Below are 278,862 nucleotides of genomic sequence, written 5' to 3'. Positions count from 1 at the left end.
CCGGCGGCCTCAGGGTGCCCGAGCCAAGTCCGAGGGTGCCAACGCGGGGGACGGTCTTGGCTGCTCCTTGCCAGCAGGCGACACCACCACAGCCCCTCCGTCTGGCGGCTGCCAAACCTGCCGCCAGCCCCTGCAGCCCACCTCTCCTTCACCCCCTTGCCGCGCCTCATTTCCTATGTTTTGCAATATTTATAAGTATGGATGGGTTTAGTCCCTTGATAAGTCTCGGGGTAAAAGTTATCTAAGCCCACTTGGAATGCCGAAGCCGTTTTCCTGGGCTGTGAGCGTCTCAAGGACAAGACCACGTTTCGTTTCCCTTTGTATCCCAGTGCTTAAAACTTAAAACCGTGGGCAACACTTTTAGGCTCCGATAAACATTTGCTGAAATTAAATTCCTGAACCGACCCAGGGAAAGCAGGTCGAGCCTTTCTACTTCCTGCCACCCACTCTCCACCGGAGCCCTGAACAACACCAGTTGTTTGGTTATTATTGGGATTCAGTGAAGCCCTCTTAATACCAAATTTCCTTTCTAACCAGAGAAGACTTCATCCATCCGGGTCTCCATCCTATCCAAAAAGCCCATCCCTCTAACACCTGCCTCGTTTTGGCCGAGCATGGGACTTGAGTTAAGCCTACTCATTTGCCTTTCCACGGTGGACTCTGTCCACCGGCAACTCTATAGCTATTGGCTTGACCTCAGCAAAGCCTTTTCAGCAGCTCCCCCGACTTGGCACCGCCCCACCTCTCCGGGCAGGAAAAAAAAAAAAGTTGCTTTAGAATCTTTTTAAAAATCCCCGAAGCTGGATGTTTTAGGGATTTCCCCTTTCAGTTGTTCCTGACTATGCCACTGAAGTTAAGCAAGAAACAAGGGAGGCCAATAAGGAAGGTAATGTTTTGCATCCTGGCATAATCGTATTCAAGAGTAGGGGAGATCAGCTGTCACACAGCATCCTGTTGTTTAGTGGCTCAGTCGTGTCTGACTCTTTTATGACCCGGTGACTCTTTTGTAGCCCACCAGCCTCCTCTGTCCATGGGTTTTCTCAGGCTAGAACCCTGGAGTGGGTTGCCGTTCTCTTCCGGGGGATCTTCCTGACTCAGGGATCCAACCGGAGTCTCCTGCATCACAGGGAGTTTCTTTAGTGCAAGCCACCGGGAATCCCACAGTACACTGTACTCCGAAGAAAACTTGAACGTGACTTAAATGTTTATTGTTAAAACCTAGTTTCAGTTCGAAACTGAATTAATTTCCTACACCCAACTCGAATAATCCTCGAATAATCTTCGTTTAACCATTCTGAATCATCTTACTGTTTTCTTAATTTTTCACTCCTGTTAATGAAATATCTGATTGTTACTTAGAGAAGTGGACAAATGAACAATATTAGGCATCCAGGAATGTGTTTATCAAATCTCTGTTCAAGATGTTTTTACTCAAGATGCTTTTGCCCACTGTTTCATTTTTTTAAAACTTACACTTTTCTGATTCCAAAAGCATGGTTAAAACTGTACTTGGCGAAGAAGAGTAAAGTTAAATACATATTTGGGGGAAGTTGATTTACTTGTTTTAGTAGGGGTCAGCAAAATTCATGAATTGCAGATTCTTTTTTTTTTTTAATTTGACCATTGATTTGTACACTTTATTTTTTTAATTACTTCTTTTTTTTTTTTTTTTTTTTTTTTATTTGTCTGTGGTGGGTCTTAGTTGTAGCACATGGGATCTAGTTCCCTGACCAGGGATTGAGCCCAGGCCCCTACATTGGGAGCAGAGAGTCTGAACCACTGGACCATCAGGGAAGAATCACAGATTCTGACAAATCATAGATTCTTTGCCTAGAATAGGTGACAGTTCTCAAAGGAATCACCCTTTTTCTTCAAAACTGAGTCTCCACCTTCTGCCACTCACATGATGGTCCAAGGGGATTCTGAGTGGCCCGCTTAGGCCTGCTGCCCTCCTTTCTCTTCAAGGTTCCCACACCCAAGCTTTTACACTTCCTGGAGTCTGGAGGCAGACCCAGTCCCAGCGCACCTATGCACCTTGGAGAGAGGAAAATAACAAGACAGAAGTGAGTAGAAGAGAAGATGGTTGGAACTGAGCTCAAAAGAGGAGGGACCCTGGTGTGGCCTCTTCTCCAGCTTGTTTCACACCTGAGAGGAGCTGAAGGTTTTCCAAGGTCTACTTAACGTTTAACAGGTTATGAAGCTGACACATATGAAGTGGAGTTACACACAGAAAATCCACATCTGGATGTAATCACTTCCATTTTAAAGCGTACCCTTTCCGAGATGATAAAACAGCATGTCGGTAATTGGACTGCGAAGTCAAGGGCCTCGATTTGGGTTTTGTCCTGTATTTTACGGGAAAGTATGACTTAAACAGACGTGCTCTTTACATATTACTCCCCTCCTCTGCTAATCTCTTCCTTCCCTCTCTTCTTTCATTCCTCCTGGCTGCTACCAACATGCAGATGTTTAGGATTTCCAATTCCCCATCCACTGGAGTGGATTCCCCATTCCCTGACACGCGTTTCTTGCCCCTGCCTCTGACACAGTACAGTACCTGTGCTGGGGGCTGGGGAGAAGTCTCCCCCGACCCCGGAGAGGCCCCACCTGGCCACCGCTCTCCCATCAGATACTGCTCACTCGGTCACACACAGCAAAGTCGAAGGAAAGGAGGTAGCAACTCCACCGTGTTACAGCTGCAAGAAGCCCACTATGGGTTCTTTCTCTGCCTTCCAATCCTTTCAGCAGCAATAAAGGAGCAAGGAGAAGGAACAGAAGGAAACAGATGACGCTCGGCAGGCATTTCCCAGCACAAGCCTTCGAAAGCCCCATCAGGTCCCTAGTCTCTCTTGTCACCTCTGTAACCTCCAGTTCCATCAAGCAACCTGGGTGACAAAGGCTCAAGAACTCAACTGTCCCCAGCCTCCCAGCCAAAAGCCTAACAAGGGAAGTGAAGAGGGCTGTCTCCCTCCCACCTCACAGCAGGGAGGGGGGTGCAGCCTTGGGGTAGAGCTGGGCCTGAGTACTGAGTACACGTGCATACCTGCACTTTACTCTGGCCACTGTTATACGGGGACATTTGGTTTTCCGGTCGTTTAGGGGGTCATTATGCTTTACCCACATAATGCACTGAATACACTGAGTTCTAAAACCAATGCACCAAATAACTTTTGGATAAGTTTCCACGTACAACTTGGGTACCGCCTGTATTTGGAAAAGCTAAAAGCAGTATTTGCTTGAACAATTCCAAGTGCAAAAATATTGTTAAAAAAGAAACACTGGGCACTGTTCTTTCACATAAAAGCAAAAGTCTATTAAATAATATCAATAACATAAGTCCCTGTTTAGGGACTGTGGAAGATTTAAAGTTATAAGACATTATCAGGCCGTTGGTCAAGGGGGGTGGATACAATAAAATAACATATAGTATTTAGTTAAAAGTTCTAGAAAATAAAAGAAAGATCCAGAAAACAAGTAATGAACTGCTAAATGAATGGCACAGTGGTTTGGGCAAAGGGCCTCTGTTGGCAGAAGTCTCTGGCAGTAGAGGTCAGGTTTATATCTCTTCCTCGTACTGATCACCCTCTGCTTTGCCAGCCCTCTGCCATGAAGACGTCTGAGGACCGACAATTGCAACAGCCATTCTGTATATAACCATATATAACCATGTGTAAGGGCTGCTGTAAGGACCTTACTTATGGTGGCCGAGAGCCAAAGAAAAGTTCTGCTTGGCTCATTGTATTCATAATGCTTTTAAGAGGCATTTGATCTCTATTTTCCTTATTGTTTTAAAAAGAATTTTATAAAACAGAATACTTTTTTGTTTCCATTTATTTTAAAAAGTTCATCTAACCTTGGTGTAACCCCTACATGGAAATTAATTCTGTAGATTCACTTTCAAGCCTACTCAAATTATACATAGGGTATATGAGGAATATAGATGTAAATATATAGATTTTCATTGTTGTTTTGTTGCTAAGTCATGTCCGACTCTTTTGTGACCCCATGGACTGTGGCCCACCAGGCTTCTCTGTCCATGGGATTTCCCAGGCAAGGACACTGGAGTGGGTTGCCATTTCTGTCTCCAGGAGATCTTCCTGAACCAGGGGTCAAATCAGCATCTCCTGCATTGGCAGGAGGTTTCTTTACCCCTGAGCCTCCCAAAAGAAAAAAGGTTAATTTGCCTTGAAATATCTTAAGCGAGTTCCCTTAGTTTCCTAAGTCAAAGGTTCAGCATCTTCAAAAAAGGGATAGTAATCATGTTTCCAAGATAGATCTGATGGGGGAAGGTAACTGAGAAAATGCCTATAAACTGATGAGCAGAGTACTCAGAAAGTGCCAACTATAATGTGGTAGGTTAGCCTCAGTAACTGCCTTTGAGTTCTTAACTCCTCAGAGTAAGTCACTCTGAAAACCTGTCTCCACAAAGCAGAAAATCCCCTCGCTCCCATGCCCCTGCCCCTTGCTGCCCCCCAGCATCTCCCCTCTAAGACAGACAAGCATGCAGCCACCCTCGCTCCACTCCCCTGATCACTAGTCCTGTCCCATGGGTTTTCTCGCTCCTCCCTCACAACAGGTTTGGTCCCTGAAAGCCAAAGTGTTACAGACAAACCCGAGTTCTGGTCAACCCAATACTAGATATTTTGAGTTAAAACTCTTCCTGAGCAGTCTGCCTAAGGATAATGCGTAGTTTTCACATCTCTCAGTTGCAAGTGAGCTGGGGTCACTGGTAAAAGGAGTAAACAGATAGAAAGAAAAACCTGGCTAGAACTGTTTGCCTGTGATCTGGGAAGCACAGAATCTCCATGTTGAAAAGGACATAGAGCCCCAACTCTCTGTTAAATGCAGGAAACCCTTCCAGAATTTCCTAAAAAGTGGACTTCCAGGTTATTTTTTAAAAACTGTAGGTGGGGGAAATTTCTATTTGGAAACCAGCTCACTCCGTCTCTAGAAAATCCAAATTGTTAGGAAAATCTTACCATCTACTAAGCCACAAGTTGCCTCCAAGTGGAAACCTACTTTATCCAGCTATGATGCTGGTTATACTCTCCTACTGATTTAGAGTCCAGCAGACCTGGGTTCAAATCCCTATTAAATTATTTATTAGTTTCCTGGCCTCCGGGGGGAGTGGTATTAAAGACTCCTTTCTCCCCAACTTCTTTCACGTTCAAGAAAGAGATGTCCTGATTTGGAGTGTGCAGATCCAAGAACAGCAATTGATTCTCATTACTGGACTCTCTTAGTGGTATTATCATGGGAGGTATAGGTCTGTGTAAGCATAAATGGCCAATGTCCTATTTTCCCTCCTCCTGCTTACTGTTTTTCCTGCTTCATCACTGGAATCTTAGGGACCATGAAGTTGAGATTTGGACCTGGGTTGAGGTTGGAAGAGAGGGAGAGAAGCTGTTTAGCCGTTTGGTTGTTTGCCTCCGTGGAGGCTCATTGGTAAAGAATCTGCCTGCAATGCAGGGTGCCCAGGTTCCATCTCTGGGTCTGGAAGATCTCCTGGAGAAGAGAATGTCAACCCACTCCAGTATTCCTGCCTGGAGAATTCCATGGATGGAGGAGCCTGGAGGGTTACAGTCTGTGAAGTCACAAAGAGCTGGATACGACTGAGTAACTAACATGTCCACCACTACTAGGAAACTACTTTGGGGTTTGGGATCAAAGCCTCAGCTGATTGTAAAAGTCTGTATTTGCCCGGCTTGTATCCTATGCATAAACATCCTCTGGGGAACTCATTGCCTGAGAATGGGAGAGGGTGGAAGTGGAGATAGGATTCAGGGGTCGTGACTGCCCACTCATCCATCAATCACTGCTAACCTCTTTGAAAATAGAGTTTCCCTGTCTGTAATATGGAGATAACTCTATTTTACGAAGCTGTAAGAGTTAGAAACAGTATATGAAGGGCTGGACAGTGAGCACATGACTATCATTTAAGTATGTGAAGACAATTATCAGGACAAATGTGGCAGTAAATGGCAACTCACAGAATTAAAAACAGTACATCAGATATTATTTACCCATTGCAGATTTCAATGGAAAAAAGTCACTCTTCTTCCACGTACCACACTATGATTACATTAAGTTTTCCATGGCTGCATAATATGTGGTTGTTATACAATAAACACAGTCACTGTTGTATTTGAGTTTACTCTTTAACTTTTGTCCATCTGACAAAATTCCCCATAGCCTGTTCAAACTATGAAATCTTCCCTAGTCAAATTCTGCTCTTGAAATATAGGTTAGCCTGGCATGCTGTACACACAGAATTTCTACAGCCACACATTGTTCCAGACTTGTTTTCTTTGTAAAACCCCCAATGGAAAGAATCATGCATTCTATAGTGATTGATTGGTCCTTAAATGAAGCCAATAGGTGATGGAGTATTATTCAGCACTGAAAAGAATTATTCAGCATGAAAAGATGTGGAAGGATCTTAAAAGCATATCTCTAAGTGAAAGAAGCCAATCTGAGTAGACTATATACCATATGAGTTCAACTATTTGACATTCTGGAAAAGACAAAACTGTTGAGACAGTAAAAAGATCGGTGGCTGCTGGAGGTTGAGGTGTTGGGGCAGGAATGAATAGGCAGAGCTTGGAGAATTTTTAGGACAGTAAAAATACTTCATATGATACTATCATAATGCATACATGTCCTTAGGCATTTGTCCAAGCACATGGAATGTATACCACCAAGAGTAAACCATAATATAAACTATGGACTTGGGGCAATTATCACATATCAGTGTAGGTTCATCAATTGTAGCAAATACGTCACTTTGGTGGGGGATGTTGATAATGGAGGAAGCTATGCATGAATGGTGAAGAGGATATGTGGAAGTCTGTGTACCTTCCCCCTCAGTTTTGCTGTAAACCTAAAACTGCTCTAAAAATTTTAAGTCGTTTTTAAAAAAGTCAGCCAATGAGCAGTGAACAAATGAAATCCTCAAATAAAATGCAAATGAGCTTTTAATGCTTTTTTATAATATGATAGTGTAGTGTCTACAAGAGAGATCACAAACTAGCCACCACCAAGATGGACGTGCCATCCAGATATATTTGTTTAGTGAAGCATTACTTTAATAATTGAACTGTATGTATTAATTAAAATCAGTAGCTCATCCATGAAATTATGGGTCACCAGCCTTCCTTGTGTGAGTGCATGTTAGAAAGCTTTTGGCTGCAAGTAAAAGACGCTTCGACTCAAACTGGCTTAAAGTCAGGTATTTTCGAGGATTATATGATCTCATTCGGTAGGCAGTACCAAGCAATCCAGGTTGATTGCTTCGGTGCCTGACCTCACCTTTGAGGTGGCAGGCTCTGTATCTCTCTGTTTGGCTATCTGAGTGTTGGCTTCATCTTCAGACTTCCAACAAAGAACAAGACGTTACATCTAGATAGAGTTCTTGTCCAGAAGAAGAATATGTTCTTTCTGTGCCCCTTTTTCAAGAGCAAAATAATCTTTCCCAGAGGCATCCAGGGATATTTCCCTGCACATCTTGTAGGCCATTCCTGGGTTCCATGCCTGTCCCTGTGGTTTCCCTGGTGGCTTAGTGGTAAATAATCCACCTGCCAAAGAGATGCAGGAGACATGAGTTTGATCCCTGAGTCAAGAAGATCCCCTGGGGAAGGAAGTGGCAACCCACTCCAGTATTCTTGCCTGGAGAATCCCATGGACAGAGGAGGCAGGAAGGCTGCAGTCCACGGGTTCACAAAGAGTCGGACACAACTGAGCGTGCATGCACACCTGTTCCTGCAACGATCACTGACTGAAGACTAGACTTAGCTGTGGTTAGCTTGGACTAACTATGTGGGCCCTTGGGAAGAGATCAACCGATGTACAATACAAATTGAAAAAATCAGAAGCTCTGGTACTGTGACATCCCTAGTTCCCACACAGCAACAAATGTCTATGGCTGTTTCCGTCCTTAGACTTAGGGAACAGTCCTCAATTCACCATGGGTCCTACCTGCCTGGACTTTGTAAGCATTTGAGTTTACTACACCCAGTTTATACTTTTTTATCTGGCAGCAGTTTCATGCTTGATGTTTCACAGATATTTTAGCCTATGGATTCTGGAGATACATGATAAATGTCTACCGTGACATGACGATGTTTTGTCCCACAATTTAGTGGTCTAAAACAATAAGCATTTATTATCTCACAGAGTTTCTGGGAGTCAGGAATTTGTGAGTGGCCAAACTGGGTGTTTCCAGCTTAAGATGTCTTATGAAGCTGCCGTCCAACCGGTGACGGGACTGCAGTTATCTGAAGGCCTGGCTGCGCTGGAGGAATTGCTTCCCAGAACACTCATAGGCTGTTGGCTGGAGGCCTTAGTTCCTCAGCACATGGAATTCTCATAAGGCCATTCACAATAAGGCATTGGCTTCCACCGGGGCCAGTGATCCAAAAGAGCAAGAGCGTGACCAAGACAGAAATCGTGAAGATTCTTATGATCTAATCTTACAATAGACATACTGTCACTTCTGCCTATCCTATTGCTCACAGAGTAAACTAACTCTGCTATGGTGCAGGAGGGGTGTGAGTCCCAGGGTTGCATTCTGCAAAACTGTTCTGTGCAGGGAATTTATACACACATATATATTGGAATTTATAAAGTCCTTCCTTATTGGCTGCATCGGATCCCAGCTGCGGTCTTTGTTGCATCGTGCCAGATTGCGGCAGAACCTGGACCGTCTAGCTGTGCCCACAGGCCGGGCTGTACCACTGCATGGAGGATCTCCGTTACCCAACCAGGGTTCGAACCCACGTACCCTGCATTGCAAAGCAGATTCCTAACCACTGGACCACCAGAGAAGTCCCAGACAGGGAATTTAAACAGATGCTTATTTGCAGTGTGACTACATGAATTTTCCCAGTGCTAAATAACTTGGAGGTGATTGTCAATTAAACAATCACGTCAGTGAAACATAGGATCAGCTATAAATAAAGGTGTCTTAATATCCCTAGAATTACATCCCCCCTCTACATTATAAGCTAACTCAGTCTTGTTTTTTATCTGTGTGCAAAGGAAAAAAAACCAAAAGATTTTATCAATGAATTCAGGTCTCCAAACTCCTAGTAAAAGACTCCCAAAGTGTACCAGCTGCCTGATAAGACTTAATGTATCAACCAGTGTGGAGATATTAACATTGTAACAGGGACAAAAGAATGCATGGAATGGACAAAGGAATTAGGGGCTTTCAGGCATCCCCTGAACTGAGTCCCAGGAGAGCAGGAATTTGGATAAGGAGGAAGCCTCCTGCAACTGTGCCTCATGTAAGGCTGTCCCTAGTAGGATACTGATAAAGAAAAAGAAACATGAAACAGAAATAGCCCTGGTTTAATTTGATGGGAGTACTTCACAGTTGCCTCAGCGGTGAAGAATATGCCTGCCGAGCAGGAGACCACAACAGGTTTGATCCCAGGGTTGGGAAGATACTCTGGAGAAGAAAATGGCAATCCACTCTAGTATTCTTGCCTGGGAAATCCATGAACAGAGGGGCCTGGCTGGCTACAGTCCATGGAGTTGCAAAGAGGCAGACACAACTTAGTGATGGATCAACAACAGCAATAACAATTTAATGAGATCACAAAACTTCTCAGTTAAATTGTATTCACCACAACTCCCAGAATTTTGTGATGCAGTGAAGTTTCTTGTCCAAGAAATTTAAGCTTCACCCATTGCTGTTGCTGTCCTACACACCCTCAAACCAAAACCCCCAAAGCATTAAAAAGGCTCACATTCCTGCATAACACTGCTATAACAACTAGAAACAAAATATGCTGGTGGAGTTGAGATCAGAAAGAATTTCTTTTCTCCCCCTTCCATAAAAGAGTTACATTGTGAAGTACAGTTTGCCCTCATTTGGAGACTGAAAGATAGATACAGTTTTGAAACAGAGATTCATTGGCAGTAGTTATAACTGAGTTGTGTAATAAACTCGGGGCATTAAAAATATTACACTACTCTTGACTAGTCTTTATTTTTAGAAGGCTTAGAAAACCTCTCTCCAGTGTTAAAAGTCTCTACATATGACTAAATGTTCTTTGCTATCCCCTGGTCATTAGAAAAATGAAACACAGTCAGTCAGTCAACAAGAAAAGCAATACTAGGCCCACAGTATCAGTTCTGTTGGAGCTCACTCCTGAGTCTGAGCAAAGGCAACTTCATGGATGTTTCTGGGTTCCATCTAGGAACCTGAAATAAGAAAAGTTAACTAACAAGATTTTGTTCTGTGAAAGAACCGCTATTAATGTAATGCTTATGTCTTGTGGAATGTTTGTCTTCAGGAATGTTTTAGGAATTATTTCAAAGACTCAACAATAACTTTGAATAATATTAACCTTTAGAACTTAACTAGCTCAACAGGGCATATAATGATAAAGGCAGAAAGAAGAAATCTGTTAAGAGATAGACCTCTTGAAGAGTTTTAAAATGCTTGAACACTGGAAATCAACACAAAAATCTAAGCAATAACATTAGTTTTAAGACTATAGATAATGCCATAATCTTGGTTCTTGATTGTGATACATAAGTGTTTGAAAGTTATGATTTTATACTTCATAATTTTCTATGTTCTTTTATTTTCAAAATATGTTTGAAAAAGATTTACACAGAAAGCACAAAGGGTACATTTAGTGGAATCCAAGTGAGCACTTAAAAATATGTTGTCTTCTTCATAATGAATTTTTCTCAAGTGGTTGGATGGAATTGTGCTGGGCTTCTATAAGCTCTTGAGTGAGGTGCTGGATCTTATTCATTTCTGGATCCTCATTACGAAGCTTCTCAGTGAATATTTTCAGTGACTCTATTCTCTTGTCTAGTTCTCTTGATGGTTAGTTGTTTACCTTTGTGAGATGGTTGCCTGGAGTTAAATGCACATAAGGCAGTGAAATGTGGAGTTTTTCCTGCAAGTTAAATGCGTTTTTATGGAAAATATTAATAAAAACAAAGAAACTGACTTTATTTACAACATCTTATTTTGCTACAGATATGTATCTTCCCATTATATTTTCTTTTTTATGCCCTTAGATACAGATTGGATTAGCAATTCTAGAGGGACTGTGACCAAACAATTTTTAAGCATCTGGAGATGAATTTGGAGCAATGGCAATTTTTTAGAGTGCTTTTGGTGGTCAGGGTCAGTCATGTGCTTAGTCGCTCAGTGATGTCCGACTCTTTGCAGCTCCATGGACTAGCCCGCCAGGCTCCTCTGTCCATGGGGATTCTCCAGGCAAGAATACTGGAGTCAGTTGCCATGCCCTCCTCCAGAGGATCTTCCCAACCCAGGGATCGAACCTAGGTCTGCCGCATTGTAGGCAGGTTCTTTACCGTCTGAGCCACCAGGAAAACCCATCATACAAGTGCAAAATCAATCGTGGAACTCACACAACCACACTGTATCCCTCCTCCTGTTTTGCAAATACTGGAGAATGCTGTGATTTCAGTTTTTATAAACTTCACTCTAGCCCACCTGTCTCATGAAGTTGCAGGGTATTAAACAATCTTAAGAATGATACTGAATGAAAAAGAAATTTTTCTATATGAATCAGCAAAAATGAACATATGCTATGTTCAGGAAAAACAAGTAAATGGGTCCAATATTTCAGGAAGTTACAAAGTTAAAAAAGAAATGTTATTAACAGCATTGCTGTATTTAAAGACGAAAGATATGGTATTAACAATGCTGCTGTAGATAGTCCCTGACTTACAGTAGTTCAATTTAATGATTTTTTAACTTAATGGCTTGCGATATGCATTCAGTAGAAATCATACTTCAGATTTTGAAGCTTGATCTTTTTTTCAGGCTAGCATTATATGGTATAATCTCATGATACTCAGTGGGAGCAGCTGCCTTCACGATCACGACAGTAAATAACCAACATATGTTAATAACCATCTGTCTCCACACAGTCATTCTGTTTTTGACTTTCAGTGCAATATTCATATACATGAGCTAGTCAACATTTTATTATAAATTAAACTTTGTGTAGATGGTTTTGCCCAGCTGTGGGCCAATGTAACTGTTCTGAGCATGTTTAAGGTGAATGAGGCGAAGCTCCGATGTTTGGTAGGTTAGATGTATTCAATGCACTTTCAACATACAATATATTCAGCTTAACGTTTATAGGATATAACCCCATGGTCAGTCGAGGAATATCTGTATTTCAAAGAGAGACTCTTATTCTATAAACTTAACTCTTCCTAAATCTAAGTGACTCTTTAGGAGTTGAGAATTTTTATGGTTGCTTACTTTAAAAAAAAGGGCTTCCCCAGTGGCTCAGCGGTAAAGAATCCACCTACCTATGCAGGAGACTCAGGTTTGACTCCTGGGTTGGGAAGATCTCCTGGAGAAGGAAATGCCAACCCACTCCAGTATTTTTGCCTGGGAAATTCCGTGGGCAGAGGAGCCTGCTGAGCTACAGTCTATGGGGGTTGCAAAACAGTTGGACCTGACTTAGTGACTAAACAACAATAACTTTAAAAAAAATTTATTTACTTGGCTATGTTAGGCCTTAGTTGCAGCACACAGGATCTTTGTTGCATCATGTGGCTTCTTTTTTTTTGAAGGATAATTGCTTTACAAAATTTTGTGGTTTTCTGTCAGACATCAATAAGAATCACCATAGGTACACCCATGTCCCCTCCCTCCCAGACCTCCCTCCCAGACTTCCCTCCCGTCTCCCTCCCCAATCCGCCCTTCACCCAGTCACAGAGCCCTGTTTGAGTTCCCATTGGCTGTCTATTTTACACATGGTATTGGAAATTTCTGCGTTACTGTCTCCTTACATCTCCCCTTCTCCCTTCTCTCCTCCCCCCATGTCCACATGTCTGTTCTCTATGTCTATTTCTCCACTGCTGCCCTGAAATAAATTCATCAGTGCCATCTCTTTAGATTCTACATATATGTGTCAGTATACTATATTTATCTTTCTCTTTCTGACTCACTTCACTCTGTATAATAGGCTTTAGGTTCATCCACCTCATTAGAATGGATTCAAATGCATTCCTTTTATGGCTGAGTAGTATTCCATTATATATATGTACCATAGCTTCTTTATCCATTCTTCTGTTGATGGACATCTAGGTTGCTTCCATGTTCTACCTATTGTAAATAGTGCTGCAATGAACATTGGGGTAATGTGTCTTTTTCAATTTTGGTTTCCTTAGGGTATATGCATAGGAGTGGGACTGCTGGGTCATATGTTGGTTTTATTCCTAGTTTTTTAAGGCATCTCTATACCGTTTTCCATAGTGGCTGTATCAATTTATATTCCCACCAGCAATACAAGAGCATTCCCTTTTCTCCACACCTTCTCCAGCATTTATTGTTTGTAGACTTCTTGATGGTGGCCATTCTGACGGTATGAAGTGGTATCTCATTGTAGTTTTGATTTGCATTCCTCTAAGAATGAGTGGTGTTGAGCATCTTTTCCTGTGCTTTTTAGACATCTGTATGTCTTCTTTGGAGAAATGACTCTTCAGGTCCCTTTCCCACTTTTTGATTGGGTTGTTTGCTTCTCTGGTATTGAGTTGTATGAGCTGCTTGTGTATTTTGGAAAGTAATTCTTTGTCAATTGTTTCCTTTGCTATTATTTTCTCCCATTCTGAGGGCTGTCTTTTCACCTTGCTTATAGTTTCCTTTGCTGTGCAAAAGCTTTTAAGTTTAGTCAAGTCCCATTTGTTTACTTTCCTTTTTATTTCCATAACTCTAAGACGTGGATCATAGAGCATCTTGCTTTGATTTATGTCATTGAGTGTTCTGCCTGTTTTCCTCTAAGAGTTTTGTTGTTTCTGGTCTTACATTTAGGTCTTTAATCCATTTTGAGTTTATCTTTATGTACGTTAAGAAGTGCTCTAATTTTATTCTTTTGCATGTTGCTGCCCAGTTTTCCCAGCACCACTTATTGAAGAGGTTATCTTTGACCTGTTGTATATTCTTGCCTCGTTTGTCAAAAATAAGGTACCCATATGTGCATAGGTTTATCTCTGGGTTCTCTATCACGCAGGTTCTTTTGTTGCAACACACAGACTCTCTCTAAATTTGGAGTGCGGCCTAGTTGCTCCAAGGCATGTGTAGGATCTTAGTTCCTGGACCAGAGATCAAACCCACATTCTCTGCATTGCAAGGGAGATTCTTAACCACTGGACCACCATGGGAGTCCCAGTTACTTACTTTTTATTTGCAAATAATAGAGGCAAGAGTTTCTTTTTTGTGTGTCACTGAGTATCTGCCACAATTTGTTCCAAACTGAACTTGTTATGAATGCCAACTCAAACTTTATGTGAACTAATATGGAGCAAAGTATGAAGAATCATGAATAATAAACCTAATAAGTACTAGATCAAAAATGCATGCTTAATTCTTCAGATTTGTCTGCCTACTAAACCCTCACATTCAAAGCTTATGTTAGCAGTATACAATTTATAGGCAAGAGAAGAGTCAAAATAACTGTCTTGACAATTTAGATTAAATAATGTGTTGACATTAATTGAACACTTATGTTCACTAAGTGAACCACACTATTAACTGTAACATTAACCACATTATCAACCATACATTTACTACATATTTATTAATATTTCCTAAATTCCATAATAGAGGCATTATTATCCCACTGACAAGCGAAGAGAAAACCGACTTAGAGAGTTTGTTGTTTCCATCCCTAAGTCGTGTCCGACTCTTCACAACCCCATGGATTGCAGCCCGCCATTCTCCTCTGTCCATGGAGTTCTCCAGGCAAGAATATTGGAGTGGGTTGCCATTTCCTTCTCTAGGGGATCTTCCTGACCCAGAGATCAAACCTGCCTCTCCTGCATTGCAGGTGGGTTCTTTACCACTGAGCCACCAGGGAAGCCCATAGATTTCAGTACAAATATACAGTTCACCAGTTCTCAAAGCAAAGATTCAGTAGATTTGATTAACTTCCAGTATTAAACTGAAGGCCAGAATCAGGCTTTAGTTAATTTCTGCTTTGCAGCCATAGAAAAGTAGATTTCAGGGGCTTATTTGGGTTCTGTGACTGAATTTATCAGATAGATCTTCACACTTTAGTGCCAGCTGAATACATAGATCTAACCTGTTGAAAAGCTAAAAAGTCAAATGAGAAGATGATAGCTCACGAGAGACCACCTGAGCTGTTGTCTGATCAGTTTATGATTTTGTCACACAGGTGAATTTTAATGGCATGGTTTGACTGTTATCAGTGCGAGCTCTGGATTCAGACAGCTTGAGTTCAAATCCATCCCAGTAGCTTACTATCAATTTGATCATTTGGTCAAGTTACATAACTAACATAAGCTTTATAAAATTGTTACAAGAATTAAGTGGGATGATGCTTATAAGGCATTTATTTAGGTCTGGCTCTTTGAGAAAGAAAAAGAGAGGGAAAGGGATCAAAAGAATATTAATTAAAAGTGAGAAGCACTTAGTTCATTAAAATAGGTATTTGAAAACTGCTGTTCATAAACAAAAACATTTTTTGAAGAAATTATGTACTTATTATCATATAAGCAAGTTGCTTACTTCTTTTAGCTCAGTTTACAATTATAAAATGAGTTCAACTCTAATATTTACCTTGGGCTTCCCTAGTGACTCAGATGGTAAAGAGCCTGCCTGCAGTGTGGGAGATCTGGGTTTGATCCATGGGTCAGGAAGATCCCCTGGAGAAGAAAATGGCAACGCGCTCCAGTACTCTTACCTGGAAAATTCCATGGACGGAGGAGCTTGGTGGGTTATGGTCCATGGGCTCGCAAAGAGTCAGACACGACTGAGCGACTGACAACAGTAATACCTCAAGGACACTCATTGGTGATGACTAAATAAAATAGTGCAGTACAGCATAATACCTGGCATACAGTAACTTCTGGGTAAATGATAGCTATTAATATTATTGCCAGCCTAGGACACCTTAGGATTGGGGAGGTGCAATGAAATGCAGCAGGGCTTTGTTGATTTTGGCCCCAGATCAGGCCATTAGACTGTCTTCTGAGAACGAGGTTCAGAAGGAAGTTTGGACATGGTTTAGGGAAGTCACAGATTCACTAACAGTTAGACTCAGCCTGCCCAGGAGCTGGGATAACATTAGGCGCTTGGGTTTCCAGTGGTCCATGCTTAAGAGCAAGCACAGCAGTCTTCTTCCAAGCAAAAATACTGATCCATAAACCTAAATGTTACCTGAAAGAACTCCTACACGTCTGTATTTAGTTTGTTGTAAAGAAAGACAAAACAGATTGCTGGTTTCTGGAAATTTTAAGGAGCTTACCCTAGGCTTCTGTGTGATTTCTTGAATAGTATAATAACAGGCCAAAGGAGTTGGTTTCTAAAAGATGACGGAGTAGAAGGACGTGCTCTCATCTTCTGTGACAGCTCGCTGCTGAGCAACCATCACCTGGAGAATGCTGGATCCCACCAAGAAAAGATATCCCACATCCAAGGGCAAAGGAGGAGCCCAAACAAGACAGTTGGAGGGGTGAAACTGAGTTTAGAATCAAACCCCATACCCACCAGAGATGCTAGGAGGGCTCACACAACACCTTGTGTGCACCAGGAGACCCCACAGAGACTGAGTCAGACCTGCCTGGGAGTGTCTGAGTGTCCCTGCAGAGGTCCGGGTCAGCAGCGGCCTGCCGCAGGGGCAGGGGCTCTGGGTGCAGCCGACCTGGGTGTGGTGTGAGCCCTGTTGAAGGAGATTGCCAGTAATCCCACCATAGAGCTGCCAGAACTTACACAGGACAGGGAAACAGACTCTTGGAGGGCACAAACAGAACACTGTGCACACCAGGACCCAGGAGAAAGAAGCAGTGGCCCCATGAGACCGACCCAGACCTGTCCGTGAGTGTCCAGGAGTCTCTGGAGGAGATATGGGTCAGTGGTGGCCTGCTGCAGGGTCGGGGGCTCTGAGTGAAGCAGTGCCTGCATGGGACCTTTTGAAGGAGTTCCCCATTATCTTCATTACCTCCACCATAGTTTGGCCTCAGGTCAAACAACAGGGAGGGAACACAGCCCCGCCCATCAACAGAAAATTGGATTAAAGGTTTACTGGCATGGCCCCACCCATCAGAACAAGACCCAGTTTCCCCCTCAGTCTCTCCCACCAGGAAGCTTCCATAAGCCTCTTATCCTTCTCTATCAGAGGGCAAACAGAATGAAATCCACAATCACAGAAAACTAATCAAGCTGATCTCATGGACTTGTCTAATTCAATGAAACTATGAGCCATGACCTATGTATGGCCATTCAAGACTGGACAGGTCATGGTGGAGAGTTCTGACAAAAGCTGGTCCATTGCAGAAGAGAATGGCAAACCATTTCAGTATTCTTGCCTTGAGAACCCCATGAACAGTATGAAAAGGCAAAAAGATAGGACACTGAAGATGAACTCCCCAGGTTGTTAGGTGCCCAAGATGCTACTGGAGAACAGTGGTGAAATAACTCCACAAAGAATGAAGAGACAGAGCCAAAGCAAAAACAACACCCAGTTGTGGATGTGACTCGTGATGGAAGTAAAGTCTAATGCTGTAAAGAACAATATTGCATAGGAGCCTGGAGCGTTAAGTCTGTGAATCAAGATAAATTGGAAGTAGTCAAGCAGGAGATGGCAAGAGTGAATGTCGACATTTTAGGAATCAGCGAACTAAAATGGACTGGAATGGGTGAATTTAACTCAGAGGACCATTATATCTACTATTGTGGACAAGAATTCCTTAGAAGAAATGGAGTAGCCCTCATACTCAACAAAAGAATCCAAAATGCAGTACTTGGATGTGATCTCAAAAATGACAGAATGATCTTTGTTCGTTTCCAAGGCAAACCATTCAATATCACAGTAATCCAAGTCTATGCCCTGACCAGTAATGCTGAAGAAGCTGAAGTTGAATGGTTCTATGAAGACTTACAAGACTTTCTAGAGCTAACACTCAAAAAAGATGTCCTTATCATTATAGGGGACTGGAATACAAAAGTAGGAAGTCAAGAAACACCTGGAGTAACAGGAAAATTTGGCCTTGGAGTACAGAATGAAAAAGGGCAAAGGCTAATAGACTTTTGCCAAGAGAACACACTGGTCATAGCAAACACCCTCTTCCAACAACACAAGAGAAGACTCTACACATGGACATCACCAGATGGTCAACACCGAAATCAGATTGATTATATTCTTTGCAGCCAAAGATGGAGAAGCTCTATACAGTCAGCAAAAACAAGACCAGGAGCTGACTGTGGCTCAGATCATGAACCCCTTATTGCCAAATTCAGACTTAAAGAAAGTAGGGAAAACCACTAGACCATTCAGGTATGACCTAAATCAAATGCCTTATGATTATACAGTGGAAGTGACAAATAGATTCAAGGGATTATATCTGATTAGACAGAGTGTCTGAAGAACTATGAGCAGAGGTTCATGACATTGTACAGGAGGCAGGGATCAAGACCATTCCCAAGGAAAAAAATTGCAAAACGGCAAAATGGTTGTCCGAGAAGGCCTTACAAATAGCTGTGAAAAGAAGAGAAGCTAAACACAAAGGAGAAAAGGAAAAAATATACTCATTTGAATGCAGAGTTCCAAAGAACAGTAAGGAGAGATAAGAAAGCCTTCCTCAGCGATCAATGCAAAGAAATAGAGGAAAACAATAGAATGGGAGACTAGAGATCTCTTCAAGAAAACTAGAGATATGAAGGGAACATTTCATGCAAAGATGGGCTCAATAAAGGTCAGAAATGGTATGGACCTAATACAGAAGCAGAAGATATTAAGAAGAGGTGGCAACAATACATAAAAGAATTATACACAAAAGATCTTCATGACCCAGATAACCAAGATGGTGTGATCACTCACCTAGAGCCAGACATCCTGGAATGCAAAGTCAAGTGGGCCATAGGAAGCATCACTATGAACAAAGCTAGTGGAGGTGATGGAATTCCAGTTGAACTATTTCAAATCTTGAAAGATGATGCTGTGAAAGTGCTGCACTCAATATGCCAACAAATTTGGAAAACTCAGCAGTGGCCACAGGACTGGGAAAGTTCAGTATTCATTCCAATCCCAAAGAAAGGCAATGCCAAAGAATGTTCAGAATACTTTCATAATTGCACTCATCTCACAAGCTAGCAAAGTAATGCTTAAAATTCCTGAAGCCAGGCTTCAACAGTACATGAACCATGAACATCCAGATGTTCAAACTGGATTTAGAAAAGGCAGAGGAACCAGAAATCAAGTTGCCAACATCCATTGGATCATTGAAAAAGCAAGAGAGTTCCAGAAAAACATCTACTTCCACTTTATTGACTACATCAAAGCCTTTGGTTGTGTGGAACACAACAAGCTGTGGAAAATTCTACAAGTGATGGGAATACCAGACAACCTTACCTGCCTCCTGAGATATCTGTATGCAGGTCAGGAAGCAACAGTTAGAATTGGACGTGGGACAACAGACTGGTTTCAAATTGGGAAAGGAGTATGTCAAGGCTGTATATTGTCACCCTGCTTATTTAACTTCTATGCAGAGTACATCATGAGAAACGCTGGGCTGGATGAAGCACAAGCTGGAATCAAGATTGCCAGGAGAAATATCAATAACCTCAGATATGCAGATGACACCACCCTTATGGCAGAAAGTGAAGAACTAAAGAACTTCTTCATGAAAGTGAAAAAGAAAGTGAAAATTTTGGCTTAAAATTCAAGATTTGAAAACTAAGATCATGGCATTCAGTCCCATCACTTCAAGGCAAATAGGTGGGGAAACAATGGAAACAGCAAGAGACTTTATTTTGGGGGGTCCAACATCACTGCAGATGGTGACTGCAGCCATGAAATTAAAAGACGCTTGCTTCTTGGAAGAAAAGTTATGACCAACCTAGAGAACGTATTATAAAGCAGAGACATTACTTTGCCAACAAAGGTCCAACTCATCAAAGCTATGATTTTTCCAGTAGTCATGTATGGATGTGAGAGTTGGACTATAAAGAAAGCTGAGAGCCAAAGAATTGATGCTTTTGAACTATGGTGTTGGAGAAGACTCTTGGAAGAATTTTCCAAGAGAAGACTCTTGGAGAAGAGTCCCTTGGACTGCAAGGAGATCCAACCAGTCCTTCCTAAAGGAAATCAATCCTTAGTATTCATTGGAAGGACGGATGCTGAAGCTGAAACTCCAATACTTTGGCCACCTGATGTGAAGAGCGGACTCATTGGAAAAGACTCTGATGCTGGGAAAGATTGAGGGCAGGAGGAGACAGGGATGACAGAGGATGAGATGGTTGGATGGCATCACTGACTCAGTGAACATGAGTTTGAGCAAGTTCCGGGAGTTGGTGATGGACAGGGAGTCCTGGCATTTTGCATGCCATGCCGTCCAATGGGTGCATCCATGGGGTCGCAAAGAGTCAGACACCTCTGAGTGACTGAACTGACTAACTGAAAGGAATTGGAAAAATTCCCTTTCCTCAGACTCTGGTAGATAATCTTCCTAGGCTCCCATGCAGGCTGTTCTTACCTTCTCCCTCCTTTCTCCAGGCCTTCTGCATCATAGACACTGTGAGAGGTACCTGTTGCTGTTTAGTCTCTAAGTTGTGTCTGACTCTTTTGTGAGCCCCATGGACTCCTCCGTCATGGAATTTTCTAGGCAAGAATACTGGAGTGGGTTGCCATTTTCTCCTTTCCGGGTCTTTCCTACCTAGGGATCGAACCTCCATCTCCTACATTGGCAGGCACATTCTTTTCCACTTAGCCATCAGGGAATCCCAATGGTATCTGTGTTGTTGTTCAATTGCTAAGTCGTGTCCGACTTTTTGACCTCCATGGACTGCAGCATACCAGGCTCCTCTGTCCTCCTCTGTTCCCCAGTGTTTGTTCAAGTTCCTGTTCATTGAGTCAGTGATGCTATTTAACCATCTCGTGCTCTGTGGCCCTGTTTTCCTTTTGCCAAGCTACCTGTATCCTTCGCCAATTTTTAATGGGTAACTTTTCCATCAGAAAAGGGGGTTGTTACAATCAAAGTGACCTTTCATCAGTTGCATTTATTAATTTTTCTTAATGTCAGCAAACAAATTTATATCATCTCTATTACAGACATCTAAATAAGGGGATGCTGTGTAGCCTGGTGGACAGCACACAGACTGTCAACCAAAGGCTGTTATATCAAATTCTCCCCAGCCTTTTAACAACTCAGGTCTTTGCTAGTTTCTCTCCGAGTTGCATCTAGGGGTGTCAGCACCACCTCAGAGTGATGTTGTGCAGGAACAAGAAAAATGCTGTGCTGACTGCTTCATGACCACTGAACAGATGGTATCTTTTCTGTTTCGTTTTTCCCCCCCTTTGTCTAACCTCATCCTTTGTTCAATATTATTGAAGGACTAACAGTTTTTTCCTACCAAAGCATGTTGAGTCAACATGCAGTTTTACAATCCAGACTGAAGCAGAACAGCAGGGAAAGTTGCTACACATCCTTGAGAACATGCTAACCTTTAAAAAACAAAACAAAACCCTTACCCCGTGTGCATTTGTGGCTCTGAAATCTGGTAAATAATGTGTAGTTAGTTAAAATCTCAGCTTCTTTGGGAAAGAACTGAACTTCCTTTGCCTTTTAAATTGGAAGACAAAGGCATTCAGACCAAATTAAAGTGTTGTTAAGCCTTTGAAACATAAAACAAGTAAGATATTACCTCTAAAGACTAAATTATGCACTGATACTCTTTTGGGTTCTCACACGGGGATTTTAACTTTTTCTACTTTATTAAAAATCTAAGATATTGAAGCCATTAAATTTTATCTGTGTGAGTCTGTTTTTCTAGTTTAATGAAGGTGTCAGTGGTAGTCATTCCCTCTTGCTCTTGATTTAGAATACCAGCTGTGGGAACTGTAACACTGTAGTCTGGGTTGATCCCTGGGCTTTCTTACCCATGCTGCAGCCACAGCAAGGAGGTTTTTTTTTTTTTTACCTTTTTTTCTGGAGCACACATTTGTAAACCAAAGCTTACTGAAGTTGGGTATCACCCAGGTTTTAGCTCTTGTCTTTACGATTATAGGGGCGCTACACCCAGGGTTGCCCTCTTTTCTCTACGTCCTCAAAAATGCTGTTTTAATGGATTCTGTCTGACTTTTCCTGAATCTTGTCTGGATCAGAACTGGCCTCTACTTTAATCTTCCCTTTTAATTCTCTTTACAGTTACAGAAACTCTTTCCATGTGGCCTAGCCTGCTAACTCTGTCTTGGACTTTTTGTCCTTTGTTTACTCTCTATGGCCACATTCCTTTTCACTGTTGTTGTTGCTGACTTCTTCCCCCACTCTGTCAAGCTCACTGATACTTCAGGACTCTCGTACTTGCTACTCCCTCTTCAAAGAATGCCCTTCTCTAGGCCTTCACAGGGCCATACTTCAACCCTCAGGTCTCAATCAGATACCACCTCTCCAGGTGGTCTGCGAATCTGCACCCTCTAGCTAAAACCTCACCGTCAGCCTCCCCCAGGTCACTCTCCATCCTATTAAACTGTTCTCCTCCCTTCACAGCACCCACTGCTGCCTGAAGTGACCTTTGTCTTTTACTGTGTTTGTCGTCTGACTCCACACGCAGGAAGGTAAGTGCCATTAGGGCAGGAACCTGTCCCTTCTGCTCTCCACAAAATCCCTGATGGCACAGTTCCCATAGAGGCCTCACAAATAATTTCTTGAAGAAATAAATGAATGATTTAATGACTGTCTTCATCCTCTTCTCCAACTATTTAATTTTACCAATTAACCAATTAATCCAATTTTTCCTCCTATAAATATCCTTCAAGACGATTCTAGTCCACAATGTTGTTTAAAACAACAGTCCTCATTTAAAAGTACTGGGCTACCTGTTGTTAATAGAATTCCTCACAACTCTGCCCTAAGTTTCAGTGGTTAGTCCACTCATCTGAATGATTAACCTTGATTTAGGTTGGAATCAATCGTTTTGACCTCATTCAGTTCTGAGAGACTTTTTGGTGAGTGTGTGTGTGAGTGTGTGTGAGAGTGTGTGTGTGTGAGTGTTAGTGTGTGTGTGTGAATGTGTGTGAGTGTGTGTGTGAATGTGTGTGTTAGTGTGTGCATGTGTGTGTGCGTGTGTGTGAGTGTGTATGTGAATCTGTGTGTGAGTGTGTGCATGTGTGTGTTAGTGTGTGCGTTAGTGTGTGCATGTGTGTGTGTGTTTGTGAGTGTGTATGTAAATGTGTGTGAGTGTTAGTGTGTGTGTGTTTGTGTGTGAATGTGTGTGTGGATGTGTGTGTGTGTGAGTGTGTATGTGTGTGTGTGTGAAATGTGTGTGAGTGTGTGTGAATGTGTGCATGTGAGAGTGTGTGTGAGTGTGTGCGTGTGTGTGTGTGTGAGTGTGTGTGTGTGAGTGTTTGTGTGTGTGCATGTGTATGTGTCAGTGTGTGCATGTGTATGTGTGTGTGAGTGTGTGTGTGTTCATGAGCGTGCTTAGTCCTTTAGCCATGTTCGACTCTTTGCGACGCCATGGACTGTAGCCACCCAGGCTCCTCTGTCCATGGGATTTTCCAGGGAAGAATACTGGAGTGGATTGCCATTTCCACTCCAGGGCATCTCCCCAACCCAGGGATTGAACCTGTATATCTTGCGTCTCCTGCGTTGGCAGATGATTCTTTATCCCTAGGCCACCTGGAGCTCAGGCATTAGCCCCAAAATATAGCTCAGGATTCTCAAGATGCCACCAGCCTCTTTGAGACAATACATGCTAATGTAATCCCCCCTTTTCATACCAGCCTGCTCCAGACAGTGAGGATTCCAACCCAGACCCACTCCAGAATGCTTATTAACTGATATCAAACCAAGTTAAGCCCTATATGCAATAAAAAAGAAATACATAAATTTGGTACTTCTTGCTTTTCCCTATTCTTCCCTTTGAGCAACCCTCTGTAGCAGTGTACCTCCTGAGTGGAATTCCAGGACCTGCTCTCCTAGATCCGGCACTTTCCAGCTCTTCATCCTTTCATACGCAGAAGGTAGCTTCAGGAATACAGCCTCAAGGCTGCAGGCTGTCCTCTCTCTGCACGTCTCCTATCACAAACACTGCCTTATGGACAATGCGCACCCCTAAATCGCTTCAGTCGTGTCCGACTCTTTGTGACCCCATGGACTGTAGCCCACCAGGCTCCTCTGTCCGTGGGATTCTCCCCACAAGGATGCCGAGTAGGTTGCCATGCCCTTCTCCAGGGTTATGGACAGCATCAGACCCTGAGTGTTTGCCAGCAGTTGATGTGATTCATTCCTTTGTGCTGGACTAGAACCCTCAGGGCCTCTTCTCCACCTCCAGGAGTCTTGTAATGGCTTTCTAAGATAACCATCCACTGCGGTGCGTCACCCACAGGAATGAGAGGAGAGGTTAAAATTCTAGACCAGGTAAGAGGTGAAGGAGCGTCAGCAGGTTGAGACTGGTGCTTCTGATGAGGAGCTTGTTGAGCAGCTCATATTCTGCTGGGTCCGTGGCCAAGGACTTTTTCTCCCAGCTCTCCAGACCTGGATAAAGAAGCGACTTGAGCTCAGTTTGGGGGGCAAAATAATCAAAAGATCCAATTGAGGCTTTATATTTCCTATGGTGATTTCTAAATGTCTACATTCCCCCGATTGTTCTCTCAGCTCTTCAGCCATTTCCCCCAAAGGCTCTCTTTGCCTCTCCCCACACCCATTCCAGTGGTGGTTCTTCTCCATGGCTTACTTACGCAGTCTGCAGTTGCTCTCTGCCTGCCCCAATTGTGTTTTCCTCGTTCCCTTACATGCTCTATCATTAAAAAAAAAAAATCCCTCTTTTGGAATCTGTTACGTGTATAATGGACATACCACCTCTGAAATATTCCCTTTAGGAAAGGAATGCAGGGAAGAACAGGAGGAAACATGTTAAAAGAAGCTTGGATCTGTTTCTCATCCTCCCTTGTGTGGAAAGGGAAGGACAGAGTCCAGGCTCTCCCTCTCTACAAAAAACCTGCTCACCTTGGAGGTCTCCTCATCGTCCTTGATGGATTGGAGCCTAACTGTCTGTCTCAAGTCACTAGGCTATTAAATTGTTAGTTTACCTTTTATTTATGCTCGTCTCTATTAATGCTATCATTATTAATATCAATCATAAGAAAAACAATGAAATTACCTATATTCTTTGTTATTATAACCTCCTCTAATCTTGAATTAGGTCATTAACTTTTTGCTGTCATGAAAATTAGGGTAGTGTAAAATATCAATATATTAAAAGATGAAGAAAGCTATTGCATCTTTTAATTAGGCATTCAGTGGGTATTTTGACAGAAGAGGAATGTAAGATTTTGTATAAAATTAATTGATTCCAGTATAACTTTTCACACAAGCAAAATGAAATGTATAATTTCAGCTTTTTGAATGAAAAAATTGAAAATTGAAAAATGAAAAATTGAAAATTGAGAATGAAAAATTCAAACCTCTTTAAGGTTTGAATAATAAACTTTGTGTGGTGTGATTGTAACATTGTATCTCAACTTTTCTAGAAAGCTTGAAAAAATGCAGCTTTTTACCACAGTAACATTACAATCACTTGGTCTGTTGAAATTACAAGTCGAAAAGAAGCCTTTTGTCTCTGCATATAGATGAACTCTGTGGAACAGCACTGTATTTTTTCAAGCTGTTGAAGATGGGCTTGTTGCTAAACACATACAGGTTACTATTTAGTGAGGTTTAGTTAGTGTGATAATGAGGGCCCAACGGGGAAGTTGGGTTTTAAATACACAGCGTGAACTTAGCTGGGAAGAAACATAGACATAAAAAGATAGGAGCTAGTAACAGTGTTCTAACAGCGCAGTGGTGAAAGGTACCAAGAAATGAATAGTGAATGCAAATGTGAACCAATTCAACCCAGACTGCCAAAGCAGCACTCACATTTCTCTGATTAAGGTTCAAATAAAAAGGTAGGGGATCACTGATTTTTTAGGAACATAATGACTATGAAAACGTAAATAATTTCTGGTGGAGAAAAGCCCATGAGCTCTATTCTGACTTGCAGCTTAAAAGTCTGCTTTTTGTTTTATGCCATTCGGGTAATAACAGCTCCCATTACTTCATCCCTAGCAATGATAAGTGAATTTAGTATGTTATCTTGTTTGATCTTGTTGAAGGATAGACATTTTACATGAGGATACAGAAGTTTGGTGAGGTTAAGTAAGCTGCGCTGCAGCTTAGGAGGTGAAGCCAGGCCTCGAAGCCAGGTCTTCCCAGAAGCTAGAGTGCTTGCCCTTCCCCACTGCCCTGTGTTGGCAGTTTGCAGGCAGTGAGAAGGCCACAAGGCTTCTTTCAATCTGCAAACAGATGTGGACAGTACTGTGTGAGCTCACTCGTGAAAAACTAAACCAAAGCAAAAATATGAGAGCATTAAGGTTTAAGAAAACCTAAACAAAGCCAGTGGAATTCACAATCTGAGTTTTTGTCTCATTTCTTTGATAGGTAATGAAATATGGCTGAACTTGGGAGCCTCTTAGAAAAGTGGAGACATTCGTGGGAAGAAATCTGCAAAGCACGAGAATCCTTTGGACTGTTGTTCTTATAAAATATAGCTATCTCCTTCAGACAGCAACAACAATTAGTCATGACTTACACATTCTTTTTAAGATATATCAGAGTCCATTTAAAGTTCCAAAATGTAATACTCAGCACAGAAATAGAGTAACAGATGTTATAACCAAATTAAGGGTTCTTTCCAGACATCTTTTATTGACATTAGAGTGGTACAGAGGCACATTAAAGCCTTTGAATAAAGTGCTACACTCTCAATCTGAGGATTTGGTAGAAAATAACTTCTGAAGTTGATGTATCAATTTCAATGGCTTGTGTACGTGCTGAATTGCTTCAGTTGTGTCTGACTCTTTGCAACCCCATGGGCTGAGGCCATCGGGCTCCCCTATACATGAGATCCTCCAGGCAAGAATATTGGAGTGGGTTGCCATGACCTTCTCCAGGGGATCTTCCCAACCAGGGATGGAACCCAGGTCTCTTAAATCTCCTGCATTGGCAGGCAGGTTCTTTACCACTAGCGCCACCTGGGAAGCCCTCAATTTCAACTATTCGATCCAGATGGGATGTTTCTAACTAGTGACTTTCTAGTTAATGAATATGTTTACAGATACTTTAATTCTTCTTAATGCCTTCTTTCTACTCTGTTCTAAAATTTATCACATTTCTGCAATTATTTGCCTATTGTCTCCCTCCCTCACTAGACTGTGAGCCATTGACGTGCAGGCACTGTGTGTGGACCTTCTCTGTATATCCAGGTCTTAGTGATGCCTGGTAACAAATAGACACTGAAATTTTTACTTTTTAAAACACATAACGTAGATGAGTTTTTCAGCCTCAGCGCTGTTGATATTTTGGATCATATAATTCTTGTTGGGGGGTGGGTGCTGTAGCATACATTGTAGGATCTATAACAGCATGCCTCACAGCTACTCAGGGATGCCAGCGGTCCCCACCCACCTACCCAAAATACCTCCAAAAGTTTCCAAATGTCTCCTGAAGGGGATGGAGAATCACCCGCAATTGAAAACCACTGACAGACAAGAATGCACACACATGCACAGATAAAAACATGATGCTTTTAATATATTAACTTATTTTTTCAAATTTCTTTGATTAGGCAACAAGTCCACAGCATACAGGAATCTAAAGTATGAAAGGATATGTAATAAAAGGTAAATTCCTCTGCCTCTTCCATCTCCCAATCAGTTTTTTGTATATTATTCTAGTTATTCTAGACCTGAAATATCCAACAGATGCCACTAACTACACGTGATTGTTGTGAACTTAAGCTGTTGCTTGTTCTAACTGAGATGTGCTAAGTATAAAATTTGCGATGGATTTTGAAGACTAAAAAGGTGTAAAATATATCATTAATAGTTGTTTTACATTTATATGTTAGAATGACAATATCTTGGATATACTATGTAAAATTAAAAATACAATTAAAATTAATTTCACCTTTAATAAAGCCATTTTACTACAGCTACTAGGTAAATTTAGATTACATATGTGACTTAATTATATTTTTGTTGTATGGCACTTTAAAATAAATTTTCTATGGAGTTATAAACATAGATATGCATATCTAATGATAAACTTTAACATGTATACATTGTTTTATTTTATACTTAGCATAAAAATTGCATATGGTACTTAGTAAATACTTAATAGATACTCACTGACTGAATCAATAAATAATTGAGTGATTATTGTATACATATACAATTGACCCATGAACAACTTGGAGGTTAAATCCAAAATCTGTGTATATTTTATACTTGACCCTCCAAATATGCTTGTTATTCCTCTGAATCCGAGGTCCCACATCTCCTCATTCAACCAGCCTTAGATAGTGTAGTACTGTAGTATTGACTGTTGAAAAAAATTTGCATATAAGTGGACCCAAACAATTCGAATCCATACCACTTCCACATACTTTATTTTATTTGAATGATATAAATATTTTATTATGATCTTCATTTACTTCATCTGTAAAATGGGTATAATAGCAATTAAAAATTAAGTATTTATATAAGAACTTAGAATAGCACCCATCAGATTACTATAGTCACATATCATTACCCTTCCCTTCTTTGTTATCATTATTGTTTTTGTTGTTACTATTTTTTTTTAGGTAACTTTTTTAAAGATGAGGAAGCCAAGTGTCAGGGAGGATAACGCCCCTAGGTTACACAGCTGGCAACTTGGCTGGTCAAAACTGGAGCCTTGCGCTTTGACTTACAAATTCATGCGCTCATCTCCATCTCATGATGCCTCGTTATGGTCATTTAAAAACACAGAAGAAGAAAGCACACCGTGCCCAGATCCTGTTTTTAAATTCCATTAGCTTGTATCCAGTATCCTTGCCTGGAGAATCCCATGGACAGAGTAGCCTGGCGGGCTGGAGTCCGCTTGGCTGAAGTGACAGGTCACCCAAACACGCACCTTAACAAAGGTACCAGCACTTCCCAGGTGGCCTGATGATAAACAATCTGCCTGCCAGTGCAGGAGACGTAGGGGACATGGGTTCAATCCCTGGGTTGGTGAGATCCCCTGCAGAAGAAAATGACAACCCACTCCAGTATTCTTGGCTGGAAAATCCCATGGACAAAGGAGCCCCATGGGCTACAGTCCACTGGGCCACAAAGAGTTGGACACAACTAAGTGACTGAACACACATACAAAAAAGGGACCAAGATCCTTAGAATATTGTCTATCTCCACGTCAGGATTAGGAAAGTACAAACCTGAAGTATTTTGATATGCCAGTAAGGAAGTGCTCAAAAACTGGATATGCAGGAGCTTTGTGTACATTTCTGAAACTTTCAGGTGAATTTCCAGTAACTTCAATTATTTCAAAATATGAAGTCTGAAAAATAGTAAAAACAATGAGGAAATTTTGTTTGGAATGTCAAAACACATATCTATGTAATTTATGGGTTAAAGAAGTTATAGTGGAAGTTGATATTTAGAATTGAATGAAATGAATTTACTTATCCAAATTTGTGGGATACAGCCATGATGGCAGTTGGAAGGAATTACAAAACTTTTAAAACTTATGTTAAAAATAGCATAAATATTATGGGACAAGTGGATATTATGTACCTCCAAATATGATGCATTTAAGAAAGACATTATATCATCTTTTTAGTATTTTTGTCAAAAATATTTCAACTGCTTCTAATTGTGAGGAAGCAGTCAGACAAACTGAAATTGTGGACAATCTACAAAACACCTGGCGTAGATGCTTAAAAATGGTGGTCATGAAAGTCAAAGAAAAAAACCCAGAACCCTGTTTTAGGTAAAAAAAAAAAAAAAAAAAAACCACCTTTTTTTACCTAGCGTAAAAGAGGCTAGTTAAATGCAATGCATGAGCCTTGTTTGGGTCCTGAATTAAACAAACGAAAAGCTATAAACATTATTCAGACAATTGGGGAAATTTGAATATAACATTACTACATAGTATTAAATTTCTTGATGGTGATGTTTGTGTAGAAGAGTATTTTTATTCTGTAAGGGTGACACATGACATCAGCAGTGATATACATAGAAGGATGATAGATGGATAGAACAATGTGACAGATGCTAGCACTTAAACTAGGGGATGAGTACTCTCATTTTTTTGTTTCTTTAGTGGCTCAGTCATGTCTGACTCTTGCGACCCCATAGACTGTAGCCCACAAGGCTCCTCTGTCCATGGGATTTTCCAGGCAAGAATACTAAAGTTGGTTGCCATGTCCTTCTCCAGGGCATCATCCAGGCACAGTAGTTGAACCTTCATCTCCTGCACCACAGGTGGATTCGTTACTACTGAGCCACCTTGGAGGCCTGATGTGCTGCGCTGGACTTAGTCACTCGGTCGTGTCCGACTCTTTGTGACCCCGTGGACTGCAGCCCACCAGGCTCCTCTGTCCGTGGGATTCTCCAGGCAAGAGTACTGGGAGTGGGTTGTCATGCCCTCCTCCAGGGATCTTCCCAACCCAGGGATCAAACCCAGGTCTCCTTCACTGCAGGCAAATTCTTTACCATCTGAGCCGCAAGGGAAGGTCCAAAGCCCTGAGAGTTGGGTGTTAGTTATATTGTGAGGTGGTTTTTTTTCCCCTCATTATCTCAAGCTTTGAAATTTAACAAACATTTGTTAAGCTCTATATGCTGAGAGTCTAAAGATAAATAAACAAGGCTGTCTTCCCCAGGAAATCCTAGTTTTGTGAAAGAGTTAACATGATCATTGCTGCAGTACATGCTGATAGTATAGATGTTAAAAAAAAAAAAAAACACAGAAAATAAGGAGGAAATTTTGTTAACAAAAGTTATTATCACTATAAAAACTCAAAAATAAACAAAAACTTAGAAAATTAAATTCTTATATGCCATCGCCCAGAGGTAATTTTGTTAGCATTTTGCTGACTTGATTTCCTTTCAGTGCTCTTACTGTGCATTTTCCGTACTTCCTTTCTCACTCACACTCTCTCTTTCCAGTGGAAGATGGAAATACTAAATTGAAGTCACACTGTATTTTCAGTTTTGTTCTCTGACTCCGCCACTCATTATATCATTGTAGAATGTTTTCCATGACGTTAAAAATTTCTTTGAAATGTCTATTTTAATGGCTTTGTAGTATTCAATTACATTGTTGAAGATTTTGACCATTTCCAAATATTGTCTATTGTGAATAATTATAATTAGGAAATGATTCAGAGAAAAAGAGTCTGAATGTCAAAGGCAAATGCTACTGTTAGTTTGAAAATGGGTGAATTTTTATATACTCCTTTCATTTATAATGTAGCATGTAACCCTTATCTAATTTTCCAGTTTATAATACTTATCTAATTTTCTAGTTTATAATACTGCTATATTCAGTTCAGTTCAGTTGCTCAGTTGTGTCTGACTCTGCGACCCCATGGACTACAGCACTCCAGTCCTCCCTGTCCATCACCAACTCCCGGAGCTTGCTCAAACTCATGTCCATTGAGTCAGTGATGCCATCCAACCATCTCATCCTCTGTCATCCCTTCTCCTGCCTTCAATCTTTCCCAGCATCATGGTATTTTCCAATGACTCAGTTCTTCGCATCAGGTGGCCAAAGTATTGGACCTTCAGCTTCAGCATCAGTCCTTCCAGTGAATATTCAGGACTGATTTCCTTTCGGTGGACTGGTTGGATCTCCTTGTAGTCCAAGGGACTCTCAAGAATCTTCTCCAACACCACAGTTCAAAAGCATCAATTCTTTGGTGCTCAGCTTTCTTTATGGTCCAATTCTCACATCCATACATGACCACTGGAAAAACCATAGCCTTGACTAGATGGACCTTTGTTGGCAAAGTAATGTCTCTCTGCTTTTTAGTACGCTGTCTAGGTTGGTCATAACTTTTCTTCCAAGGAGCAAGCATCTTTTAATTTCATGGCTGCAGTCACCATCTGCAGTGATTTTGAAGCCCAAAAAATTAAAGTCCCTCACTGTTCCATTGTTTCCCCATCTATTATCTACTAGTGGCATTTTATACTGAAATAACAATATAACAATATAAGCTTATATATTAATATTATAACTTAATGTAAGCTTATATATTAATATTGGGGCTTCCCTGGTGGCTTAGACAGTGAGAAATCTGCCTGTAATGTGGGAGACTCTCTGGATCAGGAAGATCCCCTGAAGAAGGAAATGGCAATCCACTGCAGTACTCTTGCCTGAAGAATTCCATGAATGGAGGAGCCTGGCAGGCCACAGTCCATGGGGTCACAAAGAGGGAACACAACTGAGCGACTAACATTTTTATCTTTTCACATATTAACATGAAATATTTATTTAAAAATATAGTTCTCCACTTGAGTTTTCAACTCCCAAAAGGAAATTTTAATCTAGCAATGCATTTCAAGGGAAACATTTTGTATTATTAAAAATAATTTGCTGTATTTAAATATTTTCTCCCTCTAACGTTTACCCCTCAAACTTCTCTACTTTGGGTTTTATCCCTTTAAATGAAAATGTCTTGTGCATTTATGTAAGTTTATTTGAAAGATAAATTACCTGAAAGATTTAACAGTTAAATTCAGCCATCCTTTTGGGAAAAAGATTTAGTGTTGTTTGGAGAAGTTTAGAGAGGGAAGCCACGCTTATGCACCATTCACGGGGAGTAACAACTGGTGAAACTTTCTTATAGGATGATATAGCAATACCTGTTAAAAATGTAAATGTGTATAATCATGTTGCTGGGCTTCCCTGGTGGCTCATGGATAAAGAATCCACCTGTCAGTGCAGATGTGGCAAGAGTCACAGGTTTGGTCCCTGGGTCAGGAAGATCCCCTGGAGAAGGGAATGGCAGCCCACTCCAGTATTCTTGCCTGGAAAATCCCATTGACAGAGGAGCCTGGCAGTCTACAGTCTGTGGGGTCACAGAGATTCAGACTGGACTTGGCAGCTGAACAACAACAATAGCCTTGTTGCTGTGGGCTGAAAGTTTATGTTCAATCATTTATATACTGAAACCCTAACCCTCAAAGGTGATGTTATTAGTAGCGGGGTCTTTCGGGGCTGTTGAGGTTATGAGAATGGAGCCCTCCTAGACGGAATAAGTGTGTTTATATCGAGTTGGCCAAGAAATTCTTTTGAGTTTTTTCCATAAAAAAGAAATCTCACTTAGCTCCCCAGCCCCTCGTGCTACAGCGGGATACAGTGAGTTCTGCAGTCAGAGAGAGTTGTCACGCTGACCTTGGACTTCTAGCCTCCAGAACTGTCATAAATTTCTGCTGTTTATAAGCCACCCAGTCTGTGGTATTTTATTATAGCATCCTGAACAAAGTAAGATGCATGTTCTTATTCTTAAGATTTTCAAAATGAATACATCAAACTTTTAATTGTCCTCAGGAGACAAAGAATAAGATGGATAATGAAAACATTAAATTCCACTGATTTACACACAGGCTTCAGTCCCCCACGTCGTTAAAGATTTTACTAAATCTTCTAAGAAATGGCAAAACGATGGATCACAGTGTGATCCTCTGCTTTACTCTGTCCCCAAACTGCTCTTAATAGACATGCTGATTAGTGAAATGGCTAAACAGTTAGCAGCAGTGAGACAGAGTAGAAACAAAATGCTTGCATAATCCCCTAAAAGGACAATCAGTCACTAAATAATTAAGGTTGACTATGCAGTAGATGTAAATTATGCTTAACAAATCCCTTCTGCTCAGCCCTTTCATTATATCATGCAAAATGGATTGTATGGAGGAAGTCTTTCCATAAATGGTTCATGGTGGAGGAGGTGCTAGAGTTTCAATGGGGATTCTAAATGAATTAAATGGTCTAAATACAGAGAAGAGAAAAAAGATAATTAAAAAGGTACCAAGTGGTTGGCCAGTACTGAAGTCTCTAATCCTCTTGAGAGACTCCCTTTATGTTATCTTTATTCCTATAGAGAAATGGTAACAAATCAAATTGACTAGCTACATTCACAGAACACATTTATAATCATAGAAGTGTCCTTAGGTGAAGTAAATCAAAGCTTTTTACCTCATAGAGTCACAACTCACTATTTTCTTAATGAGCAGGACTTTATATTGGATATTTACAGCCAGTCCTCCCATTTTGAATCTCTGAAGACATAAAATATGTATTTTAGACTATTAACAATTTCCTGGCAGTGCAGGAGACACAGGTTCGATCCCTGGGTCGGGAAGATCCCTGGAGAAGGGAATGGCAACCCACTCCAGTACTCTTGCCTGGGAAATCCCATGGACAGAAGAATCAGGCTGCTGTAGTCCATGGAATCACAAAGAGTCAGACACAACCAGCGATTAAACAACAGTTACCTGCTATGTTTCCTAAAATTTTTACTTTAAATATATCCAAAATATTACATATGTATGTGTATGTGTGTATGTGTGTGAGAGAGAGAGAGAGAGAGAAAGAGGAAAATTGTGACAGTCCAGGAGTGGGTCAGGAAATTGGAAAAGTAAACTTACCTCAACTTCTAAGATCTATTTCCTCTAACATATGATGGTTGTTTATATTCAAGATCCTAAAGTTTATGAGAGGAAATCAACATTGTCCTTTTGATGTTACTTTTTATATCAGGATTCATGTTTCTTATGTTTAAATCCAATTGCTAAGTTAAATAAAATTTATTTCATAGATACCATAGAGTCTGAAAACATTTCATCTTCTCATTAAATTATTATGCATTTTAATTTATAATTTTAGTTATTTTTAAATGGAATTCCTTGATGTAAAGTGTTATATACTTTTGGAATATGATATTTTTCTTAGCAATCAATCATTGCTATATTATCTTTCCCTTTCTTTTAACAGACTCAACTTAAAAATTCAAGAAAATTTATTGAGCGCCAGCTACTCATCTCAGTCATGGGACAACTAAGCCCAAGAGCTGCAGCTAGAGAAAGTCCTAGTGCTTTTTCTGCAACAAAGTCCCAGCACAGCCAAAAATTTTAAATTAATCAAAATAAAAAAATATATATTGTAGAAACAAAAAAAGATATGTCTTCTCCTAAGAAAAATAAAGTAGAAATCTGTAAAGGAATCTCCATGCTCAAACTGGGGGTTGTGATTTTATAACGTAAGTAACATTAAAGAGCTTAACATTTTAAAAAGTAAAGAAAAATGTGTTATGAACATCCAACAATTATAAACATTTTAAACTAGTAAAACTGAACTCTAAATTATGGAATTATAGATTTGATTGTTGGAAGGGACTTTATCAGTTTATCTAATTTAACCCCCTTATTTTGCAAATGAAAAAACTGAGGTACAAACAAGTTAAACAATTCTTTCCAAAGTGAAAGTCGCTGAGGTGTGTCCGACTCTTTGCAACCCCATGGACTATACAGTCCATGCAATTCTCCAGGCCAGAATACTGGAGTGGGTAGCCCTTCCCTTCTCCAGGGGATCTTTCCAACCCAGGGATCGAACCCAGGTCTCCCACATTGCAGGGGGATTCTTTACCACCAGCTGAGCCAGCAGGGAAGCCCTTCTTCCCAAAGCTATACAAATTAAATAGTAGCAAAGATGAAGCTAGAAACAAAGACTTCCAGTTTAGTGCCACCTACTGACTGCCTGATACGAGTAGTGTATAATTTATATCCCCCAAAAACTTTAACCTCAAAGAACAAATAGAATAATAAATAACACACAAGTAAGTAGATGCTGATATAAAGATAGCATGTAAAGCATGGTTATTTACCTAATAACTATGCTAAACCAACTGTGTCAATAAAGTATATTAGACAGCAATGATTTCGGTTATGGCCATCTTAAAATTTAAAACTACTTTATAAATTTCTTGTCTTTCAGTAATGTTCTAGGAGCAACAGGTAACAAGTTTTTTAACCAATCACTCATTTCAAAATAATAGCCTTTGCAACGCGTTAGAGCAGTCAATACTATTTATTGAACATTTTTTACTGTTGGGCCAGAGACTATTCTAGGTCATGGGGATGCAGTGGTTAAACAAGGCAAAGAAAATGTTTCTTCTTACAGAGTTTATACTCTAAGGAATGTGCATGCACATGTATGCACATATGCATTCATGCATGTGAAAGCATGTCGGGGGGCAGACAAAATTCAAAAAAGAAAATATAGAGTGATAAGGGCTGTGAAGAATACATGATGCTGTGATAGAAAATAGCTATAAGCTCCTTTAGACTGGATGGTCAGTAAAGGGATCCAGAGGAACCGAGTCCTAAAGGAAATAAAGGGCGAGTCAGGAAATACCTGGTGAAGAGTATCCCAAGCCACAAAACCAGACACTATGGTAAAGGATTTAAATTGGAGATAAGGTTGGCACACTAAAGAAACCTTAAAAGAGGGAAAAGAATAAATACAACAGCAGAGAAAAAATAGAGGCCAGAAAAACAATAGAGAAAATAAAGCCACAAGCTGGATCTTCGAAAAGAACAAAATTGACAAATTTTAAGCTAGGTTGACAAAGGAAAAAAAGACACAGAGAATGCATAACCAATGTAAATAAAAATGGGATCATTATTACAAATTACATAGAAATAAAGAGCTTTATGAGAGTGCTATGAACAATTATATACCAACAAAATAGATGACTTAGCTGAAATGGATAAACTCCATTTATTTAGAAACACAAAACCTACCAAGATTGAAACCTGAGAACTAACTAGTGATGCGATTGAATCAGTAATCAAAAGTCTGACAAAGCAAGCCCTGGACCATGGCTTCACTACCAAACATTTAAAGATGAACTAACACCATTGCTTCTCAAACTCTTCCAAGAAACTGAAGAGGATGAAACACTTTCTGACTCAATCTGTGAGGTCAGAATTACCAAAGCCAAAGACCAGCAAGAAAGGAAACTACAGATCAATATCCTTTATGAGTGTTGATGCAAAAATCCTCAACAAGATATGCGCAAATAGAATTCAGCAGCATACGATAAAGATTAAACACGATGACCAAGTGGGATTTATTCCTAGAATGTAAGGATAGTTCAACATACAGAAATCAATTAATAATTAATTAATGTAATACACCACATTGGGCTTCCCAGGTGGCGCTAGTGGTAAAGAACCCGCCTGCCAATACAGGAGACATAAGACGTGGGTTTCATTCTTGGATCAGGAAGATTCCCTGGAGGAGGACATAGTAACCCACTCCAGTATTCTTGCCTGGAGAATCCGATGGACAGAAGAGCCTGGCGGGCTACGGTCTATAGGGCTGTAAAGAGTCAGACATGACTGAAGTAACGTATCACAGACACGTGCCCAGACACCTAACAGAGTGAAGGAAAATACACACACACGATTAATTTCCTTCAAGAACTTTTCCTTTGCATTCACAGCTTGGCTAAGTGGTCAGTGCAAGAGGCCCCACTTTTGGCCTGTCTTGGCTTTCTACGTGCCTTCCATACTACACTTAATCATTTCTAGCTTTTATTTTATTTTTAACATTTATTTATTTATCTGCATCAGGTCTTAGTTGCGGCGTGCAGGACCTTTCTTTGGGGTGCAGGCTTCTCTCTAGTTCCAGCAGTCAGACTTAGTTGCCTCGAAGTATGTGGGCTCTTAATTCTCGGACCAGGGATCAAACCTGTGTCTCTTGCATTGGAAGGCAGAGTCTTAATCACTGGATCATTAGGGAAATCCATAGATTTATTTTTTAGTGTTTTATTTGTGTTTAAAGATGATATATATTTTGTTATACACACATATATACACATATTATTCATTCATTCCTTCTACATTTAGTACAATTTTTTTGCTGTTACAGAAAATAATCTTGTATACATCCTGAACATGTATCCTTTTACATATCGGTGATAATTTCTTCAGAGTATATATCTAGAAGTTAAATTGCTGGGAAGTAGTGTATGTGCATCTTTAATTATACTAAACATTGCCAGATGCTCTCCAAAATGATTATACAAAGTTATACTCCCACCAGCTGTACTTGAGAGTTTGTTTTCCTATGTGCTTGACATTCTTGGTATTGCCAGACTTTTCTTCTCTGTTAATCTTACAGGTTCACAATGGAACCACCTTATTTTTTTTTTTTTCCCTTTTTTATTGACACATACTTGATTTGCAACATTGTGCAAAACTCAGAAGAGTGACTCAGTTTTACACATATATACATTCTCTCTTTTTTTTTTGTAACCAAAACTTTAATCCCAAGGATTTGCACAAAACATATTACAAATGACAGCATGAAAAAAGAATCTTGCACAGTAACTCAGTTCAGTTCTACAATGTACCCTTAAACTGGCAGGATATTTGGTATCTTGAGTAGTCTCAGATTTCCAAATAAAGAATGTTACAAAGAGCTATGTATTCTTCACAGAAGGAACTTACAACCTAAAGCAAAGGTAAACTAACTTCCTTGAAACTTCTTAGATTCTACAGCAACTGGACAACCTTTTGTCCAGTGTGAAGACTAGTGGAATTTTTAAACCTCTAACCTAGTTTAAGGGTGCAGCTTTAATTTTTCCAGCTGGCTTTTGAGTTCACAGCAGCTTTTAAAAACTGCATGCCTACAGCTGCATACCATATCCCAGCTATGTGGGAAAAATCTTCCAATTTTTGCCAGTTTTTGTTTCCATAATGTTAAACATCGACTATACCTGGGCAAGAGTTAGAGGTTTATTATCAGCCTATGCAAGACTAAAATTCAAAGCAAATTAAACTTTGTTTAAGGGAACATTGTAAAGTAACAATTCTTGATACTACCTGCCTCAAATGATCCATTTCAAACCACAGAGAATTACACCTTTGTCTGTCACTGATCCAACAGACAAATGTGAACAGCGAGAACATTTTAAAAATGCACCAAGCTTATGAAGTCTCAAACAAAACTTGAATTTTCTGCACATACTCCTGTCAAATGAAGTTATCTCCTGTACACCACTCCTCTTGCAGACTGATCTTTCATTTCCTTTCATTTGACCTAGATCTGCTATGAGACCTAGAGAAAGATCAGGACTTGTGATTTCTCTCCTGAGACAGTGATCTCTCTCTTCTCTTATCTCTAGAAAGGGCCCTGTTCTGGCTGCGGGAGAAGCTTCTCCGTCTTGGAGATCTGCGTGGAGGTGGAGGACTCCTCCTCCGATAATCATCTCAAGGGCGACGACCCCAAGAAGGAGGTGCGCCACGATTTCGACTTCCCTTTTCACCCTTCACACAGTGTTCTCTCCCATCTAGCTCTGGCACAGCATCAGCTGCATCTGGGGGATCTTCAGATTCAACAAAAGCAAAGCCAGGACGCTTTCTAGCAACCCACATACTTCGGAGTGGTCCATAATAGCCAAAAGTGCCTTCCAATTCAGTCCTGTTACCATTGTTTCCAAGATTATCTACAGTCCGATGGACAGGAATCACGATGCGTTTCGAGATCTTAGGTTAGAGATGCGGAGGTTCATATCCACAGAACCTAATCTAGATCTTCCCGGTCCCCTCCCGCCCGCGTTCCCGGATGCGCTCGCACACTCGACGTCCAGGAAATGGCCTACATTCTCTTTTTAAAACATTCTTTTCCGTTATGGACTATCCCAGGAGATTGGCTATAGCTCCCTGTGGTGTACCGTAGGACTTTGTTGTTTATCCATTCTAAATGTAATAGTTTGCATCTATCGACCGCGAATTCCCAGATCATCCCTCTCCTTTTTCGCCTCTCCCTTGCCAACCACAAGTCTGATCTGTCTGCCTATGAGTCTGTTTCTGTTTTGTAGACAGGTACATTTGTACCATATTTTAGGTTCCACCTATAAGTGATATCATATGGTATTTGTCTTTCTCTTTCTGGTTTACATCACTTAGTATGATAATCTCTAGTTGAATCCATGTTGTTGCAAATGGCATTATTTTCTTCGTTTTTATGGCTAAGTAGTTGTAAATATGTACCACATCTTTATCAATTCATCCATCATTGGACATTTTGGTCGTTTTCGTGTTTTGGCTACTGTGAATAATGCTGCTGTCTTTTTGAGTTATAGCTTTGTCTGGATATATGCCACAGTATCTTTGAAAAACAATAAAGCAAAGTGCAATGAGACAAGCTATGTCTGTACCATGAATAACCTCATTAACACTTTTGAGAACAGAGTGAGATTTTACTAATTCAGACAAGAGTAACATCATAATTCATACACTGAAATTAAATTTACATTGATATTACATATTTTGGGGCATTCTCTGGCATTGCCTTCTTTTGGGTAATGAGTTTGAGTAAACTCCGGGAGTTGGTGATGGACAGGGAGGCCTGGCGTGCTGCAATCCATTTCAAGTCACGACTGAGTGACTGAACTGAACTGAACATGTTTTTTACAAAAGAACATACTTTAGAAACTAAACATATAAACTTGGCTCCAAAGAGCATTATAGAATATTTAACTTTACCACCTCTATGTTGTTCAGCGCTTAGTTGTGTCCGGCTCTTTGCAGCCCCATGGACAGAAGCACGCCAGATTTCCCTGTCCCTCACCATCTCCTGGAAGCTGCTCAAACTTGTGTCCGTCGAGTCAGTGATGCCATCCAACCATTTCATCCCCTGTCATCCTCTTCTCCTCCTGCCTTCAGTCTTTCCCAGCATCAGGGTCTTTTCTAGTAAGTCAGTATTGGACCTTCAGCTTCAGCATCAGTCCTTCCAATGAATATTCAGGATTGATTTCCTTTAGGATTGACTGGTTTGATCTGCTGTCCAAGGGACTCTCAAGAGTCTTCTCCAGCACCACAATTCAAAAGCATCAATTCTTTGGCACTCAGCCTTCTTTATGGTCCAACTCACATCCATACATGACTACTGGAAAAACCATAGCTTTGACTAGACAGACCTTTGTCAATAAAGTAATGTCTCTGCTTTTTAATATGCTGTCTAGTTTTGACTTAGCTTTTCTTCCGAGGAGCAAGTGTCTTTTAATTTCATGCCTGCAGTCACCATCTGCAGTGATTTTGGAGCCCAAGAAAATGAAGTCTGTCACTGTTTCCATTGTTTTCTATCTATTTGCCATGAAGTGATGAAACCAGATACCATGATTTTTGTTTTTTGAATATTGAGTTTTAAGCCACCTTTTCACTCTCCTTCATCAAGAGGCTCTTTAGTTCCTCTTCTCTTTCTGCCATAAGGGTGGTGTCATCTGCATATCAGAGGTTATTGATATTTCTTCCAGTAATCTTGATTCTAACTTGTGCTTCATTCAGCTGGCATCTTGCATGATGTACTCTGCATATAAGTATAATAAGCAGGGTGACAATATATGGCCTTGATGTACTACTTTTCCAATTTGGAACCAGTCCGTTTTTCCATATCTAGTTCTAACTGTTGCTTCTTGACCTGCATACAGGTTTCTGAGGAGACAGGTCAGGTGGTCTGGTATTCCCATCTCTCTAAGAATTTTCCACTGTTTGTTGTGATCCATACAGTCAAAGGCTTTAGCGTAGTCAATGAAGCAGAAGTAGATGTTTTTTTCTGGAATTCTCTTGCTTTTTCTGTGATCCAACGTATATTGGCAATTTGATCGCTGGTTCCTCTGCCTTTTCTAAATCCAGCTTGAACATCTGGAAATTCTCAGTTCATGTACTGAGCTTGGAGAATTTTGAGGATTATTTTGCTAGCATGTGAAATGAGTGCAATTGTGCAGTAACCACCTTTGTACAGACAGTTACGTGTTGGCAGTTACCTCTGAAGCTGACCACAGTAAATATTCAATAATCGTTTGCTGAAAGAATAAACATCTTAAATTGTAGTCACAGAGCAGCTTAATCCATTAATGAAGCAGTGGATCTTCTATAATCCTCTACTCAATCTTGTAGTTTGGTTATAAAAGTATGTTGTGGAGAATTAGACTATAAATCAGATGTTTTCACTACATCTAAATGCCTCGGGTAGGTTTGAATTAATGTTGCTTCTGTTGATAGAAATAAGGAAATTTTAAGAATAGAATAATAAGAATCTATTGGCTATTTCACAACTAATTCTTTTTTATTTTTTTACCTTTTTACCTCTAATACCTATTCTTCCTACAACCACACCCACTTCTGATAATCACCAATTTGTTCTCTATATCTATGAACGGTTATGTTTATTTTTTAGGTTTCACATATAAAAGGGATCGTAGAATATTTGTCTCTGACTTATTTCACTTAGCATAATGCCCTAAAGGTCCATGCATGTTGTTGCTGCAAATGGCAAGTTTTTTTTTTTTCATTTCTAAATTTGTTAAGCAATCTCAACATACTTGACACGCATGTTTGTTTGTATATATTCACCACATCTTCTTTACCCATTCACCCATCCGTGTCCAGTTAGGTTGTTCCCATATCTTGATGTTGTAAATAATGTTACAGTGAACTTGAAGTCATGCATCTTTCTGAATTAGTATTTTCATTTTCTTTTGATAATACCTAGAGGTGGAACTGCTGAACGGTATGTTAGTTATATTTTTAGTTTTTGAGAAAACTCCATACTGTGTTCAAAGTGACTGCACCAATTTGCATTCCCACCGACAGTTCAGAATGGTTCCCTTTGCTTCACACCCTTGCTGACACTTGTTATTTCTTGTCTTTTGATAACAGTCATTCTAGGAGATGTGAGGAGATATCCTACTGTGGTTTTGATTTGCACTTCCCTGATGATTAAGGATGTTGAATATCTTTTCCTGTACCTGTTAGCCATCTATATGTCTTCTTTGGCAAAATCTATTTTTAGATATTCTGTCCATTATTTAATCACATTTTTGTTTTTGTTCTTTGGCTGTTGAATTGTGTGAGCTCTTTACATTTCCTGGATATTAACTCCTTATCAGTTGATTTGCAAATTTTTTCTGTCAGTCCATAGGTTGCTATTCATTTTGTTTATGGTTTCATTTACTGTGTAGAAGCTTTTTAGTATGATGTATTTCTACTTATTTATTTTGGCTTTTGTTGCTTTTGCTTTGGGTGTCATTTAAAAAATTGTAGCCAAGACCTATGTCAAGGAGCTTATCACTTATATTTTCTTCTAGAAATTTTATGGCTTCAGGTCTTCTATTCAAATCCTCAATCTATTTTGAGTTAATTTTTGTGTGTAGTACAAGATAGTAATCCAGTTTCATTCTTTAGTATTTGGCTGTCCAACTTTCCCAACAACATTTGTTGTAGAGACTGCCCTTTCTTCGTTATATATTCTTGGTCCTTTATCATAAATCAATGGCCCCTGTGTGGTGGTCTGTTTCTGCAACCTCTGTCTTGTCCCATTGATCTATGTATGTGTTTTTTCCCCACTACCATGTTTTGATTTATAATGCTTTGTATTGCAGTTTGAAATCAGGGAGCATGATGCCTTCAGCTTTCTTAAAAATTTTATTTATTTTTTAATTAAAGGATAATTGCTTTACAGAATTTTGTTGTTTTCTGTCAAGCCTCAACCTGACTCAGTCATAGGTATACATACATCCCCTCCCTCTTGAACCTCCCTCCCATCTCCCTCCCCATCCCACCCCTCTAGGTTGGTGCAGAGCCCCTGTTTGAGTTTCCTGAGACATACAGCAAATTCCCATTGGCTATGTATTTCACATATGGTGATGTAAGTTTCCATGTTACTCTCTCCATACATCTCACCCTCTCCTCCCTTCTCCCCATGTCCATAAGTCTATTCTCTATGTCTGTTTCTCCATTGCTGCCCTGTAAATAAATTCTTCAGTACCATTTTTTTAGATTCCATATATATGTGCTAGTATACAATATTTATCTCACTCTGTATAATAATCTATAGGTTCATCCACCTCATTAAAACCGACTCAAATGTGTTCCTTTTTATGACTGAGTAGTATTCCATTGTGTATATATACCACAATTTCTTTGTCCATTCATCTGTTGATGGATATCTAAATTGCTTCCATGTTCCAGCTATTGTAAATAGTGCTGTAAAGAACAAGGGGATACCTGTGCCTTTTTCAATTTTGGTTTCCCTAGGGTATATGCCTAGGAGTGGGATTACTGGGTCCTATGTTGCTTTTATTCCTAGATTTTAAGGAATCTCCATACTTTCTTCCATACTGGCTATATCAATTTATATTCCAACCAACAGTGTAAGTATTCCCTTTTCTCCACACCTTCTCCAGCATTTATTGTTTGTAGACTTTTTGATGATGGCCATTCTGACCAGTGTGAGGTGATATCTCATTATAGTTTTGATTTGCATTTTTCTAATAATGAGCGATGTTGAGCATCTTTTCATGTGTTTGTTAGCCATCTGTCTTCTTTGAAGAAATGTTTGTTAAGGTCTTTTTCCACTTTTTGATTGGGTTGGTTGTTCTTCTTGTATTGAGTTGTGTGAGCTGTCTATATATTTTGGAAATTAATCCTTTTCCAGTTGTTTCATTTGCTATTATTTTCTCCCATTCTGAGGGTTGTCTTTTCACCTTGCTTATAGTTTCCTTTGCTGTGCAAAAGCTTTTAAGTTTAATCAGGTCCCACTTGTTTACTTTTGTTTTTATTTCCATTACTGTAGGAGGTGGGTCATAGAGGATCTTGCTTTGATTTATGTCCTTGAGTGTTCTGCCTGTTTTCCTCTAGAAGTTCTATAGTTTCTGGTCTTACATTTAGGTCTTAAATCCATTTTGAGTTTAGCTTTGTGTGTGGTGTTAGGAAGTGTTCTAATTTCATTCTTTTACATGTAACTGTCCAGTTTTCCCATTTATTGAAGAGGCTGTCTTTTCCCCATTGTATATTCTTGTCTCCTTTGTCAAAAATAAGGTACCCATAGGTGCATGGGTTTATTTCTTGACTTTCTGTCTTGTTCCATTAGTCTATATTTCTGTTTTTGTGCCAGTACCATACTGTCTTGATGAATGTATCTTTGTAGCATCATTTGAAGTCAGGAAGGTTGATTCCTCCAGCTCCATTCTTTCTGAAGACTGCTTTGGTTATTCGGGGTCTTTTGTATTTCCATATGAATTGTGAAATTTTTTGTTCTAGTTCTGTGAAAAAGCCATTGGTAATTTGATAGGGATCGCACTGAATCTATAGATTGCATTTGGTAGTATGGTCATTTTCACAATATTGATTCTTCCTACCCAGAAACATGGAATATCTCTCCATCTGTTTATGTCATCTTTGATTTCCTTCATTAGTGTCTTATAATTTTCTGTGCACAGTTCTTTTGTCTCCTTAGGTAAGTTTATTCCTAGATATTTAATTCTTTTCGTTGCAATGCTGAATAGGACTGATTCCTTAATTACTCTTTTCAGTTTTTCATTGTTAGCATATAGAAATACACTTTCTGTGGATTGATTCTGTATCCTGCAATTTTACTCAATTCACTGATTAGCTCTACTAATTTTTTAATACTATCTTTAGGGTTTTCTATGTACAGTATCATGTCATCTACAAACAGTGAGAGCTTTACTTCTTCTTTTCTGATCTGAATTCTTTTTTTCTTTTTCTTCTCTGATTGCTATAGCTAGGACTTCCACCACTATGTTGACTAATAGTGGCAAAAGTGGACACCCTTGTCTTGTTCCTGATCTTAGGGGGAATGTTTTCAGTTTTTCACCATTGAGAATAATGTTTGCTGTAGGCTTATCATATATGCCCTTTTTCTATGCCCATTTTTTGAAGAGTTTTAATCATAAATGGATGCTGAATTTTTGTCAAAGGCTTTTTCTGCATCTATTGAGCTTATATGGTTTTTATTTTTCAGTTTGTTAATATTGTAGATCACATTAATTGGTTTGCATATATTGAAGAATCCTTGCATTCCTGGAATAAACCCAACTTGATCATGTTGTATGACCTTTTTAATGTGTTGTTGAATTCTGTTTGCTAAAACTTTGCTGAGGATTTTTGATTCTATGTTCACCAGTGATATTGGCCTGTAGTTTTCTTTTTTGTGTGTTGTCTTTGTCTGGTTTTGGTATCAGGGTGATGGTGGCCTCGTAAAATGAGTTTCAAAGTGCTCCTTCCTCTCCAATTTTTTGAAGGAGTTTTAGAAAGATGGCGTTAGCTCTTCTCTGAATGTTTGATAGAATACTCCTGTGAAGCCATCCTGTCCTAGGCTTTTGTTTTGGGAGGAGATTTTTGATCACAGCTTCAAATTCAGTGCTTGTAACTGGGTTGTTCATAATTTCTATTTCTTCCTGTTCAGTCTTGGAAGATTGAACTCTTCTAAGAATCTGTCCATTTCTTCCAGGTTATCCATTTCATTGTCATATAGTTGTTCATAATAGTCTCATAATCCTTTGTATTTCTGCATTGTCTGTTGTAACCTCTCCTTTTTCATTTCTAATTTTGTTCATTTGATTCTTCTCTGTTTTTTTCTTGATGAGTCTGGCCAAAGGTTTGTCAATTTTGTTTATCTTCTTAAAAAAACAGCTTTTAGTTTTATTAATCTTTACTATTGTTTCTTTCATTTCTTTTTCATTTATTTCTGCTCAGGTCTTTATGATTTCTTTCCTTCTGCTAACTTTGGGGTTTTATGTTCTTCTTTTTCCATTTGTTTTAGGTGTAAAGTGAGGTTGTCTATTTGATGTTTTTCTGTTTCTTGAAGTAGGATTGTATTCTCTCTTAGAACTGTTTTTGCTGCATCCCATAGGTTTTGAGTTTTCATGTTTTCATTGTCATTTGTTTCTAGAAATTTTTTGATTTCCCTTTTGATTTCTTCAGTAACCTGTTGGTTATTTAGAAATGCATTGTTTAATCTCCATGTGTTTGTGTTTTTTAGTTTTTTTCTTGTAATTGATATCTAGTCTCATAGCATTGTGGTCAGAAAAGATGCTTGATATGATTTCAATTTTCTTAAATTTACTGAGGTTTGATTTGTGACCTAAGGTGTGGTCTATCCTGGAGAATGTTCCATGTGCATTTGAAAAGAAGGTGTATTCTCCTGCATTTGGATGGACTGTCCTAAAAATATCGGTGAAATCCATCTCATCTAATGTATCATTTAAGACTTGTGTTTCCTTATTAATTTTCTGTTTTGATGATCTGTCCATTGGTGTGAGTGGGGTGTGAAAGTCTCCTACTATTATTATGTTACTGTCAATTTCTCCTTTTATATCTGTTAGTGCTTGTCTTATGTATTGAGGTGCTCCTATGTTAAGTGCATAGATATTTACAATTGTTATATTTTCCTCTTGGATTGATACCTTGATCATTATGCAGTATCCTTCCTTATCTCTTGTAATATTCTTTATTTTAAGCTCTATTTTGTCTGATATGAAGCGTGTGAGATGAGTGCAATTGTGTGGTAGTTTGAACATTCCTTAGCATTGCCTTTCTTTAGGATTGGAATGAAAACTGACCTTTTCCAGTCCTGTGGCCACTGCTGAGTTTTCCAAATTTGTTGGCATATTGAGTGTAGCACTTTCACAGCATCATCTTTTAGGATTTGAAATAGTTCAACTGAAATTCCATCACCTCCACTAGCTTTGTTCATAGTGATGCTTCCCAAGGCCCACCTGACTTTGCATTCCAGGATGTCTGGCTCTAGGTGAGTGATCACACCATTGTGGTTATCTGGGTCATGAAGATCTTTTTTGTATAGTTCTTCTGTGTATTCTTGCCACCTCTTCTCAATATATTCTGCTTCTGTTAGGTCCCTACCATTTTTGTCCTTTATTGAGCCTATCTTTTCATGAAAAGTTCCCTTGGTATCTCTAATTTTCTTGAAGAGATCTCGAGTCTTTCCCATTCTGTTGTTTTTGTCTATTTCGACAGGCCCCCACATTGAAAGTGCTGAATCTTAACCACTGGACTGCCAGGGAATTCCCTAGTTTTCAATATGTAAGCTTTTCACCTTCTTGGTTAAGTTTATTCCTGAGAACTTTATTCTTTTGATATAATTATAAATGAGATTGTTTTCTTTATTTCTCTTGATGTTAGTTTATTTGTGTATAGGAACACACCAAATTTTTGCATATTGATTTTATATCCTGCAACTTTACTGATTTTGTTTACTGTCTCTAACAGTTTTTGATGGCATCTTTAGGGTTTTTTGCAGATAATATCTGCAAGTAACAGGTTTACTTCTTCCTTTCCAATTTGGATGCCTTTTCTTTCTTTTTCTCACTTAATTACTCTGTGTAGGATTTCCTATACTGTGTTGAAAATAACTGGTGACAGTGAACATCTTGTCTTGTTTCTCATCTTAGAGGAAAGACTTGCAGCTTTTCGCCATTGAGTGTGATGTTAAACTGTGGCTTTGTCATGTACAGTCTTTATTATGTTGAGGTACATTCCCTCTATTCTCATTTTGTTTAGAGATTTTTTTGTACATGGATGTTGACTTTTGTCAAATGCTTTTTTTGTTTGTTTCAGTTGAGATAATCATAATTTTTATCCTTCATTTTGTTAATGTGGTGTATCACATTGATTTCATAGCAGATATTGAATGATACTTACATCCCTGGAAAAATTCCTACTTGATCATGGTGTATGATCCTTAAAATGTATTGTTGAAATCAGTTTGCTAGTATTTTGTCGAGGATTTTTGCATCTACACCCATCAATAATGCTGCTGCTGCTAAGTCACTTCAGTCTTGTCTGACTCTGTGCAACGCCATAGACAGCAGCTCACCAGGCTCCCACATCCCTGGGATTCTCCAGGCAAGAACCCTGGAGTGGGTTGCCATTTCCTTCTCCAATGCATGAAAGTGAAAAGTGAAAGTGAAGTCACTCAGTTGTGTCCGACTCCTAGCGACCCCATGGACTGAAGCCTACCAGGCTCCTCCGTCCATGGGATTTTCCAGGCGAGAGTACTGGAGTAGGGTGCCATTGCCTTCTCCGATCCATCAATAATATTGGCCTATAATTTCTTTCTTTGGTATCCTGTCTGGTGTTGGTATCAGGGTAATGCTGACCTCTTTAAATGAGTTTAAAAGAGTTCTCTTCTATTTTTGAAGAGTTTGAGAGGGATTGGTTTAATTCTCTTTTGAATGTTTGGTAGAATTCATCAGTGAAGTTTTAAACTTTTGTTTGCTGGGAGGTTTTTAATTACTGATTCAGTTTCATTACCAGTTAATTGGTCTGTTTAGATTTTATCTTCCATCATGATTCAGTCTTAATAGGTTGTATGGTTTTAGAAATTCTTCCATCTCTTCTAGGTTGTCCAGTTTGTTGGCATGTAATTGTTTATAGTAGTCTCTTATGATCCTTTGTATTTCTGTGGTGTCAGTTGTAATATCTCCCTTTCATTTCTGATTTTATTTAGTCCTCTTTTTTCTTTACTTTTTGAATCTTCAGCATGTAAAAGTCAAGAAAGAATGTAGTTAGAGCTGACTAATTCCAGTGGTAGCACAATGATAAGAGAGTCTAGGAATTCCTGTAGCTCTGACCCACTCTAGGGTTATTTTTTAGCTCCTATCTGTTCCTTAAGCTGTTTTACAAATGTGCCATTAAATTTATGACTTATCTTTTCAACAAATTCTCCTACTTGCTTAATTTACCTTGAATTCATTTTGTTGCTTGCAGCAACACTTGTATTCATAATTTTCACTATTTTAGAATATTTCCTTAGGATAGATTTGATAGCATTGGGATTACTGGGTAAAATTTCTTGATGGTTTTCTGGCCTTTTATATAAATACCTTTTGTTGTGATTGCAGAGACCAAACTAAATAGAAAAACTTTTCTTACTTCTGCAGTGATATGAACATTCTGATAACACAGGAAATGGCAAAAAATAATTGCTTTCATTACAGTCTCTGCAATTTAGGAGAAGAAAAGGGAATTACTTTTTTAATCATTTGCACACATTTCTGTGATTAATAGGCAGCTATTGTTTTAACTTTTCTAATGAGATCATTGTAACTGGGTCCATAGTAAGATGAGTTACCAGTAAACCTAAATGTTAGCTTCATACCAAAGGCAGACTTGTGCGTGTGCGTGAATGTGTGGGGTGACGGTGTTGGGAGAGGCGAAGGGGGCCTGAAAAATGAAGGGTAGAGTGGGAAAGAGAGAGGAAAGAGATAGAGTGGAAATGTGCAGGCCATAGATACATTAACCAGTTTACCTCTCACGCATGCATGAAATAAAGGCTTCAATTCTAAGACTGATTGATGGTAATGATTCTTTCCAACCTAACTTGTTCCTTCTATAAATTTTAAAAAATATGTTTCTGTGACTATGTATTTAAATTCATTACTCTGCTTTGAAGTTTCAGTTACCAATAGTGAATACAGTTGTGGATCTTAATAAACATTTGTTTAAAATCTATTCTAATTCCATTCCCTCATTTAACTTTGGGAACTTCTGTTAAACCCTATGACAAATGCCTAAGAGTTGCTGGGGGGAAAAAGCCAGACTAAATTTGACCCTGGTCATATTATTTCTTTGTAGCCTTGCTCCTCCATAAAGACTAACGTTTATCTTTGAATCGTTGAGAATTCTTAACTTCAGAATTCTTACTTTTAGAAGACAAAGTACCCTTTGTCTAAGGGTAATTTTTATGGTGTGGGACATTTAACTTACTTACTAAGAATCAAGCAAATGAAGTCTGTATTAAATGAGAAACATATTTGTGACTTTCCATGAAGGTCAGGGCAACCACATTCTAAAATCATCAGCAGTGCTGCTTGGTTTAAAGAGTTAGGTCTACTTCACATTTTTTTAAGACAAAATTTTTTAATTTACTTTGAAAGGAAAAGATACATGTTTTGTAATGTAGGCTTTGAGATTCATACTTCTTTTCTGTACAGACACAGCTCAAGATTTGACACACTCAGTATTTCAAGATATTATTTATATGTATAATCTAAAAAATGACACAAATGAACATATCTATAAAACAAAACAGCTCACAAATACTTGGATGATAATAAAAATATGACACTTGCAATTTTTTAAGTTGGGCTTATTTACAAAATTTTCAATATTTTATGTGTTATTTCTATTGTATCATATCTGAAACAATCTTCACATTTTATTCACACAATAGTCATTCATTCAAATAAGGCATTAATTGAGCACCTACTAAGTACAAGACAGTGAATAAAGCAGAGAATGAAAGAAATGACCTGCTCTTATGGTGATAATACTCTAATGAAGGATGGAATTTAAAATAAAAACATATAAATATATTATAAACTGATTGATAAATGTTATGAAAAAAAAATAAAGCAAGACAATAACAACAGTGATGACTACGCTATTGTGCAAAATTTGCTCAGGATCTTCACTGACACAGTTTATAGTCTCCTTCTGGAAATCAACATAACTTAAGGGTCAGCTAGTAATTCCAAGTGCCTAGATCCTTCAAAGAATCTACCATATCTAATATTTAATGCACACACACATTTCTTAGAAAAGAGATTTTCATATGTGACCTGATGAACTACATATCAAAGCACAATGGTATTTGGTAATATGTGAATAATGAAACCCAGTTAACCAAATAGGTTTACTTTTTGAAATCCTGAACGTCCTTTACCTGTAAGCAAATTGTGTTGTTAAAGTTTATTTTTAAATATGTATTTGAATCTCTGAATACATTTTCCCATAGAAACAATATTAAGTATAAAGATATATATCCGAGCCTGTTATTCAGCTGAAGTATAGTTTATTGAAATAGTAGCAAACAATATTGCCTCCAACTACAGAAACTGAATAAAGTAGAAAATCTATATAAGAGAATCTGATTCTTTTTCTTGAAGGATGACACTGTAGAAAATTATGTTCATTAAGAGGAAAACAGAACATGAAGAGAACATTGAGGGGACTAAAGGGCATGAAAACTTTAGAGGTTTCTGGAATTGGTTATTTTTTATATATCATTGTATTTTAAAGTTATAATTTTCTTTAATTTCTAAGAAACCATATCATTTAGCACTACTCATATTTAAGTCATAATTAGACCTGACTTTTTTCCCCCTCTCACAAATTAAGAAGGGACAAAAAGAGGGTAGGACTTCTCTTAGTTTTGGAAATAATCAAAGAGGCAAAAAAAAAAGAAAAAAAAGCTTATTTATAAGAATATTATATTTTAACTTTATTTAAAATTACATGGTTGGAAATAAACTCAATTTCCAACAGCAGGAAAATGGTAGAGAAATTTAGGCTTGGAATATAGTGAATCCACCAAAAGGAAAGTTTCTGAAGAATATGTAAAGAAATAGGAAAAAAAACATGTTCATTGGAGGATAAAAGCTAGTAACAAAACTGTATAATACTGTAAGATTTTTCTATAAACTTTTCAACCAAAAGTTTGAAATTATTATCCCTGGGTGTAGAGTGATTGGTATTTTAAAGATTTTTTTTTTGCATTTTTTAATTCTATGATCTGCATTGTTGATTTTTGTATTTTTGAAGGTATTTTTCAGAGTCTGATTTGCATATGAGGAAAAGTAAATAAGAGAAGGGTTTTAGAATAACTGTTAAACATATTTTAAAGAATGAGTGGGGAAAATAATGTACCTAAGAAAGAAACAACTGGAAAATATCTGTTTTTAGTTAATTCTTCCCTAAGTGAAAGAAACAGCCTGATGGTAAAGACTCTCTGGGCAGAAAGTCATGGTGGCCCCATTTCATGACCTTAGTAAGAGGCTCCTATATTAAATTCCTCCTATTGAACCACATGGTGTGGACCCTGGTTTCCTGATTGGACCCTGACTAACAGTGGTACTTTTATTCTAAGAAGAAGTTCTAAGAAGCGGTACTCCCTCAATAACACAAATCTGAGTATGAACAAACACGCCTTGTTGAGCACTGATCACTTATCTGCCTCTGTCTCTCTCTGTACCCAAATCCAGCCTGCATGTGCCTTTGCTCAACGTCTCTTCCTTGCATCTGCTGCAGGCCATCCCCAGCCAGCAACCAGTGGCCCCAGGGTGAAATTTGAGCTTAGATCAAAGGAGTTTGAATCTCTTTCACAAAGAAGATTGCGAAGGAAGAATTCTCACTTAAACGTTGTCCTAGACTCACAGACTTAGAGAACAAATTTATGGTTGCCAGGGGTCAGGATGCAGGGAAGGGATGGGTAGGGAGCTTGGGAAAAACATATCCACACTACTATAGTTAAAATGCTAACCAACAAGGTCCTGCTGTGTGGCACATGGAACTCTGCTCAATGTTACGTGGCAGCTTGGATGGAAGGGGAGTTTGGGGGAGAATGTGCTCAGTCATGTCCGACTTCACGCCACCCTTTGGACTGTAGCCCACCAGGCTCCTCTGTCCATGGGATTTTTTTCAGGCAAGAATACTGGCATGGGTTTCCATTTCTTCCTCCAGGGGATCTTCCCCATCCAGGGATTGAACCCATGTCTCCTTTGTCTCCTGCATTGCAGGTAGATTCTTTACAACTGAGCCATTGGGAAAGCCCATGGATACATGTATATGGCTGAGTCCCCTCACTGTTTACCTGAAAGTGTTAATCGGCTACACCCCAGTACAACATAGAAAGGTTTTTTTAAAAAGTTGTCCAAAACTTCACAATAAGAGCAGTATGCTCCAAAATACAGTGCCTGTTCTTACATCTATTGTCAGTGTTATAGGTAATCAGGACCATCTGATCTGGATTCTGTGTTTCTGCTGGGCAGCAAAAATTTTTACTGGCATTCTAACATTAAATGAGTCCCACTGAATTGCAGGAATCAGAAGATAATTGTCATGAATTTCCTTGTATTTGAAGTTTCTTTAAATGAGCCTCAAGAAGAAGCAAACTTTTTTTTTTAAATCATGTGGGTGGTTTCTAAAAAATGTCAAAGATTCAATAGATTGCTTTGTTCAAAACACTGAGGTAGAAACATAGTTTCCCCTGTAATTCTTTCTCTTATTATCTTTCTAAATTGAAAAGAAAGAAAATACAATAGTAAAAATTAGTTAAAGATAAAAGTTTCAAAGCAGTGTGCTTCATCCTGTCCCACCAGTACACAGAGCATGAAGTTTTTCTCTCGATGGACCAGGGTGAGAAAATGGGATTCACAGCCTTCCTTGATCTAAAATACATTGCTGCCTCTAGGCTGTATCTTTCATTTTATACTTCTCGTGGTGGAAAATCAACAATTACATTGATGTCAAAATGGTGTAGAACCAGATAGGATAATTTCCAGAATCAAAATGCCAGAAGTATATTTGCATCTTTGAACTAGAGTAAAGCAATAGTAAGTAGGCTTTGTCTCACACAAGCTTGAACACAAGCAATAGAACCTCAACCTTGATAGAATGTTGATCTATGTAAAATGCAGATAAACATCAACAAGAGGCAGGCTGGATATCCATTGTCTCATCAGAGCTGCTGCCGATTATTTTAGAATTTTAACTCTTTATGATTTCCCTCAAGGTTTCTCAAACTTTAATTCACTGAAGACTGAACTGATTGTGTCAATAGCAAAACACTGTTAAATTGTGTTATCATAAACTTGGAGATTTTTTCCAAAGAACTTTCATTTTTATGTAGGCAGTTACACCTTCAGTTTAGTCATCCAGAAAACAGTGTTTTCCTATTTTAATTTCCTGTGAGGTAGGTGCATTACTGTTCCAGTTTTACAGAAGAGGTTTGGAACAGGTCAGTGACTTAGTGAAGGTCCCATGGAAAGTGAAGGACCTACTGACCCTAGGGCCTGTGGAGGTTTATCTCCTGCTTCACTTCAGATGCTTAGAGTGTTGCACCACTCTATTGTCCAGGTGGCAATTAAATCTTTTAAAAAACATATTTATTTGTCCTTATAATAAATTCCTAAAATGCAGAAGTAGAATTCAGAGGGCCCTTGCAGTTGAATTGCATAAAGCCCCATCACTCCAAAACAATTGTGCTTATATTTTGCACATTTCCTTCCAGTGTCTTAGGACCTTATGTTTTACATATCATATAGCAAAATATAAGTCTGATTTTTCACTGTGAAAGCAATATAGAAAGTTAGAAACGCTATAGTGTATAAAGAACAAATTAGCAAAAAATGCAAAATAATTGGGTTAGTGACAAGTAAAATTTTCTTGTGCGTGTGCTAAGTCCCTCCAGTTGTGTCCTTCTCTTTGAGAACCTATGGACTGTAGCCTATGAGGCTCCTCTGTCCTTGAGATTCTCCAGGCAAGAATACTCGAGTGGGTTCCCATGCCCTCCTCAAGGGGATCTTCCCAACTCAGGGATCAAACCCACATTTCTTATGTCTCCTGTATTGGTAGGCAGGTTCTTTACCACTAGCCCCACCTAGGAAGCCCAAATAAAATTTACTATCAATTGAAATTAACTTAATCAGTTTTATTAATTTCTAATTTGCTACATTTTGTTAACCACATTTAAAAATTAATATTATACATAAAATTAATCCTAACAGGCTATAAAAGCCATATATAACTTTCCACAAACTTTTTTTCCTGAATAGCAAAAAATTGCAACCACTTGAAAGATTGATAAATTGTTTAAAATGTGTGAAATCATCTCATATAAATTGAGAAACATGTCACAGATCAATTTGTATTACAACTTTGTATATTAAAAGATATTGACTAGAGATAGGAAACAAATTAAAGGTAAAAAGGGAAAAACACTTTTATTGATCCAACCTCAGGACAGGTTACTGCCACCAGTTTATAGTCTTGAAAGTTATTATATATTGTTCCAAACAACACACTTAAAGGCAGTAGGATAGGTCTACTCTTATCTTAGGAAAAAACCCTAGTGTTCTGAGGGGGTTAATAATATATTTTGAGAAAAAATAAGTAAGTAAGTGCACATGGCCAAACACATTTGAGAAAGGGTGTATATTATAGTTTGCTCATCTGAGAAAGGATATGTGTTACTATTTCCTCCTGGAAACAGATGAATAATAGCAGCATATTAAAGACTCTTAGAAATCAAGCATCAAGTGTAACTTTATTTCAGAATTTCTCACATCTATTTGAAAAAGAGATTCGTCTTTCCCCCGCCCCTCCAAATACTTACGAGCATCTCACAAGATGTCCTGAAGAAAGTGCTTTGGAAAAGGCAGACAGACCAGTCATTACCTACTCAGGGTTCCATCCTTAGACACTGAAAGACTGAGCAGCTTGAGGATCATTGCTCTCAAATGACCTTGTCTCACCTGCAGTGTAGACCCCTCCTGTCCACCCCGTTATTATTTTCAAGTGCCCTGTCCTGCTTGCCTATCACCTTCTGTGTCTGCCGCATCACTAGCATCCCTTAAAAACTATTAAATCTAGACAGATATTGGCATCATGATTCTAAATATAAATCATTCTACTACTACTACTACTACTAGTAAAGTCTCCAGAGATTTTCCCTGAGTCTTCCCTACTCTTTGAAGGGCCATACAACTTACCATCTTTTATTCCTTCTTTCTGTATCAAAGAGGAGGTCTCACTATGTTCTAGATTTAATCTTACCTCTAGAGGCTGGGAAAGAAATGATTTCTTTTAAAAAAGTTTAAAGCGTTAGTTCAGAGCTTTCCAATCTGGTTGCTGGAACAGAGTTGTTAAATGTGTGGGAAATAGCTCCCCCTTCAGCTGCAGGATGGTGGGGCAGGACTTACAGGGCGGGGAGTTGCCTGTGGCTTCAAGTGGCTTCACATAACTTTCACTGGGTGCCTTATAAATGTGATCATATTTTAATTTACCGAGGACTTCCCTGGTGGCTCAGGTGGTAAAGAAATCTGTATGCAATGTGGAAAATTCAGGTTCAATCCCTGGGTTGGGAAGATCCCCTGGAGAAGGGCATGGCAACCCACTCCATTCCTGGAGAATTCCATGGACAGAGGAGCCTGGTGGGCTGCAATCCACAGGGTCTCTGTCAGACACGACTGAGTGACTGACACACACAAGGCATGAAAACATCTGAAAGAACATTAATATGCTCAGAGCTTTTGTACACTGACCTACTTTCCAGTTAGAAAAGAACATGAAGTATTAAATAAGAATCACAAAATTGTGGAACAATAAGACATTCATAAGTATATATGTAAATATATACATCTATAACATTATTAGAAAACTTGTATAAAACAGTGATTTTAGTTACCTGATATAGAAAATGTGATGATTTAGAGAATATTGTGCCTAAGTTCTGGCAAAGCCTGTTATTATTAATCCCCCATTCTATTAACTCCTAAGATTTCCCCTACATTGTAACGGAAAAACGAGGAACAATTTTTGACAAGCTCCAAGACATTTTAATAGAGATATTTGCTATGATTAAAGAATATTATTTAAAATATTAATAGTGAAAATCATATTACTTCTAAAATGTGAGTGATAGGAAAAGATGGTTATATTTTCTGTTTAACCAAGAAAAGCATGCATGAGGTTGGACCATCAAAAAGTAGTGCCTTTGAATATTTAGCACATAGAATTTAACCTTCATTTAATTATATAGTTCATGTTGCTATGATTTATTAAGGACAATATGGACAAAAGTGACATAATGTCCAGAAGACTTCAAAGAGTTTTAAGATTAATACCGAGAATACCAAAGCAATTGAAAAATGCAATATGCTAAGCATGACAGAGCAGCATCTACAAGCTATAATTTGTAGTGTATTGTTCACACAAGAATTAATGATAGGGAAAATTTTATTGATGAATAAAAGGTTTAGTCAGTGAATATGTGCAATGAGATAAAACCATCGAACAAAACAAACTGATGCTTTTTAAACTACTGCGTGACAGATTACATGAAACACAACAAAAGGCAAACTTTTCACAGAGTATTTTGCATTTTCCAGTTTTACAGAGCAATTCTTTCTGAGTATTAAATAGTCACATTTTCAAATTTTCACTCCTTTCCTAGACTGATTGATTGCTGGAGGCTAATTGCAAACTAATTTCTAACACTTTCAGTGGAGAAATATATTTAAAGCAAAGATTTATACTAGTCAGATACCCATCTGTCTTCTACATAAGGCCATTCAAATCCTCCCAGAATCTGTTTTAAAATATGTGCATCCTTTTGCTGGGAACATTACTTACTCCTCTCCCAAGTTAGGACAAATGCTAATTATTCATGAGTCAGATGGCTCTCAAAAACACAGATTTCATTTTCTACTCTTATTGTAAAGTCCATGAAATGCTCCTCTCGTTTTATTTCATTATTCTTTCCCCTTTGTCCTACACATTCTCATTTACATTGTCCTTCCCATCAGAGATGTTTACATTAGTATATTCAATATATATCCTTAGGCATCTGAAGCTATAACCCTGAGAAATAATATTACCTTCTATGTGTGTGTTTTGAGTGTACATAAGTTGTTTTGCTATATATAATTCATTCTATATTTCTAAGATCTGTCCGTATTGCTATAACTTAAAATGATTAACTGCTTACTGCTGTACTGTATTTCATTGCATGTATTTATCACATATTCTGATAATCCATTTCCCTAGGGACAGATATCAAGGCTTCTTATAACTTTCTGCTAACACAAATAAGGCAATTATTTGTGTCATAAATGTCCCCTTTTAAGGGGACACTTGTACACTTGTACACAGTGTAAACTCAGATGAAGTAATGATATGTATACAGAATATATGGATAGTTAATTTCACTCAATATTATCAGTTTACTCTCCCAAGAGTGACTCCTCATTCTAACCAACATTTGGCATTAGCTGACTTTTAAATTTTTCCCAATACTGCTGCTGCTACTGCTAAGTCGCTTCAGTCATGTCCTACTCTGTGCGACCCCTTAGACGGCAGCCCACCAGACTCCCCCGTCCATGAGATTTTCCAGGCAAGAGTACTGGAGTGGGTTGCCATTTCCTCCTCCATTTCTCAGTACTAGGTTGGCTTAATTTGAATTTCTCTGACTTCATATGAAGTTAAACATCTCTTCATGTCCATATTGGCTATTTAGACTACTTCTTCCATGAATAGTCTATTTTTACTCCTGGTCGAGTTTTTGTTTCCTTGAAGATATTAGTAGTTCTTTATATATTCTATTTGTTAATAATCATTTTTCAGTTTTAAGTTTTGAAAACATCTTTTAATCTTCCACAAGCTTGTTAAGTTTTTCTATTATATCCTCTTTGTGTAGAAATCTTTCATTTTAATATGAATTAAAATGAAAGATTTCTGTATTAAGTTATATATGAATTAAAATTCATATACCACCTACTCTTTTTGGCTGTGCTGGGTCTTCTTTGCCGTGCTCAGACTTCTCACTGTGGTGTTGCAGCCCAAGGGTTTAGTTGTCTTGTGCATGTGGGATCCAAGCTCCTCGACCAGGGATCACACCCAAGTCCCCTGCATTGGAAGGCAGATTCTTAACCTCTGGACCACTAGGGAAGCTCCTCACTTATTCTTTTTTTTCTTTCAATTATTTTTATTAGTTGGAGGCTAATTACTTTACAATATTGTAGTGGTTTTTGCCATACATTGACATGAATCAGCCGTGGATTTACATGTGTTCCCCATCCTGAATCCCCCCTCCCATGTCCCTCCCCATCCCATCCCTCTGGGTCATCCCAGTGCACCAGCCCCGAGCACTTGTCTCATGCATCTAACCTGGGCTGGCGATCTGTTTCACACTTGATAATATACATGGTTTGACTTATTCTTAAAGTTTATAAATTTTTAGTCTTGTCTAAACATCCTTTCCTATCCCAAGTTCACAAAGACAGCCTCATATATTTTATTACTTTATATATTGCCTTTTATAGTTAGGTTTTAAATATATTTGGAATTAATTCTGTAAGAATCTAAATATACTTTTACCTATATGTTGAGTCATTTACTAAATAATCCCTCTTTTTTGATTTGTGATGCTGATTTCTGCTACCTTCTCATATATAACAGGCACTTATTCATTGCTTTACTATTTGTTGCATCTATTTTTTTGATCTGTTTCTGTACTAGTACCATGCTGTTTTTATTGCTTTGGTTTTATAAAATATCTTGATATATCCAATAAAACAAATTTCCTTTCTTTAGTCCATTATTCTTCCATTCACAGAAACTATTTTTCTGTTTTCTCACAAAACCCTGCTAAAATTTTCATCAAAACTGCATTGAATTTACAAGTTCATTTATGGAGAATGATACTTTTTTACAGTGTAGTTTTTCCCATCCTTGAACATGTTACTTTTCTCTTTGTACCTAAATCTTATTTTATGTAATTTAATAAAATTTGAAAAGTACTTTGTAAAGGATTAGTACTTCTTCATTAGGTTATCTTATGTAATTTGTAGTTTTTGTTGCTAATGTAAGTGAAGTCATATTCTCCATGCTTATTTCTGGTTGGTTGCTGCTGATGCAGAAAAGTGTCTTGATATTTACATTAAATATAAATAGATTAGTATAAGTAAAATATTTATATAGTTTCTTATATAGTACTTAGTATATGCTTACGTATTACTTAGTATGTTGCCTATTATTGATCTTGCACCTATGCAATCTTTCTGAACTCTATTAGTTCTAATAGTTTGTCTATTGATTCAGTTAGGTCTTCTATTAGAAGATCTAATGATCTACAGTGACAGAGTAATTTATTCTACCCAAGCCTTATACCTCCTGTTTTTTTCTTGTCTTATTATATTGGCCAAAATCTCCTCACTGTGGGAGCTGTAATAACAAGTCTCTCTTCCCTGTTCCTAATCATAACATGTCATAATTTTTTCATAGGTTTTTGTTAAAAGCTTTTATTAAGTTATTCTCTAATTCCTAATTTTTTAACACTTAAAAATATCATAAATAGGTTTTAAACTTTACCAAATATTAATTATGCTTATGTTGAAGTAATTTTTTTCCCTATAGGTCATTAATGAGCTAAATTGTATTGATAACTTTTCTGGTGATGAACCCCCTTACATTTCTGAAATGAAATTGACATCACCATGTTTTGTTTATAAAAACACATTGAACTCAACTAATATTTATTTAGGATTTCATATTTTGTTCATAGCAAAATGGGCTAATAGATTCTTTTCTTGTCATTTCCCAATCCATTACTGATCTGAAGATTATAATTAAATTAACTTGAATTGAGACCTAAAATGAGGTGCACTGCTTTCCCTCATTTTCTTTTTTCTGGACCACTTTATATCAACTGGAATTATCTTTACTTTGAAAGTTCTGAAACTCAAAATACTATCTGATCCTGTGGATTTATTTTTCAATCTCATTCTAACTCTTGTAAAATGCAGAAACTGAAAGTAAAATCTACTTGTTTCAAATTCTCTGACAGTTTTCTGAATGTGATTTAAGGTCTGGTAAGAAGATTCACTTGTGGGAGATTTTGATTCAGTCTCAAAATCTGAATTGAGATTGAATCAAAGAGTCACGTGGAAAGAGGGTACAGTGCATTCATTTTTTTTCTTCCAGTTTTACTGGGATATAATTGACATGGTGGTGGTTCAGTCACTAAGTCATGTCCGACTCTAGCAACCCCACGGACTGTAGCCTGCCAGGTTCCTCTGTCCATGGGGTTCTCCAGGCAAGAATGCTGGAGTGGGTTGCTATTTCCTTCTCCAGGGAATCTTCCCTACCCAGGAATCGAACCCAGGTCTCCTGCATTGCAGGCAGATTCTTTACCAACTGAGCTATAAGAGAAGCCCATAATTAACATACAACACTGTATAAGTTTAAGGTTTACAGCATAATGATTCAACATAAATATGTTCATGAAATGATTATCACAGTAAGTATAGTGAACACCCATCATCTTATATAGATATAAAAGTAAAGAAAGAGAAAAAAATGTTTTCCTTGTGAGGAGAAGCCTTAGCATTTATTCTTTTAACAATTTCTGTATGTAACATATATACATATGTTTCATATATAACATATAGCAATGTTAATTATCTTTATCATGTTGTGCTTTACATCTCTAGTACTGATTTTATCTTATAACTATAACTTTGTGCATTTGTTTTTATCATATAGATTTTGGCAGTGGTGATGGTAAAGTCAGAATTGCGGGCAGCAAATTCCTGATCATAACAGTGGCCACAGTTCTTTTGTTTATTCCTGGTGGGTTTTGGAAATCATTCTTGAGAGCTCAGTTGTAGTCTGTTTCATCAGTCTTTTTAACAATTCTGTGATTTATATATTCTTTAAAAAATCCTTTGGAGAGTATCCTAACTACTTAACTATTTACTTAACTAAAATTAAGATATTTGACCATAAATTTTAGACTGGAGTCCTGATGAATAATTAGAAATCTCTTTCAAGATTAATGCGTTATCCAAGTTTTCTATTTCTTCTCAGGCAAATTTCTTCCTGAAAATTTATTTTTCATTTAAATGTTAAAAAGAAAATTCTCTTTATTCTTATTTTCGGCTGTGCTGGTCCTTCATAGGCTTTTCTCCAGTTGCGGAGCTCAGGCTTCTCATGGTGGTGCCCTCTCTTGTAGCAGCGCATGGACTCGGGCCAAGGGCTCCAGGAGCTGCCGCGCGTGGGCTGGGCGTCTGTGGACCCCTGGCTCTAAAGCTCAGGCTCAGCGCTTGCGGCGCGTGGGCTTCGTGGCCCCAAGGCACGTGGGATCTTCCCGGATCGCGGAGCAAGCCCGCGTCTCCTGTGCTGGCAGCGAGTTTTACCACTGAGCCACCAGGGACGCACGCCCCCTTTTAGATTGCTTGATACTACTGTTACATAGTTCATCGTTTTTGTTATTTTTAAATCTCAATTATTTCAATAGTTAATTTTCTTTTGGGGGTTAAATTTTAGTTAATAGTCTTTTATTTGGTTGATCAGCTTTGTCAGATATTTGTGTTCAATACTTTATCTCTTCAGAAATAAGGTTTTGATTGTCATCTCTATTGATTTCTTTCTTATTGATTTTTCCTTATTTGTATTATCTCCTCCCTTCCTGTTTCTATGTTTATTCTGTTGTTTCCTTTTCTAGTTCTTTGACTTTAATGCTTGTTTTATTTTTCTCAGTTATTTTAAAACTGTTTTTTGAAACTGTTATATATATTATATATAACATTAATTATAATATTAATTATATAACATCATAATATTAATATATAACATTATATTAATAACATATAACATAATATTAATATATAACATTAATTATAACATTAATTATAACAAGTACTTGTTAATATCTATAATATAATATAAATTATATATTGCATAATATATATTAAATAATATATACATTATGTATTATTATATATAATATTACTATATACATTATTATAATATCAATATCATATATATGATATATTAATCTATACACAATATAATATTAATACATTATATTCTATATTAATATATAATAGATAATAATATAGTTTATATTATAAAATATATAGTATATTATATATTATATATATTAATATGTATATTATATATAACAAGTATATATATATTATATGTATAACACAAGTATTGTTTAATATATAATTATATATTATATAATATAAATTATATATATTGTATAATATATATTGTATATTATATATTATATCTATATTATGATATAGATATATTATATTAGATATTATATTATACTATATATAATATTATATCTAATATAATATATACATATATTGCACATATATACTTATATTACATTACATATATATGACATTATATATACATTATATAATGTCACATATATTATCTATTATATATTAATATATATTATAAACATTAATATATTATATATCATTTAATGTATACTATACATATTAGATATTATAATATGATACTATATAATATTATAATAATATAATATATACATATATTACAGTACATATATATATGACATTATATATACATTATATATATAACATATATACAACATTATATAATGTATAAATAATGTCATATATATGTACATATATGTAATATATGTATATATAACTTAATATATATACATATGTAATATGTAACATATATGTAACCCAATATATATATTATGGATAATGTATATACATATAATACATTATCTATACTTTATAATTATATAATATATAATATATACTAATAAGTATGCAATATATAATTAATATTTAATATATTTATATAATAATTATATATGCTGTAATATATTGTCTATATAATATATATTATATTCATATAATATATTATCTATTATATTATATACATTATACAGTATGTATAATGTATATTATATAATTATATAAAATTATGTTATATAATATAGATTATATTGTGTAATATAGAGAATATATTAACAATACATAATATTAAGATATGTATTAATATATTAAAATATATTTATATTATATAATTTATATATATAATATATATATACTCTGCTGAGTGTAAGATTCTATTATGTTCATTTCAGTTTATAAGTCATGTTATAATTTTGTATAGTGTTGATTTTTTTGAAGACTTAATCAGTTTTTTTAAAGGGATGACTTAAAATCTCCAGCTTAAATTAATTTATTAATTTCTCTCAATAGTTCTTTCTGCTTCCTTATATAATTGAAAGTTATGTTGTCTGTTGCTGAAATGTTTGTATTATATTGTTATAGTTTATTGGCTTACTGTTATTCTAAAAGTTACTTTTAACTTCAAATTCTATTTTGCTATCATGGCTTTTTTTAAAGGAGATTGTTTCATATTTACCTGATATCTCTTTTTCTTAATATATACCCTTTTATACACACATTTGAGGTAAGTTACTGAATTGTTTCCCTTCCCCAACATAAAGCCACAGGTCTTGGTTACAAACACTTTAAGATCTACATTATAAGTATATAGCTTCATAGAGACAAATGAGATTACATAATAATTCTGAGTCAGACACAAATTCTACATTCTTCCCCCAACATGTTCCAGGTACAAGCTTAGTTTCCAGGTTAGCAGTTCTAATGAATCTCATGGAGCCTATCAAAAGGTAAATGGGCAGAAGAAGAGGTAATTATGCTATCTTGGGCTACCTGCTTTTAGAAGAGGAGCAGAGGTCTTACTCAGTAATACTTGCCTATGGAACTTTTAGCTTCTTTGTTGCCTGGTTTCACTTGGCCAAGCACTTAGATTGGAACAGGGATGGCCTTGTGCTGTCCATGCTGACAACAGTAATATCTCAGTATCTTTAGAATTATGGGAAACCATGAGAATTCACCTTTTGGACTGAACCAAATAGCACACCTGAAAACACTCAGTTTCAGAGCTGATCTGATTCACTGTGAGCAGAAGGCAATGGCATGACTTCTCAGCATAGCCTTGGAAATTTGCCTGGGGCTGGTCACTATGAGATCTACTCCCACCACCTGGAAAATAGTATGCTGGAGAACTTCTTTCAAGTTTCCTAGCCATCCTTATGAAAATGATATTAAATAGACACAACATCATGCCACCAAATCATCCTTGATGAAAAAACTGCACATGCTTGATAACTAGTCAGATAAGATATACCAGCTAGAGTTAACAAAAGACTTGAAATCCAGGTCATATCTCCAACACAGGAAGAACCAGAGCTACTTTCATCTATGTCAACACCTTTATCCTTGATATGCAGCCTTTGCAATGATGATCTTTAACAGGACCAGGGCTTCATTATTCTCAAGGGTGTTTAGAGGAAAACCTCTCATGCCCCTTATTGGTGCATCTTTCTTTATTCCTCCTTGATGAAGTTCTTTTGTTTTGTTAGACCTCAACTCTACTGCATTATCTGAAGTTTGCATCACTGATAGAGAAGTGTTATGAAACACTGCATTGTGAGCTTGTTTCTATTCTTGATCACACTGAAAACTGGAACTGACTAGCTGACATCTGAGTGGCCATATTAGTTATACTGAGATGGGGGAGAGATCCCCCCCTCTTTGACAGTTTCAGCCTTGACAGCAAAAGGAATGCTTAGTGTGACAATATTTCTACTTAAATTCCTCCCCAGTGCCAATTTGTCATCAGTTTTTCAACCTCCTTTACATAACACTCAGTCCCTTGTTTACTGGGCCGTTCCAGTATTTTAGCTGATGTGTTTGACAGCTTTGATGGCACTTTTTTCACTGTTTCCCAGAGCTTGAGGGCCTTATATATATGTATACTGATTGACATGCTATTAGAGGAGCTCTGAAGAGAAGTTTTCAGATGGAAAGCTTAACCTCAACACCAAGTTTCTAGGAAGCTTTGGCAATGATCTTGACAATGGATATGGTGAAGATCTGGCTGTAGGTTCTTGATGCCCAGAGGGAGAACGGATACAGACCCCAATGGGGATGCACAGCTCACCCATGTATCTCTCTGAGAAAAGAAACAGTCTCTTTTAAGAAATGTATTTTTAAGAAACTGTTATATTTTTAATACAATCTGAAAATTTCTGTCTTGTAATCTGTAAATTTAACCTACTGACATTGATTGAAATTATTGTGATATTTGGAATGTTTTCTGATCCCTTATTTAGTGTTTTGCAATTGCCGTATTCTTTTCTTCCTTTTCTACTTCCCATAGGATAATGTATATTATGTTTTGCTGATTTAAAAGTTATATATTTTGTTAAAGTGTTGCACTCAATATGCCAGCAAATCTGGAAAACTCAGCAGTGGCTACAAGACTGGAAAAGGTCAATTTTCATTCCAATCCCAAAGAAAGGTAATGCCAAAGATTGTTCAAATTACTGTACAATTGCACACTCATTTCACATGCTTGCAAGATTCTGCTCAAAATCCTTCAAGCTAGGCTTCAGCAGTACATGAACTGACAACTTCCAGATGTACAATCTGGATTTAGAAAACGCAGAGGAGCCAGATATCAAATTGCTAACATCCACTGGATCATAGAAAAAGCAAGGGAATTCCCAAAAAAATCTACTTCTGCTTCATTGACTATGCTAAACTCTTTGACTGTGTGGACCACAACAAACTGTGGAAAATTCTTAAAGAGATGGGAATACCAGACCATCTTACCTGCCTCCTGAGAAACCTGTATGCAGGTCAAGAAGCAACAGTTAGAATTGGATGAGCAACAGTGGACTAGTTCAAAATTGAGAAAGGAGTACGTGAAGGCTGTATATTGTCACCCTGCTTATTTAACTTTTATGCAGGGTACATCATGCGAAATGCTGGGCTGGATGAATCACAAGCTGGAATCAAGATTGCCAGGAGAAGTATCAACAATCTCAGATAGGCTGATGATAGATACCACTTTAATGGCAGAAAGTGAAGAGGAACTAAAGAGCCTCTTGATGAAGGTGAAAGAGGAGAATGAAAAATCTGGCTTAAAACTCAACATTCAAAAAATTAAGATCATGGCATTTGGTCCCATCACTTCATGGGAAATAGATGGGGAAAAAGTGGAAACAGTGATAGATTTTATTTTCTTGGGTTCCAAAATCACTGTGGATGGTGATTGCAGCCATGAAATTAAAAGACATTTGCTCCTTCAAAGAAAAGCTATGACAAACCTGCATGGTGCTTGCTAAGTCACTTCAGTGGTATCCGACTCTTTTCGACCCCACAGACTGTTGCCTACCAGCCTTCCCTGCCCATGGGATTCTCCAGGCAAGAATACTGGAGCGGGTTGCCATGCCCTCCTCTAGGGGATCATCCTGACTCAGGGATCGCACCCATATCTCTTACATCACCTGAACTGGCAGGGGGATTATTTACCACTAGCGCCACCTGGGAAGCCTATAACAAACCTAGACAACACATTAAAAGACAGAGACATTGCTTTGCTAACAAAGGTCCATATAGTCAAAGCTATGGGGTTTTTCCAGTAGTCATGTATGGACGTGAGAGTTGAACCATAAAGAAGACTGAGCGCCTAAGAATTGAGGCTTTCAAGTTGTGCTGGAGAAGGCTCTTCAGAGTCCCCTTGGACAGTAAGGAGCTCAAACCAGTGAATTCTATCCTCCCAAACGGAGATAGTGAAGGATAGGGAAGCCTGGTGTACTCCAGTTCTTGGGGTTGCAGAGAGTCAAACATGACTTGGCGACTGCACAACAAGAATAATTGTGTTATTTGGTTCTTTATTGTCTCTTCCTAAAACCCAAAGGACTAGACTCAATTGTCTCTACAAATTAGTTGTACTTATCAATAGGTATGTCTTGCCTCAAACAAGATAAAGACCTTAGCATCAGCCCATTTCTTTCTGTTCTGCCTCAGCCCTTCACCAGCCCATATTGGTATCATCTAGCATTTTTGCTCAGAATTGATATAAATATATTTTAAATGCTTCTTTCACATTCTTTTTCTCAACTCAATGCTTAACGAACTTATTGTTTATCTTTATATTATTTTGTTCATCTTTAAATATAAATATAAAGTTGTTTTCTCCAGAATTTATTTCTCTCTTGAGGGAGTATTTCCTCCAAGAGTCATTGCAAAGAAGATTTTTCAGGAAAAAACTTTTGCCTCCTTGTATTATCAAGCCCTTACACACAAATGCAGTTTTCCTAGAAGTAAAAAATCAAGGTTAAAAGTTGTTTTGCTAAAATCCTTTGAAAATATTAACTCTCTTACTTTCTTGCACCTAGAGTGGGTCATGAAAGGTTTAATCAAGCTGATTTTTGTTTCTTTATAGGTGATATGCATTTTCTCTCAGAAATCTTCTAAGATGTTTTCTTTGTCTTTGATGTTGCAATGTGAATTGACCACTCCCCATCTCCACCCTTCCCATGATCTACCAGGCAATCCTATCCCTTAGGAAACCCTCTATCACTTTTACCAACCTGGCACTGTTCTTTCCAGCAACTGTTTCCTTCAGCTGTAATTATCTGGCCAGAGCTGGAGTGAAGTGGGTGAAGGAGTAGGATGCATGCTCAGGGCATAGTCAGCTTGCCTGCCTTAGCTGTTATATGCTACCATATCATTACCCTGGGCTGGCACTGAGCCCGTACTAGTGTTTTTCTGCCCTACCGAGGCAGTGGGATGGGAAATAATTAGCCAGAACAATGTAGGAGAGAGAAAAGGACAACTCTTCTTCCAACCAAACCTCCATCCCTGATGCCTAGATCTCTTCACCTGGAGGTCACTATTCCCTGTCTTCATTGCCTTCCTCTTCCAGGCGCACACGCGTGCACGTGCGCGCGCGCGCGCGCGCACACACACACACACACACACACACACACACACACACACACACACACACACAGCTTCTGTTTCTTGAAAGAGGTAGATACAGCCTTAGAAGAAAACTTTTGTAAATCTCCCCAGGTGATTCTGAGACACAGAGAAGTATTTAAGCCTTTGGAGCATAGATCAAACTTTTTTGCTCATGATTAAGAAAGTAATAATTGGGCTAAAGAGAGTAAGAGAATGCAGGCACAGGAGTATCTTAGACTGAGAGAAAATGAAATCAAGAGAGCAAGGTAAATCAAAATTCTGGGTAGGAAGTTTACCGGAATGAAGTCCAAAGCATGAACCTCTTGAATAGTCACCAGCTACCTTTATAGTGAAAGCAAGTGGGCTAGCTGGGTCTATTCCCTTGAGAAACTGTACAGTTCATTAGAAGGGCAATGACTAGCTGAGCTACTTTTGATAGCTGTTCCCTAGTGCAATTGTAAGGTCCTTAAATCATCAGAGAACAAGGTCTAGTCCTTTACCTCCCAGCTAGAGTGTCAGGTCGAGAAGAAACTCTCAAAATGAAGAATAGAATAAAGCCATTTTGAGGAGAGTTATTTTATGTGTGTCCTAATGGCATAGAACAGATGGGGAACAGGATGCTCCCTCTCTGGATTTCATTTTCTCTTGGTCCTAGAAATGTAAGGAGTGTTAGTCGTTCAGTCATATCTGACTCCTTGCAACCCAACAGACTCCAACTCCCCAGGTTCCTCCATCCATGGGATTCTCCAGGCAAGAATACTGGAGTGGGTTGCCATTTCCTTCTCCAGAGGATCTTTCTGACCCAGGGATCGAACCTGGGCCTCCTCCATTGCAGGCAGACTCTTTGCCATCTGAGCACCAGGACTCTTCAACTCGGGAAGAACAGAGGATCAGAGATCTAGTGATACAGGACACAAAAGGCCATCATCACCAGCAGTAGAAAGGGAGGCTTCTAAGAGAGCACCGAGAAGACTCAGATCATAAATTGATCTAAGAGACATTTTGAGCCCATCTCAATCCTGAATGAAAGGTTTAGAAGCTAGGTTCCCAGGATGCTGCTGGTACAACTGAACTGAGCATTATTCTGTTATTACTACTACTGTGACTGTGCTGAACCACTAACTCTGTTCTGTCCACTCCCCTCCCCCACTGATCTTCTATCTTTCAGTTGAGACAAACTCACAGAATTTCTGATTAAATTGATGATATTCAGTATTCTTCATTTTACTGTGATATCTATTAAACTACCTCTCTATTTAGATTGCTTAGCTATTATCTGGTCTTAAGAAAATTCACCAAAAATAAATTTTTTCAAGACAATGAAAGAATATTCACAAATGAAAAGGGGTCAAGTAAAGATAAATGAATAAAAAACTCTCATCACATCACTCTTAGTGGTAGGCTAAAAGGTGGCATAACCTCTATTCATTTTCAAGCCACTCTCCAGAAAGTTGTTACTCTTTGATATGAAAAATTCATTGCTATGATTACAAATTTCACATAGCTGCTGCTGCTGCTGCTAAGTCACTTCAGTCGTGTCCGACTCTATGCGACCCCATAGACGGCAGCCCACCAGGCTCCTCTGTCCCTGGGATTCTCCAGGCAAGAACACTGGAGTGTGTTGCCATTTCCTTCTCCAATGCATGAAAGTGAAAAGTGAAAGGGAAGTCACTCAGTTGTGTCCAACTCTTATCTACCCCATGGACGGCAGCCTACCAGGCTCCTCCATCCATGGGAGTTTCCAAGCAAGAGTACTGGAGTGGGTTGCCATTGCCTTCTCCGACAGATTTCACATAGCAGCTGGGCTTTAATAAAATGATCATGTATCAAGCTTCCATGTGGTATGAAGAAAAATATCCATAATTATCTTGAAAGAATATTAAAATTTTAAAGGTTTAAACTCCTTTCCAAGTATCTATATGAGACCAAATTTTATTCATATACTTTAATCAAGACAACATATCACAGGAAAATCAATGCAGGAAAACATCTAAGAATCCAGCCTTTCTTTATTAAACCAGACATTAAACAGATTTTTTTTATCATGCAAAACAGTGCTACTCTTCTGAGAAAAATATTTTGTTTTGGAAAACATAGTTATTTCTCATAAAATGTATTGTTTATGCTAACATACAGTGAGATAGTTATTTTTGAATGAATACAATATTTCTCAAGTTTTTCTCAATCTTAATTTCTAATATTATAATAATGATTGATATAATCCTCACAAACATAAATTGAGCTCATTGAGATCACCTGTTTTAAGAGAGTAAAGAAGTCCTTGAGACTTCTTTGAGAAATCTCAAAGAACCACTGAATTATTTGAGAACCACTAAATTATTTCATTCCTTTTGAATTACAGTTTAGGAACACAGGATACAAATGGTTAGATGACTTGATCCATGCCATAAAGCTACTTCTTTTTCATAGCTCAAGAAGTTTTAAAGCCTAGTTTACATTTATGAATAAAAATTGTAATTTTATAAATTAAATTACATTTTTTATTTTACTGAATTCTATTACAATATTAGTCCTAGTTATATTAAGGTAACCATAAGGCTCTTTTGATATTTTTAAATTCTTTTAAAAACTCTACACAATGCATTTTATGAAAGTGTATCATATATTTTAAGTTTCAGTTTCTTTTAAAATCCTTTCAGAATCAGAATGGATAAATGGACAATTTTTTTTTCTATTTGTGTGTTCTATTATTGTGTCGAGTTCCACAGGGTTTCAAGTAAGTGAATGCTAATAATATCAGAAAGCTCTTTCATTTCAAAATAAGGAATGTGCCTTCAGTATTCTAATTATGTAATAGATACATAAACTATAGAATTTTAAGTTTATAAGTTGTATTTCACTGATTTTCTACTAAAGTTTTGAGGCTATCCTGAGATATCTAAGAGTCTTATTCTAAAGACACAATTTAAAAAGGTCTGAGACAATTTTTCAACCTAGCTAAATTCCAAGTTTATCTTTAGACTTAATTGCAACCCAACCCCCAAAATTAATTTAACAGATATAATAGAATCCCACTAGTATCTCTAAGAATGTAGCATCCTTTGTGCCTTGAACTCTTTTGACGCCATCATGTAATAAATGTGCTGTTCCATACAAATATAGACACAAAATCACACAGCACTTAGAACAAATAGAAACTGTTTTACATAGCATCTTGATGAGGTAAGCTGGTGCTATATCCTTTTAACACAACAAAACACAAAGCTGTGAAAGCCTGTTCAGACTTGCCTAGGTTAGGTCACCAAATTACTAATGAAGTCAAAGGATAAAAATTCCCATGGTTTCTGGAACTTGTGAAACACAACAACAATATCCTCTCTTTCATTTAGAATCAAGCTATGTCTGAGATATATTAATATGTGGTTCCACGTGTTCTATTTACTTCAGGCAGCATGAACAGAGGACTGGACTTAGTGGGATGCAGCATGAGTAGGATTTATCTGAAATCAGGGCTCACTATCCTTTGTTTCTGTAATTAATTAACAACACTATAAACAGTCCCTTTTGAGGATATAATGAATCTACCAGTAGTTGAATACTCAAAAAGAATTTGCATTTTGAAAAGGAAATAGAAATGTGAAACATGTAATAAATATTGAGTGACCCCTATGTGCTGAGTGTTTGAGATGTGATGACTATGATAGAGAAGGTCACACTTTGAGTGGGGGCAGATGAAGTAGACAAATAATTTCAGCTAGTCTAGTGCAAAAGAATAACACACAACAGAGTAGTAACAAATTAAAACCTTTAATTTTTAAAATTTAACTATTGTATCAGTTCAGTTCAGTTCAGTCACTCAGTCGTGTCCAACTGTTTGTGACCCCGTGAATCGCAGCATGCCAGGCCTCCCTGTCCATCACCAACTCCCGGAGTTTACTCAAACTCATGCTCATCCAGTAGGTGATGCCATCCAGCCATCTCATCCTCTGTCGTCCCCTTCTCCTCCTGCCCCCAATCCCTCCCAGCATCAGGGTCTTTTCCAATGAGTCAGCTCTTCGTATGAGGTGGCCAAAGTATTAGAGTTTCAGCTTCAGCATCAGTCCTTCCAATGAACACCCAGGACTGATCTCCTTTAGGATGGACTGGTTGAATCTCCTTGCAGTCCAAGGGACTCTCAAGAGTCTTCTCCAACATCACAGTTCAAAAGCATCAATTTTTGGCACTCAGCTTTCTTCACAGTTCAACTCTCACATCCATACATGACTACTGGAAAAACCATAGCCTTGACCAGACGGACCTTTGTTAGCAAAGTAATGTCTCTGCCTTTTAATATGCTGTCTAGGTTTGTCATAACTTTTCTTCCAAGGAGTAAGCGTCTTTTAATTTCATGGCTGCAGTCACCATCTGCAGTGATTTTGGAGCCCAAAAAAATGAAGTCTGACACTGTTTCTACTGTCTCCCTATCTATTTTGCATGAGGTGATGGGACCAGATACCATGATCTTAGTTTTCTGAGATGTTAAGCTCTAAGCCAACTTTTTCACTCTCCTCTTTCACTTTCATCAAGAGGCTTTTCAGTTCCTCTTCACTCTCTGTCATAAGGGTGGTGTCATCTGCATATCTGAGGTTATTAATATAACCTCCTGGCAATCTTGATTCCAGCTTGTGCTTCTTCCAGCCCAGCATTTCTCATGATGTAGTCTGCATATAAGTTAAATAAGCAGGGTGACAATATACAGCCTTGATGTACTCCTTTCCCTATTTGGAACCAATCTGTTGTTCCATGTCCAGTTCTAACTGTTGCTTCCTGACCTGCATACAGGTTTCTCAAGAGGCAGGTCAGGTGGTCTGGTATTCCCATCTCTTTCAGAATTTTCCACAGTTTATTGTGATCCACACAGTCGAAGGCTTTGGCGTAGTCAATAAAGTAGCAATAGATGTTTTTCTGGAACTCTCTTGCTTTTTCGATGATCCAAAGGATGTTGGCAATTTGATCTCTGGTACCTCTGCCTGTTCTAAAACCAGCTTGAACATCTGGAGGTTCTTGGTTTACGTATTGCTGAGGCCTGGCTTGGAGAATTTTGAGCATTACTTTAATAGCATGTGAGATGAGTGCAATTGTGTGGTAGTTTGAGCATTCTTTGGGATGGACTTTCTTGGGATTGGACTGAAAACTGACCCTTTCCAGTCCTGTGGCCACTGCTGAGTTTTCCAAATTTGCTGGCATATTGAGTGCAGCACTTTCACAGCATCATCTGTTAGGATTTGAAATAGCTCAACTGGAATTCCATCACCTCCACTAGCTTTGTTCGTAGTGATGCTTTCTAAGGCCCACTTGACTTCACATTCCAGGATGTCTTGCTCTAGGTGAGTGATCACACTATTGTGATTATCTGGCTCATGAAGATCTTTTTTGTACAGTTCTTCTCTGTATTCTTGCCACCTCTTCTTAATATCTTCTGCCATTTCTGTCCTTTTTCAAACCCATCTTTGCCTGAAATGTTCCCTTGATATCTCTAATTTTCTTGAAGAGATCTCTAGTCTTTCCCATTCTGTTGTTTTCCTCTATTTCTTTGCATTGATCGCTGAGGAAGACTTTCTTCTCTCTCCTGGCTATTCTTTGGAACTCTGCATTCAAATGGGAATATCTTTCCTTTTCTCCTTTGCTTTTTGCTTCTCTTCTTTTCACAGCTATTTGTAAGGCCTCCTCAGACAACCATTTTGCCTTTTTGCATTTCTTTTCCATGGGGATGGTCTTGATCCCTGTCTCCTGTACAATGTCACGAACCTCTGTGCATAGTTCATCAGGCTCTCTATCAGATCTAGTCCCTTAAATCTATTTCTCACTTCCACTGTATAGTCATAAGGGATTTGATTTAGGTCATACCTGAATGGTCTAGTGGTTTTCCCTATTTTCTTCAGTTTAAGTCTGAATTTGGCAATAAGGAGTTCATGATCTGAGCCACAGTCAGCTCCTGGTCTTGTTTTTTTCTGACTGTATAGAGCTTCTCCATCTTTGGCTGCAAAAAATATAATCAATCTGATTTCAGTATTGACCATCTGGTGATGTCCATGTGTAGAGTCTTCTCTTGTGTTGTTGGAAGAGGATTTGCTATGATTTTTAGGATTAAAAGATGCTTACTCCTTGGAAGAAAAGCTAAAGTGTATTAAGAAGCAGAGACATCACTTTGCCGGTAAAGGTCGGTCTCTTCAAAGTTATGGTTTTTCCAGTAGTCGTGTACAGATGCGAGAGTTAGACCATAAAGAAGACTGAGCACTGAAGAATTGATGCTTCAGAGGTGCGGTGTTGGAGAAGACTCTTCAGAGTCCCTTGGAGAGCAAGAAGATCAAACGAGTCAGTCCTAAAGAAATCAACCCTGTATATTTGTTGGAAGGACTGAAGCTGGAGCTGAAGCTCCAATACTTTGGCCACCGGATGTAAAGAGCCCATTAAGTGGAAAAACCTCTGATGCTGGGAAAGACTGAGGGCAGGAGGAGAAGAGAGCCAGTAAGGATAAGGTGGTTGGATGGCATCACTGACTCAGTGGACATGGGTTTGAGCTAACTCCAGGAGATAGTGAAGGACAGGGAGGCCTGGTGAGCTTCAGCCCATGGGGCCACAAAGAGTCAGACATGACTTAGTGACTGAACAACATCGTAGGATATATCTTTCCCTTAAGTGTACAATAGTACTTGTGGCAGTTTTGGCTAGGACTTCCAAAGTTTCCAAAGTTGTGGATCACAACCACCCTGTCGGACATGTAAAAGTAGTAGAAGATAGTTGGCTGTAAGGCTCTAAACTAGTCTGTCTGCTTCTGAGTCCTCAAATGATCAAGAAGTGATGATTGGAGGAGAGAATTTTCAGAGTTCACTGTATTATGTTGTGATACCACCCTTCCTTTCAAGGAAGGGAGGGAGAGCTTAGTCCTGCTTAACCTAAATCAACAAAGGAGGCCTTAAGGCGACTATGGGGGAACCTGAGGTCTGGGGGATATGGGACTGTTTACTTTCCATTTGGAATGGTTGGTTAGTTGCTCAAAGGGTCAAGTGGCCACTTTGTAATAGGATTTCTGGGTTTCCTGAATTCTGGCAGTGAAATACTGCTCCCAGAGTCTATTGGGATAAACAGTGGTTTTTCCGTGAACCAAATCTTGTAAAGCCACTCACTTAGAAAGCCAGCATGGGGTCTTCTTAGATTATGCCCTGAAGAATAGCCAAGAGGGCTGCCTAGTCCTCTGTAGAAAGAAGCCAAGGAAACAAAGAAAGCTAAAGAGAAGTAGGAACAGAGATGCATTAGCTCTTGTCATGGGAACCCACAGGGAGAGTAGAGTGGGTCTTGAATGAATCCATGAAAATGCAAAATGAGAAAATGTCAATTTTAAGAGACTTCCATTGTGGTCCAATGGCTAAGACTTCACTCTCTCTCAGCAAGGGAATGAGATTCCACATGCTGCAACTCGAGTTCACATGCTTCAACTAAGAGTTTGCATGCTGCAACTAAAGATTCCCCATGCTGCAACGAAGAGCAAAGACCCCACGTGCCACAACTAAGAAGTGGCACAGCCAAATACATAAAAGAAATATTTTAAAGATAGAAAAAGAATCAATTTTGAACATCTGCCAAGTCCAGAAAGTTTCTATGCTAGATCATGAAGACAGTACCAATTTAGTAAGAACTTTTCCAGAAAACTGTTCATTAAGTCCCCTCGGTCCCCACACTCCTACCTTGGGGTGGGGGTCTGCAGATCTAACTGTGGAGCCGGAGCACCCCCAGGAGGATGGAGAGAAGCAGCAGATGGCCCCCTCCTTTCTCTGCCTCTGCAGTGGTTAGCTTCATGCCTGCAACTGGCCTGAAGATGGGGGTAAGGAGACAAGCCTTTACCAGAAAGCCAGAATTAAATTGTGACTTCTTATTTTGATTGTTATGTGTGTGTTAGTCACTCAGTCGTGTCTGACTCTTTGATACCCCATGGACTGTAGCCCACCAGGCTCCTCTGTCCATGGGATTCTCCAGGCAAGAATACTGGAGTGGGTTGCTATGCCCTTCTTCAGGGGATCTTCCTGACCCAGGGATCAAACCCAGGTCTTCATTGCAGGCAGATTCTTGCCAACTGAGCCACCAGGAGAGGCACCCCCCCCCCACCTCGCCCCCATCTCGTTGATTGTTATAATGAGATGAAAACTTGAATAACCAAATAACTGTTTCCAATAAAAAAGAATGACCAGAAAAACTATGAAGACTGCTTAAGTTTTCATCCAAAGACAAGGGAAGAACCAGTTTCACAGAAAGAGTAGTAGAAGACAAGAATTAATTTGCTTTATGAATATATGCTACAAGCCCTGCTGGATCAGTATTCTAAATACAAAGGTAATCTTCCTATGCATGCAGACTCAGTGTCCGACTCTTTATGACCCCATGGACTGTAGCCCACCAGGTTCCTCTGCTCATGGGATTCTCTGGGCAAGAATACTGAAGTGGGTTGCCATTTCCTTCTTCAGAAGATAGTCCTGACCCAGGGATCGAACCTTCGTATAGTGTACCTCCTGCATTGGCAGGCAGATTCTTCACCACCTGGGAAGCCCTAATCTTCCTATACATCTTAACAAAAATTTTCCAAATTATACTATTGCCATATGTACATATGTGTGTAGACGTACATACAGAATCATGTGCTTTTACCCCTGCTATGAAAATAATACCTGTTTTCAGAAACTACCAATTCAGTCTTGGGTACAGATGTGAAAGAGTTGCTTACTTATAATGTCATTTCCAGTTTTTCTGAATTAGCTAACTTACAGAGCAGTAATGCTGTGCTACAAATACGGAAATTGTTTATTTTGGCCTAAGATGAGTCTTACTATAAGTAAGGTCCAGCCTTTAGAGACATAACAAAACAATTACAGTTGGAAATTGAAGTTAGAACCCTATCCAGCTCCTCTCCATGAGAAAATGTCCAATTTTTTTCCCTTCAGTAAAGCTCTTCAAGTTTCTGTGGCCAAAGCTGTTTTTCTCTGCTAAATTTCACTAGGATCAACATGCTTTGAGTTATTGTACATATGACCCATAAACAGATGAGAGAGAAAAAAAAATAAACCAGTTGAGATCATTCAAATCGGAGGGAATTCTGCATTACCAGCGAGTAGCCAGTGAGTGCTAATTCTGCACATTCCTAAGTCATCTGACATAAATGCCCAGAGGAGAAGGCTGGGAAGGAGAAAGTAGGGCGACTCCAGTGATTTCTCTTGGATGCACTGATTTATAATCTAAAACAGATTTAGCCATAATTTGGTCTTAATATCTGTATTTTTGTGCACATATACAAGAATTGTCTTTTCATATTCATTTGAAACTTAATTCTTTGGAATTTAGAAATTTTAAATACTGTAAAAATTACAGCGTTTGCATTGGCTACAATAATCTGTTATACTGTTTTTTGAATTGGCATATAATTGCTTTGCAATGTCGTGTTAGTTTCTGATGTACAGCAAAGTAAATCAGCTGTGTGTATACTTGTATCCCCTGCAGCTTGAGCCTCCCTCCCACTCCCACCTCCCCCATTACACCTGTCTAGGTCACCACAGAGCACCGAGCTGAGTTCCCTGTGCTATACACAGCTGCTTCCCACTAGCTATCTGTTCTACACACAGTAGTGTATAGTATATGTCAATCCATTCCCCGCCTCCCGTGTCCACCTACCCCTGCGTCTGCATCTCTATTCCTGCCCTGCAAACAGGCTCATCTGTACCATCTTTCTAGATTCCATACATGTGTGTTAATAAATGATGTTTGTTTTTCTCTTTTGATTACTTCACTCTGTATGAATATGTCGCCTGTTTTAAAGAATGTATCCAGTGAAATCTATAATCATGGTGCTTGCATGCTAAGTTGCTTCAGTCATATTCGGCTCTGTGCGATCCTATGGGCTGTAGCCCATCAGGCTCTTCTGTCCATGGAATTCTCCAGGCAAGAATACTGGAGTGGGTTACCATGCTGTCCTCCAGGGGATCTTCCCGACCCAGGGATTGAACTTGCGTGTCTTAATTGAACTTGCGTGTCTTAATTGAACTTGCGTGTCTTAACGTCTGTTGCATTGGCAGGCAGGTTCTTTACCACGAGCGCCACCTGGGAAGTTTGGGTACAAAGTTATAAAAATAGTTTGTAGTATTTTTCTGATCCAAATTTCTGGAATAGTGTATTCCTTTATAATAGTACTTTGTAATTAGACCAAATCTTGTACAGTTTGTGTGTGTGTTTTAAAAAATACCGTAAATATTTTAAAATCCCCCAAATCCCAAACAGATCAGTAAAAAGTGAGCAGCACTTACTATTATATCATCAATTCCTCTTTGACTATGAGTTTTATGTATTTATTATTTTTGGCCGCACTGGGTCTTCGCTGTGCCGGCTTTCTCTAGTTGTGGCATGCAAGCCTAGCATCATGTGGGATTTAGTTCTTCAGTCAGGGATAGACCCTGTGTCCCCTGCATCGAGTTGTGGATTTTTAACCTCTGGAACACCAAGGAAGTCCCTATAGGTTTTATTTTGATTCATTCCAGAACATACTTTCTTTTTCTAATTGTTTTTAACATTTCAAATTCTGGAGAGAGAGAAAACTCAAAGAATTAAGCTGTAAAAACAAGCACATTTGAAAAATAGTGTAAAGCATTAAGGCTGTTAGTTGGAGTGAGCTACAGAACAAAACCTCCTGTTATTAAAAACCACTGAATAAGCTCCCAAAAGTATTTGCTTCATAAACAATTTCATTTCTTACGTAAGTATGGTAATCTTCTTAGAGAAAGCCCTACATGCTGTTACAGGTATTTCAAACTTTACAGATTTCTAACTGAACATTTTCTGTGTTACAGAGAGATGCCTGTGTGCGTGCTCAGGGGCTCGGTCATGATGGACTCTTGGCGACCCCATGGACTGTAGTCCACCAGCCTCCTCTGTCCATGGGAGTTTTCAGGCACAAATACTGGAGTGAGTTGCCCTTTCCTTATCCAGGAAATTGAGATACACTGACCTGTTAAAATAAATTATAGAAGAGATAAATTAGGGGGAAATTGCTTTCATTCCATAGGGATATTTCATTTTATTAAATTTTTTATCTCAACTGTATTATTAGTGTTTTTGAAATAGGAATAAAGTTACAGCGAATGTTGAAGAAATTGTATAGAAATAATAGAAGAATTCATAAAAGGTAGAACTATACATCCACTTCCTCCTAATTATAAGTGTTTTTAAAGCCTCTTACTCTTCTCTCTTCTTGATAATTTAAATGTTCTAAAATATCAGTTCAGTTCAGTTCAGTTGCTCAGTCGTGTCTGACTCTTTGCACCTCCATGGACTGCAGCACGCCAGTCTTCCCTGTTCATCACCAACTTGTGGAGCTTACTCAAACTCACATCCATCACAATGGTAGTGCCATCCAACCATCTCATCCTCTGTCATCTCTTTCTTCTCCTGCCTTCAATCTTTCTATCCCAGCATCAGAGTCTTTTCCAATGAGTCCATTCTTCACATCAGGTGGCCAAAGTATTGGAGTTTCAGCTTCAGCATCAGCCTTTTCAATGAATATTCAGGACTGATTTCCTTTAAGATGGACTGGTTGGATCTCCTTGCAGTCCAAGGGATTCTCAAGAGTCTTCTCCAACACCACAGTTCAAAAGCATCAATTCTTTGGTGCTCAGCTTTCTTCACAGTCCAACTCTCACATCCATACGTGACTACTGGAAAAACCATAGCTTTGACTAGACAAAGTTTTGTTGGCAAAGTAATGTCTCTGCTTTTTAATATGCTGTCTAGGATGGTCATAACTTTTCTTCCAAGGAGTAAGCGTCTTTTAATTTCATGGCTGCAGTCAACATCTGCAGTGATTTTGGAGCCCCAAAAGTAAAGTCTCTCATTGTTTTCATTATTTCCACATCTATTTGCCATGAAGTGATGGACCAGATACCATGATCTTAGTTTTGTGAATGTTGAGTTTTAAGCCAACTTTTTTATTTTGCCTACTTTCTTCAATTTAAGTCTGAACTTGACAATAAGGAGTTCATGATCTGAGCCACAGTCAGCTCCTGGTCTTGTTTTTGCTGACTGTATAGAGCTTCTCCATCTTTGGTTGCAAAGAATATAATCAATCTGATTTCAGTACTGACCATCTGGTGATGTTCAGATGTCTCTGCTTACTACTTGAAAGAAAAGTTATGACCAACCTAGACATCTGGTGATGTCCATGTGTAGAGTCTTCTCTTGTGTTTTTGGAAGAGGGTGTCTGCTGTGACCAGTGTGTCCCCTTGGTAAAACTCTGTTAGCCTTTGCCCTGCTTCAGTCTGTACTCCAAGGCCTTACTCATTATCTGTTCTTAACACATCCTATAGGATTCATCCACTCTATTTTGTGCGCTCCAGCAGAACTGATTTTTGCAAATAATGCAGTCATTTAACTAACTAACCAATATTTAAATAGTTTTCTTCATCTATTTAGTTAAGTATGTTGACATTACTTAAAGTGTCTTTGCATTATTTTATGCTTTTCACTTTGCCTTGTCTCACTTGCTTCTTTCTTTTCTCTCATTTTGAAAAGACTAGGGATTTTTTGTGCTAATTCTCCAGGTAAATCAAACATACTCCATTCTCCACATTTTTCCAGTTAACACTGACATATAATCTCTGAAATATTCTTCTTATATTCCAGGAAACCAATCTTTAATGAAATTTTTTTAAGTATTTTTAAAAACTTACTTGGCTCCACCTGGTCTTAGTTGTGACACATGGGATCTTTGATGGTCATTTCAGCATGCGGGATCTTTCACTGCAGGCATTCAAACTCTTTAATTGTGGCATGTGCAATCCATTTCCCTGGCCAGAAGTAGAAACTGGGCCTCCTCCTTTGGAAGCGTGGAATTTTAGCCACTGGACCATCAGGAAAGTCTCCAGAATAATTTAATCACAGTGCCCTTAATAAAATCTATTGACAGATGATAAGAAAAACCATCTTAATCCCTGTTTCTTATGTAGTCCATTCATTTACACGTGAGGCTTGCTAAGTATTCTCTCGTGCTACAGCTGCACTAGGTCTTAACTGTTTTCCTGTTGGGCACAATCACGGACAGAGAAACCTGCACCCATGGCTGTAAATGAATTTCCACGGACGATGTAGAAAATGTCAGATGCTAACTGGCTGTCTCCCATCCCTCCCAAAACAGCTACTTACAACCAACCTTCCCAACGAAGCTCAGAAAAATTAGAGTTAGCCTCAACCAGTTCATCAATAAGCATTTGTTGAGTGTTTGTTCTTTCCAAGGCACTGGGAGAAAGCATTCGTTTCTAGTTCTTTAGCTCTTTCCTAAAAAGTTTCTTACCAAATGTATTTTTTAAAAGTCATTTAAGAATATCTCTTTTTATTTTAGGAGATTTTTCTCTCACCCAGTTATAAGTTCATAAAAAGTACAAGAAAAAAGGTATGTTTTAGGAAAACAGATAAAAATTTTAATATACCTGGAAGATTGGATACATAAAGGAGAATAGAATGAAAATGGGAGGGGTAACAGAGGACTGTTTTGCATATAATGCTAGGTAGTTTAGATTTTAATCCTCTTGAACCTAGAGCTGTGTTATGTAATATAGTAGCTGATAAACCAAATATGGTTAATTACATTAATTAAAACCAAATAAAAATTCTATTCCTTGGGTACACTAGGCACTAAGTCCTCAGTGCATACATATTGCTAGTGGTTTAGTGCAAATAGCACATTTCTATAATTATAAAATTATTTCTTGGACAGCACTGCCCCCAGACAGTGGGGAAGCATGCAAAAATTTTTAGTAGAGTTGGAAGTGATAAATGTTTATTTTTCCACAAATCTCTAGGAAAAATTTGATAGACTGAAAACTGATAGGAAAATTAGGATATGAATCAGGATATGTATCATCCAAGGTTGTGTTTATAGAAATGAAGATAAGGAGGCCGAAGGACAGGTAGAGTGCTTCTTATTTAGGAAAATGGCTGGCTACTGATCCCACGCACTGAAAGAGGAACCATTTTCGGAGTAGAATTAAAAAGACAGGCCCAGGGAGCTCTACTTAACGCACTGCGGTGACCTGGATGGAAGGAAGTCCGAAAGCGCGGGGTATGTATGTGTGTTCATTCTTCTGTACAGCAGGAACTGACAGAACACTATAAAGCAACTACACTTCAATAAAAGGTAATGAAAAAATAAATGAATGCGGGTAACTGATGGATTCACCTTATAGCCATCTCCGCTTTGAGACTGTGAGGGACATTTTAGTAAGATAGGCAATAGGCAGTTGGATGCGTAAGTTTGGAAGAGTCATCCTCAAGGAACTTAGGGGGGTGCATGGTCAGGTCACTGAAGACGTTTGCTCTCTTGCTCTCTGCACACGCCCTGCACCCCTACTGCCTGCATCCTAATCAGATGGCTGACCTTCTTCTGAACTTGCCTCAGGCTCCAGCTAGTGATTTAGTGATTGTTCTCATCAAAGGGGTGGGGAGGGGCATGCCCCTTTACTGGTTTCCCTAGTAACTAATGAGCCCACCGGACATCAGTTCCCTTATAACTAGTAATACACTCCCGTCGCCCCAGTGAAGATGGCCACCATGTCTTGCCTGCCGTCTGCCATACCCCATGAGGTGTTGCTCCAGGACTTTGCTTCACACATGTGAGTTCCCCATCCATTAAACCATTGGTGTCTCTGTTGCTAACTCTGGGCTTGAAGCTGGGTGAACACAGGACTTGTAGGTCTATGGGATGGAGCCCAAGAGGGGAGCTGCATTCATTGTTACTGAGATCTTTTATTTGTTGTTGTTTGGTTGCTAAGTCATGTCAGTCTCTTTTGTGACCCCGTGGACTATAACCCGCTAGGCTCCTCTGTCCACGGGATTTTTCTGGCAAGAAAACTAGAGTGGGTTGCCATTCCCTCATCCAGGGGAGCTTCCCAATCTAGGAACTGAACCCACATCTCCTGCATTGGCAGGTGGATTCTTTACCACTGAGACACCTGGGAAAGCCTCATCTCTCATTACTTCCTTCAAATAAGTGCCTACAAGTAAAACTGCTTTTTCAAAGAATATGAATTATATTTGGGGAATTTTCAAATTTCTTCTTCCCCCGCCCCTGCCACACACATTCCCTAGTGGCCCTTATTTTGTCGTGATGAAGAAATATTACTGATGCACATGTACAGTACTCTACAGGTGTGCTGGTGTGGTCTGGTGTTTTAAAATTCATTGGGAGATAGACTCGAGTTACATCCCTTTGTTTGTGAAAACTGCAACAACTCTCTGCTACATGCCAATGGCTTTGTAAATACTATAAGGTAGTACACATTTGCTTCTTTATCAGTACACATTTCAGGCAGGAAAACAAATCATACAAGGAATTCTAAAGAGACAGCATTTGCTATGGAGAAACGTTGAAGGCTAGAAGAGCAAAAGGTGGAAGGTGAGATTAAATCATAAATTCCTAATTTCAGGAAGTGGCTGCCAGCCCTAGAACTGGTAGGATAGAGTGGGGAGGTGGTATTTTCAGAGCCTAAGAGCAAAGTCACTTCTGGGGACACCCACCTGAGTGTAGGGAAAGGGAAGGTTGGACCACTAAGGAGGGGCTTCCTCAACTGGCTCTACGACTTTGTAAAGGTCACAGACATTCCCCCAGACATAGAAGCAGAGAGGCAGAGAAATAAAGGACAATAGCTTTTCCATGTTCCACCTTCTAATCTGCCTGTGCAGAATTCTTGGCAGAATCTTACAGGAATCCATCAGACAAGGAAAGTTGGGAAATTCAGTTTGTGAACTCCCAGCTCAACCATCATCACAGAGCAGTGTGGGTGAGTATGGGGTTCAAATACCACTCACTGCACTACACTTTACCAGGAAAAATTTTTTTCCCTCCTTTCAATAGTAAGCTCCCTAAAGAAAACTGTCTGATTTTGTTTTTGTTTTTTTATATACCCGAGGGTCCATAATAGTGTCTGTCCCATAAAATGCTCAATAGATATCAATGCATATTTGAGTGAACAAAGTGTCTATTTACATCACTGATCAATAAAAGTTCAAATCAGTACTCATGTGACTGGCAAGTGATGCAGCTAATTTTAAGTATAAGTTAGTATTGCCTTTTACAGTATAGGGCCCTTGGAAGTCAGCATATTTTTTCAAGTAGTGCTGCCATTACTCAAAGGATTTTTAGGACTCCTTGAAATTGCCTTTCAGAGCTACTTATTGAGAAATACATGACAACTGGTAGAGTCTAGAACTGGTTATTTCCAGCTAAGACAAATGAACAAACACAAAAAGGGGACCCCTAGCATCTGACCTCTAGACCATGAACCAAAACATGTTTTACTATGACCCACCCGTTACTGAGTTTAGCCCTTTTGACCTAGCCTGGACCACTTGCTTTTGATCTGGAGGATTTAATACTATTTTCAAAACGTAAATCCCCTCTTGAAGAATATAGACTTGTTACTATTAGTAAGTACTTGCCACAATTTCCAATTAAACATGGAGCCACATGACTTTCTTAGTCTACTTCTGCTAGTACTTTGAATTTGGAATAAGATGATAATATGGTGTATAGTGGTAATAACTTAAGACTTCAGTCTTTGCTGCCTTCATATAAAGAGAGGAGAAGCATCACGGAGTCCCCTGCTACAAGCAGGTTATTTCAGTAGGCTATTTGTTTTTATATCTCAGGGTTATTTCCAGCTAAGACAAATGCACAAGCACAAAAAAGGGGCCCCGTAGCATCTGACCTTTAGAATACAACCAAGACTTGTTTTCCTTTGACCCATCTGTTACCAAGTCTAAGCTTATACTGCTTGCTGCACAAAAGGCCAGTAATCAAGAGGCAAGCAAGTAGTGGGGACAAGGAATAATGACTTCCTTTGGAAAGTCAGTTAAGCAAGAACAGAGTGGACTCATGCCCCAAAGAACCATCTTGCCTGAGTTAGAATTTAGGCTTTTTTTATAGTAAAAGTGGAGGGAGTAAAGTCAAACGCCTTCTGTTTCCTATCAGCCTCTGGAGGGGGGTGTGTTAATTTCTTTCTCCTGGCAGTGATTCACAGGAGGGTCTGGTCAGGATGTTTCCTATGAGAAGGATTTTAGCTTAATGTGCATTCCCTGGAAAGCAGGATTCCCAGAGATGGGCCATTTATGTATAACTTAAGCTTATAGACAGCATCCTTTTAGTGATTAACTTGTAATAGAGGACAAAACAAGTCAAAGTGAAAGTGTTAGTCGCTCAGTCCTGTCCAACTCTTTGCAACCCCATGGACTGTAGCCTGCCAGGCTCCTCTGTCCATGGGATTCTCCAGGCAAGAAGACTGGAGTGGGTTGCCATTCCTTTCACCAGGGGACCTTCCTGACCCAGAGATCGAGCCTGGGTCTCCTGCATTGCAAGCAGTTTCTTCACTGTCTCAGCCACTTATTACACATTCACTTCCCTAAACAAAAGAATCCATAAAGATGCATTCTGGTAAAATAGAAAACTTCTCAAGGGTGAGTTGTGAGGAGCATGAGCCGATACAGTGACTGTTCCCTGGGATGTGCAGTGCTAAGGCGCTTCAGTCGTGTCCAACTCTTTGCTACCCCATGGACTGCAGCCCGCCAGGCTCCTCTGTCCATGGGATTCTCCAGGCAAGAATGCTGGGCTGGGTTGCCATGCCCTCCTCCAGGGGATCTTCCTGACCCAGGGATCGAACCCGTGTCTCTCATGTCTCCTGCATTGTTGTTCCCTGCCTACAGAGAAATGCAAGTAATAATAAAAATCTCAATAAACAGCTCCGTGGCGGTATGCTTTTAGCTCCGCTTATTCTTTCAATCTTCAACTCTGTGAAGTAGGCCCTCTTATCACTTCCACTGTACAAATGAGAAAACTAGAGGCACACAGACGGTGATTAACTAGCCAAGGCCATTCAGCTAGTAAGTCCCAGGTTTAAACCCGGCAATCGGACTCGAGTTGTAGTTTTAGCAAAAAACCTGGTATCCAGCAATTTTTAAAACGTCAGCACTAGCAACTGGGGAATTACTGGAAAAAGGAATCGACAATACGGCCCACAACTCGGAAACAGTGCTAACAGACCTTCGAAGCCTGCAGTCCCAGGAGAGCACAGTGAGAGGCCATGCCACTTGCCCGCGCCACTCTGAGGTCCCGCGCTCTCGGAAGGGCGGACACCTTCCGTTACGCCCCCGGCGCCGCAGGACACTCATTTGGCCTCTGCTAAACGGCGTCAAATCGCGGCGTCCGGGAGGAGGCGGGACTTCCGGCCCCGTGGCGCAAAATTCCGGCCGCGCCGGAAATACCTACTGAGGAGAGGGTATTGGGTACCGGCCTCCTGAAGCGGCTGGAAAATTTTGTGTTCCACAGATTCCGAAGAGAAGTTGGGGCAAGGATTCACCCGCTAATTGCCAAGTTTCCGAGGTAGTGAAAAACAAGTCGGGACATGGACAGCCGCTTGCAGGAGATCCGGGAGCGGCAGAAGTTACGTCGACAGCTTCTCGCGCAGCAGGTCCGCGGCCCAGGGAGGGGTCGCGAATGCGCGTGCGCGGCGTTCCTCGTCCCTTTTCCCCGGCTTCTCCGTCTCCTCAGCTGCCACCCGGCAGCCCTTTCTGGTCTCGAGACTAAAATCCCAGGACCTACCTACCCTGTGTTCCCCGGATCGTTCTCCTTTCATATTTTGGTCCTTGTGGTGGTGCTAAACCGACCGCCACGCCTGGTCTTCAGCATCGTGTATGGATTGCCCGTCAGGTGTCTGGCATCCTCAGTGATGAGGATACAAAACTTTGGTGTTTTGTGTATAAACTTTCGCAGTTCACGCGAGGAAAGGGGACTCGTTAGCCCCTAAATTTCTGTTCACTTTTTAAATAGTCGTTTGTGTCTTGCTTTTCTCGTATCGGCACCTGATTCATGAGATTGTGGCTTCATTGTGAAATAGATTTACAGTGTTCTTTTTTTTTTTTTTTTTTTTCTGGGATAATATCTAAAGACCGCATTGGAAGTAGCTTGAGTGTAAATTTTAGGTTCTGCATCATGGGTGTTGCAGTCGACTGTGCTGTGTACGGTATCCTCGTCATTACCCACAGCTAAATGTTTGAATTTATCAGTCACAACAAATCTCTGAAAGAGGTAGCATTATCTTCACATAATGAAACACAAGCGCCAGTGGTTAACTGATTCCCTCCCCCGCCCCCGAGTCGTTAACTGCTAGGCCAATAAGTTGAACCCAGATTTGTCTCTCCAAAGCTTGTCTTCACTGCTGCTTGTGTGTAAGTTGACAGGTGCTGATTAGTAGAGTACACATGCAGAGCATGCAGATGCACACCTTTGCTTAAAGTCAGAGGTTGTGTTTTCCTTTCTATCCCTCGGGTCAGTAAAAGTGATGGGGGAAATGCTCATAAGCTTTAATGAGGAATCTTAATAGTTATTCGAAAATAGTTACTTTTTCTGTGATAAGTCTTGGTTTTAGTAAATGAAAATCAAAGATATAGCTTCTTTTATGCCATGATGAAAAGATTTATGGTATAGAGTTTAAAATGTCGATGTTTAGGGACTTCTTTGTTGGTCCAGTGGTTAGGACTCTGCGATTTCATGGCTGTGGCCTGGGTGCAATCCCTGACCTGGGAACTAAGATCCCTTAAGCCCCGTGGTGTAAGCCAAAAAAAAAAAAAGTGGGTATTTGGAATCAGATCTGTTTTTGTGCCTCTGACATTACGATTTTTTTGACAAACAGATATCTTTCTCAAGACTTCTTTATCCCAGTTGCTTTTATCATGTTATGTTTGAAAATGTCCAGTGGCTCTTTTTTACAACCAAGTAAGATTTTTACACTTTAAGTTTTGAAATCAGACCTATATTTGCCTCAAAATACGTATATAAACAGATATTTCTTGAATGTCTTACTATGTACCGGGAACTCTTGTAGATGTTGGTAATTCAGCTCTGAATAATAGGTTATCCTACCTTTAGAGAATTTACATAGTGTACAGCATTTAATAATGGCTGCCATTTATTACGGAGAAGGCAATGGCACCCCACTGCAGTACTCTTGCCTGGAAAATCCCATGGACGGAGGAGCCTGGTGGGCTGCAGTCCAAGGGGTCTCTAAAAATCGGACAGAACTGAGCGATTCCCTTTCACTTTTCACTTTCATGCATTGGAGAAAGAAATGGCAACCCACTCCAGTGTTCTTGCCTGGAGAATCCCAGGGATGGGGGAGCCTGGTGGGCTGCCGTCTGTGGAGTCGCACAGAGTCGGACATGACTGAAGCGACAGCAGCAGCAGCCATTTATTAAGTCCCTTGAAGATGTCAAAGGACTTGGCGAACTTTTACGTATGTTATGTTTTATCATACAAGTCAGATGCTATCTGGATCTTATAGATGAAAAAAATAAAGCTCAAAGAATTTACCGTACAGGCTGAAGGTGACAAAACTAAGTTTGCCAGCTTCAGTCTTCGGCCTTTCTGTAGTGTGCTCTTTCCAATACACCTGGCTCCCTGGTTGGTATAACTGGTTAGAAACCATTCCACCTGGGTGAGGATGGCCAATATCATCAATGGTAGATTTCCACTTTATCAGCAGCCTTTTTTTCACTTACTACATGAACAAGACAGACTGGTTGCTCTCCAGAAGGTTATTTGTGTAATATAATAGACTTTATAATTTTCAAGAAGTGTCCTTTCTTTCTGATTTCTGTCTGTCCTTTATGGCACAGCCCAGGTCAGAGCTTTGTAATGGAACTCGGTCTGGGACGCCCTGGTTTAGGCTTTCCTCGCTCTGTGCGTCCCTTGTCCTGAGTGTTGAGTCCACGACTGTACATCACTAACCCCTACGGACAGTTCCAGTTGGGTTAATCTTCTGCCCTAACTCTGTTTCTTACCCAAAGCTAGTTTTTAATAAGCTTTTGTTGATTCATGAACTTCAAACTAGAGCACAACTCAGTGTATGTAATTTGCTTGATTTGCCTTTGGCTGCTGGGTATATCAGATGCAGTGTATAGGCACACGCTATGATTGTGGCCATTGATGCTGCCACCAGTAGTTTACACCTGCTCTTTAACTTGTAGCTTTGTTTTTAAAAATTAATATACTTCCAAAGGATACCAAATTGTCATAATTACTCAAATAATATATTTAGTGCTACCACAGTGGAAATGGCAACCCACTCCAGTATTCTTGCTTGGAGAATTCCATGGGCAGAGTAGCCTTGTGGGCTACTTTCAAGGGGGAATGGCAAAGAATTGGACAAATGCACACACCCACACACACACCCACACTCACCCACCCACAATGGAACGTCTATTTACACACACACACACACACACACATACCCCACCCACCCACACACAATAGAAAGTCTATTTAATTACTCCAGTCATTCCACAATTAAAAAAACAATGTTGGAACACAAGACGATTATGTATGTAAGCACAATTTGATTTAAAGCGTTTGTCGTATAAAACATCATATTCTAATTTAGGCCTTGGCAAGAAATCTAATTGGTTTATTCACATATTTATTGAGCATCTATTATAAGTCAGATTTTATAATAGCTCCTGAACATATAGAACATATAGAACATCCTGAACATATAGAACAGGGCAGAGTTTTTCCTCAGTGAGCTAACAATTTAGCGGGGGGAGAAGTAGACAAAAGTAAACATAAAATTATTGAGGTGTACAAATATATAAAATAATATAAATTGTGAATAAACAACAAAATTAGTTTGCATTTTGATCTGAATGAGAAAATGAGGAGATAAGAGAAAAATGGAAGGAGACTACCTATTCTGTCTCTAGTGTTCATGGAAGAACACTCTGAGAAAGTGACTTGTGTTTATCTGAGAACTGAAGGGAGTGGAGTCAGTCGCTTTCATGGGAAGAAGGTTAAAAAGCATTTCCCCTACAGGAAGTAGATGTGTTTTCTGACGAAACAGAGTAGGGGTCAGGAAAATTTTATGGAAGAGTTAAAATATCAGAACAGTTAATAATATTGGAAGAGATATATCATTGGAGAAACCTTAGGGGAGTCATGGAATAGTCTAAAGAGGCAGTGGGAATTAATATAATTGTTTAATAAAGGCTGGGCTCTTGTATGCTTTCTCACCTGTTTTGAGCTTAAGGACTATTTAATGCAGACTTCCTCATGCTCTTCTTGTGCTTAAAAATACTAAGTGATTCCTCATGGCCTATAAATTGCTTTCTATACCTTTGGTTTGGTTTTTAACTTTTTCATGAATTGATGCCAGACTTATCTCAACTAGGGATTTGTTTACATTTGTATTTTGCAAAATTTCCCCAACTGCCAGCCATGATTTGCATAACTATTTTTCAGGTATTTGGAAAGTTTAGTATTGTGCCTGTAATCATTATATAAAGACTTGGCTTGAATAAAACCAAATAGGTATTTATTACAGTATGGGATAAATAAGGTGTAGCACATGAAGTATATGTACTATATAAAAGAAATAAGGTATGGTATATAGATGGATGAAAAGTGTTTAACATAATGCCTATAAACTATGAACACTGTTAACTGCTTTTTTTTTTGTTACTATTACTACTGCTAAATCATGCTTTATTATTTACTTTAAAAGAAGATTGGCTCAAGTTAATTGTTTTGATTTCAATATAACTTAAAGCATAAAATACTTTACAGCTGTCGAAATCATTCTTAAATAATGTGGTTTTGTTTCAAGTTACTTTCTCTTTTTCCTGCAAGGTAAATAGTCCATTTGCTTGCTACTGTAGTTAGGGATATTTCTTTTCTTTTTTTTTTTTTTTTTTAATATTCGATGTATTAAATGCTGCTATAAATGGCTAGAAAGGATGTTCAGCCCATTGTGTTCTAATTTTTGCCTTTTCAGTTGGGAGCTGAAAGTGCCGACAGCATTGGTGCTGTGTTAAATAGCAAAGATGAGCAGAGAGAAATTGCTGAAACAAGAGAAACTTGCAGGTCAGTAGAATAATTGCTTTTTATAAGTGATATCTTAATATTTGCAAAAGGATCATTGCTTTAATAAACAATAATCTTAGGCATCAAGTATGTTGTTATGATAAGCATCACCATACCAATTTGGAAAACATTGATTTTTATTGTCTATGAATTACAAAATGCTTATTTTTGAATATAAGTAAGTTCTCATTTATGAGCTAGTTAGAAAATGGAATATTAGACTGAGAATTAGCTTATGTACCATATATAATTTTATTTTAAAAATCCTTATTTTAAAAAAAGTACTTTACCGTAAAAGTGGTACTCATTTGATAGTTCATAAAGCATTTAGAATTTTTCAGTATTGTAGTTACCAGTTAGAACATCAGTTTCACTCAAGACAGATTAGAATGATATGTAATGTAGAAATTTCTCTTTGCCATACATACCTTATAAAAACTTATTTTCTCATTTGGTTGCTTTCTCAAAAATAAAGTACAAAGTTATTAATCAGGTTGTGATACTTTTAAAATTTATAAACTGAGTGAATGGATACTGTTTAGTTAGGAAAATTTTGCTTTGTTCTGTCTCTGTAAAACTGTTCTTTAATATTAATGGATACATGTATACATCTTATATATTTGTGAGTGATATTTCAGTTTTAATTTTCAGGGCTTCCTACGATACCGCTGCTCCAAACGCAAAACGTAAGTATCAGGATGAAGGAGAGACAGATGAAGACAAGATGGAAGAATATAAGGCAAGTAGAGAATGGGACAGTGTTTTGGTCAAGAAAAAAAATAAGTCCTTACAATCTGTAGAGTCTTATCTAGGAAAACAAATTTGACAAAAGTTGAATTTTGACAAAACACTGAATAATGTCAGTAGCATATATGTCACCATTTATATCAGTTTACTCATTTTAATAGAAGAGGTATGTGGATTAAATCAGGTGATGTATATAAAACACTAAGCGCCATGCCTAGTAAGCTCTAGACAACAACATTCTTAAATAAGAGCAAGGAGGTAGATATACCAGAAATGTTGGATAATTGCATCAATTTTCAGGAGGCTACACTACTATCTTTTATGAGTTATGTTATTCCATCTTAACAATATAGGGTAGTGCAGTTAAAATATTTTGAGAATTCATGGGCTAGATAGCAGTGTAGAAGCATTTCTAACAGAGGCCCAAGGTAAAAAACCCAACTTACGAACTTATAGTTGCATTATTTAGGTGAAAAAAAAGTAAAGGGCAAAAAACCTATCTCCACCTTTACAAATTAATTGTCATGCAGCTATATTTAACAGAAGAGAATAAATAGTTCCAGTAAATCTCTAAGTATAATTACCTAATTTCATAAAAACTATGTTGTGTGTTGGGCTTCCCTGGTGGCTTAGTGTAAAGAATGTGCCTGCCAGTGCAGGAGACATAAGAGATGTGGGTTCAATCCCTGGGTTTGAAAGATCCCCTGGAGGGGGAAGTGGCAACCCACTCCAGTATTCTTGCCTAGGAAATCCCGTGGACCAAGGGGCCTGGCAGGCTGCAGTCCGTGCGGTCGCAAAGAGTTGGACACAACTTAGTGAATCACCAATATTGCGTGTTGGTTGCATTTGATATATCCTGATGTATAACTTAAATATTTGTGACTATGTTAGATTAAAGCATATACAATTCCTAATATTTTAACATTTTTGACCTATAAAATAGCGATTTCTTTCGGTTTGCTCTAGTAGAAGTAAAATTGCCCCATTGGTGGGCCTATCTTTCATTATTTAAGCATCTAATAATTTCAAGTATTATATCTAAGGTAAATCTAGATAACTTAGTCAACAAAATTAGTAGTTATAGACAGTTATTGAGAGTGAAAAGGAAATTTTTATTATAAACATAGCTAGTTACAGGTAATGATGAGAAAGCAAAGACTTCAATGTATGAGTTTAATGGTAATTTGAAAAATTTATGTCTTAGGGAAATAAAATATTTATGAGTCTTACTACTTACAATATAATACATAAGATTCCTCTTAAACATAAAATATACTTAATCTTCCTTTTTTAAGGATGAATTAGAAATGCAACAGGAGGAAGAAAATTTGCCATATGAAGAAGAGATTTATAAAGATTCTAGTACTTTTCTTAAGGTAAATAATTTTCAAAGCTTTAACTTTTCATGTTTCAGCTCTGTGCCTGAAAAGATTTTAAATACTTATTTATGTTCAAGATTTTTTTTCAGTTATTGAGGGATCATTATTATCATAAAATATCATTTAAAATTATTCATGAAATGTTTTTCTGATGCTTGGCTATTAATGTTTGTAGATAACTGAATTGTAAACTATCATTTTAGTACTGATGTTTTTTATTTTTTAAATCAATCAGTTAGCTTATATTTTGCTTGGCCTCATAATAATAAAAAAAAAAACTCCGAGTTAATAGATCTATTAATTTAATTTTGACTTTTTCTTTAGGGAACACAGAGTTTAAATCCCCATAATGATTACTGCCAACATTTTGTAGACACTGGACATAGACCCCAGAATTTCATCAGGGATGTAGGTATGTCTGATTTGTTGGGAATATGCGATTGCTGGCTGTCGATGACATGCATGTAATTTATCCATTTTGTGGTTTATTTCTAACAAAATTACTTTTTCCTGGCTTGGCTTCCCCTTTCCATTCATAGTACTTTTTGTACACTCTCTTTTTCCATCAAGCAGTGTTGCTTTTTTCCTTCTTCCTTCCTTTCCTTCATTTTGTTTCTGTGATTATCCCTCATTTTTATTTTGCCTTTATTTATTCCTTCTTTGATGCTCTTCCTTTCTTTAGGTAAATCTGATTATTTGACCTATGTCATTTTCCTTTCCTCTAAGAATTTTTTTTTTAACATTTCTTGCAAGATAGGCCGGCTAGCAACAGATACCCTCAGTTTTTGTTTCTCTGAGAAAGTCTTTATTTCTCCTTTACTTTTGAAAGATTAATTTTGTAAAGTACAGAATTCTGGATTGGTGCTTTCTTTCTTTCAGTACTTTAAATATTTTACTTCACTGTCTTTTTGCTTGCTTTTTTCTGAGAAGTTGGATATAATTCTTAACTTTGTTCCACAGTAGTGTTTTTTTTTTTCCTGGTTTCTTTCAGGAATTTTATTTTCTATAACTTGAAAATGATATGTGTTGGTATAGTTGAGTTTTTCTTTTTTTTCATATATTTCCTGTTTGGTATTCTCTGAGCTTCCTATATCTGGGGTTTGATGCCTGACATTAATTTGTGAAATGTTTAGTCATTATTTTATTTGTTTATTTTTACTTCTTCAGATCTTGGTTGTGGCATGTGAGCTCACTGTTGGGGCTCAGTAGTTGTGGCACATGGACTTAGTTGCCCTGCCGCAGGTGGGGTCTTAGTTCCCCAGTCGGGGATTGAACTGTCATCCCCTGCATTGCAGGTGGATTCTTAATGGCTGGACCACCAGGGAAGTCCCCCCAGTTATTACTGATTCAGATATTTCTTCTCTTCCTATGGTTTTTTCTTCTGGTATTTCCATTACACCTTTTGTAGTTAATCTTATGTTCCTTGGATAGTCTTTTTTCACCCCCTCAATTTTTGTTCTCTTTACTTTTCAGTTTTTGAGGTTTCTGTTGAGATATCCTCAAGCTTAGATTCTTTCCTCAGCTTGTTCGGTCTATCAGTATGCTCGTCAGAGGCAGTATCCCTGCATTTTTAAAAGCAGCTTGATCATATGGCAGTTCTATTTCCAGTTTTTTAAGGAATCTCCACACTGTTCTCCATAGTGGCTGTACTAGTTTGCATTCCCACCAACAGTGTAAGAGGGTTCCTTTTCTCCACACCCTCTCAAGCATTTATTGCTTGTAGACTTTTGCATAGCAGCCATCCTGACTGGCATGTAATGGTACCTCATTGTGGTTTTGATTTGCATTTCTCTGATAATGAGTGATGTTGAGCATCTTTTCATGTGTTTGTTAGCCATTTGTATGTCTTCTTTGGAGAAATGTCTGTTTAGATCTTTGGCCCATTTTTTGATTGGGTCATTTATTTTTCTGGAGTTGAGCTTCAGGAGTTGCTTGTATATTTTTGAGATTAATCCTTTGTTGTTGCTTCGTTTGCTATTATTTTCTCCCAATCTGGGGGCTGTATTTTCACTTTGCTTACAGTTTCCTTTGTTGTGCAAAAGCTTTTAATTTTAATTAGGTCCCATTTGTTTATTTTTGCTTTTATTTCCAGTATTCGGGAGGTGGGTCATAGAGGATCCTGCAGTTATTTATGTCAGAGAGTGTTTTGCCTGTGTTCTTCTCTAGGAGTTTTATAGTTTCTGGTCTTACATTTAGATCTTTAATCCATTTTGAGTTTATTTTTGTGTATGGTGTTAGAAGGTATTCTAGTTTTATTCTTTTACAAGTGGTTGACCAGTTTTCCCAGCACCACTTGTTAAAGAGGTTGTTTTTTTTCCATTGTATATCCTTGCCTCCTTTGTCGAAGATAAGGTGTCTATAGGTGTGTGGATTTATCTCTGGGCTTTCTATTCTGTTCCATTGATCTATATTTCTGTCTTTGTGCCAGTACCATACTGTCTTGATGACTGTGGCTTTGTAGTAGAGCCTGAAGTCAGGCAGGTTGATTCCTCCAGTCCATTCTTCTTTCTCAAGATTGCTTTGGCTATTCGAGGTGCCATATGACCCAGCAATACCACTCCTGGGCATACACACCAAGGAAACTAGATCTGAAAGAGACACGTGCACCCCAATGTTCATCGCAGCACTGTTTATAATTGCCAGGACATGGAAGCAACCTAGATGTCCATCAGCAGACGAATGAATAAGGAAGCTGTGGTACATATACACCATGGAATATTACTCAGCCATTAAAAAGAATTCATTTGAATCAGTTCTGATGAGATGGATGAAACTGGAGCCCATTATACAGAGTGAAGTAAGCCAGAAAAATAAAGACCAGTACAGTATACTAATGCATATATATGGAATTTAAAAAGATGATAATGATAACCCAATATGCACAACAGAAAAGGAGACACAGATGTACAGAACAGACTTTGGGACTCTGTGGGAGAAGGTGAGGGTGGGATGTTCTGAGAGAACAGCATTGAAGCAAGTATAGTATCAAGGGTGAAACAGACCGCCAGCCCAGGTTGGATGCATGAGACGAGTGCTCGGGGCTGGTGCACTGGGAAGACCCAGAGGGATGGGATGGGGAGGGAGGCAGGAGGAGGGATCGGGATGGGGAACACATGTAAATCCATGGCTGATTCATGTCAATGTATGGCAGAAACCACTGCAATGTTGTGGAGTAATTAGCCTCCAACTAATAAAAATAAATGAAAAAAATATATATAATGAATCTAGTCCAAAAAAAATAAAAGCAGCTTGATTAATAAGATAATTCATGTACTATACATTTCACCCATTTAAAGAATATAATTTAATTTTTTAAAGTACAGGTTTGTGCAACCATCGCCACCATCTAATTTTAGACCTTTTTTTAAAATTGAGGTATATTTGACTTAAAATATTATATAAGTTTTAGGTGTACAAATAGTGGTTCACAATTTTTAAAGTTTACACTTCATTTATAGTTTATATAAAATACTGGCTATATTCTCTCTGCTGAACATTATGCTTGTAACTTATTTATTATATGTAAAGAAATTTGTATTTCTTAATCCCCTCCCCCATTTTGCTGTCCCTCTTCTATCCCCACTGATAACCACTAATTTGTTTTCTGCATCTTTTTGTTATATTCACTAGGTTGCTGTTTATTTTTTAGATTTCACATAAGTGATAATATATGATATTTGTCTTTCTGACTTATTTCACTAAGCATAATATCCTCCATGTTGTTGCAAATGGTGAAAAAAAAATCACTTTTTTATGGCTGAGTAGTACTCCATTGTATGTGTATAAGTACTACATCTTCTTTATCCTTTCATGTGTTGATGGGCACTTAGGTCACTTCCATATCTTGGCTATTGTAAACAGTGCTGCTATGAACATTGGGCGCATGTGTGTTTTTGAATTAGTGTTTTTGTTTTCTTCAGATATATACCTGGAGAAGGCAGTGGCACCCCACTCCAGCACTCTTGCCTGGAAAATCCCATGGACGGAGGAGCCTGGTGGGCTGCAGTCCATAGGGTCGCTAAGAGTTGGACACGACTGAGCAACTTCACTTCCACTTTTCACTTTCATGAGCTGGAGAAGGAAATGGCAACCCACTCTAGTGTCCTTGCCTGGAGAATCCCAGGGATGGGGGAGCCTGGTGGACTGCCGTCTATGGGGTCGCACAGGGTCGGACACGACTGAAGTGACTTAGCAGCAACAGATATATACCCTGGAGTGGAATTTCTGTATTCATATAGTTACTTCTGTTTTTAGTTTTTTGAGAAAACACTATGGTAGTTCCATACTGTTTTCCACAGTTGCTGCACCAGTTTACATTCCTACCAACAATATCACGCATCCTTAGAACATTTTTATCTCCCCTAAAGAAACTCAGAAGTTAATCATTAGCAGTCAGTTCCCATTCCTTCACACACAGCTGCCCCACCCCCACCAGCCTTAAGTGACCATTCATTGACTCCTTATCAGTTTGCCTCTTCTAGACTTTTCATACGATTGGACTCATACAATATGTGATTTTGTGACTGGGCTTTTCTCACTTAACATAATGTTTTCAGGGACCATTGATGTTAGCAGTGTGTAGTACTTTGTTTCTTTTTATTGCCAAATAATATTCCATTGTAGGTACATCCCACATTTTGTTTATCTATTAATTTGGATTGTTTCCACTTTCTGACTTGAAAACTCTCCTGCTGTGAATGTTCATTTAGAGTTTTTGTTTGGATGTATGCTCTCATTTCTCTTGGGTGTATGCCTGGGAGAGAATCACTGGGTCATGTGATAGTTCTACATTTAACTTTTTGAGGAACTGCAAACCTGTTTTTCAGAACAGCTGTACTGTATACATTTCTACTAACAATATGTGAGGGTTCCAACAATATTTCACGTATCATTGACACTTTCTAAATCTGTCTTTATAATTATAGCTATACTAGTGATTATGAAGTAGTATTTCATTGTGGTTTTGATCTGCATTTCCCTAGTGACTCACTATATTAAAAATCTTTTCCTATGCTTATTTTTCCATTTAAATACCTATTTTGGAGAAATGTCTGAAAGTTTTTTTTTGTATTTGACTTTTTATTATTTTATTGTAAGAGTTCTTTGTATATTCTCAGTGTAAGTCCTTTATCAGATGTGTGATTTGCAAATATTTTCTCCCATTCTGTGGGTTGTCTTTTCACTTTTTTGATGGCACCATTTGCCACACAAAAATTTTATTTTAATGTAATCCAATATACTTTGTCTTTTTTTGCTTGTAAGCAACATGTAGAAACTGGTTTTAATGTTTTTATGGTCACAATTTAGATGTAGTACAAAAAGTTACAATAATGGTGAGATAGGCCAGTTACAGAATGACAAAAATGCACACACTTAAAGAGGTACTTAAAATATCAGTAGTACATATATAAATACATAACACTTTTATGAGCTACCTAAAATAGTGATTCTCATAGAAGAAGAGAATACAGCAGTGGTTGTCAGAGGCTGGAGAGAGAAGAAAATGAGAAGTTGTTGTGCAGTTGGCATAAAGTTTCAGTTATGCAAGATAAATTAATTCTGTAGATCTTGTTGTTCAGTCGCTCAGTCATGTCTGACTCTGACTCCATGGACTGCAGCTTGCAAGGCTTCCCTGTCCTTCACTGTCTCCTGGAATTTGCTCAAATTTATGCCCATCGACTTGGTGATGCCATCCAACTATCTCAATCTCTGCTGCCCCTTTCTCCTCCTGCAGTCAGTCTTTCCCACCATCACTTTTCCAGTGAGTTGGCTCTTTGCATCAGGTGGCCAGAGTATTAAGAGCTTCAGCTTTAGCATCAGTCCTTCCAATGAATATTCAGGGTTAATTTCCTTTAGGATTGACTGGTTTGATCTCCTTGCTGTCCAAGGGATCGCAAGAGTCTTTTTCATCACCACATTTCAGAAGCATCAATTCTTCAGCGCTCAGGCTTTAATAGGGCAACTCTCATAGCCCTACATGCCTACTGGAAAAACCGTAACTTTGACTATATGGACCTTTGTCAGCAAAGTGATATCTCTGCCTTTTAATACATTGTCTAGGTTTGTAATAGTTTACAGCCTGGAAAATAAAGCCTATCACTGTTTCCATTTTTTCCCCCATCTATTTGCCATAAAGTGATGGGACCAGATGCCATTATCATAGTTTTTTGAATGTTGAGTTTTAAGTCAGCTTTTTCACTCTCCTCTTTCACCTTCTTCAAGAGACTCTTTAGTTCCTCTTTGCTTTCTGCCATTGGAGTGGTGTCATCTGCATATCTGAGGTTATTGATATTTTTCCTGGCAATCTTGATTTCAGCTTGTGATTCAACCAGCTCCTCATTTCCCATGATATACTCTGTATATAAGTTAAATAAGCAGGGTGACAATATACAGCCATGACATACTCTTTTTGCAATTTGGAACCAGTCTGTTGTGCCATGTCCTGTTCTAAATGTTGCTTCTTGACCTGCATACAGGTTTCTCAGGAGGCAGGTAAGGTGGTCTGGTAGTCCCATCTCTTGAAGAATTTTCCAGTTTCTTGTGATCCACACAGTCAAAAGCTTTAGTGTAGTCAGTGAAGCAGAAGTAGATGTTTTTCAGAAATTCCCTTGCTTTTTCTGTGATCCAGAGGATGTTGGCAATGTGATCTCTGGTTCCTCTGCCTTTTGTAAATAAATACAGCTTGTACATTATGAAATCTGGAAGTTCTCAATTCGTGTACTGCTGAAGCCTAGCTTGAAGGATTTTGAGCATTACCTTGCTAGTATGTGAAGTGAGTGTAATTGTGCGGTAGTTTGAGATTCTTTGGCATTACCCTTTGAGATTGGAATGAAAACTGACCTTTTCCAGTCCTGTGGCCACTCCTGAGTTTTCCAAATTTGCTGGCATATCATCTTTTAGAATGTGAAATAGCTCAGCTGGAATTCCATCACCTCTGCTAGCTTTGTTCATATTAATGCTTTGTAACACCCACTTGACTTCATAGTCCAGGAGGTCTGGCTCTAGGTGAGAGATCACACCGTCACGGTTACCCAGGTCATTAAGACCTTTTTTATAAAGTTCTTCAGTGTATTTTTACCACTTCTTTTTATATCTCTTCTGCTTCTGTTTCATACCGTTTCTGTTCTTTATTGTGCCCATCTTTGCATGAAATGTTCCCTTGGTAGCTCTTTGAAGAGATCTCTAGTCTTTCCCATTCTGTTGTTTTCCTCTATTTCTCCTCATGGATCACTGAGGAAGGCTTTCTTATCTCTGCTTGTTATTCTTTGGGACTCTGCATTCAGATGGGTATATCTTTCCTTTTCTCCTTTGCCTTTCACTTCTCTTCTTTTCTCAGCTATTTGTAAAGCCTCCTCAGACATCCATTTTGCCTTGTTTTATTTCCTAGGGATGATTTTGGTCACTACCTCCTATACAATGTTTTGAACTGCTTCCGTAGTTCTTCAAGCACACTCTTATCAGATCTAATCCCTTGAATCTATTTGTCACTTCTGCTGTATAATCATAATGGATTTGATTTGGGTCATGACTAAAAGGCCTAGTGGTTTTCCCTACTTTCTTCAGTTTAAGTCTGAATTTTGCAATAAGGAGTTCATGATCTGAGCCACAGTCAGCTCCTGGTCTTGTTTTTGCTCACTCTATAGAGCTTCTCCATCTTTGGCTGTAAAGAGCTGCTCCATCTTCTCCATCTGATGATGTCCATGTGTAGAGCTGTCTCTTGTGTTGTTGGAAGAGGGTGTTTGTTATGATCAGTATGTTCTCTTGGCAAAAGTCTGTTAGCCTTTGCCCTGCTTCATTCTGCACTCCAAGGCCAGACTTGTCTGTTAACTCTTGACTTCCTACTTTGCATTCCAGGCCCCTGTGATGAAAAGATTCAATAGGTCTGCTGTATAGCAAATTGTCTATATTCAGCCATACTGCTGACCATAGTCAGTGATACTTCAAAAAATTTAAGAGGGCATATTTTATCTTACTTAAAGATACTTGTTGAGTCGCCAAGTTGTGTCTGATTCTCTGTGACCCCATGGACTGCATCACGCCAGGCTTTGCTATCCCTCACCCTCTTCCAGAGTTTGCCCAAGTCATGTCCATTGAATTAGTGATGCCATCCAACCATCATCCTCTTGCCCTCTTCTCCTGCTTTCAATCTTTCCCAGCATCAGGGTCTTTTCTAATGAGTCAGCTCTTTGCATCAGGTGGCCTAAGGATTGGAACTATAGCTTTAGCATCAGTCCTTCCAAAGAGTGTTCATGGTTGATTTCCTTTAAGATTTGATTTAGTTTGATCTCCTTGCTTTCCAAGGGACTTTCAAGAGTCTTCTCCAGCACCAGTTCAACAGCATCACTTCTTTGGTGTTCAGCCTTCTTTATGGTACAGTTTTCACATCCGTACATGACTACTGGAAAGATCGTAGCTTTGTCTATACGGACCTTTGTTGGCCAAGTGATGTCTTTGCTTTTTAACACACTGTCTAGGTTTGCTGTAACTTTCCTGCCAAGAAGCCGTCATCTTCTTTCCCTGCCAAGAAGCAGTTGTCTTCTAATTTTATGGCTGTAGTCACCATCCGTGGTCATTTTAAAGCCCAAGAAGAGAAACTTTGTCATTGCTTTTCCCTTTCCCCCTTCTCTTTGCCCTAAAGTGATGGGAATGGATGTCATGAGCTTGGTTTTTTAATATTAAGTTTTAAGCCACCTTTTTCACTCTCCTCTTTCACCCTCATCAAGAGGCTCTTTTGTTCCTCTTCATGCTCTACCATTAGAATGGTATCATCTGAATATCTGAAGTTGTTGATATTTCTCCTGGCAATCTTGATTCCAACTTGTAACTCATCCAGCCTAGTATTTCCAATGATGTACTTTGTATATAAGTTAAATAAACAGGGTTGACAATACCAGCCTTGTCCTACTCCTTTCTCAATCCTGAACCAGTCAGTTGTTCCTGTAGGGCTCTCACTGTTGCTTCTTGACCTGCATACAGGTTTCTCAGGAGATAGGTAATATGGTCTGATAGTCTCATCTCTTTAATCTTCCACAGTTTGTTATGATCCACACAGTTAAAGGCTTTAGCATAGTCAGTGAAACAGAGGTAGATGTTTTTCTGGAATTCCCTTGCTTGCTCTGTGATTCAGTGAAGGTTGGCAATGTGATCTCTGTTTCCTCTGCATTTTCTGAATGCAGCTTGTATGTTGAACTTCTGGAAGTTCTTGGTTCACGTAATGCTGAAGCCTGCCTTGGAGGATTTTGAACATAACCTTACTAGCATGGGAGATGAGTGCAGTTGTCTGTTGGTTTGAACGTTCTTTAGTACTGACCTTCTTGGGAGTTACGATGGGGATTGATCTTTTCCAGTCCTGTGATCACTGCTGGATTCTCCAAATTTGCTGACTTATTGAGTGCAGCGCTTTAATAACATCATCTTTTAGAATTTTAAATAGCTCTGCTGGAATTTCATCACCTCCACTAGCTTTATTGGTAGCAGTGCTTCCTAACACCCACTTGACTTCACACTCCAGGATGTCCGACTCTGAATGAGAGACTATACCATGGTGGTTATCCAGGTCATTAAGATCTTTTTTATACAGTTCTGTGTATTTTTTCCATCTTTTCTTGATCTCTTCTGCTTCAATTAGGTCTTTACTGTTTCTGTCCTTTATTGTGCCCATCTTTGGATGAAATGTTCCTTTGGTATTTCCAATTTTCTTGAAGAGATCTCTAGCCTTAGGCTTTCTGTTGTTTTCCTCTATTTCTTTGTACTGTTCATTGAAGAAGACCTTCTGGTCTTGCTGTTTTCTGGAACTCTGCATTTAGTTGGGTGAACCTTTCCATTTCACCCATTCTCTTTGCTCCTCTCTTTTCCCCAACTGTTTGTGAAGCCTCCTCAGGCAGCCACGTGCCTTCTTGCATTTTCTTTGTTGGGATGGTGCTGTTTGCTGCCTCCTGTACAGTGTTGCAGACCTCAGTCCATAGTTCTCCAGGCATTCTGCTCACTGGATCTAAGCATTTGAGTGTTTGTCACCTCCGCTGATATTCGTAGGGAATTTGATTTGAGTCTTACCTGACTGGCCTAGTAGTTATCCCCTCTTTCTTTCTTTTAGGCTTGAATTTTGCTATGAGGAGCTGATGATCTGAGCTATAGTCAGCTCCAGGTCTTGTTTTTGTTGACTCTGTACAGTTTCTCCATCTTCAGCTATGAAAAATGTAATCGATCTGATTTCAGTAGTGACCATTTGGTGATATCCATGTGTAAAGTCATCTCTTGTGTTGTTATAAAAAGGTGTTTGCTCTGACAAGTGTATTTTCTTGGCAAAATTCTGTCAACCATTACCCTGCTTCATTTTGTACTCCAAGGCCAAACTTGCCTGTTATTCCAAGTATCTCTTGAGTTCCTACTTTGCATTCCAGTCCCTTATGATGAATCAGTTCAGTTCAGTCACTCAGTCATGTCTGACTGTTTGCGACCCCATGGACTGCAGCACGCCAAGCTCCCCTGTCCTTTGCCAACTCCCCGAGCTTGCTCAAACTTTTGTCCATTTACTCAGTGATGCCATCCAACCATCTTATCCCCTGTCGTCCCCTTCTCCTCCCACCTTCAATCTTTCCAGCATCAGGGGCTTTTCAAATGAGTCAGTTCTTCACAACAGGTGGCCAAAGGATTGAAGTTTCAGCTTCAGCATCAGTCCTCCCAATGAATATTCAGGACTGATTTCCTTTAGGATTGATTGGTTTGACCTCCTTGCAGTCCAGGGGACTCTCAAGAGTCTTCTCCAACACCACAGTTCAGAAGCATCAATTCTTTGGCACTCGGCTTTCTTTGTGATAAATAGGACATCTTTTTTTTGGTGTTCTAGAAGACTTCTAGGTCTTCATAGAACTGATTAGCTTCTTCAGCATTGGTGGTTGGGGCATAGACTGGATTACTGTGATGTAGAATAGTTTGCCTTGAAAACAAACTGAAATCATTTTGTTGTTTTTAAGGTTGCACCCAAGTACTGCATTTCAGACTCTTTTGTTGATTATAAAGATTACTCCATTTCTTCTAAGGGATTCTTTTTTTTTTAATTTATTTTTTTTAATTGAAGGATAATTGCTTTATAGAATTTTGTTGTTTTCTCTCAAACCTCAATGTATAAATCAGCCATAGGTATGCACATGTCACCTCCCTTTTGAGTGTCCTTCCCATCTCCCTCCCAATCACATCCCTCTAGGTTAATACAGAGCCCCTGTTTGAGTTTCCTGAGCCATACAGCAAATTCCCCTTGACTATCTGTTTTATGTATGGTAATGTAAGTTTCCATGTTACTCTCTCCATACATCTAACCCTCTCCTCCCCTCCCACCATGTCCATAAGACTTCTCTGTCTGTCTCTCCATTGCTACCCTGTAAGTAAATTCTTCAGTACCATTTTTCCAGATTCTGTGTTAGAATACAATATTTATCTTTCCCTTTCTGACTCACTTCACTCTGTATAACAGGGTCTACATTCATCCATCTCATCAGAACGACTCAAATGCATTCCTTTTAATGGCTGAGTAATATTCCATTGTGCATATGTAGGTTTGTGAAAATGTACTTTTGGTTTTTAACTTAAAATGATTATGATTCTTGTAAGGCAGAAGGATAAAGTAAAATAAAAGCGTTTAGGAATCTTTGATAGTCAAGGCCCTACTTACCCTTACAGTTGTTTAAACAGGCATTATGCTGTTTTACCTACAATCTCTTCTGAAGTTCAAAGATTTAAATATTTTTGAGGACATGGAAACAATGAGGAAACAAAAGGCTCCTGCTTTTAACCTTTCTGGGACTTGGAGGTGTTTTTGAAGATCCTAAGCTTGAAAATATATATGAGGATTTGGTTTATAATATGTGGAGATGTGAGATCTTTTAAACTATAAATACTGATATAGGATATGTTCTTACAGAAAATGACTTGTCTTGGAGTTGGTAGTGCAATTTAGATAAGTAATCAGAGTGAGTGAGGTGAAAGCTAATCGACTAATAGGGACTCATTATCTCCCTGCCTAGATTTGTTCTGGGATTGTGTCCATAATTTAAGCCATTTAAGATTGTCAGTAGTAAGGATAACAAATCTTCGTTTTCTCTGCTTTGGATAACTGTCAAACTAAGGGAAAACTGAACAGTCACTAGATCTCTGGGAGAGTTGTTGTTTTTTAGTTAAAAAAAAAAAAAAAAAAAAGCATGAATAAAAAAAAATTTCTTTTCCTGAGAACAGAATGTCTAAACTTGATACTTTAAGCAGATGATGTAATGAGTTTGGAAAATTAAATGGTTAATTGACTTAAACCATCTGGCCTTTAAAACCCCTGGGTGTTTGCCTACATGTGAAATTAGGGTCATTAGGTATAAAATGTGTATATGAAGTATTTAAAAATACTCAGAACTAACTTTTTTACAAAGGATGTGAGAATGATAAGTTGGTTGTGTCTTGTTTTGTTTTCCTGAGCAGGCTCATCACCTTTGAATTCACTGATACTCAGTTGTATTGAAATTTGGAATTTACTATTTTCCCTCCCCAGGTTTGGCCGACAGATTTGAAGAATACCCTAAACTGCGGGAGCTCATCAGACTGAAGGATGAGTTAATAGCTAAATCCAACACTCCTCCTATGTAAGTGGAGTTTTTGTTTCCAACTCAGACTAATATTTTACATTTTGTAATGTAACCTTTCTGAAGTTTGAAAAAAATTCAGCACCTTTGAAAGGTTAACACACTCTTTCTTCTTTAATAGTGAAATGTATTAGTTTGAAACTCTGGTACTGAGTACACAGTAGGTTGTCATTTTACTTGTTTTCAGTTTACTAGATAATTTAGAGTGTCTTTAAGTATTTTTTCTTAGAAAATCTTATTTGTTGTATTCTTAACTATCTTTAAATGTTTTTAAATATATTTCCTTCGCAAAAATTACTTACTGAAGAAAGTTAGAAAACTTCAGAGAAAATAAGAAAATGAAAGTTAAATTATAACTTGGCATCTAGGGATACTATTCTTAACATTTTGGAATACAAAAATTCATTTTAACCTTTGCTAACAGAATAAGGTTTCCTTCAAAATATGTGTATAATCCTTAAAATTGGAGACTCTTTAGCTTACTTTGAACATTTTGTACATTTAACATTTTGCTAAAATGTATACTATTATTAGAAAAACCACAGAGATGACTGAGTTTGTGAAAAAAATTTTAACATGATAATATTTATCATATTTAGAAATATTTTGCATTTAAAGTATCTTATGCATGCATGCATGCTAAGTTGCTTCAGTTGTGTCCAACTCTTTGCAACCCTATGGACTGTAGCCCTGCAGGCTCCTCTGTCCATGGGATTATGCGGCAAGAATACTGGAGTGGGTTGCCATGCCCTCCTCCAGGGGATCTTCCCGACCCAGGGGTTGAACCTGGGTCTTCTGCATTGCAGGTGAATTCTTAACCACTGAGCCACCGGGGAGGCCCCAAAGTGTTTTATATTTATATTTGAAATACCTTCGTACTATGTAGAAATAACCATTAAATAAAGGCTAGTAGTAATTTATACTAAGTGGCTGGAAAGGACTGTTAATCTAAACACTATTGCTAACAAACAAACTAGCAAAAGAAAATTATGTCTATCTTTAGAAACTTTTTTAGATAGAGGAATTTAAAACAAAACAATTTTTCTAAAGGACAGTTGCAGGAAAAATAATGTGATATTCCTCGAAATATTATGATGATAATGGAAAGGGACTCATACACTCACATCTAAGTATGGATTTTCAGTATAAAAAATGAGAGAGGTTTATACTCAGGATATTCCTGTGGGATCATGGTTTTGCTTTGCAGTATGATTCTATCCATGTCCCCAGGAAGAACAGTGATAGATAGTTTTACTGTCTATACTGAGGAGAGAGATTCCTCCATAAAAAGGTATTTAGTTATTAGCTCATGATGACTTTGAAATAGTATTAGGAAATATTTAAGAAACTTTTTTTCATTACCATCTGTAATCTCTTACTTTTTATGCTTTAATCAAATAGGTACTTACAAGCAGATATAGAAGCCTTTGACATCAGAGAACTGACACCCAAATTTGATGTGATTCTTCTTGAACCACCTTTAGAAGAATATTACAGAGAGACCGGCATCACTGCTAATGAAAAATGCTGGACTTGGGATGATGTATGATGAAACTTTCTGCATTGTAATGAATTATTTATTTTTCAAATGAATATATCTTTATTTGATCAGAAAGTAATATTATAAATACTGTTTTAGGAATTATAAATATAGATTTATAGTATATATTATGGCTGAAGATCTAAGGTACAGTAACAAACATTATAATATCTTTGGTCTTAGAAGTTGAGCAGGGAATAAGTAAGTTGTCTGTAGAAGCCTTAAAATTCCAATCTTAAGAGTCCTTGGATGTATAGCTAGAAATAAGTCTAAAAACAGATTGAATGGTTGATAGCTTTCTGTATTTGGTTAGTTTCAGTGACTGTCAGAGTATTCACACACACATATATATATTAGCATAATTTTTACTCTTTGAAGAACTTACAGTATAATAGATTTTAAAAATATATAATCTCAGTCTTATATAGTTGCAGTAAAGTTCTGTTTTCCTAAATAAAAGTAAACAAACTGATAGCTTCAGTGAGTTACATAAAGTAGTCTGTTTTTACTGGTCAGTAACAAAAATAGCAAATATATATTTATTGAGTACCACTCTGTACTAGGCAACTAGGTACTAGAGATTCAAAGATGAATGAGACTTAGTATTTGGCCTTAAGGAGCACAGAGTTGAATGGGATAAGCAGTGACCTAAGCAGATAATTGCAGTATCATTTTGTTAGTTCAATAATAGAGGACTGCATAAGGTGATCTGAACAAAAACCTGATCAAGTTGAGGAAGCTGGGGGACATAAAGAGGAGGTGATACGTGTACAGATTAGCTAGAATTAGCCACTGAGAATGGGCAAGCTGAAGGAACAGCAAGAGCAGGAGGCAGAGAGATGAGAGTGGAGGTCTGTATGTATGTTGATTGTGTTGAAACACAGATGGAGACTGTCTAGAGATGCTGTCTTCTTAGAAACTTGGACTTTTATCATGAAGGCATTAAGGAATCTTTGAAGGGCTTTAACCAGTTTAGTAAATGGTCTAATTAGTGTGTGGAGAAGGATGGTCCAGAGAAAATGAAGACTGGAGAGGGAAGAGCAGGTAGGAGACTGTTGGAGTAGTCTGGTTAGGAGATAAAGGATGCGTGAATTAGGGTAATGGTAGTAAGGATAGAAAGGTGAAAATTCAGAAATGTCTTGTAGGTGTTTCTTGTGAGATCTAGTGATTGGGATGAGGGAAAGAGGTAAGGATGCTTGGAAGTTTGAGTCTTGGGATAAGTGCGTTCAGTTATCACCAGCTGAAAGTCAGTTTAAGGAGAGGAGCAGGGTTAGAGGGATTAGGATTATGCTGAATGTGTTGATTAGAGGTGTATGAGAGACATTCAAGTGAAGGTTGTAATAGGAGTATACAACGTAACAGAAAGATCTGGCCATCTCAAAAGACAGATTTTAAAGGGTTAGCATATTAAACCTATGAGAATAAATGAATGTATATTCATTTGAGATAGTATCTCAATTAGGATACAATGTGAATTTACAGTAAAACCTCAGGGAACTTATATTTAAGAGGCAAATAGAAAAGATGTGAAACGAATGGGTCACAGATGAATGAGGTGGATCAAGACAGTTTGAATGTCATGGAAGCCAAGGAAATAGAGAGCTTCCCTAATTGAGGAGCATGTGATCAAAAGCGTTGAACACAGAAGAGATGTAGGGAAAGCAGTGGATGGAAACTGTAAACTGCTATTTCACTGGAAGTTGCTTTGAATCCTTGCATATCCCCTTCTGAGTTAATAGTTGTTACTATTGTTAGTATTCCTTACTCTTCAAGATATAACTTCAGTTTTTCTTCCTTGAAACTTTTCTTTTTAGCTTCAATACCTCTGTCACATTTATTTACATTTTTATTTTACAAGTTTTTCCTGTCCTCTGATAAGTATAATCTGTGTTTATTGTTGAAACACAGAAATAGATAGTATCCCCAAAATTTAGGTTAAAGATGTAGTGCTGTTGATATTTAGGGTTGAGAGGTTTTCCAGATAGATTGCACAAATTAATATTCGTTCTGATGGTGTTTAAGAAATGTCTATTTTTCCTCATTAAAATTGATATAGATAATAATCTTTTTCAATTTAGGCAAAAGAAACTTGAAAAATTAAACTTATTATGTCTATGATTAGTAGTTAGGTTGAACTTTATTTTCTCTGGCCCATCTCTAAGATTTGGTCAGTGAAATCCAAGAGTTTAAATTTTAAATGATAAACTAATAGAGTTTTTGAAATAAAGAAATTCCATTTTATATGCATATTGAAAAGTTTGTCTGGAGCCCTAAGAACTCTAAGCTCTTAACCTTTATGTAGTAATGACCTAAAGAAAGTGCCAATAGCTAAATATAAATTTTTAAAGTGTTTGAGTTTCTCAGGTATTCTTTTTCATGTTAAAGTCAATAGAGGTCAGTGTGTTTTAGTTAAGAATATAAGCACTTACTTAAAATACCAATATTTAGTATTTATAATTGTAACATCAAGAGTTATTTGCTTAATGTTCTTCACTGTGTGCCATCACTTACCTTAGCTATGCCATGTATAATATGTGTGTAGGAATATATGTGTGTGTCTGTGCATATTAATGTTTATTCATATTCTTATGAGACTATTAGATCAGGCGTTATATCAAGACAAAGTTGGAAGTGTAAAACTGAATAGGTTTATGCCTATTGTAATTTATTTTCACTATCACTGTCAAATAATGTTTCTTTTACTTAGATAAGTTATAGGTGATGCGGTTATGATGCATTCAGGTAAAGTTAAGGAACTTCCCTTGTAGTCCAGTGGTTAGGACTCTGTACTTCCTCTGTGGGGAATGTGGGTTCCATCCTTGGTTGGGAAAGTTCCACACGCCTGTGAGGTGAGGTCAAAGAAAAAAATAAAGGAAAAAAAATTTTTTTCTAAGTTAAATTTTTCTTAATACATCTAACTAACAAGTATTAATTAGCTTGAGCCATGGTCTGTGAAACTTGTTAGCTGTAATAGGAAGCAGTAGAATAAGAATACCATATAAAATGATTGCTTTTGTAGTCATTTATCCACATTTATGGTAGTCCCCAAATTTAGAGATTTAATTATTAAAGAACGTTTTTTTTTAATTGACATGCTCAACACATACAAAGCCAACAATTATAGCCTATTTTTTTTACATTTCAGACCGAAAGTGATCATTACAATGAAATGTGTATATTGATTTATTTTATTTAGAACTGTTCTACTGGAAACCATGTCCTCCACAAACATTTGTAGTTATGTTTTATTTTAAGTTTGCCCCTAACTTTGGGGTAATTTAATCCTTTTCCTTTTCAGTTTCTTTTTCTGTAAGTGGTAACAGGTTGCTCTAAAGCTATACCTTATAAAATTCCATAATTCTATAAATATGGTTTTCTGTAAACTTTTCACATAAAATCAAGTGTATGTATGTGCATGTGTTCATCTGTGTTGTATTAATACAGGAAAAAAAGTCCTTAAGAACAAGCTTTAAGGATAAAATTTATTTTCCGTTGTATTTCCTAATGAAAATTAGTACATTTAAAGAGCACATATACTATAAGTGAAAAGGAAAGTGAAGTTGCTCAGTCGTGTCCGACTCTTTACGACCCCATGAACTGTAGCCTACCAGGCTCCTCCATCCATGGGATTTTCCAGGCAAGGGTACGGGAGTGAGTTGCCATTTCCTTCTCCAGGGGATCTTCCTGATCCAGGGATCGAACCCAGGTCTCCCACATTGCAGGCAGACATTTTACCATCTGAGCCACCAGGGAAGCATATATTATAAGTATATAAACATATACTATAAGTCCTGATAAATCTCAGTGCTTGTTCTTTTGGATTTAGAATGAGTGGGAAACAAAATACTTCTATGCAATACTGTTTTGGTTTCTTCCAGATTATGAAGTTAGAAATTGATGAGATTGCAGCACCTCGATCATTTATTTTTCTCTGGTGTGGTTCTGGGGAAGGATTGGACCTTGGAAGAGTGGTAAGATGGTGTTTTTTTTAAGTGTTTTTTTAAAATTCATAAAAAACAAATAACAATATAACAATAACAAATAACAACACAACAAATAACAGTATGTTGTGTAAGAAATTTGAAGATTAATGTTAAATTGTTCTTCATTTCTTACATAGTACTCAAATATTCAGAAAGAAAAACTTTTAAAAAGAAAATGTAAAAAATTTTAAAAATTAAAAAAAAAAAATAAAAAGAATATGTAAAAGACAGTGCCCCTTAGTCAGTTAACTAGCTTTTAGGATAAAAAATCAAACTACAGTTTACTACAGCTGCAAGAAGAGAACATTTTAGAGATTTGAAATTGAATTGCAGCTCAAAAACGGGAGGCTTACTGTTGTATACTCTCCATTATTAGTAGCTAAAATGTATTCTTCTGAGTAGCCTTAACTCATGAATTCCAAGTGGAAGCCAAATCAAGTTGGATAAATAACACAGTATCTAGAACACATAGTTTGAAGGGATGAGTGAGAGTGAGAAAGAAGTTTATCATCTCAGTTTATTTTAGGTACCTTATGTTTATCATATTCAGAACTTTCTTTGTTTTTTTGGTTGGAATATTTTGAATTTCTAAATGGAAACCAAATAATGAAAGCTTTTTCTTTTTAATACTGGTAGCTTTGTGGCTAGTTTTGGTCTCAGATATGCTGTCCAACTGTGAAACTTTGGGTAAAGAGGTATTTACTCTTGTGTACTTCAGTTTCCTCAATTGTTATGGGATAATGTTTACATTTTTAGGACATATTATTATTACTTGGTATACTACCAAGATCTCATTTAATCCTGGTAATTTTAGGAGGTGTCCATTTGACAGGTGAAGAATTTAAGTAGGATTTTATTGAGATAAATTTGTGCTCAAATCCTGAAATTCTGCAGTTGCTTTGTAGTTTTTGTATAAATAGCAAGTTTGAGATTGTTGGATCACATCATTGCTTCCATCATTTATTAACTCCATGGTAAGACTATAACTGTATACTGGGAATCTGTTTTATTCCTGGCATCTCCCTAAGATGCTGTAAAAAAAAAAAAAAAATCTAAGAAAATAGAAACACACCGTATGTTTTTATGGGTATATTGGTATATTTTATAGGTATATTACCCTTATTAGATCAAATGTCTAGCTTTGGACTTTTCTCCTACCCCTCAAATTAGCTTGAAATTGACTAGGAGGCTTTATCTTACTTGTTATGCAGCAGTTTATCATACTAGTGAAAGCAGATTTTGGCCCCAAATAATTACAAAAATAATACAGCATGAGAAATACTCATGAACTTATGGTAAGTTGATTAGGGCATGTTGGATTTAGGCCCTTGTGATAACTTCATGAATATCCAGTGCTAAACAAATATTTGGCAACAGGAACAGATAGTGATCGTGATTTTTGAGATTTTAAGTTAAAAATCTAAGTTCCATTTTGAGGTGTATCTCAGTTTATACAGTGAAAAGTACATATGTTTTATGCTCTACTGTGTCTTTATTTGTACTTGATCATAATGCCAACAGTATTGCACTGCACAATTTACTTAATTCCTCCTACTTTGCTCTTAGTCAATTAGGGGTAAGGACTGCATCCTACTCACGTTTTTAATCCCAGCCGCTAGCAAACACCTACATATGGTAGGGCTCAAAATGCTACTCTGGGTACTCACTTAGCTGGTATTTGTTATATGTTCATATATGACAGATTCTAAGACACTAAGATTCAAAACTCTCTATTGTCTAGGTTACATAAAGCTGAAAGTAAAGTTTTATCCTATAAAGAAATATACAGACAATTGTAAGTCTTTGAATTTTTGAGGTTTAGTATTAAATATATAAAAATAACATTTTACAAGACTCATTTGAAAGGAAGCTACTGATTAGAACTTCTCAACAGTTTTTAGCTTTATCAGAGGATAGAAAATTGAGGTGGCAAGAACAGTAACCTTTTGAATTATTTTTTGATTTAATAGGGGCTGATTATTCTCTTATTTAAAGCTCACTTTCTATTGATGACAGTGGAAGGTAGTATAAAGAATTGGAGTATTATATAGTCTTTTCCATGTTTTGATATTATATGTTTTTATAATGGCTGTATATTTAAAGACAAGTATTTCTTTTTTTCTGTTTTTACAGTAATACAAAATTACTATGCCATCTTGGAATTTAGTATCTCAAACCTCTAGGAAGTTTTTAATGCTGGTTGGTTAAGTATTGTTTATTTCTTTTAGCTAAGGATTTTTTTTAAAATTCTCTTATTTCTAGTGTTTACGCAAGTGGGGTTACAGAAGATGTGAAGATATTTGTTGGATTAAAACCAATAAAAACAATCCTGGGAAGACTAAGACTTTAGATCCAAAGGCCGTCTTCCAGAGAACAAAGGTATTGTCTTTACTGTTTTCTTTTCTATATTTTAATTATTTTCTCTCAAGCTTTTCCAGATGACTCCATGCTGTTTAATTCATTTTGGTGGAAGGGTTCTCTCAGACTTGCACAGATAACATTGAGCATTAAAGTAAAAAAGCCAAGTTCGTTTTAAAAATTTTATTCACTCAGAGAAGCCTGTGCTGTGCTGGAGAAGGTAATATGTATTCCCGTATATCCTATACTACTGTAATTCTCAGTCAGATATGGGCTTTTGGTACTTCTGACCCCCATATTTTTTCCTTTCTCTAGACTCAGAGAAAAGAAATGGCAGCATGACTCAATAGCTGGCCAGCTGAGATGAATATTTCTCTCCTCTTCCCTTTTTTCTGGGCTTCCCTGATAGCTTGGTTGGCAAAAAATCCGCCTGCAATGCAGGAAACCCCAGTTTGATTCCTGGGTTGGGAAGATCCCCTGGAGAAGGGATAGGCTACCCAGTCTAGTATACTTGGCTTCTCTGGTGGCTCAGCTGGTAAAGAATCCATCCGCAATGCCAGAGACCCTAGTTCGATCCCTGAGTTGGGAAGATCCCCTGGAGAAGGGAAAGGCTACCCACTCCAGTGTTTTGGCCTGGAGAATTCCATGGACAGAGCGACTTTCACTTTCCCTTCTTTTTTCTGCATAAGAACCTGAACAAGAACCCCTGAGAACCTCTGATTTGTAGGACCGCCCTCCTAGTTACCAGGGTTTAACAGTTTGTCCTCCAGTCTTTCACTCTTCTGGGAGCTTCAGGGGGAGGGTCTTTCTGAAGTCTTTCTTGAGCTAGAAATTCTTTTTGAAGGGAATCCAAGCCATCCATTGGTTCATGGAGTCAAGTGAGATTAAATTTATTTAAACTATACCCTGTTGTCCAGATTAAATAGAGGTCAAACAATAAACAACAAAAAAGGAAATTGTTTGACTTTCACATTTATGTATGTTGAGTATTTTAAGTTTGTATCCTTGCTTAAAGTCTTTTCTCCATTTGAAAAGGCTTACAACTTGTGTATAGATTTGCTCTTGGATCATGCAAGGCCCAATATAACATCAGACTCTGAAGTCAAGTCCCATGTTTCCATAACTTCTGGAAACAAGTTACTATCAAGAGTTGCAATGACTGAGTCAACAGTCATTGACTCAGTTATCTAAAATGTGACGGCCCTAAGTTTAATGTCTAGCTTCCCTGCCAATCTTCGGAGGTCCAGAGATCCAGGTTTTTCCTATTGTGTTTTTGCCCATAGAACCATATCCCAAAGATTCAGAGAAATGAATATTGTTTTGGAATTTGAAATGTAAAATGTTGTGCAATGTGACTGTTTATGAAAAGAGATTAATTGGCCTGTTTTTATTGTTACTTAGGAACACTGCCTTATGGGGATCAAAGGAACTGTTAAGCGTAGCACAGATGGGGACTTCATTCATGCTAATGTTGACATTGACTTGATTATCACAGAAGAACCTGAAATTGGCAATATAGAAAAGCCTGTAGAAATTTTTCATATAATTGAACATTTTTGTCTTGGTAGAAGACGCCTTCATCTGTTTGGAAGAGATAGTACAATTCGACCAGGTAAGATCTCAGCGGGGGGAAATGTTGATAGTTCCTTGAGATATAGATGTTAAGAAAGAGTACACAGTGCTTTGTAAAATAAAATGCTTATGACACATTTGACCCCTCTTCTTGCTGTATTTCAAGTATACTCAGTCTTGTCTCAGTACTCTTTCATGGCCCTCTTTCCTATCATTCTGATCCTGACAGACCTTTTCTCACAACACTGTCTAAATTAAGCCAGCTTCACAGTACTATCCAGTCCTCCCACCACTCTTTTCCTCATAGCACTATTATTATCTGAATTATAAAATCATTTGGACATGCTTATAGTCAGTCTCTAGCATTTCAGTCTCATGGAAAGCGAAGACTGTCTTATTTTCTTCTTTTGACCCAGCATTTAGGTTATTAAATAAATACTGTGTTGAAGAAATGCATAATGGACATTTAGTCCTGTCCAAAACGTCTGTAAGACATTTGGTCCACACCAAAAGGTTCCTGATACTTGGCCCTGTCCAAAATTACTTGTCAGGGACCAGATTTGCTCAGGTTTCAAGGACCTTTTGGTACGAACAAAATGTCTTACTTTTTAGATGGCACTAAATGTCTGCTAACCAAATGATCCTGTAGAAAATAACCATACATTTATGAAATATATGATATATCCCAGCTTTATTAGTACTTGGCTTGTCTCCTTACATATATCATGATACTGTTTTATCAAAACTTTAACTTTTTTTTTTTACTAAATCTGTATAATGTGAATTTACAATTTTGAAAAAAATGAGTAGAAAATAATTAAGCTGTTATAGACTGGAACTTTCTTTCAGAGGGCACAGCTTTTGTTTACAAAGTATTGTTAAAGTAATTATACATTCCGTTTCTTTTACTTCTCGGAAAATATAAAAGTTACTTTTAAGGACGTTGCATCATTCAATCACAGTATATGAAATCAACCTGTTTGGTTTTACCATGCTAGAAATGTTGTTTAAAGCTGAAAGGAGCCAGGATCTTATTTGTTTTAAATAGTCTACATTTTATACAAAGTAAAAGTTGAAGGTACAGTGGAATAATTGGCCTTCAAAGTACCTATGAATTTAGGAGAAACTCTGATGTTCGTTCTAAAAAAGGTAACCCTTAAAGTTGTGGTAGGTAGGTAGGTATAACGGGATCCATCTTCCTTGCCTCCACCCCAGACTCATCAGCTGGTCTCTATGGATGTGCTTTAGTGAACACGCTTAGAAATATCTTCGTTTGTAGAAACTGGTCTTGAATTTCATAAAGTTCTGTAAAATGATAAAGAGAAAAATAAAAGTGCATTCTCTTTACAAAGAAATATTTTGCGTGTGAAATGTTTTTTTCTCTGTGGCTTAGGATTAGAGAAAATATTTTCTGTTTTTAAAAGTTAAATGGTATTTCTCTTGGCAGTTTGTTATTCAGAATTGCGTTGCTGAAGTTATCATTTGTCATTGCTTTTTGGCTTAATATTGTGGTCAAATAATATGTATCATAAAATATCACTAATTTGTAATTTGCTTTGACTGAATTTAGATGACTATCCAGTTCAGATGAAAGTCTGATGGAAAATAATGTAAATTTTTTGTTGTTGATTGTAGTATTTGTTGTATGCTATTTCTGTCAGCCATGTCTTTACTGATTTTTTAAAACTATTTATTCTCTGAGAAAGGCATGTTTAAATCTATTAAGATTATGGGTTTGTGGTGCTGTTGTCAGTTTTGAATTTATGTCTATTCGAGATTATTAGGTATATTTAAAATGTTGGACTTTTATGCCTTCCTAGTAGATTGATGCTCTTAATATTAAGAAATGTCCTTCTTAATCCAGTTTCTTAACTTTAAATCCTTCTTCATCTAACATTATTACAGTGATTCCAGTTTTTTTTTTTTTTGGTTTGTGTTTGCTTTTCATCTTATTTCCATGCTTTATTTTCAGTCTTCCATATCCTTTAACATATCTCTTGTGATCAAACACAGAGGTAGTTTTCATTAAATAGGTAGATTTAATCTTTATCTTTGAATTGGGGTTTTTAAAAATAATTGATTGTTCCCTTTCCCATGTTTGTTTTTTTTGTTTTTGTTTTTGGCTGAGAGACATAGGATCTCAGTTCTGCAACCAGGAATTTATCCCATGCCCCTTGCTTTGGAAGTGTGGAATCCTGACCACTGGACCACCAGGGAAGTCCCTTAATTGAATTGTTTGGTGGTGGTGGTGGTGGTGTAGTCTCTAAGTCGTGTCCAACTCTTGTGACTCCATGAACCATGAACCTGCAAGGCTCCTCTGTCCATGGGATTCTCCAGGCAAGAATACTGGAGTGGGTTGCCGTTTCCTTCTCCAGAGGATCTTCCCAACACAAGGATTAAACCCTGGCCTCCTGCATTGCAGGCAGATTCTTGACCAATTGAGCTACAAGTCAAGTCTATATTTAATGTAATTTCTTTTTAAAAAATGTTTCTTTTTATTTATTCTTGGCTGAGCTGGGTCTTTGTTGCTACACAGACTTCTCAGCTAGCAGGGGCTACTCTAGTTATGGTGCACAAGCTTCTCATTAGAGTGGATTTTCTTGTGAAATAGAGGCTCTAGGACATGAGAACTTCATTAGTTCTGGCACTTGGCCTCAGTAGTTGGAGTTTCTAGAATACAGGCTCAGTAATTGCAAATGGGCTTAGTTGTCCCGCAGCATGTATAATCGTCCAGGATCAAGGGCAAATCTGTGTCTCCTGCATTGGCATGGGGTTTCTTTACCACTGAGCCACTAGGATAACCTTTAATGTAGTTTCTGATATTTGTGGTTGTTCAGTCGCTCAGTCGTGTCCAACTATTTACGACCCCGTGGACTGCAGTACCCCAGACTTCCCTTCCCTGTCCTTCACTATTTCTGGAGTTTGCTCAAACTCAAGACCATTGAGTTGGTGATGCCATCGAACCGTGTCATTGTCTGTCATCCGCATCTCCTGCCTTCAATCTTTCCCAGCATCAGGGCTTTTTCCAGTGAGTTGGCTCTTTGCATCAAGTGGCTGAGGTATTGGAGCTTCAGTTTCAGCATCAGTTCTTCCAAATTACAGTTTATTTCTTTTAGAATTGACTGATTTGATCTCCTTGCTGTCCAAGGGACTCTCCAGAGTCTTCTCCAGCACCACAATTCAAAAGCATGAATTCTCTAGCACTCAGCTTTGTTTATGGTCCAACTCTTACCTCTGTATGTGACTACTGGAAAAACCATACCTTTTATTATACGGACCTTTGTCGGCAAAGCGATGTCTCTGCTTTTTAATCTGCTGTCTAGGTCTGTCATAGCTTTTCTTCCAAGGAACAAGTGTCTTTAAATTTCATGGCTGTAGTCATCATCCATAGTGATTTTGGAGACAGAAAATAAAGTCTGTCACTGTTTCCATTGTTTCCACATCTATTTGGCATGAAGTGATGGGACTGGATGCCATGATCTTAGTTTTTTGAATATTGAGTTTTAAGCCAGCTTTTTCACTCTCCTCTTTCACTTTCATCAAGAGTATCTTTAGTTCCTCTTCACTTTCTGCCCTTAGGATGGAGTCAGTCTGCATATCTGAGCTATCAATATTTCTCCTGGCAATCTTGATTCCCACTTGTTCTTCATCCAGCCTGGCATTTTTCATGATGTATTCTGCATATAAGTTAAATAAGCAGGATGACAATATTCAGCCTTGACATAGTCATTTCCCAGTTTTGATCCAGTCTGTTGTTCCATGTCCAGTTCTAACTGTTGCTACTTAACCTGCAGACAGGTTTCTCAGGAGGCTGGTAAGGTGGTCTGGTATCCCATCTTTTAAGAATTTTCCACAGTTTGTTGTGATCCACACAGTAAAGACTGTGTTGTTACTGAAGCAGACGTAGACGTTTTTCTGGAACTCTCTTGCTTTTTCTATGGTCCAGTAGATGTTGGCAATGTGATCTCTGGTTCCTCTTCCTTTCCTAAATTTAGTTTGTACATCTGGAAGTTCTTGGTTCACATACTGTTGAAGCCTTGCTTGAAGGATTTTGAGTGTTACTTTGCTTACATGTGAAATGAGTACAATTGTGTGGTAGTTTGAACGTTCTTTGGCATTGCCCTTCTTTGGGATTGGAATGAAAACTGAGCTTTTCCAGTCCTGTGGCTGGTGCTGAGTTTTCCATCTTTGCTGGCATATTGAGTGCAGCACTTCCACAGCATCACTTTTTAGAATTTGAAATAGCTCAGCTGGAATTCTGTCACCTCCGCTAGCTTGGTTCGTATTAATGCTTCCTAAGGCCCACTTGTCTTCACACTCTAGGAGGTCTGGTTCTAGCTGAGTGATCACACCATTGTGTTTATCCAAGTCATTAAGACCTTTTTTGTACAGTTCTTCAGTATATTCTTGCCACTTCTTATATCTCTTCTGCTTCTATAAGATCCATACTGTTTCTGTCCTTTATTGGGCCCATCTTTGCATGGAATGTTCCTTTGGTATCTCCGATTTTCTTGAAGAGATCTCTAGTCTTTCTCATTCTATTTTCCTCTATTTCTTTGCATTGTTCACTTAAGAAGGCCTTATCCCTCCTTGGAGCTTATCCCCCCTCTGGAACTCTGCATTCAGATGGGTGTATCTTTCCTTTTCTCCTTAGCCTTTTGCTTCTCTTCTTTTCTTAGCTATTTGTAAGACCTCCTCAGACAACCATTTTGCCTTGTTGCATTTCTTTTTCTTAGGAATGGTTTTGATCACCACCTCTTGTACAGTGTCAGGAACCTCTGTCCATATTCTTTAGTCACTCTATCAGATCTGATCCTTTAAACGTATTTGTCACTTCCACTGTATAATCATAATGGATTTGATTTAGGTCATACATGAATGGCCTAGTGGTTTTCCCTACTTTCTTCAATTTAAGTCTGAATTTTGCAATAAAGAGTTCATGATATGAGTCACAGTCAGCTCCCCATCTTGTTTTTGCTGACTGTATAGAGCTTCTCCATCTTTGGCTACAAAGGATATAATCCATCTGATTTCGGTATTGACCATCTGGTGACATCCATGCATACGGTTGTCTCGTGTTGTTGGAAGAGGGTGTTTGAAGGGAAGGTGACCATCTTACTGTTCGCTTTACATTGGTACCACCTGTTCTGTGTCCCCTTTTCTCTCATTTCTTTTGGATTAAGTATTCTTATATTATTCAGTGTTTCTTTTTTATTAACTTGTTAGATATTCTTTTATTGTTCCTTCACTGGTTTTCTTGGAAATTGCAGCTTGTACCCTTGAATTATTAAATTCTAAAGTAAAATAGCGTATTGGTTTTTTAAAGGGTAAGAATGCTATGGTTATGCCTCATAGTTTCTTTAGTCTTTTAAAATCAGTTTTTCTCAATATATATATTTAGTCATGCCTGAGTTATTACACACTTACTAGATAGACAGCTACAGAGTGAACTTTGAGTTGTTGAGACTTCTGCTGTACATATACATGAACATCTTGTTTGGAGGTTTAGTAGATGATTTTACTCTCTTATCAAAGTAAAATATTTTGGCAACAGAGCTTGTGGCAAGCAAATATTTCCTCTTCACTGGCTTAAAAGAAAGTAACAACTAGATGCTCAGCTGGAGTTGTGTGTTTTTCAGAAAGTGTAGATGTCCATAGATACTGAATATTAAGATTATGACTGTAATGTTTGAGGAAATAAGGAACAGATTTTTATCTTCCATCATTAACCTTTGTACCCAAAAATAGCTCTTGAATCTGGGAACAATCTCCAGTGGGAACTGCTATTTAAAGGAAGTAGAAAACTTTAAAGAAAAAGCAAGGCTATTTAAACAATAAAAGGGAACATCAAACAGATGGTAATCTTTTAATAATTGAAAAGTCAGTGTAGCAACATTAAAGAAAATTTTCAAGAGGAAAAAAGATTCAACCTCACTACTTCCAAGAAGTATTATTTTTTTGCATAATACTTTCCAATCCTCTTGTGCATACAAATTTTTACATAACTGTGTCATTCATCATTTTATATTTTTCTCAATATTATGTCAAAATATATGTCAAAATTATTTCTACATTTAAATAATTAGTTATAATGCTTTTAACGGCTTTATAGCATTGTTTTAAGTTTTTTTTAATGTGAGTGGAAGAACCTAAGGAGTAGAGAGAGTAGATAATTGTTAAGTATAGCTATAGATACAAGCATAAACAGCAACTGAAGTAAAAATACAAATTTTGGTGCCAGTTTGTATTTGTAATATTCTATAACTATAACATAATGGGAATTTTCTCCATTCATTTAACTGTGGCCACTCTACCCACTTTATATTATACATTATATCTTTGATACCCTTCTATCTATATCTACACTTGTTGCACAAAGTCTTAGAGGTTCAGATTTTATTCTTTGCTTGTAAACTACTATCTGATTCTTTATCTTTGCCCATTCTTGCAAAAATTATTTTAGTATTAAGAAGGAATATCCACTTGGGAAAATTATGTAGTAGGAAGTTAACCATATAAATAATAATAAGAGCAATTGAGAGAAGTCTGTTCAAGAGGCTATAATTTATTTGGGTCAAATCCTCAAATACACTTCTTCCTCAAGGAGGTAGTCTAAGGTATATAACACATACCAGAGGAATACTCTTTATTACTGCTTTAAAAGTTTAAAAATTGCTATATATATCATACTCACTGAAGGCAGGCTAATTGAAGCTTACTTGGTTCTTAGAAATTAAGGATTAGAAATTTTAATAGAACTCTGTTGCAGTGAAGAATTTGTGAGTGGGAAGCAGCGTCCCTTGCGGTTTACTTTGTAAAGGTTTACATGTCTTATATATGTAGGGCAATATAGCATGAAAGAGACAATATTAACTATTTTTATTAAATCTTCGAATTTTTTCTTACCTCTTGCTTGTGCGTTGTGTTACACAGCACCATATATATAGCAGAAAATAAACCAAAAGCAAGTAGAAGTCTCATAGGTTCAGTTGTTAGTGAGACCACATAGGTGTGCAGTGTATTCTTTCATCTGACTTTTACCAGGGTGTCTACTTGATGAGACATGAAAGGCATCATACGGTTTTATCTTTTATTTTTCTCCAGATATTACAGATCTTACCTGTGTACTGTTAGATGATTTAAATGATGAACACAGTGTTGTATAAAAAAGGCTACTACATTTTAGAATGTGATCCTAGTCAAATATTTTGCACTTTATCATGGGCCTAATAGTCTAAGAAATAATCTTGATAAGGCATAAATAGTGTGAGATTGATTTTTCAGGTGAAAACCTCATTCTTAGAGATTCCTCGACCTGCCCCAATGATCAGGACTCAGCACATGGAGGAAGCCTCGAAGCATGAGGTCTCCATCAGGCATTTACAGTTAATTTGTAGTTCTTCCTGCTGCAGATACAAGGCAATCGAACAGAAACCACCCTTATAAAGAAACTTGTCTAGCAATGAAGTTGACAAAAATACCTTTTTACCTATAGAAATATAATATGTAATGGAAATTCAGAAAGATAATTCATTTCATTAAGATACATGTTTAAGGTGGATGTTGAAGGACGGAATTTTCACTAGGTTGACAGGATAGAGAAAATTATAGGCACAAGGTGGATATCCGTGTGCAAACAGTTAACTGTAGTGGTTCATTGTTTCAGCAGTGCAATTAGAAAGCTAGTTCAGACCTCATTGTATAAGACTTTCGATTCCATATTTCTGAATTCTGGCTTAGTGGAAAGCCCAGAAGGTTGTGCAGAGAAGGAATGTGGTTTTAGCTTTACTTTAGGCTTTCCACTTTTAGAGGGAGGAGAGATTGGGAAAACATTACAGTATACATGTATGTCTGTTATATGTGTAGGGGACAAAACTAGTAGAAAAATAAAAACTCTTAAGGGTGGGAGTAGAAATGGAAAGATGGTAACAAATAGGAGCAACATGGTAATAGGTTGAATTTCTAAGACCTGTCAGCTGGGTTAATGTGGTTGGAAGAAAAGAAGCAAAAGTTAGTTCCAGGATGTTAGTCAGAAAACTGGAACCATTTCTACAAGTAGGAAGGTGATATAAAATTTAATAAATTTTCACTAAGCAGAACTCAGTGTGGTGTCCAATATTTTCTAAATCCTATTCTCACAGAATGTGAAATATGGATGGAAATGATGATTATATTATAAAAGTTACAGTTTAAGAGGAAAAACAAAACAAGCAAACTATTTATGAAATCAAAGACCATAGTTAAATGCCACATGTTCTATGTAAAATATCAATATTGGGTAAGTGATAGGGACATCTTTAGAAATACACTGGAGATTTGAAATGGCTCCTAAAGATCAGTAAGAGAATTGGGGGGGATAAAAAGGTTAATCTTTCTTCCCTCCATTTCAGGGTGGCTTACAGTTGGACCAACTCTTACAAATAGTAACTACAATGCAGAAACGTATGCATCCTACTTCAGTGCCCCGAATTCCTATTTGACTGGATGTACAGAGGAAATTGAGAGACTTCGACCAAAATCACCTCCTCCCAAATCTAAATCTGATCGAGGAGGTGGAGCTCCCAGAGGAGGCGGAAGAGGTGGCACTTCTGCTGGCCGTGGGCGAGAGAGAAATCGATCTAACTTCCGAGGAGAAAGAGGTGGCTTCAGGGGGGGCCGTGGAGGCGCGCACAGAGGTGGCTTTCCACCTCGATAGTTTTTTAGGACACTGATCCTATTAATGCCCCTTCGCCTTCTTTCCGATAGTTTGAATTTCACCCGGGAGATGTTTAGAACTCTGTTCCAGCTTGCACTTGGCTTTAGTTTCTCTAAGCTACAGGAATATTTTAATCAACCTAGTTGTCACTGTCTCGTTTTATTCAGGGTAAATGAGTCATCCTGTCTTTTGTCCTGTGCATGTAACCAAACAGTGGAACAACACAAATACCTTCACTTTCAGAAACTGAATTTAGTCTAATTACAAAGGCTTTTGCTTTTTAGGAATAAAGCAAGCAGTGAAAAGACCCAGTCTGAAGTGTCACAACGGTGCTGACAGTAGTTGATGATGGGCTTCCCATCACTGCTGTCACAGCAGACAGGAAGCTGTTTGGCAGCCTTGATGGAGTGGAGTTGGGACAGGTGGTAAACTTCTCTTGGGGTTTCAGCATTTTCTCACTGAAACAATAAAAGAGACTTTTTTTCTTTCTTTTTGAAAAATCTTAAGTAAACTCGTGTACTTTGATCACAGAAGAAATTAAGAAACTTGGAACAAAAACCTCTTCCCAAGTCTAAATCTGATCAGGGAGGTGGAGCCACCGGGTAGGCAGAGAGGAGGTAGAACCTATAGGCATACTTTACAAAGAGGAAAAAAAAGTGTTCATTATAATGTCAGTTGTGCAGCTACCGATGACTGTTACTCATACTTCCTAAGAAGCTGACGAGGACAAAGAGCCAAGCAGCCAAGGACAGTAGAACTTTGGTGTAATCTTGGATTGACTTTCAAAGCAGTTTCATTTTCCTTAGCAAAATAAAAGAATCGGAAGCAACAGATACACCTGGTCATCAGGTGCTTGGTTTAAACATTTTGGGAAATAAAGTACTTGGTGATGGGAAAATGACATGCACCTATAAACTTGTTCTAGAGAAAAGGTAAAACCAATTATAGAAAACCCTCAACTTAAGAAGAGAGCTTGGAAAAATGGAACTGCAGTTGCCTTCTAAGGGACTGGTTCTCCAGATAAGTTAGTTGTATGAAATTTTATATTGTCATTTCTATACTGTCACTCATGTTTTGCATGAATCTGCTGAATGAAATAATACCATTATTGTTGATAAACATTTTTTATTTTATGTATGATTTTTCTAATGAAACTTTAAACCTTTGAACTTTGAGAGTCTCTTTTCTGTGAGTGGAATTGTCGTCGTTACCAAATGAAAAAGGATTGACCTCAGATGAGACTATTCTCTTGGTCTGTGAGTAGCCCTTCTGTGCTTTTCATTGGCTCATAAAATGAGGTTATGTTATGTCCTTTAAAGACTCAGTTTGAAGATAGGGACTGAATTATAGGATTATGCTTGAGATCCTTACAAGCCTGATGAATTTTACTTGCTCGATCTGTTAGAGCTTTCTAGTACAAGTAGCATTTGACTAATGTCCTTCTTGATGTAGATATGGTGTGGAACTGTTCGTTAATTTTCAGCTTCAGTAATTAAAAGTTACCAAAGAGTTAACAAATAGTTAACAAATATTTGTTAACAAAAGTTAACAAATAGTTAAAGGTGACCTGGGAATGAAGACGACAGATACTCAGTTGCCCAATGGGAGTCCTTAGACACACCAGCTAGGGAGTGACTCTGTCCTTTAAATAGAACTCTAGCCTGGTCCCTGCTCTGGGTCAGCTAGAACAGGGTTCGTAGTGGGGGATATCATACCCAAACACTCCTGAACCATATTAGGCCAGGGAATTGTTGTGATGTCAGTCAAGTGTAGAATGAGACAGCACGGTGCACGAGGCGTCAGGGTTTTTCATGGGGGATCAAGTGTGGAGTCAGACTTGCTAGCCAGGCCGCATATCCAGAGTTGGAGTGGGAATCAATGCTGCACCAGCTGATACTTTGGTAAGTAGAAGATCCACCTCCTGTAAGTCCTTCGCTCATAAAAACTACATGCCTCTCCTTTTTGTAAACCAAGTAATTGTCATGTCACAGTTTCATTTTAAATTGATGGGATTGTAATGGTTGGATGCCTGGGACAGCACACTAAGAATGATTCCTTTGCATGTCTCTTAAAATACTTTCTACCTATTGTAGTTGTTAACTTACAACGTTCGGATTACAGCAGCTTGTTTTTAAAACCTGTACTGTTTTCCTTCTGAATTCAAAAACAGAAGATTTAGTCTTTGAAGTATAGTTGTAGATTTTATTGATTTAAAATAATTTTTATTAACTTGACAAAATGATGGCCCAGTTGGGATTCATTCTAAATTATAGTCTTTGATGAGATAGTCTCTTTTTTTCTGTGTGCTGTTAAAAACATAAGCTTTTGTGTATAAGAAAGGCTTTTCTTGGAACAGTCCTGTATAGTCTTGGGGTCCATATAGGACATTAGCATTATCTTTGATGTTCAGTGATAGGGACTGAACTGATAGGGACTTAAGTATATGCTGTCAGTTTTTAAGCTATAAACCTAGGACTCCCCAGGAGGTTAGAACATTTATCTGGCAAATTGAGCACATTGAAGACTCCATTTCTGAAAAGTCACATTACTTCTGCTCTCAAGACCCCCAGTCAATTACTCATATGAACATTGTTAGGTATAATGCACAGAGAAAATACTACCTCATTTAATCTAGATATTCTTTTTCTAGAATTTGACAAAATATTTTAAATGATCAGTTTGATTCTGTTATAGTTCTTTTGTAACTAGAGGGATTAATGACCAATGAAATCAAATAAAGTAGGTTTTTCCCAAAAATACCTCTAAAAAATTAAATTTGAAGTCAGTGATATAAAGTGCATATAGGAATTACATATAGAATGTGAATCAGTGAAGCAAGCCATGAGTTTATTTTATAATGGAATGGTGACTACAGCCATGAAATTAAAAGATGCTTGCTCCTTGGAAGGAAAGCTATGACCAACCCAGACAGCATATTAAAAAGCAGAGACATCACTTTGCCAACAAAGGTCTGTATAGTCAAGGCTATGGTTTTTCCAGTGGTCATGTATGGATGTGAGAGTTGGACTGTGAAGAAAGCTGAGTACAGAAGAATTGATGCTTTTGAACTGTGGTGTTGGAGAAGACTCTAGAGAGTCCCTTGGACTGCAAAGAGATCCAACCAGTCCATCCTAAAGGAGATCAGTCCTGGGTGTTCATTGGAAGGACTGATGCTGAAGCTGAAACTCCAATACTTTGGCCACCTCATGCGAAGAACTGACTCATTTGAACAGACCCTGATGCTGGGAAAGATTGAAGGCAGGAGAAGAAGGGGATGACAGAGGATGAGATGGTTGGATGGCATCACCGACTCGATGGACATGAGTTTGGGTGGACTCTGGGAGTTGGTGATGGACAGGGAGGCCTGGCGTGCTGCAGTTCATGGGGTCGCAAAGAGTCGGACCACGACTGAGTGACTGAACTGAACTGAATTGTTTCTTTAGACATTTTGAGTGACTTTCACAACACTATTTGCATATTTAATGCAGGACTATTTACTTTCATTTACTGTCCCCCTTTTGTCCTGTCTCTGCTGCTTTCCCACACTGGTGGGTTTTCTTACCTCCTCTCTAAGAAAAGAGAGCAGAACAGAGCACCTTAACAAGTAGTCACTGACTTGCTTTCAGGGCCGTGGAGATCTGAGAGGTGGCAACAGATCTCATGGGTAAGGTGGGCATCATACTCAGGTCCAGCTGACTGTCACCAGAGGGAGGATGGCAAGTCTGAATGTGCATGTGAGATCTCCCTAGATGTTGGCAGTTAAAACACTTTGTGTTCTTTGCTTACATTTTCCTTTCAAAGAACTGAAATTTTTAAAAATTAGTTTGGCTATCCAAATACTGCATACATTTTAAATTCTGGCTTCTAAATACTGACCAAATTTACTTAAAGAGGAAGAAAAAAATTTACTTGATTTGGACAGGAAACATTCACTTCGAAAATGTTGTTGGTACACTTTGAAACACATTAATGAGATTGCAGACATGGACTAATACTTTAAAGTTGGACATAGGAGTGTGACTGCAGCCATTCATCTGTCGAGTGGAGGGAATGTGGAGGGCTAGGCCTGTTTGCCACACTTCCTTACAGAACTCCACATCTGCCCCAGCTTTTAGCTTAGAATTACAGCTGTTAATGTCATAAAAGAGTACGTCATCATTCTGTGGGTTTTTTTTGCATGCCTTTTTAAAGTAGAGGACAAAATGTCAAACTATTTTGCTGAGATACCCAGTTTAGTAGTTTATGCTGGTTAAATTTCCAGGGTAATTGCTTGGATGTCTTAAGGAATTCGCTGTCATTTTATAGGTTTACGCTTTTTAAGATGGTAGGTACATACTTTCATATCAAGTACAAGGAAAGGGTTTGGATGTAATAATGTTGCCCATGATTCAAATAAGCTGCACAGGTAGAAGGATTATTTTTTCTTGTCCAAAAAGCAAGGTATATATAGTGGTAAATAGGATCTCAAGATTCTGACTTACTTTTCTACTGCTATATCTTACTGAAATAAAAATCTTAAAGCATAAAAGCATGATTAAGAGCATTATGCTTATAAAAATAATTCCAAAGCAAAATTTAAGAAACTATAAGCACACATGTAAGCTTGTCAGCTAATTGACTCTCTGAATTTTATTTTATTCTATTGAGTATTTGTTCATTTGGCTGCGTTAGGTCTAAGTTGTGGCACATGGTATCTTTGATCGTCTTTGCGGCAGGCAGAATCTTTTAGTTGCAGCATGCAGGATTTTAGTTGCAACATGTGAGTGCTTAGTTGTGGCGTGTGACCTCTTAGTTGCAGTATGTGAACTCCGTAGTTGTGGCATGTGGAATCTAGTTCCCTGACCAGGGACTGAACTTGGGGCCCCCCTGCTTTGGTATTGTGGAGCCTTAGGCACTGGACCACCAGGGAAGTCCTATGACCCCCTGAATTTGAAATCCCATCACTTCCTTGAGATGGTGCTGATAGCATTTTGGGTCAGAATGTCATTAGAACTTCTTTGGGGAACATTCCCAATTCTGATTGCTTTAGAGTGATGCTTATCAAGTGAAGGATTCCCATTCCATCTGGTACCTGCCTTTGCCTGCTCATTTAGTTCTGAACTGATAACTGCTGCTCACGCTCTTAGCAATTGGTCTTTGTCACAGACTCTATAATGGCAGCAGTATGCTTTCTCAGCTTATAACGTGCAGCACATTGCAAGTGCTTAGTAAATAAATAGCCCTCTACTCTTTGATTTGACTAATAATTGGAAATAATTCCCAGAGGATTTTTAATATCCTTCCCGTTTCACTTCTTTTCCCTTCTGCTGTTTCTTTTTTGCTCCGTAAGAGGACTGATTTTCTAAATAGTAATGATTTTTTTCCTCTCAAGTAATAGAACATCGTCTTTGAGGCTGAGGAAATGAAGTAATTTCCACTCACTTACTACTTACCAGTGGACTTATAGAATCAGTTTCCTTTGGTGTGAGTTTAAAGGCATCTGACTTCCCTCAGGACATTAATTTTTAAAATACTGTGTCGAATGCAGCCTGTTAAAGTAAGGCAGACTAATTAACCACATCTGTATCACCTTGTTGCCAACAGCTTCAGTAAAAGATTAGACTATTCCTCCTATTTATAATAGCGGACCTGAGGGAGGGTAGGTTGCCTAAGAGTGAGGAGAGCACAGGAGGGCTGTGGATGGGCGTTGGGAGGCTCCTGGGGGTCTTGGGAAACTTCCGGGGGTCAGTGACACTGCCTCAGGCAGAGAGGACCTCACTGGGAAGTAGCTGAATGGTGCACACAGGAAAGTTGGTCCCCAGGCTACATATTAATTTCTCCCAAACAGTGTGGAAGCAGAGGAGTCCTGGACTTAAGAAGACTGGGGGGCTTCAACACTAGTCATCAGTGTGGACTGAAGACAGGAAATCTTCCCTACCACTTCTATGAAATAGAGATTCTGAGTCAGATTTATTTTTACACTTGATCTTAGCCATAGGGCCGAGAAGCGATTATGCTAATTTTTAAAACATTTTTTTTTTTTTTGTATACTAGAGTTTACTGCTGCAAATTTATGTCAATATGCCAAATCTGATTTCCCCTAATTCATAAATGTGATAGCCTTTTTGCCGAACAGGCATGATGAGTCCCTAAAACATTGATTGGGTAACATTAAGCCTCATGGGGTATCCTAAAACTATTTTTGAAACAATATCTTTTTAAAGAAGAGTTTTTCATGGACCTAAGGTATACCCTAGTTTGAAAAATATTGGCTTCAAAGTCTTGTTCTGTAAAAGCTCTTAAAATAGAAAATTCTTATCATATAAGAACTCTGTGTTTATAACTGTTAATATTTTTTAATGTCATGAAAATAAAAAACACCCTGAAAATCCTTGCACAGCTCATACTCTTGAGACCGGATCTGTAGTCATTATTATGATAGTTTCCTAAACTAGACAGTAGTTATTTTGCTTCCCAAATTGACTTAGTTCTTTATGTAGTTTAAAACTGGATTTTCATGGATGACAGTGGCTCTGGAAATCATATTCCTGAGGACATACTTTGGAAATTGGGGGCGTTTAGCCTGGACAAGGGACGTGATAGGGATACATGGTAGCCTTTGAACTTTCTGAAAACTGTCATCAGGTGGAAGAAATCACCTGTGACCTCAGACAGAGTTTGCACAAAAGGGAAATTTCAGTAATGCAGTCTGCTAAATATGATTTTCTAACAGAACTGTTCATAAGTGGCTGCTTGGGAAGGAGTAAGCTTCTTAACACATTGTTTCCAAGCGGAGGCCAGGAAACATCTGTTAGAGATGGTGACTGGGGATTTCTGTTGCTTCTTTCAACTGAGACTTTTTTCCTTTTTATCCTGCTTATTCAGTGCTACATTTTGTTTTCAGCAATTATAATTTATGTAGTCAATTCTCCCCGGAAGAATTGTCTTCTCTGGGAAATCACCAGCTAAACCTTTCGGAAGGTTTCCAGACCCTCAGTGTGTAATGCCTCCCAGTGGAGCTGAGGTTACCTCTGAACATGATCTAAATTGTGATCTCTATTCTTCATGGTCTTATTAATAGAGAAACGTGTTTCCATCTGGCAGCATTTTTAATAAAGACTAATATACTACTCCTAATTATTCTCAGTCTTATTAGGTTAGATTTCTAGGAAGTGAAGGAGTACCATTTAGTAACATCCTCAAAGATGTGCCTTTTTGAGCGAGTGAACTCTTATTTTTCTCATACTGATTCTTGAACTTTCCAAATACAAATTCTTGCTTTTGGTTTATATATTACTAAAGTTTTGATTTAATAGAGTTAAAGCAGGTTAGCTTAAGTTTTGGTTTAACACCTAAAGCAGCTTGGTTTGATATTTTTCTCATTGAAGAGTTTATTTTAATCTCTGAGACCATCTTTTAATTGGATCCTTCTTTAGAATTTAAAGATGCTTGGCTTTAAGGACATAAATTAAGCTATTCATGAGACATGTAGGAGTCCTACATGTTTTAGGAGGTTTAAGGATCAAGATTTCTTGATAATGATACCTAATATAGCAGTGAAACTGGTGATGGGATACCACTGTGTGCCAAAAACTGTTCTAAGCCTTGTGTTAACTTAATCCATGAAACAATGGAAAAGGAAACTGAAGCACAGAATGGTGTCTAACTCAGCTGTATCACACACCTGTGTGGTAGAGCTACAGTAGAAATCCACATGGATGGTCCAGAGCCCATGCTCTTAGCCATTATGCCATCCTGCCTCTTGGGGTTTGGGGGATGGGGTAACTCAGAAACGATGGGACAGCACTCACACCATTTTCAGCAAGTAGTCATTTGGGATTCACTGGCGCACCTCCATTGTATATTGGGTTCTTCTACCATTGAAGGGTCTTCCTAGGTGGTGCTAGTTGCAAAGAACCTGCCTGCCAGTACAGGAGACCTGAGACGTGTGTTGGATCCCTGGGACAGGAAGATCCCCTGGAGGCGGGCACGGTAACCCACTCCAGTATTCTTCCCTGGAGAATCCCGTGGACAGAGGAACCTTGCGTGCTACGGTCCATAGGGTCACAAAGAGTCAGACCAACCGGAGCAACTTAGCACACGCACCACTGAAATCTAGTCTCTATTGTACTCTGTATTATATTCCTTCCTGTGCTCTTGAGTTTGACTCTTAAGGGTTTTGTTTCTGTTTTTCTGTTTTCAACCTTCAACATTCTTAGAGTTGAATGAAACAGTACTGCCACTATTTTTTTTCTGATATAATACTGGACTCTGCCGGTATTTAAATGTCAAATCCTACCTGTCTTAAATAACAAAATCCTTCTGTCCGTGACCCTCTCTCATCCCTTTCTTGAGCTGCCTCCATTCTGCCTCCTATTCCTCAACCTTTTCTAATCTAGCATTTAAGCTCATTGACCCAGTAACACTGCTCTTACCAGTTCCCCACGACCTTTTTTTTAAAACTAATTCTAACGTGCCTCTTAGTCTTTATAGCTTGCCTTTGAGGAGCCTGGAATATGCCTGTCCGCTTCCATGTACCCCTTTCCCTTGGCGCTGTGACATCCTCCTGCCACGTGTTCCGTCTTCTCTGGCACTTCCTTCTCAGTCTCTCCAGGTTTCTATTTTACTGTCTGTCAAGGATTTGTTGTGCTCTTACTACAGGATTTCCCTATGTTTTGTTTTGTTTTGTTTTTCTTTCATTTACTTGTGTGGCTTTCCCCCCCTCTATGTATAGATGGCTTGCACATTTCCAGCCCAGAGTTCTTTCCTGAGCCTCAGACCCATATTTTTAGGTTCTATAGTTGGTCTCACTTGCATAACTTACAAGACACCTTAACGTACAGATGTGAACTACCCCTTACACACAGAGACACACACATACACAATGTGTTTCAACTCCATGTTTCCTTTTCTAGGGAATGGTCTGTCTGTCCAGCTATCCAAAGCAGAAATCATTTTCAGACACTTCCTTCTCCCTCACTAACTCTGGTTCCTCCCTGCCCTTTTCTGTCAAATACCATCATTTTATTTCAGGCCACCCTATGTGTCCTCAAAGGGACTATTCTGAGAGCTGCCCAATTGGTTTCTCTGCTTTAGTTCTTCCGCCTCATACCCTAAAGTGATCTTCCTAAAGGATGATCTTATCTGTCTTGCTGAAGTTACTTTGAATGTCTGCAGTTTGCCTTTAGGCTTAAGTCCAAACTCCCCCTTGACCAGAACTCAGTCAGTTTTCTGTTTTGTGCTTTTTTCTCCTTAGTGAGTTCCAGTCAACTTTAAACTTAAACTCCTTTGGGTTTATTGGAAGAGTAATATTGGCTGTCTCTCACTCTGGGCCTTCATGCATATTTTTTTTTCTTTTCTGGAATATTTTACCAGTACTCTCTATGACCTGGCTAATATCTACCAAATTTTCCAGGTCCCAGCTTCAGTGTTTTAAGTACTGTGAAATCTTTACTGACTTACTTTAATGATTTACTTTAATAATTTAATGATTTACTGTGAAATCTTTACCCTGCCCCCAGCTAGATTAGATCAGACATCCCTAACATATATATACTATATCATGCACGTGCCTGTGTGCTCAGTCGTACCTGACTCTTTTGCAAGCCCACAGACTGAAGCCTGTCAGGCTCCTCAGTCCATGGGATTTCCCAGGCAAGAATACTGGAGTAGATTACCGTTTCCTTGATCTTTCTGACTCAAGGATTGAACCTGTGTCTCTTGCATTGCCGGCAGATTCTATACCGCTGAGCCACCAAGGAGCCCATATATGATATATATACACACAGACATATGTGTATACAGCATATATACGTGAGATTTGGGTTGTGGTCTTAACTGTTGTCTGTCTCCCCAATAGAGGTATAATGCCTGACATACTGCACACAGCAGGTGTGAAGTAAATACTTGTTAAGTGAGAACAGATTACCTCTTTGAATAGCATATTCTTTGAGCACCTACCTAATTACTTAGAAGTTTCTTCTTTCAGTTAAGCTGCACCTTGTCACTTATATTTATTGATTCTATTTTCTATACCCTTGGGAACACACAGGGCAATAATTAGATTATTTTTTAATTTTTTAAAAAGTTGTACCTCATGTATAGTTATTATAAAATATTGGTTTTATTCCCTGTATTGTACAATATATCCTTGTACTTTGTTTTATACATAGTAGTTTGTACCTTTTAATGCCCTATTCCTATCTTGCTCTTTCCACCCCACTTCCCTTTGCCTGCTGTTAACTGTTGTTCTCTGTGTCTGTGAGTCTGTTTCTTTGTTATATTCGCTAGTTTCTTTCATTTTTTTAGACTCTAGATGTAAATGATAACATGCAGCATTTTTCTTCTCTGACTTAATTTCACTAAGCGTAATACCCTCCAAGTCCATCCATATTGTTGCATTTGGCAAAATTTCATTCTTTTTTTTGCTGTTGTTGCTGAGTAGTATTTCATTGTATGAGAGAGAGAGAGAGAGTGTGTGTGTGTGTGTGTGTGTACCATATATTTATCTGTTCATCTGTTGTTGAACACTTAAGTTGCTTCTTAGCTTGGCTATTGTATTGTTCCTTAGCTTAGCTTTGCTGCTGTGTTACGTTGGGGTTCATGTATCTTTTCAAATTAGTGTTTTTATTTTTTTCAGATAGGTACCCAGGAGTGGAATTGCTAGGTCATGTAGTGTATGTTTTTAGTGTTTTGAGGAACCTCCATACTGTTTCCCACAGTGGCTGTACCAATTTGATTTCCACTGGCAGTGTATGAGGGTTCCCTTTTCTCCATCTTTACCAACATTTGTTATTTGTGTTCTTTTCGATGCTAGCCATTCCAGTAGGTGTGATAGCTCATTGTGGTTTTGACTTGCACTTCTCTTATTAACAGTGTTGAACTTCTTTTCATGTTCCTGCTGGCCATCTTTATGCCTTGGAAAAATGTCTGCTCAGGTCTTCCGCCCAGTTTTTAGTTGGTTTTTTTTGTCTGTTTGTTTTATGAGCTGTTTATATATATTTAGATAGCTATCCCTTACTGGTTATATCAGTCACAAATATTTTCTCCCATTTAGTAATTACCTTTTTGTTTTATGGTTTCCCTTGCTGTGCAATAGCTTTTAAATTTAATCAGGTCCCATTTGTCTAATGTTGCTTCTACTTCCTTTACTTTAGGAAACAGACAAAAAATTACTGCTACAATTTATGTCAAAGAGTGTTTGTCCTATGTTTTCCTCCAGGAGATTTATGGTTTCTGGTCTTAAATTTAGGTGTTGAATGAATTTGTGTGTGGTGTTAGAGAATGTTCTAATTTCATTCTTTTACATATTCAGTTTTCCTACCACCATTTATTGAAGAAACTGTCTTTCTCCATTATATATTCTTGCTTTGACCCTAGATGTGTGAGTTTATTTCTGGGCTGTCTATTCTATTGATCTATTTGTCTATTTTTGTTCCCTTACTATAGTATTTTTATTACTGTAGCTGCATATTATATGCTGAAGTCAGGGAGTGTGATTCCTCTAGCTCTGGCTTTCTTTCTCATGATTGGGGCCTTTTATGTTTCCATACAGATTTTAAAATTATTTGTTCTATTACTGTGAAAAATGCCTTTGGTATTTTGATAGGGATTGCATTCAATCTGTACATTGCCTTAGGTAGATAAGTTATTTTAACAATATTAATCCTTCCAATCCATGAACACAGTATACCTTTCCATCTGCTTGTGTTGTCTTTAATTTCTTTCATCATTGTCTTGTTGATCAGTCTCTCAGCCATGTCCGACTCTTTGCGATCCCATGGACTGCAGCACACCAGGCTTTCCCGTCCTTCACTATATCCTGGTGTTTGCTCAGACCCATGTCCATTGAGTCAGGTGTCCAAAGTATTGGAGCTTCAGCATTAGCCCTTGCAATGAACATAGAGTTGATTTCCTTTAGGATTGATTGGTTTGATCTCAAGAGACTCTCAAGACTGTTCTCTAGCCCCACAGCTCAAAAGCATCAATTCTTCAGTGCTCAACTTTCTTTATGGTTGGTCCAACTCTCACATCTGGTACATGACTGCTGGAAAAACCGTAGCTTTGACTATTCTGACCTTTGTTGGCAAAGTGATGTTTCTGCTTTTTAATATGCTGTCTAGGTTTGTCATAGCTTTTCTTCCAAGGAGCAAGTGTCTTTAATTTCATGACTGCAGTCACTGCCCACAGTGATTTTGGAGCCCAAGAAAATAACATCTGTTACTGTTTCCACTTTTTCCCCATCTATTTGCTGTGAAGTGATGGGACCAGATGCCATGGTCTTAGTTTTTTGAATGTTGCTTTCAGCCACCTTTCTTGCTGTCCTCTTTCACCTTCATCGAAGCTCTTTAGTTCCTCTTCTCTGTCTGCCGTTAGGGTGGTGTCAACTGCATATCTGAGGTATGTGATTCCAGCTTGAGATTCATCCAGCCGTACATTTCATGTATTGTACTCTGAATAGAAGTTAAATAAGCAGGGTGATAATATACAGCCTTGATGTACTCCTTTCCCAATTTTGAACCATTTGGTTGTTCCATGTCCAGTATCTAACTGTTGCTTCTTGACCAGCATACAGGTTTCTCAGGAGGTATGTAAGAGGGTCTGGTATTCCCATCTGTTTAAGAATTTCCCACGGTTTGTTGTGGTCCACAATAAGTGGATAGTCAGAGGTTTTAGCGTAGTCAATGGACAGAAGTAGATGTTCTGGAATTCCACGCGTCTCCAAATGGAGAAAATAGGCTGCAAGTCTCAGACATTTTTTCTCTCTCCCTTAAGCGGCAGGAGGAAACAAACTCTATGGAAATTTTTTTTTCTTCCTTAAACTATGCTAATGAAACTATATATTTTCTTTGAAATTTGCCCTTCTTCAAAATGGTTCCACTTAAGACTAACTTTTCTTTTTCAAACCTTGGGCTGATAATAGCTCAACAGACCAGTATTTTATGGCTGGGGGATGATACACCTCATGCCATCCTATCTCAAAAATGCATATTGTGGGAGAGGGGCCTGGTGAAACTCCATCATCCTGGAAGTGTCTCTCTTTGCTGATTGACAGCTTTCTAACAGACATAAAACAGCTTGCTGACACTAGCAGGGGGGCAGTCTCCATCCCTCTCCTGATGTCTATGTCAGAAGCTTCTGTCCCTTTTCACACTGTAATAAAACTCTGCTACACAAGAGCTCTTGAGTGGTCAAGCCTGGTCCCTGGTCCTGAAGTCAAATCTTCTTCGGAGATCACGAATCTGACACCATTCACCGTAAGCTATCGTCTCGGGGGCTCGTCCAGGATCTTCAGGACAAGGTAAGAACACTTAGAGCTGTAGCCTCTCTGCTCTGTCAGCACACACGTTTTCCGTTTTACTGACTCCTCACTGTGCTGTGTGAATGAATGACACGCCCTACGTGAAGCACGTGATGAGCCCTGCTCTGGCTTTGTGGTGCCTTGTAATGACTGAAGGCAGCCCCCAAAAGGGGAACCTTATCGGGGGTTTATACTGACCTGCCAATGCCAAGGGACACCCAACCTCCCTGTGAGGGGAGCGGCCAGAGATGGGCAAAGCGTGTGGACTGAACTTTCCCTTCTCGGTCACCTTTTCCTGGTCTCTTTGACCACTTTGTAATTGCGTGGGAAGTTAGAACTACTAACCTAATCTGTCGGACCACAGACTTTGAAGAGACTTCTGATCTATGCTGTTACTGTGTGCCGTTACTTAGGTCCCAAACTTAGATTGGTAGGAGTCGAAAGCTCAGAAGCTAGATGGAGCTCTAGCTCCAAGAGCATCTCTCAGGTTGAAGGTTACTCAGAAAGGACAGCAGGCTTCTTCCTTTGGTAACACTAGCTCTCGGTGGCTTTTGTCCCAACTCCTTAGAGATTCTTTCTGTGGAATCTGTGAGAATACTGGTGTGGTGATGCTCAGAAGGAACAGTTTGGTTTTATAATTATACCGGTCTTATTGTGGTCAGGAATATACTTGGGGCCGTGCACAGGCACTCAGGTGACGAATGTTTCCCCCAGCAGTCTTAGCTTGGGAGGCATTCTGGAAGGTTACTCTGATCGCACCCCAGGTGGCATCAGAGGCAAAGAAGGTTTTAATGGTGGGGAGCTGGACATCAGTCTGGGATGCCATCAGGTCTAGGTCTGCCTCTGGTGCATCTCCACCCCACCTCGGTGGTAAACTGGGAGGGACATATAATACGGCGCCTGCATTGGTAAGGGACAAACTAAGTCCAACCAGGGAAGGAAAACTTCATGGAAAGTCTGTCTACACCCCCATCTAGAGCAGCAGGGGACGCTTCTGGCAGAAAGAAGGCGCTGATTGCTTTTTTCTCTCTTACAGATGGGAGCTAACAATTCAACCTCACTCCTGTGAACGGTATCCCGAAAAACTGGGATAGATTTCATTCCCAGGGCTTAAAGAAGACACGCCTGGTCTTCCCATGTGATACTGCATGGCCGCGGTACCCACTGGAGGACAGCGAACGGGTCTCTTAACTATAATACTGTTTTACCGTTAGACCAGTTCTGTAGAAAGCAAGGGAAATGGGTAGAAGTAGCATATGTGTTGCCCATTTTATCTGTGTGATACTTGCCGGACTTACGTCCTAAGGGTGTAGATTTGGGTGTGAAACCTTCAGCTCCCTCCTGTCCTCCTGCTTTGCCCCCATACCCGGGGCTCCAAACTGGGCAAACTGGAAGTCAGGGGCTCCCCAGGAAGGGTTGCCTTGGTCTCGGTGACAACCCAAGCTGTGATTCAAATGGCCCGAGTAGACGTCCAAACACCCCCGTCTCAGCACGACCACAGACTACTCTGGTTTCAGTAGAAACTCAGACCATCGAAGTAAGAGAAGCTCAGGCAGCATAGACTAAGGGTGAAATGCAGGATGAGATGGAAGACAGGAGACAAAGAGAAAAAGGAAAGCAGGTCTGCCCAATCTCTCCCGGGGATCATACGCACCAAGCAGCCAGAGAGGCTGAGGAACAGCCACACAAGCTGTTACCTCTTCTTGAAGCACCCACCAGGAGAAATAATCAGTCTGTGAGAGTGAATAAGCCCTTTTCTTACCAAGAAATACAAAGAATCAAGGAGGATCTGGGAGACTAGTTAGAGGACCCGGAAAAATACATTAGAGACTTTAAGGGTGTTACTCTGCTTTATGACTCTGCTTGGAAGGACATGATGTATGTCCTGGGATGAATGCTAATCCCCAACTCAAAAACTCGAGTTTTGGGGAAAGCGGTTGTCTATGGAGATGAATGGCTTGGTAATGAATCAGTAAGGAAGAGGGAGGACGAGATAGCCATCCTCCCCACTGGGAATCCCTGACTATAGAACCAGTCTAGGACTATAACATGGGAAAGGAAGATGGGATCAGTCATTTTGTAGGTGTATTCTTGAAGGACTCAGGCAAGCACATGCTAAGACTTTAAACTATGCCTAATTGGCAAAGAGGAACAGGAAGAGAAAGAAGCTCCTGGTAAATTCCTAGATTGAGGGAATCCCCGTGCAGATTCACTGAGATTGATCCCAAAAGTGAAGAGGGAAAAGTGATCTTAAAGGATTTCTCACTCAGTTGGCTCCAGATATCTGCCATAAGCTATTAAAACAGGCACATGGACCAAATCAGTCTTTGGATTGTTTGGCTCAGTGTTTTAAGGCAGGGAATATGAGGAAAAGAAAGAAAGGCAGCGAAAGAAGTAATGGCTGTCAAAACCATTCTTAAACAGCCTGAGAAAAATGCCCAGAGGGACACAGGTGAAAACGGATGGGCTGGCTCTTACTGTAGAAAGGAGGCGCACTCTCTGTACCCCTTCTGATGTCAGTGTCAGAAGCTTTCTCAGCCCCTTTTGACTTTAATAAAACTCTGCTATACAAAAGCTCTTGAGTGATCAAGCCTGGTCCCGAAGTTAAATCTTATTCAGAGATCACGAATCCAACACTGTTCACCGTAAGCTGTCACTGTGATCCAGCAGATGCTGGATCATAACCAACTTCATCTCTGGTTCCTCTGCCTTTTCTATATCCAGCTTGAACTTCTGGAAGTTCTCGTTCATGTACTGTTGAAGCCTTATTGTTTGTTGTTCAGTGGCTCAGTCATGTCTGACTCTGCGACCCCATGGGCTGCAGCACACCAGGCTTCCCTGTCCATCAGTATCTCCCAGAGTTTGCTCAAACTCATGTCCACTGAGTCAGTGATGCCATCCAACCATCTTATCCTCTGTCGTCCCCTTCTGCGTTCGATCTTTCTTTCCCAGCATCGGGGTCTTTTCTAATGAGTTGGCTCTTCACATCAGATGGTGGCCCAGGTATTGGAGCTTCAGCATCTGTCCTTCCAATAAGTATTCAGGATTGATTTCCTTTAGAATTGGCTGGTTTGATCTCTTTGTAGTCCAAGGGACTGTCAGGAGTCTTCTCCAACACCACAGTTCAAAAGCATCAATTCTTTGGTGCCCAGCCTTCTTTATGGTCCAACTCTCGCATCCATACATGACTACTGGAAAAAACACAGCTTTGACTATACGGACCTTTGTTGGCAAATAGTGATGTCTCTGCTTTTTAATATACTGTCTGGGTTGGTCATATCATTTCTTCCAGGGAGCAAGTGTCTTAATTTCATGACTGCAGTCACCATCTACAGTGATTTTGGAGCCCAAGAGAGTAAAGTCTGTCACTGTTTCCATTCTTTCCCCATCTGTTTGCCATGAAGTGATCAGACCAGACGCCATGATGTTCATTTCTTGAATGCTGAGTTTTAAGCCACCTTTTTCACTCTCGTCCACTTGGAGGACACACACAAAACCTTGTGCACACCAGGACATAGAGAAAGGAGCAGTGACCCCCATAAGAGACTGAGCTAGACCTGCCTTTGAGTGTTTCAGTGTCTCCTGCAGAGGCACAGGTCAGCAGTGGCCTGCCAGGGGGACGGGGGCTCTGACTGCAGCAGACCTGGGAGGCGCAGAGTGTGGCAGAAGTCCTCTTGGAGGAGGTCTCCGTTAGCCCCACTATAGAGCCATTGAGCAGACGACCCACATATTGCAAAGCAATCATACAGAAGAAGTTCTTGCACTGTTGCAAGTTCTAGGGCCCATAACAGATTTCCCAGCCTGGAGATCCAGCAAGGGACTGAGAACTCCCAGGGAATTTGACTTTGAAGGCCAGCGGGATTTTATTACAGAACGTCCACAGGACTGAGGAAACAGACTCTTGGAGGGCACAGATAAAACTTGTGTGCCCCAGGACCCAGGAGAAAGGAGCAGTGACCCCAGGAGAGACTGAGCCAGACTTGCCTGTGAGTGTCCAGAAATCTCTGGTGGAGGCGTGGGTCGACAGTGGCCTGCTGCGGGGTCAGGAGCACTGGATACAACAGCTCTGTCATAAGTCCTTCTGAAGGAGGTCACCATCACTGCCATTACCCCTACCATAGTTTGGCCTCTGGACAAACTACAGGGAGGGAACATCAGTTGAAAATTGGGTTACAGATTGACTGAGCATGGCCCTGCCCAGCAGAGCAAGACCCAGTTTTCCCCACAGCCAGTCCCTTCCACCAGGAAGCCTCCACAGTCCTCTTATCCTTCCCCATCAGAGAGCAGATAGAATGAAAACCACAGCCACAGAAAACTAACCAAGTTGATCACATGGGCCACAGTTTTATCTAACTCAATGAAACAATGAGCCATGCTGTGTAGGGCCACCCAAGATGGATAGGTAATAATGGAGAGTTCTAACAAAACATGATCCACTGGAGAAGGGAATGGCAAACTACTCCAGTATTCTTGCCTTGAGAACCCCATGAACAGTATTAAAAGGCAAGAAGATATGACACTGAAAGATGAACTCCCCAGTTGGGGAGGTTGAAGCCTAGCTTGAAATGAGTGCAATTGTGCAGTAGTTTGAACATTCTTAGTCATTGCTCTTCAGGATTGGAATGAAAACTGACCTTTTCCAGTCCTGTGATCACTGCTGAGTTTTCCAAATTTGCTGGAATATTGAGTGCAGCACTTTCACAGCCTCATCTTTTAGGATTTGAAATAGCTTGACTGGAATTCCATCACCTCCACTAGCTTTGTTCATAGTAATGCTTCCTAAGGCCCACTTGATTTCACACTCCAGAAGTTCTGGCTCTAGGTGAGTGATCACACCATCATGGTTATCTGGGTCATTAAGACCTTTCTCATACAGTTCCTCTGTGTATTCTTGCCACCTCTTCTTAATATATTCTACTTCTGTTAGGTCCACACTGTTTCTGTTCTTTACTGGGCCCATCTTTGCATGAAATGTTCCCTTGGTATCTCTAATTTTCTTGAGATATCTAGTCTTTTCCATTCTATTGTTTTTCTCTTATTTCTTTGCATTGATCGCTGAGGAAGGCTTTCTTACCTCTCCTTGCTATTCTTTGGAACCCTGCATTCGGATGGGTTTATCTTTCCTTTTTTCCTTTGCCTTTTGCGTCTCTTCTTAGCTATTTGTAAGGCCTCCTCAAACAACCATTTTGCCTTGTGGCATTTCTTTTTCTTGGGGATGGTTTTAACCACTGCCTCCCTATATAGTGTTAGGAACCTCCGTCCACAGTTCTTTACACTGTATCAGATCTGATCCCTTAAATGTCTTTGTCACTTCCATTGTATAATCATACTGGATTTGATTTGGGTCGTACCTGAATGGCTTAGTGGTTTTCCCTAGTTTCTTCAGTTTAAGTCTGAATTTTGCAATAAGGAGTTCCTGATCTGGACTACAGTCAGCTCCTGGTCTTGTTTTTGCTGACTGTATAGAGCTTTTCCATCTTCGGCTGCAAAGACTGTAATTAATCTGATTTCAGTCTTGACCATCTAGTGATGTCCATGTGTAGAGTCATCTCTTGTGTTGTTGGAAGATGGTGTTTGCTATGACCAATACATTCTCCTGGCAAAACTGTTTGCCTTTGCCCTGCTCATTTTGTACTCGAAGGCCAAACTTGCCTTTTTCTGCAGGTTGTCTCTTGACTTCCTGCTTTTGCATCCCCGTGTCTTATAGTTGTCTTACAGTTTTTCAAGCACAGGTTTTTTTTATTTCCTTAGGTAGTTTACTCTCAGGAATTTTATTCTTTTTGATTATAAGTGGGATTATTTTCTTAATTTCTTTTTGTTAGTTTGTTGTTAGTATATAGAAATGCAACAAATTTCTCTATGTTAATTTTGTACCCGTTACTGAATTAATTGATGAGCTCTAGTAGTTTTTTGGTGGCATCTTTAGGATTTTCTTTATATAGTATGATACCTGCAAGTACTGTTAATATTTTTTTTTAATGGCTTCTTTTCCAGTTTAGATTTATTTTCTTGTTTGATTGCTGTAGCTATGACTTCCAACAGTGTTGAATGAAAGTGGTGAGAGTGGGCATCATTGTCTTGTTTCTGATCTTAGAGGAAATGCTTTCAGTTTCATAGTTGAGTATGATGTTAGCTGTGGGTTATCATGTATGACCTAGCTGTGGGTTGCCATGTATGACCTTTCTTATGTTGAGGTATGTTCCCTTTGCCCACTTCCTGAAGATTTTTTATAAGTAGATGCTGAATTTTGTCAGAAGATTTTTATTTATCTTTTGAGATAATCGTATGTTCTTTGTCAGTTTGTTCCTGTGGTGTATCATATTAATTCTGTGGATATTGAAAACTCTTTGTATCCTTGGGTTAAATCCCACTTGATAGTGGTATATGGCCCTTTTAATTTTTTTGTGTAGCTTGCTAGTGGTTGGTCAGCTATCAGAGCTGCAGTTTTCTTTTGGCTGGTGTCTGCTCCTTGGTGAATGGAGGGGATTGGGGGCTGGGTCCTAGGGTCTTTGGCTTGAAAGTCCTGGGGGTTACAGGTCTGTTGCCTGCCCCCTGATATCTACAAATTTTAAAGCATACCTTGTTAGGCTTGTTGTTCTTATTCAGTTGCTAAGTCATGACCAAATCTTGCGACCCCATGGACTGCAGCATGCCAGGCTTCCCTGTCCTTCACTGTCTCCCAGTTTGCTCAAACACATGACCATAGAGTCAATAATGGTATCTGACCATCTCATCCTCTGCTGCCCCCTTCTCCTCCTGCCCTCCATCTTTCCCAGCATCAGGGTCTCTTCCAGTGAGTCGACTCTTTGCATCAGGTGGCCAAAGTATTGGAGCTTCAGGAGCTTCAGCTTCAGCATCCATCCTTCCAGTGAATATTCAGGGTTGATTTCCTTTAGGATCGATTGATTTGATCTCTTTGCAGTCCAAGGGACTGTCTAGAGGCTTCTCCAACACCACAGTTTGAAAGCATCAGTTCTTCGGTGCTCGGCCTTCTTTCTGGTCTGGCTCTCACATCCATATGTGACTACTGGAAAAGCCATAGCTTTGACTCATACGAACCTTTCTTGCCAAAATGATGTCTCTGTTTTTTAATACCCTGTCTAGTTTTGTCATAGCTTTCTTTCCAAGGGACAAGTGTCTTAATTTCATGGCTGCAGTCAGACTACCTACAGTTAATTTTTGAGCCCAAGAAAAAAGTCTGTTACTGTTTCCATTTTTTCCCCCATCTATCTGCTATGAAGTGATGGGACTGTATGCCATGATCTTAGTGTTTTGAAAGTTGAGTTTTAAGCCAGATTTTTCACTCTCCTCTTTCACCTTCATCAAAAGGAGCTTTAGTTTCTCTTTGCTTTCTGCCATTAGGCAGAAATGCTTATCTGCATATCTCAGCTTATCGATACTTCTCTCAGCAGTCTTGATTCCAGCTTGTGATTCATCCAGCCTGGCATTTCACATGATGTACAAACTCCAGGAAATGGTGAAGGACAGGGAGGCCAGGTGTGCTGCAGTCCATGGGGTCACAAAGAGTCAGACGTGACTGGGCGACTGAACAACAACTCTGCATAGAAGTTAAATAAACAGGGTGATGCCGGGAGCTGGCACACGAGATCCCACCCATGACAAGGTCATGAGGAGAAAACCTGACAGGCAAGGTGGATCAGGTTTTCAGGGATTCCGAAAAGCTGCCCCCGGCACTCACCTTAAAGATGATATCTGTCTTTCTGATGCTTTTCAATAGACTACTCCCTAATATCTGTGACACAGGCAGAAGGCCTTCCCCGATCTCTTCCCAAATAAGAATCAATTTAGAACTTTAATCAATAAGTTTCCCAGGTGGTGGTATTTTATGAGATTATCCAGGGTGAAAGGAGTGTTTTAATTTAAACTCCTTTGCTGGTAGTTTGTTTGCCAAATGCATTTATGCCCTTGGTACTAATATGCATGATTGCTTGTAATATCCTAATCATAAAATAGCATAAAGAACCTGATTATATAAAAGCCCTAATAGACATAGAGCCTTTTTGGGGGGTGAAGGAGTCCTATTAGAAACCATAAGAAAATTTATTCTAAAGGTGGTTATTAGGTTAACATTTGCTTGCTGTGTTTTTGCTCTTAATGTGCTAAGGTTGTGTTATAGAAACCATTGTTAATATAGGTATAGATCTAGAAAAATAAGAGCTTAGCCCTAGTGTGGTAACAATGAAATGGTTGTTAATTGTCAGCCAGGAGTGCGAGGCAGAAGCTGCCTCACCAAAGTCGCAGAGTCAGTGTGGGGTAAACTTCTTAGATAAACTCAACTGACAACTTCTGCAGAAGGATTAATTTTTATGTTAACAAGGTTATACTGCTACTCTGTACTGTTGCTCTATGAGACTGCTACCTTTCAGTTAAGGTCACCATAGAAACAGAAAATAGGTTTACATTCACCTGACTTGCATAAAATGTTAATAGGCCCCAAGGCCAGAAGATAATGTACAAGACCCTCATAAACAAAGAGGTATGCAGAAAACACCCTGGTTTCGTGAAGAACAAGCTGATGTAATGTTAAACTATCTTTCCCTTAGAAATGTACTAACTTAGGGTATAAAAGCTACGGTAAAAAATAAAGCATTGCCAGACTCTGCCAGACTCTGCACCCCCCCCCCCCCCCCGTCTGGTCTCTCTCTCTCTCTCTCTCTCTCTCTCTCTCTCTCTCTCTCTCTCTCTCTCGCCCCCTCACAGACTTGGCCCTATCAAGGCTGGTCTCACGTCTCTCTCTCTCGCCGATGCCGTTCATCCCGAGGGTACCCCCTGGATCCTGCCGAGGCTGGATCCCAGCAGGGTGACAGTATACAGCCTTGACATACTCTTTTCACAATTTTGAACCAGTGTGTTTTTCCCTGTCCAGTTCTAACTTTTGCTTCTTGACCTTCATACAGGTTTCTCAGGAGATAAGTAAAGTGGTCTGGTATTCCCATCTCTTTTAAGAATTTTCTACATTTCATTGTGATCCACAGAGTCAAAAGCTTTAGTGTAATGAATGAAGCAGAAATAGATGTTTTTCTGGAATTCCCTTGCCTTCTCCGTGATCCAACAAATGTTGGCATCTTGATCTCTGGTTCCCCTGCTTCTTTGAAACCCAGCTTGTATTATATACATCTGGGAGTTCTTGGTTCACGTGCTGCTGAGGGATTTTGAGCATAACTTCACTAGCATGTGAAATAAGTACAACTCTGTGGTAATTTGATCATTCTTTGGCATTGCCTTTCTTTGGGATTAGAATGACCTTTTCTAGTCCTGTGGCCACTGCTGAGTTTTCCAAATTTGCTGACATATTGAGTGCAGCACTTTAACAACATCACTTCCTAGGATTTTAAATAGCTCAGCTGGAATTCCATCACCTCCACTAGCTTTGTTCATACTAATGATTCCTAAGGCCCACTTCATACTCCTGGATGTCTGGCTCTAGGGAGTGACATGTAATCACAGATGAAATCCTTAGCCATTTCAAGCTTGCTTCTTCATCTGTGAATGGGGCTGATAATAAGATTATGGTTACTGTGAGGAATGAATGTGGAGATGTTCACAGAGCATCCAGTGCAGTTCTTGGGACATTGTATGTATTCAATGTACTTTCAGTTCAGTTCAGTCCAGTCGCTCAGTCGTGTCCAACTCTTTGTGACCCCATGAATTGCAGCACGCCAGGCCTCCCTGTCCATCACCAACTCCCGGAGTTTACTCAAACTCATGTCCATTGAGTCGGTGATGCCATCCTGTCATCTCATCCTCTGTCGTCCCCTCTTCCTCCTGCCTCCAATCCCTCCCAGCATCAGGGTCTTTTCCAATGAATCAACTCTTCACATGAGGTGGCCAAAGTATTGGAGTTTCAGCTTCAGCATCAGTCCTTCCAATGACCACTCAGGACTGATCTCCTTTAGGATGGACTGGTTGGATCTCCTTGCAGTCCAAGGGACTCTCAAGAGTCTTCTACAATACCACAATTCAAAAGCATCAATTTTTCGGCGCTCAGCTTTCTTCACAGTTCAACTTTCACATCCATACATGACCACTGGAAAAACCATAGCTTTGATCAGACAGACCTTTATTGGCAAAGTAATGTCTCTGCTTTTTAATATGCTATGTAGGTTGGTCATACTTTCCTTCCAAGGAGTAAGCGTCTTTTAATTTAGCTCTTATTAATTACTCACGTCGCTGACATCAGAATTGAACAGGAGAGAGAAGGATACCTGTGTCACACCACTCAAAGCTACTCTCCTAGGTTTATGTATATTCATTAATAATGGTCCTGTTTTATTTATTTTGCTCACCAAGACACACTGGAGAACTTTTAAATTGCCTTTCTTGAGTACACTGTCTCACATTGCTTTATTTATTTACCTAATTCTTCCCAACTCACCCCCAAAACTTAGTTTTTTAGTGATCCATCCATCCAACTTTTTCCAAGACACTTTAACTACCACTCTTATTTCTTTTAAAACCTCAAAATACCTCAATAATGAATTCTACCTGGTAGGTAAGAGCATATGAAGTAATTTATTGATACTGGTTAAGATCCTTTATATACAGGTAGAAACCATCAAAATTGTACAGGGAACCATGAAGAATATTGATAAAGACAGTTTTACAGACAAAACAACTGGAAAATAGTCTTAACATACACAACATGTAATTATGAAAAAAACGTAGAACACAAATTGTTCCACAAAATAGATTCCAAGGTTATTTAAAAGTCTACTATGCAAACAAACCTTAAGTTGAAAAATGTTCACTGGGGTTATACTGTTTTTAAAAAATTAAGTATAATGTAAAAATTAAGTTTTTTTTAATCCCTTACTGTAAATGGGAGAGGAACTGAGACAACTTTTTACCCCAAATCTATACATTTTGAAAAATAATTTATATGTCTAGCACAAAGAAAGAAAATTGAGAATGCTTACAGTTCTGTAAACTATGCCTTTCATGAAATGCAAACTGCATAATTTTTTTTAAAAATTGTGCAATCAGAAATAGACTGTTCCCTTTAAGGTACAATTGTACCTCAATTGGCTTTATACCTGAGCACCAAAGCTGAAGTTCTAAAATGCCGTCTTGGAAAGCTATTCTGAAAATGAGCAAGAAATCAAAAAAAACTAGACTGTTACTATCCGGAGAATTAGGCACCAAAAAGGAGAGTGTCTCCTTAGAAATGCAGTATTAACAATAGAGCAGTTTCCATTAATTAAGCAGCTGACAGATCTCCTTGTGAACACAACAAAGGAAATCCACGTAGGATGATCCTCCATAAAGTCCTTTGTCTTCTACCAGGAACTGTCGGAAAACCATTTCTGGCTGTTCTCGCTGCTTTACTATCGTCAGCTAGGAAGAAAACAAGGCAGCTGGTTATAAACATTTTCCAAATGTGGCTCAATTTTGTATGCTTTGGTTCCACCAGAATTACATGTCTGTTGTCTATGAGGCCTTGGAGGAGGATAGGAAAGTGCCTGTTACCCAGAGTGGAGAGAGGCCTTGAGCGCAAAGCCACAGAAATCAAGACATGTGAGTGGCAACAACGAAACACAAGCAGAATGCCATGGAAATGGCTTCACAACGGCAGTGACTCGCTGAACTTTAGAGGACAGGGTAGGATTTCCTAAAGGATGTGGGAGTGTGGTGTTAGGGAGCAACCTACTGGGGAACCGCCTGCCAAATACACAGTCCTGGATGGCAGGTAAATGAGCACACACTTCTAGAAGTCAGTGGGAGGTAACGAGTTTGGGTTTTTGTAGGAAAGGTGATTCAGTGAAGGTGATGAAGGTGCATAGAGTTCATTAAGGGGATGAGGGAAACGAGATAAGAAGCAGCTGGAAGCATCTAAGGCGGGAGACAGTCAAGACCTGAATGAGGCAGTGTAGCTGCAAAGGAGACAGATGAAAAAGATAATGTTCTTAAACTGAAATTAATCTTAAAGATATTCAAAATAATTTTACACTGATTACATGTGGAAATGGTAATATTTTGAATAAGTTAATAAGACCTTATCAAAATTGTTGTTTTTCATTTTAATTGTGGCTGCTACAAAGCATAGGATTAATGTGCAGCTTGCATTATCGGACAGTGCTGCTGTAGAGGGAGAGACCTGTGGGGAGGAAGCCCAGAAAAAGGTAGTTTGTCATGAACACTCTCAGCTCTTCTGTTGACCCACTTACTCACTTCTGTTTTAAGAAGTTAAAGCAGACGATCAAAATGGTCAGAATTTGATATCTATTGAGCTGTGTGTGTGGTTAATGGAGACAGATGTGCAAAACATTGTCTCCATCTACCACCTGTATAATTAAGAAGAACCAGGGCATCTTCTCTCACTTCCTTCTGCCTGGTGAAACCACCCAAAGTGCCTGCTGCTACCAGCTTCACACTGGCTACGGCGAAGAAGGCACGTTCCATATCGGCTGGGTGCAGCTACCGTTTTGAGCTGGCGAGTCCCATGTGGATACGGACACACGTGACGTCTTGGCTGGTCCGTGCCAGGCCCTGGGAGCTGACACTGGAACAGCAGTGTGTAGTCATATCCCATCTGATGGGGGGAAAGAAACTAGCCCCTCTCATGGGAACATGGCCACGGAGTTTAAAGCATGCATCCTGGTGAGTCTGAAACCAAAGTAGTTTTCTCAAAAAGAGAAATTTACACAAGTAAATTGTCTTCTCCACCTTTTCCCAGGTGCCACTAGGACTCTACCATTGTCTGCTATGGGAACACCAATGTGGGTCTGGCCTCAGACAGCTCAGGCTGAGACTGGGCAGAATAAAAACACCATGGAGGGAAGGATTTGAGGCCCTAATTTCCTTAGAATTTAATTGTTCTATGGAAATTAATGGAAGTTCATATTGCTCATCTGGGGGGTACTGCCATTCATGTATTTATTTTTTGGTTTAAATGTAGTGGTCACTGTAAAACCTCCTCTGATGTGTGCATCTGGCCATAATCTGAAGTAGGAAATAGAAGAGGGAATGAATTTCAACCTTGGAAGGAACTCATTTTTAAAGTAAAGGAATTAATATCCTGCTCTCGCATTTGAGTCTCTACAAAGCTAGATCATCCAGGACTTGGTGGAAAGTCTCAGGGAACTGCATTTAGAGAAGTGGTGGATAGGGTGTCTTGATGCACTGGTAGTCTCATGGGTACACCACACACGTCAGAGGAGAAAGTATATTGGGAGGGACTGGGAATCTGTGTGTTATTCCCTCTGATTCCATAGGGAGGGACGCAGCTCTGGGGTGTAGCAGGGGTGGGGAGGGGAGAGGACTGTAAAACGGTCACTGCTGGTCTGCACCCCAGGTTCCTGTGTGCCCTCTCTGTGGAAGGACCGGTCAACCCAACTGGTCTACATGGGATATTCTCTGGGCCATGTTACCGGTGCTTACAGAATTACTGTACTTCAAAATGCATTTTCATTTCTCACATTGCCTGTTTCACAGGGCACAGATAAATGACGGCAGTGATCAGGAGTATGCTGAAGGAGGGGAGAGCGCCATGGGTATAACTCAGGAGAACGCAACTCATCCTAAGGGGGAGATGAATGAAGAGAAGCCAAATGAAAAAGGTCAGTGAGAAAGAATCAGAAGAGTATGATGTCTTAAAAGTGGACAGAAGAGAAAAACGGAGGAAAGCAGTAGTACTCAGTCCTGCAAAGGGGTGGAGAATAAAATGTCTTTAGCAGGTTGGCAGTTCAGAGAAAACTGGAGATGGGAAGAAGAAAAGTACAAGCAGTTATTAACATTTCAGGAGGCATGGTAGTGTAATGCCTGCTACGTTTCTAGTGTTCAGTACAAACTTGTGGGATAAACAGGGGAAGCAAGCAGCGTCTTGGAGAAGCAGCAGCTTCAAAGAAGGAAGATGTGAAAACAGCTTGTAAACTGGAAAGGAGCCAGTGGGGAGGGAGTATTCTAGGAAACACAAGAGGAAGAAGAGATACTTTGGAGCCTGGAGAACCATGAGCAGGGCAGGACTAGAATTTCAGTAAAGCATTTGATTTAGGTAATCTGGGAATACACTGTGATAGAAATCTTTTTTTTTTTTTTTTTGTTCTCCCGCAAATGTAAGACTGCCAACAGTGAGGTCTAAGAGGGCTGATTCTCTGAAAAACTAACTAGCATAATCGAGAAGGTAGCAATGCCTTCTGGTTTGATTTTGCTATCCCTGTCCCTTTTCTCCTCCTAGTCAGTCTAGACTCTTTCAAAGATACAAAGACTCTTTAAATGCGTTTTCATTTCCTTTGTGTGATCCATTTTCAAAGGCTGGAGAAAAAGATGTAAAACCAAGTGCACTGGACTGAACAGCCAGGACAGGCCTGTGTCTGTCGTGACCTAGCTGTGCGCCCTGACCTAGAGTGCACTCCTCCTCGCGTCTGCTAAGCAGCAGGGGCAGCTGAGAGGCTGTGGGGGACCAGGCATCTCCTGGACTCCTTCAGCTCTCACATTTCTGGATTTTAGATTTTCAAATTCTTTGAAACCCTGAAAATGTCAAGGATTTTTCAAACAGAGTTACATTTGCAAGTAGCACATAAAAAAAAAATCATTCAAGCTAAAATTAGTATTAATATTATATAATTTCTTATATTTTATTTACATATCATATTTGGAGTCTACCGCAGATACTTTAATAACCAAAGCTGACATGACCTTGATAAGCAGGTCATGGAGCAGGTGAGAGAAAGCAGAGGCGAGGAGAGGGTTTTCTTTTTTCCTGGAAGAAGGGGTTGCTGAGCGCAGGGGTGACCGCCACGTTTGCTCTGGCTCCTTCTCTGCAATGTGGGGCCAGTTGTGGAGACGCAGCCTCTAGGACACAGGTGGATCACCCTTGCTGTGCGTTCTGAACACTAGTGGCGGTCAGTCTGCGTGTCGGAAGGCCCTAGGATCTCATCACATGTCTCCGGGGTGTTCAGAGTGTTGTGTGAAAAACATGTTTAGTTTGAGCCTTCTCTGCCATCTCTAGGTCCTGCCCTAAAACTGAACCCAAGCAGTGATGTAAAAACAGTTCTGGAAAGGTTTTGTTTACCCAGATGTCCTAGAGATTATAAATCTCTTTATTCAACTTTCCTAACTTCTACTAACAAAGTTGACGTTTGCATGCATGCCTATCATGGTAAAGAACATTGATATAAACTGACATAATATTTATGTTTCAGGGGAACAATAGCCCCACAATACCCTGGTTCTTGTAGAGGCCTGCCTGTAGCTGAGAGTTCTGCACCTCGGCAGGAAGTAGTACAGTAATAGACCACCGTCATCTGTACATTCCAGGCAACTCTACTGTTGAGCTTGAAAAGAAAGACAGGGGTGAGTACCTGGCACTTAGCAACAAGGCATAGTTTTCCTGACTTAACAGACATTTTAAATTCTTTTACTCACACTCAAAAAAAGCTTGGAAAGACTAAGATAACATAATTTTTCAGAAATAATAAATCAAAAGCTGTAAAAGTCAAATGTAACAAATTATTTTATACTTCTATAATTTTAAGCATTGAAGGAAAAGTCATTTCAAAGACTTAATATCAGTTGTTTCTAAGTTAATACTTAGTAAGATAACCCTTAGTTAATGCATGGTGATAGTTATTTTGGTATGTGCGTAGTTGACAGGTAGGTAGGTAGGTATACTCAGAGATTGTGACTTTTCTATCAGAAGTCATGTTATAAAAATATAGGCCATGCATTTTAAAGTCTGTAAGGAAATCAGAACACTTGAAGAAAGAAGAAAATCTCATTCTTACCTTCATTGAATATGGCCGCTTTTGTTGGATAATACCCATTATCATTCTGAGTGTTTGTGAGTATGGATTTCCCACCTCAGGCAATAATGTCTAAATTTAAGGAAAATAAAATTTAAGTTTCAGTACAACATTTAGATAGAAGCAGAATGAGATTATTAGAATGTTAAAGTTAAAAAACATCCTCCCAAGCTGTTGGCTTAGTTCATTTACCTAAAAACAAAACATGTGAAATAAAAATGCATTAAAAATGATTCAGCATAATTTGACACAAACAGTATATGATTTTTGCAAAGAATGTCAACTCACCATGATTTTAATTCCTTTGCAAGATAGATATTTCAAGGCTGTGTTATGAGAGAATGATGTAGTTCACTCCTTTAGTGGGTCAGCGGCAGGACCCGGAGGCATTACCCCACGTGGAAAATGCCATCCAAATACCACTGTCCCAACATTCAACAAACCACCAAATGCTAACTTCTCAGAGGGAATGTGGCCTTTTAAATTTCCCTGAAATCTGGGTGATGGTATATAAGAGAGCACCCACTGCATGTGGCCCCTGGGGGCCATGAGAGGTCTGGACTTAGGTTTCTCTCATTAAGACAGCTAATGTTAAGGTGTACTTCTAAGCAAGGAGATACCAAGAGCTAAGACAACATCTGTGAGTTAGCCACTGGAAAAGTGAACTGGAACATTTTACCAAAAAGTCACACATCTCAGGAAAAGATAATAGCCAGTATTTTTCACAGGAGTTGTTAAAAAAAAAAAAAGGCAAGAAATTCATTATTTATATTCACATTCCATAACCTTATGTATTCTCTTGACATTTAAGATTATTTTTTAATTTTCATTAAAAAAAAAAAAACATAAAGTAAGTATACTTTATGTATATGTCTCAAAGTGCCAACTGCCTCTAAAAAAAGAGCAATATTTGTTTTTTTGTCTTACTTTTTGAAGAAGGTTGAGAAGAAATATGGTGACATAAGCATAAAACTAGCAATCTGTTGCTTTGTGGTGGACAGACTTTGGCTACTTCATATGTATGTTCAACAAATATGCATTGACAGTTATTTTATATGTGAAATTTAAATTTAATATGTGAAACTTATATTTCATATATGAAATAAGAAGCTTCCTTAAATTTTATGTAAACATTCTTCACACTCATAGTTTTTTGCCCATTGAATTTTAATTTTTAAGAAATTGCCTTTCTAATCATTCTTAATTTCAACCACATGCAAACATATTACTATTTCTAAATCATCTTAAAACTAACCTCTTAATGGATACCTTTAACTTCTTTAAAAATATATTTTTACATTCATAATAGACATGCAGCTCTCTAAACTGATCACGTATCTGTTTAACCTGAAATTTTAATCTAAACTCCTCCTCCAGATGCTATGTGTCTACCTTCATACCAGAAATTAAAGCCTTAAGCCTTCTGCCAAAACGTGAGTGAGGGCTCAGGGAACAAATTCTCTGCTGCATTCTGCATCTGAATTCATAAGGAATCCAGTCAAGCAGAGGAAGACAACCATCACAGCAATGGCGCTCACACAATGGTCTGCAAATAAGGTATGCAGTCAGTGTGATTCTCAAAGTATACTAGGAAAGGCAGCAATTATAGTTTAAGAACATCAAATGTGTTCGTTCCATATCAAATCTAAAATCTCTTTTGAAATAAATGAAACAGAAGGGCGCATAATTTGTTTTTGTGGGGTGGTCATATCAGTAACTGAACGTGTATGATAGATTCTGCATCCTTGTGAATATGCAGTTCAGCACCAGGGATGAGCCCAGAGCCTGAGACCAAACACCTTTGCCACTTACTACTGAAAGAACCTGTCTCTACGCCTCACTGGAGCTGTCTAGAAAATGGAAATAGCAACCCACTCCAGTGTTCTTGCCTGGAGAATCCCAGGGACAGGGGAGCCTGGTGGGCTGCCGTCTCTGGGGTCGCACAGAGCTGGACAGGACTGAAGCGACTTAGCAGCAGCAGCAGTATCTGTCTCACCGATTTGTTACAAGAATTAAATGAAACAGCGTATTTAAAGTATTTGGAGCACAGTGATTAACAAATAGGAAATGGTCTGGTAGTGTTGGCAGTCTCTGTTAAAATCATATAATTTGGCTGTTGGATAATACTTTATACAAACAACTTTATGCTAGTTAATTGTTATTCATTAAAACATGAAGTTCTCTTATATAGAACTACAGACCTTATTGTTTTCTCTATAATACATGGTTGCACATGAACAAAAAAGCATTTAAGAATTTATTACTGCAAAACAAAGGGAAAAAATATACCTACCATATCTGTGTTGACATGTGCAAGAGATGGCACGTTAAAGATTCCTTGAATCAGTTCTGGTGGGCTACTTACTCCCAACCATAAGAACATGTTTAGACCATTCGCCAAAAGGAATATCCCTTCTTCTGAAAGACGGGTCTCAGAGCAGCGAATAGCAGCAGGTAATGTTGTGCTCTTGACATCCAGGGTGTGCTGCAAGGCAGAGGCCAGAGTCAGAGCCCCTCCTGCTCCCCCTTCTCTCACCCCCTCCCCCTCCTCCCTCGCAGTTCACATTCAATGCGTCCTTGCCCTGCGCCAGGCATCCTCCTCATTTGACAGCTATCCCCGCCTTGTATAGCTATACAGCCATTTTTTGGAGGAAAGAAAAGACAGCAGATAAATCTAAGTGTATAGAAACTTAGACGGTGCTAAGTGCTGTGAAGCAGGGCAGTGGGATAGAGCCCTCTGGTGGTACAGTTGTACACAGGGGAGTCCAGGAGGTTTGCTAAGAAGGTAACGTCTGAGCCGGGCCGTGCGCATTCCAGATGGGGGGCCTCAGGGGCAGAGGGCCTGGGGCTCAGGGCTTTCTCGGCCGTTCAGGGCTCCGCGAGGAGTTAGTTCTAACTTCCGTGCCAAAAAGTGACTGCAGGGCCACAGGTGCCAGCAAGCAGGCTCGTTAGGAGAGGCGACTCTGCTGGAGGCGGGGTGGTGGCAGTGGGCGTGGAACTCTGGGCGTTCTTGGAAGGAAGAGCTGGCACTGCTGAAGGCTGCGATGTGGTGGGTGAGGAAGGAGAGAGCCAAAGGGTGAGCGTGGGCCTTGGGTCCTGAGGAACCGGAAAGAGAGAGGAAGACTGCAGGACAGGAGGCCCAGCGCGCTCAGGGACAGTGCCCGGCACAGCCCACGGAGATGGGCTCCAGGGGCGCCAGCGCCAGCGCCGCGGAGCTCAGGACGGTGCCGCCTACAGAGGGGAACTCGAGCGTCGGCGCAGACGGTGGCTGCCGGCCTGACGCAGGTCAGACCCCCGCAGGACTGTGTGCACAGACAGGAGAAGCGTCCTGGGCCTGAGACCCGGGGGCCCGCACGGGGAAAACGGTAAACCAGCAAAGGCGGCAGCGGGAGAGGCCGGGGAAGCAGAGAAACCCGGGGAAGAGGACGCTCTAGAGGCAGAAGCTGTCAGATGCCGTGCTCACAGCAGAGGACTGCGAGCAGCCCACTGGTTTTATTAACATGTTGACCAAGGGGACCTCGGCAAGGCGATCTTAGTAAGACCGTCATGTCCGTGTCCCCGAGGGTCCTAGCTTCTCTGGCAGAGTCCAGTTTTATCAGAACATCAACTATTTGAACGTACGTTAACTCTTCCTAACCGCACTACTACTGAGAGCCTGGGCGTGAGCTTTAATCCAGGAGTCAGAAACCAGCCCTCGGCTGCCCTCTCTCTGATCCCGCAGTTATAACCTGCTTGCTAGGTCCCGGGGGGAAGGAGCCGAGGCAGAGAGCACGTCAGGGCTGTCTTCAGTAAAGAAGCAGAATGCATCACCAGGTAAACTCTGAGGGCATCTGCACAAGGCTCATCAGAGCCATTCTAATTCAATGTGGTGACTATCAGATAATTAATACACTGTCTAAAAACAAACACATATGTGTTTATAAAAGTCCATACAGATACAGCAGTTGCCTTTCATGCCATAAAGTAGATTTCTCCAACCGAGGCTGGGCTTCCTGACCATTCAGTGCCTAATCCGTCAAAGAATCCTAACCCTGGGAATGAGGGCAGAGACTCGGTCACCCAGCTGGAGCTGGAGCGCCCCGCCCCGAGGCCGTCTCAGGCCTGCGCGGCAGGTGACACCGAAGTTTCTGGTTAAGAACAAACTAGAACTCTCTCCCGGACGTCTCTAGGACCATAACACGCTTCCTACTTACTATGGGCAGAAGCTGTGGGTAGAAGAAGAGCTGCGAGTCAGCCACGCCCATGGTCATGACCAGCTGCCTCTGGTAGGCCCGCTCGTCGGTGGAGATCTCGGGTCTGCCGAGCAGCACGCAGTTCTTCAACAGGCTGTTCATGTACACCGGCAGGACTTTCATGGAATCCGGTAAGATCAGCTGGAAGAGAGAGACCAGGTTCAGATGCTTGCTCTTTACTGACAATCAAGACCCACTGCACTTTACCTGTACAAGAGAAACATCTGCTTTCTGAGGTTGCAGAGAGGACGAAATGGTAGCCCACATACATCCCCCAGAGCAGGGAAGCAGAGCAGCTCTCCGCGGGGCATGTGGTCCCGGCTATGCGTCTTAGCAGCTGTACGCCTCGCGAAAATTCCGTACCCTCTCTTTTCCTCCATTTTCTCTTCTAAAATAATAGCACCTCTACTTCATGATCCCGAGGTGGTTAGGAGTAAATTATTTCTAATTTGTGGAGCACTTATAGTAATGCCCATCACACAGTGTCATATGCATGTTTATTAAATGAAATGTATAAATTATTTCCTAATCTGTGTTACCAGCTTCTTTCTAAGCTCTTGAGTTCAAGATCAGCATTTCCAGCTGCCCCTGAGATCTCTCTTCCTCTGTGCTTCCCCTGCCGCTTACACTCACACAGCCACAGACTCAGACGCTGGAGGAGGGCTGTGTCACAGGTTCTACCCAAGCATCAAGGCCTGTGCAGAGGGATGAGCATAGTCCACGTGCAAGATGTCTAATGTGCACTGGGGGTGATATGCATATAGACAGATAAACCATAATAAGGAAAATTCAAAGTATAATACTGTTCAATATATATAGAAATTAAAACAGGAAATGTTTTGGGACTTTATTAGGTATGTCACTAAATGATAATAGGAAAAAATCAAACTCCTACAATTCCACAAACATGTTTTTCCTCTTATGTTTCCCGTTTTAGATACTAGAGCTACTAGATGAACCCTAATTTCATTTTTTGTTTACCTTCAATTAGAACACAAATTCTCTCCATTCCTTTACAATCCACCTTTATAACCTTTAAAATCCACCTGTACCTGCTTCCCCTCCATCCTCTCTTTGGCTCATGTGACCTCATTCTGACTTCATTCTAACTGCCTCCAAGTACATACCATAATATGATCCTCCAAATAGTAACACAATGAAGCAATTCTAAAAACATGAGTAAAAAAATTACAAATTATTTGCCTGTCTGTTTAACCTTACCAACACAGTTTTACAAATATGGCTAAGAATCAAGAGAGACTGAGTGTCACTTCTTCTATTTAACAGTAGGTCAATGAACAACAAAACATCCAAAAGAAAAGCATATACAGGAGATAGGTAATCTGCAAATATAAATATCTGGTCTATAAATTCATGATTTCTTTTTAGCTTTCTATTTTAATGATAAAAAAAATATACACTTAACACATGCTGAAAAGAAAATTTCCCTTACAGCTCTGTTATTAATAGGATTTATTCCTCAAATCCCTTTATTATCACTTCTCATGATCTTCTAAGTAAGAAATATGTAGGACAGAACTTTCTAACTGATTAAGGGAAATATATATTAGAACAATTCTACTTTGCAGTTTGTTTTTCCTCTCAACTTTTATCTCCTTTCAAAAAAACCAAAGACAGTGAGATAAATGCATGTTTCCTCATGTGAGGAAATGCTCTTAGAATTTCTTCTCTAGCATAAACTTTTTTTTAATGAGAAATAATGTTTAGCATTATATTGTTTCAGGTATATAATATAATAATTGATACTTGTATATATTGTGAAATGAAAACAATTCTAGTTAACATCATCACCATAAAAGTTACAGAATTTTCCTGTGATGAGAACTTTTTAATATTTATTCTTGGCAACTTTCAAACATGCAATACAGTATCATTAACTAGAGCAGCTATGCTGTGCATCGTATCTCCATTACTTGCTTATTTTATAACTGGAAGTTTGTACCTTTTGAGCCCCTTCACCCATTTTGCCCACCCTCCACACCTCCCTGCAGCCACCAATCTCTCTTCAGTATTTGAACTTGGTTTTTGTCTTTTAGATTCCCCATATAAGTGAGACCATATGGTATTTATCTTTCTATGACTTATTTCACTTATTTAGCATAAAGTATTTTTATTTGACAGCATTTGGTACTGGAATATGTTTTCAGCCAAGGAAAATTAGGAGTTAAAAAAAAAATTACGATCCAAGGATACAAACCATGGTCATTGGAGCCAAGTGGCCCCAGGGCTATTTCTGGGCTAATTACCAGTTAGGCATTTACCTGTTATGGATTAAAAATGTTCTTAGATCCCCACAGAGAAGCATGTATGTACAGTTTTTAAATATTATCTTGCAATTCACTGGCTGTTTCTCATTAATCAGGTCATATTAAGACAGTTTAGAAATTTGTTGCCCTAAATACCACAAAGAGTTGGGCCTGGCACATGATGACACTTTCAGGACTAAAAAGTCTGATTAGAGGAGGCTATGGAGGGCAGAAGGAATAGAACAGAGAATGAAAGTAAGAAGGAAATTTTGTGATGAAGAAAAATGAGTTAGAGTGAAAGAAAACAGATAGTCAATGTTTCTGAGGTAGGGAAGAAAATGTGGTAACAGAGCAGTACTTAAAACCTTTCCTTGCCTCCCTGATCCTCTCCATAAATAGTGAAGTTACTCTTGAGAAGACAAGGTGTGAGTGAGGAGGGAGTGCAAATTCATATGAGTCCAGTTTGCCTGAATTTGGAGAACTCTGTGCTTTGGGTTTTGAAGCAACTGGTGTGGTAATGGAAAAAAAACAAAAACTGTTACTTGCCAGTTACGGTGATGCAACTCACCTCCTGCAGTCAGTGTTCTCTCATATGATGCCATGTATTTAAGTTTGGGACAGTGAGTTGTTATATTTAATAAAAAAAAAAAAGGGAGTTACATTGCTTATGTAAGCTTAAAAAATTGTTTTAATCTTGTTTTAAATTATATGTCTTAACTCAGCATCTATCCTATGACCTGCAGAATGGGTGCCTCCTTAAATTTTGCACCTTAAGCTCCTCTTTTGCAACATCTTGTGCTGGCCCTGGCAATTCAGTAAAAGCATATCTCCTGAGGTCCAGTACATATAATGCAAGTACACAGCTCCTTAACAGTCTTGCTTGGATCAAGGAAACTTTGGACTCTGTAGTATTGAATAAAACAGTGGAATTCCTTTACAGATTTCTCCATGGAAATTATTTCTTGCAAATGAACTATGGAAAGACCATCAAATTTGAAGTTACATTCTCTGAGAAGAACCTCAAGTCTAGCCATTCTGTTAAATAATGGTGTATTTTAATATATCATTGTTACTAACTATTATCATCTCTACATTTTCCCTACTCCCTGGTGGATAAAGGTATAGCTGAAATGTGCTAATGGAGAAAGAAAACTCTCCAAAAAAACAGGAATAATCTTTATCTACTTTTTTCAGAAACAGACTGGCATCAGAATGCTGTCACTCCAGAAATAAACTGTGCAAACAGATGATCTAGTAAGTAAAGGCAAAGCTTATAACTTTAAACCAGAAGGAACCGACCAGTTTTATTTCTTCCCTTAAGTAGGCAACAGATTTGTTTTTAATGTAAGGTTTTCTTGAATCCAGTTGTTTTAGCAAATAAACTTTCTTAGAGCTCACTAACTGTACCTGTTCTTCTTCAGCAAGTCCTCCTGACATGTGAGACACTCCAGACACAGAGCAATGTTTCCAGAGCTCCAAAACAGTGAGACTGGGGGGTACAGTGGTCCTGGCTGGCCTGTACCCGGAGCTCCCAGGGGGCTCTGTGTAGGATGCTCCGAAATGGGACTGACGCTGAGTTTACTAAAGAGGCAAATCCTCTGAATAACAAAGAGGGCTGACTCACACAGATCTAAGAGTTGCTTCTGTGGTATCAGCAGGAGATGAAGAATGGATGGCCACTTTAATCCCTCTGGACAACAAAGGAATTTCTGTAAAAAGTCCAAACTAATAACGATCTTTTAATTTCCTGCATTACCCAGATTATGAATTTGGCCTCCAGATGTATCTCTACTATTGTTGTTGCTGAAAGGTTGCTTTAGGTGGAGTTTCAAGTGTCACTGTGAACAAGAATTAACCAGAAAGTCTCCTGCCTGTTGCCATCTTCTTTGATTCTGTGTTCAGATGTTCAATACAGCTATGAAAAATGGCATCTAGCTATGATGGGAAAGATTACGAAAAAGAGAACAGATACAAAAATAAATGTGGGTCTGAGGTTCTGCCTTTTTTTTTCTTTTGTTTTTATGAGTCCGATTTATTTAAAAGATCTTCTAAAATTTCAAGTTATTAGCCAACTTTTTTCAAAACTCTTCATACCTATTACTAATTTTTTGTTTTTTGGCTGTGCAGCATGGGGATCTTAGTTCCCCAGCCAGGGATCAAACCTGTGCCCCCTGCAGTGAAAGCACAGAGTCCTAACCACTGGACTGCCAGGGAGTTCCCTATTATTAACTATTAAATACAAAGAACTTTAGAATTTGTAAATTGTGTTTATAAAATATAGATAAGTCATTTCTGCCATTAGCTTGTGTCAACTTTGATTGTTAATATATCCAAAAAGTATTTAAGCTTCCCCATTTCACAATGTAATATTCATCTTTATATGCAAAAGAAAGCCTGATTTATATTGACGTTTCTTACATATAACATTCTTTCATTTTACATAATGAAAGTGACTGTCAGCACAACACGCACACACATTCTGAGGTTCATGCATGTTGTAAGGCCACTAAGTTTCTTACTATTGGCTGTAAAAATACCATGGGCTTCCCTGGTGGCTCAGCTGGTAAAGAATCCACCTGCAGTGCAGGAGACCTGGGTTCGATCCCTGGGTTGGGAGCATCCCCTGGAGAAGGGAACAGCTGCCCACTCTGGTATTTTTGCCTGGAGAATCCCATGAACAGAGGAGCCGGTGAGCTACAGTCCATGGGGCTGCAGAGTCTGACATACCTGAGCGACTTTCACACATAAAGACACCATGGTCCCCCCAGTGGCACCCTCAGTCTCCTTGGTTACAGTTCACTGGGCAGCATCTCAGTGCCCAGACGACAGAGGCCTTCAGCAGCAAAGCGCGGCATGAGCAGGTCCCGGAAGACAGCAGGTGACTTACCTGGCTGGCTGCAGACGGACTAGCACAGTTCTTCCGGTAACAGGCCAACATGTGGGCAGTCTGGTTAACCAGAATTTCCCGAATGACCTTCAAGGGTTGGTGTAGAACTGCTTTAAAAGCTGTTTGCACAAAACAATGAAAAGGACGCAAAAAGTTTAGCTCAGAAATGGATCCCTCCAAATAATAAAAGAGCAAATTGCTATTATCTTCAGACCGCTCAGCTAGGAATAACAGCATTTTAAAATGTTAAAGACATTGGATAAGGCTCTCCTCTTGACTAAGTATGGTTTAGCCAATGGAAAACAACAGCCTTCCTATAACAAAAGGCAGGAAATCGGTCCAGATTCTTCCTCAGAATATTAGAAATAGGACTCTACTCAGAGAAAAGCAAGACCAGCTCACCATCTCGGATGCTTTGAACTCCTACGGGCTGGACTGCTCTTCTAAAGCTCAGTGCAGAATTTCAGCTGGGGTTTGGGGCAAGGAGGGGAGAAGGAGCCAGAAAACACCTCGGGCCCCTACCATTTCCTAATTATCTCGGTAAGGGTAATCCAGTTCAGTCTCATGTGAGGGACCCTATTCTTCCATTATCTCCATGTGCCAGAGGGCACAGCACACCATCCTAAGTCTTAGGATCACCTTCCTTAATTTCAACTCTGTCTCCCTGGGAAGGACTCAGTGTTCTGCTTTTTTGACTAAAGTTAGAAATGCTGACTCTTATTCTTCACCCTCTGCTTTTATAAATTCTGAATTTACCCACCAGAAGGCTACACAATCCCAAGACCCGTTAGCTACTAACTCGGTTTAACCCATAAGGCTGCCTGAACCACTAGGCAAGGTACTCTGCAGCACCCCAGGATTGGCAAAGAGTTACCTGACTTGGCGAAAAAGTTGACGAGGGCATCTGTCTCACAGCTCTTATAGAGATCCGCCAGCTGGGAGCTGCAGTTCAAGGCCAGGTTGTGAATCCGAAGTCGTCTCTGACCGCCAACGGTTGTGTAGAGCACGGCGCACTGCAGAGGCAACATTGCGGGCGCGCGTTTCCTGGTGAGCACGTCCACCCAAGCTAGCCCGCTCTTCCTTACGTGCACAGAAGAGCGTGCACAGCTCCAAGGCCTCTGAACCCGCCAACAGGCCTTTCCTATTACTGCTAAACTAAACAACACAAGGGAGGAATGATGGCCAGCGATGTGCATTTCGCTGGTTTAAGCTTAGGTTTTAATGGGGCTGTTCACATGCAAATACCTGTGTGCGTTTCCACAGCTAGGCTACACTTCCTTACTTTGATTTTATTGCCAGGGATTCAGGTCCAGAAATAATACTTTCACATTATCATAGTCCTACTCCAGACTCACTTCACCCAGAAAGAAACAGCTAGCTCTGGTGACAGGTTTTATACTCATGATAAATATATACATTTTGATAATGTGAACAAGTAACCATTTCCCCATTTCTGTGATTTTAAAATACATATTAATTACTAGAGTTCTTCCTCAATTTGATGTCAACCTCTCCCTTCTTTGAGGGTGATACTGTTGTCTGAAAACTGACCATTAGGATTTCTCCTGTTTTATGTCACAGTCTCCGTGGCTTCTAGTTAATCTTACTTGCTACAAAGCCATGTCCTGTGGACACTTGCTTCTGCCATGATGACCCGTCTCAGCACGGTGTCCGGTGCGTGGCAGGGGTGCCGCAAACCCGGGGGCTGGGGGCCGATGCCTGTCATCTGACCTCAAGTCTGCGGGCTCTCATGCAAACACTCCATATACATCATTACTTCCGAGAAACAGCACAGGAATCAGAGTGTGCAGAATAAGCCACAGAGCCCTCCAATCTAGTGCCTTCCACCTTTGGACTTCCTTCTGGAGAGACTGGCATAGCCGATGGTCCTGGGAGTCTCCCCAGCGATCACTGTCAGTAACAAACTAAGCAAAAGCCAGGCGTCCGCTCTGAGTCACCTGAATCAAGGCCCCGGTGTCTTCACTGAGCTTGTCATCATGCTTGAACTCCACGGTCACGGCTTTGTCACAGTCGATGGCTGCCATCTCTACGTCGGTGGTGTTGTTCATATAAATGCCGCCAAAGAAGTCAGTGGCTCTGAAACCTGAGGAGGAGGAGGGAAAATGAAAATTTTGTTTCTCCTTTTTTACTGTCATTTTCTTTGTTGGCCTGTTGTTAGTTTCGAGAGGAAGCACTTATACATCAGAGACCAGAAAACCAGTATAAATGAAAAGTACCTGTGCTGGTACGAACCCGCATGATAGCATCAAATCCTATTTTCTTCTCAATATCATTTCTGAGGTCATTCAAAAACTGCTGGCTGTCCAAGTGCATCTAAAAAATAAAGGACAATCATGTCCACCAGGTGGCGGTAAAATACTGAAAACAATTCTATTAAAAAAAAAAATTCTTGATTAAAACCTAGTTTATCCAGAAATCTTAGGGTTCAGAAAGCCCTTTCAATGTTATTTCACTTGTGATCTTTGATCTTATCAAATCCCTTAGCCAGTTTACAATATAAGTACGTAGCTATGCAATTAAAAATAATTTTATTCATCAAAATAAAGATGATGAACATTTGTCACATTTGTTGGGGGATCACTCGTTCCCACTCCATGTTTCCATGTGGGGGTACACACACCAGAGGCGCCTCCTCACCTTTCTCGGGTGAGGGCAGATGACGTCTGAGTTTGGGACAAGGAGCCGGGTGGGCAGAGCTCAGCCTCTTCTGCAGCCTCTGGGGTGGGGGGCAGCCTGCAGGAGGAGGCACGCACAGCCTGGCCCTCAATATTGGAGCTTGCAAGGGCCAAGGGGTCCAGGAGACGCTTCTATCTGCGCCCACCCTGTGTCTGGTGGTGTCTGTCTCTCGGAGGGGAAAAGAGCAGCAAGTCCCACAGACCTGGGTCCCTTCCAGTGCTGACATTCTGACCATCTCTTGGCTCTCAGTTCAGGCTTGGAAGAGAGGGGTACAATGAACTGACCCCTTCAAACCATAGCAATTTAAAACCAACACATGGTCACTTTAAAAAGCAAACTCAAATATACTGAATATAAGCTTTTATATAACATATAAACATTTTATAGAAAATATTATTTCCCTCCAACAGGGAAGCTTACATAGTGATATTCAAACCTGAGGCTCAATGAGCTCTGTTGCCATACCTTAGGAAGCAGGAGAGCAATTTTTTTTTCTGTAATTTTTTAAAAAATTTCTCTTTGATTGGAGGGTAATTGCTTTACGATACCGCACAACACCGTGAATCAGCCTCAGTATGCTTACATCCCCTCGGTCCTGAGCCCCCACCCCACCCCGCGTCTCCCGCTCCAGGCCATCACAGAGCCCGGGCTGAGCGCGCTGGGCCACACAGCAGGCCCCGCCGGCCGTGTGTTTCACGCGCGCTCGTGTGTCTATGCCAGCGGCACTCCCCCATTTCGTCCCGCCCTCTCCTTCCCAGGAAAGCAATTCTCAGCCACCGGTCGGTCCTCTGCCGTCCGCTCTAGAGTTCACGTGTGTCGGTTGCCCACGAGGGGGCGCAGCTTTGAGGTCCAAGCGGCAGGAGGAACCCGGGGGAACAGACTGCAGCATTTACCTGGAAGCCGTTGTATTTGTAGAGCGTGCCCCCCGTGAGCTGGGGCACGAGCCCCAGGGAGGCCACGTCCACGTACTGGCTGGGGAAGAGGAAGAGGGTCACGCAGCAGCCGTGAGCCACGCAGTCTTTGGCCAGAGAGTCGTAGACGTTGGTCTGAGGCTGGAAAAGGATCTGAAGGAAAGGGCGCACAGAGGGGGAATGAAGCCCGCAGAACGTTTCTGCTGTTAGCGTCCACTGCGTCCTCCGGGCTGAGGAAGCGGGCCGCGGTGTGCCCAGGGGGGGCGGCTGTCAGCGCCCCGTGTGCCAGGCGTGCGCCACGTCAAGTGCACGCTCGTGCGTGGGTCATCGGACCCCGGCTCCAGGGACGCTGACGCCGCTGCCCTCCCTGCACAGGCCGAGACAGGCGCCTGTCCGGGGTCGCGGGGCCCTGGCTGGATGCCCGTCTCACGGTTCACCCTTCACCCTGACTGGGTCCCAGGGCAACAGCTCAGAGGGTTTGAGCAAAGCGTATTCTGAGCCCCGGGCACGCCAGGACTGCCGTCCTAGGGGGCTGTCCATCACACTCACCCTCTACCTGACCTTTCTGCATTTCCCCCCATTTCTCCCCTCCCCTTAACAGTCTTACCAAGCAGTGTCTTACATGAGTTATGCATGAAAAAGCTTGAGATTTTATCTTAATGTAGATCAGATATCCCTTTCCCTAGGAATATACAGTTCCCTCAAGTATTTACAATTCACAATCTTTCTTACAATGTACAGTACCCCGGATTTATACATTTAACTTTGCCCCCTTTCCTACACAAATCACACATGCCCTGTCTCTTTATTCCCTTGTAAGAACAGACACATGGACATTTCAAAGGGCAGCTGTTTACATATACCTTTTCTTTGTCCGTATTAATCATTTTTTTGTCATCTCTGTTTTTGAGTTTCCCTGGTGCTTCTGCAGTTGGCAAAGAGGAATGGAAGATGAACAGCTTCCCAGGACAGTCTGCTGCCTTAAAAAAAAAAAAAAGACTTCGGTAGGAAAGTTTTATTGTAAGGGACTCTGAAAAATAAAATATAAGTCCTTTCTATGAGCTGAGCACTGTATACATCTCATTAATCCTCACAATAACCTTGTGCCTTATATAGACTGGGAAACAGGCTCAGGGAGGCTGAGAGATCTGCTTCAAGTCAAACAACCTGTAAATGAAAGAGACTATAAATATGCATATATCGGCTGCACTGCAGGGCTTGCAGAATCTGACTTCCCCAGCCGGGGACGGAACCCAGGCCCCAAACGGTGACAGCATGCAGTACCAACCCAAACGGTGACAGCATGCAGTACCAACCCGTGGACCACCGGGAATCCCTGAAGAGCCAATATTTAAGTGTAGGTCTTTGTACCATGTTTTAAACACCTATTAAAATGAAGTGTCCCAGTAAAAATACTTTCTCCTTTAGCCAACAGAAGTCTTTCAGAACCAGGTGAATCCCAAAAGTAGAATAATAAGATTCCCAGGATCCTGATGGAATAGAAGCTCTTCTTTGAAACCGTCAGTAACAGATGAAATCTGAACTGGTGCCCCGAGGAGGAATGCACAAGAATGCAGCGGTGCTACAGCAGTGTGAGACCCAAGGAGCAGCTTTCAGGCAAGAGGACAAAAGGAAAGAACGTGGGATCACGATGACCCTGCGACCTGTAGTGCTTGGGAAGCAACAGAGAGCCCAGGTGGGCGCCATGAATGTCGACTCAGCATCAAGATTTAAAATCTTATTTAGGGAGCTGAGAAGTAACCTGTGAGCAAAACTTACTACAAGTAAGTAACTCAGGATCCTGCCCCTCTGCGGTCCTGCCTTTCTCCAAGTCACCTGGGCACATTGCTGCCTCGAAATGAAGACAGCCGTTCTGATCACAGAGGTGGCTTTTCTCCCTGTGACGCCTGAAGGCTTTCCATTACAGGGTAGAGTCCCCATCCCTTTATCTGGCCGGGAAAGCCAGGAAACAGTGGGATGTGTTGCCACCAATATTCGCTGTGTGCAGCTCTGCCCCAGACCTTTGCACACATTTCTTATTTCATGCGGACAACGTGGGGAAGAAGGTAGTGTAGGCTGCATGTTAAGGTCCGGAGAACCGAGGCCCATCCAGCCTGGCCCAGGTCACAGAGCATGTAAAAACAGTTCCCAGGCCCTTTGGAGCTGAGTCTGAGTCTGTTTTCCAGTCTAATCTTGCCCTGACCATCCCCTCCACTGGAAGTTCTAGCCCTCCCTGCTTTCCTGGAGTATACCATATGCTTTACACACCTCTTTATCTTTGCACATTCTGTTCCCTCTGGCTGGAGCACATCTCTCCCTCTCTGTGCCCTGGAGCGGTGTGTGCAAAGATGGAGTTCAGTGGCACACGCTGGTTGGACCGGGTCAGCTGCAAAATGTGTTGTGAGCTTATTGCTAATAATAAGGTATGTGGGTTTGTGACTAACTTCCTCAAAAAGCAAACGAAGAGAACTCAAGGTGAGCCCGGTCCTATGTGTCTGACCACGTGACTCTGATGCGCTTTGTGGACAGGTCCCAGGGGGCGGGTCCCAGCTGACACCCTGGGAGGGGGGTAACCCATGCCCATCCCATCTTCGCTGTGTGACTCAGTATGAGCAGCAGCTTTACTGTTGCCCGAGACTTCTATTGAAAATTACTGACAGACACAACATTAATGCGGAGGAGGGAAGGCTTCCTTCTTCTCATGGACAGTGGCCTCCACGTGCAGACACCACACAGGAAAAGCAGGCGGTCAACACTCTGGCCAAGAGACACACTTTAGCTCCAATAACCAAAGCCTAGTAGAATTTCCAGTGATACTGATAACAACACATTAAAGGCTTTGAAATGCTTTGACTAAAGTTTTTTCATTTTTATCACTTTTACAAAAGTGTTTTTTTTGTCTTAATTCAAGTAGCAGAAAAGGTATAAAACTTTTCTTAAAGGTCTATCTTCTCCCTGACTTTTCTTGCCTCACCTGCCCAATTTCCCTAAGGAATTTATTGTCAAAAATTCTTCTATCCGTCTAGATCTTTGCTACTCATGGAAGGATTATAATTTTATACCACAGGAGTTAACAGCATGGGTATGGTTCCTGTCTGCAAGGGTTCAGAATCCCAGCCATTTTATTAGCTAAATGACACTGGGCAAAATATTTAACTTCTCTATGCCTCAACAGGTCTTCCTTTGTGGCTCAGCTATCAAAGAATCTGCCTCCAATGCAGGAGACCTGGGTTCGATCCCTGGGTTGGGAAGATCCCCTGGAGAAGGGAAAGGCTACCCACTCCAGTATTCTGGCCTGGGGAATTCCATGGACTGTATAGACCATGGGGTTGCAAAGAGCTGGACATGTCTGAGCAGCCTTCACTTTCATGCCTCAATTACCTAATTATATGACATAGGAAACATCGTAACTGTTATACAAAAATACTGAGAGAATTCAGTGATCCAGGACATGGTGTTAATCATAATTACACATACACGACTGCCTAGTTAATACTACACATTGAGTAAAACTCTGAAGAAAAAAAGATAAAGTATAATATTAGGGGAAAAAATTAAGAAGCCATATTTATCTTTTTATTTATATATATAATGGCTATTAATTTCAGATATAATTTCATTAGTCACATCCTTAAAAAAATCTTTTTATAAGTAGCAATTAAAGAAAGAGCTCCTATAGCTTTATACGCTTTATGTCCCTACAAAATGTTATGTTTCTACCAGAATCTGATTGTGCCCACATGAGGGTATCATACAGGATTAGACGAGTGACATGCCATTCTCGTTATGATGGAAACAGGCTGAGGAAGGCTGACCTGGAGAACCCATTGTTCAAAGTTCAGCTCCAACGCCCTTTGTTCCGAGAGAGGTGTTATCGTCGCCCTTGGCAGGGCTGCTTGCCTCTACCTCTGTCCCACTCTGCTTTGTAGATGACACTTTTCTAGAAGTCATGACCCTTTATGATTCTGCTGTCTTCCAGGATCTCCAGTCCACGAGGAAGGCAGGCCTGTGACTTTCCTACCGAGGGTTTCTCCAGCCACACCGCCCGCCCTGCCCCTGCCTCAGGCCTGGCCCCTCACCCTACGGGTGCCCCATGAATTCCCGTGGAGGGAACTTGGTGACAGCATCTTGAAACCAAACGGAAGCATTTATGAAGACGACTGAGATGGACTCCCCGCATCTAATGATGTGCTTGAAGCATAACCGCTCAAGGCCATTTCCCTCCAAATTTTTGGCAAACTGTGTTTATCTCGTTTTATGGGAAAGTGAAAGCTAACTCAGAAAACTGCTCTGAGGCCAACTTGAAAAACAGTGCCAGCAATTCACATACAGTTGGATTATGAGTGTCAGATTTTAAAACAGATGCAGATTTTGAAAGACTATATATATTACAAAAAGACACTCTGAGTACAAGGTGCTGTCAACACGGAAGCATGTACAACAGAAAATAGAGAACTGAAGACTTTAGCTGGAAAGTATGTGTAAGAACGTTCCAAACAGTCCCTTTTTATCTTTGTGACAAATCTGCGCATGTTTTATGTCCATTTTTGTCTTCCGTCTTTGCTTCAAAAAGTTTATTACAACTAATTATATATAGCTTTGACTTGGCATCTATCTGATAGAAGGTAAAGCTATAATTCAAGTGGGGGAGTCTGGTTCTGCGGCGTCTCCGCTCGGACACAAAGAACAAACGGTGTGCTTTGCTGTCCTCTCAGCTTTTCCTCCCGCGCAGAGGGGATGAGACCCTGGGCCCCGGCCTCTGGGGCAGAATACGCTGAGCTGCTCGCTGACCTGCCGCAGACCTCGACACTGCAGAGGCACTCTTTGCTCTCCTCCCCACGGCGTTTTGGGAACATCAGCAATAAACATCATGTCTTGTATTTCAGAGTTACATCTCTTCCACACACTGTAAGCAACTTAGAAACAGGGAGAGCAGTCCTAACACTGTTTCATAAAACACCGGCATTCGGTCAGTCTCTGCTGATTGAAAGACAAGTGAACGAATGATGTGGTCTCTTCAATATTTAGATACTACCCTGAAGATTCTCAAAGCTGTTAGCCTTCAGCCTGATAATGACTTCAGGCAAGAATTTTAGTACCCTGTATATGTATATACAAATTTAAGTCTGACTGATTTTTAGCCACACAGAAGCTGAAAAATGATGAGATAGTCTGACTGTCAGAGGCAGCTGCACCATCATACACACAACAGACATTTACACATTTTTACACAAACACACATTTAAGCTATTTTTTCTTCATCCAAACCTGATAAAGTTGCTTGAGGCAGATGGTATAACCCACAGACAAGCTCCAACTGTACTACAGTAGTTTCTGCTCTTATACAACAAATTATAATCACCTGGAATCTTCCTGGGAGATGCAGAAGAAACATTTTTCATTAATTTGTTATTTATAGCAATAATCTATTTGTAAAGAAAACTTTTGATGAAACAGACAATTAAAGGCACATAATAATAGAATTACTAAGGCAAATGTAGAGAACTAGAAATCAGTAGAAAGGTCAGGGAAACCGGAACATCCACCCTAAGTAGTACTATTTTTATTGTAGTCAAGGCTAAAACAAACTATGGATTAGAACGCTTATCACAACTGACTCTAGGAAACCAGCTAGTGAATCTTTTCTACATGTTAGAGATTGAATCATTCAATAATGTCTCCACTTAATGTTCTACACAAGAAAGAAACTTTCTTCATTGTGTTCTTTCTTAATTTAACCATCAGTTTAAAGCACAGAAGAGCTTCCCTGGTGTCTCAGTGGTAAAGAACCTGCCTGTTAATATAGAAGACACGGGTTCGATTCCCGGTCAGGGAGTACCTTCCTGTGCCACGGGGCAACTAAGCCCCTGGGCCCATGATCCAGAGCCCATGTGCCACAGCTGCCGAAACTTGGGGTCTGCAACAAGAGAAGCCACTACAGTGAGAAGCCTGCACCCCACGAGTGTAGCCCCTGCTCACTGCAACTAGGGCAGCAAAGACCTGGCACAGCTAAAGACATAAATTAAAAATAGATAAAAGCAGAGAATAAGACATTAAATCATAGTTAAATGAAAAGCATTCTCAGTCCAAGTGTAACGTGAAGCTGGAAGGGTCAGGTATGCAATTTTCTGCAGAGTTAACTTAATGTAAGGATATTCTGAGAGACTGCAGAATGAGTAGCAATTCTTGATGCTGGTGATCCCTAAATACAGATAATCAGTAAACTGTGGAGCTGATGAATCAGGATCTCTGGAAGTGGGGCCAAAAGTTGTAGTTTTAAAAAGCACTTGCAAAAAAAAAAGAAAATAAATAAAAATAAAAAGCACTTGCCCTTTAAACACGTGACTGCACTGACATTAGCGGGGCCTGTGCAGGGCTGGGGCTGGGGGAACCTGGCAGCAGGCAGGGGCAGGAACCGCCACCGACAGCATGTCCAGCTCTTCATCTTCATCTTCACAGTTCTTTACCTTCTCCAAAAGGAGTTCATTCTACTTTGTAAGAATAGTGTACTTATTAACTTTGACTTCTGATTAGTTATATTTAGAGGTTTGTTTCTTCTCTTTAAACATCAGTGGAAAGGCATATGTTACTCTAACATTAAAACTGCAAGCATAATATAAAAATAAAAAGGAGATGGGCTGAAATGAAGTGGCCTCTGGTAACAGATGGGCAGCTGAGAACACAGTGCAGTTGGCGTGGTGCTGAGTGGCCTCCAGGAATACTCTGCTCACTAGGGAACACAGCGATTTCCATCCTGCATCCTAACACCACACTCTGGACACGTGGAAAGCAAGCACACACACTGCTCCCTACATTTTTTCTTTCTAGGAAGCTTAGCAGCCTCTAGACCTCGTGTGGACTGCCAGTGCGGAACCCACTGTGACAAGACAGTACTGCTCCCTTTTAGAAATGATATATAGGGTTGAACTGGGATTCTGTATGCATATTTTAATGACGCCTGTATTTTCTTTTATGAATGAAACTTCCTGTGTGTGTGTGCACGCCTGTCTTTTTAAAAAAATTATTTACTAGCAACTACAGAACTAAGATCATGCTAAGATCTGGTCCCATCACCTCATGGGAAATAGATGGAGAGACAGTGGAAACAGTGTCAGACTTCATTTTTTTGGGCTCCAAAATCACTGCAGATGGTGACTGCAGCCATGAAATTAAAAGACACTTACTCCTTGGAAGGAAAGTTATGACCAACTTACATAGCATATTAAAAAGCAGAGACATTACTTTGCCTACAAAGGTCCATCTAGTCAAGGCTATGGTTTTTCCAGTGGTCATGTTTGGATGTGAGAGTTGGTCTGTGAAGAAAGCTAAGTGCCAAAAAATTGATGCTTTTGAACTATGGTGTTGGAGAAGATTCTTGAGAATCCCTTGGACTGCAAGGAGATCCAACCAGTCCATCCTAAAGGAGATAAGTCCTGGGTATTCATTGGAAGGACTGATGCTGAAGCTGAAACTCCAGTACTTTGGCCACCTCATGAGAAAAGCTGACTCACTGGAAAAGACCCTGATGCTGGGAGGGATTGGGGGCAAGAGGAGAAGGGGACGAAAGAGGATGAGATGGCTGGATGGCATCACCCACTCGATGGGCATGGGTTTGAGTAAACTCCAGGAGTTGGTGATGGACAGGGAGGCCTGGCATGCTGGGATTCATGGGGTCACAAACAGTCAGACACGACTGAGCGAATGAACTGAACTGAACTGAAAGAAGAGCCCTTGTGGCTCAGCTGGTAAGAATCCGCTTGCAATGCGGGAGACCTGGGTTCAATCCCTGGGTTGGGAAGATCCCCTGGAGAAGGGAAAGGCTACTGACTCCAGTATTCTGGCCTGGAGAATTCCATGGACTACATAGTCCATGGAGTCGCAAAGAGTCAGACACGACTGAGCGACTTTCACTTCACTTAAAGAAGAGCCACTCTGCAGTCTTAACTAATGATTTACTGGCTTGCGATTCTCCACTCATCTTTCCTCTCAGGCATGTGCACGTGAATATACTGTTACTCCCAGGATGAACTCTTTAGGGTAGAAAGACCTGTAGCATCATGTATAACTTATCACATATCAGGAAATTTACACATGAATTTCTAGACACTATTCGGAGGACAGAATAACAACAACTGCAGAACTTTCAAACTGAAACAGATATTTGTCTTTAGCACTGTGGAATAAAATAGGAATTCCTAAAGTCTTTCTGTAGTCCCAAAAATGATCACTGCTGGCTTCCACAGGATGAAACTTAACATCTCCAAATTGCTTTCGGATATAAACTTTATCTTTAATTTTATGTTAAATTAACATGTATTGAGGCTTTTTGAGGGATATCTGCAAGTCTTTGATCTCATCAGTAAATACTCTGAAGATCAAAAAACCCAGGCAAGCATCTATACTGGAACCAGACTAAAACGTCTGGTCACAAAATTTATGTGGAAGTAGTTCATAAACTTAATTCCGTAGGGTTGTTGCTGTTTGTTATTACTGCTAGCCATTTTATCTTAAAAATTAATTTAAATGTAGCTTTAATAATAAGATTAAAAAACCAATTTCAAGAACTAGCTGTCTAGACCAAAGGTGACTCCTGTGCTAAGGTAATAATGATTAAGAGTGAAGCACTTTCCAACCATTCCGCCTTCCTCAAATCACTGTCTTTATTACAACGACAATGACCAGAGTCACTTTGGCCCAGCTTCCCAAGAAGAGACATGCCAACCCCACACCCAAGACGCGTTCGGGAGGCCCAGCAGCATCTGCTTCTGCCACTGACTGTCACGACTTTGCCCCTGCATGTTTGAAAACCCCAAGGAAGGAGAGAAATGGGGTTTTCCTCTTCATATCTGGTAGTTCAGATGTTGCTGCAATAATTTAAAAATAGATCACATAAAGTTCATATGAAAGCCAAAGGGAGGAGCTAAACTGGAAACCCTGACAGAATCAGTTGCTTGGATGCTAACAGCACTGGAATGTAAACGCTGGGAGCGAGCTGCGGTCTGGCCGTTTCCTTCTGAGATTTGCGGGGAAGTGGGGAACAGCCTCCAGCAAGCTGCATGCTTTAATGAAGGCTGTATTTTTTTCATGGATGAAACTTCCCGTGTGTGTGTCACTTCTAAAGTTCACTTACTACCAACCACAAGAGGCTTCTGCTCACCTTTAGGGCTTCCATGCCAGCCTGGATGACAGGGGCAAAGACGGTCTCATTCTCATTAGAGTCTGCAAACATCTCTGGAATCTGATCCAATAAACTGTAAGAAATGAATGAGCAAAAGGCTTTAAATACCCAGCATATTTATAACACACATCAAGAAGTAACTCACGAGCACATCGAGGCTCAATACAGGTGGTGTTTATTTTACACTGAACGCCTGTGCATGAATCTCACAGGTCCCTCCTCAGGGAACGATACCCTGGCGTGGTTTGGCACCAAAATTCATGATTTGGTTGGAACATTTACAAAAATCACGCTCTTTATAAATGTTACTTTTCTATTTACCACATTTCTGATCTCTTAGACTATGAATTATACAACAGTGGCTACATCATCAGTGAAAATGCTGATCCATGACAGGAAACAACTCCTGTGCTGCCTCTCCAGCAAAGAGAAGGGATGGACAGGGCTGAGTGTGAGTACTAAGTCATTCCTCGTTTTAGACACTGGTCTATGCTGAGAAGAGACGACCTAACATAGAGTGTTATAATCCATGTGTTAAAACCCCCTTGTTAATGACAAAGCAAGACATATGTGATTGAATCAAGACATGAACAGACAGACAAGTGACCTGGGTCTAAATTATAAAGCACTTGGTACTTGCTTGTGAATCACAGACTGAGATTCTTGATAGTTGACAAGGAAACCATCCAACAGAGGAACAAAGACCTCGCTGACGTCGGTCACCACCATCATCTGAGGCTGGGCCAGGTTACTCTTCACATTGAAGAAATGCAGAACTTTGTTATATGTGATGAAACCAACTCGAATTGCAGAAGTTTCTTCTTGATCTTCCCTGTGAGAGGGGTGGGGGGAAAAAGTTTGAGGCTCTTTCATAAATTTGAGAGGTCTCTATGACAAATCCAGTAAGGAATTTAAGTTAAAAAAATTCAGTAAGGAATTCCATAAGACATATGGAAGATATGTTTTAAAGTTTTGTTATCATTTACCAGATGTAGATAATACTGATTCACAGTGGTGGGGTGGGGGATATTTCAAAACTAAGCAAGTTGATAAAAAAAATTCTCAAAAATCTAGGTAAGAAAACAAATAGATACTATGAATTTGTTCTTATTTTTCTAACATATTTATTCTCAAGCCATAGCAATTACAAAGTATTCCACCCCCGCCCCCACCACCATAAACAAGCTAGGCTTATTACATTCTTTATAAACAAAGCTCTCAGAAGTCGCCAGAAGGTCACAGTAACAGATGGCATATCTGAAGAGAAACACACGTTCAGATCACAAACGGGACAGCTATTTTATCAAGAAAGGACCTGCTCCTCCCGCGACTCGTCTTAGACATTCTCAAGACTCAACAGGAGATGGGCTAGATTTTGAAAGTTATGTACCATATAGTGGAGAAGGAAATGGCAACCCGCTCCACCGTTCTTGCCTGGAGAATCTCACGGACAGAGAAGACTGGCGGCTACAGTCCACAGTGTTACAAGAGTCAGACACAACTTGGCGACTAAACCACCACACCATATAAACAAACATACAGGGCAAATACGTGAAACAACCACGTCTACGAATTGACAATGATATTATTAGGTAACCATTTGTGCTACTCACAAGTAGACAGTAAAAGCAATAAGGACCACAGAATTGTAACAGAGCGTTTAAAATTTTTTGCAAAATTCCAGGACAAGGCTCTACTCTTCCTGAAAGGAGTATACAGGTACGAATCTTCTTACTCAAGTCTGTACTGAGTAAATTTATAGCTGAGCGGTCTGGACTCCCGTTTTTTCCCTCTTCCTCCCTACCCCTCCTGCTTCCACACCCCTTTCTAAAATAACACACCTGGACACCACTGATGCTTTTCTGGATAATCAGCAGTGGATATGACAGTGCTCAAGGACTGTGTTAAACCCACAGGTGCCAGCATCTCTGACCCTCAGACGTCAGCAAGCATTCTGCTCAGGGAGCAACTTTTTTGAAAAAGAACCTAGTGTGCTTGCTTTCTGAACCTTGCACGTGGCCTAGAGAGCTACCTGAGTACAAGAGGAAGGAAAATGGAATGATGTGAAATTCCAACCGCTGGTTCCACCACAGACATCCCAGTTTCCTTGATGTTCCAGCAGAGTACAGGCTGACTCTTGACTTTAAATTCTCTTTTATTTTTCTGTTTACTTTGCTGACGGCATTGGCTCTTCACTGTGGCCTTGATAAATCAGTGGGCAGTTTAAATAGATCCTTATAATCTCTTCCAAAAGCACTTGGTAAATGTTTGTATTTTGGACTCGCAAAATTTTTGGAAACAGGAATCCTTCTCTTTTGTAACTACACACACACAGACTCTCACACACATGCACACCCCTCCACATCCTAAACTGCATGACTTCAGGCAGTCAGTGACGATACTCTACTGCATCCATGTTTTCCCTCTTCTTTCCCTTTCCATTAGACTTTTACTCCTCGAGGCCAAGCACAAGTCCTCCTTCTGTGAAGCTTCCCCTGATGCCACCAACCAGAAGTTATTTCCTTTACCCAACTTCCTATAACTCCTTCTCGGTTGGCTCTTGGTAGAGAGTGTCTTTCAGTTAACATTTCCTGAATCCTTGCCTATAAACCAATAAAGGTCAGGGCTCAAGGCTTCTGCTCTCTGCTCTCAGAGGGCCTAGCACAACATGGGGAATTAGAGGTCTTGTTGAGGACGATTATCATGACGGTGAAACATGTGTTTGGGATGGCAGGTTAGAGCCCAGACTGATAAACTGATTGTATCTTTTCCCAGCTCCAGGTGAGGGATGTTGCATTGGTAGCTTAAAATCACCCTCCTGGAAGTGTTTACACCACAGGAATGAGCAAACAATGCAAATAAAGGCTTTGCTTATTTCAGAGCAGTTTTCTAGCACATCATTGGTTAAGCTCCTATTTCCCAGTAAACCTTGTATTACATAAGAGAAAAATGTCCAGCAAATCATGAAGGGCATTTATTCTCTGTTAATAGTTAACTCGGAGTCAGCCAAGGCAAAAGACACAAAAATTATAGAGAAGAATCTGAATTGCTATTCCCCATTGGTCTTGGACGTTTTTAGTGATGGGAAAAGAGTATCCTGGGATTCATAGGGTTCACTTAAATTCTAATTAACATTTTTTATAAATATCTAATCAGGACATCTCACATTATTACAAAATATTAGGAGCAGTGTTTTCATTGGAACAGTTGTTTTTAAATTTAAGAAAGAACTATGCTAAAATTTTCTTTTTCAACAGGATAGCTGCCTTGATAAACCATATCCAGAAGAAAATGGAATCTGTCTCTCCTTCATGTTAATTCTATACCAATTCTGTAAAGTTATAGACAGGGTATCATAAAGAACAACGTGGTCTGTTCCCTTTTTCAATGACCCTTTCCCTCAACACTCGCCGCTATTATAATGGAATGAATCTAACAGAGCAACACCAGAGATATCAAGTAACCTGAAGAACTAGAATATTCCAAAATCAAGCATTCTGAACAGATTAGCTACACCAGCATTAGACACAAACAACTCAGAAAGAAAGCCAAGAGTCTGGTCTGAATAACAAGCAAAACACTTTAATCTTTTCTGTCCTTTCCAGAAAGTCAGACAGAGAGGTCTGCCACCCTGGCCACACCAAAGATGCAAATTCAAAGTTCAAGAGTAAGGAACGGGCTTTCCCTTCTCAAAAGACTAGCTGAGAGATGGACATACCCTAGACACTCGTGGTCGTGGTGGATTAGTCACTCAGTCGTGTCCGACTCTTGTGACCCCTTGGACTGCAGCCGCCAGGCTCCTCTGTCCATAGGATTCCCAGACAAGAACACTGGACTAGGTTGCCACTCCCTCCTCCAGGGGATCTTCCTGACCCAGGGACTGAACCATGTCTCCTGCACTGCAGGCAGATTCTTTACCACTGAACCACCAGGGAAGACCCGACTTAGACATTAACCAAGACTTATACTGTGCTTTAGAAATGCTCTTGGGCACATTACCTGCTTTAATTAAAAGAATTAAATCAAATTGATGGCAATCATACCATCAAAAATATAGTTATACACATGCACACTTACATACAGCCCAAAATAGATTTCATGGAAGAAAAGGAAAAATAGATTTGTTTTAATCTAAAAGATGTGCTCAGTCATGTCTGACTCTTTGCAACCCCACAGACTGTAGCCCTCCAGGCTCCTCTGTCCATGGAATTCTCCAGGCAAGAATACTGGGATGGGGTACCATTTCCTTCTCCAGGGGATCTTCCTGACCCAGGGATCGAACCCACATTTCTTGCATCTCCTGCACTGGAATGGTCGCTCAGTCATGTCCGACTCTTTGCGACCCAATGGATTATACAGTACATGGAATTCTCCAGACTAGAATACTGGAGTGGATAGCCATTCCCTTCTCCAGGGGATCTTCCCAACCCAGATATCGAACTCGGTCTTCCACACTGAAGGTGGATTCTTTACCAGCTGAGCCACCAGGGAAGCTCATTTTAAAAGATAAAGAGACGGTATTCTGGCTTGAATAAGAACTTTTACGAGAAATATTTGAGAAGAGGCAGGGAATAGCCAGCAGTATCTTTTCATTTGTATTTTTCTCCTATCTTTTGCCAAAGTCATATGTCTGCTCCAATGGTATATAAAAGTTATGATGACACCTAATAGTGTGATTTTATAACTTACATCAATAGGTTACAAGTTTCATATCAGCAGTGTGCTGAAAAGGCGCATGGGGTTGGTCAAGGGACTAGTCATGTGAGAAAGGAATCTGAAGCAGTTTGAGAGAAGGGGAGAGACTGTTTCCAGAAATCAGTAGCTTCACACTTAAAGCAAGCAGAGAAGGAGCATACCTCAACATAATAAAAGCCATATATGACAAACCCACAGCAAGCATTACCCTCAGTGGTGAAAAATTGAAAGCATTTCCCCTAAAATCAGGAACAAGACAAGGGTGCCCACTCTCACTACGACTATTCAACACAGTTTTGGAAGTGTTGGCCACAGCAATCAGAGCAGAAAAAGAAATAAAAGGAATCCAGATAGGAAAAGAAGAAGTGAAACTCTCGCTGTTTGCAGATGACATGATCCTCTACACAGAAAACCCTAAAGACTCTACCAGAAAATTACTAGAGCTAATCAATGAATACAGTAAAGTTGCAGGATATAAAATTAACACACAGAAATCCCTTGCATTCCTATACACTAACAATGAGAAAACAGAAAGAGAAATTAAGGAAACAATACCATTCACCATTGCAACAAAAAGAATAAAAGACTTAGGAGTATATCTATCTAAAGAAACAAAAGACCTATACATAGAAAACTATAAAACACTGATGAAAGAAATCAAAAAGGACACAAACCGATGGAGAAATATACCGTGTTCATGGATTGGAAGAATCAATATTGTCAAAATGACTATACTACCCAAAGCAATCTATAGATTCAATGCAATTCCTATCAAGCTACCAACAGTATTCTTCACAGAACTAGAAAAAATAATTTCACAATTTGTATGGAAATACAAAAAACCTCAAATAGCCAAAGCAATCTTGAGAAAGATGAATGGAACTGGAGGAATCAACCTGCCTGACTTCAGGCTCTACTACAAAGTCAGAGTCATCAAGACAGTATGGTACTGGCACAAAGACAGAATTATAGATCAATGGAACAAAATAGAAAGCCCAGAGATAAATCCACGTACCTACGGACACCTTATCTTCGACAAAGGAGGCAAGGATATACAATGGAAAAAAGACAATCTCTTTAACAAGTGGTGCTGGGAAAACTGGTCAACCACTTGTAAAAGAATGAAACTAGAACACTTTCTAATTCCTCAAGTGTGAAATTTAGATGTAGTATATTAAAGCAGCCCTGTGAGAGGTCTGTGAACAAAGACGTCATTTTCGGCAGAAAGCCCATCCTTGTCAAGTGTCCCTGAGAACGAGGTAACAGAAACTGTAGTCAGAACCGCTGGCAGGCAGCAAGGCCTTTTTTTTTTTGCCCCATCTTCATCTTGCTCCCAGCTCATTCTTCACTGCAAGCTTCAGTTTGAAATCACCTCAGTGTTTTCTTAAACATCCCCACTGCTTTTCCAAACCATCTCCTTGAGAATACGATGACTTCAGCTTCACGGATACAAACAGAACGACTCCTGGGAGGTCCGGCAGCAGCGCTCACTCAGCTGAGCCTCACTTACAGGCACCACAGCCCCAGCCACACGTGGAGCAGAGAGAGGAGGGGGCGCCTGAGTGCTCACGGAGCCCTGGGGGCTGTGGACAGCCCACCCCACAGAGCACCCCTTCCAGGACAGAGGCTGCTGGTGTTCAGGGTGTGGGGAGGGGTGAAGAGATTAAGGCTGGTGCACACACTAGGTTTCAGACGGTCTTCCACAGCCGCCTTTTGTCCTTAAGCGCGCCTTCCTCCCACAAAAAAGGCTTTCTCCCTGCTCCAGTCTCCTTCCTAGATGCTAGTTCCAATCGTAAACAAGCTAGTTTGCAGACGATAAAACACAGTCATGTGTGCTAACACACTTTCCATCTTTCCTTTTATGCACTCCCCCTGCAATGACAAGTGATGTACGCTATGCCCTTAACTCACAGGTCACAGAGGCAGGAAGGCTGCCGAGGGGCCAGACGGGGAATCAGAAGGACAGAAGGAAATTTGGCCGAAGAGCCGCGATGGCTGCCATGAGAAGGCGGTCAGTTTTCCTGTGTCCCTTAGAAATCCTACCACACCAGCAACTACCTCTTTCCACTGGAAAATCAGTATTTTTGAAAAGGGAAAACTGACTGCCAAGGCTTTTTCCACCACACTGCTGGGATTTTCCTTACAACTTAGAATGCACTTTTTTAAGATCAGCTCTTGCTTAATTATTTGTTTGTTTGTTTTGGCTGCACCAGGTCTTAGCGACAACACGCAGGATCTTCGCTCTAGGTTGGGACACATAAGGTCTTGATTTTCAGTTGCGGCATGCAAACCCTTAGTTGCGACATGTAGTTCCCGGACCAGGGGCTGAACCCGCGCCCCCTGCATTGGGAACACAGAGTCTCAGTCACTGAGCCACCAGGGAAGTCCCTGGAGTGTGTTTTGAATGTTGCTTACTGTGGCATTATTTCTGATCAGTTTTGTCTCTTTTTCTTCATATAAAAGAGCACTCTGACTCTCTAAGGATTATTTGGCGCTATTTAAACAATTATCTAATGTCCCCACTAGCAAAAAATCTCAATGGGCCATTCAGCACTTGTTTTCTGGCCAACAAATTAATTCAGCAATATTGTGTAAGCTACAGAAAGAATGGAAGTTCCCTTACTTTGGAAGTCTCTCCAGCACAGTTTTCAGTTCTTCACATATGAGCTTCACAAGTCCATTCTTGATGTTACTATACGACACGTCAATCATGAAGATGAAGGCTGGTGGGTTGGGAGGCTTATTCTTCTACATGAAAGCAAGCAAATCACACACATATAAAATACATGCGTTTCATAATCAAATTAAAGCCCCCAGGAACTCTAGAAGGTCATCAGACCTCTCCTTTAATATTTTATGATATGACATCTGTGGAATCAAATCACTTTCTGGAACAGTCTCTGACACTATAAAAAAGGTAGAGGCTGTTTATTTTCCAGGCTGTGACCTGAGTCCCACTACTGAAGTAGACAGGATTATGACAGCTAAAAGAGAAGGTTCACTTTTGCAGGGCTCAGAAGGCCTTATGACCATAACTGCCCAAAGGTGAGTACAGTCTTATGGGGGCCTTGCTTGCAACCCTCTGCCTCAGGGGAAGAAATGTGTCTGGAACCCTGGCAGACTGTGCCCTCAAACAGTACAAAACTATAATTAGTGTTTGTTTTTGAAACTGAGGTTAAACTTCGTAAACTTGATATCATCATGTCCAACTCTTCCTTTATAAGCTCTTTAAGGATATAAAATTACATACAAAAATATAATTGTATACTTGAAAATTTATACTATATTATTAAATACTTACCTGTCCCTTACATACTTATGGTTAAAAAAAAAAAAGCTGAATACTGGGTCTTTTTTCTATTTGCTTGAAACATTCACTGTAACAGAAAGCAGCTGCTAAATATGTTTTGTAGCTTTTGGTCCCTTTACTGGCTGGTGTTCAAACAGCTCTTAGCAAGGGATTCATCAGTTGGATTGTACAAAATATTTAGAAAATATTTAGAACCACAGGCAAACGTCTTTTGTGACACTAGAGAATAAAGAATTAAGGCTAATTAAATCTTAACTTTAGGATAAATGAAAAATGTTCTAAACTATATTTTAATTGCTACAATTATAAAATTAGGTGATAATATCTCCCAATTATCTTAGTAACTCATCCTATATCCACTATAGGGTTAGATGTAACATTTCACTAATAAAAGTCATTTGTTAAAAAAAAAAGAAAAGAAAAGAAAATTGCAGGACTTGAAAACTACCAACCTGATTATTTCATAGTTTTGCCACATCCAGAATCAGACCAACAAAGAAATATAAGAACTCTACTGGACTTCCCTGGTTGTGGAGTGGTTAAGAATCTGCCTTGCAGTGCAGATGAGACCAGTTCAATCCCTGGTCAAGGAAGATCCCACATGCCTCGGAGCAACTAAGGCCGTGCACTGCCATTGCTGAGCCCAGGCTCCACAATGAGAAGCCCGCTCACCGCAACCAGAGAAAGTCGGATGCAGCAACAAAGACCCAGCACGGCCCAAAACACAACAAGTCAGAAAAAGAAAATAACTCTACCGCTGTCTACGCGAGCAATTTTTATTGCAAATCTCTCGATTTCCACATAATCTAATTCCTAACATACTTATGCTGATCTACACAGAATTAAAACCATCATTCCCACTGCTTAAACCAAAACCTGTGACCAAGCCAAATATGCCCTACCATTTTTACCTTCTCTCCCAAGTTCAGCATAACCAGTTCCCCACTGAATATCTTCCATAATCTCCAATCTACACATTTCTATGTAATGCATCCCTCTAACTTGTTTTCTGCATCTTCTTCATCTTCATAACTTTGTGTGTTAGACAACTCAGTCATGTCTGACTCTTTGCAACCGCATAGACTGTAGCCCACCAGGCTCCTCTGTCCATGGGATTCTCCAGGCAAGAATACTGGAGTTGGTTGCCATGCCCTCCTGTAGGGGATCTTCCCAACCCAGGGATCAAACCCAGTCTCCCGCATTGCAGGCAGATTCTTTACCATCTGATCCACCTCCACAAAATTAATATGTCACTCCTTTAAAGTACATTACCTTCCAACAGCTGTATCAGTAACATCACTACACATCAACCCAAAGGCTTGGAAACATGAAATTAGATGTGACACTTCCTTTTCTTTCCATCAAGTTCCATCGATTTACTCTTTCAAAATGCTTCTTTCACATGTTTTACCCCATTGCCCTCCTAGCCACTGGTAAGCTTCTCATCTCGGGCCTTAACACCTGTACTGGCTCCATCACTGGCCACCTCCACCCACCACTCCACCCAGTCACTCCAGTGTGCTCTGCCCAGCCAAGCTTGGCAATGGATGGACTCTATACGCTGGTTTACTGGATCATCTCACTAAAACTGCTCTCTTGAAGCTCACAGACCTTCTGGCTGCAAGCCACAGTGACCTGAAACAAAATCCAGCTCTCATCCTTATTCTCTGTCTCTGGCAGACCACTTTCCCTTTCTCAGCTGCCGAGGTACAAGGTCTCACTTCCTCTCCCACTTGTCCGATCTCTTCCTCTGTTTCTCACTGTCTTACGTTTTCCAAAGGATAGCTTCTTCGCTCTCCTTACCACATGCTCCAGCACAGAATCTCATTTGCTCATTTTTAACCAACACCTCTCTATTGGCGACTCCTCAGGTTCTCTCTTCAAGGTCTGTTTCCTGAGCTCCCAACCAGCCTTCCAGTCAACTACAGTCCAGCCCGCTTCCAGGGCAAGGCCCCACCAGCATCTTATATTCAGAAATGTAGACAATGCTTCTCCCACTCTGGCTGGCCTTCTATAAGGAACTTACAGAAAGCATGATCCTCTCAAATAATCTGGGCTTCACATCCTCTTTCTCTCGGGAACCGTCCATCTCCCTTACTAGCCACACAGAGTTAACTGTGAAGCCCTCTGAGGCTCCTTCTAGTTCTAGTAACCAAATTTGGACCCTCATTTTCTTTCCTTTTAAAATTATTTTCAATAGTAGTAAAACACAGAAAATAATCTACCATCTTAACCATTTGGGCTTCCTTGGTGGCTCCGTGGTAAAGAATCTGCCTGCTAGTGCAAGAGATGCTGGAGACTTGGGTTTGACCCCTGGGTTGGGAAGACCCCCTGGGGAAGGAAATGGCAACCCACTCCAGTATTTTTGCCTGGCAAATCCCACGCACAGAGGAGCCTGGCAGAATACAGTCGATGGGGTCACAAAAGAGTTGGACACAACTCAGCGACTAAACAAGAACCACCACTGTTTCTAAGTGTAAATTCTGTGCTATCAAGTACACTCACATTGTTGTGCAACTGTAACCACTATCCACCTCTAGCACACAAAACTGAAACTTCATCCCCATCAAACAATCATTTACCATTGCCCCTCTCTCTCTAGTCCCTGTGAACCACTTTTCTACATTTCTAATTTCTGTCTCTATGAGTTGAACTACTCTAGGTACTTCATATAAGTAAAATCATACAGTATTTGTCATTTATGCGGCTGGCCTCTCTAAGCATGATGTCCTAAACAGTCATCCATGTTAAAGCATGTGTCAGAGTCCCCTTCCTTTCTAAGGCTCACTAATACTGCATGTTATGTACATACATTTTGTTCATCCATTCATCCACCTATGGATACCTGGGTTGCCTCCACCTTTTGGCTATTGTGATTAATGCTGTTATGAACACAGATGTACAGATCTCTCTCTGAGACTCTCTTTTAAATTATTTTGGGACTATACCCAGAAGTGGAATTGCTGGACCATTTGGCAATTTTTTTTTTTTAGGAATTGCTAAATGACCCTCATTTTCTCTTGCATGTTAACTGGTTAACTACTATATTAACCAAACTCCCTCCTCTCAGGACATGGACTGCTGTCAGAATAAACTAACCAAGGCACATACAGACCCCAACACTGCTCCTCTGAGGACAGGCAGCTGACCGAGTCCCCAGAGTCAGGCACAGAGCCTGCTCAGAAGAGGGCTCAGCACTGTGCCACACTCGAATGAACGTGTAGATGGATGGGTGGATTAACAGCAACAGTTCCCTCTGAGCCTTTAACTGTCCTCATGACCTACTGAATTAATAAAATTCTTCAATGGTCTGGCATTTGAAACTCCCCATAATACTCATTCAGCAAACATGTATAAAAAGCCTAAGAGATCAAAGCTATGCCAAGCCTAGTGGAACATAAAAGGATGGTCTGGTCTCAAAACAACTTCCCAGCTTTACTTCCTATCATGCCCCAAAACACATTCTTTCAATTTAAGTGTTTGCCATTTTCAAAACATTTTCTATCCAGAAATCACAATCTAGTGGGCCTGGGCCAAGAAAAATATTTCCTTGGCTGGAAAAACTATTTTGTTTGGCACAGTGTTTTTAAAAAATATTTGAATGTGCCTGTGTTTTGGGGGAAAGAGGAATATACTCTCCAATTATTCTAGTCCCTCTTCCAGGGCCCCATCACTCATCTGCAAAGCCCACCTTACCCCGAAAAGTGCTAACTCGCTTCAGTCGTGTGGACTCTGTGCGACCCTATGGACTGTTGCCTGCCAGGCTCCTCTGTCCATGGGATTCTCCCAGCAGGAATGCTGGAGTGGGCTGCCAAAAGGAACTGGATAAGCTGCAAATACACCTGAGAAACTGCTGCTCACCGCCTAGTTTCCCCTTCCGTCTTCACATGTCCATCCTCTGCTCAGATGTCACTTACTTTTAGCCCTTCTTCAATCCTCTCCAAATCAGACATGATTGCTCATCTGTTTTCTCATGGCACTCTGATTATTCTACTCTCGTAGCATTTCTTTTTGGATTTATAATGATGTACTTTTCTTATCAGGATTCTACTCATGGTAAGGACTGAGATAGGGTTCATATCCTTGCTAGTTTTGGAAATACAACCAATGAGCCTTGGACATACTAGGTATAAAATAAATGTCAAAGTGAACCAAAATTAAATGGAGAAACTACATTAAAAAAAAAAAAAAAAAAACGAGTAGTTTGGAATGAAAGTTTACCTTCCAGGTACACTATATGTGTACATAGATATATTCCATAAACTTCGAAGTAAAAAACTTTCAGTTATGAGACAGAGCTGGGTCTTTTTTTCTAGGAAAACTCCACAGTGATTTTGTAAATACATGCCAACATATCCACAGCACACAGATAGGGAACAGGGGCTGTGTGGTCACACAGACGTGGTTTCCGCTCTGGCCCCATCATTTTCTATATGTAGGGCCTGAGGTTGGCACTTAAGGTCTCCAAGCCTCAGTTTCCCCACATCATGGTTGTAACTCACCAAATGAGTTCACTGGAGAACTACATGATACAATACAGAGAAAGCACTTAGCACCCAGCATCACACACAGTGAATGTTGATGAGTGTTGATTTTATTATCTAAAGTTGGCATTAAGATAAACTAAAATGAACAGTAAAAATGTGATTTTGTAATTCTCCTTTAAGTGTGTATGGTGTTAAAAAATACACATACAAATTAAAGATTTTTTTTAAAATGTGGACCATTTTTTAACATCTTTATTAACTTTATTACAATATTGCTTCTGTTTTTTTATGTTTTGGTTTTGGGCCATGAGGCATGGAGAATCTTTAGTCCCCTTACCAGGAACAGACCCATACCTCCTGCATTGGAAGGCAAAGTCTTAACCACTGAACCACCAGGGAAGTCACATACAAATTAAATACACTCTTTTTCATCATCCAAATCCCTAAGGCAATTCATTATTATACTTCATTTACATTTTAAGTTATATTTAAATTTTAAGATATTAAGAGTGTCTTTTTATTATGAACCTTATTTGGAATAATGAACGGAACATTAAGCTTACTAAAAAAAACTCTTCGAAACGTACAGTTTTTATTTGGTTCCTTGCCTGCTGTGTGAGATTTCCCATCAACTAGACGTCTGGAGCATTTCCACATAGCAGAGTTTGAAGATACTGAGACTTTTGTTCCCAGAAATAGATTTGACTCCCTGCCTAGGTTTCTACTAAAAAAGCAGAAAATAAAGATAATCTAGCCTTTTTGGCAGAGAACTGGAAACTCGGAGCATAGTTAGATTTACACTCCAGTTGCAAAGATCAGTGAATAAATTTTCTGTCACTAGGTTACAATAGCTTTATTATATTTAATTAGAACTTCAAATGTTTATGTTCTGCCTAATCCTCTTCCTTCAGTCAGTAACAGTTAAAGGACAAATAAACTGTCCAAAAGCAATTGGTACTATAGGACATCTTTTTGTGTGAAATAAATCATCTGTACCAAAAAATGTTTTTATGTTTTTTTTCCCTAAATATGTTCAAATGCTACACTTAAAACTACTAAAGCATTAACTCTTCTCTGATAACTAGGTCTATGTTATGTAGTTAAAAACTCATATTGCACACTAAAATGAATGAAAAAGGTATATTCATTGGAAAACATTTTTAAATTCACTCAGTTGAAAAAACTTCTAATTAGGAACAATGTTCTTTGTAATTTTTACTAAACACAACATGGGCTGGCCCCCTAGGGAACATCTAGGGAAGACACCTGTGGGTCAGAGGCTGCTTCCTGAGGACTGGGCACTCAGGAGCACTGATTTTTGGAAGAGGAAGTAAGTCAGAATGACTGTGTGTCTTCAAGTCTACACACAGCACTTCAGATACAAGCTGCAACTTGAAGTGACATCCAAGATGTTTTCAAATCACTAAGGAATTTTAAAGACCTGCAAGATACCCATCATGATGTCACTATCACTAGGAGGTTGGGGAAGGGAAACAGCTGGTCCTGGGAGTAGTGACACCCTTGCAAGTTCATTTCCTCATCCACTGACTCACTATCCATCCATCCATACGCACTCGTCAGCTGCCTACCCTGCAGCAGGAACTGTGGTAGATGCCGTAAAGACAGCTAGGACAGGGCTGGCGGGGTGGTCCAGTGGTTAAGAGTCTCCCTGCCAGAGCAGGGAACCCGGGCTCAATCTCTGGTCTGGGAAGATCCCACGTGCCACAAAGCAACTAAAGCCGAGTGCCGCAACTACTGCCTGGGCCCCCAGCAGAGAAGCCAGCACAGTGAGGAACCCTCACATCCCAAGTAGAGAGCAGCGCCCACTTGCCGGAACTACAGAAAGCCCTGTGAGCAACGAAGACTCAGAGCAGACAAAAGTGAATTAATTAAATTCAAAAATGTTAGCATATTAAAAAAAAACACAGCTAGGATGAGATTCTTGTTCCCAATGATATCAGAATCTAGGAAGAGGGAAAACATAGCAAGATTTAAATTCTATGGGGATAACTGCTAAAACAGATACACGGACCAAATTATGTGGAAGACAAATCAGAACATTTAGTAAATAACAACCACAATGAAGTCAGAGAAAGTCAGATGAAGTCAGAGAAACACATAAAATAAAATTTCAGCCAGAGACTAGAGAATAAGTAGGAATTTGCTGGGTGGGATATGCAGAGCTGTAATAGGAGGATGAAAATGTAGTCAGGTCAAAGAATATCTTAGATACAAGCATGGAGTTGAGCAGAGGAGTGAGCCTTTCAGAGCATGGGAGCCAGTTTTGTACAACTGAAGATGCAGCTGAGGTGGGAGCTAATGGTCTTACAAGGAAATAAACTTTTGAATTTCATTTTTTAGATTGAGGCAGTAGGAGGAGTCTCACAGTTGCATTTTAAAGCAAGGAAACCAGAGGACAGGATACCAGGCTGCTGAAATAACCTAAGGGCGATTCTGAGAGTCTAACTTACTGAGGTGACGGCTGAGTGGAGAAGAGAGCCAGAGAAACATGTCAGTAGTCTTACTGACCATACTGACTGACCTTCAGCCTGCAAAGGGAGATTATTTGGGGATAACTGACAAAAAAACAAGGCAGGGGTGCAGTAGGGAACTGCTGCATTAAGAACCTAGCACATTCTTTCTTAAAGGGACATAAAAATGAAATTATTATTTTTTTCTTCCTGTCACTGCAGTGGATGGTCTGGCTATTTAACCACGTTAACAGCCTAGACGGCTTGACGTCTTAGGGATTTCTACTTCCCCATGGCACCACTGAAATGCTTTGGTTGTGAATTAAAGTCAGGTCATCAAACATGAAAGCTATTCACTTGTATCTGATATCCATATATAAACACTGGAAGTCCTGGGAGCACTTACCCTGCAGTAATCCAAAGTAGCAACATATTCATATGATCCTAGAGATAACTCTGGCTTCTCATAGTGGTCCAGTCTTTTCCCAATGTGGTCCAGATGTTGGAAATAGAATGGTGGAACTAATAAAAACAAAATAGGAAAGGGAATCTTTTGTTTCTACAACACAGAGACAATTTAGTAAGTTCTCAAAGTTTATTATGGGAGGAAAGGAGTTAGTATGAGAAAAAAAAGCATTTTAAAGCTGGAATGTAGCATATTCTAAAAATCCACTAGTCTTTCTTTCCAGTCTTGGAAAGAATGAGCGTTTTCTAAAATATCTTCCTGATCCTTCTGCAAGTTACTGATGACAAAGAACATTAATGGTCTGGATCATTACAGAGAAACAGCAGATAAAAGCACGGGAGTTTTTAAATCATCACAACCAAAAGTTAATTCTCCCTATTTAATGACCTTTTCTCACAGGAATTCTAACTTTTCAAACTATTTAAATTTTCAATACCCCAGCAAATATACATTGGTTATTTGGACTATGCTGTTAGCTCTAATGTTTATTATCTTTTAATCAGAGATGTCTTCAGCCACAGGGAGTTTGCACGGTAATCTTTAAAGTTTGGGCTTCAGAGTGGAGACGATTACTGTATTAGGGAAAGACTACACCATGAGATCTCAGCTGAGGAACTCTTAATTTGATTCAAATGTCTAAGAAGGTTAGTTCTGGCTAAGCCCTGGAAGCCCTCCAACAGGGCAGGGACACTTATGACTCACACACTGAACTCTTGGACAAATATGGCCTGGTATCTCTGTGCAAACGACCTCTGTTGCCTTGAGAAGAACAGGGCTGACTGTTAAACCATGGACAACAGAAGTATTTGGAATAACTAGCTATGCTCTGGTTTTAAGCATTTCATAAAGAACAACATTTTCATTTGTAAAACCATGTAACTAAGGACTTGTTTTAAAACCAATAACTCAGTATTCTTTATTTTTAGTTGTGAACCAGCACATGGGTTGGACTTCCCTTGTGGCTCAGCTGGTAAAGAATCTGCCTGCGATGCGGAAGACCTGGATTCGATCCCTGGGTTGGGAAGATCCCCTGAGAAAGGAAAGGCTACCCAGTCCAGTATTCTGGCCTGGAGAATTCCAGGGACTGTGTAGTCCATGGGGTCAAAAAGTTGGACACGACTGAGCAACTTTCACTATCACTAGCACATGGGTTACAACAGGGCTGTTTTCTTAGTCTGGACATAAGACAACAGTCACTGAGGCTTGATTTTTTTTTCTTCCTATTTTATTACTATATTGTGGCCATTTCTTTTAAAACAAGTTTTATAAGATTCCCTTGTACATAGAGATCTCTGAACTTGGAAATTCAGTGTTTTGAAAAGATTGTGGAAGTGGGAAGCTGACAGTCTCAGCTGAGCTAAGAAGGCTATGACGGCCTTTAATTGCTCTTCTGTTATGTTTAGCACACTCAGTTACTTAGTCGTGTGGACTCTTTTGAAACCCCATGGACTGCAGCCTGTCAGGCTCCTCTATCCATGGAATCTTCCAGGCAAGAATAGATGAAATGGATAATGTGGCACCAGCTGTTCTACGATGTATGGGTGGTACTTTCTACACACTTTCTATAATTTATTTTTATTCACACATCTACATGTAATTGGTGAAAAAAAATTCCCCCCTTAAAATCAATTAGCTTTATATTTGTTAGCATTTAATATTATTTGTCATGTTTCATAAACCAGATTCAAGTCCTCCCATAAATTACACATGGCCATATGACACTCGTCTTCCTGCATGTCTTTGGCCTCAAGTTCTTCCGACTGAGAGCGAAGCTCTGACATTTCGAAGGAAAACAGAGTGAAACCATTTGACTATGCCTGCAAGGTTCTTTCTAACGAACCTCTGCCTTTTTTAAACCTAGATGAAGAATGTAGGCACCAATGTAAATCTAAGGGGGTCTGGCTTTCTTGCAAGAACAAATATTGGAATCTAGTCTTTTTGCCGACGAAGGTCCATCTAGTCAAAGCTATGGTTTTTCCAGTAGTCATGTATGGATGTGAGAGTTGGATCATAAAGTTGAGCACCAAAGCATTGATGCTTTTGAACTGTGGTGTTGGAGAAGACTCTTGAGAATCCCTTGGACTGCAAGGAGATCCAACCAGTCCATCCTAAAGGAAATCAACCCTGAGTATTCAGTGGAAGGACTGATGCTGAAGCTCTAATATATGGCCACCTGATGTGAAAAGCGGAGTCACTGGAAAAGACCCTGATGCTGGAAAAGACTGAAGGCAACAGAAGGGGGTGACAGAGGACGAGAGAGTTGGATGGCATCACTGACTCAGTGGACGAGTTTGAGCAAACTCCAGGAGATGGTGAAGGACACAGCAGCCTGGCGTGCTGCAGTCTATAGGATCGCAGAGTCGGACACAACTTAGCAAATGAACAACAACAACAATATGAATAACCCTATTAGAAAATGAACACAGCAGCTTCCCAGGAGTGGACATCCGAGGGGTTCCCTCGGGTAGAAATACAAGAACTTCGTGTGTTTTCCTCTACCAGTAAGTGGCAGGGCCTTTTAAGGCTTCAAGCTGACACTTTGGGTGTGAGGCCAGAGAGTCACACTGAAAACAAAGATCCCAGATGCTTTATGTGAACGGATCCTGGATGGATTTCTGATCACCTTGTGAAAGAAGTTGGGGGCAGGAGTGAACACGCTGGGAATCCGGTGACCCTGTGGAGGCGTGACGAAAATGCTCCAGGAGAGGCCTCTGCCATCTCCTAACCTTTCCCCCCAAAACGAAATCACTTGGAAGCGTGTGCTCACAGGGTTCCTGAGATCCAGGTCCCAGGGTTGGGTGGGATTTGGCTGCAGATTTCATGAAGGACGAGCAATGGAACAAGACCTTCCTTAGAAAGAGCAGTTAAGGTGGAGAACCAGCGGGGCCCACGCGCTCTAGTACACCCAGGGTCTGCCGAACAGGTGCCACTGCTGCAGGGCTCGAGGCCTCCCAGGGGGCCAGGGGGAGTCCTCGAGACAAGGCTGGAAGCCAAGACCCCACTCCGCAGCAGGCGGCTTCTAAAGGTCTTTCTGAGGAGGCCTTGCTGTCAGTCTCCTGCACTGGGGGCCGGGCGAAGCCAGGGCTGTGTGAAGGGTGCACGAGGAGGCCAGCGCTGCTCGCAAGCCAGAGCCTGCCCGCGGCCGAGGGGTCACGGCCATGACAACGCAGGCAGGAGGGCCGCACACGGCTCAGACCCGGCGGGCGCCACTCACCGTCATTCACGCAGCTGCAGAAGCCACACTGGTACCTCCTCCCTCCTTCGATGAACTGCATGAACGGGCACATGTAGGCTTTGCACCTGTTGCATCGGACTGGTCCAGCCTCCCCGTGGTTTACCAGGTAGAGGGGTGTCTAGGGGAAGCAAGCAGAAGCAAGAGACACGTGGGCACAGTGTTTCCAGGCTTCCTCAGAAGTCCTACAGCTGTAGTCACTGAAATGTGAAAACTCCGGACTCATTAAGGAACTCAACTCAGTGTCCACCAGGGGAGTAAGGACGCCTCTCTTGAGACTGTGTGGAATTCAAGGCAATACCCAAACAAAAATTACTTTAAAATGCATGTCTAGTGTATAAACATATTTGTACAATTATGTATATGTGTATTGACCAATGTGTGTGAAGACAGAAGGAGAAAAAAAATACAGTGATGATACCCTGAATATTCACTGGAAGGACTGATGATGAAGCTGAAGCTCCAATACTTTGGCCACCTGATGAAATGAGCTGACTCTTTGGGAAAGATCCTGATGCTGGGAAAGACTGAAGGCAGGAAAAGGGGGCGACAGAAGATGAGATGGTTGGATGGCATCACTGACTCAATGGACATGAGTCTCAGCAAACTCCGGGAGACAGTGAAGTACAGGGAAGCCTGTACTGGAGTGCTGCAGTCCATGGGGTTGCTAAGAGTTGGAGACGACTTCGTGACTAAACAACAGCAATAATACTTAATAAAGCTTATGTTGAAGATGTCCTGGATACCACATATCACATATCTTGCTAAGTTTGTTCATTAACTATAAATAAAGAAGGGAACTGGGTCTGATTTTAAAAGCACTAGTTTGCACATTGGCATGCTGCTTAGATAATTCCACCCAACATACAAATTGTTTCTTCAAAACAGCAACTCTCAGAAGAAACCTGCAGTGCTGTTCACTTATTTAGGCAAGGAGGCTGATCCTGCCTTTTCCATTTCTTTATCCCGTGACAAAACATCTCATGAAGGAAGTACTCTCAGTGCAGCAGGTCATGCTTTGCCAGAACAAAAAGAATAAATATTTCAACGGCTTCTTCCTCATAAACATGTGTAGAACCCATTACACATCCTTTACAGCTTGAAAGTGAAAAAGCTCAGCGCTGGAAGTCCGCCTGGTCTCTCAGCACTTCCAGCTTTCAGAACAAAACCACAAAGATTCTTCTTGTTTTTATAAATCTCCTTAAAGATAACATTTCTAGAAAAGCTTGACAATACAGGGTTTGGCACATCAACTAAGTTTTTCTTTAGAGAAACAGATGTAAATAAAGCAGACTGCTGCTTAATGGAGACTTGAAGAGCAGGAGGAAGGTGGCGATGAGGTGAGGTCATAAGGCCATTTTCTGTCATTTTCTCAGGGGAGAAAAGAGAGAGAGGAGAGATCTACAGTCTGTCCCTGCCCAGACGTCCAATGTGGAAGCTAATCTGCTGAGGTTTCAGAAACGAGTTTTGAGACCTCAGAGCAGGAAAAAACACAGACAGTATGATACATAAAAGAATCAGGGAAAGGATAAGAAATACATTCAGAATCACTAGGCACTGTCCTCTCTCCCACCTCTTGCTTCAAGGAAGCCAGGAGATGGATTCAATTTTCCCATTTCTGGCCTCTCCTGGTCTTAGCATGGGTATGGCTTTGGTGTCCAAGTCGTCAGGTTGTGAGAAGGATTCAATGATGAAAAAGTGAAAGTGTTCGTCTCTCAGTTGTGTCCGACTCTGCCATCCCACGGACTGCAGTCCACCAGGCTCCTCTGTCCAAGGAATTCTCCAGGCAAGAATACTTCTCCAGGAGATCTTCCCGACCCAGGGATTGGACCCAAGTGTCCTGCACTGCAGCCAGATTCTTCACCATCTGAGCCACCGGGGAAGCCCCACACAGTTAGGAGGCCATGTGCAATATAGAGTATTAAGCCTGGCATAAAATTATTGAATATAAGGTATCTAACTGTTGTTGCCATATCTGTACAGAAAAACTTTTCCTCTCTTAAAACCACTCAGCTCAAGAGAGTGTTTATATTTAATAGGAGGGTTAGAGTTTGATAAGTTTGAGTTTCTAAAGGCATTTATTCATATAAATATTTAAATTAGCTAATGTGTTAATATGACATGTTATTGTAAAAATTATTTAGAAGACAGGGAATCCACCTTTCAGGAGATTTTGATACCATCCGATGCTTAAAAAAGTTGAGAGGCACACTAGATTTAAAATTGTTCTATGATTTGCATACACATGTGCTATGCTTAGTCACTCGAGTCATTTCCGACTCTACTCATCTCCACAGTCTGTAGTCTTCCAGGCTCCTCTGTCCATGGGGGTTCTCCAGGCAGAAATACTGGAGTGGGTCACCATGGCCTCCTCAAGAGGATCTTCCCAACCCAGGAATCAAATCCATGTCTCCTGTATTGCAGGATTCTTTACTATCTGAGCCACCAGGGAAGTCCTTGCATACACTCAAGGAATGCACACTATATATGCATTCAAACACAGACCTATACAACACTTTCTCATATACACTGTTTGTTTGAAAGGCATTAAGTGACAAATGTGTGTTGTCTTCAGCTAGAAATAATAAGAAATAATCTGAGGGCAACAAAAGGGAAGCAAACGAGAATATGACAGAGGTACACTTATGGCTGATTCACGTTGTACAGGAGAAACTACCACGCCATTGTAAGGCAATTACACCCCAATCAAAAAAAGATGTGGGTTTAGGTCAATGAATGCAGAACCAGAAGTGAACGACAACAAAAGGTAATGATAACGCAGCTTTTTTCTGGGTCAAAAACCCAGTCATCAGTCATTCTCTGGGTGCTGCTGGGTTCTACAGCTTTAACCTCAGAGATGAGGAGCTGCTTTCAAGAGAGTTATACTAGGGTTAAAGCCTGCAACATACATCAGCTCCAGCCAAGTGTACTTCTCTCATCCCTTCATTATTTTCAAAGAGCTCAAAGTCTATCATCAATTCACTGAGATACTTTAGCAACAAAATCTGATGCAGTTATTTGCTAGACAAAGCAGAGGTAATGGAAATTAACCTTATTTTTCCTGATATGATTTACTCAAAGGCAGTCCCAACCAAAAATTACTGTGAAATTGTCGGCAGCTACCATCTAAGCATTCCAGTCCGGGCAGATTCAAACTTGCAGAACTGAAAATGAATGTCTCGTCACAAACTGGAATTGAGTAATGATTGTATCGAGGCTGTGAAACACGCAGGCATTTTTCTTCAATTTTCGCTCTTTTGGAAACTGAATGATGGATAGGTAAGGGAAGGACTGCAGACAATTGAGGTGACGGTAAAGAATGTTAAAAGCTTTTAGACTGTTTACATTTTCTTTCTGGGCACCAGCACAAGGGTTTCCACATCACAGTCTCGCCTCATGTTTCCCAGGCCATGCTGAAGGCCATCAGAGACTTGCTTTGCTTCCCCCAGATGTCTGCTTATCTGCTCTACAGTAGCATGCATGAGCTCATAAACAGCTAATCTCACTTGTATTCTCAGTTCAACTTTAGTGTATACAGCTTAGGAAAAAATCAAATTACTTTCCAAAAAGTCCTGAGTTTCCTTTTTCTTCTTCTTAATAAGGACATTCTATTACACTTACCTCAGAAATATCTTCAGATTTTGCAATTTTGTTTATAAGTGTGTTTTTCACTCTTTTGGCCTCTAGTATATTCCTGCCTGCTCTTTCTTTTCTGTTCTTTTCTTAAATGGAAAAAAGTGAAAGGATGGAGAACCTCACTCTAAAACCCTCATTTGGCTCTTCTTGGCTCCGGTCCTGTGTGGCCTGAGTTTATATAACACGAAACTGATGGTGATTCTGGGGAAAGAAAGACAGAGAAGAACAGTATCTGAACCCCTGGTTTGTATTTTTGATCTACCAGGCTTATGCCAAATACTTTATTGGTACTAATTTTAACTAAGATCCTTAAGCTGAATAAAAGGTATCTCCTTTTTATGCATATATAAACATCACAGTCCATTTGGACCACAAGAGAGAATATAATTCATGGAGAAATGAGGTTCAGTGTTAAAAGTTATGAATACTATTCCATGTAAAAGGAGTAGACAACAAAATGTGTCAATCAACAACTCCTTGGCACTGCTAATACAACCTTTAAAGTTTTCCTATATTTATATATCATCAGCTTCCAAGTGTTCCTGCCACCCCTTGTAACATCTGTACATTCAGTGCTGGGTGTGGTGTGTCTTGATGGGGTATACAGTCCAAAGGAACGGAAAGACATTAAACACAGAAACGTGCAATTAAAGAGCAATGTAGGAGCAGAAAGAATACTTGGGAAATCATCATTAATAAAAGCAACATTAAAGTATTCACAGACTGTAACCCAAAACAACAACAACAAAAATAAACGCTCAAAGAAATGAAGCACAACCAAGAAAGGTCCGACATGGAGAATTTTGACAAAGTTTATGGCCGAGGTATTTTGCTTTGGCATCTATAACCAAAGTCTGAATACACAAGTCTTTCCATATAGACTTAGTTTTAGCAAAGTGATAAATAACAGAAGGTAGCTATTATAGCTGCTTATACCTTTCAGCTGCCTATGAAAAAGTGAAAGTCACTCAGTCGTGTCCGACTCTTTGCAACCCCGTGAACTATATGTATACAGTCCATGGGATTCTCCAGGCCAGAATACTGGAGTGGGTTTCCATGCCCTCCTCCAGGGGATCTTCCCAACTCAGGGATCGAATCCAGGTCTCCCGCATTGCAGGCAGATTCTTTACCAGCCCAGCCACCAGGGATGCCCTTAAGCTGCCTATAACTATACCTATAAACTAATTACACCAAACCTGGAAAATGTAGAAAATACGAAGGTATTCTTATACCACAGATCCACTAGGTGGCATTGTACAACTAAAAATTAAAACTATTCGCTCACGTAATAAAACACTCAATTATGTTATACACATTTTATGTAGCTATCACCACAATTAACTGAATTTATGTCAGTTGGTACCATCACAAAATTAAGAAACTTATACTGTTCTTGAGAGAGTCTTTGATAATGGTTAAAAAATATTCTGGTGAAAACAAAATGTGATTAAAGATGAAATACAGGCTATTTTAAGCATGAACTACATAGAAATTAGACTGTGCCAAATTTACTGACGAGGAGAGTGGATAAGAACCTTGCTTAAAGGTTTCTAATCCTCTCCCAACCTCCGTGACTACATGCAGGAAAACGGGGGCCCCGCAGGGACTGGCGGCCCGGGCACAGGGGTGATGCTGCCCGGGGCGGGGAAGCTGCCGGCACCCACCCGCCCGCTCCTGGCGCCGGCTCGCGCTCTCCGTAGGAAGCAGCAAGGTAAAGACAGTGAGACGGAGGGCTGACCCTCCTCCTGCGGGAACATCCAACCACCGGCAACGGTGCGGACGAGGGAAGACACAGCCCAGAGCGGCCAAATAGGGAGATTCCAGGAACATGCTGACTTAGGAGGGTGTTCCTGCCCGTCTCCGGGACGTTCCTGGGTGAAAACAGTCCCTCTGCCTTTCGCCTGCGCTCTAACACAGGCACGAGGATACACACAAGCGCACTCTTAACCACCTACTTTCCCCGTCTTCTAATGCTTGTTCACTGATTCTGAAAAAGAGACACACTTTGCATTTTCAATATACACTTCTCTTCCTTTTTTCTCTCCTGTTTTCCTCATGAGAAGCCTCCAGGAGAGCAATCACTGTCCTGGGACTACACACAAAGGATATCCAACTTTACCAAGTGCCTGAAGGAAGCAGCTAGGCTAATAACTGCTAGTAATGGGAGAGAGAGTTTTGCCCACAGTGGCTCCTCAATCAAAGTGTGGCTTGATATAGGATCATATGCAATGTCAGACTATACTCCCTAGTAAATTGCTGTAAATATATATATCTCTAGCAGCAAAGATACACTGTATTATCAAATGGGATCCTGGCACACAGCTACTTCTTTGGGACTGGAGTGCTGCTTACAGTTTGGGTCTATTTCAGGAGAGTTTCCGTTAGTGATTTGGATTAATCAGGGGATATAAGTGGAAGCATGAAAACGGCATCTGAAAAGATAATCCAGAACTTGTGATGAACAACTACCCTTTAAAAATGTTAAACGTTCAGACTATTAAGCATGCTGGAAGACAAGCAGAGTCGGATTCCCAGAGGATTATGCCCAGCAGCTAAAATGAAGAGAGTCTATATCAACTGTGCTTATTAAAGATATTTCTATAAGAAAGAGAAATGAAGCTTGAGTGTGTTTTCTATTTTTGGCTTCACCACGTATGCCGTTCGGCCAGCCTGCACCCACAGAAAAGGAACAGGGCAGTGGGGTGCTCACTGTATACACGTTTTCTCAACAACAGTACTATTTTGTTGGACTTTATAAAATAACAAATACGGAATGAAAGAATAATATTTTTTGAATGCCTTTTAAAAATCATTCTTCTGAAAAGAAACCGAGTCTAACAATAAAACACTCAATGTCCTGAAATAACTGTAAGAATATATTTATACTTTTTTAAAGTGTTTTTACTTGGTCCTAACAAACTTTGTGTTTTCATATTTCTAGAAAACTAACCTCTTGCTAGTTTGTGGCACTTGAGAGATTATTTTCAATTTTTTTCCTCTTCAATAATGCTACTGAGTAGTCATTTATTGGGAAAGATTGAAGGTAAGAGGAGAAGGGGATTACGGAGGATAAGATGGTTGGACGGCATCAATGACTCAATGGACAAGAGCAAACTCCGGGAGATGGTGAAGGACAGGGAGCTTGGCGAACTGCAATCCATGGGGTCACAGTCTGACACGACTGAGCAAATGAACAACAATAACAGCAGTATAATATTGTATGTAATGTTATAGAACATTTACTCTTGTTATAACTATATTGAGAACTTATATTGGATTTTAACATGTCCTTAATTTGGAAACTGGTCTTTTTTCGTTTGGAGGGGGGTTGTTTTTTCTATCTATCCAGCATTGACAAATCCTGATTCAAATTTATAATATATGCAAGATCATAACTATTATCTGTATGATTTGTGGTTTATTTTTTTCCATTTATTTTTATTAGTTGGAGGCTAATTACTTTACCATATTGTAGTGATTTTTGCCATACATTGACATGAATCAGCCATGGATTTACATGTGCTCCCCATCCCACTCCCCTCTCCTGCCTCTCTCTCCATCCCATCCCTCGGGGTCTTCCCAGTGCACCCGCCCTGAGCATTTGTCTCATGCATCCAACCTGGGCTGGTGATCTATTTCACCCTTGATAATATACTTGTTTCAATGTTATTCTCTCAGAACATCCCACCCTCGCCTTCCCCCACAGAGTCCAAAAGTCTGTTCTGTACATCTGTGTCTTTTTCTGTTTTGCATATAGGGTTATCATTACCATCTTTTTGAATTCCATATATATGCGTTAGTATACTGTATTGGTCTTTATCTTTCTGGCTTACTTCACTCTGTATAATTGGCTCCAGTTTCATCCATCTCATTAGAACTGATGCAAATGAATTCTTTTTAATGGCTGAGTAATATTCCATAGTGTATATGATTTGTGGTTTAAAATGCTTTCATGTGTATAAAAATCTCATGCTGCTGAGATGTTAACAAACCTGGGTGTGGGAATTATCATCCTGTTGTTCAGAAGGGAATGGACATCAGTGAGGAACAATGATTCATTCACCCAATAAACTGCAGAGCAGGAACTTGAATTCCCGTTCATTTCCTGTGCTATACATTCAGAAACTGCCTGCAGATTGCTTTGGTAGAGAAGCACATCGATTCGGAGAAAGCTGCCATCACCCATGGTCCACCGCTTGAACCAAGCCCTCAGTAGTCCCTGGGACCTGTGAAGTGTCTCCTCTCTCTCTCTACAGGAGCTATTTTATGTCTTCAGTTCCACTGAATCCTTCAAATAAGCTCTCTTCCCACCTCCCTCAGCAGATAATCTCCCCTCCTTGCTCACAAAGGAAAACAAAGCCTCAGATAGGAACTCCCATGAACGTACCGGCACCTACTTAACGTTTGCTTTTCTCCCTCCCGTCACAATAAGAAGAGTGTCCCTCTCTCCTCCTGACATGTTCTCGGGGACTTTATCTAAACCGGGACCAGGTCCCAACCGGCCCCTCAGCACTGGCTCGGGCATTTCAGGGACCAGGTCCCAGCTGGCCCCCCGGCACTGGCCCGGGCATCTCAGGGACCAGGTTCCAGACGGCCCCCCGGCACTGGCCCGGGCATTTCAGGGACCAGGTCCCAGCCGGCCCCTCGGCACTGGTTCAGACATTTCAGCTGTGTGTTGCCACCGGGCCTTGTGTCTGACAGCACCCATCACAGTGCTTTACTTCTGAGCATCACTACTAAATTCTAGACCCATGCCTACAGGCCTGACACCTTTGCTTGTTTAATTGGTGTTCCTCCTACAGCGCAATGGCTAGAGAACAGGCAGTCGACAGTTTTTGAATGAACAAACAGAATATCTACCAGGTACCCGCAAATATGCTGTCCTAAGCCCAGGGCAGTTCATGATAAATGCTAAACTAAAGGCAGAAATAAAAGAAGAAACCGCTCGTTGGAAGAGGGGGGCCGGTAAAGGATTCTTTCACGGAGGCAGGGAGTTACGAGGAGCTGCATTTCCACTGAGGACATAACAGTGAGAGCGCAGGGCTCAGGAAGAAAAGCCTGAGCTGGGGGAAGGTGGTGGCCGGCAGGCAGGAGCCAGGCTGAGCTGAGAAGGAAGATGAACAGGCGGGCTGGAGGGATTCTGGGGAGAAAGCTCAAAGCCAGGCAGAGCAGCATACCCTGACTGCTCAGGTCTCCCTCCTTCCCCGCCCCACTCCATCCCTCTCCTCCTCTCTCATCTCAAACCAGCTGGGATCTCACCTTTCACAAAACTCAAGCAATGGAATGGGAAGAATGATTGGTACTGGTTTCCAAACCTGCTTATAAAGTTAGTAAATTCTTTACAATTACCAGGAGGAATTTTTAGAATTTGTTTCATCATCAACTGTATTTTATTCAATCCCTAAAATCTCTTTTAAAAATAAACTCAAAAGATGTTTGAATATTACTCCTAAATTTCTAACTAAAAAAAGTCCATTCCTTAACTGCTTAGGTAAACCTCAGGTTCACCACTGATCCCAAGTGGTGCATGTTTCAGAATAAATTCTCAATGAATGCTTGTTGAATGGATGATAAGAAAAAGAGGGAGGGAGGGAGGGGGAAAAGGAAAAACTGAATGAAAAAGAAAAATGAAGGAAGAAGGAAAATACAGAAGTCACGTTTGGATATATTTTCCAGTCTTCTCATCACAGAAGACCAGGTCTGGGTGTGAAAAACCCTAGTATGTTAGGTTCATCCCAAGGTACACAAAAATAAGTAGACCGGGAGCCTCTTCTCTTGGAATGGCCAACAGCATCTTAAAGCAAACACAGCTGTGATTTTCCTCCCAAGGCCCTCCGATGCCGGGAGGCTTTTCAGGGGGAAGGCCAGGTCAGACCATACGCTAAAGTCTACGAGAGGGCTGCTTGCTCCTGCTAACAGGGCACGCAGGGTTTCAAAGGGAAAACAACTGTCAGTGCAGTTCAGAGAGCACCATCACATCAGTTTACCTGAACGGAAGTCATAGTTCATGACAAAATTACAAACCACGAGAAATAATTCTTAGGCAAAAAAAGACGGTCTTTTTGGATTGGATTGTGTTGATGTAGTCTTTCAAGTTACGGGTATATTTGCAAAGATCAGTGCTACTGTTCTTACTGGAACACATGTTGAAAACTTGAGTAAGACATTCTGTTTCAAGGAGCTATGTTATCCAGGGATTCTATTTTCCCACATTTCTTTTAAACTTTGACCTATTATAATTTATCTTTGGTTCCTAAGGAAGAATTATATTTTGTTGTCTGATTATAGGCCACTGACTGAAGCCATGTTTAATTGCTATAAGAACACACAGTGGTCCACAGATAATGAAAATATATTGTAGACTTAAAAACCCTATGAATCAAGCTTGTTTCTTCCATAACAAAATGACTGGCAGTTTTTTGTTTCTCAGAAAAATGTAAAATGCTCCACTTTAAACATGAAAGTGTTAAAGATAATAAGCGCAGAGGTCAACTCCTTTGTTTTTCTGACAGAATTACAAGTTAGCCAAAGTCTTCCCTCCATTTATCTCACTTCTTTATGGCTATGGAAACACTTCAAAATATTCCCCCGCCTAAGCATGAGCCCAGTCTGTATTTAAATGACACTTTCTTAATCAGGTCTTCTGTCCACCGTATGCAATCTGAAACCTGCACTCCACCCACTTCCCCAGGCTGCCCCCATCCCCTGACCTGCTCTACTTTTTCCTTCCTCCATTTGTTCAATAATTTTCTTATTACTAGGTTCACTATCTTTCTTCTTTCCACTAAAATGTTAGCTCCATGAGGACACAGATTTTTGTCTGTATTGTTCACTGACATATCCCAGGACCACGAAGAGTATGTGGCACAAAATGGGTAAAGAGTAAACATTTGCTGAATTAAATCTTCGTTGAATAGGATAGAAAGAAAGAAACCCATGCACTTATGGTGGCTCAGACAGCTAAAGAATCTGCCTGCAATGCAGGAGACCTGAGTTTGATCCCTGGGTTGGGAAGATCTCCCAGAGAAGGGCATGGCAACTCACTCCAGTATTCTTGCCTGGAGACTTCGATGGATGGAAGAGCCTAGTGGACTATAGTCCATGGGGTCGCAAAAGAGTCGGACATGACTGAGCGATTTCAGACCAGACCAGGCCTATGGTCAGTTAATCTATGACAAAGGAGATAAGAATCTACAAGAAGAAAAGACAGTCTTCAATAAATGGTTCTGGGAAAGATGGACAGCTATGTGGAAAAGAATGAAATAAGAACATCCTCTAACACCACACACAAAAATGAACTTAAGACAAATTAAAAACCTAAATGTAAGACTGGATACTAAAAAATTCCTAGACGAAAACATAGGCAAAATGCTCTTTGATATAAACCACAGCAATATCTTTTTGGTTCTGTCTCCGAGAGTAATGAAAATAAAACCAAAAATAAACAAATGGGACCTAATTAAATGCAGAAGCTTTTGCACAGGAAAGGAAACTGTAGACAAAATGAAAAGGCAACCCACAGAATGGGGTGAACTATCTGCAAATGATGCAACCAACAAGGGATTAATTTCTGAAATATACAAACAGCTCATATAACTCAAAGTCAAAAATAAAAATACAAAAACAAAAAACAATTTAAAAAATGGGCAGAAAATCTAAATAGACATTTCTCCAAAGAGAGACAGATGGCCAAAAGGCACAAGAAAAGATGCTCAACACTGCTAATTATCAGAGAATGCAAATCAAAACTACAATGAGATTCCACCTCACACGAGTCAGAATGGCCAATATCAGAAAGTGTACAAATAATAAATGCTAGAGAGGGTATGGAGAAAAGGAACCCTCCCACCCTGTTGGGAATGCAGATTGTAGAGCTACCATGAAGAACAGTACGGAGGATCCTTTAAAAACCAAAAACAGAGCTACCATATGATCTGATCCTGCAGTCCCATTCCTAGGCATATATCTGGACAAAACTCTAATTTGAAAAGATATACGCACCCCCATTTTCACCGCAGCACTATTTGCAATAGCTGAGACGTGAAAGCAGCCTAAACGTACATCAAAAGATGACTAGATAAAGATGTGGTACAAATATACAATGGAATATTAGTCATGAAGAATGAAATAATGCCATTTGCAGCAACATGGATAGATCTAGAGACTAGCATACTAAGTAAGCCACAGACAAATATCATATGATATCACTTATATGTGAAGTCAAAAAAAAGATACATATGAAATACAAAACAGAAATACACCCACAGACACAGAAAATAAACTTATGGTTACCAAAGGAGAAAGGTAAATTAGGAGGTTGGGATTAACATATACACTCTACTATGTATAAAACAGGTAACCAATAAGGACCTACTGTTTAGCACAGGGAATTACACTATTTTATAATAACCTATAAAGGAAAAGAACTTGATAAAAATAGATATATGGGTGCATGCATGCTAAGTCACTTCAGTCATGTCCGATTCTTTGCGACCACATGGACGGTAGCCGGCCAGACTCCTCTGTCCATGAATTCTCCAGGCAAGAATACTGGAGTGGGTTGCCATTTCCTCCAACCCAGGAATTGAACCCATGTCTCCTGAGGCTCCTGCACTGTAGGCAGATTCTTTACTGCTGAGCCACTGGGGAAGCCCAGGTATATATATATATTCAGTTCCATTCAGTCGTTCTTTGTGACCCCATGGACTGCAGCATGCCAGGCTTCCCTGTCCATCACCAAATCCCAGAGCTTACTCAAACTCATGTCCATTGAGTTGGTGATGCCGTCCAACCATCTCATGCTCTGTCGTCCCCTTCTCCTCCTGCCTTCAATCTTTCTCAGCATCAGGGTCTTTTTCCCTGAGTCAGTTCTTCACATCAGGTGGCCAAGTATTGGAGTTTCAGCTTCAGCATCAGTCCTTCCAATGAATACTCAGGACTGATTTCCTTTAAGATGGACTGATTGCATCTCCTTGCAGTCCAAGGGACTCTCAAGAGTCTTCTCCAACACCACAGTTCAAAAGCATCAATTCTTCAGTGCTCAGCTTTCTTTACAGTCCAATTCTCACATCCATACATGACTACTGGAAAAACCATAGCTTTGACTAGATGGACTTTTGTTGGCAAGGCAATATCTCTGCTTTTTACTATGCTGTTAGGTTGGTCATAGCTTTTCTTCCAAGGAGGAAGCATCTTTTAATTTCATGGCTGCAATCACCATCTGTAGTGATTTTGGAGCCCAAAAAAATAAAGTCTGCCACCGTTTCAATTGTTTCCCCATCTATTTGCCATGAAGTGATGGCACTGGATGCCATGATCTTAGTTTTCTGAATGTTGAGCTTTAAGCCAACTTTCTCACTCTCCTCTTTCACTGTCATCAAGAGGCTCTTTAGTTCTCTTTCTGCCATAGGGTGGTGTCATCTGCATATCTGTTATTGATATTTCTCCCGACAATCTTGATTCCAGCTTGTGCTTCATCCAGCCTAGCATTTCACATGATGTACTCTGCATGTAAGTTAAATAAGCAGGGTGACAATATACAGCCTTGATGTACTCCTTTCCCAACTCTGAACCAGTCTGTTGTTCCATGTCCAGTTCTAACAGTGGTTTCCTGTCCTGCATACAGGTTTCTCAGGAGGCAGGTAAGGTGTTCTGGTATTCCCATCTCTTGAAGAATTTTCCACAGTTTGTTGTGATCCACACCATCAGAGGCCTTGATGTAGTCAATAAAGCAGAAGTAGATGTTTTTCTGGAACTCTCTTGCTTTTTCAATGATCCACTGGATGTTGGCAATTAGATCTCTGGTTCCTCTGCCTTTTCTAAAGCCAGCTTGAACATCTGGAAGTTCATGGTTCACATATTGTTGAAGCCTGGCTTGGAGAATTTTGAGCATTCCTTTGCTAGCGTGTGAATGAGTGCAACTGTGTGGTAGTTTAAGCATTCTTTGGCATTGCCTTTCTTTGGGATTGGAATGAAAACGGACCTTTCCCAGTGGCCACTGCTGAGTTTTCCAAATTTGCTGGCATATTGAGTGCAGCACTTTCACAGCATCATCTTTCAGGATTTGAAATAGCTCAACTGGAATTCCATCGCCTCCACTAGCTTTGTTCATAGTGATGCTGCCTAAGGCCCACTTGACTTCACATTCCAGGATATCTGGCTCTAGGTGAGTGATCACACCATCGTGATTATCTGGGTCATGAAGATCTTTTTTGTATAGTTCTTCTGTGTATTCTTGCCACCTCTTCTTAATATCTTCTGCTTCTGTTAGGTCCATACCACTTCTGTCCTTTATTGAGCCCATCTTTGCATGAAATGTTTCCTTGGTATCTCTAATCTTCTTGAAGAGATCTCTAGTCTTTCCCATTCTATTGTTTTCCTCTGTTTCTTTGCACTGATTACTGAGGAAGGCTTTCTTGTCTCTCCTTGCTCTTCTTTGGAACTCTTCATTCAAATGGGTATATCTTTCCTTTCCTCCTTTGCCTTTAGCTTCTCTTCTTTTCTCAGCTATTTGTAAGGCTTCCTCAGACAACCATTTTGCCGTTTTGCATTTTTTTCTTGGATATATATGTATGAATAACTAAATCATTTTGCTGTATACTTCAAACTAACAGAACTTTGTAAATCAACTGTATGTCAATTAAAAAATATCTTTGTTTAAGTAAATTGATTCTTCATTAAAATGGACATTGCTCATCATATCACATAACAATGTATTATTGCCCTCATGTACAAAACAACTGAAAAATTCCTAAAATCCATATGTGATTATACAATTATATAACTAACTCTGTATATAAGGATATCACAAGAGTCAAATTACCATTTTTCTTTTCACAGTTTACACCTACAGAAGCTCTACATTTATCCAAGATTATCTGAAGTTTTTTATATGAACTGCTTTTAGAGTGGGGAAAAAAACACAGGACTGCAAGTTTCACACAGTCCAACCCGCTGTCCTTGCCACCACTGGAGGGCAGCCCCGGGCCCCAGCCAGTCTGCTTCCAAGTAATGAAGAGAATCATCTTTTGTGAGTTAATTTGATCTGGGAAAACATACAAAGCATCTGGAGGTAAGACTTGAAAATAGGGTTGTAAAAAAAGTTTAGAAAATTTTAATTTAAAAAATGTATGTGACCAATTTGAAAGCAACTGGAGAAATAAATACATTTATATATTTATTATGCATGAACAGTGAGGTGGAAGGAGAAGAAAGATGATTCTTAATTTATCAAGTAAGTAATAAAAACTGATAAATATGAGCTAAGAGTCTATCCTTTTTCTATAGGAAAATGAGAAATGTAGATGAAATTGTAAGGTTGAACTATTTAGATAAAAGAGTTTTTCAAAACTTTTTAAACTATGGAAGAGAAGACAGTATGGAATGTACCAAACAAAAAGAAATTTAAATCTCATTCCCATGTTAAAGACTATGACATGTGTCAATTTACCTCCAGAAGTGCAGTTCTGGATTAAGAAGAGTGAACTCTGCAGTAGATGAATTCCATGATATCTGCACACACTAGAGTTTATTATTATGGCTCTTCTGTTTTACCATACCATATGGCTCTTCTGTTTTCTTTCTGTATTTTGCAGACATATTGTTCAAGAAAGCCAAACATGCTCTTATTTTCCCAAAGAATAACATTTTAAAGATTTTAATCTTCTCTTTTATGTCTCATTTATCCTCCCCCACCCATACACAGACACACACAGACACACACAGACACACACACACACACCTTCACTTTATAGTGAGATGATATGACAAGAAACACTGGAGGGAGAATAAAGTGAAACTTAAGCTAACCTAACGAAGTTTACTGTCCAGGAAATTTTTTAAGCAATTGTTATCCTAGTTGGCACAATTTGGCTCCTGGATTGTCAGCTCCTTCTTAAATTACCTTGGAGCTTGTTCAGTACCAAATGCAGCAGCATTTCTACCTAACGTGGGTGCTCAGTAAGGGTTTGAGCACAGAAAATCTTGTCACCTACAGACTGGCACCTGCCATCGACCTCTATAAGAATTAAACCGTGCTGCTGCAGCTGCTGACTGCAACAGCCCTGGGCAGGAGTGCAAGGTGGAGAGCAGAGAAGAGGCGCTCTGTGCTCTGGGAAAAGCCAGCAGGACAGGCCTTCAGATAGGTATTTTCAGGAGCCATGAGCTCAATTCTTGTATCTTCTGGTATCTGGAAGAGCACTAAAATTCTCCACTGCTCCACATGACTACCAGAAACCTTCGCTAGACCAGCGGACACCCCCACTAGACCAGCACACACCTTCACTAGACCAGCAGACACGTTCACTAGACCAGCAGACACACTCACTAGACCAGCGGACACGCTCACTAGACTAGCGGACACGCTCACTAGACCAGCGGACACTCTCACTAGACCAGCACACACCTTCACTAGACCAGCAGACACGCTCACTAGACCAGCGGACACTCTCACTAGACCAGCACACACCTTCACTAGACCAGCAGACACGCTCACTAGACCAGCGGACACTCTCACTAGACCAGCACACACCTTCACTAGACCAGCAGACACTCTCACTAGACCAGCGGACACCCCCACTAGACCAGCACACACCTTCACTAGACCAGCAGACACGTTCACTAGACCAGCGGACACGCTCACTAGACCAGCGGACACGCTCACTAGACCAGCGGACACACTCACTAGACCAGCGGACATGCTCACTAGACCAGCGGACGCCCCCACTAGACCAGCACACACCTTCACTAGACCAGCAGACACCTTCTGCACAAAAATATGTGCCTGATGCGTACACTCCCCCTTCACCAAAATCACGTATATACTGGACTTCCTCCCATCTCTTTGAGGAAATTTCTAAGAGGTGTCTGAAATGCTATCTCCCAGGCTATGGTCCTTATTTTGCCAAATAAAACTTAACTCATAATTCTCATATTGTGCATTTTTTTAATGTCAGCAAACTCATCAAATTACCTGCTCTCAAAATTCCAATTTACTTCCATACACAAATGATATCATGTAATGAAACGATCAAATTAAATATTTATTTGGCACAACAATTTCTCAGGAACTGTTTTAGGTCTTGAGAAATCAAAGAGTGAGAAAAAATTACAGGTGGTCCCTACCCTCATGGAATCTAACAGGAGAAAAACAGGACTCAGAAACATAAATACAAAATCACAAACTGTGATACATAGTACTAGAGCCCCAGGGAGTATACTGTAGGGAATTCTGGAAAGCTCTCCTGAGGAGGTGACCATGAACCGAAATTTAAAAGGTGAACAGGAATTAACTAGGCTAAAACGGCAGGACAGTGAGAAGGAGGTTGAGGGGAAATTATTCCAGCAAGTGCCTGTGAAGCACCTTAGGAAAAAACAAAAGCTAAAGAAATGTTTATATAATTATAATGGTGGGTGTTTTTCATCTGAATAGTAAAAAGTAGAAAACAGCAACATAATATCAAATGACAGAGACCATGCAACATTTCTTTTAAAAAACGTAAATAAGTCTCTCTTCCCTTCTTACATGAACACAAGTTGTGGCATCCTTGTCAGTTTGCTCCTTCTTACGTGAGACCGGTAATCAGCATCACTGGACGGGTCCGGTAATCAGCATCACTGGACGGGTCTGACGGTACCTCTCTTAGATGTGTACACTGCAGGTGAACGCAAGCTACCATAGCTTTCATACTTCTCTTCCTTGCACATAGTAGACAGCCCAAATCAATGAATGTTGGATTAAATGAAATTTTCCAAAGAAGAATTTAATACTGCAAACAGTGGTAGCTAATGATAAAGATACCCATTTCTCATACCAGCTTATTTTTAAATTGTTAAGTGGTGCTATAATTTTATGAGAAAAGTGAGGTCCACAAAATTTATGGAAAATTTTTCAAGGTCAGCTTGTGCACCCAACTTCATCTGACCCCCAAACTCTGGCCCAAACCACATCACCCACGTGATGCTCGCCTCCTGCCAGAGAGTCCCTCCCCAATCACTCACGCACCAGACAAGCTCAAGTGTCATTTTCAAATAGTCCATGAAACAATTCCAAACTACAGGTTTGCTCAGGCTTTTTTTCTTCCTTCCTTAAAAATAGGACTTTATTTGAAAAAAAATTTTTTAGCCTTTTATTTAGTGAGAACTTGTTGCTCAGGAAACTTTCAAATAAAAATCTTTAAATTTTTTACTTTCTCATACTTTACCACTGAGAGGACACATCAACTACATAAACTTCAAGTCCCAGTATTACTTAAATACCTACAAAACATAACTGGAGGTAGAGCTCATCAAGCAGGGCACACAGATGTATTTCAATGATTCTAAAATCCCATCGAAGCTTCCAACTTATCATGACATACTGCTAAGAAGTCACTGTTAGTAAGACATACTCCTACTTTAGAAATGTTAAAATGTGAGAAAATGCGGACCTTAGAACTGATAAAAATGATAGTGAGAGGCTCTAAAATACTTCCTCAGCTGTGGTGGCTCTCTGTGGATGCCCAGGGTTCCACAGCCAGGGAGCCTGGTCTTGGACACTGCACATATGAAGGGAATATTTCACGCAAAGATGGGCACAATCAAGACACAGAAACAGGATGGACACAGGAGAGGCAGAAGAGATTAAGAAGAGGTGGCAAGAATACACAGAACTGTACAGAAAAGGTCTCAATGACCCAGATAACCACCATGGTGTGATCAGTCACCCAGAAGCAGACATACTGGGGTGTGAAGTCAAGTGGGCCTCACTATGAACAAAGACAGTGGGGGTGACGGAACTCCAGCTGGGCTATTTCAAATCTTAAAAGATGATGCTGTCAAAGTGCTGCACTCAATATGCTAGCAAATTTGGAAACCTCAACAGTGGCCACAGGACTGGAAAAGGTCAGTTTTCATCCCAATCTCAAAGAAAGGCAATGCTAAAGAATGTTCAAACTACCACACAATTGCACTCACTTCACATGCTAGCAAAGTAATGCTCAAAACCTTTCAAGCTAGGCTTCAATAGTACGTGAAATGAAAATTTCCAGATGTATAAGCTGGATTTAGAAAAGGCAGAGGAACCAGAGATCAAATTGCAAACATTTTCTGGACCATAGAAAATGCAAGAGAATTCCAAAAAACATCTACTTCTGCTTCATAGATGACACTAAAGCCTTTGACTGTGTGGATCACAACAAACTGGAAAATTCTTAAAGAGATGGGGATACCAGGTCACACTACTGCCTCCTGAGAAATCTTTATGCAGGTCAGGAAGCAACCGAATCAGACATGAAACAACAAACTGGTTCCAAATTGGGAAAGGAGTACCTCAAGGCTGTATATTGTCACCCTGCTTATTTAACTTATATGTAGAGTACATCATGCAAAATGCCAGGCTGGATGAAGCTCAAGCTGGAATCAAGATTGCTGGGAAAAATATCAATAACCTCAGATATGCAAATGATACCACCTTAATGGCAGAAAGTGAACAGGAACTGAAGAGCCTCTTGATGAAGGTTAAAGAGGACAGTGAAAAAGTTGGCTTAAAACTCAACATTCAAAAACCTAAGATCGTGGCAACCGGTCCCATCACTTCATGGCAAACAAATAGGGACAAAATGGAAACAGTGACAGACTTTATTTTCTTGGGTTCCAAAATCACTGTGGACAGTGACTGCAGCCATTAAATTAAAAGATGCTTGCTCCTTGGAAGAAAAGTTATGACGAACTTAGACAGCATATTAAAAAGCAGAGACATCACTTTGCCAACAAACTTCCATATAGTCAAAGCTATGGTTTTTCCAGTGGTTGTGCACTGGTGTGAGAGCTTGACCATAAAGAAACTGAGCGCCAAAGAACTGATGCTTTCAAACTGTGGTGCTAGAGAAGACTCTTGAGAGTCACTTGGACAGCAAGGAGATCAAACCAGCCAATCTTAAAGGAAATCAACCCTGAGTATTCACTGGAAGGCATGATGCCGAAGCTGAAACTCCAATACTTCACCCACCTGATGCGAAGAGCAGACTCACTGGAAAAGACCCTGATGCTGGAAAGATGGAGAGTACGAGGAAAAGGGGGCAACAGATGTTGGATGACATCATCGACTCATGTCCATCATCATGGAGCAAACGCCAGGAGATAGTGAAGGACAGGGAAGCCCGGTATGCTACAATCCATGGGGCTGCAAGACGTCAAACACGACTGAGCGACTCAACAACCACAACACTCAGTTGCCAGGCACCAGAGGTCATAAAACCCACACATGGATTCACTGAAAATCAAACCAAGGAAGAACGCTTTCTCTTTTCTTCTTGTTTCTCCCAACATAATTCTCCATTTAATAAAAGAAATATTTATATGAATAATTTCAAGATTGGAAAAATAAGCGTGGTGTATTTAACTTTCCAAACCGTAACTTAAAATAGGATTCTAACCACCTTTGCCCTGACAAATGTGATAGCTCCGCATGCCTGCTGTAACACCATTCTAAAAAGGGGTGACATTCTGTGCCCCAGCTGCCAAGCTTTATTTCATAGTACTTTCTCATAGCAGTATACAGACAGCGGCCAAAATCCTTACGGGATAAGATTCAGTTTCTAAAGTAACTTTATAAATTAAATATTTTAAATCTTATGTTCATAATTCTATTTCTACATGAGTACATACAATCTATGTTTCCAAGTTCTTATGTTAATACTTTTAAAATATTGAATTAAAGCAAACAATTTAAGATTATAATGCACATGTTAAAAATAGATTCAGGCTTTTGAGGCTTTCATTTTTAAATAATTTGAGATATAAGTCTTTAAGTTCTTTAAAGAACACAGTCTTAAGCAGTAATCACTTTCACTTCAGAGCATATTTATCACTAAAGCTAGCTAAATCGGGCTTAGATATAAAAACACATAGTTTCACAATCTTCATGTACTTTTTAAGTAAATAATATACTATAGGTTTCTTATACTAAAAGCATAATATTAATGGAACCCCTTTGGGTTGGGTTGTTCAATATGTTCACATGAGTTTCTAATAACATACAGGATGTGTGACAAATAGATGGTAATCCATGCTGAAAATCTAATAAAGAGTGGCAAAGGAAGGTAGACATTAGCATTCGAGATTTACAGAACGTCAGAACCAGGCTTCTCCCTCCTGGGAATGGAAGCTAAGGTCAGAATACCAGGCAGAGCACAGACCTGCAGTCAGGCCCTGCCTCCTGGCCCAGCGTTCCACATAAAGCTTACATCTACTATGCTTTGGAGAAAGTAGTCAGTATTCTAACATGGTTTCTCAAATATCTTTATATATGATCAAAAATTCTTCCTAGGACTCCCCCAGTGGTAGAGAGGATAAGAATCCAGCTGCCAACGCAGGGGCCACGGGTTTGATCCCGGGTCCGGGGAGATGCCACATGCCACGGGCAGCTGCTATGCCTGTGCTCCGGAGCCTGGGAGCCATGGCCAGCAGACCTCGGGCACCCAGAGCCTGTGCTGGACAACGAGAGAAGCCCCCGCGGGGAGCAGCCTGCGCGCGCTGCAAGGAAGAGCGGACCCCGCTCGTCACAGCTAGAGGAAGAGATCCGCACAAGCAAAAACTAAAAAAACATAAAAATTATTACAATAGTCTTCCTACTTACTTTCCTGTTCTGCTCTTTAAAATGAACCATAACCTCTCTCATTGGTATGACAGAATATACTGCTGTCACATTAATAGGTAATAAAATACATCGACAATCTCAAACGATTCTTTTTTCTGTATTCACACCATTTGTCAGAAGCCTAACATACCTAGAGAACTTAGCCACTGTTCTGCAGTTTGGTTTGTCTTTGTCTTTTAAACCTCTGTCCAGCCCTCAGGAGAATGCATCTGTTCGGCCAGGACCTCCACGGTAAGCCCAGCCCACTGCCGCACTCTAGATGGTCTTTGCCTTCAAGGAGCACCATACAGTAACTTGAAATAAAAAGACTTCAGCAAAAGAGGTCTAAGGTGGACATGTCAAGCTAACCCACAAGTTTGCAGGAGCAAGAGATCTCTGAGAACAAGAAAAAGCAATGTTATTTTATGTGCTTAGTAAATAAAACCTCAGTAAGCCAGATATTGCTGAAAGAACTTGGAATTTGGAACCTTGATATCCAGAGCATTATTTATTAGCAATGATTTTACTGTATGATTTTAATTGCTGAAAGAACTTGGAATTTGGAACCTTGATATCCAGAGCATTATTTATTAGGAATGATTTTACTGTATGATTTTAATTGCCCCCATTACTGTATGATTTCTGGAACTTCTGCATCTATAAAACGCAGATAATGCCTTTTTACAAGCTGCTGGCTTCCTTTTAAAAAGTTGACACACAAACTACAACAGTGAGGCAGACTTTCTTCCCTTTGGTGGATTAAACAGCAGTGGAAACTCTGCCGAAACCCTGCCCACTCACGCCAGCAAGACAGGCTGAGGCTAGGGCATGAGCAAGCGAGGTCTTCTGCAGGTGACGGATGAGGACGCAATGTGCTGGTGTTCATTTATTCTCCAACAGTCTTTACCTTTCTTGCTAACCCCGTTTGTCAGTTCACTGACATCCAACCCTTTTTCTTTCCAACGGCATATTCTTCATATCCACCAAATCTATCAGACTATTTAATAACAGTACAAACTGCCTTATCCATTAAGTCATACTCAGTTCAGTTCAGTCGCTCAGTCATGTTAGACTCTTTGCGACCCCATGGACTGCAGCACACCAGGCCTCCCTGTCCATCACCAACTCCCAGAGTTTACTCAAACTCAAGTCCATCGCATTGGTGATGCCATCCAACCAATTAACCCTCTGTCGCCCCCTTCTCCTCCTGCCCTCAATCTTTCCCAGCATCAGGGGCTTTTCAAATGAGTCAGCTCTTCGCATCAGGTGGCCAAATTATTGGAGTTTCAGCTTCAACATCAGTCCTTCCAATGAACACTCAGGACTGATTTCCTTTAGGATGGACTGGTTGGATCTCCTTGCAGTCCAAGGGACTCTCAAGAGTCTTCTCCAACATCACAGTTCAAAAGCATCAATTATTCATGCTGAGCTTTCTTTAGAGTCGAACTCACATCCATACATGACTACTGGAAAAACCATAGCCTTGAATAGACGGACCTTTGTTGGCAAAGTAATGTCTCTGCTTTTTAATAAGCTGTCTAGGTTGGTCATAGCTTTTCTTCCAAGGAGCAGGCGTCTTTTAATTTCACGGCTGCAGTCACCATCTGCAGTGATTTTGGAGACCCCCAAAATAAAGTCTCTTACCGTTTCAATTGTTTCCCCATCTATCTGCCATGAAGTGAGGGGACCGGATGCCATGATCTTAGTTTTCTGAATGTTGAGCTTTAAGCCAACTTTTTCACTCTTCTCTTTCACTTTCATCAAGAGGCTCTTTAGTTCTTCACTTTCTGCCATAAGGGTCGTGTCATCTGCATATCTGAGGTTACCGATATTTCTCCCAGCAATCTTGATACCAGCTTGTGCTTCTTCCAGCCCAGCGTTTCTCATGATGTACTCTGCATGTAAGTTAAATAAGCAGGGTGACAATATATAACCTTGACATACTCCTTTTCCTATTTGGAACCAGTCTGTTGCTCCATGTCCAGTTCTAACTGTTGCTTCCTGACATGCATACAGATTTCTCAGGAGGCAGGTCAGGTGGTCTGGTATTCCCAGCTCTTGAAGAATTTTCCACAGTCTGTTGTGATCCACACAAAGGTGTTGATGTAGTCAATAAGCGGAAATAGATGTTTTTCTGGAACTCTCTTGCTTTTTTGATGATCCAGTGGATGTTGGAAATTTGATCTCTGGTTTCTCTGCCTTTTCTCAATCTGGCTTGAACATCTGGAAGTTCACGGTTCACATATTGTTGAAGCCTGGCTTGGAGAATTTTGAGTATTCCTTTGCTAGCGTGTGAACGAGTGCAACTGTGTGGTAGTTTGAGCGTTCTTTGGCATTGCCTTTCTTTGGGATTGGAATGAAAACTGACCTTTCCCAGTCCTGTGGCCACTGCTGAGTTTTCCAAATTTGCTGGCATATTGAGTACAGCATTTTGACAGCACTAAGTCAAAACTAAGGTACAATTTCCCTGAACCTAAACTCCAAAGAATAAGATTATTCCCCCTTTTTCACACTGTACAAAAATTAGTTATGTCCAAGATTTTCTGTTTTAGACAAGAATAACTGGTCTTGTTTTTCCCTGTGTCCCTAAAGTCCAGCTAAGTTCCTACAGAGTTAATAGTTGATTATAAATCAAGTGAAGTTTAGTCTTGAATAAAAAAATTATCTGATTAAATCAATAAGAAAGGAAATTGCTTTGACTATTATATCCATTTCTAATCTAAGAAAATTACACAGATACTCCTGAAGCTATTCCCAAATGGAGTAAAAGTTTCTGCCATCTGTTTTATAGGTGAAATTACTTAATTTCATGTATAATTAGATGATGTATGTACTTGTCAAAAATGTAAAATTTCCTATTTTAAAGAAAATGAAGAACGAAGTATAATTTTTGCCAGAAATCTACCATTTCTACCTTAGTTCTTAAAATACAACATCAAAAATAAATTCACAGGTTACTAAGCAAAATAGCCTACAAAATAACTGATTACTTTTGCTGAATAAATACCTCATATTTAATTATATTAAATACACTAATGGGTTTCACTTAAAACAAATACCAAAAAAGTTAAAATTTATGGTAAGGAGCATGAAATATTAAACAAAGATGACACAGATACGTCCTTGGAAAGAGCGTACATCTCCAAAGCAAATGCTCATGGGGAACATTCTCGGGGAGTAACTGCTTGGGTTAGGTTTATTTTTGTAGTCCGTTGCTAACACAATGACATGCTTTAAAGGTTCTGTCAAACAACAGAACTGACTTAAAAAAAAAAAAGCTATACTAAATAAATCCTTGTGAGAGATGCCAAATCAGGGTATCTTGAAGGATATCTTTTTTTAAATTGCAGCAATAGTGGCAATATTAGATAAGGAATAAAATCCTAAACTTTTCCTATACCTAAAAATAAGTAAGTCATTTATTCTAGAGGAAAAGAAATTAGGATGCTATTCAGAAGGAGGATAACAGTATTCATGCAATCCATTTTCCTTCAAGAAACAAACTTTAAAACTCATTTCCTTGATTACAGGTTATAAATATAACACATCAGGAACTCCCTGCTGGTCCAGGGGCTAAGACTCCACGCTCCCAGTGCAGGGGGTCCAGGTTCGAGCCCTGGTCAGGGAACTAGATCCCGCATGCCACAACCAAGATCTGGTGCAGCCAAATAAATAAATATGTTTTAAAAATCAGCATACCCCTTATTTTCTATTATTAACTAAAGCTTTCACTTTGGGCTTCTGACATGAACTAAATAAACGATAGTGCCATTTATAAATATGCAGAAGAATGAACAGGTTTAGGGTGCAGAGACCAGAAATTCACTTCTGAACATGTTAAGTTTGAGGGTTCTAAGAGGTACCCAAGGAGAGATTCTAGAAAGGCAGTTGGGTATGTGAAGGTGGGGCTACAGATGTAGGAATGAGTGTATGAGAGCAATAGTATAGTAACCTGGTTTCTGACCTGGACCACCCGGCTTGGAATCCCAGTTCTGTTACTCAGGAGCCACTGGTCTTAGGTAAGGTTTGTTAGCTACTGGTCTTAAGAGTTATCTAACTCTGTGTCTCAGTTTCTTTATATCAAAAATGGAACAATAAGTAGGCTGATGTGAGAAATAAGTAAATGAACATATATTTAAAATGTCTAACTGTGCTCACTAAGTGCTTTATAAGTTATGACTATTATTATTCTCATCAGTAATTGTTACAGATGATATTTAGTCTTTGGGGGTATACAGAGTCTAAGAGAAAAAAGAGGAGACCCCGAGTTATTTTCAAATATCTTTTGATACTGATTTTTAACATAATTCCACAGTGATAAGAGAACAGACTCTGCATGATTTCAGTACCTTTAGACCATGAAATTTTTGCACTTGTTTTATGTCCCTGGATATACTGGATATATCCAGACACTGGATACACTCCAGTGTCTCCCAGTTTATCCTGCTGCTGTGTGAAAACTGCATAAATCTTAATTACGTTGAATTGGTTCATGGTGCTTTTCAGGTCTACTATATCTTTCTACTTTTCTGTACATCCATTCTATTAATTTTTGAGAGTTTGATATTGAAACTCCAACTAAAAATCTTAATTTATCTACTTAAAAGAATAATTGCAATGTATAGTGGAACTATATGTAACTTTGTTCTGTATTTTCCAAGTCTCCTATAAATGTCATATTTATAGGAGAATGAAATATCATATTTTCATACTTTAAAAAGTAAAAAAGGAAGAGAAAAAAAAGAGGAAACCCCAAACTCAAGCCTTAATGAACCCCAATATTAGAAGTCAGGATGGTAACAAAAGGAACTAAAATGCTCCCTCCCTGTGAGGCCAGAAAAGACACACCAGGAGGCTGTCACGGGAACCACAGAGGGAAGGCGGCCAAAAAGGCCTAAATCCTTGGTGACCCGGACTTTCATTCAGCCAGTGGCGGAGTGGAGTGGTGATAGCATGCTATACCACCATTTATACATTTATTTTTTTAAAGGATGGATATTGATATGCTTGTATACGCATACTTATTTCTAGAAGGAATCACAAAGAATGAGTAAAAATTATAAGGGTGGGGTGGAGGGGTAGGAAGGAAATTTTTTCACTGTATACCACTTTCATTTTTTGAATGTTTATATTTTACCTCTTTAAAAGTAATTGGTTCATTAAAAAGCATAAAATACTACATATTGTTATGGACACACGTATATGAAGTCAAATATATAAAACCCACATGTATAGGCAGGACACACACCAAATTCATCAGTGTTTGTGCCTCAGGTGGAAGGGGAGAGGAGAGATCCTGCGAAGCTTTAATTCTTAGAAAATTATCTTAAACCAATACAACAAAACGTTAACATTTGTTAATGATGGTGGCATGTACACAGATGTATTATTCACTAACACTTTAAATTTTGTTCAAAGGATCAAGATTAAAATTTAAGAAATCTCTCTCACAGATACTACTATACTGCAGTCAGAACTGCTAAAATTAAAAAGACAACAATAACAAAGGTTGGAGAGAATGCAGGGCAACTGGAACTCTGATACCATATTGAAAAGACTACAAAACCATATAACCACTTTCGAAAATGGTCTGGCAGTTTCATATAAACCTAAATAAACATGTATCCCCATAAGCCAACAATCTACTCACAGGTATTAATCCAAGAGAAATGAATACGTATCCATAGAAACACTTGTACTAGAATATTTATAGAAGCCACTTTATTCACAAAAGCCAAAAAGCAGAAATAGCCAGATGTCCATCACTAAAAGAGTAGATAAACTGATGGGGCTTCCTAGGTGGCATAGTGGTAAAGAATTCACCTGCAATGCACGAGACTCAGCAGATGTGGATTCGATCCCTGGGTCAGAAAGATCCCCTGGAGAAGGAAATGGCAATCTACTCCAGTATTCTTGCCTGGGAAATCCCATGGATAGAGGAGCCTGGAGGCTACAGTCCATGAGGTCACAAAGAGTTGGACATGACTGAGTGACTAACACTTTGACTTCCACTTAAGAGCATTATATTAAATTTCTGGGACCATCACAGAAGACACCATCCCTAAAATAAGCAAATACTGCATGTACTTCTCATTTACAACTATGAGACCATAACTGCACGTAAGACTGGCTTTCAGGAACAACCCAGTGCCTCTTCTATGCCCGACTCTAACCCAGTTCACTGTGCTCTCAGAGGAGACGGCGGCATTCTGCTGCACCCATAGAAAGGCTGAGTGGACATTTCAGGGGGGATGGAAGCCCCCATGCACGTGGATACTGCCCCTCTCCTCTTTATTCCTTCTCTAAGGGGCCACACAGCAGCCCCTACCCTCTACCAGCTCACTTTACCCCCCCATCCCAGCTGGCGAGACAGGCCCGAGAAAAGTACAGATCTGTTCTCTCTCGGAGAGGCTCTATTTCTTGCTCAGGTGCTACTAAGTAAGCATCAGGTCAGCGATCTCCAAAGGGTCAGAGCCAAGGTCAGGTTTAACTTGGGAAAAGCCATTTGTGCTTCAGCTTTTAGTGAGCAAACAGAATCCAGAGCTCAGCCTAATTTACTGGACCACTGCAAGGAGGTCACAGTCAAAGCTCCAGTCCGAGTAAGGCTTTCCTTCAGCTCCCACCTGACCAGCTTTACTATAGGACCTTGTGTCTGTCTCCATGTGCACGTGGGCATCCACCATTCAGGGGCAACAAAAGGAGGGGTGGCAGCTACACAGAGTGGATGTCCTAATCCCAGGACCCACAAACAGCATCCTAACATCAGAGATCTTAAATGCACACCACTTATCTGTCGCCACCTAACTATAAACGGGGGGCTTCCCAGGTGGCTCAGCAGTAAAGAATCCGCCTGCCAATGCAGGAGACTTGGGTTTGCTCCCTGGGTCAGGAAGATCCCCTGGAGGAGGAAATGGCAACCCACTTCAGTATTCTTGTCTGGAACACTCCATGAGAGGAGCCTGGCGGGCTACCGACCTGGGGTAGCAAAGAGTCAGACATGACACATAGCATATAGCATAACAGCTATAAATAGGGCACACCTTTCTCAGCTGAAAGATACAGATTGATCTACCTCATGCTTTCTAATGCTGCTGAGTTTAAACAGGGGTTTATGAGCATCTTGGCCCAGTGATTACTAAAGCAGATGTAGTAAGACCCAGGACCTCAGGCTGCATTATCTTCCTTTTACCAGAGCACCTCAATGCTGCAGTACTGAGCGAGGGCATAAAGACCTCATGAGAGGTTTGGGTATCTGTCCTTTTCTGACAGTCCATATTTCCTGTATATGTGCATTGCTGTTGTGGTTGTTGAGTCACCGGTTGTGTCCGACTCTTTGTGATCCCATGGACTGAGCACGTTGGCTTCTCTGTCCCTCACCATCTCCCAAAGTTTGCCTAAGTTCATGTCCATCACATCGGTGATGCCATCAAGCCATCTCATTCTCTGACGCCCTCTTCTCCTTCTGTCCTCAATCCTTTCCAGCATCAGAGACTTTTCCAATGACACAAACCAGGGGCTTCCCTGGTAGCTCAGCTGGTAAGGAATCCACCTGCAATGCAGGAGACCTGGGTTCAATCCCTGGGTCAGGAAGATCCTCTGGAGAAGGGCTAGGCTAACCACTCCAGTATTCTTGGGCTTTCTTGGTGGCTCAGACAGTAAAGAATCCACCGGCAACGCAAAAGACCTGGGTTCAATCCCTGGGTTGGGAAGATCCCCTGGAGAAGGGAACGGCTGGCTACCCAGGCCAGTATTCTTCCCTGGAGAATTCCATGAACAGAGGAGTCTGGCAGGCCCATGTGCATTGTTACAACAGGCCAAAAAGTGACCTCGCCCATCTGTGTTTGGAATACAGGATGCCAAAAAAGCACAGTTGATCAGATTTTTTTCTTTTTCCTCTTAAACTTACTTTTTAAATTGGAGTTTAGTCGCTTCATCATGTGTCAGTTTCTGTGGTACAGCCAAGGAGTCAGCTCTCTCTATATATTAAATAAAATGTATATATATGCACATACACCCTTGTTGTGGGGTTCTCTTCCCATTCAAGTCTCCACAGAGCAGTGAGCAGAGTCCCCTGTGATGTATGGCTGGCTCGCCTTAGTTATCAGATATTGGTTTACTTAATGAATTGAATGATTATGTGTTTTTCATGCTCCAGTTTTCTGTTTATGATACAGAAAAATATACAGGAAAATAATGACAAAAGAGAAATTTTAGAGTTATTGAATTACTGAATTGCTATTTTCGTCACTTACCTCATTTGAAGGGATCGTGGCAAAGGGTGTGATGATGGCAGCCAAGGGGATCTGAGCTTGCTTGGCCATCTCTGATGTGCAGGGCAAGCAGTACGTGGTGCAGCGGATGTACCGGGGGCTGGCGTTGCCTGAAACGGTCAACAACGCAGACTTAAAACCTGCCCTGTGTATTTACGCCAGTCAGGATGGCTGCTATCCAAAAGTCTACAAGCAATAAATGCTGGAGAGGGTGTGGAGAAAAGGGAACCCTCTTACACTGTTGGTGGGAATGCAAACTAGTACAGCCACTATGGAAAACAGTGTGGAGATTTCTTAAAAAACTGGAAATAGAACTGCCATATGACCCAGCAATACCACTTCTGGGCATACACACTGAGGAATCCAGATCTGAAAGAGACACGTGCACCCCAATGTTCATCGCAGCACTGTTTATAATAGCCAGGACATGGAAGCAACCTAGATGCCCATCAGCAGATGAATGGATAAGGAAGCTGTGGTACATATACACCATGGAATATTACTCAGCCGTTAAAAAGAATTCATTTGAATCAGTTCTAATGAGATGGATGAAACTGGAGCCCATTATACAGAGTGAAGTAAGTCAGAAAGATAAAGAACATTACAGTATACTAATACATATATACGGAATTTAGATAGATGGTGGCGATAACCCTATATGCAAAACAGAAAAAGAGACACAGAAATACAGAACAGACTTTTGAACTCTGGGGGAGAACGTGAGGGTGGGATGTTTTGAAAGAACAGCATGTATATTATCTATGGTGAAACGGACCACCAGCCCAGGTGGGATACATGAGTCAGGTGCTCGGGCCTGGTGCACTGGGAGGACCCTGAGGAGTCGGGTGGGGAGGGAGGTGGGAGGGGGGATCGGGATGGGGAATACATGTAACTATATGGCTGATTCATGTCAATGTATGACAAAACCCACTGAAATGTTGTAAAGTGATTGGCCTCCAACTAATAAAATAATATTAAAAAAAAAAAAAAAAAAAAGAAACAACAAAAAAAAAAAAAAAAAAAAAAAAAAAAAAAAAAAAAAAAAAAAAAAAAAACCTGCCCTGTGTATTTAAACCTTTATAAAGGCACGTCTAGGTAATGCATCGCCTTATTTGTAAAGCTTCACGGTTTCTAAAAAATAAAATGGAGCACTGTATAATTTTATGACCTATATTCTAGGCACATTATAGTTTCTTGTAAAATAAGACACTAAATACTGCTGCAAAAATGTAAAAGATTTTAAATTATTTTCCATAAGCATGGTATTAATACAGCCACTCAGAGATTGGAGAGGTATTTAGATTCAATGGGAAAAGTAAAGCAAAGACACAAAACAAGAATAAAATTTCATCTTCATCCTCTCCTATCAATACATCTGTTATGAGAAAGGTAAGCATTTGTACACCATTTCGTATCAGCTAGTTATACTGTGTCAAATAGAATTCCTTTTGACCATGTTTTCCTCCTTAACTTGTAATTCAACTTAGAAATTAAAATTCTATTTATAATAGAAAAAGTTTTTTAAAAACACCTGGATCTATTTTTAAAATACACCAAGTTTCCTGACCAAATATTTTTTTTCATAGCATGCATGAGTATGAAAACAATATCCATGGAAATGGTACTGATGAACTTATTTGCAGGGCAGGAATAGAGACACCCAGAGAACAGACGTGTGGACACGGTGAGGGAAGGAGAGGGTGGAGCAAATTCAGAGAGTAGCATTGAAATATATACATCACCATGTGTAAAACAGATAGCTAGTGGAAGGTTGCCGTATAACACAGGGAGCTCAACCCAGTGCTCTGGGAAAACCTGGGGGTGGGATGGGGGAGTGGGAGGGAGGTTCAAGAGAGAGGGGTACATGCATACTTATGGCTGATACCAGCACAGCATTCTAAAGCAATTATCCTCCAATTAAAAATAAATTAAAAAAACCCAATATCCATGGCGTGAATATTTTTAAATTACTAGAATAACTTATCTAAAATAAACTTAACAATTAAATCATAATATATTTTGGCAAAAGAACATAATTATCAAATGAGTGTGTATTGATTGCTAATTCTAGATACTGTCCTAGGTGCTTCCTTGTAGAGTTTATGTTCTTGCAGAGGACACGGACAATAATAGACCTAAAAAACCCCAATAAATTACACAGGAGCTTAGAAGATGACAAATGTTATGGGAAAAAAGCACCTCTGGGGGAGGGGGAGGGGAGACACAGTGGGAAAAGACTGCAATTTTAAACAGTTATAGAATCGATCTTCTTCAAAAGGCATCATTGGAGGGAAGGCTGCCAATGGGAAGGGATCTGCCCGCAGGCGTCCGGGGAGAGCGTGAGCCTGGGCTGGAGGAGGAACGTCAGGGGGCCTGTGAGGCCAGGATGAGGCAGCTGGGGCAGCTGGCAAGGAATTCAGGGACGGCACAGAGCCCAAATCAGCTCGATGCAGGTGACCCCAAAGCTTTTGGCCTGAGGGATCAGAAGCGTGAGGTTGCCATGAACTGACCAGAGAAAGGCTCCGGGAAAGGAAGGGGTTTTTACTGAGCCCGTGGTTGAAAACCGGGCACCTGGCTCCAGGCATGTCCATCTGGAAAATCTATTAGGCGATCAAGCAGTGACGCTGAGTAAGCAATCAGACACACACGTCTTGGCGCTGGGATGAAAGCTGAGATGGAGAAACACGTTTGGGAGTTCTGGGCCTATAAACAGTATTCGGAGCCAGGAAACTAGATTAAAAACCACAAAGTGGCCAGAGAAGAGCTGCGTGAGGACTGAGCCCTGAGTCCTCTGACATAAAGAAGCCAGGAGACACGGAGAAACCAGCAGAAGGACCAAGAAGTGTAAAAACGAGGGTGTCTGGAGGGGAAGAAAGTCCATCAGGGAAGAGGCAGACTGTGCAGGCGCTGACACCAGGTCAGCATGACCGCTGGGGGCAGCGGGGCTGGAGGGCTGGCAGAGACTTTCAGGGGAACGGTGGGGTGAGGAGGAGGAGGGCAGGGAGGCTGCGCACAGTGGGTTTAGGAGAGAGAGGCAGGTGATGAGTACGCAATAATCCTTCCAAGGGTTTTTAATATATTTACTTTAATTGGCAGATGATTACTTTACAATACTTTACAATTACTTTACAATGATCTCTGCCATAGGAACCCATGTGTGCCCCCCCACTTCCCTCCCCACCGCGCCCCCCAGACTGTCAGAGAGCACCAGCTTTGCGCACCCTCCATCACGCAGCAAACCCACACTGCTTAGCCACTGTACCTGCGGTGATGCATATGCTTAAACGCTATTCTCTCAGATCTCACCCTCTCCCTCTCCCACCGAGTCCAGAAGTCTGTTTTTCACGTCTGTGTCTCCTTTGCTGCCCTGCACGGAGGAGCACCCAAGAGCAAAGAAAGCGGGGAGCTGGTAAAGGGAGTGGATCGAGAAAACATTGTTTAAGATAGGAGAAGGCCTTGTAACAGACGGGAGTCCCTATGTAGAAAGAGAACTCTTAATGACGTGCGAGAGAGGGGGGAGACAGCATAGCAGTACACTTGATGGCACACAGTAGGAGATTTCAGCTGCAGCACGCTTATGGCCAAGAGTAGGAAGGCAGAGCACAAGGCCCTATGAGGAATAGGGGCTGACGTGATGGTGAGGATCCACGGAAGTTCTCTTCTGATTGTGTCCTGTTCTCAGAAGGGAGGACGTAACAGCCAGCTGAAAGGAAAGGATGAGTGGTCACTCGGCCGGGCCTGCAGCCTCTCAGCCTTTCTTTGGCCTTTCTCTGGCCACGCCTCACTGCATAGGTGGGTCAAGAACGAGGGGAAGGCTGGACCTGAGAAGCTGAGCTTCCTTTCATATTTAATCTATTATTCACACATTTTACGGTTTGGGGGGACCAGAGAGAAATCTTGATTTTTACATAAAAATTTTGATTTTTATATAATGGCAACTAATTCAAACAGAAATAAATTATTCTGTATAACAAATTAACATGTCTGTAGGTTGAATCCAGTTTGGGGGCCCCGCTGCAGAGAGTGTGATAAAGGGGGAAAATGTGGTACTAGCAACAAGGATAATAACAATCAATGCCAATGGATTAGGCATCATTCTAAGACTGCTACATGTAAATTCATTCTAGTCTCACAATTGCCTATGAGACGGATACCCTACGATCCCATTTTACAGAGGAGTAAACTGAGACACTGGGAGGTTAAGTGACTTACCAAAGTCAAAGGGTGAGAAGTGGCAAAAGTGGTATTAGAACCTATCACAGTCTCTCTGACATCCCAGACAAGTTGGGTCCAGGTCATGAAGCCGTGAATTTGGACAAGAGTTAAGACCAATCCTGTTTTCCCCTGGGCAATGATGGGACATTTCTTAGCAATGTGTGTGTGTGTGCTCAGCTGTGTCCTGCTCTTTGCAACCCCACGGTCTGCAGCCTGCCAAGTTCCTCTGTCCATAGGATTTCCCAGGCAAGAATACTGGAGTGGGTTGCCATTTCCTCCTCCAGGGGATCTTCCTGACCCAGGGATCCAACATGCGTCTCCTGTGATTCCTGCATTGGCAGGTGGATTCTTTACCACTGAGCCACCCATGTGATCAAATAAATACCTGAAGAAAATTATTCAGAATGTACTAGATAGCTTCTGGGGGCAGGAAGAAAGATCAGAGACAGGTAGAGTCCAAGTGAATACTGACATAGGGTAAAACAAGAGTTCTGACATCAGGAATAGAAGAAAAAGAAATATTAGGTAATAAATGTAAACATGCTTGAACCCTTATTATTGTATATTTCATATAACTTAGATAAAACCTTCCTCCTCATCATCACACAATGTTACACATAGCAGGAAATAAGAATTTTTGAATATTTTAAAGTGTATTTTAATTTTTCATTGTACTCAACTTTCACTAGCTAACATTTCCAATAATACATTGAAATTGAGCATTTTTTATCTTTATAAATCTTATTTTTGTAGGTCCATGGCTGATTCATGTCAATGTATGGCAAAAACCACTACAATATTGTAAAGTAATTAGCCTCCAACTAATAAAAATAAATTAAAAAAAAAGAAAAAAATCTTATTTTTTACAATGAAATATGCACATGAACAAGTTCATGAAGGAGACTAAACAAACTTTTTACAAGAAGCTAATGCACACAAAGAATAAATTTTTATAAAGCAACAAAGAATTTATTTCTTAAGCAGGTATGCAAAAGTGGGGCATGAAAGGTACATTTATAAAAGATAATTTAGCAACCTTGGTAATTAAGATCCAAATCCCTTGATATGCTTAATAAAGAAACTTATGGGATAAACTGACTAAAAACATTCAGTAATTTATTCATTCAACAAATATTTATGAAGCTAATCCCCAAGTTAGAGGCTTAAAGGCAGGGGAGTGAAGCCTCTGGCTTTAAGGTCTGGTAGAAGAGAATGATGATAAAGCAGATAATTCGGGGGTCCCTGGTGACTCAGTGGTAAAGAACCTGCCAGCCAATGCAGGAGACCCAGGTTGAGCCCCTGATCTGGGAAGACCCCACCTGCCACAGAGCAGCTGAGCTCGTGCGCCACAACTGTGGAGCCTGTCTGCTAGAGCCCAGGAGCTGTAGCTGCCAAGTCCACCCCTCAGGGCCTGCAGTGAGCGGCCACGCAGTGAGCGGACCACGCAGTGAGCAGGCCACGCAGTGAGCGGCCACACAGTGAGCGGGCCACGCAGTGAGCAGGCCACGCAGTGAGCGTACCACGCAGTGAGCAGGCCACACAGTGAGCAGGCCACGCAGTGAGCAGGCCACGCAGTGAGCGGCCACGCAGTGAGCAGGCCACGCAGTGAGCGGCCACACAGTGAGCAGGCCATGTAGTGAGCGGCCATGCAGTGAGCAGGCCACGCAGTGAGCGGGTCACACAGTGAGCAGGCCACACAGTGAGCGGCCACGCAGTGAGCAGGCCACGCAGTAAGCGGGCCACGCAGTGAGCAGGTCACGCAGTGAGCGGCCATGCAGTGAGCGGGTCACACAGTGAGCGGGCCACGCAGTGAGCGGGTCACGCAGTGAGCGGGCCACGCAGTGAGCGGGCCACGCAGTGAGCGGGTCACACAGTGAGCGGGCCACACAGTGAGCGGGTCACACAGTGAGCGGGCCACGCAGTGAGTGGGTCACGCAGTGAGCGGGCCACGCAGTGAGCGGGTCACACAGTGAGCAGGCCACACAGTGAGCGGGCCACGCAGTGAGTGGGTCACACAGTGAGCAGGCCACACAGTGAGCGGCCATGCAGTGAGCGGGTCACACAGTGAGCAGGCCCATGCAGTGAGCAGGCCACGCAGTGAGCAGGTCACACAGTGAGCAGGCCACACAGTGAGCGGCCACGCAGTGAGCAGCCAAGCAGTGAGCGGCCCATGCAGTGAGTGGCCCATGCACTGCAACTGGAGGGGAGCCCCACTTGCCACAACCAGACAAAAGCCCAGCAGCAATGAAGACCAACGAAGCCAACAATAAATAATAAAGTAAATAAAGTGGGCAATTGCAACATAGCAGGTAAGAATCACAGAAGAGCAAACCGATTACTAAGTGGCCCAAGGGAGGCAACAAGTTTTACACACGGGTCACAGGTGACCAAGCAAGGGATGCACTGCTTGAACAAGATCTTGTGGGGCAGGTAGAAGCTCAGAATCGAGGGGGAAACAGAGTCTTAAATCAGATCCCATGGCCAAAGGCAAAGAAGTGACATTCTTAAAGCAGGTGCGCCCCTTTATTGGCTTCTCCATCACAACCAGAGAAGCATGGCAGCAACAAGCCCACGGGCTGCAACTAGAAAGCAGCACCCCCATCACAACTACAGCCAGAAACCTCACAGTGATGCAGACCAGCAGAGCCACAAATCAGTAAATAAAAACTGTAACTGAAAAAAGTCGTGCTAGGGAAACTGGACAGCTACGTGGAAAAGAATGAAATTAGAACATTCTCTAACACTAAACAAAAATAAACTCAAAAGGGATTAAAGATCTATTAATAAATGTAAGACTGAACACTAACTATAAAACTCCTAGAGGAAAATACGAGCAGAATGCTCTTTGACATAAATCACAGCAATATTTTTTTGGATCTGTCTCCTAGAGTACTGGAAATAAAAACAAAAAGAAACAAATAGAACCTAATTAAACTTACAAGCTTTTGTACAACAAAGGAAACCATCAACAAAACAAAAAGACAACCTACAGAAGGAGAGAAAATATTTGCAGATGATGCAACCAACAGGGATTAATCTCCAAAATATACAAACTGCTCTATACAGCTCAATATCACAAACACAAACAACCTAATCAAAATATGGGCAGAAAATATAAACAGACATTTCTCCAAAGACAGACAGGTGACTAAAAGCCCACATGAAAAGATGCTCAACATCTCTAATTATTAGAGAAATGCACATCAAAACTCTAATGAGGTGTCACCTCACACCAGTCAGAAAGATCATATTAAAAAGTCTACAAATAATAAAGGCTGAAGAGGGTGTGGAGAAAAGGGAACCCTCTACTCTGTCGGTGGGAATATAATTGGTACAGTCATTATGGAGAATAGTATGAAGATTCCTTTAAAAACTAAAACTAGAGTTACCACTTGGCCCACTGATGTCCCTTCTTGAGTATATATATGGAAAAGATGAAAACTAATTCAAAAAGATACACGCACCCAATGTTTACTGCCACACTCCTTATAGTAGCCAAGACATGCAAGCAACCTAAATGTCCATTAACAGATGAGTGGATAAAGATGTGGTATGTATATATAATGGAATATAACTTAGCCATGAAAAAGAAACAATGCCATTTGCAGCAACATGGATAGACCTAGAGAGTGTCATACTAAGTGAAGTTAAGTCAGAGACAAATATTATGTCACTTAAATGTGGAATCTAAAATATGACCCAAGTGAACTTATTTATAAAACCAAAATAGAATCACAGACATAGAAAACAAACTAATGGCTACCGCAGGAGAAAGGAGTGGTGAGGGATAAATTAGGAAGCTGGGAGCAACATATACATGCTACTGTATATAAAATAATCCTCGAGGACCTACTGTATGGCACAGGGAACCATGCTCAATATTTTGTAAGAACCTACAGTGGAAAAGAATCTGAAAAAGAAAATATACATAAAACTGACTCATTCTGCTGTACACTTGGATCTAACATGATACTGTAAATCAATTTAACTTCAATTAAAAAAAATTTACAATTTTAAAAAGTCTACTAATCAATAACAGCAAATAAGTCAGAGAAACGGGCTTTACAGCAAACGGGTGTGACTTGCCCAAATGCAGGGCTCCCTCCATGCCAGGCGGCTCTCCGTTCTTGCCAAGGGCTGGGCAGCAGGCTGTGGAGAGCTGATGATAATCAAGACCTTGCCACCTCCTTCCCCCTCTTTCCACTCCTTCCTCCTACGCTTCCCCTATATGGACGATACGACCCAGCAGTTCCACTCCTAGGTAAACATCCGAGAGAACTGAAGGAGGGATTCACAGAGACGTGTGTGTGCCAGTGCTCGTGGCCACAGCTGTGCACTGCAGTCAAGAGATGGAAACAACCCGAATGGCCTTCAAAAGACAGATGGACAACAAAATGCAGTATATACTAAGAGTGAGCATCCTTCAGCCTGAAAAAGGAATGAGCTTCTGACTCACGCTGCAGCATGGACAAACTCTGACAATATTATGCTGAGTGAAGTAAGCCAGACACAAAGGACAGATGTCACACGAATCTGCTTACACGAGGCATTCAGAGACAGAGCAGAACAGGAGGCACCAGGGGCTGGCAGGGTGAAGGAATGGGGAGCAGTGGTTTACTGGGTTCAGTTTCAGTGTAGACTGATGAAAACGTTCTGGAAATGGATAATCATGATGGTTGCACAACACTGTGAACTGTATACTTAAAATCACTAACACAGCAAATTTTATTTTATGTGCATTTAACCACAATTTTAAAACATCACCTCTATGTTAAAAAAAAGTACAAAAACAACAAGCTCTGCAGGTGCTGCTCCTTAACACATGCACGCTCTCCCACTGTCAGACCTCAGCACAGCCGCCGCTACTGGCTGCCGACCTTCTCCTCTCCCAAGCTCCCCACTTGTGTCCTGGCCCACACCTGCTCACTCGGGGCTCAGCTTAGTAGCCCCCGCTCTCCCAGCACAGGCTCGGCTAGTTACCGCATGTTTAAGTCCCCACAGCAAAATGCGTTTTATCCTTATAACATTACCATACTATTATAATATTAATATTTAGTTATATCTTTTCCCTGCCAGACTGTGCACTCATTTAAGAATAAGACCATGCAACTTTCCTGGCAGTCCAGGGGTTAAGACTCTGTGCTCCCAGTGCAGGGGGTACAGGTTTGATCCCAGGTCAGGGAACTGAGATCCTACATGCTGCATGGCGTAGCCAAACAAAGGAAAAGAACAGAACTGTGTCTTTCACTTCTGAATTGAGGCAGTAGGTGAGTAGTTAAGAGCATGGCTTCTAGCATCAGAATGGTGGGATTCAAATTCTAGCTTTGCTTCCCATTAGCTGAGTATCTTGGTAAATGACCTAAGCATTCTGTGCTTTGGTTTCACACTCTGTAAAATGAAGATGAGATTAATGCCTATCTCAGTAAATTACAGGGAGGATTAAATGAATTAATACACATAAAGAATTCAGAAGACATCTTAATGCATAGCAAACACTTAATAAATATTAACCACAATGGTAATAGGTACTGAATGTTTGCTGAATGAGTAAGTGAATGAATGAATAAACAAGTATGATCCTGCTCTAAGTAGCTCATAGCCTTGTAGGAAAGATGATCCAAACCACAGTAAAATTTAATGGAACAGGGTTATAATAGGAGTGTCTATGAAGCACTGTGGGGGAAGAAATTGGAGGAGATTTCTAAGGGAAAATTAAATTCAGTTTGGAAGAACTAGGAATTTCCCAACTAAAAGGGTTAGAGTTATATATATCAAGTACATTTATTCAATAAATATTTGTTGGGTGGCCATTATATTCTAGATACCAGGTGAATTTCTAGGGGTACAATGGTGAACAAAAATAGTACTAATCTGTTGCAGAGATAAAAGCACAAAGTGAGATCGGTGACACGAGGAGAAGGGGGTGAGCTTAGTATGGCTGAGGCAGATGTATAGAAAGAAACAGGGGAGAGATGAGGCTCGTGAGGAATATTCATTAGGCCTGTAAAGAGCCTCAAACTAAAATAGTAAAAAATACAAATGTAACACTTACTATTAGGCTGAAACAAAACTGCCATTTTTGTAGGTCAACAAAACAGAAAAAATCAGCAATTTCATATAGCTCAACCTACCAGGTCGTAAGTACCGAATAAATATGAATTCATTTAACAAGTTTGGATGGATTCTGTAAGTAATCAGGAACAAATCACTTTCAGTAGAGGAAATGAAGCAATCTGAAGTCTGTTTTAATAGTAGTATCTCTAACAGTAACATCATCTGTAATCTATATCAACCCCTTCTACAGGTCAACACCCCACGTACATATAAAGATACTTCCACACATGCACACCAGTCAGTCCTGAAGGAAATCAATCCTGAATATTCATTGGAAGGGCTGATGCTGAAGCTGAAGTTCCAATACTCTGGCCACCTGATGTGAAGAACTGACTCATTGGAAAAGACCCTGATGCTCGGAAAGATTGAAGGCAGGAGGAGAAGGGGACGACAGAGGATGAGATGGTTGGATGGCATCACCAACTCAATGGACATGAGTTTGAGCAAGCTCCAGAAGATGGAGAAGGACAGGGAAGCCTGGTGTGCTGCAGTCCATGGGGCTGCAGAGAGTTGGACACGACTTGAGTGGCTGAACAACAATGCAAGCATACACAGACACACACACAGAGTCACCTTTAATCCTCACACTGGCCCTGAGCAGGTCTTAGTCCTCACATCTCACAGAGGGCAACACTGAGGTTCAGAGGAGTGGGGTAAGCAAAGCTCAGGATGGTGAGGAAGAGAGCCTGGGTCTGCGTGCAGGTGTGCCAAACTCCCAATCACAGGTCCTTCTGCCTCACTGGTCTGCAAGCTCTCAAAAGACTGTGCTGGAGGCAGAACCCAGGATGGACTAACGAGAGGGGGGCCCACCAGGAAACTGGCTGACTCGACAACTCTGAGATGAGACGACATGCCTGCTTGCGTATCAGTGTTATATTTCTAGAACTGAGTATATAATCCATTAAGTTCAGAATCTAAGATGACGCATTGCACCAGGCTGTATTTTAACTTGCCATAAACAGAATAATATATTCCCTGATTAAACCTGCACAAAGTTTAACAGAAATAGGAAACTGATAGCAAACATGGGATAGAATCAGGAGAGAAAGCTCAGCCTCTCCCCATCCAGTTCTAAAATGGGAAACCAGAGCCAAAAACATTAAAGGACTTATTTAAAAAATGTCACTGGGGCTAGAACCAAGTCTGCTGGCTTAATTAAACAGTTAATTCCCTACCATCCATTCATGCCACCCTGCCAGGTTCTCACTGTAGTAAATAAATTAAACCAAAGTAGGGCATGAACAAATTTAAACCCATAAATTAAAATTTAAAATTTTCTTAAACTTGTAGATTTTGACAAGAACTCAGCTGACAGTACCTTCTCCACGCTTGATTAATGACAAATTAGTTCCTGTTACCAGCTATAAAGGGGTGGCCCATCCATGACAGCATGACTGGAGGGTATCAGTGCATTTGCTTTAAGAAAAAAAAAGGTGAGAAATACTAAGACCTCAGTCAGAAACGTAACTGAGAGAAGAATACCTTGGTCTTGTATGACACAGTCTGTAGTGACCAGTGGCGGGATCTGGCCTCTGGTGTTGGTGGCATAAACTTGTCCCACTCTGCTGGCTCGGTCACTCTCGATCACCTGGATCTGACAGTAAGAGATCAAGGGCACGTTAAAGTCAGTTTAGACTTCTCAACATTTCCCTCTCATTACACACACACGCATGCACAGGCATTTTCTAAATCCTTTCAGCTGATTCCAAATCAAACTCTCATTGAGAATCCATCATATCTTCAGCCTCACTTTCGTTTACTTTCACAACCTTAAGCCACTAGCTTCCAAATTCTATTCTGTAATACTCTTGAGCTCCAACTCTGATCTTTCAGGGAAATCTATTTTTATTCAATTTGTTTCTTGGGATCACAGGTAACAGTTCTTTGGGAAAGGATTCTCACTAGAAAAGAAATTGAAAATAACATCAAAAAAATACTTTCTGTAGTTAAAGGAAACTCTAAAAAGCTAAAAATAATTAAATTCAGAAGAAATTATTTACAACATATAAATTAAAGAAGCTCTGACTTTTCTCCTCAAATCCCTCTTAATCTTTAATTTGCCTTTCAAGTTTCCCCACCACATCCCTGCTCCTTGTGACATAAGAAACAAACAATATCAAGTGTTCCCATATGGCTTTTGCCTATCATGTACAGATGAGAAGAAAAGTCCCAAAGTTTTGTCCTCTAATTTGGAAACACCTTATATTTCTCTACTAAAACATTTATTGATGAAGATATAGGCACAAAATACTGTCCTGCTGTAACTTTCCAGGGACTAGTTGCAAGGAATTCTTTAAAAAAAAAAAAAAAAAAGGGTCTTTCCCTTTCTCTTCTCCCTGCCCTCACTTCTTCTTTACAGGGTAAAAGTGGCAAAAAACTAAAAAAAACAAAAAAAGGAAGGAGTAAAAATTTAGAGGGGGAAAAAGGGGAGAAATAAGATGAGCATTCAGAGTGGAATATTTACACTGGAGGACGTGCAGTTTAAAGACACTATTAATGTGAGGGGAGATCAAGAGTAGAAGGCAGAGTAGGACGTGGAGCTCACCTCCTCCCACACACATCAAAAATACATCTACATGTGGGAGAATTCTCAGAGAGTACTAACGGAAAGCTGGCAGAAGACCTCTTACACAACCAAAGCTGCAGGAACGATCCTCCTTGTAACTCGGTAGTACCAAAGAATGAGGATGGGGCGGAGCACTCAGCACAGGCCTGGTGCCCCTGGGTGGTAAAACTGTTACTATATGCAGATGACATGATACTCTATACAGAAAACCCTAAACACTCCATACCAACACTATGGGAGCTAACAAATGAACTCAGGAAGGCAGCAGAGTACCAGACTAACATACGGAAATCTGCTACATTTCTTTAACAATGAAACATCAGAAGGAGAAAGGGAAATGGAAAGATATCCATCTCTTGGACTGGAAGAATTAATATTGTTAAAATGGTCATACTACCCAAGGCAATCTACAGATTTAATGTGATCCTTATCATATTGTCTGTGGCATTTTTCACAGAACTAGGAGAAATAATCGTAAAATTTATATGGAACCACAAAGGACCCAGAATTACCAAAGGCAATCCTGAGGAAAAAGAACAAAGCAGGAAGCGTAACTTTCTCAGACTTCAGACAACACTATGAAGCTACTATCATCAAAACAGTGTACTATTGGCACAAAACCATACATGGATCAATGGAACAGAACGGAGCCCAGAAGTAAACCCACATACCTACATTCAGTTAAATCTTCAAGAAGAGAAGCAAGAATATACAATGAAGAATAGTCAGTCTTTTCAGAAAGTGGTGCTGAGAAAACTGGATAGCTTCATGTAAATCAATACAGTTAGCACAATTCTTCACACCACATGCACAAATAAACTCAAAATAGTTTAAAAACTTAAATATAAGACATGACACCATAAGACTCCTGGAAGAAAACATAGGTAAAACATTCTCAGACACATATTGTAGCAATATTTTCTTAGCTCAATCTCCCAAGGCAAAATAAATAAAAGCAAATATAAACAAATGAGGCCTAAGCAAACTTAAGAGCTTTTGCACAACAAAGAAAACCATAAATAAAACAAAAAGACAACCTATAGACTGCAAATGATGTGACTGACAAGAGGCTAATTTCCTAAATATCCAAACAGCTCATTCAGCTCAACATTAAAGAAACAGACAAGCCAATCAAAAAATGGACAGAAGACCTGCATATAAATAGATAATTCTCCAAGGAAGACACACAGATGACCAACAGGCACCTGAAAACATGCTCAACATCACTAGTCATTTACAGAAATGCAAACCAAAACTACAATGAGGTAAATCACCTCACACTGCTCATTATCAAAAAGTCTATATATAATAAATGCCAGGGAGGGTGTGGATAAAAAGGAACTCTCCTACATGGTTGGTGGAAATATAATTGGTATAGCTACTATGGAAAACAGTGTGGAGGTTCCTCAAAAACTAAAAATAGAGCTACCATATGATATGGTAATGCCACTCCTCAGAATATATATATGGAAAAGATAAAAATGATTTAAAAAAGATACAATGCACCCCAATGTTCATAGCAGCACTATTTACAATAGCTAAGACTACTGGAAACAACCTAAGTGTCTGCCAGCAGATGAACGGATAAAGAAGATCCTGTACATACATATATAACAGAATATTACTCAGCCATAAAAAAGAATGAGATATTGCCATTTGCAGCAACGTGGACAGACGTGGGAGATTATCATACTGAGTGAAGTAAGAGAAAGACAAACATATGGTATCGCTTAAACGTGGAATCTAAAAAATAATACAAATGAATTTATTTACAAAGCAGAAACAAATTAACAGACACAGAAAACAAATTTACGGCTACCAAAGGGGAAAGGGAAGAAATAAATTAGGAGTTTTGGATTAACATATACACATCACCATGTACAAAATAGATAAACAACAGGGTTTACTATATAGCACTGGGAACTGTATTCAGTGGGGAAAAAAATCTGAAAAATATGTGTAACTGAATCACTCTGCTATATATTTGAAACACAATATTGCAAACCAACTATAGTTCAATTAAAAAAAAAAAACTACTACTAATATGAAAACTGTCCTTCCCTGAACTCTGAAGCATTACCTGCTCCATTTCCCTCCCATCTAGCCCAACCATACCCCAGGTGGCACTGATATCATTGGTTTCTACAACATATCAGAGAGATTTAGCCTGCTTTTAAATCCACACATTTCTCTTTAATTTCATAGGATTTAAACTCTTACTCAATTAAGGGTACTGAATATGCTCCAAACGCAACTACTGTAAGACACAAATGAGACTAAAAGCTACCATGGGCAAAGAAAAGAAGCAAAGAGAAAAATCAAACCCCTTTAATTACACTCTGTATTTCAACCACAGGGCTCATCTGGTTTCTTCAAAACTGGAGGAGCTTTTCTACTATCAACATTTACTGTCATCATCTCAACCAATGAAGTGTCAAATATGAAAGTGAGGTAAAAACCACAATAATCTATATATTGAACATAGATAGCTCTCAGTCTCAAAACAGACTATGCTTCCAGAAAGTTTGTTTTAAATTAGCCATTTGCAACTTACAAAGCACTGCCGCCAAAGAAACAAGGACAAGTGGTAATTATACACTTCTAAATAAATACACATCTTTGCTAGAATACTACAAAGAGATCTAGAATACTACAAAGAAAGTAAGAAATATAACAGTTCTAGTAATTTCTAAATATATAGTTTTTATTGGATTAAGCAATGGTTTCTTTCTTTCTGTTAGGAGTTGTTTCTTCTTTTTAAGTTGAAGCATAGCTGATTTATAATATCTCATTAGTTTCAGGTATACAGCAAAGTGATTCATATGTATATATTCTTTTTCTGATTATTAAAAATAGAGCTTTTATTTAAACCTCAAATCCATGTTCTCGGAAAACAGCTTAGACATAAAACACCACAGAGAAATCTCAATAGAGGTTTTGAGTGTGCCTCAGTTCTTAAAGGATTTCAGCTTGATTGACAGTAACTCCTGATAAAGTTAATGCCACTTCAAAGTTTATGGATTTCTTTTTCCTCCAGAAGATGTGCCACTAGAATTACTTTCACACTTCTCTACTATGAATAGAGTGCTCTCATAAAATAGAATCAGGAAAGAGAAAAAAAGAAAGTGATCTTCCTGAGATAAATGAAGAAGACAGATAAGGGAGGCAAGATAACAAGATGCATGTGCACCGCTAAGGCAGGCTGCTTAAAGCAGAAATATCTGCACTTTGGCATAGTTAGAGAAAGAGGGGGACGGAAAGAGCTCAAATTCTGGATAATCCTCCCGCTGATTAGAGAGTGAGGAAGAGTTTGATGGTGATGCCAGTGTCCCTAACTCCAAAAATGTGGATTAAGACCACCATCCGAAAGTGTAGTGAGCCCTTAGCTCAGGACTGGCATGCAACAGATCAGAAAATATGGTTTCACATCTTTCTTTCCAGAAGGAAGAATTAATTTAGTTAGCAAAAGCATTCTACTTTGGTAATAAGGACATAAACAGGTTCCATATGGCATTGCTATTTCACTACTTTTAAGATAAAAATACTATTGGACTGATTTGTATGTGTATATTTTAAGAGTCTGAAATAAATCACAACATATACTGCTTATTGCTTTTGTTGTTAACATTCATTCAACAAATATGTAAGGGCATACTCTGTACTAGGCCCTGTTCTGTGCGCTAGGGACACAGCAGTGAACAAAACCAAATCCTAGACCTCCTGGGGCTGACATTCTAGTTTGGAAGACAGGAGATATTTGCAAAGATAAGATACACCCTATGTGAGGTCATAAGTGCTATGAATACGAGTGACACGGACAAGGGTGCAAGTGAGAGCAATGGGGCCGTGAAGGAAACACAGAACTGAGCCATGCTCTGCATCTACGTCGGGGAAGAGATCTGGGCAGAGGGGACCACATGAGCAAAGGCCTGGAGGCAGGAGGACATCTGGCTGAGGAATACCAAGGAGGCTGGTGTGACTGACGCGATGGAGAAGAGCAGGGAAGGCCCAGGACAGAACGGTGTGTGAGTGTATGTATGTAGCTAGGTGACGGTACCCAGTTACAAACACCAGTCCAGATCTTGCTGTGAAGGTATTTTTTAAATAATACATGATTAGAATTTAATCAGTAGACTTTGCATGAAGCAGTGGGTGGGCCTCATCCAACCTGTTGAAGGATGAAGAGAAACAGAGCAAGGTCCCCGGAGGAAGAGAGAACTTTGCTTCCAGACACCTTCAGACTCCAGCTGCAACATCAGCTCTTCCTGTGTCTCCAGCATGCTGGTCAGTCCAGTAGATTTTGGTCTTGCCAGTCCCCAACAATCAAGCAAACCAATTCTTTAAAATAAATTTATTTCCATATAGAGACATATATCCTAGTGGTTGTTTTTTGTTTTTGAGAACTCTAATATAGCGGACATTTTCTGGGAGACTGTTCTTGAAAGGCCATAAGGGATGGATTCCGGGGCTCAAGAGGATGCGACAGCCTTGGTCAGGAGTATGGACAAGCTTATTCACCCTAACAGCGGGAAGAAGGGTAAACGGGCACAGACACGGGGAGATGCAGAAATGAAGTATGCAGAGCTTCTCTTTGCATTTCTTCTATTTTCTCAGAAGCAAAGTGATCATTAAAGAGTCAGAAAAGGGAAAGGTAGTATCAGAAGTTTCAACAGAGAAGAAATGACAGTCATCCAGGGACATGGACGGGGGTCAGTTGAAGTGGGTGATGGTCTCCAAACTTGCTGCACATTAGAATTAATGGAGAAACCTTAAAAAACCTCAAGGCCCAGTACAATTAAATCATAATGTGGGGGGCTGGGAGCAAGGCATCCGTGATTTTAAATGTTCCATCAGTTAGTATTTCACGCAGCCAGGTGTTAGAAAACACAACTGAACGTTCACTTTAGTTTGCTGCTGCTGTTAAGTTTAGTGGTTATGAATTCAAAGTGAGACCAGTCAGCATGGCATGCATCTTTCTCGAGTTGTCTTCAGCATCCACAGAGTAGGTGAAAAGTTAGTTTAACAACAAATGGGAATTTTCTAGATGAATTCAGTGGAGGGAGGGGGCAAAGGAATTCAGAGCAGAAGATGCTCTGGGATGCAAGGGACAGATTTTAATTACGGATCATGTAATCTAAGCTGCTTAAGAGAAGTGAGAAGATGAAGGTGACGTGAATCAAGGAAAAGTGGTAGATTGTAAATCCTGGTGGGTGAGTATTATGGGAGTTGAGTCCTAAAGGGAATGAGCTGAAAAGATAAGAGTCAGTGGTTGGAGCATGGGATGTTTTCAACTGAGACTCTGAAGATACACAGTCACTGGCAATGACAGGAAGACTAGAGGTGGGGCAGATGAAAAGCACAACGGAAGAAAGGAAGATCAAGAACTGAGAGACACTGGAGATGGAAGAGTCTACAGACAGATAATAAAATTGCCAATAACTGTAACAGAAATAGTATTGGAGAGATTAACAACAAAGCGGGAGTCAAAAGCATCAGAGAATGAAGTGAAATGAACTAGAGAGTCTGCAGAGGTTACACACAAGCAGAGAAATAAGAAGTTAAACTGTCAATCACATAAATACATCATGATACTTCTTCAAGTGGAATAATTTAATATTGGGTTGGCTAAAAAGTTCATTTGTGTTTTTCCATACCATCATACAGGAAAACCTGAATGAACATTGTGGCCAACCCAATAGTAAGCTAGAAAAGTAATGACTGGAAATAGGATCATCAATAAGGGCGCTGCATATGGGGCTTTCTCGGGGGCTCAGAAGGTAAAGAATCAGCTGGCAAAGCAGGAGACGCAAGTTTGGCCCTTGGGTTGGGAAGATTCCCTGAAGGAGGAAATGGTTACCCACTCCAGTATTCTTGCCTGCAGAATCCCATGGACAGGGAGCCTGGTGAGCTACAGCCCATGGGGTCACAAAAGAATCAAACATAGTGACTAAACAACAAAAACACTGCATATAGCAAGAGAACTGATCAAATTAAGAATTTTGAGAGCTGATGCTTATTCTAAACTATCTGGTGGACCCTAAAGGGAGTCACATGAAACTTATGAGAAGGGCACAAGCAGTTTTGAGATCAAAACCTGGAGGAAAAGACACAGGCTCACTCATGGAGCTTCTGGAGGGAGCATAGTCCTGCCTACACACTGACTTCAGACCTACCACCTCCAGAACTCAGACAAGAAACCTCTGTTGCTTTAAGCTACCGAGTTTATGGTACTCGGCTACAGCGACCACAGAAAATGCACAGACCATCCTCGACCAAGACTCCAGCCAAGCCTCTAGCTGACCCCTCATGCAGAAAGCAAGCCAAAATCAGTAAAATCCAGCCCAGATTAGCAAGCCGGCCCAGACTCATGAGCATGAATAAATAGTGCTTGTGAGATACTAAGTTTTCTGATGATTTGTTAATATAAAAGTTAGGTTATAAAAATATAAAATATAAACATAGTACCTCTTAGTGCTCTTTAGTCTCTTTCTAAATTTTTTGACTCATGTTTATAAAACCACTTCAAAGATGAAAGTTAACTGTACACAATTTCATTCTTACTCCAAAGGAGTTTACATCCCTGCTCAGAGCCATAAGACTTCCAATTTCTGAGGCAAACATTTACATCCCTCCGCCATTGACATCAGGCTCTGATATATGACTTGCTTCAGCCAAGGACAGGTGAGTGATTTTGACATGTGTCACATCTGACTGGAAGCTTTAAGAGCTACTGCACCTTTTAACCGGTTTTCATCCTTTTCTCCCTTCATCATAACAACACATGTCCCCAGTAGGGATGCCCCTTCACTCTGGACTCTGGAGTGGTAAGGGCATATGGAGCAGAATCTAAAATCAAACGGCAGCTAATGCAGCCTACAGGTAACCTAGGTGATAAAAAATCTTTGTGGATGTAAGCCAAATTGAGGACTGTTTGTTATGCAGACTAAACCTAATAAAGCTGACTGATACGGTTACTAAAGAGTACTCCTCTAGAGAAAATCACTTCGGTGGAGGAGAGTAAGTTATAGCTCTAATTTATATATAAGTTATAGCTCTAAGTCATTAAAAAAAAAGCAGTTTTAAAAAATACGTAAAATACTTTGTACTTTCACTCCTGTCAGTATCCTGAAAGGATCTTTTAGTTTCTGAAAATAGCATTTTTACATAGAATACATTCTTACTACAAATGAATCATTAAGTATCAATAAATACAGCTGATGTACATGAGAATAAACATCAATGGGTACTGCCAAGATTACATGATACCAGAGAAGTCCCCACAGGCTGCGTCTCTCAGGGAGACCTCTGATACAGCATGACACCCCGTTCCCACCGCATACGTGCAGAGGGAAGCGAGCCTCGTCCGTGCGATGGCACTGTGCTCGGACGATAAAGGACAGGGTAAACGCTGACAAGCTGAAGGGTTTCTGAGAGCACACAGTGAAGAGTGGGTTCTTCACGGAGACGGAGGGCAGAGCACTTACGGGGCTGGGGACGGAGTCGGGATCCAGCTTCTTCTGGGGCTGCGGCGGGCCGGCCATCTGTGCAGGCCCTCCCGGGAAGCCTCCCGGGTAGGAGAGCTGGGCCCCTGCCACAGGGGGCCCGTAGTTGGCTGCTGGGAAGAAAAGTGAAAAAGAAGTGACTATAAGCCCAAAACACAGACGCAGGGCTCACTGGCAGTATTATGCTGTTCAGTCGAGCATGCTGCATTTTTCATATTAAGTAAGGCAGGGAATTAAAAGCAAATATCTACAGTTCCCCTTGTCTTTTTACTTGTTACACTATTAAAAAACAGTGAGGGATAGATGTCCAGTACCATCGGAACAAACCTGATTCCCAACTAAGGGTACCCCCAGGTAACCCAAGGCGACTTTACCCTGCTGTGCCGGATATCCAGGGCCCAGGGTCTGTCCTGGGAGAGGCGCGGGCTGGTACTGGGCATTCGGAGGAGCAGGCCCAGGGAGCCCGTCTGGTCTGTGCGTTGGTGGAGGCAAGGGTGAGGCCCCGGGACCGTTTAGGGCAGTGGGCGGCGGGGGGAGAACCTGAGATCCAGGCTGCAGAATGGACGGCTGTGGAGGCTGTGGAGGCCCCTGGACTGACGCTGCCGACGCAGGGCCAGGTGGGCCCTGGCTGGGGGGAGCCGCCCCTGAACCTAGGCAGAAACAGAAGACCGGCCCACATGAACACCACACTCCGCAACTCTCTCACCTCCACCACATATACACAACACGGACGCTTCTCCTCCCCAGTAAAGCAAGAAGGTGCCCTATACAAGTCACTTTTTTCCCCCCACAAGAAGAAATCATCATTTGGAAAGTAACACAAATTCTATTTGGGGTATTTTATACAAGTGAAGAATTTTAAAAGAGCTACATTTATAATGATAGAAAATTAGAGGGATAAATTTTAACTCAGTTACATCTACTTTTCATGATACATGGCATTAATTATCATGAAAAGTGGACTGGAAGCCTGGCGTGCCACTGTCCATGGGGTCACAAAGAGTCGGACATGACTGAGCAACTGAACTTTGTCTGGTACAGAGTATAGAAAATCATACAGAAGAACATTTTTTACATAACAAGCATTATTTACTCAGGGCAATAAATTATTTACATCCTGTGCTTGTCTTGATAGAATGGACTTTGGAAGTAGGAAGAAATAAGGAAGGAGAAGGGACTGGCAACTAAAATCCTATCCAGTCATATTTGAAATTGTAGAGCCAGATTACTTTTTCCTTTCCCTGATTATGTGAAACTGAGTTGCGGCTTTGAAGACTTACCCATTTTGAAATCAGTAAAAGGGAATATTCTGAGGGGAGTTTCACTGATACTTTTAAGAAACTAACTGTAAGTAATGAAAACATTTGTCATCAAGATCAATGGCTGACCCTGCAGTTGTTGCAGTGAACATTTCCATGGTTCCTAAAATAGCCAGCATTTCTATTGATGTACATCTCAGTATTTTAACTGTCTTCTCTCCTATTATTCTGTTCTGCCTCACAACATTTGAGCTTCCATTCCTCACATGACCTAACTGCAGAATTTAAAATGGACTGTGAAACAGAGTATTATATCTTTGATTTGTGGGCCTCATAATAAACACAGGGTTAAAACTTACATTTCTTAAAGGAATTTCACTTTTTTTTTTTTTTTTTTTTACATTGGTCTAGTGTTGAATGTAAGGCATTTTGTGGATCCTTCACTTACCTTGAAATAAACAGCAGCATGATTTGGTAAAAAAAAATACTGCCATACATAATACAGGTAATTTATATGAAAATGTCCAAAACTAGTTCAATATGGTATACCAGAGATATGTCTATTTTGAATCTGAGGAAAAAGTTTCTTACTAAAAATACTCATGAGAGAAGGCAGTCAATAAGCATGAAAAGTGAAACTGTTACCGTAGCTGTTAATGTGCATAGCACCAAGCTGACTGCCCAGCTGGGCCATGGACGCAGTGGACCCTGGACTTGGATACGACGACTGTGTTGAAGGCGAGTATGGTGGGTAGGAGGGGGCCGCACTGCTGACAGGTGGAGGGCCAGGGAATCTGAGGGAGAAAAGGGGTGTTAATGTCATATGCAAATGACGTACAACAACTGGCAAAGTTAAATCAGCCTGTCTAGTGGGCACGAGGAAAACGACTCATATTATATGATACACCTTTAACCTCAACGTGAACTCAAGATCAATCGTGTAGCACCATCCCATATTTATGCTCACATGCTAAAGACATCAAGACACTTAGCCAAAAAAGAAAAAATCTAATGGTAATCACTTAACAAGTTGTGGGAATCAATTTAGGAAGCTGAGTCCATTAGAAATCATCTATACTAGGGCTAATGATCAATAGGACAGAAATCGAGAAAACTAAAATGCTTCGTTGACTGTATCTTTATGATCACTTAGAACTGAGTTTTTGAGAACTGTGTTAAAGATATGCTTTGTAAATCCTTGCTTCATAAAAAGAAATAATTTCTTTCAAAAAATTATGCTCTTTGTTTCTTAAAACTCATTCATGGGGTTTGGTAGATATATGAAACACTTGCACTCAGGCAGAATGTACATATGCTACAGAATGTATTAGCGGCTGTAGCGTGAGGTACAGCAAGAGGGTTTGGGCCAACCAGAGAAGGCGGGTAGTAGTATTCACTCTTTTGGAAAAAAACATTTCCCCAACATGTTCAGAAATATTTCATAGATGTTAACAATATTTTTTAAATATAAAAATCCTGTGAATCATTTTTAAAGAGATAGTACAGACAGGACTGTTTCAAATAGAAGCAGGACAAGCACCCTCTAGTATTTTTTAACAAAAGGTTAAAGTTTTAAAATACAGAATGAGAGACCAAACAACCATTAGCTATTACTTTTTGACCCATAAATTTGCCAACTTATCATTGCCTAATACATATAGGAGTTAGGCATCAGAAATTCACAAATTATTTTTTCTGATCAACCTAACTCTTAAACAGATTAGATTTTTTAAATTAATGAATTTTAACTGGAGGATGATTACAATATTGTGGTGGTTTTTGCCATACGTCAACATGAATCAGTCAAGCAATATTATCAACTTAAAAGTAAAAATAAAATAGTACTGAAAGGATAACTTTTATTAAACAACTTTTTAATAAAAATATTTTTAAAAGCTCTGACATACATATGAAAAGATTAACAAAACATCTTAAACATACAAAATGGTTTAATATTTTTCAAGTTTCATTACTTTCCTAAATTAGTTTATTCAAGGCCATGTGGATCTCAGAGCTTCAGTGAGAATCCAGGCCTCTGATTCCTAACCTAAAGACTTGCTGTGTGAGCTGGGAGAAGCCACGTAATTCCTTGTAGCTCTCAGTTTTCAATCCATAAAAATGGAACGATACTTTCCCTGCTCTAAATATAATGTGGTTAGAATTAAAAATCATATAGATTTAAGTATTTCTCACTGATTACTCCATTTACCATGTTTCTTGGTTAAGAAACATTCAATTACTTTTTTTTTTTTGCAAAAATGAATTCTATTTCTATATACTAGCAACAAACGATGAGGAAGTGAAAGTTTAAAATACACCGTTTATAATATCATTGAAAAACATACACTATTGGGAATGAATTTAACAAAATAAGTGCAAAACCTCTATACTAGAAGATATAAATTATTGCTAAGAGAAATTAAAGTAGACTTAAATAGAGGAATATACTTGTTTATGAATCAAAAGATTCAAAGTTATTATAATATCAATCCTTTTCAAGTTAAATCTATAAATTTAGCACAATTATAATGAAAATTAGAATAGATAAGCTCCAATTACATATTTTAATTAACTGTTTCACTGAATGTCAGGAGAGGTAATCAAAAAGAACCATAAAGGATTATAACCTGAGGATTAATAAAATATGAGAAGTGAGCCTCGGTTTCACCCTAAACCTCTCAAGAGGTGACTCAGCTGTCTGTGGTCTGCTCAACCTCAAACACTTTTCATCTTCAAGTTAACAACAAATTGCCTAAGAAGTGAGTGACATGCTGAAGTTTGTTAGAATATGGAGGTAAGGTACCAAATTTTTCAAGATTAGATGGACACAAAATCTAGATTTTTAAATACTGAGCCCACCGAATAAAATAAAAGCTCTGCCAAATTGTCATTGCTTTACACATACACACAAAAAAGAAAAAGAAAACAACTATGTGTTTCTCTTATTTTTCTTGTTTTCTACTTTTCCATTGAAACCAATTTCTTAGTAGATTCACCCTAATAATAGCTTCAATTTGGGAAGACGAGTCTCCTTCCCACCTTCCCTTTCATGTAATTTCCCATTTCTTGGGTCAAAACAGAACACTTACAATTAAATTTTCAATTTTCCCTTAATGATTAAAAAATGGAACTTTAGGTTATAGATTTTGTATAAGAAATTAATCCCACCCAGCAGTAACACACTGTAGATAACTTTAGTACCATTTACAATTTTAAGACATTTATTCTGCCTCAGCCAATCAAAAAGCCAAATGACTAGGTATGATTTTTAAGTTTTAGGAAACTTTGAAATAGCAATATTTAAAAATAAAAATTATGATTTTAAAATTTAAATCAGCATAGTGGCTCTGAATTGATCACGTTTTTATTCAACAGTTTAGATATGGCAAAAAAAAAAAAAAAAATGAAAAGACTTCTAGGATGGGTCCTCTTGGGACAAATGACTCCTTGAAGTGCTGCAATCATCACAAAAAGGCCACGGGTGACCTGCGCTCTCTGACAAGCCCTGTCCTCAGACTGAAATGACTCACGAGCACAGTCACGGGGCCCTTTGCCCTGCACTGAACTGCAGACTCAGAAATGTGTCCAGGAGGCTAGGGAGTCTCACCACAGAGGCTTAGCCCGAACACTGGACCTCTCTGTTTTCTTTAACTTTGTAGTTTGTGTTAGGGTACAGCTAACAAAGTTGTGACAGTTTCCGGTGAACAGCGAGGGGACCCAGCCACACGTACACACGTATCCCTTCTCCCTCACACCACTCCCCATCCAGGCTGCCACAGAGCCCTGAGCAGAGCTCCCTGCGGTATACAGTAGGTCTGTCTTCAGTTATCCATGCACAGCAGTGCGTACATGTCAACCCCAAACTCCCTAACTATCCCTTACCCCCATCCTTCCCCACCTTCAACCATAAATTCAGTCTCTATAGCTCCTTTTCCAGCCTTTAATTCAGTGTAAGCTGAAGCAACGGAACAGTACAGGAGGAGAAAGAGATGGGGCAACATCTGTCAGTGTCTCCCCAGGAATCACAACACAGGCAGATTCCTCAACTGAGCTGTGACAGGCAGCTACCCTGAGCTAGCAGGCAGGGCAAGCAACAGACCAGAGACTCTCCAAATCCCGTGGAGCGGGTGTTGATAACGGCTAACGCACATTGCCTTTCATGGGCGCTGTGCGCTGTGCGAGGTTCTCTGCACGGACTAATGACCAAAATCCTCACCAGCACATCTTTACTGTTACACCTGTGATGAGGAAACCAAGGCACGCAGAGGCAGAGTAACTTGTCCAGCCAGAACTGCCTGAGCCACGAGGATCGCACACGCCCGACCTCAGTCTCTGCTACTCGTCACTGGCAGACGCCGTGCTGAGCGCACAGCCACGATGCGACTGATGCCAAGTCCGTGATTCACCTGGGCTTCCCCAGTGGCTCAGAGGAGACCCAGGCCAACCCCTGGGTCGGAAAGATCCCCTGGCGAGGAGAACGGCAACCCACTCCAGTGTTCTTGCCTGGAGAAATCCATGGACAGAGGAGCCTGGGGGCTACAGTCCACAGGGCTGCAAAGTGTTGGACACGACTGAGTGACTAACACACACATGTAACCTAATTCAAGAAAACAAGTGGAAATAACCAAAAAGTTCAAAGCAATCTAGGCTATTTCTAGTGACTCAAAATTTAACTTCAAAGTGGCTGTTCTATTTTTGCATTTCTTTAAAAAAATAATCTGACCTGCTTGACAGTTCACAACAATGTACTTCTCCAGAACTTCTCCCCTCTATTCAGGACTGAAAATTCTATTTCCTCATTGTACAAGTGAGGAAAAGGAGATCTAAAGGCCTAGGAATGTCTTCAGCATCACAAGGCTAATGAACCAGAGATAGTATCTAGGTTTATCCTTTGTGTCCTCCCCTCAGGCCCCGCTGCTACACTGTTGAGACTGGGGGTCGGAGGGGCATGTCCTGAATTGGGGCCTTGGACTTCTTGCTCCTTGTTCAAAGCACAATCCCATGGAAAGCAATTACTTAGACTCACTCATCCAGTGATCCCTACAATGACCTTCACTGCATCTCAGAGCTACCATTTCAATGGAAAATGTTATCAGAACAAGAACCAGGAGATGACGGCCTCATGAATGCCCTGTCAGTGATGATTTAAATTGTGCCAGAGGGAGTTTCCCCATCAACAGGGACTAGGTCTCCTTGAAAGGGTAACCCAAGGACCTCACCATCGGCAGGGTCCAGAGTCCTCCAGAGGGCCTACTTCCCCCCGAACCCCAACCCTGCAGCCTGACAACCTAGGAAGGAACCTGGGAAACAAAGCCTCTGGGTAATCCCTGGACAAATTCTAACGTGAACACTGTCTACCACTCAGCACGGGGATTCTCAACAGCAACACCCCCCAGGACACACGACTCCAGCCGGGAAGGTGTGAGGTGGGTTCCCCCCAGCGCACAGTCCCGAGGGGTTGTGGGGCTCCCAGCACGTCCCGCATCTCACACCTTGGCTTCTCCAGGCCCGCCTCCCACTTCTCCCTTCCTTAATTTATAAACACAAACAGACTGATTTCCCGGGTTGTCTTTAGTATCCCGCCTTTTGAGAGTCCTGCTCTGGCATCCGTGTGCCTTCCACATCAAATCCACACTCTTCACCACTGGCCGCAATCTGATTTAATTTTTTAAGTATTTATTCAGCATCTACTGGCACTGAACTCAGTTCTGTAAAGGACTTCAGAGAACAGATGATTTAAAGTTTCACTGGAGAACATAAACCACAGACATCTGGAGGAATTAGAGATTAACACAGAACACTGAGATGAACATGGGCTTCCCCGGTGGCTCAGTGCTACAGAACCGACCTGCCAATGCAGGAGACGTGGGTTCAGTCCCTGGGTTGGGAAGATCCCCTGGAGAAGGAAATGGCAATCCACTCCAGTATTCTTGCCTGAGAAATCCCATGGGCTGAGGAGACTGGTGGATGGAGTCCATGGGGTTGCAGAGTCGGGCACAATTTAGCAACTGAGCATGCATACACAGAAGATGAATATAACTCCAAACTAAAAGCTACTGACACAAGGAATTTTCATTATTTTTTTAACAGTATTGGTACTTTATCTATTAGTACTGGTATTTCAATGTTCTAACTTTTGTAAACACTTTGTTTCCTGACAGTTTACCAGTAGATCCTTTCGAGGCATCAAGAGGTCAAAGTTTCCATTGACAAACCTGCACGTGCAGAAGGGACCCGTGAGACAATTTCGGTAGATTACACAGATGGGGGCTGGACTCCAGCTCACCTTTGTGGAGGAGGACCTTGCGCATGAGCTCCGTTCTGGCCAAACTGGTGGGGTCCAGGAGGCGGATGGCCCTGAGGCAACATCCCCCCAGGGGGAGCCGCCCCCAGAGGCCCTGCCGGCTTTATCATGCCTGCAAGGGAAGGACAGGAGCTCAGAAGAGGGTGAACATGCAGGGAGACAGGACATGGAGGTAACAGGTCAAAAGTGGAAAACAAGGTGTGGAGGGGAAGACCAGGTGAGAACAGGGTCTCCTCCACACCTGCCTTCATCAGCACAGACTCACCCACTCCGGGCTGCAGCATCCCTGTCTGACCGCCACAGTGACAGGAGCGCAGGCATCACTTTAACGCTAACCAGAAACTAAGACAGAAGCAAATCTTTGTGTCTGGTAGAGAGGCACCCGGACAGAAACACACTGTCAGATAAAGACTGCTAAAGTACACACTGCAATAGGCCCGCTGGGGATCAGACTACAAATCTGGGGAGGAAAGAGTATGGGGCGTCACAATGCATAGTAATTCTAACTACAGGGGGAAGGACCTCTGAAAATGCCCGGGTTATAGCATGAGTAAAGTGCATGGAGAACAGCATCTGCTTCTCCCACGGATCCAGGGCACGGACCTCAGAGCTGGTAATTTTTCCAGGATTCCACGGGCTGGGTGACAAACAGCTGAGGGGCTGCTCATGCCACCCCAGCTTCTCATACAAACTACGAGACCACACATGATGGGGATGCTCCCAGCAGTGCCCGTTTTAATTTACAAGCACCTCTTCCGCAACGGAGATCTTTAAAAGTTTCTCTTTAAAACTGTTCTCAAATATTTTTTCTCTCCTTCTTCTAAAGAAATGGTGGGACAGGAGACAAATCACTGAGCTTGGGTTAGAGCAGTGTGATGTCCCATCCAGCCACGCTGGGCAAGAAGTTTATCTCTGTGGGCCTCAGTTTCCCCTCACTGCAGAAGGAAAGGTTCAGACTTGATTACTTGTGACACCTCTTTCAGACTTCAAAAAAAGAGAGAGAGAGAGAAAGTACATTTCTTCTATGTGTTGTCCCTACTTCCATTCTGCTTGTTTTTGCTCCAGACCATTCAACGTCTTTTCTTCTAATTTTTATTGGAGTACAGTCTGTTTACTATGTTGTGGTAGTTTCAACAGCACAGCAAAGTGAATCGGTTCCTATACATACACCCACTCTTTTTTTAGATACTTTCCCCATTAGACCATTACAGAATATTGCTATATTCTGTAATAGTGCTATAGAGTAGACCCTTACTAGTCGCCTGTTTTCTATACAGTAGAATATACATGTTAGTCCCAGTCTCCCAGCTTATCCCGCCCCTGCCCCGTGGTAACCACAGGTTTGCCTTCTCCCACTCACTTCACTTTGACCCCGTTTTCCTCCTGGCACCATCACCAGTGACCTACTGGCTGCCCTGTGTGAGCTCTTCCATTTGACCGCATGACGGTATTTCATACTCAACGTTTCCTTTCTTCTTTCATCTTCCGAGAAAGCTTATTCCCTTAGAGAGGAAGGAAAGTGACTGAATGGCCCTACAGTGGCCCAGGAAGAATTTCTTATGCGGTCATCACAACCCTCTGAAGGGCATGCTCTCAGATGCCTGGGTAATCCAGAATGAAACACGGCCAGTGAAGTAGCAGTTTTCATGAATAATACTAGTGAGAATTAAACAAAGGTTTCTTTTCTTAAAACTGAATTCCCCAAACTTAAGAAAAATTTTATATTAACTTTACCATTACAGTTTATTTAGCCATTTTCCATATACCAAGAACAAAAACAACAAATCCAGCAGAGTTAGAAAAACATGAGACTTACAGCCACACAGACTGGAGTCTGCATTCTTCCTGTATCCCTAACCACCTGTGACCCTAAAAAGATCCTTTTTTCTTTCAGAACCTAAACTTTTAACACTGTACCATGGCAACAGTGTCCCCTGTCTCTGTGGATCATTCTGAGAATTAAACTAGGTAATGGGCATAGGAGCATCCAGAACAATGCCAGATAAATAAAAGGAATCTCCCAAGAAATCTTAGTTTCCTCACCCTGGTCACACCCTTTGTGCCCTTTTTTTCAAGGAATTATCAGTATATTATGACAAGATACATATATCATAATTATATGCACGCTTGTATTTTCATTCTTAAAATATTATTTTGGACAAAAATAGAAAATCTACACTACTAGTGCTAATGCAGTAATAATTAAAGGCACTACAAGAAACCAAAAATATTCTCATTCCTTAAATAGGTAAGCAAACAGCAGTTTCATGGCAACCCTCACATAGCATCAAAAACTAGTTCCCGGAGCTACTCATGTACTGGTATTTTCATGTGTACATGAGATGCATATATTTATAAACCTGTTTCTAAAAACCAAACCAAACCAAAAACAGTTCTTACACACTCAAGCAGAAATGTCTCACACAAATCTTACTAAAAGATTCTTTCCCTTTTATTTTTGGAAATCAACTCGGTAGCAATGATTCAAATTCATTCTTGTTCAACATACACTCAATGTGCCTCTAAGGCACTTGGAGCTCTTAGGGAAGAGACAGCCATGTAAACAACTACAGCGCCTAGGGACAAGAGTAAAATGCAGAGGAACGACCTGACACTTCCCATGGGAATCCAGAAAAGTTCAGAGAGGAAGGCCTGCTTGAGCTGAATTCTGAAGAACGGGCAGGAGCTCTTAGCACAGAGATGGGACACGGGATTCCAGGCAGGAGGCAAAGCTTAAGTGAAGATCTGAGAGAGCAGGGTGTGATCAGGCAAAAGGCGAAGTGTCGGCAGACGGTGTGGGGAGTGGCCAGAGCAGAGGCTGTCCAGGTTGGCTGGGGTCAGACTACAAAGTCCTGGGGGCCATTTGGACTCTATTCTCAGGGCAAAGGAAACCAGTATCACTGTTATCTGCAAAGTCATAGTCTTTGGTCACATACCTGGCATTTTCATAAGTGATCAGAAACAAAGAGAAATCAGGTTATGAGAATTTCAGTATGAGAATTTCAATAGGAAAGCAAAACCATACCATGAGAAAGATCTAACTATGCTTATGCTTGCTTGAGGAGGATGAAAGAAGAGAGTGAAAAAGCTTGCTTAAGACTCAACATTCATAAAACTAAGATCAGGGGATCCGGTCCCATCACTTCATGGCAATTAGATGGAGAGAAAGTGGAAACAGTGACAGATTTTATTTTCTTGGACTCCAAAATCACTGCAGATGGTGACTGCAGCCTTGAAATTAAAAGATGTTTGCTCCTTGGAAGAAAAGCTATGATGAACCTAGACAGCACATTAAAAAGCAGAGACATCACTTTGCCAAAAAAGGTCCGCCTAGTCAAAGTTATGGTTTTTCCAGCAGTCATGAATGGATGTGAGTGTTGGATCATAAAAATGGCTGAGCACCAAAGAACTGATGCTTTCAAATTGTGGAGAAGACTCTTGAGAGTTCCTTGGACAGCAAAGAGATGAAACCAGTCAATCCTAAAGGAAATCGGTCCTGAATATTCACTGGAAGGACTGATGCTAAAGCTGAAGCTCCAATAGTTTGCCTACCTGATGCAAAAAGCCAGTTCTCTGGAAAAGACCCTGATGCTGGAAAAGATTGAGGGCAAGAGGAGAAGGGGGCGGCAGAGGATTAGATGGTTAGATGGCATTGCTGACTCAATGGATATGAGTTTGAGCAAGCTCTGGAAGACAGTGAAGGACAGGGAAGCCTGACGTGCTGCAGTCCATGGGGTCGCAAAGAGTCAGACACGGCTGAGTGACTGAACAATAACAATGCCCAAAGAAAAGTATCTAAAATCATAAACTGACCTTTAATGCAATGACATTTTTTATAGACTAGCTTATGCAATACCAAATCTAATTCCTTTCTGGCTTGCCTTTCCATGCGGTCCTGAGCTGGAAAGACGGAATCTCCGTTTCTTAGACTCCCTTACAGACTGGGCTGCCATGCGCTCTAGTGACGGCTCCCGGGTAGAAAGGCAATGCTTACTGGATGTTGGCTCCATGACCATAGAGTCGCCTGGTTCTCTGACTCTACTATTCTCTTAGCTTCCTGATACCCTTTTACAGATGTCTTTCTAGACTGATCTCTGACCAAAACAACATCGCAGGAAAGCGTATCTTGGATTTGGCCCTGGAACTGACAAACTGAAACCAAAATTAAAAACCATTTGAGAAACGAAGAAGTTTATCTAAAATAAACAAACTCCCACTATGCGGGCAGAACCATAATGACTCATTGCTAAGGTGCTGTGGCTGGTGCTATTCCTACAAGAGTTCACTATTTATTAGAAGCCTCACCACAGCCCCCGGTTCCAGGACATCAACAGTTCCTGCTGCTCAGCTTCTAGACAAGTGGTCCTCCACCAAGGGTGATGCTGCTCCTGAAGGGACACTTGGCAAGGTCTAAGACTTTTGGTTGCTACCACTTGGGGCCAGGGTGGGAGTAGAAGAGGGACCACTGCTATCTGATGATCGGTAGAAGTCAAGGATCCTATTAGAGGCCCTAGGATGCACAGCACGGCCTCCCCCACAACAAAGAATTAGCTGGCCCCAAATGTCAACAGTGCTGAGGACCCGAAACTGTGCTCCAGAAAGCAGTGTCCCTGCTGATTCCTTCCTCACACTCTTTCCAATGTGGACTATAACTAAACAATATACGTGACCCTTCCCAGCTTAAGATGCATCACTGCACCCTACTGTCCTGAGAGCCACAGTGAACCTCTTGCAGGTCCTCAAAGGTGCCACCTCTCCAACCCCAGGGACCTGCCTCCCTATTTGGCCGACCCTCACTCATCTTTCAGGTTCTTCCTTCCAGGAAGAGTCCCTTCATCCGTAAGCCTTGGTTAGGTGCCCCTGCTGTGAGCTTCCATTCCAACCTCTACTTCGTCAAAACGGTGTTTCCCCTGCATTGTCACTGTCCATTTCCTTAATGCACATCCCACTAGACAAGTCCGTACTATAGGGATGGAGCTTGGGTTCATTTTACTCGGTGCTGCATCGCCACAGGTATTTTGCTCACCCAATAAACCTGCTGTATGGTTACTGGACAGGACTAGCATCACATAACAGGCACAAAGGACAGTGTGGTATGCAAGAAATAGAACCAAGACGGGGCGCTGGCCAGATCCATGGTAGAACAGACAGTTCAAGGAGCTACAGCCAAGTTCTCTGAGTCTGTCACAAAAAAAAAAAAAAAAAAGACTAGAAAAGAAGAAGGTATGTGATGACTGAAGACTAAGAGATCTAAGGTCATTCAGCACAGAGAAAGACAGGCTCAGGTAATTCAGTGACAGTTTTAAATCATTAAACAAATATACCACAATTTACAGAAAGGTATGTACACAGACAGAGTCTGATAGCCTGGTATCTGAGAACTGATAAGGACAAAGAGGTTGAAGTTAAAGCATGAAGGATCTAATCCAACAAATGGTGTTTTACCACTGGTGAACACCTGAGTACTCTGCTGATTAACGCAGCAGCTGGTCGTTCACTCATTTCTTGAATGAGCACTGTGTGAGGACCTTTTGAACTGTTCAGGCACATCTATTACACACAGTGTGGTAACTGGCAGCAAAGCCACACAGGGCTTGGAGAAGACAGGAGAAGACGATCTGTGAATAAGCTTGAGGAAGAACAGGAAGTGGTCAGAAACGTCAGTAAGACCCACAGGTGAACCGAGTCTGCAGGAGCAGGCTAGGGCACACACTGCAGGGAAGGACGGAGTGGAGGCGCTGACCGGAGGCACAGACCAGCTTTATGCAGGTGCCAGAAAGGTCTGAAGCAGAAGAAAGTCAGAATCAGATTTGCAGGCTATAAAAGTCCCTCCAGCACAGACCACCTGACCTGCCTCCTGAGAAACCTAAATGCAGGTCAAGAAGCAACAGTTAGACTCGGACAAGGAACAACAGGCTGGTTCCAAATTAGGAAACGAGTACTTCAAGGCTGTATATTGTCACCCTGCTTATTTAACTTACATGCAGAGTACATAATAAGAAACGCAGGGCTGGATGAATCACCAGCTGGAATCTAGATTGCCAGGAGAAATATCAATAACCTCAGATATGCAGATGACACCACACTTACGGGAGAAAGGGAAGAGGAAATGAAGACCTTCTTGATGAAAGTGAAAGAAGAGAGTGAAAAAGCTGGCTTAAAGCTCAACATTCAGGAAACTAAGATCATGACATCCAGGCTGATCACTTCATGGCAAATAGATAGGGAAACAGTGGAAACAGTGACAGACTTTATTTTTGAGGGCTCCAAAATCACTGCAGATGGTGACTGCAGCCATGAAATTAAAAGATGCTTGCTCCTTGGAAGAAAAGCTATGACCAACCTAGATAGCATATTAAAAAGCAGACACATTACTTTGCTGACAAAGGTCCGCCTAGTCAAAGCTATGGTTTTTCCAGTAGCCATATATGGATGTGAGAGTTGGACCATAAAGAAAGCTGAGTGCCGAAGAATTGATACCTTTGAACTGTGGTGTTGGGGAAGACTCTTGAGAGTCCCTTGGACTGCAAGAAAATCAAACCAGTCAATTGTAAAGAAAATCAGTCTTGAATGTTCATTGGAAGGACTGAGCTGAAGTTGAAGCCCCAGTACTTTGGCCACCTGATTCGAAGAACTGACTCATTGGAAAAGACCCTGAAGCTGGGAAAGACTGAAGGCAGGAGGAGAAGGGGAAGATAGAGGATGAGATGGTTGGATGGCATCACTGACTCAGTGGACTTGAATGAGTTTGAACAGGCTTCAGGAGTTGGTGATGGACAGGGAATACTGGTGTGCTGCAGCCCATGGGTTCTCAAAGAGTTGGACATGATGAGTGACTGAATGAATGGAACACAGGACTGGACTGTTTGGAGAAAGGTTGGAGAGAGGATGTGATTAGGAGACATTAGTCATCCAGGTGAGAGGTGATGGCTGGAGCAAGAATAGTGACTACTGGGTAGAAAGGAGGAAGCAGGTAGAAAAGATTTTCAATTACCCCCAAAAGAATCTGGATTACAGAAGGTAAAAGGGAGAGACTTTTTAAAACAGTGAAAAGTTCTATTTAGGTAGCTGAATGAATGATAGCTGCTCTGTGAGTATGGAATGCCAGAAAAAACATGCTTTATGAAAAAATATACTGAGTTATTTTGGACATGATGAGTTTGATATACCCATGTAAACAGGTTGGCAACTGAAAATACAGATCTGGAGCTTAAGAAAGTCATCTGGGCTGGAGGAAAAGATCTGAGAGACCAGCCCTTCATATGAAATAACACAGTTAAGGGAAAAATCTACAATGAGGGGGCAAGAAGGGTGAAGTCAGAACAAAGAAGCAGAATCAGCATCACATAAAGGTCATGTGGGGAAGTGGGAACCCCTTAGAGGAGCTGTCCAGAAAGCCACCAAGAAAACTAACGAAAGGACAGTGTCATTGAAACCAAAGCAGAAAAGAGTTCTGTACAGACAAAAGCAGTAAATGGTGTCAAATTCAAGAGCACAAGACAGTGTCTACTGCCTTTGGTAACAGGAGGTCACTAGCAACCCTAGTGGGAGAAGGGGAAGGCTGGACGGGGCCCAGGCGATGGGGCAGGGAACACACCGGGGAGAGAAGTGAGGCAAGGGTGGGTGTGAGGGAGTAGGCTGAGGACTTGTTTAAGAGATGGCTGCGAAGAGAAGGCGGAAAAGTGAGGAACATGAACGTTTCACTTAGATGTCTATTCAAGTTTGCTGCTGTCTTCTCGAGGGACCCCCGGTGTGAATCCCAGTTACACCACCAGCTCTGTACTTTGGATAAATCATGGTATTTCAGACATCCAGTTTTTTTAGCTGCCAAATAGGGCTAATTATCTACTGAACAGCATTGAATGATGGTTAAAGAAAATTATACACATAATTCTTTTAGGACCAGCTTATGATACATGGTAAGCAGTCAAAAAAAGAGTAATGCATAATTATCATTATATATAAATGCTGAGGGGGAATGAACCACCAGACAGAAAAGAAACTGGAGAAAGATGGGTTAAATGGTTCCTACAGGACCCAGATCTAGAAATGTCATGGGGAGGACTGAACCTGGACAAGATAACAATGTCTCAGCTGGAGGTTTTTAAAACCTGGACTAAGTCAGAAGAGTGACTTCCCAAAGGAAATTCAGTCTCACAGCATCTTCTGCAGCAACTGCGCGTGGCTGCTACCATCAAGCCTCCCTAGAGGCTTTCCTCACCCCTGGCTGACTCTGCAGTCCACACAAGCTACCCAGCAAGGCCTGGATCCTATATCCCTGAGTCAGTCCTAGTAAACCTCCAGAGATACTCAATTATTTACACATAGCCCAGCTTCCCCAAGGATTTGAGTGGATTCCTCAGAAGTCCCAAGAACTGCCTTTCACAAATATTTTTAGGGAATCTGGGGTCATCAGCACTGAAACAAGCTATTATTAGCCTCCCTGCTGACCCTGAAACTTGGCCCCTCAGGGCAGCCCCTTGAAAATGGGAGGTGATCTTACCATGTCAGCTGCCACATCAGAGCAACAGGAGTCCCACTCCAAGACTCCTCCCACCTCTGCTCCAAAAACCAAGGTTCCTTGCTGGGTACCATATTAGGGCAACTAATATTATTCAATAATGATTTTACAGCAAGGCCATGTTTTTCTTATTATTATCATCACTGACTAAACTTCAGCATACAAATCTAATGAGATTTTTTTCAATATTAGTTAGTATATGTATATATTTAACATACATATATTTAGTATATAGTGTATATACATATACACATATATGTGTATGTATATATAATTTGTGGGGGTTTTAGTGTTTGTAATAACCTCACACTATCAGTTAATAGCAAGAGCAAGTCTAACAGTAAAAACAAGACACTCAGGAAGTGTCTTTGTTTTCATCTATATTTAAAAAATAAACTCCCCATGCAAAAACCAAAGTGATAAGGCAGGTTTTTCCAAATAATCCTATAAGCTCAAACCACTGCATCGTCTATAATTACCATTCAACTCTTCCAAAGCTGCTCTTTCAGAATATCTTATGTCTCCGAGCTTGAGATTCAATAATCACACACGAGTCAAAATAACACGCCTTACCTGGTGAAGAAGCTGCATGAGATGGGCCCCCATAGTGCCCATAATGCGGGGGAGAAAGGCCAATTCCAGGCTGGGGCTGAGAATAGGGAGGTGTAGCCACATAACCTTGCTGGCTCATTATGAAAATATCATTCCAAGGAACAGTGCTATAAAAGAACCCTGGAACAGAAAGAAAAAGAAAAAACATCAACGCGAGAGTTTGAGTCACTTAATGTTATTAAAAACATAAACACTGTTAATAAATGTTTATGATAGTCTGAAGAAAGGTACAGTTATCAAGTGCACGAGACAGGTTCATATCAAACAATATCACTTTTCCCCTAAAACGACTCTAACCACTGCTCTATGGAACTCAGTAACTCACTTCCATAGCCCGAGGCAAATGCACAGGCATTAAATCCTGAATACCAGCTGCCAATCCCTCTTTTATTGTAAGCCTAAACGGTGTCACAAAGACTCTGTCTCTCATAAATGTACCTACTATCTTCGTGCCTTTTGTTTCCATGGCCCTGTTTCAGCATAGAGCATGTCATTGGCAATAATCACGCCACTGACTGACCAGCAGACTTGCCAGTAGCCTGCAATTGGATGTTTTGACTTGTGTCATTTTAGTGCTATCCTAATTAGTAACTTTAACCAGGCAGTTAGGATAAAAAGGGAAAAAAAGTTCAACAGATATAGTAGAAAATAAGTTGATAATGGACTGATTTTACGAGTCATAAAATGATGAAGCCAAGTGGCAGCCTACAACTATTTGACAGCTGTCAGTGGTTTCTCAGGCAAAGATGACAGACTTTTCTTCTGATTTAAATACCACACCTCTAAGAATACATGCACATATATTTAAACAATGAAGGGAAAAAGTCCAATTGCACATGTGTTTAAGCACACATACACAACTCATAAATACAATAGGTCCATCTTGATTCTACTCAGAACCAAAACATCAACATGTTTTAAAGCTGGCATTTTCTCCAGGTTTCTTAAAGAAGAGACATTTCATAGAACTAGTCTTAAAAAGAAAAGTTAGAAAAAGCTCTGAATCCAAGCAAGAGAAGTGGGTTTACACTACACATCTGCTCATACTTAGCTGTGTGACACAGAATAAGTGGAAGAACCTCTCGGAGCGTCAGTTGTCTTTTACAAAATGAAGCTTCTAAAATCTTTCCAGATAAAAAAAAAAAAAAAAAACAGCAATTCTACAATTTCTTTCCACTTTCTTCACCCAGCATTGGAATATTTTCCCTTTTGCTACTTTACGATGCTATCTTTTAAACTATAAGGTCAGTGAAGCCGGCTAAGGTTTGAAACATATTCAGGAAACTGCATTCATTTGGTTTCAATTTCATGTTAAACTATACGATTCCAAAATGAAAGCAACTGGAGTTAAAATACCGTAAGATCACTTTATTCTCCTTGGAAGCGGAGATCTAAAGAAGAGGAGTGATAGGCCCCTGGGTCCACTGTGTGACTGAACACATCTTCCCTCCTCCCACTTAGCGGAGAGAGACGTGGCAGCCTGAGCTTGGGTCAAGCTCATCCAACCAAGCGCATTTAGGAAGTCAGCAGCAACACACCTACGCAGCAGCCTGTTGCTGAGTGACAGACGAAAGGGATGTTCGCTGCAAAGAGCAGGAAGCAGCCGGGTCCCTCTTCACTGGTCCTGGCAGGAATCTGCTTCCTCACTCAACCCAGCCTGCCACGTCAAACTTCCTCACACTGGAGCACCAAGTTACAGAAGCCTGACTCAGCTTCAGGCGGCAACATGGCAGAAAGCCACTTGGCACGAGCAGGCCGAGCCTCAAAATCTGCGATTCCAAGCCCAGGACAACCCCCCGCCCGCTGTCACCCGACCGTTCTCACCAGATGCACGTCTCACCCCGGACCCAGCTGCGATTCGGACAAATCAGTTTCACTATCAGGCTGTCCCGAAGCTTGAAGATACATTTGCCATTATCACAAAATGAGTATTTCCAGCATTCCCTCCCTCCAAGGAGGGGGAAATTAAGTTGATACAGAGATCAGAAAACCGCGGGCAGTAACGCTGGAATACCGTGGCTACTGAGGACCCTAACCAGAGAGTTTCAGCATCCCCAGACACAAAGATAGGGGCGCAGGGGCGGGTAAAAAATGCCCACGCCCCCCGCCCCCAGTATTAAACTACACGAAAGGGCTGAAGGAGCAAAGCAGGAGGTTTCCTCCGCTGCCCCGCCACGCGTGAGCATCCCGCCTCTCGCCACCGCACCCCGCCACAACTGTGTCTGGGGAAGGGTCCCGCCGCAGCGCAGCCAGGCTGGGCGCGGCATTACCTGCTCGGCGCCCGCCCGCCGCCGGGCTCTGCCCCCACTGCCGGCTGCCCGGTGACCCCGCTCCCGCGGCGGCCGCTGCTCCCGCCGCGCCTCGCCTCGCCTCGCGCCGGCGTCCCCGCAGGCTGGTCTCGCTCGCCGAGTTGCTGGAACTGCCACGTCAAAGCCTCTCCCGGCGGCGCGCCCCCGGCGCCGGGCTCCGACCGGCGGCCGCGCTCCCGGCGGCGCGCGCGCACAGACGCGGCGGGGCGGGGCGGGGGCGGCTCCCGCCGCCCGGCGCGGCGCGCGCACCGGCTGCGCGTCCTCCTCTCTTTTCTCTTTTCTCCCCTTCCTGTTCTCTGTGTTGGTTCGTTTCCCTCCAGCAGGTCAAAGATATTAACGCTGTGGCTAAATTAGAGCCACATTTTCACCGTGGAATCCCGTAGGAAGGAGGGAGTTTGTATTGAGGGTGCATTCATTCATTCAACAGGTTGCAGGTTCAGCTGTTCATTCAGTACGTATTACTTGAGTCATAATAATATTTACTAGTAACAAGGATGCTTATAATAATATTTACTAGGATATTTTGGGTACCGCACTGCCGACCTGGGAAGGTACACGCTTCGGGATCTCGAAGATATTGCAGTCTAGAGGCGAATCTGGCACTATACAGAGACTTGATGACTCACTCCGCGTTGAACTCACTACAGGGGGAAGGAACGCCCAAGGCATTCAGCGCAACCAAGTCAGCGCGGCGCAAAAACGGAGGAAAGGACGTCCCAGCTAAAAGTATGGGAAGAGGGGTCTTCACCAAAGCTAGGATTGCTAGATTTCTGTGTGTTTCTTCAACGAATGTCTACATATTCGTTGTCTGTAAAGTAGGATGGCTGATTCCATCCCCAAAACAGGGATCGCTACATGTTTAAGCACTCAGAGTTATGAGAGACAGATGAGAAAGGCAACCTATGTGAGACGTGGAACTTGACCTCTCTCTGTAACCTTAAAAATCAGTACCATCTGGCTGCTTTCTCACAACCCCCCCACTGCTAAATAGGCCTTCAGCCAATCCAAGACTTGGTGTTATTATTATCATCACTTTGCTCAAACTTAGAAAAAGACCACCAGATCAATGTTTTGTTTTCAATATACACTCTCTTCTGGGCAACAAGAAAGTGAAAGCGACTTGACAAATTCCTTTTACTGATGATATGCTTAGGTAAAAGCTTGCGTGAGCATGATGCTTCTGCTGAAATGCTCCTTGAGTTTGGCAGGCATTTTATGTTGTTCCTGCGTAGTGAAGACCAATGGTCCCTTTCCGCATTTTACTTTTGTAAGATGTTAAGGTGTGGTTAACCTGACTGAACCTGCCTACATCCAGTTCAACACTGGTCAGGTTTGAAAAATCTACAATGAAAATTTTGTTTTACATTAGGTTTCTTATAGTCTCAATATGATGGAAATATCTGATGGAGTTCAGGAAGTTTAGTTCAATTTGTAAAAGCAATTTTAAAAAAAGTTTTCATATCACAGCCATGTCACAATGTAGGAGAGAATCACTTGGAAATGGGAACATAGTGATAACTTGGTTAGCTTGCAGCTCCTGTAAAACCACAAAATTTGGATTTGTACATTTGATCTCTCCCCTTGCTCAGGGCACCAGAAACAATTTGCGGTTTCAGTTCTACAGTTTTGAATTCCTAACTATTTAAAGCTGAGAAGGATTTGAGAGAGATTGATATTCAACCAAATATTTAGTGAGGACTGAATTCAACCCAATCATTTTGTTGATTAATAAACTGAGGCTTGGGAAATGCAAATGACTTACTAATCTTAGAGTCAGTTGGAAGTCATGCCTTCTGATTCTAATCCCAAAGTTCTTTTCACCATATACTCTTCTTTTTGATATTACTCTGATGTACTATTCTCTATTAACTGGCTCTGCATTTACCTCATGTTACTGCTTTATATTCAAACTTTCAAATGACTAAAAGAGTAATTAGCCACACAAGTCCACCGGTGCCTGGAGTTACTGATCACAAATCTCTTTTTCCCTGTGATACAGACGTCTGGTTTCAGTCCCCCTTCCCTTCTCATGGCCCCTAGTGCCCATGGCTTAAGGGACTAACTTCTTATCTTACTCCTGTGGTTGAGACACTGGCCTTCACGAGACCTGAGGGTCAGCCTGGATTCCCAGCCCTCCTAGGTTTCACTTGAGCTATTTTCCCCTGAGATCAGCTCTGATTTTCCATATGTAATTAACTTGGTCACCCTGGTAACCATATCCTATTGAAAGGTGAAGTCACAGGGAACGTCTGTGTGCTGGTGTTCTGTGTTCTTAAGGTCTTTCTGATCTAACTTTAAGGGGAAAAGGAAGAAGAGAGTCAGCTCTGCAAAAGACCATATAGAAAGAAGAAATTTCCTGACAATACTCAAGGTTCTGTCTGACAGGTGGCCTTTGGAAAGTTAGAATTATCATGCTCTAAGCATTTATGTCACTTAAGAAATTTGGAGATCTCTAATTCCAAAGCTACAGTTTGAAGAAGCTTTGTATTTAAAAAAGCTGAAATGGTCACGATCTGGACTTTGTTAAATACATGGAAGCATAGTAAATTAGGCCATGTTAAGTGGGGCTGGGGAAAGGGTACATGGTGGGCTAACAACCAATAACAGTAACAATAAAGTTCAGGTGTTCATCATGCCCCAACACCAAGGTGTTTCTGGAATTATTTTTTTTAAATAACCGCTTTATTGAGCTATAATTGACTATTACCATAATTTCTACTGATAGATTTGCCTCTGCTGGACCTTTCATATAAATGGAGTCATATAACATGTGGTCCTTTGTGACAATCGTTTTATAAGTTCATTCATGTTGTAGTATGTTTCAGTACTTCTTTTATTGCCAAATAATAGTCCATTGTGTAGATAAAGCAGATTTCATTTATCCATCCACCAATTGATGGACATTTAGGTTTTGTTTTTGTCATTATTTACTCACTAAGTGGTGTCCTACTCTTTTGTGACTCCATGGACTGTAGCCTGCCAGGCTCCTCTGTCCATGAGATTTCCCAGATAAGAATACTGGAGTCGGTTGCCATTTCCTTCTCTAAGGGATCTTCTTGACCCAGGGATCAGACCCATGTTCCTACCTGCATCTCCAGCTATTATGAATAATTCTGCCATGAACATTTATGCAGAAGTTTTTGTTTGGATATATGTTTTCATTTCTCTTGGAATTTTAATTCTCTAATCAAGTAAACAATGTACTTAAAAAAAAAAAACCCAGACAGTCTCACGTCAAAGGCTATGCTCTTAGCGTATATGCAATGTTGTCACTCTATATGAAATTTTATTTTTAAAATAAAATATGCAATGTCACCCCCACAAAAAAAATTACAACTGAAACCAGTTGAGAATGTAACCCACCAAAGCTGATTCAAGAAGAGACAGAGAAAAATGTGACTCAGGACTTTCACCCCAGGTAGAATCACTTTCTGAGTATCTCAGCATCTTGTTCCAAGTGTCCTGCATCATTGATGGCTTTGACCACAGAGTGGGCAGTGTGACACTACACCGCCAAATCAGCAAGGCTGGACCCGAGGGAAAGAGGGGAAAGGTGTAGGACAGAGGGTCAAGAGGGGAAGGAGATGGTACTTTAGGCCATTTTAAGAGCTTGGTTTTTATTCTGATTTTTTTAAAAGGGTCATTTCAGGTTTAAAACTGAGGAATGACAGGCTATGACTCACCCCCCTACCCCCCCCCCTTTTTTTTCTTACTTATGTGGAAGGTAGCAGATCTTCATAGAAAATCTGGTGTTTGGCAAACACTGATTTTACAAAGTCTGTGAGATTTTAGGCCTCAGAAATTTATCCTTCAATCATTTGATTTCTAATAAATTTTCTTGATGATGACTAATGTTTGAGAAGGAATGCAAATGTCCCTGTAAAAAAAACCTACTATAACAATAGGAGGAAAACTGGGTTGTGACGACTGCATGGCCATAGTTCTGCATTCATAGATCACCCCTTACGCATGCCACATTCCTGGTGATTTGATTTTCCAACTGATGAATTAAATGAGATAAGACTCTGTTTTTATTGCACTGCTTTTCTTGATATAAGCAACGAAGATAGGAGAACAGGCACTTAAGAGGTGCTGCTGCTGCTGCTGCTAAGTCGCTTCAGTTGTGTCCGACTCTGTGCGACCCCATAGACTGCAGCCCACCAGGCTCCCCCGTCCCTGGGATTCTCCAGGCAAGAACACTGGAGTGGGTTGCCATTGCCTTCTCCAACTTAAGAGGTGAAAGAAACCTGATTTTTATGTAACAAAATACTTATAAGGAAGGTACTCTCATCTTCATAACATTAAAATATTATTATATGACATTCTATCACAAATCTTTCCCTTTTTGGTATTAAGACTGAATCAAGAAATAAAAAACACCTGGTAATTCACTAAAATAGTTGTGAAGTAGTAAATAGAAATGGTACTCACAATCTAATTGAAGTCAATGCTTGAATATATGATCATTAACAAGAAGAAATGATTTTCTTTGATTCCTTCCTCAAATCCACTTACTTGATTATCTAGAAAAATAATGCAATTCTATATTGTTAATTACAAATTATAGTATCAGAAATTTAGATCTTGGAATATTATATTTGTGACAGAGACTGCTTTTTTTATACTGTTCATGGGGTTCTCATGGCAAGAATACTGGAGTGGTTTGCCAATCCCTCTTCTGCTGCCAAACCTAGACAGTGTATAAAAAAGCAAAGACATCCCTTTGCTGACAAAGGTCCATCTAGTCAAAGCTATGGTCTTTCCAGTAATCATTATGGATATGAGAATTAGACCATAAGAAGGCTGAGCACTGAAGAATTGATGCTTTTGAACTGTGGTGCTGGAGAAGACTCTGAGAGTCCCTTGGATTGCAAGGAGATCAAACCAGTCAATCCTAAAGAAATCAACCCTGAACATTCATTGGAAGGGCTGATGTTGAAGCTGAAGCTCCAGTGTTTTGGCCCCCTGATGCAAAGAGCCAACTCTTTGGGAAAGACCCTGATGTTGGGAAAGATTGGGGGCAGGAGGAGAAGAGGGTGACAGAGGATGAGATGGTTGAATGGCATCACCGATTCAGTGGACATGAACTTGGACAAACTTTCAGAGATTGTGAGAGACAGAGAAATCTGGTGTGCTGCAGTCCATGGGATTGCAGAGTCAGACATGACTTAGCAACTGAACAACCACCACAGAGACTGCTAATTTTTCTGGGATACTCTCCATTCTTATAAGTTTCAGCTGGTGTGTGATTACTTAGCCAAAGATTGCAGCCCCAGCCTTACTGACAACTGGTTGTCATCTTGTGACTCACTGACCAGAGTGGAGATCATGTGTGCAATTTCTTTGTCTCATCTTTAGACCTTTCATCCTGATTCTTTCACCTTCCTGCAAGCTGAGATGTAGACATGGTAGTGGTCAAGCCAATTAGCCATCTTGATGAGGATAATCCTCTAGGAAAAATTAAAGAAGAAACAAGACAAAAGGAACTCTGGTCCCTGCATATCTCCATGAACCCCACGTCTACCTCTGAACTGTTACAGGAGGCAAAAACAAACTCTAGTTGAGCCACTGATTTTGGGTAGAAGGAGGGGACCTCTTCCAACAAATAATTACATGTTTTAAATTAGTATTTTTAAAAAATTAAGTAATATCTATAAATTGTACTATCTATCAGAAATAACAGATAGACATATATGCTAGAATAACAAAGGGACTATGGATGAGACTGAATTAACTAAATATGCTTTTCGCTTCTCTTCCTTTCACAACTATTTGTAAGGCCTCCTCAGACAGCCATTTTGCTTTTTTGCATTTCTTTTCCATGGGGATGGTCTTGATCCCCGTCCATGTCATGATGTACCGTGTCATGAACCTCTGTCCATAGTTCATCAGGCACTCTGTCTGTCAAATCTAGTTCCTTAAATCTATTTCTCACTTCCACTGTATAATCGTAAGAGATTTGATTTAACTCATACCTGAATGGCCTAGTGGTATTCCCACTTTCTTCTATTTAAGTCTGAATTTGGCAATAAAGAGTTCATAATCTGAACCACAGTCAGCTCCTGGTCTTGTTTTTGCTGACTGAATAGAGCTTCTCCATCTTTGGCTGCAAAGAATATAATCAATCTGATTTCGGTGTTGACCATCTGGTGATGTCCATGTGTAGAGTCTTCTCTTGTGTTGCTGGAAGAGGGTGTTTGCTATGATCAGTGTGTTCTCTTGGCAAAACTCTATTAGCCTTTGCCCCGTTTCATTCTGTACTCTAAGGCCAAATTTTCCTGTCACTCCAGGTGTTTCTTGACTTCCTCCTTTTGCATTCCAGTCCCCTATAATGAAAAGGACATCTTTTTTGGGTGTTAGTTCTACAAGGTCTTGTAGGTCTTCATAGAACCGTTTAACTTTGGCTTCTTCAGCATTACTGGTCGGGGCATAAACTTGGATTACAGTGATATTGAATGGTTTGCCTTGGAAATGAACAGAGATCATTCGTCATTTTTGAGCTTGCATACAGGCACTGCATTCAGGCTCTTTTATTGACCATGATGGCTACTCCATTTCTTCTAAGGGATTCTTGCCACAGTAGTAGGTATAAGGGTCATCTGTGTTAAATTCACCCATTCCAGTCCATTTTAGTTTGCTGATTCCTAAAATGTTGATGTTCACTCTTTCCATCTCCTGTTTGACCACTTCCAATTTGCCTTGATTCATGGACCTAACAGGTTCCTATGCAATATTGCTCTTTACAGCATCAGACCTTGCTTCTATCACCAGTCACATCCACAACTGGGTGTTGTTTTTGTTTTGGCTGCATCTCTTCATCCTTTATGGAGTTATTTCTCCACTGATCTACAGTAGCATATTGGGTACCAAATGACCTGGGGAGTGCATCTTTCAGTGTCCTTCTATCTTTTTGCCTTTTCATATGTTCATGGGGTTCTCAAGGCAAGAATACTGAGGTGGTTTGCCATTCCCTTCTCCAGTAGACCATGTTTTGTCAGCTCTCCACCATCATGATCCATCTGTCTTGGGTGGCCCTACGCAGCATGGCTCATAGTTTCACTGAGTTAGACAAGGCTGTGGTTCATGTGATTAGATTGGTTAGTTTTCTGTCATTGTGGTTTTCGTTCTGTCTGCCCTCTGATGGTAAGAGAAACCCAAGTAAGATGGTAGGTGTTGTGAGAGGGCATCAAAGGGCAGACACACTAAAAACATAATCACAGAAAACTAGCCAATCTGATCACAGGACCACAGTCTTGTCTAACTTAATGACACTAAGCCATGCCGTGTGGGGCCACCCAAGACGGTCGGGTCATGGTGGAGAGGTCTGACAGAATGTGGTCCACTGGAGAAGAGAATGGCAAGCCACTTCAGTATTCTTGCCTTGAGAACCCCATGAACAGTATGAGAAGGCAAAATGATTGGATACTGAAAGAGGAACTCCCCAGGTCAGTAGATGCCCAATATGCTACTGGAGTTAAGTGGAGAAATAACTCCAGAAGGAATGAAGGGATGGAGCCAAAGCAAAAACAATACCCAGTTGTGGATGAGACTGGTGATAGAAGCAAGGTCTGATGCTATAAAGAGCAATATTGCATAGGAACCTGGAATGTTAGGTCCATGAATCAAGGCAAATTGGAAGCGGTCAAACAGGAGATGGAAAGAGTGAACGTCGACATTCTAGGAATCAGCGAACTAAAATGGACTGGAATGGGTGAATTTAACTCAGATGGCCATTATATCTACTACTGTGGGCAGGAATCCCTTAGAAGAAATGGGGTACCCATCATAGTCAACAAAAGAGTCCGAAATGCAGTACTTGGATGCAATCTTAAAAACAACGAATGATCTCTGTTCGTTTCAAGGCAAACCATTCAATATCACGATAATCCAAGCCTATGCCCCAACCAGTAACACTGAAGAAGCCAAAGTTAAACGGTTCTATGAAGACCTACAAGACCTTTTAGAACTAACTCCCAAAAAAGATGTCCTTTTCATTATAGGGGACTGGAATGCAAAAGTAGGAAGTCAAGAAACACCTGGAGTAACAGGAAAATTTGGCCTTGGAGTATGGAATGAAGCAGGGCAAAGGCTAATAGAACTTTGCCAAGATAATGCACTGATCATAGCAAACACCCTCTTCCAACAACACAAGAGAAGACTCTACATATGGACATCACCAGATGGTCAACACTGAAATCAGATTGATTATATTCTTTGCAGCCAAAGGTGGAGAAGCTCTATACAGTCAGCAAAAAAAAGACCGGGAGCTGACTGTGGCTCAGATAATGAACTCCTTATTGCCAAATTCAAACTTAAACTGAAGAAGGTAGGGATAACCACTAGACCATTCAGGTATGACTTAAATCAAATCCCTTATGAATATACAATGGAAGTGAGAAATAGATTTAAGGGACTAGATCTGATAGACAGAGAGCCTGATGAAGTACGCACAGAGGTTCGTAACATTGTACAGGAGACAGGGATCAAGACCGTCCCCATGGAAAAGAAATGCAAAAAGGAAAAATGGTTGTCTGAGGAGGCCTTACAAATAGCTGTGAAAGGAAGAGAAGCTAAAAGCAAAGGAGAAAAGGAAAGAGATACCCATTTGAATGCAGAGTTCCAAAGAATAGCCAGGAGAGATAAGAAAGCCTTCCTCAGCAATCAATGCAAAGAAATGGAGGAAAACAACAGAATGGGAAAGACTAGAGACCTCTTCAAGAAAATTAGAGATACCAAGGGAACATTTAATGCAAAAATGGGCTCAATAAAGGACAGAAATGGTATGGACCTAACAGAAGCAGAAGATATTAAGAAAAGGTGGCAAGAATACAGAGAAGAACTACACAAAATATATTCACGACCCAGATAATCACAATGGTGTGATCACTCACCTAGAGCCAGACATCCTGGAATGTGAAGTCAAGTGGGCCTTAGGCAGCATCACTACGAACAAAGCTAGTGGAGGTGATGGAATTCCAGTTGAGGTATTTCAAATCCTGAAAGATGATGCTGTGAAAGTGCTGCACTCAATATGCCAGCAAATTTGGAAAACTCAGCAGTGGCCACAGGACTGGAAAAGGTCAGTTTTCATTCCAATCCCTAAGAAAGGCAATCCCAAAGAATGCTCAAACTACCGCACAATTGCACTCATCTCACATGCTAGTAAAGTAATGCTCAAAATTCTCCAAGCCAGGCTTCAGCAATACGTGAACCAAGAACTTCCAGATGTTCAAACTGGTTTTAGAACAGGCAGAGGAAGCACAGATCAAATTGCCAATATCCGCTGGATCATCGAAAAAGCAAGAGTTCCAGAAAAACATCTATCTCTGCTTTTTTGACTATGCCAAAATCTTCGACTGTGTGGATCACAATAAACTGTGGAAAATTCTGAAGGAGACGGGAATACCAGACCACCTGACCTGACTCTGGAGAAACCTGTATGCAGGTCAGGAAGCAACAGTTAGAACTGGACATGGAACAACAGACTGGTTCCAAATAGGAAAAGGAGTACGTCAAGGCTGTGTATTGTCACCCTGCTTATTTAACTTATATGCAGAGTACATTATGAGAAACGCTGGGCTAGAAGAAGCACAAGCTGGAATCAAGATTGCCGGGAGAAATATCAATAACCTCAGATATGCAGATGACACCACCCTTATGGCAGAAAGCAAAGAAGAACTAAGGAGCCTCTTGATGAAAGTCAAAGAGGAGAGTGAAAAAGTTGGCTTAAAGCTCAACATTCAGAAAACTAAGATCATGGTGTCACTTGAGTGTTTGCTCCTCGGTTCTTCGTTTCATCACAACAAAGATTTGGAGTGACGGACATTAAAGCCCCTCAGCGGGTCACAGCTCTCGGAGGACAGACCGTGTTATAGCTCTTAAATAAATCACTGTCACACCTCAGTGTTACAGCTCTATTTATTTAGATGATAGCAGGAAAGTCCATCTTCTAGGTGTGAGGGCACTTCGATCCAAAGACAGGAAGAGAAGAGCGCCCCATCTTGGGGGGCGGGGGGAGAGAGAGAGAGAGAGAGAGAGAGAAGAGGGCTTTGGCTCCTCTTTTTATATGTTTCTCTGTCCCTGGGCCTATCTTATGTAAATTGGGCCTGGACAGGAGCGTTGTTTATTTTACCTGAGGTTCTCGCTCCGGTCCTCGGACCTTCCTTTGTTCTATTTTCGTGGGCTTTCCCTTCCAGGTCTTTTAGCCACCGCCATTTTGGACTCCTTTTCCCTTTGCCAACAAAGATCCATCTGGTTAAGGCTATGGTTTTTCCAATGGTCATGTATGGATGTAGAATTGGACTGTGAAGAAAGCTGAACACCGAAAAATTGATGCTTTTGAACTGTGGTGTTGGGGAAGACTCTTGAGAGTCCCTTGGACTGCAAGGAGGTCCAACCAGCCTGTCCTGAAGGAGATAAGTTGTGGCTGTTTATTGGAAGGACTGATGCTGAAGCTGAAACTCCAATACTAGGCCACCTCATGTGAAGAGCTGACTCATTGGAAAAGACCCTGATGCTGGGAGGGATAGGGGGCAGGAGGAGAAGGGAACAACAGAGGATGAGATGGCTGGATGGCATCACAGACTCCATGGACATGAGTTTGAGTAAACTCCAGGAGTTGGTGATGGACAGGGAGGCCTGGTGTGCTGCGATTCATGGGGTCGCAAAGAGTCGGACACAACTGTGCAAGTGAACTGAACTGAACTGAACTGCACTGCTCTCTGATGGAGAAGGATAAGAGGCTTATTTAAGCTTCCTGATGGGAGAGACTGAGGGGGAAACTGGATCTTGTTCTGATGGGTGGGGCCATGGTCAGTAAATCTTTAATCCAATTTTCTGTTGATGGGTGGAGCTGTGTTCCCTGTGCTATTTACCTGGGGCCAAACTGTGGTGGAGGTAATGAAGATAATGGTGACCTCCCTCAAAAGGCCCCATGCATGTAATGCTACACTCAGTTCCCCCAACCCAGCAGTAGGCCACCGCTGACCCACACCTTCACTGATGACTCCGAACACTCAAGGGCAAGTCTGGGTCAGTCTGTTGTGGGGTCACTGCTCCTTTCTTCTGGGTCCTGGGGCACAAGGTTCTGTTTGTGCCAGCCAAGAGTCTATTTCCCAGTCCTGTGTAAGTTCTGGTGGCTCTGTGGTGGGGTTCATGGCGACCTCCTCTAAGAGGGCTTATGCCACACCCAGGTCTGCTGCACACAGAGCTCCTGCCTGGCAGCAGGCCACTGCTGACCTGGACCTCCACAGGAGACACTCAAACACAGTCTGTCTCAGTTCCTTCGTAAACCTCCTTCCAAATTTGCTTTTTTAAAGATAAGACAACAGGCTAAGCCCCACGCCACCAAACTAAGTCTTAATTACAGTTTGGGCTCTCCCAGAAATGCAGTCTTAAACCAGTCATTCAGGAATTGCCTGGTCAGCAGTGGAGAGGTAATCTACCTGACTGACCCCTACCATGCCTAGAAGAAAATAACTCTGCAATAACCAACTTGCTTTTTCCCTGGTACAACTTCCTTGTTTCCACTCCCTTCTGCTTATACAAGTCTTTCATTTTGCACAGTGGCTTACAGCTCTTTTCTATCTGCTGAATTGGATGCTCACTGATTTGGGGGACTTGAGCCCAGTAATGAAGCAAGTCTCTGGCAGGCTTATCTGCATCTCTGATATCACTTGAATTCAGGGGGTGGCAAATACAGCTATGATGTTGCTGCTTAAGAATTTTAATCCTTTTTAAAATGGGCTATGAATAACCAGCTATGTTAATATGAAAGACTAGAAATGTAGCTTAGTTTGTGGAGGAAAAAACCTCTCAAAACAAAATACTCCTGTGATATAAAACAATTTCAGATCTATCAGAAATTAGATTTGCAAAATATTCAAGGAATTCCAGAAATACAAAATCACTTGTGAAAAAGTTTTGAAAGGACATGATACACACATGGCTATCATATATGCCTTATAAACTTTGGCTCTTTGCTTGCCTGTTTATATGTAGAAACATTGGTAGTATTTCATGTTGTGGAGAGGAGATACCAATTAAGGATAGTTTCAGAAACAGATTTCCCTGTAAAGTGTTACTATTAAGAGGAAAATAAATATGTTACTTAAGTCAATATGAAAAGAAAGATTCTTAGAGGAAATGGATCTCTAGAACAATGATGAAAGGTGAATTTGTATTCTTTGTCGATGGGGCAGAAAAGGACATTCCTGGATGAGAAAGCACCTGAACAAGAGCATGGAAAATTAAAACAATCTGGCGACATTTTGAGAACATTCTTTACTATGCCTGAATCAAGGAACATGTTCACTATGGGCTGAGGAGGGCACCTGCCAAGTATTAAGAATGGAGAAGTGATCAAGGGCCAGGTAATGGATGGCATTTTATGTTCCACCAAGGTGTTACGGATCTTGGAAAGGTGCATCAGAGGATGTCAAAACAGGGAAACATAATTAGATTTGTTGTTTTTGAATTATTGACTTTAGCAACAACATGGAGGATGGAACAGAAGGTTGTGAGACTAGAGCATAGCAATTATAGAAAAGAAAAGCAAGAAGCAGGGGTGATGTAAGGGGATAGGACTGAACGATGCTAGTGGAGGAAGGTGGGGTGAAGATCAGGGTGACTGCTGTTCTTACCTGAGTTATTTCTGAACAGGGGGCGGGTGCCAAGAAACGAGATATAAGAGGGAGTGGTTTCTGGGAAAATGTTTATTCCATTTTAGGTTTATTGTTTTCAAGATGTCCAGAACATATAATTCTGGAGCTCAGGAAGGAAGGTGAGATAAATATCTGGGATTCAACAGCCAAGAAGTGAAGTTGCAGTCTTGAAGGTGGACATGACTGTTGAGGAAGACATACAGAATGAGAAGAGAGATCCAAGGGCAGAACCTTTGGGAGCATCAATGTTTATAGAGTGGAAGACAAAGAAAAGCCAGGGGGAGTGAGTAACAAGAGAAGCAGGAGGATGATGCTTTCCTTACATTTCAGCCAACTGAATTCATTATTCATTATTTCATGAGAATAACAGGTGCCTCCCTGTTTCTAAGCCTTTACGTATGATTTTTCATCCTCTCAAAAAGAGTTCCTCTTTAAATTCTACTTCTCAGAGTCTAAACTGGAATATCAGCTCTTTGGGGTAAACTTTTCCTATCATTTCTGCCATAATCTCTTTCCCTTCTTTTCCCAATAGTCCCAGTGTCATGAAATTAGATACAACTGTTTTACAGGTGATCTTTCTACATTGATTATTTTTGAAATAGCAACAAGGCTGTTACATGTCAATGCAAATAGTATTTTAATGAAAAATACATTTTTTCTAAAACAGACCAATTTAGTGAGAAAAGTAGCATTGTTTTACACTTGCAAACCTCGTTAATACCTAGATTAAGAGAAAACAGCTGGATTATCATAAACACTTTTGTATTCAATCTATTGTGATTAGCTGTTTTGGTTGAGGGACAGGAAGAAAACAGCCTTATAAGGACAAGAAGTTGGAAAAAAAGGACATATTTAATAGCCTTTTCAGAAAACTGTGGATATTCTTTCTTTTTTAGATATACACCACAACTTAACAAGGGGTTGTTTCTTAAAGGTTAGTTGTAATGTGGAATCTGAAACCATATTAATACAATTTTCAGACGTTACAATCCATTTGTCTAACTTGCAATTTGAATGAACATTTTCTACCCATGAGAGATTTCTGTAACATGACTTACACATTTGTCATTTGGAAAATACTGACCCACTGAGTTATGTAAGTCCTTGAAATCTTGACCATTCTACTCTAAATGTGAATCCTTTGTATATATGCCTTATCCTTCCTAAAGGTAAGAGAAAAGAATAGGCTTAATTCTTATTTGTATTTTCCTATCAGCTTATAGGTCAAGTTCCTGGGCTTAGCAGGTCCTCAACAAATATTTGTGGATTTGAACTGAATTTATTTCCTCTGTGAATTTACACTTTTGGGTTTTCATATGCCCCAGTATACCTGAGACAATCTGCATTCATACCTATCCCCTCATACCACCCACTTTAAGATATTTTTCTCTAATTTAAACAAGTAGGGTTCAGAGTCTTTCTGGAACTCTCTTGCAAGAGGTGAAGAAGGCAATGGCAACCCACTCCAGTACTCTTGCCTGGAAAATCTCATGGACAGAGGAGCCTGGTAGGCTGCAGTCCACGGAGTTGCTAAGAGTCAGACACGACTGAGTGACTTCACTTTTACTTTTCACTTTCATGCATTGGAGAAAGAAATGGCAACCCACTCCAGTGTTCTTGCCTGGAGAATCTCAGGGATGGAGGAGCCTGGTGGGCTGCTGTCTACGGGGTCTCATAGAGTCGGACACGACTGAAGCAAGTTAGCAGCAGCAGCTTGCAAGAGAGTTCCAGAAAAACATCTATTTCTGCTTTATTGACTATGCCAAAGCCTTTGACTGTGTGGATCACAACAAACTGGAAAATTCTGAAAGAGATGAGAATATCTGTAAGCAGGTTAGGAAGCAGCAGTTAGACCTGGACACGGAACAACAGACTGGTTCCAAATCGGGAAAGGAGTAATCAAGGCTATATGTTGTCACCCTGCTTATTTAACTTATATGCAGAGTACATCGTGAGAAACACTGAACTGGATGAAGCACAAGCTGAATCAAGAGGCCGGGAGAAATACCTCAGATATGCAGATGACACCACCCTTATGGCAGAAAGAGAAGAACTAAAGAGCCTCTTGATGAAAGTGAAAGAGGAGAGTGAAAAAGTTGGCTTAAAACTCAACATTCAGAAAACTAAGATCATGGCATCTGGTCTCATCACTTCATGGCAAATAGATGTGCAAACAGTGGAAATAGTGACAGACTGAATTTTTTTGGTCTCCAAAATCACTGTGAATGGTGACTGCAGCCATGAGATTAAAAGACGCTCACTCCTTGGAAGAAAAGCTATGACCAACCTAGACACCATATTAAAAAGTAGAGACATTACTTTGCCAACAAAGTTCCATCTAGTCAAAGCCATGGTTTTTCCAGTAGTCATGTATTAACGTGAGAGTTGGACTATAAAGAAAACTCAGCAGAAACAATTGATGCTTTTAAACTGTGGTGTTGGAGAAGACTCTTGAGAGTCCCTTGGACTGCAAGGAGATCCAACCAGTCCATCCTAAAGGAGATCAGTCCTGAATATTCATTGGGAGGACTGATGCTGAAGCTGAATACTTTGGCCACCTGATGCGAAGAACTGACTCATTGGAAAAGACCCTGATGCTGGGAAAGACTGAAGGCTGGAGGAGAAGGGGACAACAGAGGATGAGATGGTTGGATGGCATCACCGACTCAATGGACATGAGTTTGAGTAAACCCTGGGAGTTGGTGATGGACAGAGAGGCCTGGCATG

General features: G+C 40.4%; 2 protein-coding genes, 1 long non-coding RNA gene and 1 pseudogene across 4 annotated transcripts; 1 reads left to right on the top strand and 3 right to left on the bottom strand.

Annotated features, from left to right (window-relative positions):
- Window positions 1-38,915: 38,915 nt before the first annotated feature.
- LOC136148117 (serine/arginine-rich splicing factor 3 pseudogene) lies at window positions 38,916-44,866 on the bottom strand (annotated as a pseudogene).
- A 34,164-nt stretch (window positions 44,867-79,030) lies between these two features.
- On the bottom strand, window positions 79,031-87,050 carry LOC136148006 (uncharacterized). The gene is made up of 3 exons (XR_010659421.1): window positions 86,913-87,050; window positions 81,553-81,778; window positions 79,031-79,835 (listed from the first exon to the last, which is right to left on the bottom strand). It is a non-coding gene; the product is annotated as an uncharacterized lncRNA (long non-coding RNA).
- An 89-nt stretch (window positions 87,051-87,139) lies between these two features.
- METTL14 (methyltransferase 14, N6-adenosine-methyltransferase non-catalytic subunit) lies at window positions 87,140-125,853 on the top strand. Its single transcript, XM_065907442.1, has 11 exons — window positions 87,140-87,339; window positions 91,693-91,781; window positions 92,433-92,520; window positions 93,824-93,904; window positions 94,232-94,319; window positions 106,440-106,530; window positions 107,932-108,073; window positions 111,949-112,041; window positions 114,316-114,432; window positions 115,813-116,023; window positions 124,374-125,853. Exons 1-11 carry the CDS (start codon window positions 87,274-87,276, stop codon window positions 124,676-124,678), a joined length of 1,371 nt encoding a protein of 456 aa, XP_065763514.1. The 5' UTR covers window positions 87,140-87,273; the 3' UTR covers window positions 124,679-125,853.
- A 22,618-nt stretch (window positions 125,854-148,471) lies between these two features.
- SEC24D (SEC24 homolog D, COPII coat complex component) lies at window positions 148,472-263,628 on the bottom strand. 2 transcript variants are annotated; one of them, XM_065907217.1, is made up of 23 exons: window positions 263,435-263,628; window positions 261,126-261,284; window positions 252,014-252,143; window positions 246,373-246,521; window positions 244,843-245,118; window positions 244,451-244,581; window positions 235,883-235,994; window positions 224,054-224,181; window positions 194,534-194,672; window positions 191,260-191,375; window positions 183,209-183,333; window positions 176,531-176,722; window positions 175,870-175,963; window positions 167,576-167,692; window positions 166,695-166,865; window positions 165,342-165,438; window positions 165,063-165,208; window positions 163,979-164,117; window positions 163,105-163,223; window positions 157,912-158,091; window positions 156,012-156,203; window positions 153,701-153,790; window positions 148,472-149,312 (listed from the first exon to the last, which is right to left on the bottom strand). In XM_065907217.1, exons 2-23 carry the CDS (start codon window positions 261,241-261,243, stop codon window positions 149,172-149,174), a joined length of 3,102 nt encoding a protein of 1,033 aa, XP_065763289.1. In that variant the 5' UTR covers window positions 261,244-261,284; window positions 263,435-263,628; the 3' UTR covers window positions 148,472-149,171. The 2 variants fall into 2 exon arrangements, with proteins under 2 accessions (XP_065763289.1, XP_065763290.1); XM_065907218.1 differs by having other exon boundaries at window positions 244,451-244,578.
- Between the last annotated feature and the right edge of the window lie 15,234 nt (window positions 263,629-278,862).

This window comes from Muntiacus reevesi, chromosome 16 (assembly GCF_963930625.1).
Source record: "Muntiacus reevesi chromosome 16, mMunRee1.1, whole genome shotgun sequence".
Classification (NCBI taxonomy): domain Eukaryota; kingdom Metazoa; phylum Chordata; class Mammalia; order Artiodactyla; family Cervidae; genus Muntiacus; species Muntiacus reevesi.
Note: the sequence above shows the minus strand (reverse complement) of the source record. Positions and strands in the feature narration are given on the sequence as shown.

Bases quoted from the DNA above. Each gene is read 5' to 3' on its own strand.
- METTL14 (XM_065907442.1), top strand. From the start codon at position 87,274: ATGGACAGCCGCTTGCAGGAGATCCGGGAGCGGCAGAAGTTACGTCGA. The intron at 87,340-91,692 runs GTCCGCGGCCCA...TTGCCTTTTCAG, and splicing joins GACAGCTTCTCGCGCAGCAG to TTGGGAGCTGAAAGTGCCGA. The intron at 108,074-111,948 runs GTATGATGAAAC...GGTTTCTTCCAG, and splicing joins AATGCTGGACTTGGGATGAT to ATTATGAAGTTAGAAATTGA.
- SEC24D (XM_065907217.1), bottom strand. From the start codon at position 261,243: ATGAGCCAGCAAGGTTATGTGGCTACACCTCCCTATTCTCAGCCCCAG. The intron at 235,995-244,450 runs GTAAGTGCTCTG...TCTTACTGTCAG, and splicing joins CCGACTCCGTCCCCAGCCCC to ATCCAGGTGATCGAGAGTGA. The intron at 175,964-176,530 runs GCAAGTACCAAG...CATTTCTTACAG, and splicing joins TCTCAGTCTGTGATTCACAA to TTTATTGGATCAGATTCCAG.